Consider the following 288,358-nt stretch of genomic DNA (forward strand, 5'->3'; position numbering starts at 1 on the left):
AGACAACTTCCAGATAGCAAACCAAACTGAATTCAGGTTGGGTGCGTGAACACTTGTAACATCTTTTCCTTTTCAGCTTATTCAACAGAAAGAGCTATATATCTTCTAAAGAACAAATTGCTACCTTTTCTCTTTCCCTTCTTTTATTACAAGTACGCAGCCATCCAGATTTTGACTTCTAGCAGCCAACAGAACATGAGCCAAAAGCTTTTATGCACATCAGCTTAGTAGCTCAAAAATGGAAATGGAAATCTCACCAATGGAAAGAAAATGGATACAGAAGAAAAAATAAAAGGACCAAAAAGCAACAACAAAAAGGTGTCAGAGTGCTCACAGTGCAAAGTTAATTTTTACTGGTGCTGAGTAACTGCATCTCCATCAGTCAAATGATTTGTGGGAATTTGGTATGTCTGTGGATCAAGTTCATACAGCTATAGTCAGTGGTCACTTTTGAAAATGTTAGCCATCATGAGTCAAAGCAACAGCTCAATGAAAGGAGGCAGTCCAAACAAGGGCAGTTAGACATGTATTAAGCCATTTCATTACTGCAACATAACTAATCCTGGGACTGCTTTGTAAAGAGGTTGGCCCATAATGAATCCAGAATCTTGACTATATCAGATAAATGCCATCCTAGGAAGACAAAGAGGTACTAAGTGTTGGAGTGACACCTAAAGAACTGCTATTTCGTAATCTCTGGATTGATATGATGCATTGCAGTGTCTCCCTATCTCCAGGAGACCATGACTTCAGAATACTTGACAGCACCATTAAGCAGCTGTGTAGTACTTACACCGAAACACAAAAACTCAGGCTGAAACAGTGGAATTAACTGAAGAGAATACAAATTAGCTAACAGATTTATTTCTCACACTGACATAATAAACAAATATTGATGGTTTCCTGTGGTGTAATACATCCTTATTCACTGCTTCACAACTCACTTGGAGCTTCATCATTTTCTCTTCACTGCTTCTAAATGGGTGATTTATCCCATACTTCTCGAAATATTAGTCTGTTTACAGTCTTCAGATAGCTAACAGATTGTGCATCATTGAAGTAACAATGTGGAGACTTGCAATGGTTGATTGTTGTGCTATTCACCTTTATTTTCTTTTTTATGCATCAGAGTTTTAAAGAAGAGAATTAAAGCAAACTGCATCAGCTTTGTAGTTAATGGAAAGGTTTTGATTGTGGATCTTTATAATGCCTTTTGAATAACTTCAGCATCTCAGAATGACTCCTACCTTTTGAAAATTATGATTTGTTAGGTGCATAAATCAGAAGAAAAGCACAGATTTGCAAACCACATGAAGAATGATGGGCCCCAAGTTGTAACCTGAAGTGTAAACTCATATAATGTGGCACAGCGTAAAACCGAGTTGCAACTTTCTAAATGAATGGAGCCCAATTCAAAGGCAGTGAAGCCCAAACACTCCTCATGCTTGGTGTATTCACAATTCAGATGAGAATAGTGACACTTTCTCCTATCTTGAGCAGATACCCAACCCCTACCTCCACACTTCTCAAAGGCAAATACAAAGAGTAATCACTGCAGGAACACTGACTGAAACAGTTATGTATGATAAACATTATTTCTAGCTCTTTTCTTTACTCTCCGAATGAGAAATACTCTCATGCATTAAGCATGTAATACTTATTTTTCATAATGAAATACCCCAAATATTGAAAAATGTAATAAGTATCTTGGCAGAATTTCTAGATGGAATCTTTGTATATATAAAATGACAGAGTTTCACTACAAACTTTCATAAAGCTAGGATCCTATTCATGGGAATTAAGTGCCAGAGTGGTCATAGTCCAGCTCTGGACTTGCAAAATCCTACAGAAATGAAAATATTCCTAGTTAAGATTCATAACCACCACAAAATGAATTTGAAGATTTTGCACTAATTCTGAGATTTAAAAAAAAACAAACCCAAACTCTCATGTGATATAGTATTATAAAGATTTAAATAAATAAAATGCTAGAATGCTATAAGTTTTCTGTACAGAGAGAATAGTACTCAGGTAGCACAAGACTCATGGATTTTGATTAAAATTATTTGACAGACTTTATTCCATTGTTTCCACCTTATTATGCAGAATTACTTCCAGATTTATGATTTAATTTCTTGACATTAACACAGAATATAAATTAGAAGTTCTTTATAAAGAAAGTTCTACTGAGATTTAAGAGTTTGGATTCAAACTCTACATAGATCAAAATACTCACAATTTGTTCTGCAGCACTTGAGATTTAGTAAATGATTTAAATGCTTAAAAAGTTTCTTCCACCCTTTCAAAACTTAAGACATGAAACTGTGCCTAATTATGCTATTTTGTGCTATATTCTAATACGTCTGTTAAGTTATTCTATGTAACATGTAAAATGAATCAAAGCTGCCAGAAGGTGCAATTTGCTTTTGGGGCATTTTTGGAAGCAATATGTTAGAAAGTGTAATTCACAGTTTGCTTTAAATGAGGGGAAAAACAGATATATCAATTGAAAGTAAAATTATTTCGCCTAGATTATTGATCTTAGAAAAAGGAACATTTTAATTAAATCTTCCATTTGCAATTTAATATTCCAATTTTGCATGAACAATCATTGGTATGAAATGAAATATGTCCATAAGAGGCATGCAAATCACCCTACTTGCAAGTGTGGTGCACACATTTACCTTGTTCATTGTTAATGAAGAAAGGGGCCACTCATGGCAACGGGCGGAAGAAACTGGTTCTCTAATGCCTGCTTGGAGTTTCATTGGGATTTTCTACCTTGCTTCAAGGACTGAATGATTTGGTCTACTGCAAAAACTGGAATTAGAGGTAGACTCTTTCTAGCCATTATCATCCTTCTCCAAGACAGCAAGGACATCCTCACCAGTACCTCTGCCCTGGCAAGGAGCCCAAAGCACAATTATTTTCATTTTACTCCAGGTTGCAGTAGCTGGTATTTCTGAATGGGTTTCTTGATGGCCCCAGGACATATGTCTTCTGATCTACCCCAAGGAAAACAGGGAAGGAAACCAAGCTGCGGTGTTCAGTGTTTGCTGTGTCTAAAGTGAAGACTTGCTGCCAAAACCATAATACATTCAAAAGAAAACTGGAGAGCTGTTTTTGTAGCTTTAGAGAAAAAAAAATAAAATTCCCTTACTCATCACTGAAGTAGCCACTGGAGACTGAAGAACCTTCATGCATTCCTTTGTCATGGTGCAATTTTGCTCATCAAACCTCATTCACCCTTTTTGGCAGCACCTGCTGGACCCAGACACCAGCTTTGGCTTCAGCTTCAGCATGAGTTCCTGCTCCAGCAGCTTTGCTTCTCTGGCAAACACCTCCAACAATCGCACTGGTAGCTTTCACATCACCTTGGGGCCTGCTGATGGCTTGCTTGGCTGGACAGTATTGCTCTCCTGGATGTCTTTTTAAATTTTTTATCAAGAGGAATGTTCCAGTTTTAATCCATCTGTGACTCTGCCCACAGCCTTGCTGATACCTCTGATCTCTGCAGAGGCTGTGTTGTAGTAATCCCGTATTTCCATGTTCAGTTCAGGCAGAAATCTGCTCTCATGACTTTGAGTCATAGACAACATCGTGTGCTTCTCCTATAAATCAGTTCAGTGGCTTTTTGGCTACTCCTTGACCTGAGGGTCCTTCGCAGTGCAGCTTGATTTGATGGACCATTCTTTCCAATTGCCCAGACTCTCACCTCTAGGAATCCAAACACATTTATATAGCATTGATCTGATCTGTTTCTTGGAGAACTGAGCTGTGGCATGTCTATCTGAGGTAGACAATTTCATCTTCATCAACATTGTAGGCAGGTAAATCTGTTTACAGTAGGTGAATCTGTTCCTAAAACATGCAAAAGCAATCATTTAGGACACTGAAATTGTATTGGCAAGAAGTACAATAGCCCAAGGAGCATGTTAAGTCATCAACAGCGTCATTAGTACTGACATTAGTCATACTTCTAAGATAACATAGCTTTGTCTGAAAAGACAGTGCTCAGGAGATATTGTTTCAGATTTCCTAAAGCCTGGACAAACCACATCAGCTTCTACACAGCTGCATTTTTTTTTTAGAACACGCAGTTAGAGCCGAACTGAATAGAAGCTTACATTTCCAGCAGCGTGTGTGTTTTGATGCTCACATCATACCAAGACTACATTAATAAATTTAATGGGATTGCCAGGATCCCAAATAACATCTGTCAGTGCATCTCCATGCCTACTGTTTGTAGGAGAACCTATGCCCCCCCAATATTTTTGTTGAAGGATTTCTTTAAACCCTTGTTAGCTGACAATCCTGCATGATCTATTGCAGCAGATTTACTTCGACAAATACCATGTGCTGCCTGAGGAGCACAGTCTGTATCCATTGTCTGCCCCAGGAATCAATGGTCTTTTTGGTGTCTGCTTTCACCCTCACCCAGCAAACCACATAGTACATGAGATGTGGAGGGACATCTGTAAATCGTAAAAAACAGAAAGCGAACATACAATTCAAGCCTTTCCCCGGTCTTTTTCGTATTCTGCAGGAAAACCAATCAATTCCCAGAACTGCTGATAACATGAAACTCCTGTGCGATCAAGTTCTTTCCTATTTCACTGAATTATTTCAAGTGGCTATTCCTCCGTGTGCTTTTCCATTTCTGCATAGCTGTAGATTTCAAGCTTTCCTGTACAGTACTGCAAAACATAATAATCCTACTTCTCTCCATCCAGCATAATAACATCTTGAGATTGGCTAATAAATCTCATTTTTAAAAAAGAATACATTCTTGATACTTTTGATTTGCTTTCTGGTTTTCTAGGTTAGATTTCTCCTGCTTGACATTGCAATTTTTTCTTTTCTATATATGGGGGATAGGAAAATAACTTTTTTTTTGAGTCCAAACCTGAGATTTACATGAAAAATCAGGAGTTCAATCTTTAAAGAAAAAAAATCACTGGAAATCATTAAAGCTATGGTAACATTACAGTAGTGGATACTGTTTTCAGAAATCTCTTGATAAAATGGTATTTGAACCCACTTGTGGGATCCATTCAAAGCCCCAATTTTTTTTTTTCCTTCTCTTATCTAGATCATAAACACTTGTGATTAGAACTCATGGATTGAATCTTTGGAAATAAATTATTCAGGTAACTGAGCTCTTTATCTGCTCATGAATTGCTGTGGTCTGATTGGGATTGCTGCAGATGTATTTATTATTAACAGCTGTTCAATGAAGAGTTGGGGCTACACCTCTGCATATGGCTGTTTGCAGCTCATTCACATCAATTATTTAATATTCACTATTTACAGTATGGAACTGGTCACCTGAGTTATATGGATTGCTCCTGTTGTCTGACAGACACTATAGAAAAATAACTAAAAAGTAGGAAATACACTTGTTTATAAGGAAATAGAGACATATGAAGAAAGAACACCCATACCTCAAAGATGTACAAAAAACTATTCACAGAAATGTTTATGAATATTGAATGATTAAAGGATTTGAATACAGTCAAAACCAAATTCATCCCTGGAATTCAAAGGAACATATTGAGAATTTGTTTGCAGCAATCCAAGAACTACATTAAGAAACTATTTGAGGCTTCTTCAGTGTGTAACATCCCTTGTAAAATTAGTTACTGCATATGTGTGCTCATGTGCAACCAAAGGAAAGACTGAGTCTTAAGTGAATACCTCTCATTCTCTGATTTACTGTTCTGTGACTTTTGCTAAAGTAATGTCCCTTTATCAGCAAGCAACATGCCAGTATGAACAGAGGAACTCCCATCAGCAATCCCACCACTTCCCCACTCACCACCAAGCTCATTCCTGAGCTCTTATTCACTCATCTGCTAAGCTGGTGTAAATCAGTGTCACTGCTATGTGACATGGCACCTGGCCTCTAGATTTTAAGATTCCATCATACCCCTGCATTTATTTTGAGTTGAACACAGAAATTGCACATCTATTGTTATCTGATCCTACAGCACTGAGCTGGAAGTGAATAGCCTGGAAAGGAGCAAATCTGACCTCAGTTCTGCTGGTATTTTCTCCTATGATTGTTCTGGGACTTCAATACAGTTACCCTGCATTAATACTTGAAAAAACAGATTTGGCTGGGATTTGTTTTCCTCTTTTGGGGAGTGGTAGGGAAGCAAGTGAGTGATTATTATAGCAATATTTGAAAGTTTCTAGAACTTAAAAATAAAATAACTTGCCTCAAAATTGAGAGTTTTAATTTTTCTGAGGTTTATTGGAAGTTCTCATAGACAACAGTGGGTCAGAGGCTGGTCCTAAAAAATGTGTTTTATACTCCCAATGAATAACCATGGTGTTTGGTTCATACTGGCATAAAACCCCAGCAACTGAAGTTGTCAGATATATCTAATTGAAAAGCAGGAAAAACAGTAAACAGCATTCAGGACCTCTGGGAACAATTCCTTCCCATGAACAGCAGATAGGAGAAAAATCTTTACCAGAGTTACTTTTCAAAGCAAGTTTTCTGTGGAAACCGATAGGTATGGGCAAAGACCACAACTGCGTCTCTCTGAATCACTGAGCCCAGATCCGTACAGCACCTGGAGCTGAGTGGTATCACAGGGACAGACGTGAAAGAGACTGTCACTGTGGATGTGACATATACTTCACTTCAGTATATCTGAGCACATACCTCAACAGTGTTCTTCTACTGATATTTCTTATCAAGATGCTCCATTACTATGCAATTCTCCCTTTATTACCTTTTCTACAGTACAAGTCTTGGGTAGACTGGGAGGAAAAGGTAGGGAGAGAATATTGGGTAAAATTGTGCTACTTGCAGCAAAGCTGCATGCCCACCACAGTACTGCGTACTACCAGCTCCCTTCTGCTTCACGCTTAATTGGTTTCAGACTTGTTTCACATGAAAGCAATGCTTAATTTGAAAACTGGTATTTATCTAAACTATCACCTCTGTACAACCCCTAACTGGACTTCAAACTTGTCTGATTAGGTGTCTTTTTTTTTTTAAATACAGACCTAAATATTTCTGGGTCATATACTTGTGTTCATCGACAACACTAAATATGACCTCTATTCTTGAATGCATTTGAATGTGCTAAAATCAATATATCTAAAATCAACACTTTCATTCAAATCTGAGCTTAAGAAATGCAGCTGAAGGTTGTATTAGACTAAAAATTTGTCTGGCTCCTTTTTTTAAGTTAGCTCCACTCTGCCATTATTTTATTTTGGCTCTACACAAAACACAGATGAACATCCCAGAGCCCCCATCTCACCAGCAGCCCTCCACAGCCATGTGCTCCTGTAAAGGATAACAAAATCAGTGGATTTCAGCTTGTAAGAGACTATATGCAAAAAGTTAAAGGAAACAAATGAATAAAGGGTTTTTTTCCTCATTCTGAATTATATACAGCAGAAACAGAAGTGATCCATTTATTATTTTGTGGATGAAATAGAGCTGCCAGCATTATCGAGGCAATACTTAGATAACCCCCATGAGAGATAAGCAATAAAAAGTGCCCTGCAAGCAATACTACCTACTAAAGCACCATGGCCAGATGGATATACAGCTGAATTTCATAGAACACCAGTGATAAATTACTTCCAATTTCATATGTGATTTATAAATATTCTTTGGAGACTAAAGAAATATCTTCTTATTTTAATTAACCACCATTTCTGTCTTCTCAAAATAAGGTGAAAATCTCAAGTGCATCTGATCCAAACCCTTTCACAAAAATTTTAGCTATTAGCTCAGAGAAAGTCACAGTTATGCCTCCTTATCTTTCTCAAACTGGATTTGTTCTGGGCAAATTTTTAACAGATGGTTCCCAGTATCTAATGAATACAGCAGACCATTACAAATAGGACACGAGATACACTTAGATAAAGAAAAAGGAGTTTGAAAGAGTGTTTAAAAATACTTCAGAAGTTCAGGAAAATGCAGCTAAATTAGATTCAGGTGCTTCATAGTAAGCTAATGACTTGAATTAAAGCAACAAGACATAAAATGTTTTCAATTTGAAATTCATTTAGCATACCTAATAAACCTTCCTTTTGTTTGAGAGCTTTGCTAGAACTCCTACAGTAACTGAACAGGAGCTCACCCCCCCTCTTCATTAAATATTTTATGAAAAAAAAGAAGAGCAATTTTTTTTTTTTTACTAGACTATAAACAGAAGAGAAAAAAGGAGAATTGAGTAATTACATGGTATTCTTTAAGAAATAGAGAAAAATTGGGGGAGAAAAAAACGTAGCAGAGCTGAGGAGTGCTTCACAGCTGCAGAAAAAAAAAGACCTTTCTGAGCAGATGTATACAAAAAGTCTGTACAGGGCTCCAGGTGCTGATGGTCAAATGTAATGGGACATAAGAAGCTGTCGTGGCTTCAGCCCAGCTGGTAACAAAGCACCACGCAGCTGCTCACTCCCTCCCCCGACCACGGTGGGATGAGGAAAAAATATAAAGAAACACTCGTGGGTCGAGACAAGGGCTGGGAGGGATCGCTCCCCACTTGTGGTCACAGGCAAAAGACAGGGTCAGCTTGGGGAAGAAACAAAATCAATTTCATTTACTACCAGCCAAACCCAAACAAGGATATTGGGAAGTAAGACCCAACCTGAGAACACCTTCCCCCGGCCCTCCCGCTTCTCTCCGCCTCCTCCCGCCGGCGGCGCAGGGGAGCAGGGGACGGGGTCGGGTCCGTCCGTCAGACCTGCTCTCTGCCGCTCCTTCCTCCTCGGGGGAGAGCTCCTCACTTGTCCCCGGCTCCGCCGTGGGGTCCTCCACGGGAGACAGCCCTGCACCAGCTTCTCCAGCGTGGCTGCAGCTCCTCACAGACTGCCCTGGCGTGGGGCCTTTCCGCGGGCCGGTCTTCAGTCACCCACCGCTCCAGCGCGGGCTTTACCACAGAGCCGCGGCCATCTTGGGGGGCCTCCGCTCCCCTCCATGGGCGGGGGGGGACGACATCCACCCTCGCCCTCCTTCCTCGCTGACCTCGGTAATCGCCGAGGGATTCCTCTCACATTCCAACCCCACTACTCACCACCGGTTCCCCGTCTGAAATCCGTTCTCCCACAGGTGTTACCGCTGTCACTGAGGGGCTCAGCCTGGGCCAGCGGCAGGTCCGGCTTGGAGCAGGGGGAGCTTCCACCAGCTCCTCGCAGGAGCCGGCCCTGCGGTCCACTCCCCCGCTACCAAAAAAAACCCCCGCCACACAAACCCAAAACAGAAGCAAAGAGTGTTAGGAGAAGCAGGGTGCTGCTGATACTGGCCCAGTGTGAAGGGCAGGTCTGTTGGTGGCTGCTGCTCTGAGAACCTGGTGTTATCGTGGCACAGCTAGGGTTTTTCTCTAACTTACCCCAAACTCTTTCAATCTTAGCTTAAATATTAGTTGTGAGTACAGCACAAAATGAGAAAAGGCAATTGCAGGTTAAAATTGTCTGTGAAGTAGCTTCTTTTTAGGTATCTTCAGAATATGTAGGACTTGCTATTGTGAGGTGACAACAGGATTGCTTGAAAACTCTCTCTTTTCTCAGCCTGTGTTAAAAAGACCATTGGAGACTTGATGCTCTCTTACTGTCCTGTGTAAATCAGAAAATGTGAAGAAAACTGAGTTTTGTACCTGCCATAACTAGCATCCAGCTGTGTCCCCTGCAGCTTCGGGGGAGAAACCATTTCTAAGATAATGAAATGTAAACACCTGAAAGACTTTCCAGCATTCGGAAAGACATCGTAAAACTACTGAAACTTCCAAACAGGACTAGTGGATACAGCTCAGCCTCTGTTCGCAGAACACTATAGCGACCTGTGATACACAGAAGAAAACCTTAACGTGGTTGTTTAGGTTTGTTCTGGGGGGATTTGTAAAGCTCTCCTGGTACTGCTTCTAAATGCTGTGGCTCATCAGGAATGTCAGGTTGAAACTTCAGCAGTGATGCGACCATAGCAATGTGAGTACTCATCTCTGTGTGACCAAAATTCAAGCAAGCAGGAACCCTACTGCTAGGGCCTGAACAGGAATTAATTTGGGAATTAATTGGGAATTAATGTTGCCTTATTTAATCTTGCTGGCAATTAACATTGCAGACCTTCATTGACACACCAGATCTTCGGGAACCACCTCATTTGGTGAGGTGAGAAGTTGTTGGCAGTAGTTGTGGGATGCTAAAATTAAGAATAATATTAAGAAGGAAGGTGGAGGGAGTGCCATAAACCATGTTTTCTTCCCTGCTGCCCATCATTAAGGCAGTTGTGCAGTGCGGAGCTTGCTGGGACCACTTGATCCTCTGCTGTTGCGTGGCCTTAGGCATATCATTATGTTTCTGTATGTCTTTTTTTCTCCCCCCTTTCCTTTATTTCTCCCTCTGTTATAAGCCTTTTGGTGCAAGACTGTTGGGTAGGTTGAAATCAGAAGGGCCAAGACCCTGCATGGGTTGTTAACTCGTTGGAGAGGTGCCCCTGAGGGCTCCTAGGCAGCCAGTGGAAAACCCTAAATACAGGACTTGAGGTAGAGCTTAAGCCATCTGTATATGCCACTAAGTATTGCTGTAATCTGCAAGTGATACTGTAAAACTGATAATACCTGCTCAGAAAAATTAATATTGTGACAGCGGTTATTGTAGGGAGATGTATTGCATTTTTAATGACAACAGCTGTAATTTTCTAAAGAGATGGCTGCAAAATCTGAGAAAAGAAAAAAGCCAATAGTGTCCTATTTGTCATTATGCAGTCTAAAATGTCTTCAGATAAAAAAAAAAGTCCCCGTGTGGTGTGCGGTATTAGAATCTCATGTGAAAATGTATTGACAATGAAACTGTTTTAATCAGTTAAATTATCATTTTGTACAAAAAAGACAGATTTGCTTAATAACCTCACTACTCCAGGGAAGTAAGAAGAAATTGTCAATAAAAGCAATTACAAGTTAAATGAGAGAGGCAAGCACAGTACAGGATGGGTCTTGCCTTTTTTTTATTTTTTTGTTTGTAATTGCAAATAATTGTCCTCATACAAAGCAACTTACCCTGTGTGTCATGCAACAGATCAATACTGGTGGATCAGCATTAAGATAGATTTCCTTTTCTACCTAGCTATATTTAAGTGATGTTTCCTGAACAGGACTCTTCCTGTATGCTAATAGGAAAGCTTTTATTTGGCAGAGATTGCCTGAATTGGCATAAAAAGTTATCTTTATGATCACAAATTTAAATGGAGGTATGCTTATCTCCCCCTCAGTACGCATATTCAAAAAAGGCTCTCAAAAACATACAGGGGAGGCAGCAGTCTTGCAAGATTTCAGGCACTACTATTAGCAGAAACCCGAAAAGAGCCCACTTTCACGTGGTTCATAACCACACTTCACCCTGTGAGATGGAGTTGCTTCTTTAGGAGGCTCCATCGCTCCACTGCCATGTGGGACTTCGCAGGAGGGGCCAGAGGCTCATTTTCGTGATGTATTTGGGCTGAGTTGAAGTGGAAAAGGGGCAAGGCCATCTGTAACCTGAGATACCATGGTGGAGAGCAGGACTACAAGAAACAGTTTAATAAGCTATTGTTATTGTGTGATAGTACTCAGTGGGGAACGAGTACTTCTGCAGGCTGTATGGCAGTTGAAATCCATATGTATAGATGAAAACTCACCTTCGTGATCATTCCTGATGTCTTAAGTTAGAGCTTATTTTACTGATGAAATAACATGGACTGCTAAGGAATATTATTTTTCATTGATGCATATTTTTTTTTTTAAATAAAGAAAAGCTCCCCATGGGGAAAGGCGTACCTGAATTGAGCAACTTTAAGACAGCTTGCAACTAACAAACAGCTAACTTGCAGAAACATTCAAAACCACAGCAGCAATTGATTTCCTTAGGAGGAAACTAAATCTTCCCCTTGTTAACAAGTCACTGGGTTCAGTGTGAGAGACCACTTCAGTTTCAAAAATCTCAAATTTACAAGTGAGCAGATGACAGAAGTGTCTCGAGTGCTGATGAGTTTATATGCATAATGCACTGAAGTGCAAATAATTAAGAATTGCACTGATCACAGGGCTTTAATGTAGCTTCAAAATTCAGGGTGAAGTTGCACAAACACTTCTCTCCATTAGCAAAGCTGCTTTAAGCCTTTCCTGTTGGCTCCTTCCCTGCCTACCCTTCTGTTGCAGCTTGCAGTCTCCATGGCACAGATTGCACTTGTTTTGGGGGCTGTGCTGCAAGCAGGACAGATGTAATTATCTGGATTAAGAAACTCAAAGCACAACAAACCTTCAGGTTATATTTTTTTAACTCAGATCATTTGCTGATCCAATTTACAGCACAGCCCTTGCGTTATGATGAGAGCAAGGAAGCAGGCGAAAGCTGGGGAGGAGGAAGGGCCAAGACCTGTGATGCTTCAGCCTGAGAAAATGCTATTCTACCTTAAGTTGTTGTGTATTTCCTTGCTAGATGCCACCTGAAACCTTTCTTCAACTCTGTCATTAAGACATAGATATTAGGGATAATAGTGTCTTTTGTGCGTGTGGGTTTAGATAATCTCAAGAGTAAAATTCCTCAATATCCAGGTGCCTTTAGACTGAGTCTGTCTTTTAAATGCAATGTGGGGGTTTTGTTTCTGGCTAAGCCTTTCAACACAGCTGTGTGCAATTATTCTTAGAGTCAGACTTCTACCTCTGTGGAAGTAGCAACCTCTGGCAGGATGGGGGAGCGAGTGATGGGGGGGACAACCTTTCCCACTGCTGCAGCAGCTGAAGGACTTGCAATGCAGGGCTGTGGCTACCATCACTGAGCATCACAGCCAATATTTAACCAGAATTGGTCCTTCAAAAATGTCATTTTCAGGGTAATCCTGTCATGTGGCTCACAGGAGATGAAAAGCAGCTTTGGATGTCTCAGATGCTTCTGTTTCCAGTATATTCAAACCCACTGGAGGATTGTTTCAAATAGCTCAGAATGAATAAGTTACCATTCCAGGTGTCTCTTGTCTTTTTGATTACAAATGAGTTTGCAGTCCACCTGAAACAGATCAAACGTTACTACTGGGAACTGTCAGTGGGGCTTAGGCACTTCTGGAAATCCTACTGCTGTGTATATTATGAGAGCAAGGTAGCAGAACTGACCTGTGCACTGCAAAACCTGACTGACATTGTTGAACAGAAAAGGGAAAAATAAAATACTTTTAATAAAATTGGAAATGAAAGCTGAAAGAATGCTGTATGTCTCTAGCAAAGAAAAAAGCATGAAGAGAATACCCATTATGACAGAAAGTATTGAAAGTCCAGAATATTTGTTCTCAAAAATAGAAGTAATGAGCTGGCTCAAAGACCTGCCTGATCTGGGCTCCCTGTTGATGGATCTGTCTGTTTTGTTGCTTTGTTTTCTTTTTAACATTTATTTTCCCTTTAAATATCAGGGGGTGGGGGGTGTTTAAATTGAAGCCTCAAAGTAAGAAGAATGCTTCTACAGTTTTGAATCTACAGCTGTAGAAGACCAAATGTGCTTTTTCTCTGCTATGGAACAACATGAAGATGGAGGAGTTGGACAAAGATAAGAAAATTTTCACCACCTCAGTTGTTAACCAAAGCAGTTTTCTCTTCCCAGCTGCCAGGGGTGCTGGGAGCCTCCCCAGCCCGGGTACTGGGACTATGTGTTATGATACCAGCTTAACCAGTGAAGAGCCTGCCCTTGCTCCCCATCATCCCGAGTGTCCATCACTGCCACTTAGGCAGCAGTTTCTGCCCCTCCAGATCTTCCACGCTGCAGCTGTAGTCGTTCCTCAACCTAGTTCTGTCAAAAAGATCCAGTTAATTTGAGCACTTTTAATAGTAGAGGTTTTTGGTTTCCTTTTTCAACCTGGATGATTTTGACAGACTGTGGAACCGAGTGGGCAGGGGAATGAATTACACTTGGACAGATGGTCCTTTAATTCACAGTGCTATTACTACTTCTCTAGTGGTGCTGTGATACTGTAATAAGCCCGGCGGTGATCATAGCTCTATTGCAGTAGGTGCTATACAAACAGAGATGGAAATAAATCCTCTCCTGGAAAAACTTACCTCCCTGTAAGACAAAACATCTGAGAGTGGGGAGAAGCTGAGGCTAGATAGGTGAAATGACACATCCCCCTCAACACCACAAGCAAGAACATAGTCCAGATCCTGTAGGGAAACACCAGTAAGGGCAAGAGCTCACAGTTTCTCAGACAGATTCAAGGGATTTATGACCATACTGGCTGCTCTCAAAAGATAATTTTAAATTAAGACTCCAGCCATGCTCCCTTCTGAGGAGCAATCAATGCAAACTCACCTTTGAGTGGTAAGACCAGACCAGTCCCTGCCATTTCTCCTCATCCCTTTTCATGCTTTGCCAAAGCCACATCCATCTCCACTGGTCAGCCTTACAGCTCTGGCACAATTGACGGGAGCGGGAGCGTGGGTGTTGCTGACAAGCTGGCAGGGGTTTGTGGGGATGCAGTCATGTTATCCTGCTGACAGAGGGTGCAGAGCATCCTTTGGCTGCAGTGGAGGTGCCCCCCCCATGCTAGTCTCCAAGGGAAGAGCTCACCATGACTCACTGCAGAGTCTGTAGGGTCCAGCAGAGACCCAGTCCTTTGCTCTATGTGCTTTACAAGCACGCAGCATGATGAATTACATGGCATGAAGTGTGTGCAACCCAAGCAAACAACAAAGGGTTAGAAGGAAGCATCGTTTTCCCACTTTTACAAAGAGGATAAAAGCACCAGGCAATAATGAGTTAGGTTCTCTGAGGTGAGCGCAACAGGTTGCCAGTTTTAGTTATGTAATAATTAGACCACTGCTGGTCCATGGGACAACATTTGACAGAATTTTAAATTGACGGAATAAATGCTTTGCACTGCAGTACATATGACATTTCCCTGAAAAGTCTTGAGGTCCAGTTAGTTTTCCTACTATTCTGGAGTATGACAAGGTGCTTTCCCAAGTAATGCCAGTTGACAAGCCTTTTATAGGCTTTGTACATGATGAACCCCAAAATTCTTGAAGCTTATCAGAGATGTGTCTGTCAGCATGGGGGTCCATTAGAGGAGGAGAAGCGCTGGGCTCTAAAAGCAGACAGCAGTCAGTCTCTGGGTTTTGAATCCTGCTTCACCCACAGGGCTGGATTGCCTAGTGATTTATCAGACTACAGAGCCTACTGCAAATAATAATTAGTAATAATAGCACATTTGCAAAGAGATAGAAAGCCAGACACAGAATTCAGATAACTTTACGGAAGAGCAACATTAAACTGCAGCCCGCCTGTTTTGGTAGTAGAAACCTGGGGAGTGAGGGCAGGAAGGCTGTTTCAGATAATTCCCTGTGCTTCTCCTGATGGCACTGGAGAGGCAGGCACTGCTGATGGGATCTAGCCTGGAGAGGTTAGTCCAGGCTCACAAAGCAAGCCTCTAACAAGACCAAGAACTGAACTCATTTCTACATATGTTGACTTAATCACAAAGCCATCACTTCCTGCAGCCAGCAGAGCTCTTCCAAGCCTGGCTAAATTAATCTGATTGTATGAAAGGGATGCAAAAATATTAATACAATGGATAACATTCTAATTATCTTTGTTGTACCACAGTTCATTGATTTGTGGGGTTTTTTTTTCATTTTCCCCTATGCTATGTTACCCACTATATAGAATTACCAGAATGTATAATCCTGCCCTAATTACTGATTGATCATTTCTTCTTTTTTCTTAAATTGTCTGACCCTAGGAAATGTCTCTGTGTTATCAGGGAAGAGGTTAAAACTTTGCTAGACAAGGTCAGGGATTTCTTTGACAAGTATGTGTACCTGGAATACCAATCCAGACACATCAATGACTAAAAGGGGAATGGGAATAATCACAACAAATATCATATCCCAACAGCTTACTCTGTGTGGTTTCAGCTATGTTTTTCTCCTTGCATTTATGTTTAATTAAACTAATACTATATGATGCTGTTAGCAGGGTTTCTTATTCTTCCTTTGATAGTCTCAAAGCCAGTAAAATAGGCTGTGGTCGTTGAACAATTATGCAATTAATGGCTCAGTGCGGTTGGCAAGTGTGTTGCTAGGGAGATAGTCAAAATGATTTTTTTTATTAGTGCTGTAATTCAAGGTGGGTCCCAAAGAGTATTGTAGTTTCTGGCTTGTTTGCTGTCATCTCTGCTCTAGATGTCAAAGCAGGAGAACCTTGTTCATGTTGTTTTGAGAGCATAAAGGAAGTGGAACAGAGGACATTTTAGTATATTGATTTTTCACTTGTTTTTTTCCGTCTTCCTAAAGCATTTTCTGGCCTTTTAAATTTTCTCTATCAATCATGTTCTTTTTCTTATTGTTGGAATAGTAATAAGATGTTCTATATAAACGTCTTTCCCTTATTATATAATACCCTTAGTCAGGCTGTAGCCTATAATTATTTTCTGCTCCTACTTTTGTCTGTAAACACCAGAATGAGATTTCTCTTAACTCCTTCACAGTAACACGACTGTGATTTTATTTCCAAGGGGTATCAGCTGGGCAGATTTAAACACTTCTGCCTAGTATGAGATAGCATGTGTCTGTCCATGACTGTTGGAAAGCTCATCCCTAGGAGTTGCTGACTATAACTATGGCCAGCCTAGGAGAGGTTTAGACACTTATGGTGGTTCATGCATCGGTGCCTGGTAAACCCAGCACTACCCAGAACAGCTTTGCTGGTCATTACCTCTGGGCTGCAATATCTCTGTGCCAGAAAGGCGGATGGACATGCTGACTGATCTCTGCACCACAGGCATGGCCAAATACCTCTGCTTCAGGCAAAGTCTCTGCTGACCTCCTTATGCAGCAGAGTGTATGGCTATGAGTGAAATAAGGTAGGCAAAGAGGCCTGTAGATGTGTATATGGGAATATAGGTGATGCCTATAAAACACGTTCCTACGGCATTGTCCAGTCACTTCTTGGTCAAGATGTATATTGAGGAAGCCATATCACAAGGGATCTTAAAGCTTAACCTTGCAATTTGTGTGCCTTTGTCTTCTTACTGCTGGTATAATGAAAAATAGTTAATCCATATGGATGTAAAAAAAGGTAACAGATATCCTACAAACACCACCTCATCCCAGTTAGCACACCATGCTTCATGGTGTACAGCCTCATTAAAATAAACCCTCGCTATCGCTATTGGCAAGCCATTTTCATATGCAGTGAGATGATGAAAACAGACCTATCGTCCCACAAAAAAAATGGTTATCTGCTTGGGTTTCCAGGAAACCTCTGAAAACTTTGGAGGAATTCGCTTCCAAGCAAACTCCCTTTCCATTGACCTGCACTACATTTGCAATTCCACTCTCTCAATTAGCAGTGAGCCTCCAGGTGAATGGCATTTAGCTTACAGGCTTTGAGGGACTTGTTTGCTAGACACTGAGGCTCCTGTGCAAAGCATTCTGCGATTCTGTGTTTAAATGACATGTCAGAGCGATAGCCTGGCACAACAGAAATCTGTGGACATGGGGATTCTGTGCATTGAATGTTCTCGCAGGATTTGGGGTATTTACAAAGATTTTCTAAAAAATGTGTCATATTTTCCAGCATATAAAGTTCTCACTTTTGGGAGATGAAACTTCTGTTCTCCCTCTAGTCCTAGGAGACAGACTAGAAAGTGAAAATGGACGTGTTTGGACTCTCTGATTTGGCAGGATTGAAAAAACAGGTTCATTCACCAGGAATAATAATAATTAAAAAAAAAACTAACATAAATACTATGCATGTGACTCTGCAGTTTCCCCTCACTATTCCACAGACGTGGAGGACAACTAGGATAGTTTTGCCAAGGTGCTCTGTGAAACCTGTGGGTGGGCTGCCATGCATCCCAACAAATGAATTTGTTCTCATTTCAGAGTTTGTACACCACCAGACCAGCCTTCTGATCTTGCTCTTCTTCTTTTCCTGCTTCATTAGTATAAGTTTAAACCTTATCTTTTTGCAAAATCAATGTGGATGCTGCTGGCTGAAGCACCTTGAGTCCCTGATTTAGAGCACTGCCTGGGGGTCATAGGTTTGATGCTGAGCAGGTCTTCTGTGATTAAATAAATATTCAGATGATAAGCAAAAACCTTGTGTGGATGAGGGTCTCTGTAGGATTGTGCTAATGACGAGTGAGTCATATCATTCAGACTAACTGATCATGCTTTGTGTATCTGTTTATTAAGCTAAACAGCTTGCTTCTGCTCCTGTTCTGTGTTTATATAGAAATGAAGTTACAGGAGCTAAAGGAACTAACTACCTCAGTCTACAGAAAAGTATGGTGGGATAACACCAAAGGGCTAGTCTGGAGGTGAATCAGATGACTGCACTGTGGTTATGGGAGCAGCAAGATCTTTTTTTTTAAAGAACAGGAAAGGTTCAGAAAGAATTTGGTTCACTTTTGTACCTTTGAAAATGGTCACATTGATTTCAGTTCATGAAGCCACTCCTGGAAAGGAATATACATGTTATAGCAGGGCTGAAACAGTCTGGCTCTCAGGTTTGTTATTTTAAGACAAACAAACAGCTTGTCTGAGCAACAGAAAAAACCAGGGCATTATAGCACCTGGGTTTTTTGCAGGTATTAGGAAGACAACCCAAAGAGAGGTTTTGCTGATTGACATAGATTAATTAGACCAAACTGTACTGGATCATAACGTTGAGGATGCAGTTTAATTAGACACCTGAATGTCTGCTGTTGTTTACCGTCCACTTCAGGGTTTTTATTTTCATTGCTTTTCTTCTTCTAAAGGTACCAGAGAGATCAGAAAGAGGAGAATCACTGAAAGACAATTTGGTACTTCAGTCACAGGGACCTGGGCAATGCGAAGATGACTAAGGCAGCTATTTCAGATATAAGAAAATATATCCAGTAGACGGTGAGCAACCTTACCCTTGATTCTTTCTAACAGGGCTTAGTGGATGCATAGATCATATCATAGAATGGTTTGGGTTGGAAAAGACCTTAACAATCATCTAGTCCAAGCCCCCTGCCATGGGCAGGGACACCTTCCACCAGACCAGGTTGCTCAAAGCCCCATCCATCCTGGCCTTGAACACTTCCAGGGATGGGGCAGCCACAGTTTATCTGGGCAACCTGTTCCAGTGCCTCACCACCCTCGCAGGGAAGAATTTACTCCTTATATCTAATCTAAATAGACTTTCTTTCAGTTTAAAGCCATTACCCCTTGTCCTATCACTACATGCCCTTGTAAAAAGTCCCCCTGCAGCTTTCTTGTAGGTCCCTTTTAGATACTGGCAGGCTGCTCTAAGGTCTCCCCGGAGCCTTCTCTTCTCCAGGCTGAACAACCCCAACTCTGTCGGCCTGTCCTCATAGGAGAGGTTCTCCAGCTCTCTGATCATCTTTGTGGCCCTCCTCTGGACTTGCTCCAACAGGTCCACGTCCTTCTAATGTTGGGGGCCCCAGAGCTGAATGCAGTACTGCAGGTGGGGTCTCACCAGAGCGGAGTAGAGGGGCAGAATCAGATCCCTCAACCTGCTGTCACACTTCTTTTGATGCAGCCCGGGATACAGTTGGCTTTCTGGGCTGCAAGTGCACATTGCTCGGTCGTGTTGAGCTTCTTGTCAGCCAAAACCCCCAAGTCCTTCTCGGCAGGGCTGCTCTCAATCCATTCTTGTCTCAGCTTGTATTTGTGCTTGGGATTGCCCCTACCAATGTGCAGGACCTTGCACTTGGCCTTGTTGAACTTCATGAGGTTAGCACAAGCTGTTTGATTTTTAAACATATCTTTTCAATAGCTGTGAGCAGAACAAGGCCAAATCCTCAGATGATGAACAGCATCCTTGTGTGGATGAGTTTCTCTGCAGCGCTGTGTAATTGACAAATGAGTCACATCATTTTGACTAATTGATCTTGTCTTGTGTATTTGTTTATTAACATGAAACCACTTACTTACTGCTGTTCCCATTTTCCCTTTATATAGAAATGAAGGTTGCAAGTCGTTAACAGTCAGATTTCTGTTGAACTGTAATGGTAGGGGATAACCAGGCATTTTCAGGTGTTTTTGTGCTCATGCAATGAATACAGCAATTTGTTTCTTTTTAAACTTTTTTTTTTTTTAATGGCAAGCTAAATTGTGACTTTTTCCTAGAAGTCACTGTTTGGGGTTCCCAGAGAAAGTAAAGCTGTGGACACGTTAGTGTTTCCCAGCTTTTGACGAGGCTTAGTGACCTTCAGGCATCTAACTACAGCACCGCACCTAACTTATGAGCTGGTTGTTTAAACTCCTTTTTCAATCTGTATCAGTGTTTTACTAACCTCTGACACCTAGGAACACTTTTTTTCCTGAATTAAAAATGGTGGATCTCCACTGGCCAAATGGATGTCTAACTACATCTTCCCCATCAGCTCCCGGGCCATGTGTGCCTGCCAGGGTTTCAGGCTGCTCAGGGCTGGCAGATGAGACACAGGCTGTTGTTGTGGCACACTATGTACTGCACCTGCTGTGGGAATGTTGGGTGTAGAGGCACAGTTGGGCACTCCTGGGGTGACTCAGCCCCCCTGGAAGTTGAGTTGCCTCTAGGGGTGCCCAGCTCTCTTCTACGTGACTTAGGAAAGCTGTATCTGCCAGGTAGGTGCTTAACATTGGGGATGGTGATTCTGGTTTTTTTCTCTATCCAGAGACTGATCTGGATCTGAATAGTGCACAAGTACATATTTTCAAGAAAAGACACATGAGAGGAAGATATGCTAAGCTGGAAAAATTTGGCATCCTCTTCCCTTGCATGCTGTTTGGCAGGACAGTGTTGATGTTTGAAAAACACCACAAGGTCTTGCCAAACAGGTTGTTAGAAAAGTAATGAGTATCAAATAATAGTTTTCCAGTTTTGAACCTTTGCCCCCCTCCCCTCTTAAAGAGGAAAAATGAACCAAAGTGTTGCAAAAAATTTATTATCCAATGCCAAAATCAAGATACAAGCAAACAAAAGCCCATGGAACAAAAAGGAAGCATGACAACCCTCTCTGTATCTTCTTTCTCTTTTGATACTTCCTTTCAAATGACTGATATACTTCAGAGCTTCCAGAATAATTTTTTGTTTTGTTTTGTGAAATGTGTGAAATGATTAAAAAATGTCCACAAGAGGAAAGTAAAATTAAACCAGAGGTGTTCAGAGATAACTGTAATCTTATGTGGAGCTCAAGAAACAGAATTAAGGAATTGTATTTAACTGCGGAAGCAGAATTAATCTCAGTACATTTAAACATACGTTTACAACTGAATTGGCTGTTACAAGGTACTGGAAAAGAAGTTGAGATCAGTTTTCATTCATGAATTTTTTGACTTTTCTCATCAATTAATAAGTCCAGAGACTTAAAAGCATTACCATAGATTTTGAAGCCAACTGAATTAACGGGACTTAAACAGTTTGCAAAGAACAAGCTGTACATACTCATTTTCAAATTCATATTTCTTCCATAGATTGTGAATGGAGAAGTGAAATAGTCTCTGATGCCAGGTCTATAATAAGCCCAGAGAAGAATGCAGTGGAGGAAAGCACAAAGAACTGTCTCCTGTGCTGATTTGAAATATTGTGGCCCCTGCTCAGTTGGGCTGGTATGTGACTAGAAATGGCCAGGTTCTTGAAAGCCTTCACAGTAGGTACATATTTACTGCCAAGGTATTGCTGTAGCCTTGGGATGGGATCTTGCAGCATAAACCAGTATTCAACAGGAAAGGAAATTGCAAAAAATCTGAAAGAGAAGTCAGAAAGACTCAGTTTGAGCTGTTTAAAAATTTAAAGAAGGTATAACATTGAAGAGAATTAGCAGGAACAGAATGTGTCATGTTGCTGTTGTAGGATGTAAGAAATGTTTTCCCATTGCTGGTTCCTACCTGAATGCAGCTGTGTTCATTGCCAAGCCCAAAATCAGTTTAAACAGAGGCTCTTTGACACTAACCTTGATTCCTCTGTCATGAAAATGGCTGAAGATATTGTTTAACTGGAAAAGTCCAGAGGAATTATTTTCATCTCAGTACTTGGTATCACAGGGAACTTTCAACACTAAATACATTTAAACAGCCTGACAGGGAAGAAGAGTACAACAGGAGGCAACTGTAGTCAATAGCTGACTGTGCTCTCAGGGTGACACTCACTAAAAACTGGAAGATGTACAAAGCCTTTGGTGGAACACTTCAGTGACACATAGCATCTTTGCAGGGGTACATTATCTATGCTACCCTTGATGGCCTACAGTATAGCTGGATAGACAGCTTACATGAATTTTTTTCCACCAGTTTTCAATGATTTCTTTGATGGAGAATCCTGGCAGGTAGCTTCCATCCTGCTTCAATATTGGTTTTAGCAACAGGAAGATTTTTACTGGCTTAAATATTAAACAAGCCTTCAAATATTAAACAGTTAACATTCCTCTTTCGGTTGTTAAATTTGTATTGGAATCACCCGGAAGCCATGGTGCAGGCTGTACATGTGGAATGGGTACCACCGGAGCTGGCTCTGCTCTGCAGTACACTCCCAAAAGCAGAGCGTGCCTCCCCGCTCCTCGCCTCTTACAGCCTCATGTCCCTCCCAAAGGGAAGAGCTTTCTTTTCAGAATATCTGACTTTGCTATTGATCTTCTAGGAAACAAATCCATGCCAATGAGTCTAAAGGGCCAGGCTGATCAAAAGAATAAAAGACAGGTTGATGTTGAGGGTTTCTTTCTCCCCTTTCTGTTGCAGTTTTAACTAAAGTGATTCATTAAAATTGGAAGGTAGATAAATGACAAAATCTAGTTTCGGTGATAACTTCTGGGGGCCAAATGCTATCCCTGTTCATCCTCTGTGCTGAAAACAAAGGAGCAAAAAGAGCATTGTGAAGGGAGAGGTAAAAAGAGCTAATGGTGTTTAGAGACGAGGTGTCCTCACTCTCCCTCCATCCCCTTGGCACTGCCCATGCGGATGTGCAACTCCAATCGTTATCACCAGTGAACCGCATGAGGAGCTGGTCACCCTCTTTCCAGGGAATGATGGGAAAGAAAGTGCGATGAGTGTTTGCAAACCTAGCTCTAGAAATCATGTTGTTTGTCTGAGCCCAGCTGCAGACTCCAGTTTCTGTTGCTGCAGTGTGATGGTACAGTACAGAAATACCCCAAAGCTTTGTTTTCCCACTGCCACCAGGCTGCTGAGCTGCAGCAGCTCTGCTGTACTTGGTGTCAAACCCAACCTCTGAAATGGGATAAGAAAGTAAACTTTCACCTCCAAGTGTCTATATTTCTAAGGGGGAAATGACATTTCATAAATACTCAACTATGCTGTTCTCAACATCCAATTTTCTATATTGGATTCATTTCTCAAATCTACTTACTCAGTTCAGAAGACTGAAATGTTAATCTAACAAGTCCTGCAGTTTTATAAGCAGCACGTAGCTTTTCATTTAATCTGACAGTTGCATTTAAATGACCCTACAGCTTTAGGGCATTGAGGCAACCATTATTTCATTATAACATTTCTATACAATAATAAATAATTCTATGCATGATAACTCTTGAAAAGAAATAATGTGCATATGGTATGGCTAGTATCAACTATTGAAAGAATGTGTGCTGCTATGAAAATTTGTCAATGAGCACCACAGGAACCCCCTATTCCCAGAGGCCAGATATCAACTGTGCAGTAAAACTGAGCTGTTCCTCACGATAGTTTACTATTTCTCTCATCTGCAGAGAAGCAGGCTTTTTGACCTCTGCATTGTGACTGCCAGCAAAAAAATTCTAGTTAATGACAATTCTAGTAGGTTTTAGCATTTGCAATTTTGGAGCCAGCTAAGACTCTGTTCAGTGCACCGCTGAGCAGTTGTCCGTTGTTAATCAGCTGAAGTAAATTAGTGTTCTTGCTATGGATTTTTTCAGTGTATGACAGTACAGGATGGCTCTATGGGACCAGAAAGCAGCTGAAAAATGGGAAGGAAACATGTCTAGAAATTCCTTGGTTCTGTGCTTCAAATTCAGGACACTTTTGCAAATTTTCACTGCAGTTAGTAAACTGAAAGTTTTAACCAGTCCCAATCAGCCATTTTATTTAGCCTTCCAAAACTACTGGCCAAAAGTGCAGGGCAGTTGGTTTGTCCTCAGAACATTTCTCACTCAGGGAAAACCTGCTGGGTAAGGGATTGCCCAGTAGATGAGTGTGGGACCACCCCAGTGCTTGCAAAACGACTTTGCCTCAACACACTTTTGGTCTGGTCATCTCTGTCTGGGCACGGACTAGTCCTTGGTGCTACTAGGGAACGTGAAGGGACCTCAACATATGGATAATGGGCAATAAGGGCCAAAAATGCCTCCTTTTTGTGAGAAAAAAAACTGCTGTGCAGGGAAGTGTGGGGTAACCTCATCCAAGCTCTTAGCTGACCTTCTTTGAGCCCGAGGTTGGACTAGAGACCTCCTGAGGTCCCATCCAGCCTCAATTATCCTATGCTCCTAAGAAGGTGGGAGGAGAAGGACAATTCAGGACTTTTTGAAACTCCAAGAAGAAACATTGTGTTGAGTCTTAAACAAAATGCAAGTTGTGTTTCTTCATCTCAACTCTACCCTTCCAGAGCAGCACACAACTCAATTAACTTAATTCCTTCATATTTTTAGGAAATGAGCTTTCATGTTTATAAAAGTTTTAATTTGGGGTTAAAAGTTTTAATTGTGGTTTAAAAGTTTTAATTTTAGTTTCAAGTTCATCAGTTTCTCTCAGGAGATGTATTCCACGGAGCACTGAATGTATGCATGTACACGGACAATGGCGATTCATTAACTGGATGAAGTGTGGGGACTTTCGTCTGTTTTGTTGACACTTCCTTTCATATGGAAAATCCAGTGCCAAGTTTTCATCTATTCATGTTGTGTCACCTCTTGTAAAAGTCAATATGTCACTATTTTCTGTATGTCAGCTGAGACTGATGGGAGTGCTGACTTTAAAGACAGGTCAGAAAGGCATTGGGAAAAAAAAGCAACAACCTTTGCTAAAGCAGAGTGATGCTAAATGTCACAGAACAAAGATTTAGATGCAATTTAGAGAGCTGACATGCAAAATGTGTACACTGTGGAGTTCAGAGACTTGGTTAAAATGTAACAAAGTCTGTGATATTATACCCAGATACCTTATTATTTCCTCATTCTCCTCCAAAGCTCCAATATATTTTTTAAGGCACTGAGATCTCTTTTAGCAGTATTGCAGGTCTGCATCATCTAGTGCAATACTCAGTGGCATTTTGCAGACCATTGTTCAGCCTTCCTCATCAGTTGGAAGTGTATCTACTTGTATCCATTTCAGGATATTCTCTCTTTCTACATTAGCCCATTATCCCTGAATAGATTCAGACTAAAAGTTTGGCTTAAAGCTGCTTTTGGCTACCCAGACTGTCATTAGAGCAGCCTAAGGAGAGAGCAGAGGCACTGACTGGAAGTGCTTCAGACCTGGGAATTCTGCGCTGGCATCAGTCCCATTTCCATTCCCTGTCTCTTGCTATTTTTTAAAATTCATGCATTACCATAATGGTGCAAAGTACTACAGAAATCTATAATGCAGCTTGCCTTTAACACGCAAAACGTTTAGTCTGGGAGCTGAGCTGAAAGCGTCTTATTCATACAAGTAATTGTCATCACAAAAACCTATCCTCTCTGCAGTGAATGGGATGGGGGAATTAGGATGCAGATATCTCTGCCTGTCAGTCTCTAGAGGTCACTATTTTGGATTGATGAATTGTGAACCAGAGTATCTGCCTGTGTACAGTTTAAGACCTGATTCTTGTCTGTTCTTTCCTGTGACCTCTATTGTTATGCCCATATTGTTACTTCAGTGTTGGAAATCAAAGGCAAGCACAGACTAAAAATACTGTGAGCAAAAAAAAGAGCTTTAATAACTTGGTCTTACCTTTGCATTTCAAAGGATCTGTCACATCATTTGAAGAGCCACACGTTTTTAAAGATAATGCCACCTATACCAGAGGCACTATTTTATTCATACCAAAAATTATTGATTTTTTAACTGAATTCAAGTGAAAATACAAGCGAACTAGATACTATCCAGTCCAGTAATGTGCTGAAGAATCCTTCAGTTCTAGGTCACTTGATTTTATATATATCTGTATGTATGTATATGTATGTATGTAAAATGTATACAGCCGAGCCTGGAAATGACAGAGAAACATTGCTACCCGTGTGTTCAGTGCCCAGTGTGAAATAAGTTGGCTGCGTTCCTCCGTGCTTGACAGAACCCTGTTCCCATCACCCACCTGTCATCACAAGTGTCATGAACTGGCAGCATGTCTGCAGAGAGGCTCGCGGGTCGGGGAGGAGACGCGCTAGAGCCTCTTACTTCTCTCAGATGTTCCTCTGGTTTGAATGACTCACATGGAGGACACGAAGCTGGGCTCCCTCCTGGAAACACGCAAGTGGAGATCTCCATCGCAGGCTGTGAGGCAGCTGGAGCAGCTTTCTGGCCAGATATGTCCAGATTTCTCATGCTGAGGTACCCGATAGGTTTCCTTCACTAACCACTTTCCAGGACATCTGTTCCTCTGAGTACTCAGGACTTTTCTCAGATTTACACATAGGTCTTTGTGCTCATAGAGAAAGCATCATTATTTCATAGAGGTTTCCTGGATATTAATATACAATTTTATAAGATCTTATTTATAGGGGGGTGAGATGAAATGAAAGCAATACTCTGTCATTTCTAGTTCCATGCTGCACCTTTTTTGGAAAGTAAGAAAATAAAGTAAACCTTTCAAAACCATTTAAAACTAAAAGATTCTGCTTTTAGCTTCTTCTGATATTCCAAGCTACTCCTGGGGAACTTTGAGGGTCTTATATCCAGATTTTAAGAACTTTGATCAGCACAATGGTTTGAATAATTGTGAGTGACAGCCATAATTATATAAACTATTGCACTGTGTAGCCCCACCTCCCCTTTAATGGTTCAGGGAAGAATATATGTATCATATTAGCATAAATTTAACTGCCTCATATAAAATGCAAATCAATAAGGCTAAACTTTAAGTAGCATTCATTTAGTTTTTAATGCAGGGCAAGGATTCTTACCAAGGGTGAGGGATAAACAAATCAACAGAAATCTAGGAGTAATTTGAATTCATCTAGGAAGATAGAGTGCAGTCCTTCTAAGTGTCCCCTTTAGGGGTCTAGCTGATGCTGTTTTAGGAATTCTAAATTGTTTGTTCTCTATCTGCTAGTTTTCTCAAATGTGATGTAATGCAGCCCCCCCCCCTTCAAATTCTTTGCTAGAAACCCTTATTTAAATGTATTGCAAGGTCAGCTCTTTAGCAATGCAGGTGAACACTAACTGTTCCCAAAATATTTTCAATCCAAGACCAACATCTAACTTCTGCTTTAAGGCTGACTGATATCTTATCAGTGGATGATCCATTTACTTCCTTGGGACAGTTAACCCAACAGCAGTTATCATCACAGCTATGGGTGTCAGCAGCCAGCACCGTATCAACATCTCAGAAGTTTGTAGCCTTCAACACTCAAACCACCCCTGTAAAACGCTGCTCTCCTGTACACAAAAACTCTCCTCAGAGCCTTGTTTTCTGGCAAGTCTGGGAAAATAAACAGGCTTTGAAGTATGCCCTGAAAGTCTTTCCAAACTGTAAGTCAAGCGTGACTTTCTACAACATGACAAGAGTTTAACATGATTTCTATGTTTTTATATATATATATATATTTTAAGTCAGAGTTCTTTATTTATCATAGGATTTGAGAAACAAAAGTCTTCTGCCTTTGATTGCCTGGGAGAAAACATTTTACAGATGCCTCTCTAGAGTTCTAAGGGTTGTTTTAAAGTCATCTGCTTTTTTAAAGATGGAAGTTCAAGGGAAATAATTTCAAAGAACCTCAGAGGAGAGAAACTGAAGTTGGCGTATCTTCTAATTTGTATATTATTTAGCTCTTATTTGAAAGAAGAAAAAGTCTTGTTGTTTTGTTTAGACAGAAGAACTGAGACGGAAATTGCCAAAGATTTAAATCAGCTCCGAAGGAATGAAGACTACGGGGTATAGCCTTTCCTTCATTTCAGAACAGGACCTGGATGTAGATAATGCAAATGGAATTGTAAGGAGAGGTTAAAGGCAGAATATAATGGTTAAACCTCTTCAACCTCATAAACTCTCTATTAAAAATGCTATTCAAGGCAAGACATTTGAATAAAATCTTTTGGGGAAACTTTAGCGAGACTGAAATGTTTATGAAAAATGGTGGAAAAGTGTCATTTTGTTCATTTTCTTACCAGTTTTAACTATACATTACCATCTGTGTTCAAAGTACTGTTCTGTCATTATTAGCCTTTTTTTGAAGGTGATGGAAATGCCTAAGAATATCTAGAAGATTTTCTAGAATTGGAGGATAATTTCTAGTTGCAACTTGCTTTCTTAATTTACAAATAACATTTCTGGAACAGAAGAAGTCAGAAAGCATTCTGCAATCCCCTTCTCCAGGAATCACTCGGCCTTTGAAACAGACACTTTGTCTGGGAGTCTGCTGCTTCTCTTCAGGCCTCCGTTTAGAAACAAACACTGCAAAAAGGCTACATCTTCATTGAAAAGTGTTTATTTTAGGCATCCACTGAAAAACATAACCTGCAACAACAGCAAGAGGCTTTATAAACAGTCTGCAAGAGGTGTCTCTTCTTAGAACATCATCTTAAAATATTCTATCTTATTGAACTCAGAAAAATAAGAAAAAGCTTTAATTAATTAAAACAAATAGATTGATAGCCTTTCATTTACCATTGGCATGCTTACACTTCCCTGATCTGTGGCACCTCCTGAACTCTTCAAAGCAATATGACACAATAATTTCCAACAGGATGAAATGATTATATTATTTAATTTAGAATACAGTTGCATCATGGGAAATCAGATTATCAGACAAAATGGTGTGTCAGCTTTATTCAGGAGAAAGGAGAATTGTATAGATTATTTTTCCTTCACATCTAATATCTGCTGTTCACAGTAAGTGGCTGTATTTTCTGCTTGGTCATAGTTAATTTTCTTTCTGTTTTTGACATATTTTCCTGATTTTCATAAAAATATACTGTTTTATTATATTATCTATAAAGTCAAGTTCTGTTTTAAGATAGTCTCTCAATTTCATTTATTTGTGTCTTCATCTAGCTCCAATTTTTTTCCCAATGTATTTAGGGCTCAATGACTTAAGAATCCTCTCCAGAATGCCTAAATGAAAGCATTTGACAGCTCATTTTAGTCCTCTCTAATCTAATCTTCTCCAGCCCGCACATAAGATCTGTGCTCCTCTGTACCTCTTGTCTAACAGCCTGGATCAAGCCAGACCCTCTCTGGATTTAAGTTGTTGAAAGGCAACAGTGGTATGAAGAGCCTTTGACAAACATGGAGTAATTTATAATATGATTATGATAGCAATTTAAGAATGATAAATTTTCAAAGATCACCCTTAATTAGTCTACTGACTTGTATCAGCAGACCAATATCCAAAGAGCGTGCTTTTGCTTAGTGTCCTCACTGCTTAGTGTCTTTCTGACTCTCATACTTACCATCTTGCCCTCTTGCATTTGAAGTTTGATCAATATTATCAGAAACCTGATCTGGTTGCCATTGAAATGACTGCAAAACTTTCTTTGTTTTGACTGGAAACATGACCAGGCTCAGATTTTTGTCTTTTAATTAACAAGAGGTTTTAAAGATGAGTCTCATTATATCTGGCTTCATTTGATCTGCGTAGTGACCTTTTCTGGTGCACTCACGGCCGCGTTTCGGAGCCTTGCTGGTGCAGAGGAAAGCCCTTTCTGCGGGCCCAAAGGGAGCAAAGCAGCAGAAGAATAAAACAGCCAGCTCTAAAGATGTCCCAAGAAGAACAAAGAGTACAACTAATTAGATTACTTTGTGGCAGTGTTTAATCTTTTCAAATGAATTGAGATCTCCTTTCCATCTCCCTTCCCTTGTGGTTTCTCTGAGCTATACAACATCAGTGTATTCTTTGTAGATGTTGTTCCCAAGACTGAACAAAACCCTTGTGAAAATGTCTAACCATCAGACTTTGCTAATCCACTTTTGCAGATTAGTGTCTAAACTGAACTGTAGTATCTGTCCAGCAAGCGTACCTAGCATTCTCTGTGCTGTTTTCAATACACCTTCACATAATCACTGGTCCCAAAGAAAGGATTAGTCTGTCATTTCTTAAGATTAATTCATTTTCTTTAAATCCTTTTTCAATAAATCTTTGAAATTAAGGCAAATGTTACAAATAAGGGATTTAATTAACAATGTAGTTCTAGTGTTCATTTCCTTTTAGGTTGGGTTTGGTCTCTATGCTTTCTAAAGTCTGTGGAGATTATTCAGTTTCTCATGCAATCTTTTCATGTCATCTATATGAAATACTTAAACTTTCAACATTTAATAATGATGAATCAGATCAAGATTGGAGCTTACAGCCACTTAAGGAAAATTCTTTCATTTCAGCCAGTGATGGCCTGAGAGCATTAAAGTTACAAAATCAACATTCTTCTGTTTCCTTTAAGGTGATATTGTTGCTGTCCCTTTATATTGACATGTATCTTTTTTTATGTTCTTATATTTCAGACTTGCTGACTAAAAGATCCAAATTTTTCCTGGTCAATTTGCCTATAAAACATTGCTCTTTTAGGTTGTTTTTTCCGAGATTTGGGTTTAGGAGTCACCTTAGGTCTTTTGGCTCCTTCGCTGAGCAGAGGACAGAAGCTGTGTCCTGTCTGTGAGCCCCACGAAGCTTCCCCAAAGAAATTATTAAAAAGACTACTCACGGAATGTGAGAAAGGGTTGAATGACAGTGATCAGAGGAAGAACTGAAGTATCTATCACAAGTGCTTCTCAAACCCTAATCTTTTAAACATATTTTAATCTGCCAAAATCTAAAAGCTTTCTAGTGTCACCATTATTCCTTTTTAGCTTCACCCCTTTCTCTCTGAGACAATTTTGTAAGACAGATATACACATAACTATAAGAAGTGGTAATTTCTCCTTGTGATTCTTGCATTCAGATGTATTGTAGTGGATGCTAATAATATATATTTTAGTTCTGGGATGTTCATTCAAGTTGCATACTTTTCCAAATGACATATGCAATTTGAGGATTTCATTTGTTTGCTTTCCCCAATACTCCATACCGAGGATAACACACCCAATAACCACCAGATGTTTCTGCTTCTCTAGGAAAAAATATGAAGTCATTAACAGTGTTAATCTTTGCCTTTTCTTTGACTAAGTATATTTTTTTAATATGGATTTATAAATTAAAGCATGATTTCTCTTTCTTTATTCAAAAATTTGTACAAGTTACTGATCAAATTCCATTTCTGCCTTGTTTCCATCCATGCTTTGAGTTAGTTTCTCAACTTCATTACCCTTTACACATGTGTTTATTATTTTCAATTTTTTTCATTAATGAGCACATTATCATTAAAACACCTACATAAGCAAAGCTGGAACAAAAGTGTTCAGTGATTTGAGGAAGATGGTCTCCTCTTTCCTCATCTCCCACACACTCCCATTGCTGATTCCCATGTTGCCCTGTTCTTCACTTGTCCTTAGGGGGATGAAGACATTTTGGAGATGGAATCCCAACCCTTTCATACTGCTCATGCAGTGAATAATCAGCTGTTGTTTCTCCAGCCTGACAGGGAGCAAAAGGGGTGCAGGGGTTGGAAGAAAGTGACATCTCTGATGGTCCTGACAGTACCCTCAGCCTATGGTGCTGATAGTGCCTAGGCCAACGCAGATGGCAGCGTGAAACCTGCGTTTCTGAAAACCCAGTTCTAAGTGGATTGTGAAAGAGAACAGCAAATCCTGTTGCAGATCTGAAAATGTAACTGAGGTCCTCAAAATACCAGTGCATCCCTCTCTTAAGCCGGTCCATGAACTTGGCAGTGTCAGGTTAACGGTTGGACTCGATGATCTTAAGGGTCTTTTCCAACCTAAATCATTCTACGATTACATGTCCCTATTTTGAACTGGAGTAATGGTTGTGCCTAGCATGAATGGATTTCATCTCTTCTCTTTTCTCTCTTCTCTTTCCCCTCTTCCTTTCTCCTGTTGTCTAGTTATGCCTGTTCTAGTTCTTCATGAATTGCCTGAAAATAGAACATTATGCCAAGATAAGGCTCCTCTGATTCTCCTTTTTATCACCTCAAAACTTTTTAAAGGTAAAACATATGTAGGTACTGAAGGTTGTTCCTTTAGAAGCCTTCATTATTACAGCTCTGAGGCAGAAACACATCGTAGAGTTTACATGTAGTTTTAGTTTCTTGTTTGTTATGCTTTACCTTCATTTCAAATTGGGAATGTAAAAATAGCAAATGTCTTCATTTTGTTTATGCTAATTTCATCACTATGTAGGGCAAACTTCTTCCTGGTTTCACGGCTTCATTTTATATCTTATTCAACATTTTACTGTTTGATCTTTTTTGGTCAATAACAAAAATAGCTTTGGTGACAATCTATCTGTTCCTTACTGTATGCTATTTAATAATTGTCATTATGTGGCTTTACTGCAGTTGTCTCAGAAAACATGTGATGGTCAACGTAGACGTCAGACCACCACCACCAAAATGCAGTAATGGGAACATACTGAAAGGCATTCCCTGTTCTGGTGTGGTCCTTGTCCTCCCTCTGCTCAAAGGAGCACAGGAAAAAAAAGGAAAAAATATCTAAAAGTTTCCTTTTTTCTTTTTTTGGTAAACTTTGTTTCTCCCTGCCTGGCAGGAGGGAGAAGCGGCTAATGTCTCCCTGCTGAAAGCATTAACTGATTGCATTGTTACTTGAGCACAGCAGCTGTCCTTATACATTTAGACTCCCAGTGACAACAAAATTAAGGCAGCCTCCCCTTCTGTCAGGCAATAAAATGATTTTCTCAACTTCTTTATTTCTTCTGAGAACTTCCTAGTGCCTGCTTTTCTATGACTGCAGTGAGATGCTACATTTGAACCGATCATAATGAAGGGTACCTTTCACTCAGTGTTTTCTGGAAAGGCGAAAGGAAAAACAAAAAATAACCCAGATTCCAGTGTGCCCTGAGGACTGATTTCCCCCACTTTTCCATTTGCTTTAAGCTTGTTGATGTGAGTGGGTGTTTAATCTCATTTACGCCACCAATGCTATGCTTGGTAATTGCCCATTACTTTCTGGTATCTGATTAAAGGGATCTTGCTATGACACCCATGGCAAAGCACAATTCCCTGGCAAGAGGATGGAGGGTGCTCCTGCATGGTCTTAACTATTTAATTTTTGAGTCTGGAAGGGTCCTAAAGCTTTCTGCTAGTTGGCAAAGCTAAATCAGTATCCGCATGTTTCTGGCAAGCTTTCCATGCACCAGTATTTCCAGCGTACCTTGGCAGGCTAAGGGCACCCAGTTGAGAGTTGGAGCTAAAAGCCATCTCCTCTTGCAGTCCTACGGGACTGCATAACACAAAGGGCCTTCAGATGTCCTGCGACGACTATGCTGGTCTTCTACTTCTGCCCTAGGCTCTGTCAAAATTGCTCTAATCAGGCAATTCAGTATTTTCTGTTCAGATCTAGAGGAGGCACCTCCCCGCCGGCTGCAGGGCCAGAGGTCTCAGGGAGGCAGACCAGGAGCGGGCTTGGACTCATGAGGCAGCTCAACCAGCCCCATGTTGCTTTTCAATAATTTTATACTATGTTTTTCAAGGCCAAGGGCTTACTCTGACTCACCCAAAGATTTGGGCAATTTTTTTTGTTTTGCCCTTTGTACCAGAGAATAACGTGACAATGAGGCCGTCTTTGAAAGATGCGTAATAGTCCCACACAGTTTCCCCTGCCAGGATCTTAGGATGACATGGAAGCTTAACTTACTAAGAAAGTAATTTTAAACTCAGTCCTTTCTTCTTTCAATGACCTATTTTGGATACTTCTCTTTAAGCAGACATCCTACCTGCAATAAAAGAGCAATAGGAATTGAAGGTGTATCACTGCTGCTGAATAGCTGAAGTGTATTTCTATTGTGAATATATATATATATGTATTGTCAGCTTCTGATTTTATATATATTTAAATTTAAATATGTATTTTTTTTTTAATGGGAAAATAATCCTTCAATCTTTTAATAACTTGATTTATCCAGTTCTGTTTGTGTCTCTCTATGTGCAGTTGCTAGTTCCAACTCAATACTCTAAAAGCACTGACTCTACTATAACTTATAGATTACAGGGAAAAAAAAAACCCACAGCACTAGGCTAAATCATCCAAATTTGCCACAGCAGGATCCTTCACCTATTTTCTGAAACATTTAGTTTCATTTTTTCCTCTCAATCTGACCCTTGCAGCTCAGTATTGGTAATTAGCCCCCTGCTTCTCCTGTAGCTACTAAAAACTGGGGAAAAATAAATGTTTCCATTTTAAACCATTATTGCAAAGGCACAGCCGTGGAACACTGGAGACTCACTCATGATGTAAGGGCAATTTTCATAAAATGACACTCAGGCATTTGGGTTCTAGCCTTCAGAATTAAGAACAGTATATTTTCGGTTGTTTTTTTTTAAATGAAAACTTGAGGCAGTGCTATTTCTGTGGTTTCAGAGTATGAACTTGGCTGCTGAAATCTCAGCTTGAGATGCTATCATCCTAAAACCCCTTATGGAAAACCCTCCAATTTGAGATAATAAAAATTAGTATTAATGTAAGCAAAGTAAAAGTCTTTGGGAATGTGATTTCTTCTCCAGTGGTACCCAAAGGAAATGATGTCTATATGGAAGGATGGTCAAACGATGAACTTTTTTAAAAAAATTGTTATCGCAAGAGATCTGTAAAATTATTTGCCATCACAAATAGTCCTAACAGTCCTTGAGAGCTTTTTGTAGCAGCTTCCTCAACAAAATTCCCTTCCAATTACTGCATCTATGCCACTCAAATCAAAATTCAAGTTTAAAGAATCCAGCAAAAGGTTAGATCAGCTGCTACACGGTTGTTCAGTTCTGAACTTTCTGCAGACAGATACAATTAAGCAGATATTTCATTAAATCAGTAAATATCAAAATCAGACAAGAATTTACCAAAACCTCTAAGGAAATATTACACCTTGATAGCTATGAATCTGCTACTCTGCTGCTTCTCCAATCTACGGATTTAAATTTAAATCCTATTTTCTTCTTTCTGCAAGGGGCATATTAGAACAGATGTTATCAACTGAGAACGTAATCCTACAATGACACCATGTCCAACTCACCCAATTTTCTTATGAAATTTGATAGTTTTCTTTTAAGCTTCAGCTGCTTGTATCAACCAGTTGTATAAGGAGCTCAGCCTTTCCTTCATTTCAAGAAGTGTATTTCTGACAGGCAGGATTGAGGGCTCGGGTACACACCGAAGGCTCAAGAAGCCCCACATACATAAATGTTAAAATCATTGCCCGTTTTGAGTAGCAATTCAGATTTTTTAATGCAATGACCCAGAAATGACGGGGTGCATTCAGTGGAGGCACCCATGCTCATTGCATGGAGCTGCAGAGGAGGGTGACAGCGGTGAGGAAGTGCTGCCCACCCCGGGCCCCTGACAGCCGAAGGTACGGACTCATTTTCAGAGGAGACTGAAACAACTACCAGAGAATCGTGAAGGATCTTACCGTGTCCACTGGCTTAGTTTGAATACTCCGGTTCCCCAATTCCCCCGTCTCTCTCTTCTGTGCTTCTTAGGATTCTCAGAGATTAATCTGGAAATAATGTTGCCTTTTTGTGTGTTTTTATTGAGTTCCCCTTTTCCTATAAAGGTTTTATCTACTCCACTGTTGACTTGATGCTATTCCTCTTCAGAAATTCTACTCAACTTCAACTTGTCTTGTAGCACAAAGGCAACCTGAGAGCCCTTAAAGACATCATTAAAATTTTTATTTCCATGCCTTTCAAAGCCCCTGGAAATACATATTGTATTACATGCCATCGTTGTAAATAGCATTTCTCTTAATGCAACAATCTTGGTCTAATCTTCCAGTGGTGTGAATATGCTAAAAGGAAGGCTTAAAGAGATAGATGCTAAATAAATTAAAACGAGCTAAGGGAAGATGTTTTATAACCCTAGAAATATTGCAAGCATTATTTAAAGTAGTTAATATTTTTACAGCCTCGTGAATGCTAATCTCTGGGAAATCTCAGGTAGCAAATATAGTTTTAATTCTCAATTTTAGTTATCACAATCTGGAACTGTAAATTAATTTCAATGCTATAAAAAGTAATAGAGACGTTTATTTTCTTAAGCAATCTGGCTTATTCAGCTGCAGACTAAATCTGAATTAATGGTCCTGGTATGCTGAATACAAAATTAGTAATAATGTGAAATGCACGCAATGATAATATCTGCTGGAAGAGTTATAATGCTGGGGTCCAACTTTTTCCCATTAATATACTCCATTACTATTAAAAAAATGATACTGAGCTTTCTATCTGGCACTTGAGTGCTTTTCTGGTGACTTCTTTATAAAAAATGACACCTTTTGCAATATCAAGTGTACTTCATTCTTTCGAGGATGCATTAAACGTAGAATTACGATGCCTGTTGTATTTCTATAATCAAGAATCAGACTAGAGGTAAAACCTTAGCAAAGTCACCAGACGTGACATCCAAACTTTAATCTGGATAGATGAACAGAGTTGCTAAGCCCTTCTTTTATTCATAAAAAATAGAAACAATAACTATCAACAATGAAACCCCAATGCTCTTCAATGGAAACACCCTGCTGTTCAAGAGCCATTGGCACTGCCCTGTCCCAAAGAAGTTTCTTTGATTATAGATGGAGGGTTAGTATGGATCTGCATGTATGTTTGCAGAAGGGCCAAGGCAGGAGACAAAAAGCAGTCCAGAGGAGTTCATTAGGGGACTGAAAATATGATCAAGAAAGAAAGTGAAGAGAATTAGAGGCTATAGGAGGTACATATGGAGCTGTGAGAAAGAGTGGCTTCCAGCGTTTCATCCTGTTGTGCATTAGAAACCAGCCAGAAACCTTTTTATTTTATTTTTTTCCCGTGAGTGATAGGCTGTTGCCAAAGACATATATTGCTTGGTTTCTCTCCCTGCCAGAAGCATCCCACCAGACTTTCACTGTCCCTTGCCTTGCTCAGACCAAGTTTTATTAAGGAAGGATTTTTCCCGCAACAGCCAGACAGCAATGGTGTTCATCTAAACGTAGCTCTGACACCCGCACTCAACAGAAGTGTCGAGGCGTGGTGGGGTGGTCTTGGACCTCTGCAGACCTGACGGAGGAGGTGGGCTTGGTAGCCCTTTCCTCACGCCAAGCCCCCCCGGCGAGCTCAGCCCACCCGTGCCTCCGCTGGGCCCTTCGTACTCAAAGGTTATTTGAAAGCCCTTACAAACCGGAGGTGAATCACTCTGTACTTGTGGCATTAAACAAAAGTCAAAGCAAATAGCAAAGCGAGAACGAGCTTATTCTCCAGCATTAAAGATGAACACCCTTAACGTGAGAGATTGCAGAGAAATCTGTCCCATCCCTGTGGATCCTCGAGGGCTGGCCTCCTCCCCGAGGCAGACCCTCCATGGAGGGCGATGTCGGAGGGCTATTGGGTCTTGATTTGTATTTTGTAAATACGGTGAGAGGGGATGGAAGCGGTGCCGGGCACCTGCATTTGCTCTGGGAGCAGCTGATGCCCCAGACCAGTCCGGGGAGGGTACTGGGGGAGCTGGGCTGGGCTATGGGGGGCCGGCAGCCTGGGGCGGTGGTGGCAACTTCTTCTGCCGAGAACATAGCCGCCTCCAAATGGCTGTATACCTCAAGGTGTTTCTGTGGTGAAAGCAAAAGATTTTGTGTTCATCAGCATTTATTCTGTTTTCTTTACTTTGGGCTAACGAGCCTGAGTCAGGAAACCATGCAGGGAAAATCAGTATGCTTTCCAAATAGTGCAAGCATCAATTTAAATCTACAAAGTTGCAGTGGGCTATATAAAGATTTATTAATCAAAACATTTGCAAAATATTGACTGTGCGCGTACGCTGTTAGGCCTGAGAGATCATCTGTGAAGTAAAGTTTGCATTAATCACTTCTTCTCATACATTAATCTTTGCAGAATAAAAAAAATATGTAGGAGATATTTGTGGATATTTTTCTAACTGTGTTTTGGTAATTTCATTCTCTAATTTAAAATTATTTCCACTCAACAGTTGTCATGTCGCGGGTAGAAACAAAAACTCAGGGTAAGCAGCCAAAGTGCGGCTCATAGAACAAATGTTGTTTTGGAGCGGGGCTGGCTGCCATCTCCTCCCGACCCCCCCGAGGGGACAAGCCCAAGGCACGAAGCTCCCGCAGGGGCCAAGCACAACTGCAGAATAATACCGAGAGCTTTTTGATGCCTCTTTTGGCTTAGACACCTCTGGTGAACATAGATCTAGGAAAATCTGGTTAGGAGGATTTGGCAGTGCCTGTTCCCTGCAAAAATAGAGTTGTATCACAAGAATAAAGCAGAAGAAAATGTGTTACTGATCGAAAAAAAATCTATATTCTAAATCCAACCAAAGAAATGCTCCCGTTTTTCTTTTTAAAATTATGTTTTGTTTAAAAAGTCTGTCTTGCATTATCTAAATGCACAATATTATCCTAAAGCATTAGGTAAATGTTAAAACATGACAACACTCTTCGCTAAAAAACCTAGAAATTTTTAGGTTTTATTCCCAACCAGAAACAAACACCACCACCACCCCCCAAACAAACAAACAAACAAACAAAAACAACCTGGAAAGCACTAAAATCCATTTCTTTGCAGCCCCAATAGGGACCTACATTTTTGACAGCTCTTTAAAAACATGAAGGCATCCACATTTCTGCCTGAGAATCTCTATAAACTACTTGCAGTTCTTTGGTTACCAGCAAATTGCTTTAATGAAGACTTTGTGTGGAAAAATATATGGGTGTTTTAGTCTACTTAGACCTCAAAAGAAATGTCATAAAAATCAAGTATCTCTGATAAAGCAGTATATGATGTGATTCCCAAACTGAAATTTCCCACCCTCAGAGGGCAGATGTCTCTCTGCCAGTGCCTGCTTGGCTGGGAGAAGCCTGTGGATACACGGGCAGCATCCTGGCCACCTTGAATGATGATGAAAGCCATATTAAACACTGGCTATTGTACTGATTAAAAACCAGTGGCGTAATTTGGCCTGGGCTATTTCATTTTATTAAATGCCAAGGTATGTATCAGCATAGCCAGGAGTGCTTATGAATAAATAAGTGCTGGCAGGCTTGTTTTACTTCAAGTTGTGAACTGCCACAAAGTGGCCATAGTATAGTTGACGTCTTTAATTTTGAAAAAAGAATCCATTTGTAGGGCTGGCGTGATGGTAAGCAACAGCCATGATTTTATTTCATACATGCCTTTTAGTGGTTTTATGAAGATGTTTTATAAACAAAGTTTTAAAGCGCAAGGCACGTTATCATTTTATTTCCTCAGAACAACTAATAAGCGAGAGAGCCAGCGATGTATTTATAGCAGGATGTATTTATAGGAGAAATCTTCCAGCGACTGGGGGGGTAATGGGGAAGGAACACACATCCCCTAATGCAGAGAAATGATTGGGAGCTCATACTTAGGAATGTAGTGCCATAGCTAAGTTAGACAAATTATTATAGGCCCTAGATACCAATGTCTGCTGCTATACGCTGCCTACTATTGCAGAATCACTGACGATTTTCCTTCTCAGGGAGAGAGGGAAAATAAAAAATGTATTACTCTTTTCATTACACAGCTCTCTATTTCTGCTCCTTATGTGTGTATATATATTTTTGTGTGTGTGTATGTACACATAAAAAAACCCTCACTTAGTTACTAACTTTTATTTTTAATTTTTTTTTGCTAAGTGCCAAGGGTGGGTGCGTGTAGCTTGTGCCCCACACGCTGCACCTACCGCCAGGTATCACTGGGGCAGCAACAGCTCACGGCGATTTTGGAGCTGTCTGTCTGTTCTTTGGAGACAGAAATTCATTCTGAGGAAGAGTGAAACCTAATGTAAATCCATAAAACCAAACTATTCTCTGCATTAAATTACTTAAGGGAATAAACAACTTCTTTTGCCAACCAATACAATAGGCACAGAATAGAGTATCTCTCTTCTAACAGATAATTGTGATACTTGGATATGGGGAGAGAGGTGTGCGTATATTAAACAGGAGCAAAGGATTATTTTATGATTTAGACTTTAAGAGAAATTTTCAAAAGCCCTGTGAAACTCAGTAGCCTGGGAGAATTTCTCTGTTCAAGCGTATCTCTGAACTGGAACAGTGTGGGTGTTTGTAGACATTCTCTATAGAAGCTATTTATCAATCTATAATAATTTTACTTTACATATTTCACTAGATAATACATATATACAAATATATAAATAAATACACATATAAAAATAAATATAGTAATACTGACTTGTAAACTGCATGCAGAACAGATTACATGAAATAAGAGGAAAAATGTTTCATCCTCTAGACAATTCTGAAATTTCTTGCCACTGTAAATGAGAATGAAAACTGGAATGGTTCAAAAATTTATTCTGAACTATTATTCTTGAAAACATTAGAAAGTCCTCTTTACTTCCAGTAGTGTTGGAGAAATGTTATTGTTTTCTAATGTAATGTAAAACTGTGTGTCTGTGCTGGTGTACATCTGTGTAAGCTGGAGTGGGAGGGGGTGTAGTAAACAAGATACATCACTCTTTATAAACCTAGCAAAACTACTAAGTAAAATGTTTATATGAAGCAAAACAGTACATGCATCATAAGGAAACAAAGTCAGAGAATCAGAGACACTGAAAAAAATACTCAGTTTAATTCTGAGTCACTGGAAAATATATCTTTTGGAAACATCAAAAATCAGCATGTTCCTGTTAATGTTTTGCTCTGAAGAAACAGTGTTTTCTGATGGGAAACTGTTTCACAAAACATTTTCCAACCAGCTTTAGCACAAATACTGCCAATTGTCATTGTGTGGGAAAGTGAAGAGTATATTTTATTTTAGCTTCAATTCCAGCAGCGTGCAGGAAAGTGGCCTCTTTAATAGAAGTCTTTGAGTCAGAGAAGTGGCGGTGAGGAACATCGCCGTTAATGGGACAATAGCCCTGATGTTCCTCTGCCCCTCTCCTGACCTTGAGTAAGCAAAAGCGTTGTTATGAAATCCCACTCAGTAAAATGGTATTTCTTCAGACAAGCTCATAAAATCAAATAATGATTGAACTGCCAAATTTCTGGATGCTCAGAGCTGAGAATTGCTTTCCCATTTTATTGTATTCTTTTCTTTTTTAAACAAGCAGGAAAAACTGGCAGCTAGAGCAGAACTTTTCTGCAACTGCCTACCTTACTCTTTTTCTCTTTTCCTAGGGCTTTAACAATTGATCTGTCCCACTGATATTTCTCTATGTTTGCTGTAATTTAGCTATATCAGCATCTGACGTAGCTTCTGGCTTTGAGGGCTCATTTAAAATCAAAGAGGAACTGTCTGCGACGCTCCTTGGTGGCTGGTGCAGGGGAAGAGGGACTGACAAAATTTGTGCTGTGCCTTTTACTGTGGAGTTTGAGACTTCTTTTCTTATTTGTTTCCATATTTCTTCATCTGGCCTTTTGTGGGCCTTTTCCCCCCCCTGCTCCGTTATGGCTCCTGTGAGCTGTGCAAGATTCTCCAGTAGTGTTAATTCTGTTTCAAATTTGCCATCATAAAGAAAGCCTTGAATCCTCAGTGGGGAGAAAAAAAGTTTCAGTAATTGATGTATGGGTTTGTGTTCTTCGTTTGGTTGGTTTGAAATTTTTTTTAGAAATTCTGCAGGATAGATTTGAAGCCTGGATTGACAGAGAGCCTCAAAACAGCGAGAATTTACCCATGAGAATATCTACCTTTGAAGTTAATCAGTTTTCCAAGCTCCTAATTAAATAGAGAAGTTGCAGGAAGCTGCCACGATACTTTGCATGGGTGGTGGGGTGGATCTGGCGTCACGGCCCCGGTACTCGTTTGAAGGTGGGCTTTGCCTGGCCTGGGTGGCCCGGGAGAACAGCTCCATCAGAACAGCTACCAGCCGATCCAGTGTAACCAGTCAAAAGTTTCAGGGGCATGGGATCCTTTCCTGAATTTGGGAAAACTTCGGAACAGTCATGATAAATGGCAGTTACATCTGCTTTATAGCTCTGCCAGCTAGCAGAGGTGCTAGGAATAGCTTTAACTTTGCACATTTCCTAATACAGCAGGAAAAAGAGCAAGATTTCATTCTTTGGGGGGGACCTTGGGGTGCCTCGAGCCCTCCCTCGTTAGGAGCCCCTCCGAAGGTCCCAATCTGTTGCTGAATGAAGAGGACAGAGATATCAGCATTAGAAATGGCAACAAGCTCTGAAAAATGCATTCACCAGTTGCAGATAGCAGAATGAACAGCAGTTTAATCCTCTTCTTCAAAATTCAAATGCCTGCCTGTCTTTTTACCATCCAAGCCTTCCAGCTTGTTACCTCGCTAAGACTGTGGGCTGGATTTAACCCAGCCAGGGTAATATCGTAGGGGTTAAGCCTTGTAACTTCTTTCCTCTGCTCTGCATCAGCGTTTGTCTCCTACTTTTCTCTGCTAGAAGCAGGAATACAAAAAAGTACTTCTAGCTCAGCCAGTGGATGATTTTTATCAGCTTATTTTAGTCAATAAAGAGAGAAGTCAATCACTCCTGGAAAATAGCACTTTCCAGTACTCTATATAGCTGGCCAGTACAATCACAGAATAAATCAATAACCACATTAATCAATACGATGTAAACTGCTGATCTCTGTGGATAAATTGTACTGGTGTAAGAAGGCTTTCAAATAAATTCTAAACCCACTCAAACTGCATAGGCTTTAAATCTACTAAGGGCAGTGGGACATGTGAAAGATTTGTGTTGTTTCTCTTTAAAATCTCTGGGATAGCAGGGCTGCAGAATAATGTAATTAAATAATGCTAGCAGTGCTCATACACTCTCACACACAAAGTCGACTTCAATGAGAGCCCCAGAAAATATCCCTTAACTCAAATCTGCCAGCAACAGGAGATTTCTGGCATCGTGCGATCCCTCAGGAGGAAAAGCCAGGCTGAATAGGAAGGGGTGCACAGAGAAGGCTGAGCCGCAATCTGGTTATTTTACAGCCCAACAGCTGTAGGAGGTTTTGCTCCTCTAGGCACCTCTGTTTTTTATAAACCCCTGAACCTAAGCATCTCATTTTTTATTTTACATATTGCCGTAATAGCAGTCTCATGCAAGACTGCTGGCAGAGCCTACAGACACATTCCTTGTAAGGGAAAAACTGGGTTATGCCTAAAGAAACTGGATTTGGAGTGGGGGAATGTGGCAGCAGCGTGGCTTGCAGTGGGCTGTCCCTCTGCTCCACCTGCATGGCCCTGCATGCGTGGCTGGCAAACAAGCAGGAGGAGACAAATAGAAACATAATTTGTGAAAAATTGTGTTGGGCTTTTCACCATGGGTCTGAATGTGTTGTGGAAAAAGAAATTGTTAGGAGGTGATGGTAGCCATCAAGTTGTACATAGCATTAGTAGGAATGCAGAAGGGATGTGCACAGGTGGTGGGTATGGGCGGAAAGGAGATTTCAGCCATCAGCATAATAATTAACAGAGCTATGCTGAGCAGTTAGGGTCATACCAGCCATTTCTGGCAGCGCAGAAACCAGAGCCATGCATGGCAGTGTCCAAGCCAGTGCCTTAATTAACCAGGCCCATCTCCCACGCCATCTGTATTTACTCAAGTGCAAAAAACTTGAACGTATCTTGTGAAAAACTTGCATATTGTAAGGGGTCTTCCGGTATCCTTTTCTGTTTCAGAATTGTTCCAATTCATTCTCTAAGGATGGGAAATATTTGTAGCCGTTTTTCAGTACTGAAATATATTGGCGTATATAGAACAGGTTAAATAAAGAAATGATACATAACAGTATTATTAAGATGACATCTTAATTGCTACATCAGACATATTTTCAAGTACTAAGTGCAGGAACTGATAAAAAGACGTTCATATTAAAAAAAGCCTGAATGATTGAAGCCGTTTAGAGGCCTTTATTGCACCATGCTGTCAAAATGTCCAACTGACCTTTTCTACATGGTAAATTTCTCCAAGAAAGATTATACACAAGCTATTTTAATATCACTGATCCCCCCCCCCCTAGTTTTTTGATTAGATAATGGTCAGAGCAAGAGAAATGCCAAAGTCCTTACATATACTCTGAAGATGACCAGGGGCATTCTATACGAAGTTTCTGCAACCATTCTTTTACACTTCCAGTCCGTAACAATTCGGTAAGTGGCAGCCCTCCATCAAGTCACGCTCAGTAGCAGAAGGCATTAGCATTACATAGGCATTACCCGAGCGCAATGGCTGAGGTAGGCTGGACCGCTCCTCGGCACAAATAACGCAGAGGCTGCGAGGCGATGCCCGTTCCCGCGCTACCTGTGCTTTGAGGAGCTCGTCAGCCTTGTAGCAACAGTTCAGTGGTCCACTGCTAGTGCTACCGGACCTCAATCCGCCTTCGCCCAAAGGCTGTATTGTTGCTACACCTACGTGGGCACTTGAAATGTAATATTGAGGAGCGCTGAGATGCAGCGGCTCTCTGGCACTTTGAGGGAAATTGTAGGGGATGGTGCCTTGGAAATGTCAGTGCCAAAGGGGGACAAAAGCTGTCGTGGTTTAACCCCAGCCAGCAGCTAAGCACCACGCAGCCGCTCTATCACTGCTCTCCTCAGCTGGACAGGGAGAGAAAATATAATGAAAGGCTCGTGGGTCAAGATAAGGACAGGGAGAGATCACTCAGAAATTACCATCACAGGCAAAACAGACTCAACTTGGGGAAAATTAATTTATTACCAATCAAATCAGAGTAGGATAATGAGAAATAAACGCAAATCTTAAAACACCTTCCCCCCACCCCTCCCTTCTTCCCAGGCACAGCTTCACTCCCAAATTCTCTACCTACCTCCCCAGTGGCACAGGGGGATGCGGAATGGGGGTTGGGGTCAGTTCATCACACGTTGTCTCTGCTGCTCCTTCCTCCTCAGGGGGAGGGCTCCTCACTCTTTCCCTGCTCCAGCGTGGGGTCCCTCCCACGGGAGACAGTCCTCCATGAACTGCTCCAGCGTGGGTCCCTCCCACAGGTTGCAGTCCTTCAGTCACAGACTGATCCAGCGTGGGTCCCCCACGGGGTCACAAGTCCTGCCAGAAAACCTGCTCCAGCGCAGACTTCCCCTGGGGTCCCAGCCTCCTTCAGGCATCCCCCTGCTCCGGCGTGGGGTCCTCCCCGGGCTGCAGGTGGAGATCTGCTCCCCCGTGGACCTCCCTGGGCTGCAGGGGGACAGCCTGCCTCACCATGGTCTTCATCACCACGGGCTGCAGGGGAATCTCTGCTCCAGCGCCTGGAGCATCTCCTCCCCCTCCTTCTGCACTGACCTGGGGGTCTGCAGGGCTGTTTCTCACTCCTCTCCCTGGCTGCAGTTTCTGTTGTGCAGCAAGTGTTTCCCCTTAAATCTGTCCTCCCAGAGGTGCTACCACCGTTGCTGATGGGCTCGCCCTTGGCCAGCGGCGGGTCCGTCTCGGAGCTGGCTGGCGTTGGCTCTGTCGGACATGGGGGAAGCTTCCAGCGGCTTCTCACAGCAGCCACCCCTGTAGCCCCCCCCGCTACCAAAACCTTGCCACACAAACCCAATACAAAGGCATTGGCTTATTCAGAGTGGGACAAGTTCTGCCCTAGCTTTTGCCCAGGGGAAGGCAAAAAGCGGTTGGACACGTGGTCCCTGAAAAGACAAGAATCTGGAGAGGTGGAGGGAGGGAGGCAGGATCCCCAGCCACCGGCCCACAGCAGCCCCGTGCATCCCAAAACCTCTCTGAGAAGATTAATTCTCTCTTCCACAGAGGCTCTGGAAATCATTGGGGGAAATTCTCTGTGACTGCAGTACAGTCAGATATTAATAAAATCTTTTTCTGCTTTTACAACATATTTATATGTAAGTGTGATTTAGAGCTCTGTGTCGAGTTGTCACCAGGGCTGCATTCCAATGACCTGCAGAAAACACAGGGTGTTTCTGCACTTCAGGATAATGTTGATTTAGGGGCTGGTACAATAGCGCACATGGGCTATTTTATTTAGTTTCTTGGCATTTGTATTCAAAAATTGCCCTATAAAGAAGGGAGAAGGCATTAAAAAAAGTTTAAATGCTCTTAAATCACAAAGAAACATTGTGTTTAGAGTGAATGGAAACATTTGGATAGGCTCAGAATTGCTTTTTTCATGGAGAAATATTTTGTTGATGTGTTAAATTTAAAATGAAAATCTCTGACTGCGACTCTTTTTCATTTTTTGGTACTTTGCTTAGGTTATCAAAATAAAATAGGTATTACTCTTCCAGCTATTTGAAAACTTAGGCTGGTCTGTGATTTGATGTAGTGCCTCTAAAAATCTGGTAAGACTGGGCCCAAAGTTGCCTGCATTGGGCACCTTTAAGCAGGGTTTTTAATTCAGCTTCCTACTTGCTAAAAATCAGGAGCATTGCAGAATTGTTTGGTTTACTTTTTCCATTGTTTTTATTTCAACTTCTGGGTTTAGGGGATTTATACTGTTCCTATTTTCAAACTTTTTTCTGCAACTGTGAGTGACAAAACTATTTTTTGCCCCTTTTTTTCCTTTTAATGAAAGCTGCCAGTCATCTGAACTTTTTCTATTTCAGCACCAGGTGCTTTAATAACATTTTCATGTAAAAAATAGACTGGACTTTCACTGCTTTGGGCAGTTCAGACATCAGTTCACCCTAGTGAAACACCAGAAAAGAATTGGGGAGCCGAAGAGAAGAAAACGAACCTGCACAAGTCAGAGGGCTACATTGATTTAGGGAGGACGGGGGGGGGGCTATCGTTATAGCTGTATTTAAAGGTACTCTCCTTAAGACTGCTTAGAAGTTCTGCTCCCAAGGCAGACTAGTCACTTGGCAATCCATTTGTGCTCCAGCTCCAAGGGAGTTCAGCAAGGGAGGAGCTTTACTCATGTTAGCTGTCTTCCTAGGTTGTCCCTTACTTTAAAAAGGGCTACTCCCATGGGAATGACAAAACAGGACTAATGTAGAAATTATGACGTTAAGCACTAGAGACATAAAGAGCCTGGTCGTGAAAAGTATCTCCTACAGTGAGAAAAGTACCTTGCGAAGAACATCAGTAATGCATACAGAAGTGAAAACAAGTCTGAAGAAATGATTCATTGTTTATTTTAACTGCAAAGAAAAATGTTTTTACTTCATTAGAGTATTATCAAGATTTTAATACCATATCCACTTCTTTCTAAACTGTTCTCTTCTTGAAAGCTATGTTAAACCTCCTCCTAATAACTCCTGTGATTAGCATCTTTGTAGAAATCCCAGAGGACAGGCTTCTAAAAGTGGCATTATATTTCTAGAGCCTCCCTGTAATTAAGCATCTATCAGGCCTTCTATTCAGTTGTATATAACTGCTCTGCAGAAAATCTCTCTTTGCTTGAATAAAAAGAGATGTTTTGTTTAAATTTAGCAGAAGGATTACATTTATGTTATGAAATATAAGAATTTTAGATTCAGTTTAACTGGAAAAAAAAAAAAAAGAAAAAAAAGTACCCATTGCTTAAAGGACACAAGAAGGTCTGCAAGTGAGCTGCCATGGCAGAGGGCAGCTCCTGCTGGAGACCTGCTGGGAAGGGATGATGCAAAAAGCTCTGCCAGAGCTCCACCAAATAGCGGCCAACTGTGTGAAACATTTTGTGGAATTCAGTATGGGGATTATTAAACGTCACCAGGTGTAAGTGGTATTTGCTTATCCACAGTAAAGAAAAATACCCAAGTTTCTACAGTCACTTCTTTAGTGAGACTGCAGCTGCCCAGCCATGAGAACACGAAATGCACACTCTTTTGGCTTTGATAGCATCAACACCAGATGCGAATGTTTAACGGTGAGCGCAACTCCAAGTAAAACCCCTTGTCTTAGGGACTTAATATCCTTTTCATCCTCTGGAGTCCTTAGATCAAAATTGGACATCGTTCTGTAATGCGTGTTGTTGCAATGTTTTTATCATTTATAATATTATTTTATGTCAGTGTGTGTGGAGTTCTCCCTGCAAGTCCAGCACAGGGCCTCGGTGAATAATGTCAGGTACCAAAGTTTTGGTAGCTTCCTATATGAATTCATATTTTAGACTCTCTTCCTGCCAATTTGGCCTCCCATACCCATGGATCAGAAACTTATTTAATATCCTGTTTGAAGGATTATCATGCACAGATGAACCTCTATCTTTGCTCATTCATGTGCTTACACATCACCATCCCCATCTGAACCTTTTTCTTTCAAAAAGTGTTGGGGGATATTTGATTCACTTGTAGTTATAAATGGTTACAAAGATGGCACAACACGTATTTGAAAGTAGTGAAAAGAAAATATACTTCAGACTAAAGTGGGAAGGAAGAAAACGTCCCTCAGTAATTATATGAGACAAAAAAAACCCCTTTTATCGGATGTTGTTAAAGTTGACACGAGTGTGACTTCACATTTTGAGCTGTATCTACTGACTTGAAAGCCATGCTCACTCTGGTGTTTAATCTGTCATTCTAATAACTCAATAGATTGAAGGGCTTAATTAGATGCTTTTATTTCTATTTCAAGATGATGAAAATCAATGTTCTTCTCATTTACCTTCATACGCAGCCCAAAGATGAATCTACACTTTCTAGCTGCTGCAAAGAATAACAATATCAGGTGAGAGAGCAACTGAACCTGCTTGAAGACAGATATATTTCAATCTCCCTTCAAAAAAGGTATTCAGCACCTCTGCTAGTTTTTGTTGATCAGAATAGTCTTTGCATGAAAAAGTCCTTTAAAATGTATTTGAGAATATGTAAAGTATCTCATATCATAAAAGGTACTGTCTCATTCAGATCTGGTTCAAGGCTTGCTGATGCCATTGAAAGTCTTTCTATTGAATTCAGTGGGTTTTGGGTTGGTACATATGATTCCTTTTATTTACGTTTCCTTTTTCTGAAGAAAATAGTGGAGTACACTTCATATAATTCATTGTATGACAGCCCCTGTAATACAAACCAGTGCAAAAAGTAAACAAATAGCTTTTATTTAATTGAAAGTGGTTTTTTTTACAGGATACATTGAAGAGCATGAGATAAATAATATCCACATCACAAGCAATTGCTAGTCTCTTCTCTCAATGATAACAGCTCGGCAGAGGTCTTTCATATTTGACATACCATTACACTGGAGTTTCAGTAAGAACTACTGCTTGTAAAAAATTTGAGACCACTCTCCTTACAATCTCAAGTTATGTTTGGCACCACTCCATGTAATTAATGCATATACATTTATCCATTAATTTCAAAGCTTATTTTTAAAAATTAATGTAATATTGATACTTAATGTTTTCTTAATAATAGACCACTTCTATCTCCCTCCCCCATCCCCACTGTTTTTCTTTATCAGGAATGTTGGTCACGGTGAAGAAAAATGGTTAAGATAAAATCTACACATGGTTTATTTCTAAAAGTCCATGGCTAAGCATTGCTTTAATCATCAAGGAAAAATGATATAAGAACGGAACTCAATAGCAGGATCCCAGTTGTCAATATATGGTTTGCCCTTTGGGACAATTTTATTGCTCCAGAGCTTAAACCTGTAAAAATATAAGCACAGAAAATTTTCTGACAAAAGTAAATTTGTGTCAAAAAAAAGTTTTTCTATGCATTCCAGCATAACAGCAATCTTCATTCTATTTGCAAAATGAAACATTATCCACAAGTGTTATTTCTATTTATTTATTTTTTTTTAAGTTGTAGCAGCAATTCCATGGGTGAATATCCACTTTCAGGAGGGTTTTGGCTAGTTTGTTGCAAAACTATGCTCCATTTTGCATAAATAATAAGGCACTTATGAGAGCAGAGGCTGGACCCTGGGTAACCCCACCCCAGCGACGGAGCAGGGCTGAGATTCTCTGGCTCAGCAGCAGCAGCAGCTCCAGAGCAGATAAAGAGCTGCATTATATGGTGGGAGCTGCAGCTTTGACTTTAGCAAGAAAGCTTATTTCTCTGTACTTCCCTGAGCATTGCAGGCCAGGGCAGACGGAGACCTACACTAAAAATAGAGTCACATCTAGGTGTTGTGCAAAATACTTTCTCTACTAATGAATCTGAGAGTACCAGAGACTAATCTACATGTACGCAGCATTACAAAGCAACAGGAGGGAGGCCACCTGTGGTCATGGAAAGTCTGTTAATCTATTGGACTTCTTAGAGGCACACAGATTTCTTATTACACAGTAACATTCAGAGAAAAAAAAAAAATCTCACGTACTTGATATTTTTGGAATCCTAATTTCCTCACTGCTGCTGCCATCACCCCCATCACTGACTGTTCTTATTTCTATGAGATAATCTTCTTCAAATGGTACCAGAAGTTCAGCTGAAGTGTTGTTTGTCTCCAGTATGTGTGTTTTGCTATGTCTGTTTTGTCTATACAAAATCTAAGCAAAAAGGGATTAGAATACAAGAGTTATTTATTTTTAATATCTTCTTTAATATCAGAATATCTTCTGTCATGTCCCAAATTTGCAGAGCACTATCAGCACCCTGCAGAGTATTAAACTTAATTCAAAACATAGAAATATATTCTGCAGAATTTTGTGATGGAGACCACAGCGGGCATTTACTCCAACTTTCAGGAGAGCATTTGTCTGCTAGAACTGAGGTTTACCTTGAAAGTAGGGTTATGAAATCCTTATCCAATACATTTATGCTCATCTGTAAACACCTTTAAACAAGGCTTCAATCTGTAACACCTTTTATATCCAGAATGCATCTGACACTTCAGGAACTGAGGTTTTGGGGTTTTTTTTTAAATTTTGCCTGGTTGTGGCGAGCATTTATAGTCAGAAACATTCACATTGACTTCTGTGTAAAATTACCACCTACTAATTAAAACTGGGGACATTGCATAGCTGTATGTTTTTAAAGACTTCAAGAAAGGACAGATATTTAGGTAGTAGCATCTGGGTTTCCACTTAAGAAGCACATTTCTACAACTAAACATGATGGATCCAGCGCCTGCTTGCACTTAGGTCTTTTTGCTAATGAATCATTGGGCCAAGGTGCAGAGCAGCCTGGGGAACCTAGACAGGGATCTTACAGACTATGAACAGCTTTTTTCCTCCAAGAAGCCTTTCTTCCTTGCTAGCACATCAATGACAGTGTTTGACTCCTTTCTCTTGACAATCTTCTGACATACTTATGTTAAGAAAAGCAACTGAAGAGCAAAGCAGAAGGAGAAACAGAGATCATGCAATAAATACTGCAGCAGGTACTTAAAACACTCTTTCCATATCAAAATAAAATAAGTAAGTGTGGCCTAGAAGCAGGTAGGTTAGACACAAAGAAAAAAAAGGTCAATAGTCTAGTTTTAACTTTTTCCCCAGTGTGTGGAGCTACTCAAACACACTCACTAGGGTGTAAAAAGATATGAACTCAAGAAAGATTGTGAGCTGGGGGTTTTTTGTGTCCTTTTCCTCCCTAGACATAAATAACTCTGTGTAGACACTAAAATGCCTAGCAACACGAGGATCTTGATCCTGAGAACCCTTCCTCATGTAAGCACTCTCCACCTCCATATTTACAGTCCTTCAGGAGTAAAAAAGTCTTTCCATAAGTCTTTTAGGGTCAGAGACACTGCAAAAAAACTTTAAACTAAATTTTTCTTTCCTTTAAAAATAGATTTATGGGAGTGTTTTTTACTTCATTCACATTGATCTTTATGTGAGTATCTTCCTACCTCTTTTCAGAGGTACAATTACGAATTGCCAGAGTGAGAACTTTTAAATATGTTTTATGCCTGTCTTTAATGCTTAAGAGCCTGTTCTCTACCTCTTCTATATGTGTGAAACTCCTTCCCCCAAAAGATGGGAGTGCAAGAATCTTAGATGAGTGAGATTATAAGGGAAATGGGACAAGCGAGATCCAGCACTGGGGACAAAATTCCTGTGTCAGGATAAAGAGGTCCTACTCTGACCGAACACAGCCATTCTTCCATTTGTATAAATGTCAGCCAACCATCCCAGTAACTCCAGAAAAGTCACTGTTTTCCAGGTAACCAACAGTTGCCTTTCAACTAGTCACTGTTTGTACCTCTATTATAAACAACATGTCTGATTAATGAGATACAGAAATTACTTACTTTGTAGCCTAGCACCTCTGATTCATTCTCCATTGTTTTAACGTGTTCCCAGTTCAAGCAGATTTTGGAATTTGTCAACTTCCAGGCGATGTTTGCTGGGGGTTGACTTGGTGCTTTAAAAAAAAAGATGATGATAATCACAAGATACAACTGAATATTAATTTGCATAGTGTAATTGAATGAGCTGCTGACATGAAAGTAGCAAATGCATGGGTGATTCAAACCTAAAAGAGTAAAAAATATTTTCCAGTCCATCATTGCTCTCCTATTAGTCAGAATAAAGATCTATTCATAGCACAAACCCACTTACTGTGAGAGTTCATTTTCAAAATTAGGAAAAGCCTGACAGTGTCTGACAGTTCAAGTTACATTTGATAGATTTTGTTTAAGTACTAAGTTGTTCCCATCTGTATTTCAATGTGCTAGAGAATGTTTTGCTGTATGGATTTCAGAAAAAGCTAAAACTAAAAGCAAAATACAAAAGACAAGATTTTCATCAGCCATGAAGACAGGTTACAAAGAGCTACACATTAAAGTCTCCATCATGGAGATCATCACACATTAAAGTGATCCATCATGAAACATTGTAGGGTTTTATAAATTCTCAACACAATAGGCTGAGAGTATCTTTTCAAAGGTTTTTTATGCCTAAGTGCCAGGACTTTGAAAATTTGCCTACAAGTGACTGAAATCAAATCCTGTGTGAACATGTGAAGTTGAAACTGTGCCTTTGAACTGTATGTCAGATTTAGAGCAACACATTATCTCCTTCTCCATGGTGTGTCCTCCTGGACCCTGCCTGAGAGAACGGCACTGGGGGTGTTAGAGGAAATAAGGACTTGAACAGAATTAAGAAAAAGGAGGAGAGATTTGGAGATACGTGTATCCCAGACCTGACTTTAAAATTCTTAACTTCTGGCATCCATCTTTTCTCCCTACAGTTCCTATATACTGATGATTAATGTATGTGACTTGGAAGGTACTGTTGATTTGGTAATACTCCACAATTTCTTTCATTTCCCATGGAGATAGAATTGATGGTGCCTGTTGTTTCATATCTATCTGCTTCATGACTGTGGAGAAATTTAATCCATCCCATTGGTAGGGAAAGGAGGTGTTAGTGGACCACCCAGGTGAATATAAGCAGATATCCTTCCATGAGCCATACTGTCAGTGCTGGAAAAAGATTCATTTTCTTTTTGAAGGCATTCACATGTACATTCACATACACAAACCTGCAAATTTACTTAAATGTTGTTTGAAATCTCTTTGTTGCTTTCAGCAAATATTTTATGTAAGGAATTTGGTGACAAAAATTTCAAAGATGTCAAATACTTCATTGAAAAGTCTTGGAAGCACTCAAAAATAGGTGAATATGGCCTTATTCAAAGCTTTTTTAGCATAGCACTTAAAACCATCTTAATTCATAGTCTTTGGCCTGAAAAACCAGCACAGGATGATTTTCAAAACAAAATTATCTCATTTTGCTATACAGCCAGGGATCAGAATAGGTGGTAACATAGGACTTCCCCAAATCCATGGTAATATCCACAAGCAAAACCACTGCAAACAGTTTTTCAGATCTAAGATTAGCGGATCATTTCCTTAACTAATTTCTTGTAATCAGCATTGTCAAGAATAATAGAAGTCCCAAGTATATGCTCAAGTTTATTACATTAATGACATTACTCTCATGGATTAGGTAACACTTGGCTTTGTTGCTGTACTGAGTCAAGGTTTATCCTTGCAAAGTATTTCTAATATCTGTATCTGTTTATGTATTTTTAAATGATGATATTTTTAAAGAAAAAAAAAGCAGAGAGATTTCTGAAATCTATGACATATAAGTAAAAAAGCAGAAGAGCTGAGCTTCACAACAGCTCCTAATAGAGCAGTATGTTCATGGAAGGAGGAGGACATAATTTCCACTTTCCTAAGTAGTTTAAACTTAAACCAGGATATCAACTTAGACCTTAAATTGATCTTAGATAAGTATGTTTCAATCAGAATTGCACCTATTTGGCAGAAGGACCATTTTAGTTTTGCTTAGTCCCTACAATAATGGCATGCACAGAACATTGTAGGAATCCCGGACAATGAGTAGGAAGACCGAGCTATTACCTTGAAGCTAAAGCTCCTGCTGTAGATGCACGTTGTTTATATTCTCTTGACATATTATCTCTACTCATATTGAAAGTGCTTGCATCTTTCAGAGACTAGAGCTTAAAATTTTAATATATGTTTTTAAATATTAAAGGGGTTATTTTGACTTTAATTTTTAAATGAACCATTAGCACAATCCTGAATTTGACAAGATGAAGTCAATGTAAAACAAAGCAAATTTATTCCTTATATGTCTTGTCACTTGACTGCCATGTCTTTAACTTGTCTTTCATACATATGCACATACGAATATAGAGAATCATTTCCAGAGATGAGTCTATTTTCCATTAAGAAATTGCCTGTGACTAGAGTCCTGTTTGTGTCCTTAAGAAATACCTTCTCTGGCTTTATTTTGGTTTATGTTATTTACATTAAATGGTAACTATTATCATTAACTCATTTTACAAGTGGTTCCTGTCTTGCACTTTCACTAGTAGCATGGAACAGTATACAGACAAGCGGAAAATCGGTGAAAGACAGGAGAAATATTTCCTTTTTTGTGCAAAAGGGACTATGGGAAAACATAGTCCAAGGAAAATATAAAAAAAAATTGAATGCTTAAACAGTAATGAATTTGAGGCACTCTGGTACATAGTAGATTACCAAGATTTCCTGCTTTATGACTATTTTGCTCTTAGTGAACATTTACTTCATGGGTTCAGTCTTGCAGGATGGTGCTCAGTGCTTCCTTGTTACCTTGGAGGATGGCCCCATGAAAGCATTGGTTTCATGAAGTTGCTTCTCACAAACAGAATAGTGTATGCTTTTGCTTCTACAGTTGTAGAAAATTTTAAAAATTAATGATTAAATAGTATTTATGTGAGTCTATCCCATATGCTAGCCTCTGTAGTGCACAGTTTAGAGGTCTCAAAAAAGCACTGTATTTGGAGCATTCAACAGTTTTCTTTAAAAAACCACACCCATATTCCCCAAATCTACCAAACATCAAACAAACCCATCGCCTAAATCTATTGCTTGACCTGTGGAACAGCTTTCCTTTATTGACTCTGCATCTCTTTTGAAATCTCCTGAAAGCAAGTGGCATGCCGTTGCAATGCAAAAGGAACTCCTTCCTAACAGTTGCTGTACTGTAGGAACACAAACACCGGTGTTACCTAATTTTGTAGGTATAAAGAATTACTTTAGCATATAAATAGAATAGGGTAAAGGAAATAACCTGATTTAAGTTGATGAGAGTTTTGGCTTCCATTGAGACAGACCTGAAGCTAAATATTATATCAATGTCCTAAATACCACAGTCTGAGTAAACTTGATGGTGACCACAAAAACATTGTCAGGGAAGAGATAGAGAAGTTTCTTGGTCCTAGATTTTGTTCCTTAATTTTATCAAGAAATTTGGGATCCAGATTTCTTTGATATTGCAACATTTAGTAGAGATGGGTCACGGTAAGCTGAAATGTCACTATCACACTTGGGAGTTTGCAACATTTGTTGTACGGAATTGAATACTCACGTGATTTTTTAGTGGTGACATTTACTGGGGTGCTAGAGGGCCCTGTCCCTGCAGTGTTGTAAGCTCGAACTGTTGCAAAATACACTGTGTTAGCTTTTAGTCCTGTGATATTTTTGGCTGTTACATTCCCATTGACTCTGACTTTACCAGCTGTGCTTTCCTTGGGATCATCAGTCCAATATAAAACCTGAAAAGTGAGAACAAAGAACAGGCAATTCATTGTTTTCCATCAATTACAGGTTTGGCTGGGAAGCAGACATGCTGACAATGAAGATTTCAAGGAATACAGGATTTTTTGTATTCAAAACTAGCGGGAAATAAAACCAAGCATGAATATTTATAGAGAAGAAATAAAATTTCAGAGACTGAATACTAATTAAGGAAGTAAATTAAATCCTTAACTTTATAGATGTCCAAAAGTAAATCTTTGATAAGGTGAGAAATTTTAAAAGCTTCTTTGGTTTTATGGTTTGAACACATTTGAAGAAAACTTTAAAAGTTACATAGAAACCTTTATCTCAGTCATCTAAGAGGTTTTTTTTAATTATTTTGTTTCCTGCCTCTAGTTTTGATTCAGTGACAGCTATTTAGACCTGGGGTGGTTTTTTTTCAGTGAGTAATTGATTTAGGAAGGTTTGTGTAGTGTACATGACCCCTATTACCTTCATTTATACATTTGTAATGATAGGACAGAATTTAAAGTATTTCTGACTTGCTTTACTCTTGGTTTATCATATCTAAAAAAAAATAAATAAATTAAAAGAAAAAAATTGTTTCTCTGTGCAAGTAAAATGCTCAGGAATCGCACCTGAGGTTACTTCGAAGTACCCGTTATTAACACAAAAATCTGCTCCCCCACCCCCCCCCTCACCCAGAGGTGCCTCTGCTCTGTCCTGTGGATGTCAGACACGGGTGACACTGGGTTTCTGCTCCCACTGAAGACCAGAGCGAAGCCCGAAGCAGCACAGCTGGCCGAGTGCCACGGGGGTCTGGCAGCATCCATGCATCCTCAAGCTCTCCCTGCTCAGACTCTGAAATGCCTGGCCCTGGAGCTGGCCCTGGGCTTGATGCTGTGACACCAGCAATGCACCCCAGTGCATAGGGCAAAAAACCCTGTTGGTTATTAGTAAATGAGCAGGTGCTCACTACAAACAGCCTCAAGTTGGGCCAGGGGAGGTTTAGGTTGGATATTAGGAAACATTTCTTCACTTAAAGTGTTGTCAGGCATTGGAACAGGCTGCCCAGGGAAGTGGTAGAGTCACCATCCCTGGAGGTATTTAAAAGACGTGTAGATGTGGTGCTTAGGGACATGGTTTGGTGGTGGATTTGGCAGTGCTAGGTTCACGGTTGGACTTGATGATCTTAAAGGTCTTTTCCAACCTAAATGATTCTATGATTCTAAGAGGAGTGAGAAGCCAAAAGCCTTTCCAATACGCTGCAGCACAAGCTTTGGATAGCAATGAGGTGCATTTATCCTGGTTTCTTCTGTAAGCGATGCTATGGGTCATGTGCATGCCCCCAGACTATCAGGTATCCCATCGTGCTCAGACAGCATTACAGCTGGTAAAAGGAGGGAGGATCAGCTTTGTTTTGTGGAAACAAGCACGAATCCTTTTATAGTAGCCATCACAAATGATTAATCTTGAGGTTTTAATTTACATTACAAAAAGTCTGGGACAGAGCTGCAGTCCTGGTCTGTGAATGCTTGTGATTATCTCAGGTGAACTGTTGCTAATGAGAGTCAGGTGAAGAGCTCCATTATCTGTTGACTTGGAAGCAAGGGAGGAGGAACCCGAATACAAATGTGGCCAGGAAAGGCACATCTGTAAAGTGTCAGACACCACCAGCACCAGCTGCCTCACCTCATAGCCCAGCACCCTGCCCGTGTGCCTGTTCCACGCGATGGGCTGCCAGGAGACCTCCACCTCCGCTGCTGAAACACTCAGTGCCGAAGCCCCGGCTGGTGCTATCTGCGGCTCTGGGTGATGGGAGAAAACACAGCTGGTGGAACATTTGTGTTATCAAAAGGGGGGCACGTCAGGAACTGAGGGAGACTGGAGAAAAGAGGAAGAGATTCTGGGGGGAAGCAGCAGGCAGAGGCTCAGGAAACCTGGTGAGAATTACCTACTTCGCTACCCATTTATTGTGGAACATCAGCAAAACCCGGTTTCAAAATTTGTCATTACCCATAAGCTGGGACATATTTTCAGAGGAGATCAGCTGCACTGAGTGGTCTGAAAAGCTAGACCCTGTGAGAGTTATGCTTTTGAATGTCTCCCAATTTTCCCAGCCCATTCAGTGGGAGTTCCCTGGGGACAAATAAGTTGAAACATGCCGTCTACTTAAAGCAATTCTGAAAATCTGCCCCTTGCTTTTTTTTACTTCAACTTCTCATCTTCTTTCTCATGTCTCTTGTCAAACTTCCATGAGCAGCTTTGAGCAGGCTCCTCAATATCCCTGTGGAGATCTGTCTGATCATATCTGGGACCTATTGATGCTACACAGCTATTACTAATAAGAGCAACAGGCATTACCGTCTTCTCCTGAGTAGACAATGGTTATGGAGCTTAGGGTCCCTTCTCCTTCATTGTTGTAGACACCAACTTTCACTTCAAAAGGAGAGAGAGGTGTAGTGCTTTCATTCCTGTAAACATATTTGCTTGCTTCCACTGAAGCCACCACCGCTTTTGTCCAAGTTGTTGAGCCAAGAGGACGAAACATAACGATGTAGCCAAAACCTTCCCCATTTTGTAGTTCTTCTGGAACTGGCTGTAATGACAAGGCAGTCAGTCAATAAGCATTTGCAAGTATACATTGTTTTAATTGAATCTTCATTCTCTGAGTATATTTTAGTGGTATTGATTTAGTTGACTGTGCCTTAGAGAAGATAATAATGTTTGCTCCATCAGTCAATGTAATATTGAAATAAAAAAATAATAAATCTATTGAGGCAATCAATTTAGAAACAAAAGATCTGATCAGCTCCATTAAAGTTATTCTCTTTCAGGCATGAAGTTTTCAAAATTAAAAGCATTTCACTCAGTACAGGTTGTAGCTGATTTCCACACCCCCCAAGGGGTATGGGAATCCTAATTTTAAATAAAAGATTTTTAAAGAAAAAAAAGTCGGGAAAGGAGTAAATGTATACACAGAAGTGTGTGTCAGCTGTATAATTGCCTGCATATGACTACAGTACTTTTAGCACAAGTGCATGTCTCAAGTGCATGAACATATTCTTATTTAAGTTTGTTTAGAACAGAAACCTTATTGCAAGTCAACATGACAAAATTAATGTTTCTATCAATAAAATCTCATGTCAAGATATGTATCAATGACTCATACTGAACAGGCAATTACATCAACACTGCAGCCAGCATGAACTTTTTTGTTTTCATGGGATAAAAATACTTCAACATTGGCTTCTCAAAGCAAGAGAACATTTATGAAACAAGATAAGATCAGTAGTACATGGAGGAAGGAAGTGTTCCTCAGCAAAACTACATTTATTTTAGGTGCTTGCATCAAAGTAAGGTCCATGGAAAAGCAGATATGGAAAATGGTGCAAAAAGAGAAAGAAAAGCATAGGGGCAGAATTGCAGGCCCTGTGATCACTCCTGACTCCAGTCTCCTCTCCTGCAGAGAAACTCTTGGGACCACTAACGGTGTGGGAAGATGGGAGAAAAAAACTTGGGACATACATCAGAAGATTTCAGGGCACTTATTTTACTCTTTTCTTCATAAATTCCTTCTAATGCTAATAATAAACCTGGCCTGGCATATATAACAAATGCATTTTCCTTAAGTGTTTTACAAACATTAATTCCCCAATATGCCCACTTCTATCTCTTTTCCAGTCCTGAGAGAGTTAAGTGTGAGGGATGAAGGTGCACTGGGGAATTATAAGAGTTCAAGCTACTTTCTAGAGCATTTAATTTGTTTTTGAGGCTTCTGTGACCTCAGATTTAATCAAGATGTTTAGTGAGTTCATCACAGAAAGCTGGAGAGTCGTGTTCAGTGTTGTTAGCTTGACATAATTAGTATTTCTTCTGACTGTTTTTCAGGACACACTATAGAGTCCAACAGGATAATTTGATTGAGATCTCTCAGGTTGTTTTCAATTTTCATGTTCTTCTGCTCCCAAAGAGTAGATCAGTAGAGGAGAAAATGAAACAAAAGAGTGAAAGATGCATATGGAAGAAAACTTAGTTCAGTAAAAGTGAAGTTTTACTCTGTCTGGAGCATGGAGAAGGGAAGGCATTGGCAATATTATTTATCTAGTGGTTGGGGTTTTTTTCTTTTGACCTCATTTTTCTCCTATCACTTCCCTTCCTCCCCCAAAAGGCTGTTTAAATGGCACAGTTTTTAGCATACAGGGGAACACAGGTAACTTGCTCAGCTGATGAATAACATCACTTTTAGCTTAATTTAATTCCTTTTACTTTCCTTCAAACTGTATACATGACCTTGGTTATTTCTTTGAAAAAAGAATGAAGTCAAGAGAGAGAGTAGACTACCTTCCTTGCTCAAGCTGAACTAAAAGTTGTGGGTTTTTTTTCTTAATGGAGAAACGTTTTCCATGACACAAAGGAAGCACCATGTTTTTGGAGGCCCTGTCCCAAATTACGAACTAAACAGAGGTCATCTTGTGCAGCCTCTGAGACAGTCCCACCTGATAGTAAGATACACGGCAGGGCTGCCTGGCTCCTGCCTTCCAGGCTGGGTGCTGCTGATGGCATGGAGTAGCTCCTACTTTAGTTAGATGTCCTCAAAGCCAGGGGAGAGTTTTAATTAGGTGAAGCACATTAACGTCACATGTATTTTTCAGTGGCAATGAAAAAAACAGAGAGTGGGAGCTGTGTTTTGGGGAGTTTTTCCATAGGGGGTGGAGTCCTGACCAAGCACCTGCCCCATCACTGCACAGGCTTTGCAAGAGGCTGCCTGCCTTCATCACGATGCCTGTGGGGAGGCTGCGGGGTGGCTGGAGAAGGATGGTTCCTTCCCACAACGCTTATTTTCCGCTCTCTGAAATGACCTGCGCTCACCCATTGCAACTTGTAGTATGGTATTAACTGTTCTGAAAATGTATATTCTCTCCTCTCGCTGGAGTGCTGGAGAATTAAAGGGTTCATCTCCTTTAACGCATAATAGGATATGTCTTGTCAGCACAGTGTTCCAGAATGAAAAACATGTAAACAAAAGTATGAAAAATGTTAATGCAGAAAATGGCCAAGCAGATTAGTGTGTTAAGCACCTCCTGTACAATGGAGATAAGAGGGTTATACAGACTTCTAAACATCTTTATAACATGCCTCTTAAACTGTTTATTTTTATAAATTGTTCACTATAACACAGAAAACTTGCTGTATATCTTACAGGCTGTTTTCTCTCCAGATGCAGGATGAAATCCAGGCTCAGCCAAAGCCAATGACCAAAAGCCTTTGGATTTCAGCAGGGCTGTGATTTCACCCACGGACTCTTCCCCATTAGACAGCTTAGGTTAATTGAGCAAACCATTACCTCCCATGTGATGACCAGCTCAGAACGGCTCCCTCCTCCTCCGCTGACGTTCGTTGGTGCCACGACAGGAACTGGAGAAGAAAAGATGGTGCTTGCAACTACCTACCACTACTGATGGGGGTCTTGCCAACCAGGTGATTAAAGCTCTTCCGAGCTCACATGCAGCTCTTCTGCCTTTCAACATGTAGAACAGGGACTATAACAGTACATTTAAAATGAACTGAAATTATGTTTACACATTTTCAAGTTTATAAGGCTGAAGCCACAGATGTATTTGATACATGAGTACCCTGGTTCAAAAAATTAATTAAAGAAGCTAGTAGCATCAAGTATCTGACATTATTATGCCTCATCAACTAATTGGCAAAATGATGTTCCATTCAGACTGTAGCTGCAACACTACTGATTTACTAATTATGCATTTGTTCAGTAAACATGTTGTTGGAGCAATATATTAATTTTTTTAATTGGCTGTATGCTTTTCTTAGGAAATTCAAAACTCTTAATTTGCTCTTTTCCTTCTCCCAACACTGTAAGTGTCCAAAAACTCATTGATTAGAGCTTGATTTGCTCCAGGTATGTGGCTCCATAGGTACAGGGTTGAGGTCAAGCAATGTGCTGGTGTTCCAGGCTGAAGGGGCTTCTCATCACTCAAATGGCTCTTGGTGGAGAGGCAAGGAAAATATCAGCATTTCTTGCCTCTTGCTCTATATTTCCATAAACATGCCCACCCCATTAGCCTATAAATGTTGACAGCTTTGGGGAAACGGATTGTGATATAATGGATGGAATTTAGACAGACCAGCCTTGTTCTTATTAAATAATTCGCTATCGGTCTTCTTGCAAGGATGACATCATGTTCCTTTTCAGCTGCTGGAGAAGTATAAAAAAGAGGACAACCCTGGAACTGACTGAGACAGGAACCCCCTACAAGAGGGCATTTGTACTGTCTGCCATCTCCAAACCCTTGGTACTATTTTATTACACTGTCTGAAAATTGGATGTGTCAAGACAGGGCTGAAGACAGGGTCAGAAATAGGCAGGACAGTTATATCTCAGAAGCTTTTTTGGAGATTTTGACAAGTTTTGCCACGTCTGCCTGTCCTTCCCCATTCTTCTACCCAGCGTGAGCCCAGCTGCAGGAGCGGCAATAAAGGCAATAGCTCTTGAAGTTCATAGAAATTTATGTCAAACCACTATCACCTCTAGATTCCGGTCCTCATATAAATCTTTATCTGATTTCATCCTCTCTAGAAACATAGAAATTTCACGATATTCTTGTTGTGCAGTCATAAAATTGAGTACATGTGCAAATGAGCTAGGCTCTTTTGGAGAGTTTAGCATACGTATTCAATTTTGTCACTCACAATCAAAGTCTTTGTGCACATCAGAGGCAAATAATCTAAGACTGAAAAGAACAGCATTAAAGGAAAAAAATGAAAAAACAGACTTTCAAGCCTAGTGTTTCACTGTTTCATGAACCAGTTGATGCTCAATTAGTTCATGTGTTAAATGTGTTCAGTACTTACTACATTTGCATGGGGAAAAAATTTGTACTACTGCTCAGCAGAGCCTCAACTGGGTCATAGTTGAGAAACAGATGAAAATTTACAGCTGAGTGCACCAACAGAGGCTCAATTAATTCTCAGCTCCATTTTAATGAAATGAACAGTGGCTCATTTGCATCCACAAATCTACTAATGCTCAGATTTCAGCTGGAAAAATAGCTGTTATAACAGTGAAGTTCAAATTCACCCTTTCATGGCCAGTCTTCTGCTGTCCACACTGTGATACTGTTTTCAGTTTCCTATTCTGATTAAAAAAAAAAAAAAAAAGATAAGCTGTTACTTCTCCCACTGCACACAGCAATGTTTTGAGACAGAATGATTTACAGCAGTGAAGGGGTTACGCAACTAAAACCTGAAATGACTCCTTCTATTCCTTTTTTTAAGCTTCAGATGAGGCTACACTGTAAGGAAATAATGTTACTTATGCTATTGCCATGATAAATAATATTAATTTTATTGTTTCTTTCTCTTTCTAGTCCTAGCCTTGTGACTCCTTCTAATAAAAAAAAAAGCTTTAAAAGATGAAAGCTTTTACTGACTGTATAGGTGGTTTTGAATATCACACTTTACAAAGCCCCAAGGTAGTGACAACAAGAAAGACCTTCTCAAGACTGATTTTGACTTCATGATCAATCATGTAATCGAGAACATCTATGTGTGATACTCTGCTGGGAAATTTAGAAAATCTGGCCTCTTCCTGTCTCCAGCTTTTCTTTAGCCTTCCCTTTTCACGTTGCTCCTTACTCCTTGCATGTGAGAGCTTCCCGTGGTTCTGCTGGAGGAACATGCATGGCCCAGGCAGGATCAGTGCATCTTTCCAGCCTAGAGGCTCTCAGGCTTTTCCCTTTGCTTGGGAGCAGTCTGTGATCTGCTTTACTACCACACTGGCCAGGCAGTCCTGACTGCTGATAAGACTCATTTGATGTCTCTCTGCACCTGGAAAGCTGACAAAATCTATCAAAACTGGTGTTCTAATGCTGAAATATTTTTTTCTGGTGTCAGTACTCCGTATAAGTTTTTGTTTCAAAAGTAGGAAAAAGAACTTATTAAATTTAGATCAACCGATTTAATACATTTTGAAGTAATTCTGCCTTAGGACAAATGTTATAGGTATTCTGAGAAATAAATGGATACCCCTTTCTAAGGATATATGTATTTTATGCTGTATAATGTACAATACTGTATTTTGAGTTCTGTCTTGAAAAGCAGCTTGCCAAACTTCAAAGCTTGGCAAATGAGACAAACAGAGAAGAGAAAGTAGATTGTAAAACCTGCTTCCATTTTACTGCTTTCTGTCCTATAAATACTGATTTTATAGGTGGGAGGGAGTTGATAAGCAGGGCGCTGGGAGAAACACAAACCAAAGGTTTGGGCTTCAAATAAATTGTACCAAACTGAGTAGGTCAAAGGACTGACAGTGTCGGTCATCCAAGAATGAGTCTTCTCCCTATGAGGTTCCAAGTCCCAGAAGAAAAATGTGTAAAGGTTAGACAGACAGATAGTAAAGATCCCGCCCTGGAGTCAGTGGGAGCCATTAGTTTCACTGGGCTTTGGATGCTGTAATTTATTTCCTCCAGTTAAAGCCAATATCCTGTCCCTGCTGATGCTCAGATATCAAATACCCTCTGCAGCAAAGGCATTACATGCTTGTGCCAGCCAGAGAGCTGGCTTTATCGTTTTCTATGCAAGTCCCTGAGGAGGGTATAAACGTGGTTATAATTGGAAGAAAACAAATGTTACTCCTCAGTTGCTTGAATGAAAGCTTGTGTTCAGGTAGGGGGATTAGATATATTTTGGAACATATCAAAGGGAGGAAGCATGGGCCAGCTCCAGCCTTTATTGCTGGCCCAAGTGATCTCCAAACCAGAGAGCAAAGCATGTGGTACCTCGATCATGTCCAAACATCCCTTGCACCGGTAGCACAAGTCTGCTGTCATGAAGCCACAGCAGCCACAGACTAAAATGCCAGACAGATATATAAGTAACCTTTTAGGAGTCAGTGGCTCTGCTGCAGTGAAATTCTCACACCTGCGAGCTGGCAACGTGTCTGTGTGGAAAAAACTGACAGAAACTAGGGTCTTACCTGCTGCTTTGGTTTTCAGTAGAGCTGATGGTCTGCTTGGCTCCCCAATTCCAACACTATTGCTGGCAACCACACGAAACTCATACTCAACCCAAGGGCTTAAGTCAACCACTGTTGCCTTGTGAGTCCTACCATTAACGACTTCAGGAACTAAAGGTAAAATAAACATGTCATGACAATTTATTTTTGGAGTAATTAATGGTATACGCAAAAAATACAAGGCAATTCTCAAATTGCTCACCTGTTGCAACTGCCTGCCATCCAACTGAGAAAGGAGTCCTCGTCTGAATACTGTAGATCTGGACTGGACTATTATTATCTATTCCAGACTTCCAGGATAACACAGCAGTAGTGCTAGAGATATGTTCAACTTTAACATCTTCTGGTGGACCTGGGGGGCCTAATATGATTAGCATTTTAAGATGAAGGTATTAGGAAGAGAAGATTCATTGCTGGGTTGGGTTGGGCAACTCTTACTTTCTCAAGTCAGTGGAATTATTCATGAAGCTGCAGTTCCATAAAAGCAGCACAATCTGTAAATAATGGCTTCATGCCTCTATTACATTTTTCTAGTTAATGAGGGGGGTAGAGTCAGGAAAATGAATGTCTTTATGTTTCTAACATGAAAACTGCAAACAAGGAAATTATTTTTTTTGTCTGACAAAGTTACCCAATGTGTCTTTTGCTGAACCATCTAACATCTTCAGAATTCCTATTGAATTTAATCAAAACTGAGGTTTAGAAAAAATGCAAGATGGTGCACTATACAGATTTCTGATTTCTGCTAGGGTTTAGAGGATCTGCTCCCATAACAGAATTTCTTTTACTGCTGGCAGTAAAAAGATTAGTTAGTTGACTATAGAAAATAATTTTTCATCTCATCTCCAAATAGTGGAAAGGAACCAGGTCTCTTGTTTTTTTCCCAGCCTGCACAGTGACCCAGAGATGCCCAGCAAGGAGCCAGTGACAGCAGTGTGCTGAAAGTAGAGGACTTCCCTATGTCCTGCCACATTGAACCGTGTGGCCAGAAAAATTCACCTTCCAAAGAGGCCATGGCAGAATTGCACAGATCTCCCTGGGTTAACTGCACATTAGGATCACGCTGGCCAGAATCTCAATCCAATTTGGGACCAAGGGTACAAGATATATGGCATCTCACTATTGAGATATTGAATTGATATCCTAGGAATCATTTAAACAACAGCTGATGTTAAGAATTTCTAATTCCTCCAGAAGATATATGTGTCTACATTTAACAGACATACCTCTTACAATTATATCTACTGTTGCAGATTGACTGTCTAAAGTTGTTTGTACCATGCACACATATTTCCCAGAATGATGTAGCTGAATATTTCTTATCATCAAATCCCCAACAGATTCCTGGAGATACAAAGAAAGTAAACTAATAACTCACACCATGCTTTCCATACTGGACATTTTTATAAATTGCTCAATATTAATAAAAAATTCAGCTTTTAAATTAAAATATTCATAGCTATCATCAGTTTCTTTCATGTGGACATTTTTATTATGGCTTCACAAATAACTCAAGCGCCTTTATGAAATTTAAGAAAGAAAAATAAATGGCTGCAGCCCTTATAAAGAAACAGTGATTTGCCATGCATATAAATAGCAATGGAAGAATTATGATAAATATTTGTGTTCTCTAATGACTGGCAAATAGCTTCATTAAGCACCAAGGAGTTTAAGAAACTTACTCTTCCAATTCTTTCAAAGTGATGTATTCGTCTATTAAAATCAATTCTGTTGCCATTGAATGACCACATGAACACCACATCAACGGAGGGGTCATGAGACACCTGGCAAGGAAGGACTATGCTTTCTCCAACTGTTACATCCATATTAGAAGGTGGAATAGTAATTACAGTCCTTTCTGTGGAGACCAAAAAAAAAAAAAAGCTTATAAAAATAGTAGATCTCAAATGACTTTTGTACCATTTGCAAAATGATTTAAAATTGGCCCAAATGTTCCATAATAAAGAAAATTATCTCTAATATGGTGATGATTTCAGAACTCTTACCCATGTGTAGCCTATTACCTTTGCAGTATCAATACAATGAGCACGTTGTGTGCCTCTGAGAGCGAGCAGATGTCAGAGGCAACATGCTAAATTAGTCATTTGTTACTTTGTAAAGCCCATAGTCAATAGATATGATTTCAGCTCAAAAAGTACCGACTTTGTTATTAAGACTGTTAAAAATATGCCCATGGTTCTTCAAACGTGGAAATCTCTCCTTACAGGAAACTGCAGCAAAAGCAAAATTGCTGTTCATCTCTGCTTACTTTATATATTGAGATCCTTAATCTATATTAATGTTAGTGGTAGTTTACCACACAGTGTTGCTTATGTTACAGCTTCAAAGAAGATAACTTCACAGACAGAAAGACTATTTATGTAATCTTTTTTAACCCCTTACACTGAGAAACAAACTTGTAGCTCTTATGAAGGGAAGTAGTAGCTTGCTGAAGGGGAAACAGATAGGTTTATATGGTTTCACTTTTGTTGATATGAGTGGCAGAAAGATTAGAGATAACAACCACTTTGTTGTAAGCAATTCCCTTGAATAAAGCTTTTGTGCATGAAAGTGTTATAAAATGGTGAGAATTTAGAGGCACAGGAATGAAATGAGAGCAGAATCTATTCAACAATATTAATATGTTCTGAATATAATGTGAGAGCAGGAGAAGAAAATTTGCGTGAGTTGTACTAGTTCAGCGTTCATTCTGGCTTAGCCCTATGTGTTAGAAATGTACTTGAAAATTCAGGATTTCAGTTTAACCAAGGCCTTGGTTCTAAAGGGTTGATGCATGATAGGGCATCCAACCCCTTAACTTCAAACATATTTCCATTCAGACTGTCACCATTACTGCAGTAACTGATTAATATGTAGGTACAGACAGGCAATATGGGCTGAAACTTGAAGGGCATCTTCCCAACATCTGAGCTGCACTGGATGAGTGACTGTTATGGCAGTGGTCAAGCAGAACCAAGGTAGAATGTTGCATTTTCTGCTAGTCTTTTAAAATAAAACCAGATCTCTCTAGTTTCAGTGATATACCTGCTGCAGGCATCAACCAACATTTTCCAAGGAAAACAAAGAACGAACTTGTCTGATTTTTATTGTTACAGACAAATTAGGCATTTTTTTCTGGTATCATTAAGAGTGTCAGAGGTTCTCATTGTGAGTTAGAGCTTATACTTGGAATACGGTTTCTCAGATTTCTCTGCGTACTCTGATTGCTCTTCACAGTCACATAAAACTATCATTGTGGGAGCTCCATCAGTTTGTCTGAAGTCAAGGACTGCAAAAATGTGAAGGCCTCAGATGACTGTCTTAAAGATACTCCATCATTAGGTTAGAGAAATCTCTTCCTCTCCCTGGAAGCAGTGTGTCAGATGCAATAAATTCCAGATGATTCAAGGGCCATATTCTTTGTTGGCACAACTCCACTGATTTCAGCACACGCTGGCAGAGAACTTGGCTCCATAAATCTCAAATGAAGTAATTCCATTGTGAAGTACAGGTAACTTTTATAGAACAATTTTGAAAAGTATCTGGGAACTACAGAGAACCTCCACAAAGTTTTCTTTTCTTGCTTTTCCTCCTGTACTTCTTATTCTCACAGCTGAAATGGAACTGCATGAATAACACTTTGAGGAGAGAAATTCTATTACTTGCAATAATGCTGTATGTGTTAAGAGAAGAAAAAAGAAATGATACCCTGCTATACATTAAAAAATAGAAAGTTGCTTTCGTGATAGCTGGAACTTCTCTCTGCCACTAGCAGGTGGAGAAGCATGATCTTCTGGCCTGATACAGTCCTCCAAACTCATCTTCTCTCCCTCCAAAGTCATCCTGCAAGACTCGCTCCTTCCTTAAACCTATAACCCCTGTGATCTCTACACTGAGCTTTTAAAACCAATGAAATATGGCACTGAAGAATCAAAGTCTTCCCCTGAACACCACGATCGACCTCAAAGTGGAATTCTACATTGCTCTGAAAGTTTATGACACACTTTTTCCCAGACTGCACTTGGGTTTAGTCTGCTCTGTCTTTAGCTGTGCAAGAGAGATATCTCCACATGTATTCCCTCATAAATGATGCAAAAGGGTACGTCTGATTTACAAGAGGGTGTCGAAGGGTCTGGCAAGTCAGCCCGGGCTGTCCTCCACCTCCTGTAGCCCCTGGGTCTGAGCTATGTGGTGGAGCTGGGAGAACCAGGAGGTGGGAACTGGCTCCTCCGAAATCACTGCAAGGGTCACTTCCACAGCTCCTGTCTGCTGTACAGCCTGACTGCCCTTGGGAATGGAGAGGGCTGGCCCTAATGAGGCTCGTTTACAACATCAATCAATCAGATGGCCAACGGCATGTTTCCTGAGCCTTCCATAGGTAAGCTCAATGTCTGGGTATGAATAAACAGTGGTTGCAGGGTTCAGCTTCCCAGCCCTCTCAGAGAGACCCCAAAGCCTAAGATGAGCTCCTTGCTGCCACATATAAACTGCTGCTAGTATTTTATCTGTCTTGCTTAAAGCTGACTTAGATGTATCTGTTTTGCACTGCTTTGATGTCAGCCTGAAGATACCCTTTGAATTGGGTATTCTGCTAAAACTCCAAATCAAGGCACTTTTACCTGGGATGAAATTCATCTTTGCTCCTTTAGTTCATTCAGCATTAATAAAACTTTGCGCCACCACTGAATTTTCCACGTGTCAAGTACTCCCTGTCCTTCAAATTTCTGTTTAAAATATCTACCCTTCACAAGACCCACATCACCTCTACTGCCACAAGACTTAATGCCACCTCATTTTGTAACTCCTGCTTCTCTGTACTGGATGGTTGGTCACCAGGATCGGTGCATTTTGCCTCTTCTACAATGCCCTGTGTACAATTACAGCATTCTATAAATAAGTAAAATACTATAAATAAAATCAATTTATTTCTATGGAAAGGTCAAAGTAAGACGAAGCAAGAATGATACAAACAGAATTGCATAGAATTTGTAATCGGATTCAATAGTTACATTCTAAAATCCATAGAATACAAACAGAAAATCATGTCCTGTTTTTTGTAAAATCTTTAAGCCTCCCTCAAAGCCAGTCATCTGTTGTACAGGAAGGGGCCATTAGCTCCAGCTGGTTGTAATGAAACTGGCTGGGAAATTTTTGAAACTTTTCTTAATCAGAAGGTTCCAATAATATTATGGTTGCCTCATTAGGTCTGTCATGTAATTTCTTGTGTCATTATTTGATCACACATTCAAAGAGATCAGAAATAAGACATCTGTAATCCTGTTATAGAATGTTATTAGAAGGAATAAAAATTCCAGTCATCATTTATCTGTTAAAAATTATGGAATGCCTCCTCAGGCATTCTATGGAACCCTCTAGTGAACTGGTATTTTGGAATATCAGAACATAAAGGTTTGTTCTTATAACACAACTAATGCCAATAGCTATATGCCATTAGTGTTATATGAAGTCTACTTTCTTATTGGCATGAACATATTTGCTTCCACCAAATAAAACTGAAAACTGTCCTTTTGTGAATTATACTGGGTTTGTGTGTGAGGTGTGATTTTCTAGTAGTGTTAGCAAAAAAATCCACTTTATTATGGTATTATCATCCTCTTGTATCTCTTGTTCTAGCCTGCTCATATCCAGTTATAACACTGACATAGAGTGGTTCACTTCAGCGATATTTTCTGCTTCTTTTATGGGATTGTCTTTAAGACTTCCACCTCAAATACTTTTAAAAGCTTCTTAAAAGCTCTTGGTTCTGCATTATCTATCTATCTTGCTTAGTAACTGCAGACATGCATTATATGGCAAATCCCATTCCAGAGGAGAAAATAGATAAGATGTTGTGAGTGCTGGAGGTATAATAAAGACTTCTCACACAAAGAATAAACAACTCAATGAGCAGCAATAAACTTAATTTGCACATTAGATATGCTTTTCCAAGTTCTGACATTTCAGTTGAAAATAATGCTGAAGCAATGAGGCCTATAATTGAACAGCCAAAACTTCTCCAGAGGGGAAACAAAAACAAATGTTCCCTGCAAACAAGATCATTTTTATACCATGTTGTTACTCAGTGTTTTAATAAACTTCATAAATGCCACACAAAATATTTTTTTCCTATTTTAATGTGGTTTTCCCATATTGCTCCATTAGGATGTATGTATGTGATATGTGAAATGGTATATAACCTTAATGAAGTCAGAACTGCCTAAACCCTAAACTTCTTGGTTTATTCATTGCTAGCTGTGCTGTAACATCGTCTTAGATTACATGTTGCACTGCATCAATGCTAGTTGCTCTTTCATAGTATAAGTATGAAAAAGATTTTTACCAGCTGCAGTAGGTTAGGGAGGAGGTCATGCCTGCAGGCTACAGTAACCATTCTAAAGTCATTAAAAACAAGAATATTAAGAAAAAAGAAAGAGTTACAAACTACATTTAATAATGTGCTCTTCTTGTAACTACAGACATTATTATTTTTAGCTGTTTTGCAAAACTAATTAATATCCTTACTATAATCTCAGAAGTTCCACTTTTTAACTTGTTCTCTTCATTTAAAATCAACAAATATGAACACTTTTATAAGAAAACATCTGTATGGAAAAGATCATGTGGGAGCAAAAAGAAAACAAACACACTAAGTTTGCCTCAGTTTTCCTTCTTTTTTTTTTCTGTCAGTGATCAACGGTCAGAGTGTAGTCATTTCATATGCTGCTCATAGGAATATCTATACAAACAGTATCTCTTTTCATGTCCTCCAGCTCTGGACTAGTCCACCTGAGCAATAAGTTTGTACAAATTCTTTTTACTAATGGAGATAGACCATCCATCAACATGGCAAAAACTTGAAGCAAAGGACTGCTTTGGGCATAATGTACTTTAATGTGTTCCACAATGTATTTAACCGTGTTTCAAAGAAAGGTGAAAAATACTGCAGGGAAGACACCCCCCTGCAGAGCATCACTGCATTGGGAGCTAAGCCAGAGTGTGCGGTTACACCAGAAGCTCAGCCCCAGCGCAGACAAAGCTGCAGCTTTGGAGGGAAGAAGAATTACAGCAGATGTGACCATTTGATATGATGCATCTCCCAGCCCATAACATGATTTTCTGGATCTTTAAACTGATAATCACAGGATGGCTGTTAAGGAAGTTATTTATACACCTCCAACTAAAGCATCACAACATCTACAAATAAAACTCCTGGCCTCACCAAGGTGGTCTGAAAAGCTGAATCAGGAGTTGCAGCTGCCCGTGTTTTCAGTGGGAGGACTTAGACCCGCACCCAAAAGCAACACAGGCTGCTCAATAAATTGCCTAGACCAACAGGAGAAGGTAAGCAGAGCTGTGTGCCTGAACACCAGCTGTGCCCACCGCAGCTGTGGCTGACAGCAAGTAAGGACCGTCACCCAAGTGGGACCTTGCACAAACGGTCTTTCGCTGTGAGTGCACACCTTCGTGGCAAGTGGCACACCACTCACCGTGACGGCGACCTGGGGGCTGCCCGCTTTTTGCACTGAGGGTTGGAGTCTCATGGTTACAGCGCTCATCCAGAGTAGAGGAGACCCAGGGTCAAGTCCTTCCCAGTGAAGGGTTGTGAACCCTGCATCCTCACACTTCTCTCGGCCATGACTTTGTCCAAGTCCACTCCAGCCAGAGAAGAGCTGGGAGCAAAGAAAGCAGCAGCCAGGGGGGAAACTTGGTCCCCCCACAGAAGGAAACCTGGCTCTCCAGTCCTAAAGGTTATTTCTGATTTGTTTTGGAGTTATTTACCAAGGTAGCACACAGCAGCTGGGATGCAGAGAGAGAGTGGGTGGCTTCAGGATCTGCAGGAATGCAATGTATGCAACATTTATCTGCCCCACGCTGAAGAAAATAAACTCGCCTGATTTTCAGATTACTTCATAACATCCTATTTCTTTTTGGCACCCCAGCTTTAAAGTCTCTTCTGCAGTCTCAGATGTGTCATAAATTGTAAATGAGCGGAACAAACTCATCCCAGCACACTGCCCAGAGTACATTGAACCTCCATGCTGCCTCGGTGGTGTTTCAAACTCTGGCTGCCTAATGCCTGCAACAGTGCAGCCCATACCTCAGACGTCTAAATAGTACTGCAGTGCAAATATCATTATTAATGTTACTACCTGTTTCTGTGGATATCTTGGGAGACCTCCCTGATAAACAAATTGATCATTGGAGTGGTGTGGTCATGAGGTTTTCTTTGCTGCAGGCAGTGTTTGCTGTTTGCTGCAGTTTCAGCTTTAAACTGCAAATAAAAACCTGCCAATACTAGCACTGATTGGCACAGACTTGAGCATCCGAATGAAAACAAGCACATACTTTCTAATATTCACAAAGCACAAAAGAAAATACTATAAGTACCTTTCACAATCAGGTTCCCTGAATTTCTGGCAACTCCGAACTGATTTGTTGCTATACAAGTGTACACCCCGGCATCTGATTTGGTAATGTTATAGAGCCTGAGACCACCGTCCTCTAGTAAGGTGACCCTGGGGAAAAAAATAAACAAACAAAAAAGAAGAAAAAAGACTTCTGTTACAGGAACTGCTACTTTTAATATTTCAATGCTTGTTATACTTTTTCTCTTCTACAGCAAGCTGAATATGTATCAACCAATTTTAACCTCTGCTTATTATTGATTTCTGTATTAGGAATGTTATATTGACATACTGGAGTTGATCATTAACTTATCTAGCCAACTTTCTTGCAGCAAAATCTGGAGTCTCAAGAGAAAGAAGGAAGACCCAACTTGTTACCTAGCTGTGCTGTATTTTACTATGGGGGGCTGTTTTGTTCAGATCCCAATGCTCCTATGCCATACTAATGTTGTGTCTGAGCCCAGCTGCCTGTGCAGTTTTGTCAGGATTATTAAAAGACATTAGCAGACTAGCTGAGATGCTGAAATGCCACCTCACAAGCCAAGGAGCCAAATCAAATACATCGCTGTCTCATAGGGCCCTCAAATCACCTTATTAGTCACTATGTTTACACTAGTTTGCAGAATATTGGGTAAATTCCATTTAATGGTAATTTCAGAACCAGTACTGGGTTTTATGGGCAAAATTAATTTCTAAGTTTGTTCATATGCTTCTTCCTGTCAATGAGGTAAGCTTTCACTTCATGCCTGGCACCTTTTTGCTTTTACATACAAGGACAGCACTTCAGGGTTTTGCAATTTTCTTCACAAATATACAGAACACATCTATATCAAAGCTAGAGAATTTCAAAATGAAAACTGAATTAGGTAAGCAATGAACTTTTAGACAGAAAATAATATTATCCTGTAATGTTTTGTTAATTTTGTGTCAGTTCTTCCATCCACCTGTTGCACCTAGTAGATATTGAAGTTCTTGACAATTTTTTCTGAGTTTAGAAGGGCAGTGGGCTGAAAGACATGACATTCCTGGAAGTTTCATGAAAATGGGTGCAGGGTCTCTATGTGCAGTCCCTTTTGCCAGTAAGGCCACTGCCTAAGCCCACTCCTTAGTAGGCATCAGAGAATCTGCACTCAACTGGGGAAGAGCTGCACTCAAATGCCACACTTTCTTACATCTGACAAAACCCAGCTGTAAGTCACAAATCCACAGGAAACCAGGCTTCATCCATTCCAGCGCTCACAGAAGCACTGAATTATTTTTTTATATTCCTCTTTTAATTGACATTTAAATCTAATACAAGAATCCTTTTATAAAAAGAAAATATCTAATTCATGCATCACAGCTTGGGTATTTAATATTTATTACTAACAACATAAGATTGGATGATGTAATGAATTATTAAAGGAAACGAACAATAACAAGAGCAGAAGTTGAAGCTGGCAGTAATATTGTAGCCATTAAACACACACACAAAAAACATCATAGTGTCTTGCTGCATTCCACTCTGGTATTTATACGCTTGTAGCTATATGCATAACACACATTAGAGCTTGTTCTGCTTCCCGTTACAGGCTCCCAGCCTTTCAGCTGATGAAGAGAAGTGCTAGACTTGGATTTCTGGCAGTCTTCTCACTTACATCCCCCCAATTTCATGTCTCCCACTCTTGTCTGACCTTACCCTGCTGCAAGATCTTTTCCTGAGGAGGGCAGGGCTGGATTTAGGAATGAGAAAAGCTGAGATGTCCCTGTGGTGCCGGGCACTCTGTCACTGGGGTGTGGAGCTGAGAGGGGAAGGGATTTAGGCTTGAATGAAAAATCTTTGTTTCCTTGGCAATGATCACCAGGTACTGCAGCAGCTGTTTGCATGCAATTTGTAGTACGATGAGAAAATAAGTTTGGGTTTAATAATCCATCATATATCCATATTAAACTGGAGAGGAGAAAAATATGAAGCATCAAAGGATGCTCTTCAATATAATGACATATCAACTAAATGACATTTTTCTGATAAGGAGGGATGAATAAGCATGAAAGAACTGAGCCTTTCTGCTGGCTTCACGATGCCGTGCATCAAAACGAGAGACTATGGGTGTCTCTCCCTCTCAGTATGGGGATAGACCTGATGACAGTAATTCAAAGGCAGGTTTAAATATGAAGAAACATTTGCAAGTATTCCAATTCTGCCTCTGCAATTTTCTTTGCATTAATGATGCATTTCTTCACATCAGTTTCCACCAGCCACAAGAAAACACCCTCATTAGAAACTGCTGGTGATAAAATAGTTGATTCAATTCACTGGTTAGCTAGCATATGGTGGCTTCATCAAACAGTATCAAAAGAGATTCAAGTGTGAATCAGCAAATGTTCATAAATTGGATACCTGAATAATAAGTTATAACAAGCCACCACAGTGTCTTTCTCACCATCAAATACTGATGCCCTGTTATTTTTACTGCAGTTGCACCTAAAAGCTCCAGGTACAAATCGGAATCCAGGAGTGGGCATGAGGCAAAAATAGACAATACCAGCCCCCAAAAGCTTCCAATGTAGGTAAATACACAGGAAAAAACAGTCTATAAAAATACAGAATAACAAAGAGGAGACTCTTTGAATGCAGAGCCTCTGTGCTTAGCCCCCCATGGATTTCTGGCTAGGGCTTTTTCACCGAAGTTTAGTCATGTCTTGCTCAGATATTTTTTCCCCGTGTTCTTCATTAGGAATTGAGACCTGAATAATTCCCAGCTTCCTGGTTTATCCACTAAGAGGGGTTTGTACCTGCTCAAGAGCTGTCGAGGTAATGTTTGATCTGAAGAAATGTTCTGAAGCAGTATTTCGACGGCTGGGCAGGCTGAGGATGGAATGGCTCTTTCAACGGATCAAAACGGAGCTTAGAAAAGAGAAACCATGAGCTAACAAAAGCTTCAGAGCAGTTTGAAACAGAGGTCACGCTACCTAAAGACAATTAGGGAGCTAGGAGTAAATAAGATACTTGGGCAGAATTTATGTAAAACACAAAGGACTCCAGAGTAATTAGTTAGCAGGGAAGGGAATTAAAGAAAAAAAAAAGTGAGTAATTTCCAGCTGTACTGAGGTCTGTCGGGAGAGGGATGAGAAAGCAGACCACAGCAGAAAATCAAGATGATGTATTTCAAATGCAAGAAAAAAAAAGCAATGTGAAATACCAAGCCAGTTGCCATGAACAACAAAGTTGCCATAAACTTCCTCAGAGCCATGACTTACCCCATGGGTGGGTTCAGAGGGGCTGCACTTTATCCTCTTCCATTTGTCTTTCAAATAATGGAACTGTGATTCTGAAGGCAATGGGAATATTTCCTTTAATGGGCTTCGGATCAAGCTCTAACAAACGATTTAAAAAGAAGCTGTGAAACGCATGTCTCACCTGCTGAAAGGCTTGCTGAAAACCGTTACTTTTCACAACATTTTAGACTGCGTGAAGTCTAAAACGCGTGAAGACTATAGATAATAATTCTTAGCATTTGCATCAGAAGACAAGGTAATTCCAAGTACTGAGACAAGACAGAAAAGTTTAACTTGTCCAATACAATTCAAGTAGAATATTTTGTCTGCCAGGAAAACTGGACTTCTTTCAATAACTAAATAAGTGCCTGTCGAGGGACGAAAACCAAAAGATCTGAAGCAGATCTGATAAATGCATCCCTGCGAAGGAAGGAGGTTAAGGAAGAATGAAATGAGCTACTCGGGACACAGCTGTTCATAAAGCCCTGTTGCAGCAAAGGATTGCTTAAACAGAAGCCTAACTCTACACTGGCATCTCTGACTTACAAAATGCTTAAATTCTTATCAGACCAGTGCTGATGCCTACGTTCCTGCCTGAATTACACAGGTGATACCTCTGGGTAAATAGCTCAATTAAGCTAAGTTACTGAGGAAAAGAAGAGATGAAAATCCAGTTATATAAATCCATACAAAGTTCCTGCACACACAGGCTCATTAGAAGTACCCAGAAATATCATTCCATATGCAACCAGCCTGGGAACTTACCCTGCAAAAAGATGGCTATGTTGGATGCAGTTCACTTCATGTGGAGCATAGGAACAGAAGACAGCTCTTAAAGGCCAGTTCAGAGAGAAGTCTAGCCAATTTTCCATCTGCAGGATGCCTGTGGCAGAGGGTGAGGGCAGGGTACGGATGCAGCAGGAGGTACCACAGTCCTTTCCCAGCACCAAGTGACCTGTAGCCCAGGGTCTGGCTGTAGAGATAGTGCCTTTCTACATAGGATGAAATCTGTCTTCAGGAATGAATCCAAAGCCCTTTGAGTCCCTGCAAACCTTTAGTCCCACCACAGTTTGTGAGGAGTTCTTCCCTGGTTTATTTAAGCATAGTGTAAGCGACGTCCTTTTGTTTGTTTTTAATCTACTCATTCCATTGAATTGATCCATGTCCTTGTCCTCTCTGAGTGACTCCATTAGTATACAAGATAAGCATTATATGCAGAAAGGGAAAACAAACAGCCTACCCAAGATCTGCTGGAGTCAAAACTCTGCGTAATGTTCAAAAAGAATAGTTTGTAATGTTTCTGCAGAAGACATGAGACTGGGAAGAAGTGAGAGCTCATTAAAATTGTCACACATACTTTTTAAGTAAAGAACTTGAGAAATCAAGCAGGGATGATAGGTACAGCTTTTAATTAACCAGGCCAAACAAACCATCTCCGAAAGTGTTGTCTCATGTGAACAAAAGATTGTTGATGGCTATTTGCTTTGATCTTAAGAGCATGAAAGAATAATATGTATTTAACAAGGCTGATAGAAAAATAAAATCTGAGAAAAGAAAGAGGTGTCAACTCATTAGATTTTAAAGTGCAGCAGAGGTAATTTTTGTGCACTGCTGCATTGTTCAGCCAATCTGTTTCAGAGAGAGGTGCTATTTTAATTAATGGATATGAATTGCATTAATTCAATACAGCAAATGTCTTTGAAATCCTCATCAAAATCAGTTGAGCTGGATTGGTGTAAAACGGGGTGAATCAAGCCTACTTCTGCAGATTTCAGCACTGCCAGTGGGGTAGCTATCTCTTCAAGGGCATAAAATAATTCCTTTCAAAATAAAGTAACCCTGATACTTAATGTAAAGATTCACTCTTCTCCTGTCTGCCTCTAACATCAACTGTCTGACACCTCATAATGTTATTGAAGTCATCATCATAGCACTGTGCAGATAAAAAGGGAGTATTCTGGATCTGATGAAATCAGAGGCAAAGTAATTTTTATTATCTGAGAAATCCTATTTGAAACCATGTCTTCTCAGTCTCACTTTACTGCTCAAGAGCAAAAACACTCTTGCCTTCATAGGCTATGGAAAGATATATTGTTTATAAATTTCTTCAGATATGCTAACAGACATTGAGACAATAACTGACTTCTCTAATTTTACAAAGATTCACAAGCATGAAAGAGGCTGAATTAAGAAGTACAAGGGGAGGTAAGTGAGGGGCAGAAACATGAGGACAGCTCTCAAGTGACTCAGAATTACCAGTGATTTATGCAGATGTAAATGTGAGTAAAGTTTGACTGAGTGAATGAATTGTACCTGCTGATGACAGCTCTGGTATTTTTGAAAAGGTCCCACTGAGTCCCATCTGAGATCCGACTGTCTGTATTATATGTTAATGATCTTTGTACCTGTTTATCCTATTCTGAGCGTAATTTGTATGCTAATAGTATTGCCATTTAATAAACTATGCTTAAAAGAAGATTTGCCTTATCTGCATGCTGTTATAAATGAGCTTCAGAGTTGACTGACAATTAGCTGGAAATAAAATAAATGCCATTAAACTCTGTGTTAACTATTTGGATCAAAACAAAATTACACAATCTAGCTGAATAGTCTTATTAAAATATTTTAGAAAAGAATACTATCATCAATGATAGAAGGTGACACTGTAACACTGTTCCTTGCTATTTCCTAAAATTCCCCTCCGCTCCTAAAAAGAACATTATTTTTGCATAGAATGTCTGCAGTGTTCTTATGGGATGACCAAAGGATAAAGTGACAAAAATATCACGGCTGTAGACATGTGTCTAAATTTATTGTAGTAATATGTCTCAAAACTTGCAGCACCTCTATTTGTATGGGAAAGAAAGACGTGCCAACCAACTAGTTTAGTGATGAAACAAAACAAACAAGCAACCACCAAAAATGTTGCTTGCCATATTTTAATCCTTTCAGCTTTCTCATTCCTTGTGCTAGTTTTAAGGTGCTTGTGAGCCTGTTCATCCTCAGTCTGCTGCATTAAACACACACGTGCATTTCTGGTCTCTTCCCACATAGACAACTTGGTCTTGTGTCATATTTACAAGATACAGCCCGCTTATGGCTCTTCTCTTCCCTGTGTCTGTCCTTGCCCTGGTTCAAATCTGCATCTAAACAGTGGATGTCATGAGAGGAGAGATGTAGTATAATCCTGGACTGAGACAAGAGCCATACCTTAGCATGTCCAGGCAAAAAGAAAGGTTTCTTGGTTATTAGTCTACCTGGTGGACAGGACAGAATGGAACATCGTATTTATGTAGCCACACGTTGATTAGTCTGAACATTCATAGCAGAAAAAAACTGTTTCAAAAACAGTAAAGTAGTACACTGAGAAGGAAAGGATCAGCAACCAGACTTCGCAAAATTCTCTGGTGAGAATGCAGGTAGAAAATGAACTGAATTGCCAAAGAAAAAGGTTGCCAATTTTTCTATTTGCCAACATGTTCTCCTGTTTTTATGAAATCTTTAGAACTCCGGTACCTCAGAGAAAAGTTCTTTCAGCACAGGGTGGTATGCCCACACTACTAGTATTCAATCTAATCCCACCATTAATCATTATTTTTATGATTCAGACATTATTAGGAGTTCAGACACAGCCATTCATACAACCAAATTCGCTCCAGATGTAAAACTAAGCCCTTAATACGGGACTTAAGTAGAATTTAAACAGTACATAAGGCCCTGAATTACCCTTTGTGTGGAAGTTGAATTCACTTACAGGAATCTTCTTCCCTATCTTCTTGTCAGAACATATTTCAAAAATAAAAGTACAATAAAACCTGCTGTTAACTTTAAAGTATTTTGTATATACAACAAGCAACCGACACCAGGTACACAGTGTGGTACTGGCTTGCTTTCAGAAACCCTGGACAGCACGTTCATGTTCAGACCCCCCATAACGGATATACAGTATTGGAGATGAACAGTGCTCATCTTCAGTGATTACAACTTCCAAGCTGATGACTCTCACCTGGCAGCTGCACATGCCCTTGCTCTCGTGTCTTTAGCTCTCATCACCTCCAGCTTCTTGTGCCCGTTTGTTGGGCTACCTGTGGGCTTGTAGGAAACCCTGAGGCAATCCTCACCGGGCTATTGAATTCATGCTTCATTTGAGCGATAATGATAGGGACTGTATGTGGTTCACTGAAGCCTTAGACCCACGTCCTTGCTCAAAATATCACAGAGCACAGAAATTTTATGTCATTTTAATGTGTAAGTAATATTCTACCACTTGCATGTATCCTTTAAGCAGCTCCTCCTTTTACTGAAAATTTGAAAAGATTTTTAGTTCTTATAGAAAAGAAGTAATGAAATAGCAGTATGTCTTTGTAATAAAATCCCATGGCTAAACCAGAGGTGTTAGTATCCTACAAACCCTTCACGTTGGTCAAGCATTGGCCACATTTTCAAGGTGCTGTTTCTATGCTTTCGCTCACATAACCCTTCACACTCAAAATGATCCCAAAAATTCCTCCCTAGAAACTCTTTATTCATCATGCCTAGAGCATGACTGGCAGCAGTCCATGTGCTTGCCATGTTAATCAATATCTTATTGCTCCTTTTTACATCACCTCCCCAACATATCCCCATCTATCTGTTACCTCTAATGTTACTCTTTGGTTGAAAACTTTTGGGATCAGGAATTATCTTTTATTTGGTGTTTGTGTAGCATGTTTTCCATCTAATACTAGCATTTTTGTATGCTATGGCAATACACACTAGAATAGTGCAATGGTAATGATGTGCATGGCAGTACAACTTGGACTAGAAGAGAAGCACAGAAGGTTGCATTCTCTCATTATTTTTTGTGCAAACTCCTAATTAGGAACCTTGATTCACAGCCTGCTGAAGTCAATGGAAAAACTCCAATGAGATTAGCTGGCTTTGGATCAGATTCTGAACATCAATCAGAATATGTGCATGAAACAGGGACAGAACATGAACTGAAAGGGAGAGAGGGCACAACACTGGCATTCACTGGGGTTTAGTTTATTTCAACTCCATATGACATGGAAGAGTGACAGACTGCTTGGGACATCTCAGCATGTAGGACGGCCCCTCAGAAAGGCTCACCTTAACAAGGCTCCCAGGAGTTGAGTAGGAACAATTTAAAATTATATTAGAGAGGTGTCATACAGAAGGGAAATTGTAATAAATCCAGCATCACGCAGGTTGTCATTCTTTCTTATACATGAGAACATATGGTTCATTTGCTTACTTGATGTTCATGCTATCTGATGTGCTAAACACTATTGCATTAAGTAGTCAGTAATACATGATGAAATTAGGTTTATTGGCTTGTTCCATTATGAAACTCTCTAAGGAGAGAGAAAAGAAAGGAAAAGCCCTTTTCTTTTGTCTTCCACTGCACTAATATTGTCTGTCTGCTGCCTGCCAGAGTCTCATTGGGTCAAGTAGCAATGGGGGTCCCCTTCTGCCTTCTCATTACTCTGCAGTGGATTGACTTCAAATGGAAAGATAACAGAGAAGGAAGAAGGGGGAAAAAGAAAGCAAAATAATATTAAGAAAAAAATAAAATATTGTCTCTTTCTTCCCCTCATCTGTGCTCATTCTTCCTTCTCCTTATATCTCCCTCCTCATCTTTCACTCATATGCTTTCCACTCCCTTGCCTTCGCTCTCAGCTTGGGGGATAAGACAGAAATAACTGGAAACATGGAGAACACAAAGAAGGAAAGTCTGAAGGCACTTCAGGTCAGTCTGAGGCATTTTTTGGCAACCCTTTGGTTGTAAAACTTTTCTTATGTCAATATCATTAGTTTTGCCAGATCACCAAACATTTCTGCCCATATGTACTCACTCCTCAGTGAGTACTGCCATATTTTATGTTCCTCCTAGATCCAATTACATTATTCAGAAGGAAGCATGGGCAAATGCTTGCACACTTATGCCTACAACCAACACTAAAACCCACAAAAATACCGCTGCTGTTAGCAAATAAACATTCAATAAATATATTATAGCTGCCTCTACTAGTCTTTTGCAATACCCTCTTTTCTGCTACCTTGCATATAGAAACCAAGACCACTGTAATCTGAGCATAAGATATTTTTAGCTAGAACATAGAATACTCCTTGAAGCTTTCAGCATTCCCTCCAGAAGGATGTAATGATGGGTTTTGTCTGGTTAGCACCAAATATGCAGTAGTAGTGTGGCCTAAGAAATGAAAACCCAAAGCAATTCTATACATCAGTCTCAGGTTTTGTAGGAGTTTTCATATCTTAATATGTAAGTTCAGACCAAGCACTGAAAGCAGGCAGGTAAATCCATGCCTTTGATTTCTGTCAATCTATTTGTTAGCAAGGAATGGAACTGAAGTGATTAATCAAATTTAGCAGATGTGGAATCAATTCCATTGGTTTTCTAAGCAAAATTAGAATTTCATCAAGAGATAAGCTTAATTTGTATTCATGTTGACTTACAGTGATTGTGTCTAAGATATCTGAAATTGCTCTGATTGCTGATGCCCACACTTCAAGTGGTCTATTTAAAAACTAAAATAGGAAATGAACTTCTTTACAAGCACACAGACAGTGATAAGATAGAAGGGTTAAGGCATATCATCAAAGCTATGCAAAGCTTCTTGTGGTAGAAAAGCAAGAAGGATAAAAATGGAGATACACTTAATCCAGGCTTCGAAAACCAGACTTAAAAAATAGTAATATTAATATCCTATTGCTATTCACCTAGCCACATTGTTGTAGAAAGCTGGGAGTAGAATGGCAAGTGCTGGAATAGCGTAAGAAAATATGTTCTATATGAAACTTGCTACCAGCATACAAATGTCTATACTACCTTTATCTGCAAACAGCGGGTGCATAAAGCAGGGTGGTTTGTGGCACTAAGCAGCATGACAAGCAAAGCTTCTCTTTGCCTGTGCTACTCATCAGGTCTGACTTCAATATAGGTAGGGGTTTTTTTCAGACATTGTAGATAGGTTTCATTCCCCCAGCTTTGCTCATGTAAAAGTTCGGCATCTCATTTGAGATGGAGGTGCCTGCCAAGAAAAAGTAAATAACTACCTTTGACTGCATATTGACTTCAGCTAAATAAAAGTTAAGTGATATCAATCTCCTCCTTTGTTAGTAGAGTAGTGCAAATTTTGGAATTTTCAATCCATTTTGTCTTGATTCCTCCCCAAGCAGAATATTATTTTTTTTTTAAAAGATAATGGATATTCTGGAAGGTTTCAGTACAAGCTAAACAAACAGTGTTGACATTCTGGTAATTGAAATGTTTCATTGAAGTTTGTTGAACTGTCCTGACACATTTCTTCTCAAATTGGTTCAAGCTGAAATGCTATTTCACAGTACAATATGTTTTGTATGTTGTATTTGATCAGTGGATTGAGGACGTCTCCTGTTTACCAATTAACTGCCTTTAGTTTTTTAACTCCCTATTTCTCTAATTCCAACAGCAGTCACAAGACAGAATTCTTTTCCCAAGTAACAAAAAAGTTTAAAATGTGTTAAACTGTTCATGGTTTTGGAACCTGACTCTGAACAGTGGAGAAGTACATGGTGGCCGCGAGTGCTCGGAGGGCTGTAGGAGAATCCTTCTGCCCAGGAGACTGGTAGAGCAATTCAGATGCAGCACACGGCTGTGAGCAGACCTAACCCTTTAGTTAATGAAACCTGCCGCGTCCTTGCGTTTCACATTGGAGCAGAATTCCCTTGAGTTTGAGGCTTCAAGGGGCAGCTGTAAGACCTCAGCAATTACCAGATAATTCCTCCCCACGCCTAGTGTCAGAAGTCTCCAGTCACAACATCTGCATGGTTTTCTTTGCATAAGGTTGTTGAAAGACAGCTTTTCATTTCCATGCTCAATCATTCTCCCATGTTTCCTTTGAGTAATGGCAATAACTTGAGTGCAAAACACCAAAAACAAGTGTGGCATGGGAGAGAGGATTTACCACATAGAGCAGCTTTATGGCAGAGAATCAATTACCATCCTTCACAGAGATGAGGCTGAACTGTGTCCTGCAAGCAAGCCTAGGAGCCAACAAGTATTGAGCATATTTTATTGACCCCTAAATATACTTCTTGTCCAGTCCCCAGAAAACAATTTAAATTATGAATATTTGCCTATTACTGATTATTAATGCATGGAAAGTGCTGTATATGACTAATGCATTCTTTCAGCCTACCTCATTTTTCAGTTTTCCCTCAGCTATCCTCATTTAAATTCTGAGTGGAGTGAATCACATATGTTCATATGCATTCACTACAGTGTTTGGGATCCTCAGCTCATGGTGAGGGAATAGCACCTCTCTCTGGTAAAGCAAAAGGGGTTACAATTCCCATTTATTAAAATGCTTCAATCAGAGAGAATTTTTATAAAATAAGTTTTCCATGAGGGTCCTGATCCTGAATCCATTGAAGGCAATAACAAGCCATACATTTGTGATGAGATCAGTGTCTAGACTTGCAAATTTGCTTTATTTAATATATGAATTGTTCCCTTCTAATCTCTCTTTTCCTCGATGGACACGAGATGATAGAAGTGAGATGAAGAAAACTTGCATTGCACTTACTGGGATTATACGACATACCTGAAAATAGCTCATATCTGTGTCAAACTCCACAGGGTGGGAGTTCAGAGCATGAAGCTTGTTCTTTTTCTTTGTTGCATTCAATTTCTACATTGAGCTAAAATCCACAGCACATGCCAGGAAAAAGTCATGCATTCGGCAAAGGGCAAACAAAATCTTTTCAAACAGTTGCCCACTGAACAAATGGTATTGCTCCCAAAAGTCCATTTCTCATGACTTTGATCCAAAGGAGGAGGTTAATTGCCCAAAAGAAAACCTGAAGCTGTACTGCTAGATGATCCAGAGAAGCTGATTGGGGGATCACATGAAGAGACAGCAGGCAAAACCAGGTAGGACTAGCCAACTGTGGAATTTCTTTTTGATTCCTGCAGCTGATAGCCTTGAATTCCCTCTCTAAGGTGGCCAGCAGCATGAACCACAGAAAAATCCCACTACTCAGGGGGTGAGCCATATGAATGAGGGTGGAATTTAGCTATTTCTGAAAATTTTGAAGTAGAATACTAAGTGGACAGGGGACATTAAGACTGGGTACAGTAAGCAGACCTGGTACAGGTATGTTCAGGCTTTGTTTTACATTTTTAATGTAAAAATGGATTGATTTGGGATCTGATTGATTCGGTTATGTGTATGCTTCAAATGCAATAAAGTATTCTACATAAATCAGAGCATACAAGCTGTTGAAGATCTGGGTAACAAAGTGTTTGAGCTGCAGAGAAGATGAGAGAGACAAAAGGGCTGGAGGAAAATCTCTGTGCCCTGAAAAGGGGACTGAGGGCTGAGGACCTTCACTGCTGGACTATGGCAAGAGATTCAGAAGATTACACTTCAGACTCAGGAAATGTTAAGATATCTTTCAAATAGCAGGGGCACAAATACTGCAGCTTCGTAAACTTAAAAAGGCTTCATAAAAAACCCCCAGAGGAAATCAAATAAAAAATATTTCATGGTGCTTTTATTATATGGATAGTCTAATAATTAGCTCTTCCTAGTTAACACACTTCTCTTTACATACTTGCAAACTAACATTAATATAAAGCAGTCTTATCTTGTCATATTAAGAGCTCAGATGATCAGAGAAAGCAGTGACCATGCATGCATGACTATCAGGAATAAACTATTATCATGAGTGAAAGGAAGCAGGTGAAAAAGAATGAATAAACTATTGTCATGAGTGAAAGATAGAAAGTGAAAAAGAAAGAATATTCTTTCCCCTTAGGGTGGAATAGGTCTAGCTGTACTATTTCTGTAACAAAAGATTGAATTTGTCTAAATCATTCTGAAGAAGCTATGTGATATGACTAATTTAGCAATGTGTCCATCACAGTTTTGCAGTCAGAACTGTAAGGAATTGATATTTCCTTTTTTTCAGCATTTATAACCCAACCAAATATTAAAAAAAAAAAAGCTAATAAAGAAGTCCATAGATATTATAATTGCTGCACAATAAAATGGGAGGAGAAATAAGGAAAGCTTTAGTTAAAATAGTTAATCTGTATGTGACATGTCAGGGTTTAATCATATATAGAGAGAAAGGCAGACCAGGTTCCTTCCCTTTTTTATGAGTAAAGATACATGTGATTTTAGTACTTTAATTAGCTGTGTAATTTAATTACAGCCATAAAAATCCTTATTTCATTTTCTATTTTCTGTCACAAAGATCTCTGTAAAAATACTGTATACATGATCTATTTTCTCTTCTTTAAAATCGTGGCATTAGCTATTTTGTCATTTAATAATCAAAAAGTCTCATAAATTCTACTTTGCACCAGTGGACACACTGGTAATAATGTTTTGCACATGGAGAGCTTAAACTCTCTCTCCCTTTGCCTCAGTGTAAATTCTGCTCCTTTTGTTTACTCCTGCTAAGCAGCAGAAGGCCTTCTGGGATGCTCAAAAATTACAGCGTGCTTATAATTATTGTTAGTAAATTAATACAGAAGCACAAGTAAATACTGTATGCAGTATGTACATATTTTTATAAGCAAATCAGATGGGGAATATCAGGATACTAGAACCTCAAGATGTAGGCTTAATTCAACTATTTAAATTGTAAGTTTTAAACAGTGCTCTCCTTGCTCCTGTTCTCATCAGTGACAGAAAATCCAGAGATTACCTGTGGCAAACTGTATACTGAGCATGTTTCCTACATGCTGTTGGGATAGGCTGAGTCAAATAAGAATGAACAGGCATTTTTGTTGAATAGACCATACAATCAAAATGCAAATAAAGATTTGACTGAACACTAGTTAGAAAAATATTTTTCATCATTAGCTGAGCAGTTAAACAGAAAATAAAATTAGTGAAAGGTGGGGAAAAATCATTGGAAAGTTCTCTACGCCCCATGGCATGGATTGCTTACTCAAATTTTTCTGTTTCATTGCGAGTACCTATGTGATGTATTTCTTCTCAGATTTGCACTTTCTTTCACATATACTTCTCCAATTTACGTTTATGTGTATTGTACATTACTCCAGTATGGGATAGGGAAATATTTCTTTGTGTCACAGTTTTGGATAATGTTGTTTTAATGAATTATAATTATTTTAAGTCTTACGTGACCCAAACTAACTGCCCTGAGCAACCGGTCCTGTGTGCAAACTCTGGTGTTCAATTTGTAGAGCTTTATGAATTACTGATTCTGTTTCCAGTCTTTGAAAACGATGTGATAAAATAGCGTTGCTGTTATATTTGTGAACTGAAAGAGATGCTCAGAAATATTACAGTTCTTAGACACTGTTGCCCATTTCATCCACCTGTCTACATTTGTATATGGAAATATCATCACAGTTGTGTATCATGTATACTATTCACAACTTACTTAAATCAGTAACTTGTTTTTGATTTTAATGTTTTACCATTTGTCCTGGTTTCAGCTGGGATAGAGTTAACTGTCTTTCTAGTAGCTGGTACAGTGCTATGTTTTGGGTTCAGTATGAGAAGAATGTTGATAACACACTGATGTTTTCAGATGTTGCTAAGTAGTGTTTATACCAAGTCAAGGATTTTTCAGCTTCTCATGCCCAGGCAGCAAGAAGGCTGGAGGGGCACAAGAAGCTAGGAGGGGACACAGCCAGGGCAGCTGACCCAAACTGGCCAAAGGGGTATTCCATACCATGGGACGTCATGCCCAGTATATAAACCGGGGAGGGGAGTTGGCCTGGGGGAATCGCTGCTCAGGAACTAATTGGGCATCAGTCAGCAAGTGGTGAGCAATTGCATTGTGCATCACTTGTTTTGTATATTCCAATCCTTTTATTATTATTGTTACTACTATCATTGTTAGTTTCTTCCTTTCTGTTCTATTAAACTGTTTTTATCTCAACTCATGAGTTTTACCTTTTTCCTTCCAATTCTCTCCCCCATCCCACTGGGTGGAGGAAAGTGAGTGAGCGGCTGCGTGGTGCTCAGTTGCTGGCTGGGGTTAAACCACGACACCATTTAATTGACATCAGCATGTAATAATGTAGATGGTTTGTGGCAACTCACAAATAAGCTATTAGTCATCACAGACAAAACGTTAGTAAAGCCCTGCCGAAGACCACGCAACCCCATGCTGGTTGGTGAGGGAGTGTACCAGTATGCTGGTCCAGTGGCTAAATCTTGCCTAAACAGAAGAGACAGAGAATATGGAGGCTGATTTAGCTATGGGTTATTGTACAACCTGTACAGCTGTGAAGCAATTATGCCGCAGCCTGGGGGTATATTCCGCTTCCCTGAAGCCTCCACTGATGTCTCCTACATGAAGCTGATTCACACAGGCTTTGCGTGTGGTAAACAGTCAGCTTTGATAGCATTGCAGTGAATTAACTGCTGATGAACGTAAACGTATGTATCATACAATTACCCCTGTGTATTCGGTTTGGCTTTGTTCTCAACCAGCTTTATATCTGCAGAACTGTATGGCCACTGCTAAAGACAAATAGGCCTCTGGCATCAAAGTATTCTGTCAATGAGCTGTCAAAAGCAATACTAAGCCAGCTGTGTTTCAGTGATGTTTAAATGATATTATTAAAACAGAGAACATCCAACAATCCAGCAACTGGTTTATGACGATACCTTTTGTTCTGGTGCAGAACCTCTGAGCCCTTTCTCCAGTTAATAACTGCTCTGGGAGAAGCGCTTGGTTTACAACCAATTGTAACTTCACCTCCAACTTGAACAACAGACAGTTTTTTCACAGGATTTTTGGAAAAATCAGGTGCTGCAGCTGAAAATAGAGAAGTAAGAAGAGCAGAACAGTATGCAGCTGACAAGATACTAAATGAACTTGCTAAATTCTTCTCTTTGAGTTACATAGTAGGTGAATCCAATAATTGCTTTGCTTTTGAGGTTTCTGCAAAAGTATATAAATACATTTTTCATATTAGATATGTAAGTACCAAAGAATGGAATTCATGGTATCTTATTTATTATTTATCTTGATTTATGCTGTTTCTAAACTGTCTACCTAGAAACTGTCTGCTCTGACAATCTTTCCTTAGGGTTATCTGCAGACTGGGAGAATAAGTCTATCTGTGATGAATGAGGTTCCTGAGCAGAGCTATGTCAGCAGGATAAACACCACACTCCTGATCCCAGCCACATGTATTCATCTGCAGAGAGTATTCAACTACAAACACAGGTTTTCAGTGCCTTTCTGTTCATAAACTGACACTGTTTTCTGGAAATGTGTTTCTTTTTCCAGAACTTTATGTGAAAATTCACTCTTGGAGAAGGAGAAAACACAGGACCTGTACAACAGTTAGGTGCTCTTAAAGTCTGTGTTGTACTGGTTTCACTAGTATTGGGTTGTTGAACAAACTTTTTATTTGATTATCTATAATAGAATACTTTTTATAATGTATGAACTAATTCCGTTTTATGGGCATCTCTGGTAATCATTAATGAGATCACTTGCTATATGTTATTTGTTTTTATATACATATTTGCCATATGCTCTTTGTTTACAGTTAAAACTATTTTTCCTGCTTTCTGAAATGACCTTTCAAAACTGCAGAATAACTATTAATAACCCAAAATACTAAGTGAGAAACAGCATTCATTAAACTTCTGTGTATGAGATAAAGAAAGACCACACATGGGATTAGATTCTTCCCCCAAACCAGTCACGAAATAAAACAAAAAAACATTCGCATGCGGGTGAAGAGCAAGCAGCAAAGAAATATCAACAAACTTGAACTGCCAGGTGGAATTTAATCTACATTTCTTAATTTCAAATTTTTTCAATTAATGTCCTCTTATACTCAGCACCTGCTCATTTTAGTGACATTTACTCACCTATCACCCGCAACTCAGCATTGGCATAAATAGTACCGTACTTGTTTTCTGCCACACACTGATAGAGGCCAGAGTCTGACATATTCAGCATAGGTATGATAAGAGTTCCATTTTCTATTTTAATTCTTTCCTGATAAAAGAAAAAAAAAAGCAAAAAATATTGACAGAGCCAATGAGTATACAATCCCAAAGTTTTTGGTATCACACTGATACACCTGATCATAATTCAGAAGCAGAAATATTACTTTCTTGGAAGCAATGTGGATGAACACATCAGAAATACGATGTATACCTTGGCTACATGATGATGGTTATGTTTTCAGACCCCTTAGCTCTTTCAAGAACTTTTCAAGAACTCCAAGCACATGTTGCAGAGCCATTGCCTTGGGCAGGTTTGCTCAGACGTTCCAGCTGTGGCACGTGTTTCTCTGCCTTGCTGAACTGTGAATCTCTGGGTATGCTTCCCCGTGAAGCAGACTCAGAAGTAGCTACCGCAGGGGAGGTACGGCTGGCTGCTCCACACTGGGAGCCTGGAGCATCTTCCATACAGCTCCTGAGGAGCAGCAGCACCTGCAGCCCTGTCTGGGGGCATGGTGAAGCATGGCCTATCCCCTTCATCTGATCAGATGAATATGATGATGATAATCTAAGATGATCAGAAAAGCTCCACAGGAGACAGAGGTGCTCAAGTAATGGAGACATTTCAGATGTCATCAGATCAGAAGTCACAGAAAAATCACTGAAAAAGCTCTATGGAAAGCCAACACTTTTAAATTCCTATTGGAAACCCACAGGCAGCTGTTCAGATCAGAGAGCAAGCGTGCTCCTCCCTCATGGCTTGAATTTCTACACTTTGGTGCAATTCTGCTGAAATAAAGGAAACTGCACAGTAGGTGAATTTGGACCAGAGCTTGGGTTTTGGTGTATTAAAAGGAGTTTTATTTGCTCTATTTTGGCAAATAGAAAAAAGCCTGTTTCATGCTACAAGCGTAACTTAAAGCTAAATATTTTGTGATTTTACTATTACTAGCCTCCGGAGACAATAATAGCTCCACTGGAAAGCGTAACACTGAGAAGGAGAAGAGAATACGTTCCCCAAACAAAACAGATCAGTTTGGAAGACACCCATAATGGGGAACACAAATTCCATCACCAAATGCAAACCTGAAACCACACATATTACTATTGTTATTATGCTGCTCCTTTAGTCTGGCTCTCCTGCTCCTGAAGCAGTAATGGGAGCATACATTGCTAGACTGTACAGTACAGTCTTTGCTGAACAGCTACATGCATCTAAAATGTATTTGTGAACTGCTGAATGTATATAACCTAACTTGCTGAGTTGCCACAGATAAGGCAGTGGCACAGCCTGTTGGGGGGATTGCTCTTGCGGTGCTTGCAGAGGGGAATGCCACCTGTTGAGCCATGGAGCTCTATTTTCCAATACTCTGGCTTTTCCTTGGAAGTTTCCCAACCAAGAACTGACCCAGCCCAACCTTGTTTAGCTTGGAAATTTGATGAGAGCACAGCCTGCGGTTGTATGGCTGGTGTATTGCAAACTAATTAACAACATAACATTACTTATCCACTGTTAATTTTTTTTTGAGGCTCTCACTACAGATATCTTTTGCATACTTAGTTTTACCTTCAGGCTGTTTGCTATCCTCTCGATGCATTCTATTTTTACAAACATCCTTTGAATGTAAAACCCCCTTCTGAAGCAATACTCGTGTTTCATACACATGCCGAATTGCCCACCATTCTCTGCTAGCTCTTTTGAGCTATGCAGACAAAGAGAAGAATAAAGCACACCATGTACACAAGCAGGAATAATGCAGGGATGACCAGCTAGGTGGTCAGGGAGAAAGGTTTGACAAAGAGTAGACAATATCCTCAGAATCAGCCCCAAGGTGGAAAGCCTCTGGAAGGTATTCTTCCTGTGATATTTCCAACAAGCAGGGTGCTGTGACAGACTGAATATTTTATTACACTTCCCTTGTACTTTCACCTCCAAACTATCCATTTTGTCCATTGAGCAATAACATTCAGCATTTCGTTGCCTGAAGTATTCCATCTACGATACACTGTAAGTACTGTGAAAATGTTGGTTGAAAATGTGTCTGTAGAGTGTTTTATTCTTTTTTATTGAAACGATGCAATTGAAGAGTGACAGACTCTAAATATCGCTGTCTTCAAAGAGAGAGAAACTAGATAATCTTGCTTGGGAAGAGGTGACAATGAGTAGAATGACCATGTTCAGAAAAATTGCAATCCAAGTAAATTCTGGCTAGCCTTCTCAGATGCTAGTTGGGTTCTGTTTAGGACTAATCCAGCAGAAACTCATATGGAAGATTGGACCCCCTTCCAATTGCTTCAAGTAAGTACTACTAAGTCAAACAAGTGCTGGTTCTGCAACCCAGCAGGTGCTAATTTGCCCCATATGTTTGAGAAATTTTTCTGTATCTGTTATTGCTAGACAGAAATTAATCACAGTATTATTTCTTTCCAACCAAGTAGAAATGCATTACAGATGAGCCATGCCATTTTATGCCTGATAGATGCTGAACAGTTCCTTAATAAAAAAGGAAAACTTGGCCTCAGCAGAATGCAAATGCAGCAAAGAGTCTCTTGCCACAGAAGTCATTCTCCATGAGGCTGCCAACAACTGAAGATTAGAAGACGGATGTGCTAAAGCTTGGCCACCACAGAAGTATAATTATACTGCCTGGAAAGAGACAAAGCTGGGTTCTCAAAGACCTGTCTACATAAGTATCTGATCAGGTTTATTAACTGTTTGAGCTCCAATTGCTTTCCCCCCTCCTCCTGCACTCCTACCACTTCACTACTTCCCTTTCCTTTTCCCTTTCCACTCGGTCCTTCCTTTTCCTTTACATGAGATTTTTCACTTATTCACGTTTTCCTTCGAACTTTATATGGTTTTCTTTAGTCTATTATTCCTCTACATAGCGCCAGAAAAGTTTTAACTTCAACATTAACTGGTTTTCATAGCTGACTAATTCAGTTAAATGATTAACCTAGCATAAGAATGGCCATACTGCATGAGACCAAAGGTCCATCCAGCCTACAGATTAAGAACAGAAACAGAAGAAAAGTGCAAGTTAACAGGCCGATCATTTTGCAATGCCAGCTCTGAAACGCTCTTTCACAAACAGTCAGTTGGCATCCTACCAGTTTCCCAAATTACAGATTATGTCTACAAATGTGTTTAGTGTTTCTGGATAGACCCTTCTTTCACTAACTGTAATTGATATTTTTAAGCTCATCCATACTTACTGGCATATCTTGTAGCAATTAGATGCTCTGTAAGATAAATCATATGAAGAAATCGGTCTATATATATAAACTGGCAATACCATACATTTGCAATAAGAGGAACTCCAAGAACCGAGGCTTTGTGTTGCAAAGAGTTTGTGCTATTATATTTATTTTTACATGTTAACCTGTAATCAAGTTTCCGAAAAAAAGGTAATGCACTGTAAAATGAATGTCATGACTAAATCATGGAGGAAAAAAAAAAAAAAAAGACAAGCAAGAAAGCAACAAGAAGACAGGAACCTTACCTCTGACATGAGCGGCTGACCGTTTTTCAACCAACTATAGGAAGGACTTGGTTTTCCTTTTGCCTTACATTCCCAAAATAAACTGTCGTAGAGAGACAGAAAGGCATTTTGGATTTTTTTAACCCATTCAGGGAGTGCTGAAAAGAATATGCAAACCATTTTGAGCAGGAGAAAAATTATTTCGCTGGAGGTATGCTGCCATAAATTAATGAACCGAGCAAGGCTAATTCGTATTTGTCCAACACATTCTTATTATATTGCAAGTGAATTCTGCACAACAAATGCCTGGCATTAAACTTCAGGACTAACTTGGAAAAAATGTTAGAGATCAAGTGGCTAGTGGGCACGAAGTTCAGTTTAGATATTATTAATTTTTATGGCTAAAATTTGCAGAAACAGTGTTTTTAGATGTCTGAAATTCTGGATATGCTCTCTGAAAGCACTGAGACCCCTACTTTCTGAAAAACAGTCCTCCCCTCAAGGTACTTGGATCTGTGCACCAAAAATAGAAATATCAAAATCATTACTCAGTAGCTAATAAGTCATGGATTGTAAATATTTCCCTGCTGGTTTACCCACATACCTGAGACCATGGGTTCAGACTGTGGGTTCTTTGTAGTTTACAACAAAAATACTACACAAAGGAATTAGGGCCACTCAGATTAGAACAACACCTTCTGAATACTTGTGGCACATTGACATAAATTCATTGCTGCGTGAAAGTAGAATTTGCAGGAATCACCTGTGAGCTCTGTAAACATCCAACTAAGTGCTCAGGGACTGAGCTGAGCAGGAATTAGCTTGAGGCAGGCTGACATTTAGAATAGTTGTCAAAAAATAAGTGAATATGAGACCTAGGCAGAACATCTAACTCCCATCTAACTTTGGGATAGACCAAAGCCATATTCAAGTCAGATAGTAAGTTACTTCCCTCTACTTCTAGTATAAGTGGCTGGTGTCTTAACATCCCGTGAAAAATTTTTGGCTGGGGTATTATATCACAATGCTGTAGTCTCCAAGTGTATATAAATACCTACACACACACATACATGTAGTTCTTACATAGAGCAATTTAATTTTAGGAAGAGAATCGTTACCCTTTGAGATGAGCAGAACAAGCATGACCCTGCGTGTAGCTCACGACTCTGCCCCAACAAAGTACCTCGAGATTGTCCAACACTAGATTAATACAATGCCAATGAGTCACTTCCCAGAATCGGAAAGTATTTGGGATACAGCTCACCATGCTTGAAAGTGATTCTAATTACACGTCATTTTTATTGCTCTCAGAGCCTAAGGCATGGGATCTAGGTATCATACACAAAGGAGCAGACAGCATCCAGGAAAGAAACGCTATTTGCTACAGACAAGCTGCCTACAGAGTGAAAACACCACAGCACAGAAATTAAGCAAGAGGAAGTCAATTATGTAGATAATATACCAGCCCACTCCTAATATGATAACAAAATCTTGTGCAAAAGCTTCATGAGTGCTGTTTATATATTGCACTATGAACAGCTATTAATTAATTTACAAAGCACATTTAATAAGCACATTGTTTTAGATTGTATTAACTGATCATAATTTTGTAATTGCCTATGCTGTTATCAATCATGTCCAGGTAATCTACTGAACTTAATTTTAATGGAACTGCTTGACTGATGTTCTGCAAAAATTAGTGAGCAATGAGAACAAAAATAACCCTGTAAAAGCAAAGAAATAATTAAATATTCAAAACAGCAGCAGACTGCTCTGTTCCTGGCATATATCTTGATATTAGCCATGGCTGCAGGAGACTGGTAGCTTATCAGCAAAGCCTGCATCTCTTCATTAGAAGAGATTTACTTAAATAAAAATAGTTGCCAAGGTCTTCTCAACAGATGTTAATTGTAAGCTCGGTCTAGCTTTCTGTAATTCTGTAATTTTTCTCCTCACTGTTACATTTTTTTTTCTTCTCTTTTGAAAGATTATGAAGTAAAGAAAAGATCTCCCTTCTTATTCCTGTCAAAATATATTGCTTTCCCTTGGTATTAACAATGGGACTAAAGAGCATATAATTTACCTTGGCTATGAGGGGCCATCGTGGGTGCTTTGGATCACAGGTAATTAATGCAAGCGGGAAGAGAAAAGGAAAGGGAGAACAGTTTCACAGAAATATTATTCTCCACTTTTAGACAAGGAGGAAGGAGAGGGAGGCAGTGGAATGAGATTCCCCTGCTTTGCCCTCATCTGTTTATGGCGCAACACAGTTCAGCTAGAATAGGAGGTGAAATAATCTTACACTCACATGAACCAAAACCTCATGAATCCTTCCCTGATCTGCATCTGGGGCAGCACAGCTTTATGCTGCTGCGAGCTATTGAGAGTAAATCTTTTTGCCTGCCCTTAATGTTTCATGTAAATGTACCAGGGATTTCTTTCTGCCTTGTATTAACCTTTACAACTTCATCATGGCACAGCCCACATTTTCAATCTGAGTTTTAATGCAAAATATCTTTATTTGCTGAGGATGTAATTCAGTGAAGGTCACCGCAGACCTCCAATCATTTTTTAATCAGCTTAACCTGAACTACATTTTGTATCTCCAGTAAGGGGCTAATAGACTTCATCTACAAAATATATCTGAACACCATAATGCTCTGTAAAAAAAAAAAAAAAAAAAGAATTAATCAACCTGCTTACCATAGACAAATAATTGACCTCTTGCAATGTTTCTTCCTCGAATGTTTCCTGCAGTGCACTCATAAGAACCTTCATCTTCTTGCTGAACATCTGGGATTTCAAGAACTCCTTTAGTTTTGTTGTGTTCGATTTTCTTTGTCAAAGAGTTTCCATCAGACCTCTTCCAGCTAATACTAGGGACAGGACTAAATAATTATATTTCATTAGAGAAAAAGAGAGAGCATTTGTTATAGCAGAGAAAAGATAATGTGAAATCCTTTCATAAGAATAATATTTTTTAAAAAAGAAATAATTTCTGTTTCTAAGCATGACATACAGGGTTTCATAAGACTGAGATTTTATAACCTGTCCAATTTATTTAGGGGCGCAAGTCCAACAGTGGGATGAAGTCCTCAGTCAATTCTATGATTGCTTCTTAGGCCAATTTGGATTTTCCCTGCAGTAACTCTTAGGGCTCAAACCTGCTTTTAAACACTGTGACACTGAAGGAATGACTTTGGAAGTCCAAATAAACACCACAGAAGCACTGAATTATTGACTGGTTTTCAGAGCAAACAAATTCCCTGTAGCATTAGAGGTACTTTCACACCTCAAAATAGGAAATATTGGACAAGAATTCAAAGGGCTTAAAAATATCAATAAATCTAGGTATAAAAAATGGGAGCCAGGGTAGAGGAGGGCAGACAGACAGTTGAGCGAGGAAGTGGAAAGCATGAGACATTGAGGCTGAAAGGAGATAGAGACAAAAGAGAATATTTCTTGTTTCATGTTTTTGTAGCTTTCTATCATTTTCATTTATATTTGGATCAATGTATTCTATACAATAAAAAAAAACAGTCAAGTGTGAAGGCGGCTATAAATACTTCTTGGATTTCTGGTAATATCACAAACCATACAAGCCTCACTTTCATGATCTATTATGTCACCAAAACACTTTGAAATATTAATAGTCTTGCATTTCACAGTTGCTTTCTGTTTCTGCAAACTGAAGTAAGCTGCTTTTTCTAAGCAGACAAGCAGTTACGTTTTGAACAGCTTCTTACCAGAGGCTTTGGCTAAATGCTGACTTCTTTTCCATTGGAAGTAACATCAACAGCTAACACTCGGTACTGACCTTGAAAACATAACTTTCATGGAAATTAGAAGTGCACATTGCCCTTGTCTGCCAGTCCCCAAGGTCTCTGGCCTGCAGTGCTGACTTACAAAGCGTTTATTCCTTTTCAGCAGGGGCCATAACTGCTCACACCTTAAAGTATTCAGGTCCCTGGTTCAAATCCTTGTTTATTGACCAAAGAAATCAAATTACAAATACAGAATGGACAAATTACTTAGCACAGGTAAGTTTAGGCCTAATTTCTGCACTTTCAGTCTGTGTGGCTATGATGTTCACAAGTTCACCCAAAGTCCAAAGAGCCAGGACCCAGGAGAAGTGTGAGTACTCAGCAAATTACATGGATTGAACAGCTGGGCAGGTGTTAACGGAGTAACTACAAACATAAAATCAACAGAAATAGACTACGTGCAGGACAGTTTACAGCTAGACCACCCTAACATGCAATGAATAACAGTCCCATAAATTTGCTTAGTTCTACATTTAAGCTTGAAAGACAGGACGGGCACCCTGAAAGTCTGTACATGTTTTCCTCATGCTGGTGGGAGTTCAGCTGGCTAAGAGAGCCTCCAAGCTGTCCTTCCCTTTGCTCTGTAAAACAGACAATCATAGTCCCGAGACCACAGATTTAACCAAGGGATCTCTATGAGCTATTCAAGCAACATAGTAATTTCTCTAGCTACCTTGCTTTTTCTACCATAACGAAACTGCCTGTGAAAACGGTTTGGAACTATACGCAATTTGCTCCAGATTTTGGTGTTAGCTCTGCACTGGTATGTATATATATGAATAACTCATATATACATACACACACAAGTTCTGACTCTTACATGACCCCTCCGATACAGCTGAAAAATTTACTACAAATGAGAGCAACTGGGACATGCCAGACATCATTAACCAGTGAAAGAGCTCGAAAGAACAACTGAGATTTTAATCTTCAATTTCCCATTTTGGTTCAAGACCTATATAGTTGTTTAAATTCCAAATCTTTCTGGACAACAGTAGTTGTCATCACTACCTTTATTAATAGCACTTCACTATGAGACTAAAACCTATTTCAGAAGCAAAATTCTTTAATATTAGTCCTTACCAGGAACTTTAAAAGGGCTTGTCTCTTTTTCTCAAATGCACTGGTTGGCCTGTTAAAGGTGTCTCCTCCACAAATCTTGCATGACATTATTCATGCAGAATTTCTGTAAACCAAGCTACTTTTAGTTATTTAAAAGAAATGCAGATCTAGTGCAGAATAGGTCTGTCCCACAATTGCCATGCTCTAGTCAGGAAAACAGCCAGAGGTATTTTGCAGTCTTGCGGTAGATTGATACGGACTGTTGAGGACACGAAGGAGAGCATGGCTGGCTTTTAAAATGCTATTGCATATTAAACAGTGGGTGAATAGCCACTGTATAACAGAAGCATGCAGTGCATTGAATGCCAGAAGCATTTAACTACTTACTTTAAAGGCATCTCTTCTGGATTTTTTTTTTTTTGTTACAAAGAGATTAAAGGAAACTAACAGCCATATGGGAGAAGAAAAACATCAATTAGATGCATTGATTCATGCTCTGCTACCTGAAAGTGCTTCATCTAAATATTTCCTATTCTATTAGCCATTTTTTTTCTCTTAGTACTGACTATTCATGAATAAGGAAAGCCTGCACTGACACCAAGGCCAGAGGCAGGGCTCTGTGGAAAAAGGCGCCTTCTGTCAACTTGTCAAGTCAAGTTTACCAAGGTTTGAGCTGAAGACGCTGTCCTGTTTTCCTTATCCACACCACATACTTATAATGACATCCTTGGGGATGTTTCAAGGCAAACTCGTCTCATTTTTGGCCAAACAGAAGGGTGTTTGAAATGCACTCCCTCTGATGTTAACTGTAGCAGGATGACATAAAAACCTCAGAGTTTGGTTCATGAACTTTGTTGTGTTTAAATGCTTAATTGCAATAAATAGTTAACAGCACTTCGTTCTCCTGCCAGGCAGCCTTGCACTGAGTGGCCTAGTTTTATCAGCAGAGGGAATTCATTTGTCAGGACAGCAGCTCCTCATCAGCCTGAGCTATAGGTTAAATGAGCAGATTGCAGGAGGAGCCATAGCTCAGCCATGTGCCATCATCCATAGGAAGGACCTTTGTTATCATAGCAGCTTGAGAATATCTGCATTTCTTCATTGACTTTGCTGATAGCTCATTATGATAGGCCTTCCAGCATCTTCAGTCACTATATTTCGCAGAAGGCAGGTTTTTTGCCTAGTTTCAGCCTCTTCTGATGTTAGTTTACTTTTTCATAACCAAATCTCTTTCACAGAAACTATTACTACAGGCCATATGAAACCTTTCAAGGTAAAAAACCCAAACAAACCTGAATTTAAATTTAAAATTTAATTTAATGAAATTGCTTTTTGTAACAAGTTATGCATTTTACAAGTTGATGCTTTAAGATGTGAAACTGTCCTTTAGGTATAGGTAAATGTATACAAAATCTAGTTTAATAAATATAGCCTTGTGAATTTTTGGTAGGATTGTGTTGTACAATCATATGCTATTGAAGGCCAGTATCTGACATTGCTACACAGACTAGTACCTTCTCATGCAGATTTGGCGTGGTCCTGCCAACTGGTGGGTCTTCTTTTTCTTTTAGTCACTACCAATAACCAGATTAAAACAGATAACTGCTTGGTGCTAAAAAGTTTTGGAATATATAAAGAAACAATGAGTACACTTTTCAAATTTATTACACTTCATCGACAAAGTCTTGCTTTCACCTGAGTAAATAAGAAAACAGTGCATAAATATGAGAGTGTCTTTGTACATAAATCTGCAGTTTATTTGAAACCTTCAGAGCATCTAGGAGTACTAATTTAATTTATATTCTACCATACAGGTGGCAGAATCACAAAACCGTAAGTTACTAACTCAGAAAGAAAAGGCAATAGAAAATATTTTTTGGTTGGTGACAAGTCTTGTCACACTGAACATGAAATTAATCTGTCTACAGCATTATACCCGCACCAAGATGAAGATTCCACCTTTTTGCAGCAAAGACTCAGCAGCCAGATGATGCATTGCATCTGTGCCTCATCTTTTGTCCTATGTATCTGAGGGCACTTCACAATAAAATTAAATCTACAGCTTCAGTAATGAAGACCATGCCTAGTTAAACAAATGAGACAAAGCTGAGGTTTGAAAGCTGCTATCATCTGCATCAACTGCTGACACAAGGAAGAATTAGGATCCAAGGGGTATAATAATTAAAGCAGTCAGGCTTCTAATCATCCTGATGTATTCCTTGGGAAACAGCAAAGCAGCAAAGTTTTCTGAAACCTGGTCTTGTGTCTTATTCTCCTGTGGTCACAAGCCACTCAACTAATGTAAGAGAGGATCTTCCAGAGCTGCTTGCTCATCCCTTAAAGTACAAATCTTCAGGTATAAGCTCTATCAGGAATGTGGGCTGAAAATAGCAGACTTCACTTGTGGTGGCAGAAGTCATTCATATATATGATTCTGGAATCCCATAATTGATCCTTTTACAGCCTCCTACATAAACTCCTTGAGAATATACTAGAATAGCCATCTAATGGAGAAGAGAAGCCTGCTATTTTTATGTAAGTTTAGTAAAGATGGTTATTTGGAACCCCCTTGTAGCTGTGTGATTATCTACTTATACTAACAGCCTCTAGAAAAACCCTTCCCTGCATACATTTACAGGAATGTGGGGTCTTCCTATGAAAAATGAATATTTGGGGTTGAAAGAAATCTATTCACATTGTTATTATTCACATATGCTCTTTACAACCTCAGCTGGCAATGGCCCATCTGCAGGGATTCTGAATAGATTATTTCCCTATCTTCGAGAAGAGAATGAAGAAAAATGTAAAACACAGTTTAATAAATGTGTGCAACAGACATGGAAACTACTCTGCTTATTTTCATTCCAGAAACTATTCTTATTTGTGCAACAGAAAAGTTATTTTGGAAGAAATCTAGAGAAAGCAGCATAGTAACTCAACTGAACATAACTCCTTCCATGATACTCAATCCCCTCAAAGACATAGCGAACAATAATTTAGATGTATGGCATGATTAATATAGCTTGATCCAAAACATGACTTTTAATACTGGCATAGTATTAAACACTGTCAACATAATGAATATTAGCGCAGAACACAAAGACTCATCTCTTCTATTGAATTGCCACAGGCTGCAGTATTTGAAATAGTCGAGCTACTATTTCATATTTCAGTTTTCCCTCTTTCAAAGAATTAAGTGCAAGGTGCATTTTTTTGCCTGTTTAGATTCCCCATGCCAGTCATCAGATGGTTGCACGCTACTTAAATTCCTTTTTGCCCAACTGTATTTCCATCATAGTGAGAACTAATTTACTTTTCAAAATCTTCTCTACAATTCATGGTCTCTGGTCTACAAAACAGGATTCAGAGTCAAGAGCTGGGCCAGGCGCTTTTGTCCATTAGGGATCCACCCCTCCAAACCCTCTTCCCAGGAATAAATACTGACTCTTTGGCCCCCTTCTATTTATTTTCCTCAAAACAAGCAAGAGTTTGTGACTTGGCTAGATGACCATTTGTGAAAGTCAGTCATGGTATTTTCATGTAAAATGCAAAAAGAGAGCTTTGCAACAAAGCTATGTGGAATATCCCTACCTCTGAGTGTCCCACAGCCTGGCTGAAGGAATACTTCTTCAGTGGCTTTGAGTTCCCCCAGGTAAAAAGGCATCTTAAAACTGAGCAATAAGTCTGGCCTCTTGTGTTTTAAGTGTGGAAGTGCTTTTTGAGCAAGGTCCAATAGGTATGATTTGCTGTTCCATATAGAAAAGAGATGCTATTTCTCTAAATACCATGAAAGTACTTTCATTTAAGACTTTTGGAGGCCAAAACCACAGCAGGTTGCCTATAATCTGTCTTAGATGTGAAAGATTTCTGTTATTCATAGCACAGAGGTAGTAGCAGCTGACAGCATTGTCTGAACCAGTGGATTAACAGTATGAATATAGAAAATTATGGATAATGGGAAAGCAGTTCTAAAATCCAAGAGAGATAATAACCGTTAGTGCTTGTGGCAGATCAGAGGTATAGCTCAACAAATGTTGAGCTGAATTGATTTTAACATAAACAGACAATAGTAGGGGCTAGAGTTTTAGTGGAATTTGGACATCTAAGGGTGCAGATAGCCTCACTGCTGCATTTGTATGTGCCTAACTACAGCTGTAAACAGCTGGAGGCAGGAAACTGAGCTTTTAACAATACCATTAATCACCTACATACCTTTAGAAATCTGGCCTTATCTAATAAGTTAAGAGTATTTCACCTGCAATCGGTTTCTTTAGCTTTATTCACATATAAATGCCAGCTCTGAGATAAAGCTTTTTCACTGATTGACACTTTAGTGAAAATGTGGTTCAAGGCTCTGTTCACAGAGAAAAAAGCAGAGTGAAAACAGTACTGTTCTGTACAAGACACCTAATCTATCAAAAAATCTAAAGAGCCTTTACTCACAAACAGCACCTCTCAAACACGTGCAGTAGACTAGATGCACAGTAGCAATACGATATAAAAAAATTTGTGAAGAATGGATTTCTGCCCATGGATCACTGGTATTTATGCAGTATAACTCGAGGGAATTATGGCAGCACTGATTTCAGCTGCAGTTCTGTACATGAAGAAGAAAATTTGTATTAAAGCTGCATTAACCCTCTCAGCCATTCCATTTCTAAACACAGCATAAAAGGTACTGTTGCTCACTGAGGCATTTCATTATCTGTATGTCCTTTCAGTCCACCTGGTTTTTTTTCTCCTTAAGATGTTCTTAAAATGGCAAAATCCGTGTGCCACATTAACATGACCCACCTTTACCCCTTCAGTAAGAAGGCACTGTTTTGTACATATCATTTTCTCTGTTTTTGAAATGCTTTTCTGCAGCCAATGTATCTTTGTTAAATGCTTTCCATGCAACAGATGGAAATATGAAATGACAACTTGAAATGTAAAGCCTGCACTGACTCATACACAATTAAGGAGGTATTTAAAGAGAAGTAGCTTGACAGTATTTGGAAAGGAAAATCAGCTTTAGCAGGAGTGTTCCAGTCTGGTACTTGTTTTGGGCCAAAAAGAAAATGCATATGCCTTTGAATATGGCTCTGTAGAAATATTCTTCATCCTTAAATAAAAATTAGCCCTAAGATTAGTTTATATAAAAATCTCATCTGAAAGGGAAGGCCATTTCCCGTCTTATTAACTTTTTATTTGCTTTATTTTTCTACTTCCTAGTGTAGGTTCCAGAGGAACATTTGATTAATTTGTGCTGTCTGCAAGTCAGGCTTTTAACCTCTGGGAAAGCTCTAAACACTTTAAAAGCTTACAGCCTTAAAACGGATTGTCAAAGTAAACTTAAACTAAATAGAGGTCAACAATCTAAGGTTATTTTAGCTTTTCTAGGGAAAACGGATGCTCATTGGAAAGACTAGTTTTCGTAGGCTGGTTACACTTATTCAGATTACACTTAACCATCTGCTCTTTGAATACAGAGCACCCCTTGCTGTTTGAATGCACTACTGCTTCTATAAATGAATACAACGGTCCAAGCAACCTAGGTAAAATATAGGCTACCTCAAGCCTAATAGATTTGCAGATTTTAGCAGGAAGGGCTACTGCTGGGGCTTCCCAGGGCTCTCCAGCACTGCTTTGGAAAAGAGGGTGCTGAGAGCCATGTGAATCTGTTAGATCCATTCTTGACAGTCTATGTGCTCTTGAAACACAGCCTGTTTACCCAAGTTTCATTCTTCACAACAATGCCACACAGAAAAACATTCCTGTTTTGATGCAGATCAGATGTGAATGTGCAGTTACACTGAATGCTGTAACCTGAAGTCAGGTCTCATCCCGGAGTTAAAACTACTCTCAAGGAACATACTCTTTGTTCTGGTTTTCCCTCCCCACCCTTCCTCCCCCACCTTCAAGCTGCAACCAAGTGTGCTTCAGTTACAATATAGTTTTCTTTCTCATTTCCTTGGGAACACATTGCGCAGAAACAATCAAACCAAGATAAGGTTAAAAAAATAAGTTTTAAAAATTCACATTCTAACCAAAAAATTCTACTGTGCAAATTAGAGAGAACCATCATTTCATGCTGTAGAACAGTGTTAGAACCCACATTTTAATAAAAGACAAAAATCTTACTTTCCAAGGGCAAAGCATTCCAGTTTAACAGATGAGCCCTTCGCTGCATATGTTGTTTCTGGAAAACGTACTTCAATCTTTGGTTCATACTCCCCCATCACACCTGTTGAACATCAAAACAGCTAGCACTCCAGTTGAGCCTCAGACCTGTCTAGTACAACAGAATTTCAGTGTAAAAGAAAGGATGGCATTAATAATGTTAGAGCCTTATGTTCCACCCGTGGCAATCAACACATGATGTCTATGGAGCAGACTTAGCCTGTTGGGTGAAATTCAGCCCTCATGCTGAAAGCTTAGGTGAAATCTGTAAGTTCTATGCATTTGAGAGTTGAAGAGCATGACTTTAGACAAGTTCTACAGTACAAGTATGTTGTGCATTAAGGTTTTAGAGATAATTTAGAGTTCACACCTCTTAAGAGGAGTTAACAAGCAATGCCTTTAACATAGGTCACTTCACTGGGTGGCCACTTCTCTGCACACTGAATAGATTCTGGGTGCAAGAGAGAATTATGGATTTCTCTGTGTCCAAAGTACTTGTAGAACACTTAAAACTTCTTTAAAACATCCAATCATGAGCTCTAGGCTTGAGAAAGGCTTATGTAATTAGATGTAATGATCACATTTGAAAATCTGGCTGAACATCCAATAAACTACAGATAAGCCATTATCAGTTTAGGGCAGATCCTACACTCAAAATGAACCAATTCTCATTTTATTAACTTGTAATTATTATAATATTATAACATTATATTTATTTATATTTATATTTTATATTTGCACCATTGCCTTAGAGGCTGCCTGTTTAGGACCCAATCCAGAGGCCACCAAAGCAAATGGAAGAAGATAAAGAGACTGATAGAATGAGTCTGAGAAAAGGAATAAAGCAGGGTGATGAAAAGAAAGAAGATAGTCAGAAAAGATCGTAAACATTTACACTCACAGCTTGTACCAATTTATTAACTTTTGAGCTGTGGAACTATAACTTTGTTTTGGGTGATCTGATTGAATATGTTATAAAGCAGCATAGTCTCACAGTGGAAGTATTATTCTAAAATGCACAGCTGAGTTTTATTTATCCTAGAAACATAACTCTATACAGACTTTTGTTACCAATTGCTGCCACTGCTTTGCAAACAGTACAAGTATACTGAAATTTAGGTGAGCAAACTTACAAAAGGAACTTTGTATAAAGATTTCCCAGGTATGTATTTTTCACTGTGAACATTTAATTAGAACTGTTGCCAGAAAGCTATTTGTATATGTGCAGGTGAGTTTCTCACCTCAGTGACTCACTTTGAAACAGCTTTCTAGATCTGGTATTTGAGCTACACCTAGATTATAAATTTAGAAGGCTTTGCCAGATTTGAGCCTCAACACAGGCATCCGTAAGATGAAAAACATTAATATACCATTTGACATTCTCTTGCTATTTTTCAATTATAGTGAACGCTGCTTTCTTTGCATATGTTTATCTCATCTCCCTGTCCCGACAGCTCATATCTCATTTCAATCCAGCAGAAACTGCGGGATCATGTCCCACTGCACAACTTTTTAATGGGAGCCTTTTACCTCCATGAGGATGTATAGCGGTATCAATTTCCAAAAACTGGAGATGGACTAGTTAGCGTTGTGCTGCATGTTTTCAGCCAAACATCCCCAGACAACTTACCATCGCTGCGGAGAGTGAGAGGAGTGGGTGGCCCCTGCACACTTTGCTCTGCTTTAGAGTTAGTTACAACACAGGTGTAATTGCCCACATCTGATGGCTCTACTTTGGCAATGTACAAATTTCCAGTTTCTTGTGAAACAAAGCGGCGGCTATCTTCCTGAACACACAAGGTATTATTGTTGAAGATCCATGTATAGGACAAGCCTAGAAAACATCAGATACATATCACGCATCCTTCCAGTATAATCTGCTTCCCATTAGTGCTTAAGTGCAATATTGCCAGTTGAAAGAACGAGTCAGTTACAGGGCAAACCACTGGGGATGCACAAATTAGCAAAGGCAAGGTAAGCATTGGTTTAGTTTTAAACTCATTTCAAGCCACTTCAGAAGGTCACAAAAGTTTTTGTCCCCTGCTACTTTTCATTTTCTTGCTCAGCCTGTTTTTAAGTAGGAATGGCAGAGCTGCAATGCCATGAGAAAGCTGTTTTAGTAAATAATTTCTATTTATAACACTTTCCCTCTGAACATCCAGAGCAAATTGCTGGTCACAGTGTTACAGCTCCTTTCTTCACTCTGAATACGGAAAAAAGAAACCTGTAACACAGAGCTTTACCATCAGAACCTTATGAAGGGGGGAGCTCAGCTGCACACAAATATTTTGAAGATTATGTAATATTTGATCCTATTGCACATTTGACCCTTCTCATCTTCCATACTTACATCTGTTCTGTGCTGCTTGTCCTATTCTAACTTCCTAACCCTCTTCTGCCATTTTTTCCATACAGTGTTTCACAACACATACGTTAATAATGTATGTCTATAGTCTAAGCAATTTAAAACTAATTTATTTGACTAGCCCACGCTGGAAGGGCAGATCTCCATGCCAGCTTACCATCCAAGAACCTTACTTCTCAGAAGGCCTTTTTGGCCAAGCCTTGTTACATTGCCACCAGTACTGCAGCAAGCAGGTTCAGTGCTTATAACACAGCACGCTGCAGCACGGGTACACCCAAGGTGTCCTGCCAGCCCCGTGCTGCGGCTGCTCCACATCGCTGCTGGCATCCGACAGCAGGAGCAGGACTGAAATTCTGTCTTTAATAAGGCACAGTAAATCAGAAGTTTCAAAATCTACCAGTTTAGCTTTCCTTAATTAAATGTATAATTCATAAGCTAACAGTGTTCTGCCAACAGCTTGATTTTTACACATTTCCCCCATCAACAATCCCATTTGAAAAAGATTATTTACGTTTCTTCCCCCCCTCCCCAGTTACAACATGGGTACAATATGGTAATAAGTCTACAAACTCCAGTAGTTTTGTGGAGTTTTACGTTATCATCTTCTAACATTTTAGGACTCTCATTAGAAATGATGCATCTCCAGGGAGCAATCAATGACAGTTTCTATACTTGGCTAAATCCTGCAATAGGCTCTGTTTTACTACAGCTTAATGCTAAACTTTTTTTCTGATGTACAGTAAACCTAGAAGATGCGACAATTCCTAAAATAGTGTAACGCAACACGTGTGTGTACATACACATGTGCATACACATGAGATAAAGCACCATGTTTTCACATTTACATGTCCATGTACTTTTAGGTACCTGATTAAAGCATCTATTTACAGAAGAAAATATGGAGATGGGTGGGGTTTTCCACAGGGAGGATCAGCCTACAGCTAGATATAAGTGACATAGCCATGACCTGATACATCTTCCAGAGACATACTAGAAACAGACTATGTTCCTGTCTCAGGCACGAAGTTTGATGACTACAGTCTGGCTGGACAAACAGACCAAATTGACTGATGTGGGCAAAACACTGGTTTCAACTCATTTTTTCAAGTTCTCTAACCTGCAGTTTAGGGACTGTAAAGTGAATACTTTAATCTATGTTCAATTAAACAGTATGTTTTAAACTTGGGAGTTCTGTGGAAGTCAGATGTGCAAGCTCCTTAGATTTCACAAGAACACCTGAGGGCTGGTGCCCTGATGTGCCTTTCAGGACAGCTGGAACGATTGCTTTCCTCCTCACACAGACCTATACAAAGGCACATATGGGCTTGTGTGCAACAAAACCTCTCGGAGTGGTTGAACCTGATAGCTGGATGCCCAGGCTTCCATGACAGGAGAGTATCTAATTGAGAAACTGGAGGTAATGGGAAAAAGGAGTTTGGAGGTTCCCTTGCCAAAGTCCAGTTCCAGTGCTGGCAATTACAGGGCTGAAGAAAGAGTGACCCACTCTAACAGGGCACCACCACATGGATGCCCACAAAGGACCTTCAAACCATCTTAGGGCATGCAATCAAAACACAGATTCCTGCTGTAGGACCTGGTAATGCAGCTAAATTCTCTACGTAGGATAGAGTATACGAATCCTAATAAAACTCTACGAAAACCAACTTTATGCTACACAGACATTCTTCATGAGGTCAATCTGTGAATTAATTAATCAGTAAAAGAGAGCCAGTCCTTGCCTGTCCTGATTTCAGTTCTCAGGGGGTTCCCGTTGACTTCATCTTCCAAAGTTTCTGTTACTCTCTCCCTGTCTGTACTCCACCATTGCCTTAGGGCCTATTGATGAATCTTCCCACTAACTAGGAACAAGTGCAGGCCCCTCCTTTTCATATTCAAATCCTTTTTCCCCCCAGTATAAGGGATATAAACACTACCACTCTTCTAACTGCAGGGTCATCATCACCAATCCGCAGGCCATACTTGCCTAGAGCCTAATTCAGTTCCACTAAACTCTGTAGAAACCCTAATTTTAATTGACTTCAGTGGGAGTTGAACAAAATCTCAAGAGAAAGGAATCAAACTTTGGAAATCAAACTTTTTTTTTCTCTTCTAAGGCATAATACCAGCAGTCTACTCCCTTACACAATATCTTTTCTTAGAAAGTTAAGTGACAACATCAACAGATGCAATGGGCTAGAAAATCTAACGTTGCATTATAAAAGAAGCTACCATTACTTAAACATTTCCATTGTGGATCACTTTGAATAGATCACACATGTAGCAGACTCATTGAATGGGCAAAAGAAAAGAGCAAAAGGCCCATGCTATCACTTTTAGGGTTACATTCATTTGCATGAGTAAATCAGCAGCTGGGAAGAATCTTGTGAAGGTAATGTTGAACAGAAGGTAGCAGAGGCATAGAAGAGAAATTATAAAAAGATAGTAACCTGCTAATGAAGTCTAGCTTAAATGAACTTGAAAATTGCTGCTGCCAGCTATTTTATGGAAGAACAAATAAAGTTAAAACTATTTTTTAGTTTATTATTTTGTTTTCCATTTAACCACAGGATTTCTAAAACAGATAGTGGTTGGGATCGCACTTCAACATACCCGTGACAGTCTCAGAATTATTAAATTTCAGAGACCTCTATGAAAGGGCTTCAGAACAAAAAGGTCTTACACAGGTGTGGTGGTTTCAGCCCAGCTGGTAACAAAGCACCACGCAGCTGCTCACTCCCGGCCACGGTGGGATGAGGAAAAAATATAAAGAAACACTCGTGGGTCGAGACAAGGGCTGGGAGGGATCGCTCCCCACTTGTGGTCACAGGCAAAAGACAGGGTCGGCTTGGGGAAGAAACAAAATCAATTTCATTTACTACCAGCCAAACCCAAACAAGGATATTGGGAAGTAAGACCCAACCTGAGAACACCTTCCCCCGGCCCTCCCGCTTCTCTCCGCCTCCTCCCGCCGGCGGCGCAGGGGAGCAGGGGACGGGGTCGGGTCCGTCCGTCAGACCTGCTCTCTGCCGCTCCTTCCTCCTCGGGGGAGAGCTCCTCACTTGTCCCCGGCTCCGCCGTGGGGTCCTCCACGGGAGACAGCCCTGCACCAGCTTCTCCAGCGTGGCTGCAGCTCCTCACAGACTGCCCTGGCGTGGGGCCTTTCCGCGGGCCGGTCTTCAGTCACCCACCGCTCCAGCGCGGGCTTTACCACAGAGCCGCGGCCATCTTGGGGGGCCTCCGCTCCCCTCCATGGGCGGGGGGGGACGACATCCACCCTCGCCCTCCTTCCTCGCTGACCTCGGTAATCGCCGAGGGATTCCTCTCACATTCCAACCCCACTACTCACCACCGGTTCCCCGTCTGAAATCCGTTCTCCCACAGGTGTTACCGCTGTCACTGAGGGGCTCAGCCTGGGCCAGCGGCGGGTCCGGCTTGGAGCAGGGGGAGCTTCCACCAGCTCCTCACAGGAGCCGGCCCTGCGGTCCACTCCCCCGCTACCAAAAAAACCCCCGCCACACAAACCCAAAACAACAGGTCTTAGCCATTATCAGCACCAGATATTTTCGTGGGCTTTTTCCCCCTCTATTTTTGTCCTTTGTGCCTAGGCCTGTTTGGCTGTAACTTTCCCTCTGGAGTAACCACTTTTTTTATGATGTTGAAGATGAATCAACATGCCTGAAGCAAGGAAACAGAGCTTTTTCTTTACCAGGTGAATTAGCCCAATTTTCTTACTGCTTTTTTCACTTTTGTTAACATGTGATGTTTTAGAAAAATAAACACGTGAGGTAAAACTACATAGTGGGACATAAAGGAGAGAGGAGGCTGGGAAAGGGAGCCCTTCCAGAGATGTTCACTGATCACAGGGTGCTCCTGTGTGTGGTCAGAAGCAAGCTGGAGTAATTTTGGACTACTCCTTACTCAGTGGTGCTTTAGATATGGACCAAAGAAGCAGAATTTGGTCCCAGATCATGGGGGGTTTTTTCCCCTCATACTTTTGAAGGAAATTGCTTACAGTAAAAGTTGATCTTGTTCCAAAGACAGAGAGAAACTATGATTTATCCCCAGGTTACAAAAAAATTCTGCTAACTTTATGGAGCTTTATAGCCAGAAAGAATCCCTCTGATATCTGGACCTACAAATAATGACAATATAGCATTATGAAAGTTTGAGGACTTAGTTCACGAAACTAATAAGAATACATTATTCATATAATTTCTACCCTCAACCTATGTGTGAAGGTGTTTCTTAAGACAAGCTTTGAAAACATTAATCACCTTCAGGTAATTAATTTTTTTAATTCTGTCTAGCTGTGGCATAAATATCACAGTATCACTCCTTTTCACATCTACAGCTTAGTGGTCTCAGCCCAAATTAACATATTTGAGCACTGGAATATGGTATTTGTTCTCAAAAGACAGTGATCCCAAAGCTGCTATTGACTCTGTGAGAAGATGCCATGGAGAGCACCAAACAGCCTTTTACTTCAAAGGGGCTGCATGTCAGTGGAGGGATAATTACAGCAATGTAGACTTCATTATGCATATGCCAGAGCATGAGCTATTTTATTAGTGCTGCAATCCTAGGGTGTGTTTGGGTTTGTTTTGGTTTTATTATTTTCTTTTTTTAATCCAAGGCAGGTGACTGTGCAGTGTCAGTGTCCCTTCTCATCCCAGAGAGCACCCAGAAGTAGGTTAACTCCAGGCAAGCTCTGCCTGGTGGGCAAGTCCTGAGCTTGGCCAGACAGGAGAGCATTGCCTGTGCCTGTCAGCTGTCAGCACTTTCTTTCAGAGCACAGCTGGGAAAGAAGAGCAGCTGATAATCACTCCTGATATACTAGTCTAGGGAATATAACATTTCAGTGCTTTCTTCAGCCCAAGCAAATTCAAATCAATACTGCTCGTTCTGCAGGAGAACAGCTACAGGCTGGTCTCAGGGAAGAGACTCTCCCCCTCCTGCCAGAGCTGGCAGGAAAGGATTAAAGATTCATAGGAGCATTGAGAAATAGGAGCAGAGAGAAAGGGACTCTAAATCCATGACTAAGGCACTCAGCTTTATAAAGGGAGATACACTTCAAACCCTCGCTTTAAGACTATACATTTTATCAAGGAGACTGTTTAATATAAAATGCAGAAACAACCCAGGGCAGAAGTCAAAGACCCTTTTACATACAGCAGCACTGTTTGTCTCATCCCACCCTCTCCACATACACAGTTTCCTACCCTCTGCTTTCATGTGCACCTCCTTCCCCACCCTTCTGCTGGCTGAGGGTTTGGCATATTCCCCCACTAAGCAGGTCCACAGGGCGCCTACTTCCTTAAGAGCATTTTGGGTTTTTTAATGTAGCCTTGGCATAGTAAAGTCAGCATAGAGAAAAGCCTTCAGACTCAGCAGCCCAGCCTCAAACCCTGGCAGCTCTTATGCACAAGTAAATGCAAATACATGAGTGATCCTGCTGCTCCTAACAAGATTAGCAACTTCCTTAAAGCTCTGCAGGGAGCCAGCTTGAAGGAAACAGGCCTTATATCAAACTTCGCTTCTAGGAAAATAAATGAATAACAGTCCACTCCACAGTCTTGTGCCAAGTATTACCATTTATGCAGCAGCTTCTTAATCATAGTCAGGTCAAGCTCATATATAGCTACAGAAATGAAGGCTTCTTCAGACTCCCTTACTGCTCCCTACATGCTGTTCTCTACCTCCTAGCTCTATATAAAGGACTACTTTTTGATAATAAAAGAATACTGCATGCTGATTACATAGGGAAAAAAAAAAACAGCTGACCTGAAGAACTTAAGCTAGAGAAGAGACACTTCTCAGAGAAAGCAGCACAGCTTACCTCCCCACCTCTGCACTCCAGAGTCCCACTAACAAGCAGAGGAAAGTCACATGCTGAACTTTATAAGATGTGTTAATGAGCCTTATAAATAACAACAGCTGAGGCTGGAGAGCAGCCGGTGTATAAGTAGGCAAGGAGGGGCTGGCTGAGGAAAGAAGGGGTTTAAGTAGGGTTGGGTAGTATGGGGCAGCTTTGTTTTTTTTAAAAAAAAAAAAAAAGGCAAGCTAATTGCAGTTTATTTTTTTTGTTCATTAAGTATAGCAAATTTTTAATGTCTTGGTTGGTCTAAGATACAAACTATGCCTTTAAAAGGTGGGTGTTTTTCCTTTTGTTCTTGTTTTTGATCTTTACTGAAAATACTAATGTTTATTCATAGCAGTGTAGGGTAGGTTCTCTTTTAGTGTTAAATTTTTTAGTGTAACTTTAACACAACTCTGCAAGGGTTTTGTTCTCTGAGAGTTAATTTACAGTCTAAAGCTGTTGAAGCAACCCTTCTGTACTTTTTTCTTGGTTTTATCATATAGCTGCCTAATATATTCTTGATTCCCTGTTAGAGTGAAATTGCTTATTTTTCTTATACAAGAGAAATAGGTTATCAGTGCAGTTTCAGTTAAGAAGCATGTATTAAAAAAAAAAATAGTAGTAGAGCTGTTACCAAGTATATCAGAAAACTAAGTTTAGTTAAATTTAAGCTTTAAATGTTTTAAATATTTTTGAATGTGGAAAAGTACTTGCCAGCATATGGTGAACAGCTGAGTAGTATAATGATATCTGCAGAGGTTGTTTTCCTGTAAACCTAGCAGAAAGTTTAACTTGAGACTGTTTATGGTATAGGGCTAGATAAGCTTGGCAATGTGTTGGCCTCTGTAGTGAGAGGTAGAAGGCAAAGTGAAACCCTTCTCTAGATACCATAGATAATAGAAATATTTCTTGAGCTCTCATTCTATGTACCTGTTCCTACTTATTGATGTTATGTGGGAAGAAACTTCAATTAATAAAAACTCTTTGTTTTCTTAGGTTCTTGCTCTTCTATCTCTTCTATTGTTAGAAGAAGCAGATACAGGCTTTCTAGGTTAGCAGGAAGGCAGGAGGCCTTACTAAGTGCATCCTATTCCAAAATAACTGTTAATGACAGCTGCTTTGAACAACTGCTGTACAGAGGTTTTCTGTCTTCCTTCAAGTCAAAGGAAAACAAAGCCAGTAACCATCAGAACCATGTTCCTCTTCCCTCTATGTAATCTATGGGTAGGGCCAGGTCTTATGTGACTCATTGTGGGGAAAGAAGCAGCTGGTCTATAGGAAAGAGTGCCTGAAGGGCTGTATCCATCTGCTCTGGCTCCCTTGGGTGTCTTTTAATGACATGGATAACTTCTTTCCAAGAGCACTGTCAGTGTTTTCTACCCAAACAGTTAACCTTGATTTCCCTGTAAATGCTCATACTAGCAAAAAGTCTGCATTGGTTATAGGCTGTATATACTAAATTGGATAGGAAATTCTAAGAGCAATTTTATTTCCTAGTGTATAGGACACATTATACAGCTTGTATTGTCTTACTCATGTTAACATTATTGGAAAGGCAACTCTTTTCCTGCTGGTATGGTACATTTTCCAAATTCCTTGATATCTAACTAATTCCTGTCACATTTAAAGTACTGTACAGAACACTTGTAATGGAAGTTGTACACAAGGCTAGTAGTCTTTTCTCCTGTAGGCATTGTGAGTCAGAGGCAAGGGATTCAATTAAAAGGACTAAATTTACAATTCTTTTTAATAAAAACTACTTTCTAAGTATCCTGTGATAGTATACAACTTATCATAGTTCACACCATGTACTTCATCCCCATGGTATATAATTTTTGGATCATAAATACAGTGTTTATGGATGACAAAAGAACTCAGTTTCTGTTGTCTAGAGACTTGTTATTTCAGATAATGTGTTTTTCAGGCCTATTGGTCAACAGCTCACATCTCCAGCTTAAACACTGTGGCAAAGGCTTTGTTCATGGATACCATTTTGTCAGTTCAATTAATCTGGGGTGAATTCACTTGTTAACTATTTATTTGTTCTGAATGTTTTCTTCTACTCATTCCTATTTGTCAAATCATAATTTTACCCTACAGCAAGAGGAAAATATATAGCTTACTGACACGAGGATGGATGTGTTGTCTTTCTGTCTGTCCCATTGATACATTTCAGGAACCTTTTCAAGCCTTTTCTGCCCTTAAGGACCAGGTTTCACTTCATCTCCTTGATTATATACTTCTTTCATATGGCTGTAAACACTAAGTGAACTGACATTTCCTCTCTGTTCAAGACTTGGGGCTTTAAATTGATTGATGGGTTTCTCTACATCTCTGATATACTGCATCCTCTTTATAGATCACTATTTACCTTCTCATGGGAATTTGTCTTATAACTCTGTTTCTTTAAGAAGAATTGAGGAAACATTGCTGAGGGCAGGATATTGGTGCTAGCACGCAGAAAACTGCAGCTTCTGTGGATGTGTGGTCACTCCTGCCAAAAGCAGGACACGAGTTGTCCAAGAACTGATTCTTTCAGTCCAGAACAAGACAATTTGGTAACTATGCTATTGATATTTCCCCTTTATTAATATGCACTTTCTCTTCCACAGTAATACTTCCAATCATCTTCAGCTAGTTCTGTTAGGAAACCATAGTTCTTAGTCCAGACTTCAAAAGATCTTAAGCAGTTTTGATCTGGGTTCTTACACTCTGGAGGAGATTTGTGAATGTATATGGCTCAAAAGTTGCAAGAGTCAATGTTGCAGGGGGAGGGAATAAATCTCAAAAGATGATTTGAGCTTTTTGCTTCTGGTAGGTACAAAAAGTGTTAAGAAAAAAAGACAACAGCAGTGTACATACATGTTCAAGCCTGTGTATTGCTCTGTAAATGCTGATGTTGGAGGTGGTAACACCTATAAAAAGGGGGAAAGGAAAATTGCACCCCATACTTAGGGTTTTCTTAGATGAAAAGTCTGAAACATTGTCCTAAATTGGTTCATGGCATCTCACCTGGATTTCACCTCATCCAGGAAGGAAGACCTCAAAACCAGCCTTATGGTTAAGAAGCAGTAGTAGGTAATGGCAACAGATGCAAGGCACCCCCAAATCAATTCCCCAGAAAACTCCTTTTCATTCTCTACCTGAAGCATTGAAAATTATCAAGCAACCTGATCTAATCAGACCTCCTTTAATCAGGGAGTTTGTCTCCAAAAGTCCCTTCCAATCTAAATTTTTCTATGACTTTTATGATTATCAGGAAGGAGAAAATCAGGTATTCAAGAACAGGACAGACTTTCATGACAAATCTAATATGTAAAACACAGGATTCAAATTATAGCATTGAAGTAGCAAGCACTGGAAGGCAAAGTAGTCATTCTGTTCAGACCTGAAGTGGTTCTGATGTAGAAAGAATTGCTGATGGCTGCTCTTCTGCCATTTCATATGGGTGAAGGAGCTGAGATAACCAGTTATGTCAGGAGACAGTCTTTTAGACCTTCATGTTTGCTTGTGTCACACCCAAAGAGCTAGTTCCTCAAGTAACCATAGATTAATAAAAAAGGCCCCTCCTAAGATGTGCAAACCCCAGTGTCTTTTAAAGAAATGAAATCCAGATTTGTTGTAAACCCATACGCTTCATGCACAAATAAATTCCAGTGCTAATCAGGCAGAGAACTGCATTAGGCTACTTCTCCTGAGCTGTAGCAGTTGATGTTTAGGCTGCACACAACATAGAGTTATTCATCGTACCTCCATAATGTGGTGGAGGGCCACAGAGCAGAACCACTCCTTGTCCTTCTCTGACTGACACTGTGCTTCTTGTTTTCGTTTCAAAATTTTCAAGATCTTGAGAGAGAAGGAGAAAACAAGACCCAGTTATCTGTCAGATTTATTTCTAACTGTATTCCAAGCTATGCAATGTTTATGTAACTCAAGAACATGTTCATATATTCAATAGCATAATATAATCTCAGTATGTGAAGTGACATACTGTATGGAAAAATACCTTGTCCAGCCTAGTAACTAGTCCTTTGGCAATCATGAGACACCTGTCCATAAAGCAGTTGTACTCTAACCCTGTGAGTTTGTATTTACAATTCCTAATTGCAAAGCTAGTGTATTACTTCATGACTTCTAGCAGCATTTTTGGAACTTATTAGACTCTTAATCTACATAAGTAGGAAAAAAACCATTTTGTGTTGTTTCCTTTTTACTAGAAATAAAAAGCAGGTGTGCTCTTCTATATATACAAGTGATAATTAAACATCATCAGGACTCCCACAGAGCGTGTGTTTAAATGGTGATAAAAGTATGTTGTATTCTTAATGAGTCTGTTCTGTCCTAAAGCTGGTTGCAGTAAGTGGTTATATTTAGTTGACTTAAACTTTAGCACTGGTTTTAAAGGGGAGAAAGAAGATACTTTGAGTAGGAAATCATGTGATAATTTAGGGAGATCTCCTGTATAAACGTGTCTATGTCTATCTCCCATAGGTGAGTTTTATGGCTATTAATTTTTATTTTTTTACTGAATCTAACACCACACTCAGTCTCCTCTGCTTTCCTGCATTTCACTGAGATGTGGAAGTACTATCAGTCTTGTTGCCTTTAAATAATTCAATTACAAAGCATGACAAAACAGATGTAATTTAAAAAATGATTATTTACTTTTTGATCATGTTCTCATACTAATGAGAAGACTTACTACTTTTGTCAGAGTACTTTGGGAAATGATTGCTTGAAATACATCCAAAAGATGTTTTAATATAATAAAGAATATCACCTTCCCCTTAAAACTCTTTATACCATAGTGTCATATACTGCTTGCCTTAAGCTTATTTATTTACCTTGCTGCAGATTCTTGTTTCAAACAATTGTTCTATTTTTCATCAGCTGAACAACTACCTGATTCAGAGTTCAATAGAGAGAAACAGTTCTCATTGGTCAAAGTAATAATGATTACTACCTGTACAGGCTCAGCTATTTATGTCAATATATCAATTTTCTCCCCCTTATTGAACTTCACACAGTTAATTTTTCTTTTCCTCCTCTTCATCTCCTGTATATTGGTCTCCTATGAAGATATTGTCTACTCAGAGGTGACTGAATTGAATTAGGCAGCTGTAGCACCTCCTTGCGCTGTCATAGCCACAATAGATGGTACCTGTCAATATACTGGGAAAGTGTTTTAAACTCTGATGTTCTTTTAATTGCTTGCTGGCTAGATCTCTGCCTTGCAGTTTGGGTAGTCCGGGGTGACAAAAAAAGACAAGAAAGGCTGGAGGAAAAAAAAAAGTATTTCATTTTTATTCCATTCTGTAATACTAATTGGAAAAAAAAAGTTTTATTTACCTGTTTTGAAAATTCAGTCTGAGAACTTATCAGCTTTCTTTTTTCCTTTTCTTTCCTGTGGGTTAAGTGTTTTCTGAGAAGGAAAAAGCCAGCACAAAATATTTGTGTGGAAAAGTGGCCCCTGGGACAACTTCAAGACATTAGATGGGGATTTGCTTGGGTTGGCTGGCCTGAAGCTTTGTGCTCTGGGAGAGGGGGTCAGCTTTGTATGGAGGAAAAAAACAAACAAACAAAAAAAAACCCAACCAACCTTGAATTTTCCTACTTATTATGTTAAATAGAAAAAAAGATTGGAAAGGTGCAAAACGTTCAGATCTTTTAGGATTCAGGCACTAGCAACAAAAATGGTCACATTTCCCTTTCCTGCTGCTTTTCTTGAGCTGCTAATGCAATGCAGATTGTGCAGTTTCTCCATAAAAATGGAGTTTAAAAAAAAAAAAATCAAAACTCTTGGGCAGTATGGAAAATATGTAGTCTAACTAGTTGTTTCCAATGATTTCCACTATGGTAAATCAGGCTTATTTTTTTGCTGAGAACAAAATTTCATTTGCTATGAGACACCTGAGAGGAGGAAAAAAAAGCACAGTGCAGTGGTAACAAAAGGTTTTCATGACAATTGAGAATTAACTATGTAATACTTTACTCTGAAATTGGAATAGATTTTGGAAGGAAATAAGTTGCTAGTAGCAACTCTTAGTTTAATGACAGAATATGTCATGGTATCATTTTTACTCTTATTTTAGGAACTGTATCACCTGTCTGTGTTTCTCCGTTAAAACCATGACAAGTATCCCTGACTTAAGAGATCTAGTTCTACTGCTTTTTTGTTATGGGATCTGCTATTTTATAATTAGCAGGACTACTTTTGATTATATGTGGTGAAACAGTTGACTTTACCTTTTCAATCTATGCTTTTTAGCCTTGAGTATCAAAATCTGTATGCAGGAGTCCGAGCTCTTTCATAGCATGTTTATAGTTCGGTTATACAAAGCAGCTCAGCTTTTCCTAGTGTGCTGGAGAGGATATTTTCATCCCATTATGCTTACTAGTGAATCACAGGTGTAAAAAAAAAAAGTAGATATGGTCATTTAATCTATTTGTCTGGCCCATGACAGGTACAAGCATCTTGCGTCCTTCCTAACAGACACTTGTTTAACCCATTTTTAAAGATCTCTAGGGAGGGATGTTTTCTTTAGACAGTCCATTCCAGTGCTTGACTCTGAGGTCTCCATCACACTGCATATTTACAAAACCCCACCCCCCCAAAATTTAGTAGGCCTAAACAGGAAGGATCTTTTTTTTCTATCTGAAGTTGATATTGGTATATAATTGTACAACATGAATTTATTCAGTGCTTCTCTCTAATAAAGAATCATTGCATATGAAAAAGAAAACTCTGAAAGAGAAACAAAGTGAAATGAGTAAAAATAACTCAACAGGAGAGTCAGTCTTACTTCTGTCATCATCTTTATTGGACCCTTTCTCCAGGCAGGCAGCATCTTCTATGAAATATTATGACACCTCATTCAGATGGGATTCAATAATGAGTTATAAAATTGTCTATCTTTGTTATGTAGCCCAGGGTGATAAAGAGAGGGAAGAGGTGGACCATCAGAAATAGTGTTTCTTTTTGCTGGAAGCAATCTTTTTGCCCAAAAGTTTTTTGCATCCATTTTCCCCCCTATGGGGTTGTGTGTATTTTCAACGATTCATTGCAATCTAAAATGTGTTAAATGTATATAAAAAAAATAACCTGAAGATGAATATAAACATAGATATTCTACTTTTCTCTTGTCATTCTGAAAACCTGGCCACTACTCAAAACCACTTCTCTTTGCCCAGAGCGGGCATTTACACCAACAAAGCACAACCACCCTCTTCTCCCAGTTACTGTTACCTAGCATAGCTTTATAACATAACATGACATAATCTAATAAAGCATAATGTTGCTTGTCAAGAAGAGTATCAAATAAGATCACTAAGATCAGGTGTTTGGCACACATTTAGATTGCTAATATGCACTTAGGAATAGTATGACTATTTAACAGATGGTATATTTGCTAGCTTCAGTGTTTCTGCAGAGATCTATAAATAAATTATCACCTAGTTCCTACACAATTCCTTCCATTCTTTGTCTGTATTTATCTCACTTTATGAACAACAAGTTCCCTCACACTGCATTGCTCTCAGCTGCAAGTTTTAACAAAACCCCAACTTTTTTCCAGCACTGTGCATGTTGGCAGATTACTATTGGTATAGCACAATTAATCAGTTGGATGTGATAATGAGGTCATGTAGGCTAAGCAAAATGCTCAGATGAACAAGTGATTCTTCACAGTGAAGAGTGGAAATATATGGACTCAGCTGTGTGTGGCAAGAAGTCATCATCTTCAGCTGGGGACATTTGCAGACCTAAGCAAGAAAGGTATGTGCTAGGAACAAGCAAAACATATGGCATTTTGTGGAAACTGAATTAGAGAATGACAGGGCTCTCTCTGATGGAAGTGGGAATACTTGAGGTGAAGGAGGCTTTCAGCTCCTTACCAGGTATGAATGGGGAGAAGGAACAGGCCAGAGCTTTTTTCAGCTGGTGTAAGTCAATAGTACCCCATTGGGGTCAAGGAAGTTATGCTGATTTATGACAGCAAAGGATATGGCCTGCAAATCTTTGATATAGATATTCAATTACAATAAAAACAGATGTTGAGAAGAATAGCAGTTTTGGATGAGGATGACCATCGGTGTAGCTTTATTGAGTTCAGAGCTGCTGTTGAGAGAAGGCAAGCAAACCCACAATGGTGGGTGTGGAGTTTACCTGAGGTGGTGATCTATGGAGATAGAAATTAATTGTAACTGATATACACAAATATTTCCTGCTAAAGTACTTGTGTTAATTAAGAGGCTAATTAATAGGTTCAACCACACAGTATTTTTTCTGTAGTGTTTTAAAGCTCAGCACTAACATAATTGCTGATTGTATCATGAATATATCTCTTCTAATTTCTCTACCACCACCACTATTACTTACATATCTGGGTTGTTTGATTTTTTTTAATATAAAACTGCCTTACAAATGTTAGAGTGGTAGATTTTAACTTGCACAACAGAATGTATGAAGACATGGTCAATTTTCCTGGGATTAGGGAACTACTTAAATATGTCTGATAGGAACAAAAACCTAATCACAAGTAGCAACTCATTCGTTTCAACCTCCCAATCATGTGTTCGAAATACCTTAAACTGCTCAGGGATAGAAGTAGCACTTCCAAACCAGTCCGTTTTAAGAACAAGCGTAGGAAGGCTCTGTATTACTGAATAGCAAACAAGGAAACTGGGGTATTTTAATATATGAAATTGTTACAGACAATTAGAGAAAGTCCAATTTATCACCTTGCATAATTACTAACAGTTCATCTGAATTAATGTAATTTCATGCTTTCTTGAAGTTTTGATTTTTTTATAAATGTTTTGTCATTACATAATCCCAAATATTATAGTTGTAATTACTTGTTATTGAAATGTGCAATGAATGTTAAGGCATTAGTAGTAAGAGCACTTTACAAATTAGCTATGCTCCTGAGGACAAATCAATAAAATTTTTCATGTTTCCATGAGGCTGTGTCAAATTGTGATATATCACATCTGTTCCAGTTTCTTCTGTTTCTCTTATTGGCTATGATATATTGCAATATGATCAGTGTTACTGGATGTGATGTATCACAATAGAAATTCTCTCACAGGGAAATGGGATAAAAATTACAACCTCAGCAGTTTTTAAAAGAAGCTCATTGTTATGACTTGCTGTAAGTGTTTCTAACACCTGTGTTATGAGCTGACAATTAGTTACCTCCACTTGCCTGTGACTGTAATGAATTAGAGGGCCCAGTGGTAAGCATGGGTCTGAATTCAGTGCCTAATTCAGAGGAATCGGGTCTGTTATAACTGCAGATAGAAAAACTGGAACTTACTGGATCTTTTAAATTATCTCAGATTCTGGGAGGTCCCATACTTGGCCAGATTTGGGGGTTGTTTGGGGTTTTTTTTGTGTACAAGAAGTCCCAAACTTTTGTTGGGCTAAAACACTTTTAGATACAGACTGTGCCTGTTGCCAGAAGGTTGTGATCATCTGTTCAGACCATTCCAGAAGACCTCCTATGCATCTAGCCATGTCTCTTGCTTCTCCTCAGTATTGTTGTACTGATTTGCCTTGTAGGAGACTAGTACCAACCTCTTGCAGCTTGGTTACCAATAGGGTGTATTATGAAAATATCCTTCTTTCTCCAGATATCTCCTAAAGGAATGGCTAATCTCATTTCCTAAACTTTGACTGGAAAGTAAACTTTTTTCAGCTTTCAAAACTGTAGTAAACATGCTAAACCCTCTGACAGTTCCTTTGTCTTGATAATAGTGTCAATACATTAATATTTTCCTGTTACCATCTAATCTCTTTTTTTTAAATGTTCTAATTGATTTTCTATGAATTTAATTCTAAGATTAAGAGCGTTTTATCTCTAATTAAGGTGTCTGAAAGCTGCTTAGCATTTCCCATTTCCTGATTTTCAAATACTTGCATTTTCCACTAAACACCTTCTGGGTTCTTCTGCTCCTTCCTTGTTTGAAGTACGTGTGAGCCTCCGCTTTGTGAGTGTTCTAACATCACAGGGTCTGTAGGACTTGAGGCTGCTTCAGCCAGGATGAGCCTGGGTAACACCTGAGTGTCTCCTTTCACCAGGACAGGTTAAAAATCAACTGTAATTCCCACTTTTGTTCTAGTTTTCCACATGAGGTGAACACTGCATCCCACCCTGGTTAAAAGAGAAAGTTGCCCTCTTCTTTCCCCCCTGAAGAAGGGCTGCCGCTCTCACCCCAAAGCCCCGCTCCTCTCTGCCAAACCGAGAGGGGAGAAGCACAATTGCTGGCTCTTGTCCTTCTCCAAATCTGCATAATCAACCAAGGACCTTCATCAGGGCTCCTTTATTTAGTTAAATTGCTTTGGAGCTTCTAAGGGGAGAGGACCTGTAATTTACACATTAGGATGCACACGGGCCCCAGGTCTTCAATTCAGCTTAAATGGTATGAATAGCCAAGCCAGGCACTAATTTTCAAGGTGGGGAACAATGATTTCTGCCACAGCCTGATTGTCTTTTTCAATTAAAGAGTGAAAATGCCCTTTACAAAGTAATATCAAGCTTCTCTAGAGGAAAAAATGGAAGGTCACAATTAAATTAAACAGGGAGAGTGAGGGGGGAAAAAAAATCCTTAGCTGACTTGATTTTTGTTCATGCACCAAGAAACCCAGTGCGAGGAAACATGCTGTGAAGTCATAGTGCTGGTCTACATCTGTTTTGTGTTATTTTTTCCCCTTTTACAGAGTTAGCAGCATAAAATATTAAAGCTCTCTTCTGAACCGAATACAGGACTTGCACCGAGCAGTAAGTGTTGATGCAGCCTTAGGGCTCTTACTCTAAACCCCATCTGCAGGCCAGAGGCATATCTGAGGATCTGACCCTCTCAAAGGGAAGGGAACGTAAGAAATATATTTTTAATATTTTATATTCCTGAACAGTTTTCTCACTTGTCACGGCAGAGTTCATTTGTCACCTGTCATCACAGAGTCACTTTGCCGTCTGCATGAGTTTTCTCCAGATTGGAATGCTCTTAAAAACAGATTTCTCTCCTCAGTCTAAATCTCACGGGCCAGATTTATCCCTGCCAGAACTACACTGATTTGACTGACTTATGCTGGAGGTGGCCCTGGCCCCCTGTGTCAAACTACCTCTTGGCAGGGGTTAACTTTATTTAACTCTTATCCCCAACCAGCTTCTTTCATTTATATTTCCCCCTGCTCCCACAGAGACCTGGTTTCCCAGGAGATCCCCTTCTGCCTCCATGCCCAGGGTCCTGCTGGGTACCTCATGTTAAACACCCCACAGTCCAGCTTCAGGCTATCAATTTATGTTTATAGTGCTTCTACCAACAAGATGATAATATGAGCTAGTAATATGTAAAATAAAAAAATGGCAAGGAAGAGAGGGGTCTCACACACTGCTGAAAGTGCGTAACAAGCATGTCCATGCATATTTTGGCCCTTCCCAAATTCCTGCCCAGCCCTTTGGAGATCTCGATCCAGCACAGAATTACTTCTTGCAGAATTACCTTGGGTTATCCCCAGACACTAGTGCTTTATCTCTCTCATTCCAGCTGCAAAGCCATCAGACTTCCTTCCAATGGGAATTTCAAGATTTACCTGAGTGATTGATGTAAAGGATTTTTGAATGTGAATCTTCTAAGTGGGATTTCAGGTGTAATATTCATCATTAGTTGTTCTGTCAGTAGCATTTAGAAATGAATATTTACAGCTCAGTGCAGGCTTCGTACTAGATATGGTTTGCCTATTGAGAAAAGCTATGCCTGTAGCCTTATTCCTTTGCACTGTGCAAAGTACCAATGACATGCACTGTTTCTCCTTCTTCAACATAAGCTACGGAATAGAGAAGTTTATCTTGTACCTTAAAAGCTTTGTTTCAGACAGGATCAACCTTCACTGCAAAAATAACTAATCAATTAATTTCATTACTTTTATTCAAAAAAAGCCAGTCATTTGTTCCACAGAATTTAATTCAGTATTTTTTTCCCCTTGCAATCGCCCACCTGTAACTTCCTTTTTTGTCACACCAAAGAATGAAGAAGCTCATGTGGACATTATGGATATTTTATTTCATAATTTATTGGAATCTAAGTCATATTGTCTGCAATGAAAGTAGAGCAGATAAAAAGAAAATCACCCAGGCTGCAAATATAGACTGGTTTTATCCTTCAAAAATATTAAATTTTATCAATCAGAATCTAGCAGCTCTGGGACCTGTAGATGCTTTGTTACCTACTATATCTCAATCACATATATTGCTTTTCCAATACAACTTGCAATGGGTTGATTTAGGATAAACACTTTTATAGGAACTGCAGAATAGTAAGTAATATATAACTAAAAGATAATCTTCAAATACTTATACATTCCCTATTACTACTTTATCTGACTAACTCACTGCCTGTACCGCTCCTTACAACATCTCTGTAATGTATGTTTCCATTTCGCAGATAAAGAATTCCTGTATGAGAGGAGTGAGAGCCTTCTTTTATTATAAAAGTTTAAGCAACTAACCTAATGGAATAAAAAAGCTTTAACAAAGTGTCCTGATACAGCACAGCCTTGAACATGGTGGTAAGTACTCTGAGAGAGATGTTTAAAACCATTTGAGAGAGAAAAAAATGCAGCTTGGGTTTCTGATGCTGCTTGGTCTGCTATGACATTAAATAAAAGGGGAATGTTGCTACCCTCAGCTCCAGTTTATGTGTTTAGCAAGAGAGAGGAGGTCATGACTGCATTTGGTGTCGAAGGACATTAGGTGGGCTTTGAGAACACGGACTCAAACCTTTAGGGAATGATGGAGAAAGCAAAACCCCTTCATTATGTAGACATACCCATATCTTCTGGGTTTAAGATTCCAGGCTGTTCTTTCTGTCTTCAGGAATGTCTGGATATTTGCATAATCCTATTCTTGTAGTAGCTGAGCTTTAAAATAGAAACACTATTATCACCCTGCCTTGTCCTGTCAGCAAGCAGGTGAAACCCTTCCAGGCTTCCTGCTTCATCACTGCTGGATAGTGGTTGATGGCTCCTGCTTTTCCTTAAGCCTGTGAGAGCCTGTGTGTGCACAGATTTCTGCAAAGAAATAAATACTGGAAAGCTCAACAGAGATACGGAAGATGAGCTGAACATAGTGAGGTCTTGCAGTATTTTTGGTCTTTGAGTGAGAGAGCGGCATTGTTTATAGTCAGTTTTCTGCAAATATTCCACTCAAAGTAGCCTTGAAGGAAACAGTGCCCCACTTCAGAGTGGCTAGAGCAGTGTACAGACCCCTTGCAGCAATGCATATGAGGTTCTCACCATGTTTTTCCTAATTTTGGGGGGGAACATTGTGAAGAAGAGGGAAGAAAGAAAATATGCCTGAGGCTGCTGGGTCTGCTCCATGGAGAGCATCCATTAAGCAAAGACCTTGATGTAGACTCCCACCATGGGGAGCTGCTGCAAGGGAGTGCTGGAGCTTTGGCACGGTGTCCATAGCGATCAGAACTGATAAATGAAAGTTCCATTCCTTTTTACTCCAGGCAGAATTTTGACAAAATATGGGCTTTATTTCCAAGTAATAAACTGAATTCTTGGTATTTTTACTGTAACTTGTTCTATTCAGAAGCTTGCACTCCACCTATGCATACACAGGGAGAGGTAGGTACTGCTACTGTAGTTATATTGGATTATTTAACTGTGGTTAAAAATCCAAAAAGCAATTTTGAGCTATAAGCCTATTTAGTGACATAAGGAGAGATGACAGTAGTATTTCCATCCTCCAGACAAGATTGATCTGCAGGGAGTGTTGCTACTGCAGGTTACATTTTTTTTCTCACCTGCTCACGGGAAGATGCAGATTGTGAGGTGTTGCCAAGATCATCAGGAGGGCTGTGCAGAGCCTGAAAGGACACTGGTTTATATCTGATTCTCCAGATATCTGCAAGTTGAGATATGTTTCTGCATTATATATATATAGGGAAGCCCTTTCAAAAGAGAGGTAGGCTTAATGCATTACTTAGCATTTGTAGGTTATAGAATGATGTGAATAGATGCGACTCTATGACTTTACCTGAAGTGTCCCTACAGAGAATAAGGGAACGTAGCAAATGAAGTAAAGCTTTGGGGGATGAAAGTTTGCTGGTGACCTGCTTCTGCCACTGGAAAGCTGAGCTCTTCCTCCTGTTTGCTCTTCAGTTATCAGTTGGCCATCCCTGAGTACCTACTGAATGCTACATTGAGAAGCATATACCTCCTTTTGAAAAAGTGAGATGTTGCAGTGTTCATTCTTGCAATATAAGCTGCTAGACAGCCTGATCAGTATGCCAGCCCTCGCATGCAGTGATGAATTAACAATCAGTTTAAAGACCCAGAGAGCTTTACTCAAGGTGGTAGTTACAACATCTAGCACACCTTTTAATCAAATACAATTGTTGCAGAGGGATTTCTGGACACACACAGTACCACAATACAACCAATCCAGAAGTGTATGTGCCATTTAAAGTAAAATTCATGCATGTCCAGACTTTGCAAATTCAGACTATCTGATCTAAGTGTATTGATTTTTCCATTTTCTGTTTCAAAGCATATACTACAAGTAAAAAGGGTTATGACATTTTGAGGCGTGCTGTATTGCTTTGTGATGTTTCTGTAATTTGTGCGCAGTCAAAGGTAAATAACATGATGAAGTAATCAGATGAAAAGTGGGCTTTCATGCTAGCTGAGCATCTCGGAGACAGTGACTCTTAACAGGGCTTTGCTAATGCTCAGACTGTCATGATGTAGCAAAGACTAAATGGACTTGAGTGCTTTTAATATATTTCCCCTGAAATGGTTAAATGCTAATGATGGACTATTATGTTTCAGAATGGAAAAACTCTGTCAAGGAGGAATTATTGCCTCTTTAATTTGTTATTTCAGCAAAACTGTGTTGTCTTCTGTCTATCTGACGAAAATCATGTGAGAGCACTTGGGAGACGCAGATTTTATTCCAAGTGCTCCAGCACTATCACTGTCATCCGTGCTGCTATGAGCACGTTGTCACTGGCCAAGAGGAGGGAGGATGTGCATATTTAGAAAAATGCTATTGAGAATAAGCACCAAGCAAAACCCCTAAGCACCCATTTGAAAAACATGAGAATATGGTTGCAGCCCAAAAATGCCAGGGAAAAATCCTTCCTTGGTCTGTAGCATGGGGCAAAACTTTTAAATACGTAGTCTAATGTCTCCACTGTGTGCCCTCCTGTGTGGTTCAGGACAAAATGACTAATCCTATTCATGAATTTAAATTGTTGTCACTGTTTGTCAGAATTCATGATTAATAATGGGAGCCTGAAGTCTGAGAAAGCCGCAGTCATCATGACTGTCTATCAGCGATGGTAGGACAATTTGACTGAGAATCTAATTTAAGATCCCTAGGCAGCTAGCTGTTTTCAATTAATACTGAATTTTCTGGGTTTATGCCCTGAATAGTTATGAATTAGGTTCACACGTGATTCTTTTTCATGGTTGAGTACTTTATTTTCTAGTTTGTATAATTGCACTTCTTGTTTCTTGTACATATCTCTTAATGTCTCTGTTATAGACATGTATGAGAACTAAAAGAATTGGTAACAGGCCTGGACAGGCTGTTTTACTGCAGCTAGTTATGGGGATTTCCCTCAAGACCAGTTGTTTGCGCACAGTTACTTTTACTTAAAACTGATGAAATAATTAAAACAAATCCCCTGTGTGCCGTGGGATAGAGTCCTGGTTGAAGCCATATTTAAGCAGTTCTCTAACAGGTTTTTTGTTTGTCTCTTTTAAGGCATGAAATGCAATTTAGATGTTCTTCATTAATAAAAACAGATTTTTGCAAAACATCAAATTAATATGCATATAAATGCATCTTGGCACCACAGAATAGGAGAAACTCCAGTTTTACTGATCAAAATACTTCTTTAAACCTGGATGCTTTTTTCTTTTGTGAGTTTTGAACACAACTGTGATCCCCCTGTCTCTGGCTCAGAGGCGATAGCCGCTGTGTTTGTGCCTGCTTGGGCTCTGTGGTGACTTCAGGAGGTGGCTCTGCTGGTGGCTGGGCTTGGGGCAGCTGCTTCATCAGCGGTGTCAGCTCCGATGTGCATGCAGGAGAAGCAAAACCTGGGACATCTGGGACACTTGTGCATAAGCATCTTCATTTTGGTTTGGAAAGTGAGTTGTGTAAAACTTGAAGGAAAACCTCCCATGTCCCCATCTCTTTCTTCAAGCTGCTTCTCTTGCATAGCTCACAAAGATGAACTCCCCATGGAGTTGTCTTTGACCTTCCCTTTATGTAGAGCTGAAGCATTACTGGTGACCTTGTGTTGGATGTCAATACTGAACTTGGAGGGGGGAAAGTATCATCTGGGTGGCATGTCATGACTTGGGAGCAAAGCTCAAAACTCAAATCTGCACGAGGACCCCTGTGTCTGCGACAGGCTACACAAGCTGGGATCTGACACCAATGCTTTTTAACCAGATGGAAGATCCAGATCAACAACTCCAGCTCTTGAAAAGCACAGGTTAGCTTTTCAAAATGTACCGCTTGCTGGGTAGCAAGAGATGCACAGGATTTATAGGGAGCTTTCAACTTTATTTATGACAAAACAAACCTTCTCCAGGAAGTATGAATAACGTAGGACTGCCATCCTATGTATCCCGCTAATGCATTTATATGCTCTTGCTCTGCTCTCTCTCACTGATGCTGTCTCTCATTTTCAGCTTGTAGCTTTAATAATCTATGCCACTTCCTTCTGTACAATATTCCTCCTGCAGCTTTCATTTGACAGCTCTGTTTTTAATAGAGGATAAGCATGAAACTCCAGCTGAATCTGAAGACATATTTCTAATCTCATACTGCATTTATTTTGCTACTTGGAGAGCTCACTATCTTGAACAGAGGAAAAAGCATTTTTCACATATTAACTTGAGATGTACAATAGGTTTCCAGAGGTATCATTAATTTAAGCTCAAACTCAGAGTTAGTTATCTTGTAGTAAAAAGACAAATACGCATAAACCCTGTTACTTGGATAATAGGCTTGATTCAATTATTTATCACGGTGATTGCAATAATATGCCAGGCAGCTCGATTCAGGGAAGAGTCCCATTTTGTTAGGTATTGAATGAAGGTGTCATAATATCAACATGCCTGCCTGCCTGGATTTTAAGATATAGCCTGAAGTATTGGTTGAAACAAAGTAAATTGGATGGCAACATGAAAATAAGAAATAAGAAAATGTTAACTGTGAAATAACTGTTTCAAGGTAATTTGTTCCACTGTTCTCATCAGGTCATTATAACATTTTCCATGTACTGTTTTTTTTCTATTGTAAGACAAGTTAAAACTCATAGTTTAACAGTGATGTCACTAAATTGAAGCATTTTCCTGTATGTTTGTGTTTGCCAATGTAAATGACAACCTTCAATTTGTCTGTCCTCTCTCTTTCATATGGGAAAGGATGTAAACATCTCACCACTAATGAAAAAGTAGTGTGCTTCTTGAATATGGGATATATTTACCATTATATGGTTGCTGTTAAGAACTGGAGGATTAAAGCAGGATGGTATCTGTGGGTTTGTCTGCTGCTGTGGACAAACAAGACCCAACCTTGTTGTGACCTTCTCCTTGCAGTAACTTTGGGAAGTGTCTTGGGGGGGGTATGAAGCTGAAGTAAAGGAACTGCTTGATGTTTAGCCCATTTTGATTGTTGTATATTGGCATGAGACTTCAAGCTATTAGTGAGTCAAGTATGTCAGAGGGAATGCTTCACCAGCATGGAATATTAAAGAACTGGTGTTTAACAGCTGAAAATACTTAATGCCATCAATGAAGTCCATTTTTTGGCAAACAGGTCCTCTAGCTGCTAAGTGGCATCAGCTGCATGGCACTGAGATCTGCTTTCCCTCAGACAGGCCAGAAATCATATGTGATTTCTTTCAGGTTTGTATGTCTGAGCACAGACCCCTGGCCAGCGGCCGCACCAGGAGTGAGGGAGTTGCAAGAGGGCTCTGCAGAGCCACCTTGCTCTCCATGGGAAGGTGCACACCCATATTTAGATCCTTAAACTCGGTCTTGTAAAGAAAATGGTGCATTGTGGTGTACAATTTCTCTTTTCTACCAGGGAAAACTTCCAAAGGATTACATTTCCAACAAGAGCTTGAAGGTGAGACACTTCTGTGCCAACCAGCATCCTTCATTCCCCTGAGGACTGTCACAGATGCATTTGTGAGTGTAGGGACGAACATGGACCAGTGTCCTGACAAAGGACTTTTCCCTTCTCTCTTCCTTACCAGTGAGGTTTTCCCCATAAGCTTTCTTTCCCTTCTTTCACTCTTTCAGCTTTCTCCAAATCTTTCTCCTTGCAAAGAGTTAAACCAAGACAATTTTCCAGAGCCAGCTTAGGTCCTACACATGGTTATGAAATGGTGATATATAAAAGTAAACATAGAAAACCATCGGAAGGAAGCGCAATTAAATATTACGCGAAGGAGCACTGGCCAGAAGAGCTGTTTATATACCCCAAAAGCTGATGCACCAAGTCAGTGTGATTCCCTGGGGGCTTGGAGAGCAATGAACAGGAAACCAAAGTGGTTCCAAGAATTTGAATTGGGGATAGAATTTTCCAGAAAAAGATTAAATCATTGAGTAATATGATACACTGAACAATCACCAGAGCCTTTTCTCTTTCACAGATATCCCTCTTTTTCCCTTTCCCACCCCTTTTTTATACTTCTTTTGTGTCTTTGTTTGAAGGTATTCCTTTTCTTTAGGTCTTTTCCCAGCTCCATTCCTGGCCTATCCTGGTTCCTTGGGGATTAGAGATTCCATAGACAATTTTGAGGTGGCTGTCTATTCTTGCTTCTTTCTAAAATGGGATTTGTTCTGTCACTAAACAATTCTCATCTCCAGATCTTGAAATAATTTCCCATATAGGAAGGCTGGCTTGCAAAAATGTTTCAGAAAAAGTGGGAAAATAATGAATCAAATTTTTTGTTTCCATTTGACCAGCTCTTGGGAATAAAAAGCTCTTTGAAAAATTCGGGGTAGAACATCATTAAATGAGATACTAACGATATAGCATTTGATCAGCTCTACTAAAAGAGAGTCTCTGAACCATCCTGACCTCTAATGTCTCCTTTGTATAACCCCTGCGACATGAGATTTGCTATGAGAAATGGAACAAGTTTAATAATTAATACGTTTGCTGGTCTCTGAAATAGCGACACAAGGTTGGCTTTAGACACATATTTTATTAATGAGGTTTGAAAACAATTGCTTTCTCCCAGCAACAGACCTTTATACTGAAGAAAAAGGAAGGGAGGTAGTATCTGGGGATTTTTTTGGTGGTGGTGGTGTTGGCCCCCCAGGGCATTAACAGAATTCAGTCACCACATACAAACGTCGTGAAAAAGATTGTGAAGTTGTGAAGAAGTGAAATGGGAAGCAAGCCTGAAATAAATTTTAAATTCTCTCAAGACAGCGTATGTGCTCTACCCAATTGAGCTGAAATAGCAAACATTTCAGAGCATAGCTCACAGTTTTGCACACTGGGTAAGGAAAAAGAGTGTTTCTTATTCTGTTAATGTAAAAAAAATCAGTGTGGCAATTAGGGGTACAATGTTTTTATAACTGGGACCTCATTATGCTATAGAAAATAGAAAGCCTAACTTTTTGCAACATTTCCCCCACCACCACAATTGTAACTACCTGCAATATAGCAAAGCAAGCACTGTCTTACAAAGTGGAAATGCCTTTATTAAGTGAAAATAATTGCACTTATCTTCCTTGACCTTTCAATTTTCTGAAAGTTATTCCTGTTCCTGAGGGCTAGCAGCCATCAGATGTCTGTTTTTGTTATTAATATTTACTAGGAACGATTTTTTTAAGAATAAACACTGCTGAAGTAAACCAAACCTTTTGAACAGAATCACCAATGATACTTTAATTATCCAATAAATTACAGTTCATGTGCAGAATTAATCGGAAAATAATGCTCTAATATATATGATCTTCCCAACTTACATGCAAATTGAAGCTTTGCCTTCCTGCTCAGAATTGTTCCAAATGAATTTGTGGCCAAACACTGGTATGTTCCAATATCCTGTTTTTTATGTGGGTTATTGATTGCCAAGCTGCCTCCAACCAACCTGTAGTGATAACTCATGGTAAGATCAATATCTGTGCCATTTTGCTTCCACCTTTGAGGGGAAAAAAATCAAATTATGCTTATAATTTACAGAGCCTATTCATATTTATCTTAAATAGTGTGCTGTAGCATACCTGTAATGATAAAAATGTAGTTAAATATCACAAAATTATATCATTTTTCACACAAGACTGCTTCTTATATCAATCTTAATGATATCAGTAATTCTGTCCTTTGAAAAATCTTTACTGCTTTTATGCTAGTCACCAGTGTTCATTCAAATGTCTACAAAAAGTAATTATAACTTATTCATACAAACTAAGTTATCTGTCCAATTGGGAGTATGGTATATACCTTGACTACAGCTACCTTATTTTTTATAATATAAATGGTACCTGAATGTACTTTACAGTCCTTGCAAATGATGTCATAAATCTGGTTACAAAAATGATTTGGAGATATAGATCAGCAAGGATTACACTTCAGAGGACAGATGAAAGCAGAGAGAGAAGTTTTTTACACAGCAAATTTGAGCCTGATAATTTAATGATGAGAATGCTGCTATTTTAAAACATGATTTGTCCCTGTTAGTCCACAAAGTAGAAAATGGATTGTGTCTGCAACATTACACAGCTATTTACAAATGTCAAAATCAAATTTATATTTCAAAGAAAACAAATATTATATGTTTTAAAGAAGGGAAATTTTGTGGCTTTACTGTTAGTCACATAAGAGTTGAATTTTTATTGTCCACATGAGGTCCAAAGGAAGAATAAAGGACCTCAGTCACTGATGCCTGCAAGCTTTGGGCTTGCTAATGCCACACTTTAGGTTGTCAGCAATCCTAAAACTACATAACCACATCTTTTCTCCTCCTAATTTTATACCACAACCATTTCTCCAGCCTGTATAATTTCTGGTGACCTATGTGGGTGTGATGCCTACCCCTCCATAGGATGCAAAGACCGCAAAAGAGTTGCTAATGGCTCACTTCGGGTTTGCAGAAGGCTTTATGGTGGTCCTTGAAACAAGGGCAATTGTCTCCTTGTTGATTATCTGAAGGATCACAACATAAAAAATTTCTGTTTCTTGTTATTTGCAGAGGTGAACTGACAGTGATGGTAGTTTCCAGTTAACAAATTGAAGCAAACTTGCACCATAACTGTATTCCTGGAAGATTTGACCTGGATATGCAGCACAATACTTTACTTCCATCACCCACAGACCTTCCTCTACACGATCAGACTGCACAGGTAGTTGTTCTTTTGGGGGAAGATTTTCAAACTGTGCTGTGAAACGCAATTCTGTGTTCCAAGGGAAATCTTGACAAATATGTACAGAGGAAGCGAGGATCCTGACCTTTTGAGTGGGCACTTGTTGTTTTTAAAGATGAGTAATGACTGATTAAAATATGAAATCAATTGAATTCTGTGAACAAATTCTAGTAACATTAAATAATTTACCTGGGTCTGCCAACCACTGACTTAATCAACGTTAAGAAATTTAGATGCAACAGTGGACCATCAGTAATTCTTCCTACCAATTGCAGCTGATTTTTGACCTTTCCATACCTCTGCTCTATTCCTTTTTTATGTTTTGCTTTAGTTGGTCTAGGTTATTGCTGCTGTTTTAGGGTATTTTGGGAGGGTGGGGGGGTGGTTTTTGGTTTTTGTTTGGTTGGTTGGGTTTTTTTTTCCCCAAAGATGAGCAAAATCTTAGCTGGTGCCCATCCGTGAGCCTGCTCTGTGAAGCAGTAGTCTGTATCAATGTTAGGATTTTGCCATATTCATATGGTACATGCTGTCTAAACCTTTCAATTTTCTAATATAGGATATTCTGGTATTTAGTTTGCCAGTTCTCTTTAACTTTGGAATCAATCACTGAAATAACTGCTGTCATCATTACATGGCTCCCAATTAAGCTCTATAATTGTTTTTCAAAACAAATGCAAAGTTGTTGGCTTAGTTGCTGCAAATGAATTCTTCACAGTATCCCCATAATCATTCTAATCACCGTGGTACAATGATTATTAAACTTTGCATATAGATCAGGGGTTCATCTCCTGGTGTGGGCTTTTTCCTAATTAAAATGTTTACATCACTGAAGAAAGTGAATTAATGAATTCATATGATAGACAATGATTTAATGACTTTGTGTGTTCTGCAGTATACTGTCTAATACACAGAAATCTTTGAAGGATTATTTTAAGAAAATTTTAATGTAAGCCTGTTAAAGCAAGGATCACCTACATATTTTTGTGAACTTCTTCATTAAACCATTGGAAAATACTTTTCATTAATTATAGGGAAAGCATCCTGGACCAATTGTTTCAGAACCTAAACTTTTTAAAAAAATGCTATATTCTGATGCTTGATTCATTAGTTCCCTAGGAATGTAAGACTTCTCAAATCGTATTGATATGTCCAAACTTAAAAAAAAAGACTGTGTGTTTTATGAACTCATAGAACAAATGATCATATTCTATTTGCTTCAAAATCTAACTTTTTATAGAACACCAGTTATAAAACATTCCCCACAAATTCTTCATTAAGTTAAAGACTTTCAGAACGTATATATGTGGGACCTCCCCCCTCTTCCCATCTTGATTTAAAGATCTTAAGCAAGAGGTAGTCTATTCTCTCTTGTTCTCTTTTCTTAAATTGTTGCCGATTTATCCTAACATTCAGATATACCAATATACCAGTATTCTTCCAAGCCACTGGGTTACGTTAAATCTTTGATGCTGGGCTTACTGGGAACTTCCTTCTAAAGTACACTGCAGTCAAATCACTGATATAAGGGTAAACTTGTAATCTATGGTGATTTCCTCTTATTTATATTACTTAATCAATACTTGTGATTTGCTATTCAAATAGTCTCCATCTCCAAGCAAATAAAAATGAGGAGTAGTAGTATTTATTAATGGACATGAATATGTGAGTAATGTATATTTACAATGCAACTGCAAATTATGCAATCTGTCTTTAGGGTAATATCTTATAAGAGAATTGTGGAAAAAATATAATTAATTTCTATCATGTTTTCACACTGAAAAAATATTGATCTAACTAAAAATGTTCAAAGAAGACAGAAGAACAGAAAGCTTAGAAAAATGGTGAAATATTAGAGATCCTTGCAGAATACAAATATTCTTAGGACTTGTTTGAGAAATGTCAATGTTTCTTTATACTCAAGTTGACTGTTAAGCTGCATACCCACAGGTTTCTCTGGTGTTTACACTTCCCTTATCCTCTCTGAGCAGAATTTCTTCTGGGCCACGTATCCACTGACACGGCGATCCTGACACCTCTCCCTATGTGCCGACCCATGTGCAAGGAAATCCACCAGAGCTGAGGAGATGGAGTCCTCAGCCCAGAGCTGCCACTTTATAGGAAAAATGCAAGTGCGAGGTATCTGACTTGCAATCCAACACGTACACAGGCTCATAATGATCCTCAGAGGAGGAGTTGGTTTAGAATCATAGAATCATTTAGGTTGGAAAAGACCTTCAAGATCATCGAGTCCAACCATCAGCCATGCCCACTAAACCATGTTCTGGAGTACCCCGTCTACTCGCTTTTTGAATATCGCCAGGGATGGTGACTCAACCACTTCCCTGGGCAGCCTATTCCAGTGTCTGACAACCCTCTCAGTAAAAAAATTTTTCCTAATATCTAACCTAAATCTCCCTTGCCTCAACTTGAGGCCATTTCCTCTCGTCCTATCTCCAGCCACCTGACAGAAGAGACTAACACCCACCTCAGTACAACCCCCTTTCAGGTAGTTGTAGAGAGCGATAAGGTCTCCCCTCAGCCTCCTCTTTTCTGGACTAAACAGCCCCAGTTCCCACAGCCGCTCCTCATAAGACTTGTGCTCCAGGCCCCTCACCAACTTGGTTGCCCTTCTCTGGACATGCGCCAGGCCCTCCATGTCTTTCCTGCAGTGAGGGGCCCAAAACTGAACACAGGACTCGAGGTGCAGCCTCACCAGTGCCGAGTACAGGGGAACAACCACCTCCCTGCTCCTGCTGGCCACACTATTTCTGATACAGGCCAGGATGCCGTTGGCCTTCTTGCCCACCTGGGCACACTGCTGGCTCATATTCAGCCGGCTGTCAACCAGCACCCCCAGGTCTTTCTCTGCCGGGCAGCTTTCCAGCCACTCTTCCCTAAGCCTGTAGTGCTGCCTGGGGTTGCCGTGACCGAAGTGCAGGACCCGGCACTTGGCCTTGTTGAACTTCATACAATTGGCCTCAACCTATTGACCCAGCCTGTCCAGATCTCTCTGTAGAGCCACCCTACCCTCAAGCAGATCGACCCTGCCTCCCAACTTGGTGTCATCTGCAAACTTGCTGAGGGTGCACTCGATCCCCTCATCCAAATCATCGATAAAGATATTAAACAGAACGGGGCCCAACACCAAGCCCTGAGGAACACCACTTGTGACCTGCCGCCAACCGGATTTCACCCCATTCACCACAACCCCCTGGGCTTGGCCATCCAACCAGTTCTTCACCCAGTGAAGGGTGCACGTATCCAGGCCACGAGACGCCAGTTTCTCAAGGAGTATGCCATGAGAGACAGTGTCAAAGGCCTTGCTGAAGTCGAGGCAGATAACATCCACAGCCTTTCCCTCATCCACAAGGTGGGTCACCTGGTCATAGAAAGAGATCAGGTTGTTCAAGCAGGACCTGCCTTTCATAAACCCATGCTGACTGGACCTGATCCCCTTCTTATCCTGGACTTGCATGCGAGTGCTCTCAAGACAAGCCGTTCCATAATCTTCCCCGGTACCGAGGTCAGGCTGACAGGCCTGTAGTTCGCCGGATCCTCCCTCCGACCCTTCTTATAAATGGGAGTCCCACTGGCAAGCCTCCAGTCCTCTGGGACCTCCCCTGTTGACCAAGATCGCTGATAGATGATGGAGAGTGGCTTGGCAAGGACCTCTGCCAGTTCCCTCAGTACTCTTGGATGGATCCCATCAGGTCCCATAAGTTTCAAGGAGATAAAACTGCTGTTTTGTCACCTACCATCTTTGATATTTTGGTAGGGAAAATTTTAACTTTTGAGACAAGATTATGGTTTCTGGTAAGTGGATATTTAACCAGGAAATTTCTGATCATATCTGTAAGGATACTGTACAGTGCTATGCAATGTCTAACTAGCTATAACTAAATGAGTCCCATTTCTATGATTAATGAATCTGGAAAAGAGCATTGTTGCATAGAAACTATTTAGGAAAAGGAAACATTTTCTTTCAGAAGATGTGACTTTTCTGGAAATGAAATGTGAAGGTGTATCAATTTCAGTGAAACTATCAATGTATGAATCTTGAAGCAATTAAGGAATTAGTAAAAGACTCCACTTAGTCAATTTGCAAATATTTTGGATAAATTCAAATGCAATATTTCATTAATCTGTTTTGCTTGCCTTTAGAAAAAGGTACATTTAGAACTATTAGAATTTCCTGCTGAAAGAGCTTTTTCCAGCTCTACAAGTAAAATCCTGGAAGTTTTACAAAGCACGCATGGCTGCATCATGATTTTGTGCCAAAGTTACCATAGCTAGAAGCTCTTACTTGTATATACATCTTTCCCTAATTTGAACTATTTTCTATGTGGATATATGCATACATGATTTAATGAATTATCTTTTCAGTGTACAGCTATAATAAAAGTACGCATTTTTTTTCTATTTTGTTCTGTGTTTCTTAGTTTATTTGTATTCACATGGAAACGTCCTTCCAAGTCACCTGAGATTTTCTTGTAACTGGGAAAAAAACCCTTGCAAAACCACCTAGTATGCGGTATTTCCATAGAGGAAGAAAATAGAAAGTTTGAAAACTATTGACAGTGTACAAGACAACAGAGATTGAAGGCAATTTTAATTCTACTCCACTTTTGAAGCAGAATCTGCAATGAGTCAAGGGACAGCATTTTAGTGAACAAGTATGCTACAGCAGGGTTGTCGTTTGTTTTTGCAGGGTGTGAGTAAGATATATTTTGGGGGTTACTGGGAATCATTCTACGATTTTATACTATGATTATAAACATATTTTATGTCATTTGCAATCATCATAGACTTTGTACTTCTGTTCCCCCCACTTTTATTTGTCTGTTACAGCTATCTTCTGTGGTACTTTGATTTGGATTGAATTTGAATCTCTTGATCTTATTTTACTGCATCATTCTAAGTTATGCTGAAATATTAAAATATTGTTATAATGAATAATGCTTATGCTGCCCTTGGATTTCTTATTTTTTCAATTGACTGCTCCCTGTGAAGATTACTGAGGGAAAAAAAATCCTCAATTTCAAACTTGCATGAAAACGCTAGATTATGTGATTACTCTGGATACTGAATGTAAATTCAGAAAAAGAGCTAGAACTAATCACCTGAGACCAAACAGGAAATGTCAACATACTGCAGAAAACACTTGCTTGGCAGGTCTAGGTGACTTCTTTCTGTCTGGTTTTTTGTTTGTTTGGGGTTTTTTTTTCAGTGTTGTGGAAGGCTAGCTGTACTGAACGGAATGACTTAATGGAAGAAAACTGTGGAACTCTGATATGTTCATGGATTGGCTGTAAGCAGAAAAAGAAGTAAAATTTGTTCCTTTAGTTGATGATAATCCCTCAATCAACTATAACAGAAAAGCTTAAGTGCAAAAAATTATAAATCTAATTTGAAAGGTTATGTTTATTTACCACCAACATCACACAGGGAAACAGTTGAAATAATGTACCTGATATTAAAAACAATTTTGACTTTATAGAAAAAGGCATAATAGATAAAATGGTATTTATCAGGACACCTATATAGATTTCCTAACACGTGCTGATTTTAGGGATACTTCTATCCATATTTTTGTTTCCATTGTGATCACATCCATGTTCTCTGTTACTTCCAACAGTGTCCAACAGGAAATCAATGTCTCTCATTTTTTATTACTTAGCCCTTATGCCTACTTTAATTCTAGAATTCTTGCATTGTGGTTGTTAGACACATGGGATTTTGAAATGAAGTTGCAAAAAGTTACTACTATATTTGACGTGTCTATAAGACTAATATAGTATATAATAAAATAAAACTTTTAGGAAATGCTAAGCATTGTTTCTTTAAAGAAAAGGTATTAATCAGCACATTTATTTATGTAAAATGGCAAATTAGATTGTATATAACTTTATTCCTGTTGTACTGGTTCTGTATTTCTGAATCAAAGAAAAACCTTGCAGTAGTCCTTGCTGTTCTTTTCCATCAGTCAACAAAGGATACAATTAAAATTTCATACTGTGCTTGACTTATCGAAAATTGTTGGAACTTTAAATATATGGGCTCAATCCTTATCTGACAAAACTGGCATTAGTTCTAGTGAAATCAAAGAAAATTGCTGAAGACTTCCCATTCCCTTCAAGTCATGGTGAAAAGCTCCCAAGTTGTAATAGCAGCAGTGATAGCCTGATAACTTCTAATTGACCTAGATGGTTCAGGATCAATCCCCAGATGTTGATCTCATCTTACTAGAGTAATGGAGGGTTTGCAAAATGTCCTTATAGTGCAAATTAAATAATGACTCTAATTAATGGATGGGTGGGAAAAAAGTGAAAGAGAAAATAAGAATATCAGATATATGATTCGAGGAGACTTCATAGCTCTCCTGCCTAATGAAACCTGCTGTCTCTACTATTTGTGCATGTGAGGAGACCATGGTTGGAATACAAGTGTCAATAATTTTTATAGGTATCTGAGGAAGCTGCATGGATATGAAGCAGATGAACGGATGAACTGGAAAGACTTGAAATTCATGACGTGAACCAGTAGATATTCATGTTGAAAACATGAAGAACAAATGGGATGGGAAATAGGTGAGGATTTCTGCTGATAGGAAGAGAAGTTATACTGTGAAAAGGAGGAAAATATTCCTTTACTAGCACAATATTTGGAAACAAATTAATACATGAAGTACAAAAGCCAAGTTGATAACTAGTAGTAGTACTTTACAGAGGAAACTATTGTGTGAGCAATTAAAAGCTATTGAATAAATACTGTCTAAGTATTTGGTAGGACATAATTTTCTCTCAAGTCTTGCATGAATGACTACTTTTTTTTATTTTCCTTTTCCCAGACCATTATTTTCCCCATTCTTTTCTGAATAAAGCACACTGTCATTTTTTTCCAGATTTCCAGCTTTTCCTCTTATTAGACTCAGGTTTCCAGATCCTTGGTGCAACAATCTATGTTTTAAATGATGAGTCCATAGTTACTGAATAAACAAACAAGCCTATGTACCAAGGTTCTATTAAGTGAGTCTACAGAGTATTGTAAGCTAGATATCAGAGCTGTGCCTTGCTGTTTCTCTAAATAAACACTATAAATATACACATGAAATGTTAGAATTAGAAATGGGCAAGGATGTTGCTTTTTTGCTTGCCAAGCATTTATTGATGTACAGAAAGTTTTATCAAATACAAATGTGCAGCATTTCCATTTTTCTATTTTTCACAGCTGTTCTCGTGATTCAGAAGTAATTTTGTATGTTTTAAATTCTTCGGGGATAATTTTCAATGATGTGCTTTCTTTTCCTATGTTAATTATCTTAACAGTAGACTAGCAAAAATATTTTTCCTTCATTCCTCAGATTTACTATACCTATGTATATTCTCACTGTGAGTGCTCAACACATTTTGAGGTATGCATGACGGTGTACTACTGATTAAAACACAGTTAAAAGATTTAGAGTGAGACAATACTTTTCCAAAATTTACTTCACCTGTAGTATGGGAGTGGATATCCTTTAGCTGTACAGTTCAGTAGGATTTCTGGATTTGCTGAGCCCATGGAGTAAGTGATATCATATGGCTCTTGGATAAAAACAGGACCATGAAGGGTTTCTTCCCCTGTGAAAGACAAACAATAATTTAAGATTAGACATCTTTAGCGTGTCCTTATGCATAAGAGTGTCCTTTGGTGTCCTTTGCTTTCGGTCAGAAGTTAAGGTCTGCTATTATATTCAGCAGAGAATCCACCTCCAGACATTTGGCTATTAAGGAGGAAATATTTCAAGCCTGATTGATAATAAAATCGCATATCCCAGGTGCTGGTGATTTATTTTGCAAGTGACAGTGAAGACTAGCTTCTTTGCATATTTCCTATGGAAGCTATATGGCCATTTATTAAATCTCTCCCATCTACCTCATACTTGTGCTTTAGATCACAGCTGGAAGCAGGAAAAGATGAGATTGTGGCTTTCTGTGTTTGGTGCTTCTACCTCCCTGCTCGCCTGGTGAAGTGGATGCGTCAGCCTCACGTCACCCTTTGAAAGACAGGCAGCTCACTGACTGCGGCCAAACTCTGTCAAGGCAGACATTTCGCTATGGTCCATGAGAGTGCATACCGTGGGAGAGGAAGAGTGAGGACCTCTAGCAGACCTGCAGATAGCTTCTAGATTGAGAGGTACATCATGGTGGGGCAGTGGTCCTGGGCTTTCTTTTCCTCTGCCATTTGGCCTCTCTGGTGATGGGCTCCAGAAGGTCACATCACGGTCTAAGGGAATCAGTCATTTCCTTCTCTTCTAACCCTTCATATCCTTTGATATATTACTTTTGTAAAGTTTAGCTGGCCTGGTTTCAGGGTTTTGTTTGTTTTTTTGTTTGTTTTGGGTTCCCACCCCCTCCATTTGGGCCCTTTTAAAACAGAAGTAGTATTAAACAAAGGTTATTTATTCATCATTTTAACTAGAACCTGTATCCTCCTGGTAACCAACAGAGTCTAATTACAGCATGTAAACACAAGGGGACAACAGACATGTGGGCTGGTGTGAGACCCATTTGCTTCCTCAACATCTCAGAGGTTCCTGCAAGGAGAACTTTCATGGACATTAAATGATTTTTTCAAAGCTATAACAGAATACTAGTGATAGAACAAATAAATGATCCCAGATCCTTGAATAAAGCTTAGCAACTGGACCATTCTCCAGTTCTCAGATGTCTTACATGAGTCCAAGAAAGTTTGCAGTACAATTACACGGCTGGGAAGAAGAGGTATTAACCCCAAAACCTAGTTGCTCTACAGTTGTATTCTGGAAGCAACATAAATGTGGGCAGTAATCATGTCTGATTTTATTCATTTATTTTATCTGCTTGTTGGTAACGAGAGAGGGAAGGTACAACCTATTTCCCAAAGGCTTCACCGCACCTTGTGTCATTGCTTCAGTCCTCTAGTTGCCAAGTGCAATCCTCTTGCTCTATAGCTCTGTAATTCCTTAGAGGATTTTCTCAGCTGCTACAGATAGGTCTTCCTCTACTGACACCAGCAGAGTCTCCTCCTGCATCCCCAAAGATGATCTGCCGTCCTGACGCATTAACTCAGCGTGCACCCCCAGGCAGTTCCCCAAGCTTCATCCCAGCCAGGTCAGCCCCGGCTGCTGGCACCCTGTCAACCCAAGTGCCTTCTGCAGGGCTATAAGCAACCGCACAGGGTGCATGTCAAAAATCAGATCATCTGTATCTGCTACCAGCTGTCTACATATTCATCTCCCTTCGTACTTTTCAACCACTTCAGTCTGTTTCCTCTGAATGTTAAAAAAGCCAGATCAGCATTGTTGTCAGCTTTCATCTTTTTGTGACACTTGCTATTTTTCTGAGAGTCCTAATCCTGGAATTGTATGAATAATTTTTATCGGAAGTAATGAGAATATAATATTTAATTTTTTTAAATATCATTGATTTTTAATCTTTATTTTATATCTGAAATACTTTTAACTAAACCAGAAGAGTTAACAACCCCATCTTGCTAGGAGTAAAATTGTTTTGTACTGATGAATGTAGTCAGACTTTTCTACTTCAGTGGATCTAAAGCAAAGAACATCTGGCAAAACTCTAGAGAGTGATGAACAAATGAAAATGTTTTCTACTTAAGCTTTTTTGACCAGAAGCCTTATTAAGGATGGCATCTGATAATCACAGTGTTTTCTACATATCTTAATCAAGATGCCTGTTCCTATGGGTCTGTTAGCCCCATTTACGCTGTATATCCTTCAGAAACTGAGAAAGTCAGCCCAGCTGTGAGTGTGTTCATGAGCAGTACCTGTGAGAAATAGCCTTCAAGAGAATTGGAGTAAAATTCAAAGTAGCAGTCAAAAAAGATTGATTTGTTTTATACCACAATAGCTATTTGGATAGACACATCTCATTTTAAGAATATCTCATGTTATAAAGGAGATAGCGTGGGCATACTAGAAAGAAAAAATACATCCTCTCAGTTTAGGATATAAAATAAGTCAGGCTAGTAAAACAGCTGAGATGAGCTAGTGGTTTGAAGACAAAATATTAAACTTGGCTGAACATTTTATGTGATGTTACAAGTGACATAACAGACCATAAAATGCAGTAAATCACATAAAACCTATCAATTTCCATAACTTTTTCATTCTGTTAAACTTTGCAGACTATAAGCGGACTTAGAGTAGACTCCAAATATTTCATGACTTATCCATAACTAGTGGACACAGGTGAAAATCTCAGAAAATATGAAGCAAACCCAATGAAAGAAGCTGTTGCTCAACTACATTAAAGACATGATAGGGCCTTGATGTTTGCTTTTGGTGGGGTTATTCAAATACCTAAAGATAAGCCTGCATTTCAGCCCTTACTTCTGCCTAGAGCTTAAATTAATTTATTTTTTTTATTCTTTATATTGTGGTTCTGCCAGGGTTCTTTAGTCATAAAACAAGGTGCTGTAGGAAAAATGAGTAACTCGTATCTTACAGTTCCACCTTTCTGATCAGAAAGGTTACACATCTCCCAATATTGACTGAAGACCCCAAATTATTTTTCCTTTATTTCATACTTTCAGAATCAAATGATTGTAAAGTAAACCAGAACTATTTCTATTTCTCATGGTAGTCTTTCTTGTTGTGGGGAGTAGGGGAGAAGACAGTTTGTTCAGCAAACCATGCAAGGCAAGACAGAATGTCTCTCAGAGATGGTGGCTGGATATAGTTAAATAATCTTTGTTTCTTTTCCTGCTACTCTTCTATTTTTAATCCCTTGACAAATTTTAAGACTTCTTTTTTCACTGTTTCTACAATTGATCCCTTGACTTGTCTTTTCTTTGGTAGGAATTTTCTTCCCTTCTGGGTTAATTTACTTAGCCTGTTAGTCATTCTCGTTACCTTCCCAGAACTGCCAGTGAAAAGCTTTTCTAAAGCACCAAAATGACCTAGAGATCATTGCTCCATTTTTTAAATCAATGTAGCTGGGTGGGCCTGAAATTAACAGTGGTGAGCTACCTGATGTACATGAAAATCCCTGGTTTAGCTGATAAAAATGTAAATATTTTGGTAAATCTGGATTTAAATTCCCATGATGAGTTCTAAATGGAATTTAGACTCATTTGTCATTTGCAGACTTTTGAACATCTTAGTTCTTGTATCCCCTTTCAGTGTCCTTAATATAACAGACCCTTATCGTGGTGAATAAGGACACAATAGTTCACATGCATCTTAACAGCTCCTTTACAGTAGACACATTGCAGTCCCTATCACAAAAATATTGTTCATGAATTTTAGTAAGGTGGTTTCCTGGTGTCATTTTGTTTTCACTTTAATATCCTTTTCTTGCTGCCTGATCTGCAAGAGAGAATAACACCAAATCTCTGAGAAATGATGTGCACTTTCAGAGCCAATGGTGTACTGTGAGTCCATCTCTTATTTATAGAAAAGGTCAGGCTGGTCACTTCTAATTTCCTGATGCATCCTTCTGCGTTTCATATAGAGAATGGCCATATATTTCTCCCCCATTCTCCAGATTCAATCCCAGTCACCATGATTTCTCCAGAGATACATGAGACAAATGAATCTTTGTAGGACTCTTTACTTCTGTTAAGATTTAAATAATTAAGATTTTTTAAATCTATTGGAATATGAAGATTTGATTAAATGTATCATTTTCATACATGAAACTTGTGTGTGAATCCTCAGCATGGTGCTTGAAAGCAAATATAAACTCTTGTTATGAAATGTTTTATAAGAAGTTAAAATGTATTTCTTTATGATACCAAATCAGTTTGATCTCCATAAAGACCATAATTATGCTAGTCTGAATTAAAATCTAAAGTATGAAATGAATCAACATTCCTTTATTCTTTATGTGATACTGTCTTCAGCCAATATAGAGATTAACACAGTGCCAACAGAAGAGGAGGAAGCCTATTTTCTTCATAATTATGTATCAGCAGAGAATATCACAGTGCTTTCCTCTCATTGCTTTATGGGCAATGGTTACTTATATTGAGCTATGATTTTCATGTCAGATGTAGTCAAAGAGTTTTTGGTTAGTCACAATAAATATTTAAATACTTATACACTGTCTCATCCAGACAAGGAGAATGAAACACAAATCTGGAGCCCACACTTAATCAACTTAATTTCCAGCCAAATCCTTCTCCCTCTTCTTTCCTGTTGTCTGACTCTGGCTGGCTTCATATTTAGCTCCTTATGAGGTATCTGCTCAACTGGAAATGCTAGGTAATACAGCCTGAGAGCAATTTAGGCTGGCCAAGCCATACAACCTGAGAGCAATTTAGGCTGGCCAAGACCCAGCCTGTAGCATATGTATAGATAGATTAGTAGGCCAATATTGCAAACCTGCTGACTTTTTTTTTAATCCCTTTCCTACCACAGATTTTCCTTTCTATTATGACTTTTTTTGCAAGGTGGAGTCGTAATTACTGTTACTCAAAACAGATCAGTAATATCAGATAAATTCTGTCTGGTGAAACTGAAGGTGTCCTAGAAACATCGTGCTCCGTTTGCAGAGAAAGACCACATAAGGCTTTATGTTTGCCTATGTGAATCAGCTCTGAGCAGGCAAACTCGAGAGGATTCATTGCTTGGGGACCAGAAATGTACAGTTCTGTTGGTCTGAGAGCTCCAGAGTCTGCAGTATTTGCAGCTTCTGTGATTATTTCTGTTGCCACAATGTTTTGTGGAGCTGCTCAGAGATTAGGAGTCCTTCGTGAAGCTGTAGAACAAGTAGCTAGAGTTCCTGCATTGAAGAATCCCAAATAAGTGATGGACTAGGGCAGTTCTTTCTTCACTTGGACTCGGGCAGTAGGCATGGAGAGGTCATGCTGCTGCCGAGGCAGGTATATATGTAGCCTATGTGTGTATCCTTACTGAAGATCATAAGAATAAAGAAGCCAGAATGATGGTAAAACCTATACTCTAAAAACCTTTTAAATGCAAAACTGCTATAATTCACATAAGCAAACCAGATAAGGAGGAATTTATCCAGGCTATTAAGTTCCAGGAAGGCTGTAAATTCCAGGGGTAGTGAGTTTCTAATGAATCTTTCTTAATGTGCCTTAGATAGAGCCTCATATCTGATCCAAAACATTAATATGACTTTATGGGCCAAAGATGACACCTGATTAAGAGGCCTCTTTTAAATCAGCTTGATAGTAAAACGCCTGTCAGTTCTAGCAAAAAGGATGGGACAGGTGAGTTAGAGACTTCCCCCTTGTAATGACAGCATGGATAGAAAAAATAGGAAAAATTCCAAATAACTTCAAAATCTGTTTAATTTTCTTCACAGCTGAAGACATTGGTAAGTTTTAATTGGAAGAGGGGGAATTTATAGGACCCACAGATTTTTAAATGTGGAGTCTTTCCCTGCAAATAACATTAGGGCTTTTGATTGAATCTTTTCAGAAGCAGAACGGAATGATTATTTTCCTCATAAAAGCCTGGACCAGATAGCTCAAGGACTTTAAAAGGAGCATGACAGATGCAAAACAAGAGGTAAAGGATGAGACCCTGTTTGCTAACAGGAAAGCATAAAGTAACACACATCAGTTCAAGGAATTGGATATTAACGCTGAAAAGAGAAGATGGGAAAAGCAGAAGCAGGAAAGGGATATGAAAGCATTCTGTAAAAACAACTTGTCAGTAGTACAGGCAATGGGAGGCAGGCTTCCCTCCTCTCCCTCTCAATGACATTCCCTTCTCAATCAGAGCGTGAAGCAGGAGACGTATACAGAGAAAGGGAGATTAGAAGAGATGTTATAGGTTTGAGCAGGCAGAAGCAACCTAAAGCCTGTAGGATTTTCCCAAAGGGCCTTCAACTTTCATGTGTTTTCTCCCTTCAGACATTGATATACAGAACTCCAGAGACACAGGGCTCCTTTCAAGTTTCAGCTTCTATTGAAAAAGTCAAATTGGGAGTAGTGGTGGAATTCCACATTGTCTCTGTCATCAGACACCAAAACCAGAAAGACACTTAGCTAACTGATGTAGGGAGAAAGGTAGGCATTGAGGAGGTGCTCAGGGTGAAGTCCTGGCCCTACTGAAGTCACAGAAACTCTCAGTAATGTATTGAAGCTTGGCACTCGAGCCCAAGTTTTATGTACGAAGCTGTCTCTAAAATGACAGTCAACAGTGCCAGGCGTCCCTTTCATCTGGGACACAGTAGGCTAGCAATGTCCCTTCCTTGCAGATTTAAAAAATAGCAAGGGTAAGCAGATGAAAGGAGGCCTAGCTGTGAACCTGCGATTTCCCAGCGGCGGGGGAAATCCCGTCATTTGGAGCCGTCACCCCAAGCGCCTGCCTCGCTTTGTCCCCTCTTCCCATGCGTGGTGCGTGGAGGTTGCCTGCGGCTCACCCAGATTTGAGTTTGGAGACCTAACTTTCAAGACCAGAATAGTTAGGGCTCCTCCAGCCCTGGCAAATGGCACAGAAATGTTAATTGTCTTCAGTGAAAACAATTCTGTATCCCCTAAATTTTACTGCTGGGAAAATTATTCAAATATTCCAGTTTTTTTCCTAATATTTAAACATAACCTGTATGGTGGTATAAGCAGGGTGATCTGAGGCTAATGTGGCAAGCAATGCACTCAGGTTGTATACTAACTGCACATTTTCCTGAAGTACTTGGGTATGTAAACAAATAATAAAAGTATAAAATACGACTTTAATTACTAATATAACCAGCTGTCAGGATTGCCAGAATCTAGCATATAAAATTAGAGTGTAATATATCACAAGTAATAATTAAGGAAATATTATGCAAAACCTACCATATTCTTGAATCGTGAGCCTTTTTCAATTAAATATATATATTGACAAAAGATTTTGTCAAAATGTGTTTTCAAACGTTTTTAAACAGTTCTATTATGATAACCAGTATTGCTTCAACACTTTGAGCTAACTTTCTGTGAATATAATTGGGTATCAGTGAATTTATTACCTGTCTGCATTTTGGTCTAACAGATACACGCATTCTAATTCCAAAATAATTAACGATAGATCTCAAAATGCCAAAATGTGATATTACTTGTAATACCATACTGAGTAGAGCAATCAAACTCTTCCTTCAGATTTACGTGATACTAACTGCATTCAATACAAAAACAAAATATTCCCTAAAGATTCCAGACCAGAAGTTCAAGCTACAGTGAAGGAAAATTGCTCATAATTGATGCATTCTGGATAGCATTCAATGGAGCTTCACTAATTTACACTTTTGGCTACAGATGAACACAAGTTTATGAACAATTCATTGTGGAGATACATGTAAAGGTACGATAGCCTGAATAGGGATAGGGACTATAAATACACCAATGTGTGAACTGTATTAATAATGTAATATCTTATGAAAAATTAAAAAAAATTGTGAGTAACAATGCTAGAATTACTAACTGTGCATGACTTCATTGGCTTTATAGAAAGATATTCTGAAGACTTTTGTGCTATTGTGCAAGATGTAGGCAAGATAAAGGAAGCCTTTTCATTTGTGCAGGTGATTTGTTTTATGTCATGAACTTGGTCATGTCCTTCAGATACAGAACTATTGTGGAACAGACATCTAATTACGGAGACAAATATCCACAATGAAGTTAGAGGGATGTGTCTTTATGATGTATAGTAATCCTGACGTGCACTCTTCTCAATGAAATTTCATTAGTTTTTGTGTTACTAGGCAAGATGAATAAATAATAATGAACCTTTTCCAATCTACTGCACAAGCATTTTGTTCGCTGTAATTTCAGTTATAAGTGAGACCTAGATTCGATGACAGATACTGTTTGCTGCATTGTACTGTTGTAATATTCATTTGGCACTGTTGCCAAACTGACTGAAGGCTTAATTCAATAATTTACAATACAGGAAAAGATAACAGCTATATCATTTAATATCCTGCCAGTTAAATAAATCCAGCGCTTTGTTTCCCTGTAACTTTTTTTTGTGCAAAACCTAACTGTGCTTTACTGTCTTAGGAGGATGATGATTAATTAAGCTCGGATAATTTTTGCCACTGCTAGAGTTGATCAGCTCTGGGGTTTTGGGTGATGACTCCAAAACTCCATTGCAACTATTGATAGATGCTCTGTAGAAGGGGGAGAGAGTGAAACACTAGCTTGAATGAGCATATAACAGTATGGCAAGCTACAGTTCTGCTTATACTCAAAACGGGAAAAGAAAAAAGAAAAAGAGGTCTGTGAAAATTTCTTCTAATCTTTAAACTCCATTTCAGACCCACTTCAGTCTTTTCATTAAGCATCTTGCTTTGCAGCCCTGCACCCCCCCAGTGACTCTGGAGACATAGGGAGACAACAGGGAATTGCTCCATCGCCTCCTTCCTCTAGATGCTGAGCAAGCCTAAAGGGAGGAATAGTTCTGTCTCTCTTTTCTCTCTTTTTCTATCTTGGGATAAGCCTTGTGAATGGTTTCAAGGAGTTAGACTGAAAAGCCTTACTCGTCTGCACCCTTGTTCTTGGCTAGCCTGAGGTATCTGGGATGATCAAGCCTTTTAATCCTCAAGTTCTTTTACACAAATCTTCATCAGTTTTCATGGCACCCTTCTTCTTGCCCCATGGTAGAAAGACTTGGGAAATCTGTTGGAAAAGTACTATCAAATACAACTGAATTTACTAGGACTTTTTTTTTTTTTTTTTTTTAGTTTTATTTTATTTCCCCAGTGTGACTTATTTCAGTATAGCAAATATGCAGCAGACTGATGAATGTTGAGTTTGGCTCATGTTTTTATGTTAGGCAATGGATCAACCCCTACTGAACAAAGTATAAGCAACTGATACTCCATTTTTTCTTAGTCTTCTCTGTGTGTGAAACGTGGTACTATGTAACATATTTATCCTATACTTACGTGTGTATATAAATGTATAGTGCATATACATCCTCTCAAGCACTTACACAGACATGTACTCACACACTCTATAGGGAAAGAGAGAAGAGATGTGCTAAGAACGTCTCTTTGCTCTTCTATTTATATTGACTGCATACTACCCAATAAATTATAATTGGTGTATTAAATACTTTGGTGTTTGAAAACCGTACCAGTTCAGTGTGCAATAGGTACTGGATACTGATGACAGCTGCATTATTTTTAGGCAGATAGTTAGTAGCAAAGATCCAGCCACATTGGAACGAAAAAGAAATTATGAAAAAGGCTAGTCTGCAAATACTTGGAATATACTAAAGCAAACAATGATTCCTCTTTTGTTTCCAGAGGGCACACTTCATAATTCCCATTTATGTTCAACAGGAAACATGCTGTAATGTGAAGTAATATTTTGGTTTTTGCAGTATTATGAGTCCCAGATCTTGTAGAAAGCTAGATACAATCACCATTATAGGGGACTTAAATTGCAGGTGGATGTTTAAGCTCTGTGTACATGTTATTTAAATTTTGTTTATTTACTTTGAATAACTGGAAGGAAATGGCTGCTTCATAGATGCTTGCTTTTCCCACTAGCGCTTAAATAACAGACATGAATAAAGCTAGTCAGGAACTAGCTGTAAGAATTTGACATCAGAAATGATTTTGTGTGTCGATAGAAAGGTTTATATTCTGGAATAACACTTAGAAATAATAGAGATCATGAAGATAATAGAAAAACATGTGGAGAGAATTTATTTTTGTAGTCCAAATTACTACCATGGCAAAAATCCTTAGGACACAGGAAGACCTGATATAGAAATTTCAGGCTGCCACCTACTTCTTGCTTTCAGATGATTGATAACTTGGGAATAAAATCTTGGAAAATAAATCATCTTAAGCAATTAAGGTAATGTCAAACCAGGCAAGATTAAAAAGGTCTTTATTTTCTTACATATAATTGAAGAGGAATGCAAGAGATATTTATAACATTTTAAACCTAAGGCAGATCCTGATTTAAATTAGATTAATCAGGCAGGATATTATCAAAATATTTATTGTATTGACTGACTGATTTACATATGCTTGTCGTCACAGTATTGACATCTATTTAGTAGATTGAAACTAAATTTGGAACTTAAAAAAATAGTCTTTCTTGACCAAAAATCAGGTACAGTCCATTGCAAAATTGACTATCGGCTAGTGAAGAAACTCAAGGGTCAAGCAGAAATGTCTCTTCATTTCCCCTCTTAGCCTTTTGTATTGCCATACAAATAGAGAACAGCTGCCTGGTGTGTGGTGTATGGCACACTTCTCTGCTCCCAAGGGATGTTGCTCAATTGTGTCCACTATCCTGACTGGAAAAATCATCCCAGTTCAGCTCTTCTTTGGGCACTGCCTGTAGTCTAGAAGTAGAGGAATATGCAATATAGAATTTAAACTATGTGCTATCTCTGCTCTTACAGTCTTCTTTAGGTGTCTAGTTTTGACTGTCCGTCATGTCATCAGTCGGATGCACCTTTAATCTGAGCCAGCATGGCTGTTTTGATGAGATGTACTTTCTTGTGCAGCATCACCTGCAGATCTGCCTCACCCTTAGAATATTTATGTTTCATTATTATTTTGGCATCCTGGCAAAAAAAATCATGACTATCATATGCAGCAGAAGGGAAACAGTGTTTTAAACAGTCTGTATCTCAGAAAAATCTGGTTGGGATTTCATGGAACATAGCTTTACCATTAGAAACCTACTGCATTTCAGAAACCTGTTGAAAACAGTGAGGTGAATAGCTCCCCATGAAAGGTCATCATAATCCTCTATTGTGGAAAATATTAGGCAACCAAAATATAATTAACATTGTATATTTTGTTATTGTGTCAAGCACTGAAAGCTCCCAGGCACTTTTAAAATAAATAGAATAAACGGAGATAAATGAAACTGAACTCTGTTGAATATCATCAACTAAGATCTGCTTTATTACTGGCAATTAAACAGTGAAAGTCAAAACACAAGCTATCATTATCACTCATTGATTAAAAACCAGTTAGAACATTGCGTTTCGAACTAACCTACCGCTTTGCTCGTTATGCATTTCAGCATGAGCAACAGCACAATATTTCAGAAATAATTAGGAACACAGCATAAGCGATCAGTGCTAATGTTCTTGAATAAAATTGCCAAAGCAAATGATTATAGATCAGCCAAAAGGCACTATTTGAAGCCATCATCTTTTGTGACTATTTAATATCTTCATGATGATCTTTCTCTGAGCGAACACAAATGAAGTTAAAGTCTTTTCAGTAATGGCATCCTAAAATTCAGCAGAAGCCACAAACGTAACTTTGTAAATGCTCGTTTTTTGGAAAATAACTGCTAGCAATTGAGTTGCTCAGGCAATTTTTGTCTGTAGTCTCTGTTTTAAAGGAGCTAATATCAACATTTCTGGTGTATGGCAAGCTGGGAATGTCTCACTGTCAAATTACTGTTCTTTTCCATTCAAGTAAAAAATGACCTTTATCCGATCTAGTCTCAAAAAAAATGACAGCATAAATAGCAAAACAAAACCCAACTGAAAGGAGAAAAAAACCCCACAGGCTGGTAGGGCTGCACTGAAATTCTGCTTTGGAGCAGAGACCGAAAGGGAAGGGCTCAGCAGGCAGGGCTAACCTGACCAGGGCAGGGCTTGGAGCCAGGTCTACCTGAAATGGAAAGGTTGCTGGCCATAGCAGCAGGCTGAAAAACCTGGGGAAAATTGGAAAAGTGGAGAGACCTACTGTTATACCTGTAAGGCAGTCCCTTTTTTCCTTCTGATGTCGATGTTTGACATCATTTCAAAGCTGTACTGTTATAAACAGCAGTAGTCCAAAATAGAGTTTTCTTCAGGTGTCCCTGTGAATTTTTCCTGAGGCACTCACTCCAGAGAAAAGCCTGTAGAGTGTGGGATGATATGCCACCTGGGGAGATTTTGTGTGATTTGTCCTCCTGTGTCTCTTGTGCATATGTTTCCAGAGGGAAACCAGAACCAGAAACGCTTTTCATAAGCAGATATGAAAAATCCTGTATCTCTGGTACCTGCTCAATCACCAGCGCCAGTTTAGCTGGCTGATACCTCATTACCCTCCTCACTGCTTGCTTTTATCTCTACTTTCATTATTTGTTGTAATCTGGCAATTTTAAGAAAAAGGAATGATTTATTAATAAAATATACTTCTGTTTTCATCTAGATCTGAAAAGCTGTAATTTCAGATCAAGTCTTTGCCTACATTATCATCAAATTGTTTTGCAAAACCACTTTTCCAGCTGGGATTTACACTGATCCCTCTAGGCTACTGTATTTGATGTTTCAGGCACACATTGGTTTCTACCCTTGCCCATTATTTCATTTAAACTCCTTGTTTTTTAAGAAGCTCACAAAACCTAATCTAAGCCTTATGCCTTCTCCCCATCTGGAAACCTTACAGAAAGGACAGTATGAGTGCTGTCAGAAGAAATAAGTCCAGGCTTAGGACCTCCTTATGCTTATCTCAGTCCATTGAATTCCCTGTAATTTTGTACAATTTCACTGCTTGGGCTGGAAACAGAAATAGAGATCAGGCAATCTACATTTTGAATAGCCTGATGGAAGCTTTAGTGCAGGGACAATAATGAAATGCAGGGAAAACATTTCATATGTATTACTTTTCAGTAATTTTTCTCTAATCCCAAAATCACAAAAATGCTGTAATTCTGCAGAAATCTTGCATACTTGGATTCCATATTTTTCCTAGCTACAGTAGGAACTGATAACAGGCTGCTAAATTACTGCTTAATAAACCACTAAATGAGTGCCATCTAAGATAACGGGGCATTAAATGACGACTATTCAGGGAAAAAGTAGAAGTGCAGAAAGAACTGCAAGAGGACTCTCTGCATAGAGGGAAATTGGATTAGTCATCTCATCTATGCCAGTGGTGAAATTCAAACTGAAGCAGATTTGAAAAAAAGGAAGGAGGCTTGATGTGCCAAAGGAAGAAGTACACTCAATGTGGGAGCTACTTCTCATCACGGTGAACTTGAGCTGGGGCAGAGAGTATTCCAATTATGGGGATAATGTGAGGAGTAAAATGTAATAAATGCAAAGACATAATACAATAAACTGCAATGGCAAAATCCAAAAAGCATTAGATATATAAAGATGATATTAGAAATAAAAATAAATTAGAAGAGATAGAGGTGGTGGAGAATTTCAGGTTGTAAAGACAAAAGGCCAGGTGTTACTTGAATTCAGGCCCTTGATCCCCCGATTTCAATGGGGTTTAGGTATTTAAGTACCTGTCCTTCCAATCAGGGTTAGGGCCCTGGTCAAAACCAGTGGAAAGGCACCACAAAGGTCTAGGAGAGACTGCTTTGTTTCAGTCCATACATCACAGTCTGGTGTCATCCATCTGCAGGAAAGGTTGTCCCAGAAGGCTGAGAACATATTTGCTTGACTTGTAGTAGTTGGAAAATTGTATCATCTTGACTGATACTTAATGTGCCTGCTGTGTAGCATCACCAGTAGAGTTATGACAAACCGTCTGAAGGCCATATTTCTGGGGAATGACATAATCAATGATAGATACTGCTCTAATTTAGGTAGGTTTAGTGTGCAGAGTTTTAAAGAAAAGAAAGTAGGGTATTGCATGTTTCCTCTCCTCTAGAATTGTATCCGTCTGAATTTACAACGTGTCTTGTTTTAATGCATGTATTTTCTGCTTGCTAGTATTTTCACGTCTCTATTATCTTGAAAACTATATGGACATTTTAGTAAAATGTCAGTGCGATATAACATATTGTTGTTTTATTATTTTGACTTGCAGTGAACATCTAGCTTTGGGCTGACAAAAGTGTTCTTTTCTCAACTTCTCTCTATAAATTAGTTATGCATAGGCACAGTGCAGTACTTTACACATATCAGACTGTGACATAAAATCTTGAATCAGGTTAGGTTTCCTTAAAATAGATATGAATTTCTGTTGATTTTTCAAATCATGTGGTTTAGATTTTTAGCCAAAACTGTAAACCCAAGCTATCTTAAGGCATAAAACGTGAATGGGGCTGGATTCTGTTCGTAGGATTTCATTCTTTTACATACAAATGTTAGGTGCTTACCTTTCAGCTCAGTCTTGATCTGTAAAACACAGTATCATTTAAAAAAATTTCAGGACCTGGGCATTTAACCTGTGAAAGAATTAAATTCAAATCTTTGAAACTTTTGATCTGCAGCTATCTGTCCCTGGAGGTGTTCAAAACTTCTAGACATGCGGGTTGTTTACATGAAAGCTTACCCAGCTCCTAAAGGTGTACTTCTGTACATCTCCAGAAATTATCAATTTAAACATTATGTCATAGAAAGTCTTGAAAATAGATGTGGAATCAAAAATTAACCTGCAATCCAAATACATTTCATGTGGTTTCACATTTTATAAGGGGTGCCTACTTATGATTTGTTATAAAAGGAGACTTCCAAGTGCAATAATAAAACCAGGTTTGATGTTTGCTTTCTCTAATTTGAAATGTGTTTCAATAATATGGAGGTATTCCTGTTCTCTAGATCTCACTGCGTGCTTTTAGTGTTACATGATTCTTAGACTCTCTAAAGAGAAGACACTGTTGTTACTGGTCAGTAAGCCTTGCAAGCCAGTGGCATCTTTGGGAATAAAACCTGTTTCAATTTGTAATCAGATTGATATCATATTAAGGAGAGGTACCTTTTCTTTTGTGGAGTACATATGCACCACCATTTTAATTGCAACACCACACACAGTTGGGTATACTGTCAACTTATCTTCAGGAGAGGCTGGGGTTAATTTAGTGAAAAAAATAAATTAGAAGATGACATGTTATAGCTGATAAGGTCACTTGTCAGGCAAATATGAATTCGATATCTATTGCATAAATGACTACATTTTCTTTGGCCTAGAGCAAACTCTTTGTGTTTTGCAAAACCACAAAAGTTTACAAGAAAGACACAGAGAAAACTCTTTTATTTCTACTACGTTCAGTGTAAAGCAGAATAAATCTAATTAGAAGCAGTAGTTGGAGCTATAATGTTATATTCTGATTTAAGTTGCATTATATTATCAGTGATTTCAGTAGCTTTAGACTAATATGACTGAAATATGAATCTGATTAATGCTCAACAAGATGTTACTAGAGATTAACCCCTGCAGTTTTTTTCACATTGCCTGTACCAGTATACATTTTTTTATAAGCTGTAGGAAAAGTAATCAATCATCAAAAACTATTTGGCATAAGTGTATGAAGTGAGACAATATTAGAGGATGAAGAAATTGCATTCCATAAATCACTTTCATGTTGGTGGGGAGGCCATTGAAGCACGTGAGTCAAAGTTTGGATAGATTTTACTCTAAACTACAAAGTCATTTTCCAGGGTGAGTTCAGGGCACAGTCAATGAGATGGAGTCTGTACTGCGGTTTGGGAGGAGTGGCAGCCTGGATATCTGTTGGGGCAATGAAACAATATAAACAAAAATCTGTCCAAGAGCACACAGCAATTCAGCAAAGGGGAAACTGATTCCAAAGGACAGTGTTCTCTGCTTTTATAACATGCTTCTATTTTCCAAGGCAATTCTCCCAAATGATAATGAGCTTTGCATCTGCTTTTAAGGAAATCCAATGGCAAACTATATACCCATACACGAGATCAATGCATACAAATAACCTACCGTGCAACAAAGCTCAGTAATGATGCCGAAGAGCCTGAGCCCCTGCCTGTCTGAGAGCGCCTTCCTCCATCAGATACATGGCTGCTGATAGAGCTGGGAGAGGACAGGAAAGACGACGTCTCCCACGTGGGTTGGAAAAAAGGAAGGTGAAGCTGGGTAGGCACGGCCAGCAACACGAGGGGCTCTGGGTGGCATTTGCAGGAGGTGAGCTGTGACTGCGGACCAGTCTGTATACGCCTGTAACACCACCGGTGACTGCAGCTTTCTTGGTATTGTCTGCCTCGGTCCCAAATGCAAATGAACTAATGAAGATGCAGAAATCAAATTTTACCTAACTATGGCACTGGTGTGCACATGTAAAGTATGTGTGTGCGCACACGTGTGCGCAGAACAGCTCCAGCATAACAATTTCAGTACAAATATCTGCTACCTTTTTACACACCAGTAAAATGATTACAGGATGAATTGCACAGAAATAAACAGTGTTTCTGATTTTCCTGGATCTGTATAACATGTTTGCAATACACAGTGTGTCAGATGTCCTATCACTAAAAAAGAATCATACTTACTCCAGACATATATCAATAAGCCCCCAAAGCCATTAACGTGAGTTTTCACTCATGACTCAAGAATGCCCTTTTTGTGTTTTCTGTTTTTTTGGGAGCAAAAGTGAATAATGTTCCCACACAAATAATGAAGTGATGTTGCTTATTCAGAGAAAATGTTATCCCAAGAAATAGTATGATAGATCTGATCTTATAGACAATCGTTCTGTGAGGAGAAGACATTTTTAAGCTATGGTGACTTTCCTTGCTGATATCTTGAATACTTGGATCACTTCAGTAATCTTTCACTTTTTGCTGCAAACCCTCCTTCTTCTTCTGTGCCCACTTTGGAACCATCAAGTACAATTATTCTAACTCTAAGGACTTCCAGGCCGGCAGTGAAAGGTGCATTTGTCATTACAAAAATATCTTTGTCCATGAGAACTTTTCATTCCTACCAACAGCAGCTCACATGACGGCAAAGCTCACAGGAGCCTTGATTAAAAGACCTGACTTACGTAAGTAGAAATGAATGACTTACAGGTAATTATAGCGGGCTGAAAAGCAGGAGCATGATGTTTGGAGCTAAACAATGTCACAGATAGTGCCTTAATTAGCAGCAAAAGTGATTTAGCAGAGTAATATTCTAATACCAATTCAATTGCTACAAATTATTAATAACAATAAGCACAGAATAACCAAGATCCACTAACAATGAGATGCAATATCTGTCAGAGGAAAACATAGTGCCCCTTTAATAATGAGATTGTAATTAGAATAGAACAATAAAGCATATATTAATATTGAACAAAAGACAAAATACCATGGTATTATGCTATGCAGGAGGAAAAAAAAAATCCTCTTGCCAAAATTCTAAAAGCATCTAAAAATCAAATATGTAAAAGTAAAGGCATAGAGATTAGGATTAAAGTCTGTAAATTTACCTCTTGCTGCAAGCCTGGTCGGACTTTAGACAGTTTTCTCTTTAGGCTGCCCTACTAGGACAAGGATTGTCACCTCCAGGTGGACCTTGCACAGAGAGAGGGAAGCAGAGAGACCCAGAGAAGTGGGGGCTGCAGGTCTCCTGTGTGTCTGAAGTCTACCTCCACATTCAGAAGTGGCCCTCTTACTTGCTCCCCTCTCAGCTCCTGCAGAAGAAGCCCTAGAGAGCCTTATCTCTGTTTGGATACTAATTATGATAACGATGCCGTCAGCTAGAGCAATTACTAACATAAATCCTGAAATGGTAGGTGTAGGTTTTTTCTCCAGTTCCTGAAACTGTCTAATTCCATCAGAATTAAACATTGCTTTTAGCTTTTTTTTTTTTTTTTTTTAGAGTTTAACCCTAAAGTTCAATGAAAGAATATAGAAAATGGGAGCTCTGGAGGATGAAAAACAAATGCAAGGTAAATAAAAAGAATCTATTTGCATTATTATTTGATGGTTCAGGACTATAATCTAGTCTTATGGAAAATGTGTACTTGGCCTGTGATTTTGACTGTGTTTGGAGCTGAGAGTGCCAAAACTAGGAAAACTATAGGATCTGAATGTAATAAGACCAATGAGAGGACTGTTTTAGAGATGTAATAGCTTCAGTCAAAGAATGGTTCATCGCTATCTCAGATATTTTCATTCATCCAGCCCCTACACATGGCCCCACTAGACTAATCCATCCATATTTTTCTCAAATTACAGATCAGCATGTGTCTCAGAGCTGGCTTCCCATACACACACCAGCAAGCAATTTTAGTGGTAATCACGAGAGTTTCTCTTCCAGATAGTCATGAAAAAATGCCTCACATTCCTAAGAGGTTTATTTTTGTAATGTAGGCACGATAACCACAGCCTAAATAATACTGTGTGGTTTGAAATTACTCTGTGAGCTCAAACTCTGTGACAACCACATTTTCTGTCCCAGGCAAGTGCCAATGGTAATAATAATAAAAAAAAAAAGATTTTGTATATAAATCTTTTTTTGCTGCCAAGAGATTGGAGGAGAAACAGATTTTTGAAAACCCCAGTTACAACGATTGTGGTAGCAAGCTTTCCCCAGGAATGTCAAGTAGGTATGAATGCAGTGAATTCCAAGAAGTTTTCAATGTTAATTTCTGCTCAACAAGAAACACACACACATAAACAGCGATCAATAGTCGCTAAATGAAAAAGAAGTAGCAAATCGATAACTAGAGACGTTTTATTTTCAAGCTTCTGCAAACAATGGAAGGGATGATCAGTCTGTGATTACGTGGAAGTAGCAGATACTGTTTCAGCTCTTAAAAGTTAGTGGGCAAGGTCTTCACCCATGTCAGTGTGTGCAGATCTGCTGGATGGGAATATTAAACCTCATGGAAATTTGATCTGGGTCCCCATTTCTAAGTAAAGCAGATTTAATCATTTTTTGCATTTCCAATGTCCGTTTTCTGAAAACAAATTAAATCCTTCTCATTCTTACTATCCATTTACATCACTTTTCTGCTAGTGGAAAGTTACAAACTACAGCTGGGTTTCTCTTCATTTCATGTAGGACATGTCTATCATTCTCACCATAATAAAATCTCAGGTTTCACATGCCAGTGCTTTAATTGAGGCATTGCTTGTGAAGATAAAAAAGAGAATGGATTTGACTATTAAACCTCAAGGGAATCCCTGTTGGTAAGTATTTGATCACCATAACAGTATGTCAGATCAAGATGCAGCAGCTGCAACTCTGAAATGGAGGATCTCAAAATCCAGCCCTCTGGTTTTAGTTTAACATTCATAAACAAAGTACCCTGCTCTACTAGTGACCTCCCTCTGCAAAACGATGTCTTAAAAGTTAGCTTAAAGGTTAGCTTGTTATAGAAGTGAGAGATCAAACATAGGCTGTGGGCTTCTTTCTGAAGGTCTCTAGGTGTGAACAAAATCAATGAAGGACACTAGGGTCAGGGAAAAGTCCTGTGCAATGTGGGAGGCTACAGCAGATGACTGGTTTCAGCTTGTTTTGTGCTCACATGTAACTGATCTGGAGTTTTGGCAGCAGGCTCCCCACCAAATATTTATATTAACTGAAAGAATTGTGTTCAATTACATTTTACTTAAAAACAATAGTGTGCTTCAGTAAACTATTTCAGTGATATATTATTGTGTAGTCTTAAGTTTAATTTTTTTATACTTAAATTTTCTATTACTGGCAATAGAAAATGCTCAAAATATTTTAAGTGCTTAATCACCTGCTAATTTCAGCTTCTTGGCAGTGATAATAAAGTGCAATTGAATTTTCTCTGAAGCTGTTGCAAACAAAAAATGAAAAAAATCTGAATTACTTCTAAAGTACAGGGATGTTATTTTACAGTTAATAAGCCTTTCATACAGAGAGATGAAATTACTTGATATGAAACAGAGAGAAACCATGTAAAATTCACAGTATAGAAAAAGTCCTTTTTTTTAATGTAAAGTAACTAATTGAAGAGATGAGGAAGTAGTAATTATTTAAACCACTATAAAAATGGGTTAGGCCTTTCAGACTATAGAAAAGACTTATACACTAGAGCCATATAGAAAACATAAAAATCTAGTAATGACTTCCATGAATTCTAGTATGCTCCATTTCAGGAACTGTAAATAACATCTTTCTGACAGCTAAATCAATGCAACCTAAAATTTGAAAGTGCACCCTCAAAGAAGCATCTGAGCTCTAACGTCTTTTTCACCATATGTCTGTGCACTTGAGGGAATTCAAAAAAGACAATTTTCCTGGAAATTAAGTGTAATAAGGACGAGTCTTCTATAATGTGAGTCTAGCCCATGTTATACAATATTAAATGATTATCATTCCCTGTATCCAGCAGGCCAGTGCAATGTGGTATGGTATACTTGGGAAACGTGACAGCGATACACTCTCTTGCCCACTCGGAATAAAGACTGCTTAGGAAGTGGGTTTATGTCTGTTTAGTGAAAAGCTGCAAGACCCCTTACATTCACTAAATATAATAGTTGAGGCTTTCAGAAATGCAGAGCTTTGCCCTAATTCTTCCCTTTTCAAAGCAAGTGATAAGGCTGCCATTGCAATTTGTGGAGGCATAAAAACACCAGTGCTGAGTCCTCACGGTCACACCGGCTAATTGCTACTGATGTAGGTTGTCACTTCTTTATTGAAGTTATTATCATTGCTGCATTGTCATTTCTTTCTTCATGTGCTTCATGATCGTAGCAGCTGAAGCCACAAACTGGTGTGAATATATCCCTCTTTGAATTGAGTATTGAAGGGAACAGTTAACTTAAACTCCATGGTGCTTTGTAACGTCCTCCAGTTCAAGTGACTGGCAAGTGGTAGAGCCAGAAATTGCTCACAGGCTTCCTGAGCACCGGTCCCCTCTGTCACGAGAGGATTCGTCCTTTATGTTGCCTTGCACTGAGGACAGAGATTCACGTTTCTCACATACTGGCTTATTTTGTCTGGGTTTTGCCCTTGAGTTAGAAACAGTTTGTGGTTCTGATAAGAGACAGGAAATGGAAGTAGTGAAATTGCTCGTTCTCCTTCTTAAAATTAAATGCAGAGGGACCAGAGCTGTGTAAGCCCTGTACGAAATGAACAGGGGCAGAGCAGCACACTCGCTGCTACTCGCCCACTCTCCAGTCCAAGACAATATTTGGGATAATATTTTCCAAAAGCGATGTCTGCAAAACTGGGTGGTGGATTAGAAAAATACCTTATTTTCCCTTCCTACTTGTGATGTTTTTCCTCTATCTTGCCCATGTTCTCATGTCTTTTTTCATAATAGTATTTTTCCTGCTAAAACAAAAAGTATCAGGTCCTGGTTTTGTATCTGAGCATATGTGTGGCAGTTCCTGGAATGCTAGCTTTTAGCTGGGATGTCACTGGCCCATGTCAGACCCGGACAATCGATCCATTACATGTAAGGGGAAAACAAATGAGGTACCAGAGGAAGAGGAGAGTGAAGGTCACACCTGAGAGACCTTCTCTCCCATCTCTCACTGCTCCCATTAGCCTGTGCCAGGGCCTCCAGGTGGTGGACAAGGAGATTGTTCCATCAGGAAAACACCTCCCTGAGACAGTGTCTTCCTTCAGCAGTCAAAGCAGGATGCCCCGGAGCACCCCAGTTGGGTATGAAGGAGAATGAAGCTGTGGTGCAATTAGCAAAATCTTTAGGAAGTCTTTCTAAGAACAGAAATCAGGTAAAACCTGTTAACATCAGACCAAAGTAACTAAATAATTTCATAGCCCAGCCTCTCTGTGGCTCTCACCACCACTCTTTCGGCCACCCCACCACTGCATCTTCAGGGCATTAGGCTCTCTCTTTTGCTGGCTTTGTTGTACCAGAATATGTTTGTTGTTTGCTGATGTTGGGAAACGAGCTGAACTACGTGGCACCCCATAAAATGGAAAGAAAGGTTTTTCTTTAAATGTCACTCTTCACTCTCCCGAGAAGGTCATTGCATTACCAGTCATCCTCTCCTGCCAGATGCTTGGAAGTCATTTACAGAAATACAGCTTTCAGGGTCACTGTTTCCCAAAGTCGTGAAAACTTCCATGTTATCCAAGGCAGACCTAATTATTATCATTCTCTGACTCATCAGTGGGTCTCCAAATGCCTCTGGTTGTTCAGAGAAGCCTTAACATTTCCAGGCTGGACTAGTTCATCTCCACAGTTCGCTGTTAGAAATAGCAAAGATGTCACTTGTCTTAAAATATATGGTCTGCTGTTCCATTCCTAAAGGTGCTGTTATGCTAACAGTAAATCTGCAAGAGACTGCAGGCAGAGTGTGGGATGTGATGTATTCAATATTCATCATGCTGTGACCCAAAGGAGTATCAGGACACTTTACATCATGAAATTTCTCTCTCTAATTTAGCAGTTTCAAAATGACGGCCCAAAATACAGCCCGGGAGGTTGCAGTTGCATCTTCAATTGAATTTAAGCCAATAAGCCAAAGGACTGTGTAAAAATACAGTCACTGCCTCATTTCCAAAACAAAGGTTCAGACTAGCTGGTTTGGCTTTAAATATTTATATTATCTATAGCTAATTTTAAGAGCCTGATAGCTTTTACTGACATTTTCCTTTTTCCTCATCTTTAACCCTGAAAAACCCATTTGCTTCTGTGATGAGGTCAAGACCATCAGCAGAGCAAAGGACAGCTGCAAAGGCCATCTCTGTATGGAAGACTGCAGATATTTATTTGAAGGGCAGAAGCCACCAGGAATCAGATAAAAGAGGGGTCATGACAGTCCTTAGGAATGGGAGGGATACAGAAAATTTGGATAAGCTGTCCAGGAGAAAGACAGAAACTGCAGCAATAATGAGAAGATAACTCTCCCTCTCTTCCTGAACAGTAAAGAGCCCCAGAGAATTGGAAGAAGGAAGCAGGAAAGCTCAGATATTTGCAGTGAAACTGGTGCCAAAGTAGGACTGTACATAGCGTGCTGTGTAGGGAGCTACCAACAGCCTTGTTTGTTCCCCCAGTATCATATACTTAGGTCAGCCATTGCAAAAATCAAGCTGCGCCTGTTTCTCTTCTCGCCTAAGATCTGCAACTTGTATTTATCCTGTATTCCTAAACTGGATAGTAGAAAAAAGTGGGAGAATGGCTTTTGCAATGTATTTATGATCAAATTATTCTTCGCATTGCAGCATTGGACAGAATCCATAAATCCTTATTGACAGAGGAGGGAATGGAGGGATGAGAGAGACAGATAGATGTGGCACTTGTTGTTGCATGGGCAACCTGCTGCAGAACCAGGCCTGGCACCCATTTCCAAATAGCCGTCTGAGGTCCTTCTGATGGATGCTGAAGACAGCTTCCTCTCTCAATATGATATTGCTGGCAGCCAGCCTTGCACAACAGCTCCAGAGGAAGGAGCATGAGCTAGGAGCAGCCATAGGAGGAAAACTTGAGACAGTTTTGGTGTGAAGAAACAATTATTTTATTTCCTGAGCACTTTGGACACTTTACTGTTCATATCAGCTTCTCAAAATTCTGTCTAGATCTTTAATCCAGAAAGTGAGTGCTCTTTCTTAGCATATTAATATCAAGCAATGTTTAAATTTCAACAATAGTGTAAGGAGATGGTTATCATGCATCCTTATAACAAGTACACAGAATTTAAAGTAATGATCTCTGAGTTTATCTTCAACACCTTTCTTGCCTCTGGTGCTCTGCTTAGATCAGATTATCTCATTTAAATACCAGTGGGTTATAAAAAAAGTCTAATCTGTTCCCTCACTGTGTCACTGTGCGTGCATACATTACTTTATTTAATTTTATCCCCTAAGGCACTTGCAAGAAAACCCCAAAGACCCTTGTTGAGTTATATTAAAAAGCTCTGCTGGAAAATAAGAGTTGGAGGGAATATTACTCTTTCCATGATCTTTCCATATAGAGAGAATGTAGAGAGTAGTTTCATTTTTGAGTAATTGAATTACCATTTGGGGGGTGTGGGGGTGGTAATAATATTTAGCTCTGCTGTACAGCATATTTAATCCTTAGATTTAAACTTCATTTATAGGTCAATATAATTTTCATTCTACATGCCTGTAGAACTGAGGTAGAAACAAGGAAGAAATGACTGACCAATGTCATCTAACCACCTGAATTTCCTTTCAAGCCCCAGCCCCCAAGACTGCTCTGCTCAGCATCCTGACTAGTTCCTAATTTTCCCACTCAGTTGTATTACTGCTAAATTGATGCCAACCATCCATATAATAAATCAAAGAAGTTTTGCCCATAACTGCAGGTTTGACTATTACCATCAAGCATATTTCAGGATGCCATGTAGTGAAAATCAGTAATAGCTCTACCAAAATCAACGGAGTTAATTTATACCAAGTATAAATTATCTTATCCCAGTGAAGTCAGTAGGAGCTTTTGCTATTCCTTTAATTGACTGTAGGATCAGGACAAAGGTGCCGTTGTGATCTGCTCTTGGTGCCTGGGAATATGGAACATTTAAATTTTTATCTTTTGTTAAGTCTTCAAAAAACTGAACCTGATAATGTAAAAGTGAACTCCTAGTATCTTTTAACTCAGTTGGCCCAGGATACTGGTCTCATTAAAAGATGATCCTCCAGCAAGAAAGATGAAGATGACAAAAAGTTTGAAAAATGAAAGCTTTGTGGAAAGAAGTGAAGGAAAAGGCTATATTTGGAAATACAAAACAAGGGTGTAAAAATATCTTGTCCATCACCAAGCTCCTCCAATGATTCATATTCCAGGATCACCATCTATTTCACAACTGCTAAAAGCAATCAAGAAATTATAGAGGAATCCTGTACTCTAAAAGATTGGTACAAGTCCTTTACTTAGACTAGTAAAGAAGGAAATGATCTGTGAGAAGTAGCCAAGAGGGCTGATAGATGCCATGTCAGTGCAGTGGGCAATTAAAGGGAAGACTGGGGTCCTAAACAGGTTGTTGTTGTGTTTAGTTCAGTATATCTGGGCCTAAACGAGTGATTGCTTGCTTGAAATCTCTACAAATATTTTAATATGAAGTCCTGAACTTGTTGGCTGTTTGTTACTGAAATAGGCACATAGTATTGATTTAACAGAAAGTCTGATCCTGAGATTTACATTTTTACCTGGAATCTATTAGATAAAATATTATCTAGCTTAATTTAAATTGTATTTTAAAATACTACTGAAGTCTGCACTCTGCTTCTCTTTCTCATTTCAAACAGCTGCTGATTCATGCACTACATAATTAATTTAAGTATCATTTGAGGTTACTTTAATACAATTTCCTCGTAAGTACATGAGTAACATCTCAGCTATTTAGAGTTCAATACATTAATTGTAGACAAAAGGCAGTTGTCATGGTTTCTATCACAGACAAGTGTGAAGGGTCAGTTCATCCCCAAATTCATTATAACCTCAAAGAGTTCAGTTACCATTTTGTGTCTGTTTTTAGACGAGTCTATAATGAGTCACATGAGTTAATCCCATTTGTATGGTTTTATGAAGCAGGATTGTCAAGTTATATGCTTTCAATTAGAAGAAAGGTTCAAAAAAGGAATGAACTCAGAATACCAAACCCTCACTGTGAACAATGCCCAGCCAGGCAGAAAAGAACATTTTATCTTACAATATGTTAGCGACCTGTTGATATTTTAATTAAGCACAAGGGATATTCAAGAAGGAGAATGGAGGAAAGCAGTCCTGCTTCCTCCAACCACGCTTTGTCCTCTGAATACAAGCTGAGGACTGATAGGATACCCAGCATCGTTAGGGTCAGGTGAGGGTCTATGATCATGCCAAATGGAGGCAAAAAAGGAACATTTGCATTTGCTTTGGGCATTAAGCAAGATTTTCTTTCATTTTTGGTGTTTATGTTTGGTAGTCCTTACAATTCTTACCTATTCATAAATGAATGCTTTTATTTGCCTTTAAGTTAAATGCGGTTTAAAGACACTTTACTAGTATGGAGGCGTGTGAAGGGTATGATACTAAGTGTGGAATCGAAACCATCCATGCAACACCCCCATACACCTCACTAAACTGTTCTGGTTTTTAATTGAGCTCCATTGCTGGCTTGGGGGTTAGTTATGCTGCAGCTAAGAAATGTCTTTCATGTGCATGTTGTTAGCCAAGTAACAATTGTACTTTTTTCTCAGTGTTACAGTTTAGAATATTTTTAAAAGCTATTACCTGGAGTACAGCTTTCTTATGATCTTGAAACGTGTTTTCCTGGTTCAAAGGCAGCACCTTGTGTTGCTTAAAATTAAAGCATGTCCTAATGAAAAGCTCCTTAGTCACTTGTTCATGCGAATAAGTAGTTAGTTTTGGCAATTGCTTCTCCTTTCTGGAAGAATTATGATACTGATACAGATTTATCAATCACAAACACTAATAGTGGAACATTTTACCTGTGCTGCAGCTCATGAATGGCAGCAGACTTATTAGTTTCCATAGCAACACCATCTCCACTTTCCAAGGTCAAAAATTCCTCCCATCCAATCAGTGGAAAGTAAAGTGTGTCTTCCTGTGACTACCTTGATATTCTGTAAAAACAGGAAGAGATATTGGGTAATTAAAGTACAGATTCAAAATAAATACCTCAATTTTCCCTGTGTAAAATCATGTTCTGCTGCACTATTGGAAGACTCAGACACTAAAAATGCAATAAACAGTCTAGATAGGATCATCCCAGCACAAAAATAATTCCCAAATGACACAAAGCTGGAAACGAGATCAATGAAAAGCATACATAATGTTTGAGACCCATCCATCCACTCCATGTGGCACAGAGATCACTTGCACGGGAGTGAGTTTCTCCAAGTAAGAAAACAAAATCTGCCTGCGGTCCATTCGCCAAACGGTGCTGGCTTAGAACAAACCCAGGAGTCTTCTCGACTCCTAAATGTTCATCACACTTTATGATGTTTCTTGCCCTATAGTGGTCTGCCTTCTGATCCCAGAAAGGATCCTTTGGTGAATGTATTGCAACACAAGCTGTGACTGATGCAAAATGGTAGATCTCATATGGGAGGAGAGGACAATAGAATGTCATACATACGCTACATAAAAAAAAAAAAACCAACCACCAAACTTTTTTGTGTTAAGGTTTATTCTTCAGAAATGAAACATTCACCCGTAAGGATTTACATAACAATTTGCTTTAATTTCCTTTGACATTTCAGTCAACATAGGATGAATTAAACAAGGAAAAAAGTGTCTGTTTGGCCTATACTGCCAAAGGACAAACTAGTAATTTACTGTTGGGAATCAGTTCATAAAGCATCTGAAACCAGAAAACACTTAATAAAATAGGTTTATTTACAAAATCATAAAATCATTCTAAACCTTTTAAGTGCTAAATATTTTCCACCGAGAAATTACATTCATGATCCACATTTACGGATCCATATTCTCTTCTCACTTGTCTCATTTTTCACACCAGTGTGAAAAGATATCATACAGGGTTGCCCTGAAACTTATTGCTGATATGAGTGAGAGAGGTGTTTTTTAGAAAAGTAAGAAATTCAACTCTTGTGGAAGTCATCCCACTTCTATGAGGGACCTAATTCTGTTCATAGCTTTTTATAAACTTCACCTAAAAATTGTAGGTGGTCTCAGGGGAAACACATATAAACCTGGTGCACCACTGCTAGTTGCCATTTCAGGTGGGGAATGATCAAACCTTGGCAAGCTTCTAAGTTTTGAAAAAAAGGATGGAAAAAGCAGAGTTTCTTTTAATCTTTTGTGAGGTCCTACTTCAGACACATCTGAGGTCTACCAAAGCACTTCTGCATCATTTAAAAGTATAAATGGCTTGAGCTGTTTAAAATAACTGAAATTGAAGTTTGGATAATTCTGTCAAAGTAGAAACAGAAGAAGGAGCTGGATGGTTCCTTTATATATCAGTTCTGCCCCAAGCAACAGTAACTGCACCTAAAATATCCTTAATAAATATTTGCCTATCATGCTTCAAAGACCTATGGCAATTTAAGTCATTCTGTAACTTCCTCAGGAAACCTTGACAATGTTGTTAGTTTAAAAGTTATTCCTAACATTGGCTATAAATGCCTTTATTTGTTTACTATCAATGGACAGGGACATTTCTCTCTATACCTTTTGCATGTTTGAAGAATATTAGTATGTTTCATACTAGAGGATGCCTTTTTTGTTTTTCCTAAGTCATTGTTGGATCATCTCTTCTCATTTTTGTCTCCTCTGGATTATTTCAGCGTAGCTGGCATTTTTCTACAAGCACGCTGCCCAGCGATGGGCACAGTCCTCCAGCTGAGGGAGAGCGATGATGAAAAGCCATTTGCTATTTACACATTCCTAAATGAGGTTTTTTATTTTTTTTTTAATAATTGCATTCAGCTCAGGTTCCACTCTAACCCCTTTTTAAACTGCCTGCCTGTACTGAAGGTAGGCATTGATTATTTCTACTTAAGTGTGAAACCTTGTACTTTTCTGTATTGAATTGCATCATATTTATTTCACACCCTTTCTCTTGTTTGTCAATATTTGTCTTGAAGCTGGTGTACACATCTCTGATATTTAAGACAAAGAAAAACCAACTTACCTTTTTTCCCTTGTCCTTCCTAAACAGAATGTATCCTTTCAGATCAAAAAGTAAGTTAGAATTTTAATTATTTACTAAGATTTCATGTTAATTCCTCCTATATTAATCTTGTGACTCTGACGCCCTGCCTCCCCCTGTGGCCCAGTTTTACCTTGTTTTCTAACTTGAGGTTAGCAGGAGGGATCTGTTGCCTGCAGGAAGATTCCCTTAACAATCACAACCTGCGCGTCCAGCAATGCCACTGGGTGAGGAGGCTCCAATTGCCCTTTCACTGACAACCAGTATTTGTCTAGGGTTTATCCTCTTTTGGTGAAGTTATTGCAATGAATTTTGCACATTCCCATGTGTTTTCTTGGCATTTCTATTTGCATTCACCTCCAGTGCTGGGCATTTTTCTGCGGTTGCTTTTCTTGTCATGGACAGAGAGCATTTCCCAGCGCTGCCTGCTCTGGTCCCACCCAACTCCTTTCCCTCCAGTTCTCTCAAGCACATCCTCTTTCTGGTCATTACACATTCAGTGTGTGAGTTATTTTGTGCAGATCACCCAAAATCCCTTTTAAAGGTGTGAGAGTTGCCAAAGGCACTTATGTCTCAAAAGAAAAAGGACTTAAACCCTCCAAAGTTACTCATGTGCTTCCCAGGGGGGATATTCTGAACAACAAAAAAATCACCAATAAAAGCCAATTAACTGACCAGATCCTTCCTTTTCCAACATACTTGCCCTTTCTTGCAAGGACAGATCCTTCTGAAAAACTCCGTGCTTTCTATTCTCCTCTCGTTGGATTACACATGAGTCTTTTGAAACCAAGAAGCAAGTACCTGCTGCTGCCAATATCCAAAATATATACCCAAGCCTCTTTGTATTCATATAAGGTATTGATCAATCCTCAGAACTGTAATTCTCCTGCTTCTAAGATCACAAATTATGGGGCATTATTGTAAATATATATACACACACACACACACTTTTCCTTTAAGTAACCCAACTGTTTTACTTATTTCACTCTGACAAACACAAGGACCTAACTGGCAAGCAGGCACTTAATAATTTTTACAACGTCTTTCCAACAGCAGCTTCCATGGGATTATTTACTGTCAAACTAAATCAAGAATAAATGAAAAAACTGAAATATTTATAGCATAAGAAAAATCTGGTTCAGACTAGAAATCCCAGACTGGCATTAAATCAAGAAATGTAACAAGATAAATTGTGCCATCATACTCTTTGTTTTCTGGATGTACCACTATCACTTATTCTAATTGTTATGCCACAGTTTGAACAGTCGGTCTAGATAGATAGATGGAAAACAAAGTATGTTAAATATGATCATGGGGGAAACATTACATTTTCCCCTAAAAATACTGATTGCGTGCCCATTTGTCAACAGTATGTAATTTATACAAATATGTTTGTTACAGAAGTAGTCAGCATCATTTTTTGTTGTTTTCCCATTAGAGAAAACAAGTCCGCAGGAAAGGGCTCAATCCTCAAATATTTTTTAGCTGTCACTTTTTCTTCTTATTTTGGGGAAAGGGAAGATATGTGTTCCTGAGACACCCAAATGTGACACGTGGGACGTACAGGAGTGGAGATGAGGTGAATAGATAGAAATACTGTGGTGGAAAAAGGTGGTTGAAATGAGTCTGGGGGAAATACGCTGCTCAGGTATGGCTCTGCCCACAGCACAGAGCCAGGCTGCTGCCTGGGTGGGCTGTGCAGCATCTGCTTCTCACTGCAAATACTCTGGGTAATATTAATGGAAAGAAAGTGTACAAAAGTATTGCTTTTATCAAACATCTCTTTCTGGATATCTGGAATATTGAAAATTTTAGTCCAAACATGGGATTTGAGTAGATGTATTGACTTAGTGGCATTGTACTTAGCACGTAGAGGGAAAGGGTTTTTTTGTCACGTGTCTGAAGGTTGCAGTTATATTGCTGTATTCGCTTGGCAATGGAATTTAGAAGGAGATACGTTATAGATTCCTTTATGAATTAAAATGGGCTGACATATTTAGTACATTAACGTAAGTGCCAATATTTTGTTCTATATTGAGCTGAGGCTCAACCTGGTGCCTAGGCTTTAGGTTTCAAGACCTGTACTTTCTTCAACTGCTTATTTTTTGAGCAACAAAACACTTACAAGATCAAGTCTGCGACAAAGGAGAAAATGCACTTCTGGTGTCATCTGAGTTTTCATAAAAATATGCAACATTTCACATTTCTGCCACAATGTCTGTTAGTTTTGAAAAAGCAAGACGGAGTCGGTTCAGGTGGCGAACTGACATCTTTCTGAGGTAAAAGTTGTCAGGCGGTGGGAATGATGAGATTTTGCTCTTAGCTAAATTCAAGCAACTTGACATTTTTACCCATGGCAAAATGTAGCTATGTTTGCAGAAATAGCACCTTTTTGACCTGGTGAAAGAAACAGTGTTTAACAACAGGGATTTGGGGCTAAATTCCACAGTGGTGCTGGCAGAGGAGCTTCACTCCAGGGCTGGTATATTGGTGTAACTACTTATAGAAAGAGATCTGTTGAATGCATATAGGAGGAAAGGAATAAAAATGTGAAGATAAGAGGCTATAATCCAGGGAGTGCATGCACAGCCTTTTTATTCTGCAGCCTCAGCTTTCCCTCCCACCAGCTTCCACACATCTATATTATCTTTTGAATTTGGCCTTACATACTTTTGTATTCTTCATCTGCCAGGAAATAAGCTGAGTCTGTCCCAGCTAGGCTTGCATTCTTGGCACACCATTGCTCCTGATCTCTATATTGTCTCCTGAGCACCTGATTTGAAGGCATCTAATGTGAATTTTCTCATGAATGCCAATGATATACAGCTACATTTTTCTTTTCAAACTTTTTATCCCTGAGGCACTTTCTGCACTCAAACTATTTTCCAGATATCCATAACAGACTGAATAGCAAATACTTGTAACTACCAGAGCAGAAGCAGAAGCGACCAGTTTTATGGTCTCCAGCAAGATTTACCTATGCTGTTGCAGTACTTACTGCTTATTTAAAATTATTGAACCATATTTTGGAGGAAAGTACCCCGTGTTATTTAACTAAGGTTTCCTATACTGATCACTCCTATTTTTCTTTTTTCACAAAAGGACTTAGATTTTCATTTGTTTTTCACTCCTGACTGCTATTGCTTACTTTTCCTAGGGAAACAGAAAATATTGTAGCTTATTTGCAATTCAAATTCAGTACATAAAGCCTTCAGGGAGGGTTTAAATCTTGTGTTTTCAAAACATTTTCCTAAATCCTAACAGCTCATTGTGTTTCAGGTGATACTGAGACTCATATATGGTGTGACACTATAGATGCTTTTGTTTCTTAAAGTCCCCGCATTAAGGCACCTTCCTAGCATACGAGGAGTAATGGGCTGGACTCTGCTTTGGTGTCTATGATGGGGCCTCACTCAGCTCCCCAGGTGGATTCACTGGTATTGAAATAAGGAGATCTGAAGGCCATAGCTGGCTTACTAAATAATAATGGCACTCTGGTGGATCCTGTGACATCTAGGGACGAGGCAAAACGCTTGGATTGAGCAACCTACCGAACAAACGGGATCCACCATCCCCGCATCAGATGAACTTACTCATCTTCCCATGATGAAGGATCCTTCTGAGGATTCACACCTTCTTCTAACTCTCAAGTACAAGACACAACAGGATTTCCATATCTTAAAAAGAATTTTGATTTTTCACATGGTTTTATTTTCATAGACAGCAAAAATTAGAGAGCTTAAACTGAAACAGAAACACTCCTCTCCCATCAATGCGCTGCAGAACGTACCCGTGTGCTTTGTGAGCAGCCAGCGTCCCACTAGCGTTGCTGTTGCAATGCCCTGGGAAGGTATTAGTGAGTGACACACTTACACCGGGACATTATGAATATATGCACTGGTTTAATGCAACAGCACAAACATTTGTGTGGGCATTCACAGCTGTAAGTAACCGTGTCTCAATAGGAAAGAGGCAATGAGAGAATTTGCTGTATTTAACCCAAACATAAAGACTGGAAGTTATAAACCCCAGTGTGTTGCGTTGTTGACAAATCAGCATAAAAACGTCTTTCAACAATAAACTGCTTAAGTCATAAGGAATATAACTGTTGTAATACTATCACAGCCCTTGTGCTTAACCAAGCCTTAGGAAAGCACAGTTAGAAAGGTACAGTTATCTCATATGAACCATGTCGTTTGGAGCTTATTTACTAGTACTCTGATATTCTTTTTCTCAGTTTATACACATTATGCAATGCCAGTAATCATTCTGAAAGGGCTGTCTCGTGGGCGATATAAAATTTTGCTTCACATACTCACATTGCTCACGTACCAACATTGCTGGTAGTGTTTCCTTGTAACTTAGGAGATGTAGACATATTAGCTTTTTATATATGTATGTGTCTATATGCATATATATATGTGAGTGTGTATATACACGTAGTACAAACAAAGGTATAATTTCAATCTCAACTGTTGTCTTTTTTTTTTTACATATAAAGTTAGGGTGCTATTTCTCCTCTTTGCGGTGATATGTATGATAAATAAAGACAGAAATATCTCATTGTGGTGTAGTGGGATGAAACTGGCGCAGAAGCTGGTTTAGTTTGAAGAGTGGTGAAGTCTTTTCTATTCATTATAAAACCTGGCTGGTCTATTGGTCTCTTACTCTGGGACACGTGGAATAAGGATATTATTCTGTGCGGGAAATGTTAGGGTGCCCTTGCACAGCTGATATACTGTGCTTCAGGGTATGTCTTCACACCTGCAGCTTTTCAAGAACAGTGCCGGGCTGTGCCAAGGATTGGCTTCAGTCCAGTCCCATCAACAAGTCCCTTGCAGGGAAATGATAAAGCTAAAATATGCTACCAATTCATGTTGACACTGCCCAGAATGGTAAATGGCATCCAAGTAAACTGCTTATCCCATTACCAGAGCCATGGGCCCTGAATGCATTATAAATAAAGTCCCAATAATTGCATTCCTCTTTATAACACCTTTTCCATGGTTTCTGTGTCCACTTACCATGCCTGGCTTTGTATATAAGCATGTTGTGGCTCAAGCCAATTGAAGACAACATATAGTTACAAAGGGAACATACTCATTTGTAGTAATTTCTATTCTGTAGTCTTTATCACATGGAGGATTATCTTTCAGAACATCATTTATATGTAAGACTGTCCAAATTCAGGCTAGTACAAAATATTTGTCACTTAATTAAGTGAGGCACATCATTACATGTCTCTTAAAATATTCAGTGAATTATTGTTTTTTGCCATTTAATCACCCCATTTTACCCTATGTAATGTAAAAAGCAATTGTATCAGTTTAAGTAGTTTAGAAATGTCATGAACATTAGTATTCATTACTGATATTCCTGGAGGCAGCAGCGAGGATCAGCATCCACTTACAGTGAGCAAGCTCCTCATCTTTAAGATCCTGCAATGTGATATCAAGAAACACAAGGTCTCATACACTACTACAGTTGTGCTTCAGTTTCAGCTCTATGTGTCTCAGTGCTGTGTTCTCTGTTCCTAGGAGAAATTATCACTTCTGATTTCAGGAAAACATCTCTTCTACATTAAATTTGTAGCTGGGATAAGCATAGGTGCCTTCAACAGTGGATTTCTAGCCTGCAACTCTTTTCATAAACTAAACAGAAGTGAGGCAGAAGTAGAGTGAGGCAAAGTAGAGTAATAATTTATCTTATGTTGTTTGATAGAAAGAAAAATGTCAGCCACAAAAGCTTCCTGGGGCAAAATGGATAACCTTAAAGAAAAGATTTGCAGCAGTGATAGTAGCATTTAGCAATGACTGCCATGTTGCCAGCAACTGAGGCAAGGCAAAACTAATTCAAGCTTAGGAGTTTCTGTAGGCTGTATGTACAGTGGTTCGCCAAAAGATTATGTGCTGTTGACCTGCCATCTCTTTGCATTTGCAGATGCACAGATCCTGGAGGCGTGCTGGAAGAATTAAACTCATATGCAATTTTCCATTTCACTTCCCTTTTTGTTTGCAGTTTAAGTCTTCCATTGTATAATATGGGGTATGTGTGAAGACAGAAAAAGCAAAATTTATTACATATGTTACTAGACTTGAGAATATGTTGAGTCATTGCCTAGCTGTGTAACCCAGTCACAGCCTAACTCCAGATGGAGTCAAGATCCAGGTATTCTCCAACCTTTCACAGAGGGTTTTCACTGGAAGGAGAGCTGGGAGCTTGGACTGACCTACACATGCTCCAGTCATTGCCCCTTCTGGACATGACCTTCCTCACGATGGCAGGAACAAGATCTAATGCTACCTTAGTTCCAACACAATGCTTAGTTCATCTAAGCCTTTTTCCCTCTTACCAGGACAGAGGTGACAGACCTCTCGCTCTTTTAGTTTCATCACTTTCCATGCCTCTGTACCAGCGCTAGCAGTATCACCTGCCATCAAAATGGTTGTAGAGGAAAACTAGAAACAATCACAGCTATTAAACATTTAAATAATGTTGTATATGCTAAAGAAGTATTCTTTATCAGAACTGCCTAAAGTCCAAATTGTCATGTAGAACCTGCTAATCAGAATACTTATTTAAACACATGGCAGAAAGATGTTGACATCTGCTACAATGTCATGGCAACTTCAGCCATGCACTAGCTTCGTATAAGGGCTTGGGTTATGACTTCAGTACTCCTGAGTCATTCCACTTAGTCATCCAGGTGTAGGACTTTCCAGCTCTTTGTCAAGTAACTGATAGGACTGCAAGGGCCAAATACAAGAGCTTTACACATTCTTTGGCTAAAATATTGCTGCTCTCATTTAATCTCTTCATATGTGGGAATGGACATTTAAACATCCTTATGAAATCTGTTCTGTAAGTTTTGATGAGATGAAAACTTCAGCCTAGTCTTCAGAGATTTCTGTGAACTGCAGAAGAGAATATTTTCCATGTGAATTAAAGTTTAGAAGTTTTCATCATGTAAATAATTTCCAACAACTAGAAGATTCTTTACTAATCACTCAATACAGTCCACAGTAATTACTAGACAAACATTGCGATAGAAAAGGTCTGACAAAAAGGCATGAAAAGTTTGGCTGAAGTGTAAGCGTGGATCAATTTCCAATTCAATACATGATGAAATACATTTTCTGAAGAGATCTGAAAGTGTTAAATTTGCCAAACCTGACAATATAACCTGTAAATTAATTATCACATTTCTTTTAACGTGTTCACAAACGCTAAAGCTAAATGTCTAGATGCTACCAGATACTGAGACTGAAGAGCATGCATTATTATTCACAGATGAAAAGTTTAATATCTACTTCATATCTATGAATAAAAGCTTAAGAACTCTAGAAAACAGCCTTCAAAATATTATCAGTGTAATAATGATAAAATAATGTATTCTATCCCAACAGAAGTTAGTAGCAAAATTCCCATTTCTTCAGTAAAATAGGATCAAAATTAGAATGTCATCAAAAGATACTGTGCAGGTTTCTTCAAGAATAAGGATGTTAATAAAGGAACTGCTGATAAACCTTTACAATGATATCTTGAAGACTTCACCTCTTTCAAGATCTCATGCAGCAGTTGTTTCAATATGAGCCTTATATCACAGGAATGCTTTAATTTGTGCCACCGTAAAGGCCGCTATTCACTGTTTTCGTTTTCATCTTTTTTGCTTGCTTCATATTTAATATCCCAGATCTTTTTATTAAAATCCATATTAAAGGTATTGTGATATCTTTATGGTGCTCTCCTTTCAAACAAAATAATGTCCTTATAACAAAGCTTTTACTTCGGCATTTCTTACACATCTATACCTCCAGCTGGTGGCCACGGTGGGAATCACGGTGTGCAGAGGGATGGATGCAGTCTCAGGTCACCGTGCTCGGTACCTTCCACTCCACCCAAACTGCTGTTTCTCAGAAGCCTAATCACAAGCCTCTGTACTTCTCAGCAAGAGACACCCAACTGATGCCTTTACTTGGCACCCATTCATCGAGCTAATGACCAAGGGGATTTCCCTGCAATGGCTCACAAATCTCATTTGATCAGTATGCAGCCGGAATTTGCCATTTACTGAGAGAGACCCTCTTTTTATTGTTCTTGGCTTGTTGATGTATTATATATTTACTGGCATAGAATCTCATTTGCGGTTTATTGCTCTAACATCTGAAATGATCTCTCTCTTTCTCATTTCACCGTTGCTCATTGTTTGTTATTCCTCCCAATTACAGCCAGCCAGCTTCAAATGCTGGGCTCCTAAACCCGGCACGGGCACCAGTTGCTCGTCATCACAACACCTGGCTAGCAGCTTCTCCTAGTTAAAAAAAGTACTGTTATGGCCAGTTTACTAAGAAACTATTCATTTTAATATCCTCTCTTCTGGATGAGAAAGAGGAGGAATGATGTGTTTTGTACGCAAAGCGTGTCAGGCATGAGGTACGAAAGAAAGTAGGACATAGCGTATGCTGTGAGGGGTATTGAGTGGGTATTAAACATGACACTGGAATTATGTGGTGCATCAGAAGTCCCTGTCTGCTTCTCGCACTCCCTTACAGGGCAACAAGTTGTCTTGGGACTCGCTTTCAGGAAAAAGAAGCAGGAGGTTTTCTCAGCTGAACAACAAGGTACTGCACTGAAGCTGTAGGGAAAGGAAAGACTTTCTAGACTTCGGCGAAATATGTTCAAGTCCTTTTTTCTCCTTTATTGAAAATGTGCTAATGAATTGCTTCTAATCTTCTCTCGACTTGGGCAAGTGGTACACTCTCCTTCTCCCAGGAAGGAGAAGCTTAAAGATACTCCAGCAGTATGGGGGCAGGGAGTTTCTAGGAGTTTTCAACAGGTTTTCCTGAAGAACTTCAGTGAGACAAGATGTCCACACTGACTTGTTTTGGGTTGCAAATGACATCTAAACTCACCTGAAATACTTTCAGCCAGTAGCAGAGGCAGCAAGACACTCACTACCACCAGGTTTGGTCCTTTGAACCTCATTTTCTTTTTGTTTTGTTATGTATGCCTGAAAAAACCTACCCTGGAAAAAGAAACGTTTGATTTACTGACATTGCACTTCCTAGTTGCTGTTAAGAACAATGGGCATCTTGTGCCCACTAGGATCTTACCGCAGGATATAACACGGTGGCTATGCTGTAAAAATCAAATCCCAAACCAAAGAGGAACTCCCTCCTCCCATCAGACTGCAACTTTACCTCAGCAGCATATAACCCCCCCAGAAGCAATAGCAGCTGTGTGCCATGAGAAAAGCGGATGTGAACCAAAGACCAAAAGCAGACTGGGGTTTGTGGATACCAGTCTTGGGGTGTGCACCCATGGGGGTTCCCAGTGGCCAACGCAATATGGTTGCACACCGGCAGCAGAGACACCCACCAATCCACCAAACTTTCTTCCCAAAGTGAATGTGCAGTTGAGGAAAACATCGTCGGAGTTCAGTTTTGAAGAGTTGGAGAAATGCTCTTTTGAACCAGGGACTTGGAGAAACACCTTCAGAAGGGGACCAGACAGTCCACCTGCCACTCCTGCCTCAGAAATTCATGGATCAGAGTTAATATTTGTAAATAAACCAAAAAGTGAAACCAAAGCTAATTTTAGACAAGAACCTGGAAATCCGCCAAATTATTAACAACTGGTCTTCAGCCTGGCAGAAAGTATTAACAGTACCATGAATGTAAATTATTAACTTTAGATTTCCCTAGAGAGCTGTCAGGAAATACTTAGATTTTGTAATAGCCACACATTGCTGTGCAGCAATAAATAAGGAGGTTAGGACTAGTTCTGTGCTGACCTAGGTGGAACAAATGCTTATAGGTTAGATGAATTTAACCAGCTGGCAATGAGACTAAGTTGAATACTAAATAATATGAATAGGAACAAGGCAGGACTCTAATGCCAGGGTGACTTTAAGATTAGCTGAACCATACATGGCCATTATTTTTGCCTAAGATGAAGTCTCTAATCATTTTATTTGCACGCATATGTGCATGCATGTGTGTCAGGAGGGAAAGTTAATTTCAGGGCTTATTGTTTAACAAGTAAATGATTCAGCATGAAATGATGATCCTTACCACTGCCTTCCTCCTTGGTGATGCTATTTCTGTTTATTGCTATCATTTAGAATCTCCTTGATAATGAGGAAAGAAGAAAATAATCAGTTGGTTTCTAGATGAAATTGGATTTAATTCAACATAATCTATGTATTTTAAGATAGGGGATATATCCAAGTAGAATACACAGTGCAGCTAACAGATTGTTTTAATGTCTAGACAGGGTTCAAGATGATCTGGAGATGGCAACAGGCATACAAATTATTTACCTCTTCTGCTTGAACAATATACTGGATGCTGGTGGAATCCAGAAATAAAAAAAAAATGGAGAAAGAAGTCCTTTAAACAAAAGCCAAGGAGAAAAGTACTGCAGTTTCTAATGGCTTTGCCACACCAAGTACCTTTTCTAGAGAAGGTTTTTGGGTGCTACAACAAGAGAGAGGAGCAGAGGGCTCTCAGGCTGGCTCAACAATAATGAAATTAATAACCGAGGCAAAGCTACCTCATATGAAGGTCTGTCATTAAAACACCATTTTGTCCTCTACCAGCCCATTGATATTGGCCATATCCCTGTGCTATTCCCTTGTATTTATATATCTCTAATATTTTGGTCTCTCTTTACACATTCGGTAGCATAGCAAATGCCTTTCTTCCTTGGCAGCTTCTTGACTCTGACACTTTGGCATTGCTGTTGTGAATGGAAAAGCTATAGAGACAGCCGCAGACTCTGATGACAACGGGAGTGACATTGGATGGCCAGAGTGTCACACAAACTGTCTCACCGCAAGCCAGAAGACCTAAACCCTGAGTAATCTGCAAACGGCACAGTGGCAAGAAGAGCTTAGAGCCCTAAGCCTTTGCCCAGTGAAATGATAGCACAAGTCTTGTATTTCAGCTGTGCTCTTGGTTTGAATATGAAAAATCGGACCGATTTGTCCTTGTCTACATATTCAGTCCTGAAAAAATGATCTATGCCAGCTCTTCCCATGCAAACTGTACCTAGTCTTTGCAAAGGCTGTCCATGAAAGCTGTTGGGAAACAACCACTGAGTATTTTCTCCTTCCAGGGCAAGGCAGAGAGGGAAGGAGCCCGCAGCCTTGTCCTCACCCGCAGCACCCACACGTGGCCCGGTCTGAGCAGCAGTGCCAGAGCGAGCTGCTTGAAACGACTTTGTCTTCACACCTGTGAGACAGAAGGTCTGCTATTCTCAAGTAAGGCTCTGAAGATAAATGATTTATTAGTGTTTAATAAATCTAAGTAGCCATGTCTTTCTTTAACAACTTGCCACACAACAGACGTTAAGCACTGTTTCAATTTTTTAGAAGTTGATCATGTTTCAAATCACAATATAACTTATAGACTTCTTTTTTTCTATTTAAAGTGGTAATTTGAGAAGAAAACTTGATTATGTGCTGTGTATTTGAATATATACAGAGAAGCACATGTTAACCCGATCTAAATATAAGCACAAGTTTAGAGATTCCTTTTATTACAGAGAATGTTTCGGCACATTTAAAACAAGACTAATCTATTTTCCTTTTTCCTACAATTAAATGTGTCTTTGCTAAGAATTCCATAGATATATCTAAGTTCCTTCAAAGTCACTTCAAAGTCAGTTTACATAACATATACTAATTGTATCAAGTTGCTTGAAAAGTGTGATGTCATTCTAGGCCTAAGATTAATTGATTTTTGTTTGTTTATTAATGAATTTCTTCTACAATTCATGCTGTTTCCTAGGATTCATATATGAGCTGTTTGCTCATTCAGAAGGCAGACCTTATCAAGTGTCACCAAGCGGGTAAAAGAAAGAGATAGAGAGAAACATTAATACATTTTATTACATTAATTACTACTGGACTCCTGCTTTGCACATGGCAGATGATTTGTTAGAAATTGATTCTATTTCTTGATAATTATACCACACTCCAAACAAGTCACGCATGCAAGTACCAATACATTTGCATCTGCTGGATATGCAGCAGACAATTTATATAGATTCAGAATATGTTAGAAAAGCAAAATGTTAGCTTGAATAGTAATCAGTATTTATGAATGTTTTCTCTTCCTGGATACACTAAGGAGATTTGAACTCGAACTTACTATTCTGGAAGTGTTCTAGGTTTTTGACAGGTAAACAGGGTTGGATACTCCAGTGGTGTAAATAGGAATAGCCTTGAACTTTATGGAGAAATGCTAATTTACACCAGCTAGGAATCAGGACCAAAGATACTTGGAAGAAAAAGCCTTTAAATTTATCTATTGTAGGATAAGAATAATGATTTTACTTAGGGTTTCCTAATATGGAGACAGATAATATTTAAGATGCACTTATTTATGTATACACTTTTAAAAAATATATCAATTCTAAAAGTCTAAAATGTGAAGGTCCATGAAAACTATTTGCATCAAACCTGGCCATGACTGGATATAAATATTTGGCAAGAGATTTTTACTGCTATTGCTTTTTTTTCCTAGAGGCAGAACTTCCTTTTCATTTCTGCTTTGTTTTCTCGTCCATTAGACAGTACATTGAAAGCTAATAGGACTTTAACCTGTTTTCCTGTAACATCAATGCTCTGAGAAGCCTCTTTTATACCCTTCTATTCAGTACTTTCATTTAGACTCTCTTTATGCACCAAAATATGTTGTTGGAATCACAGAGAATAATCGAGAGGAAATTGCACAATGCCAAATGATCTGTTATAATACAAAAAAGAAATACTAGTGAATTAAACACACTGCTATCTTACTCTAGGCCATTTTGAGGAGCACTTATTTTGCAAAGCACTTATGCAAATGATTCTGCTGATTAAGTACCCCAAAATATAACTAGGTGCTGGGGAACTATGCAAATCCCTCAACATAACATACTCCCAAGCATCAAGGTATGCTGCACTGCACTCACAAATTAACAAGAGAAATTACCATAATGAAAAATCCTGAAGTTTTGAACATTACTGTTGTGTCAGTTAAAGGAAGATGGTGAAAATTCACCTGCATGATTAGTGGTTATTCATTTCCTTTTCATTCTTCTGTTCTGTGTTTTCTATTCTAAGCATTTCTGTGTCATGCAAGGAGAATGGAGTACTGCAGTCAGAATCCTCCATGTGGTTCTAAGACCAGACTTACTTTTTTAACTGCTAAAGAACAGAGTAAAAATACAGTCTATCATGAGTTAAATCATAAGGATCTAGGGAAACAGATTCTCATTTTTATCTTGTTTCCTGTACTGCTCTTAGGTGACTGCATGATCCCTCTCTCTTTGTCTTGGTCCAATTTCACGATGGCAGATTGCAGGGCTGCTGCCCAGCGCTTCGTACAGCCCCTACTTGTCGGCTGCTTTCAGAAGTAGCTGAATATACCTATAACCGTACAATAGAGACTTGTAGCGTCTCAAAATAACATTCACAACTGTGTCAAGAACACATCACTTGCCAAACAAAACCCTTAGTACTGGTGTCTGCACACACATGCTAATCACATTTCAATCCTCAACAATGTGGAGAAGCATTTTCTGTAGTATAAACTAACCTGTAGTACTAGAGTAGTGGGAACAATTGAAAATACTCCAAAATCCTCTCCTGAATGTCAGAATGATCCAACCTGCATATAATAACACTCACGCAGTCCTTCAAGCCCCTCACAACCATATACGGTTCTATAGGATATTAAACCTAGAAGCAATCTTTACCTTTTGAAAATGATATAAAAGGGACTTACTTTCTCTGGTTTCATACCTGCATCAAACTGTTTGTTGTAAACCGTTACAATTGTTGGTTTAGCAGGCTTTAATATCAAAATCAGTCTTTTCAGAGTAAGGGGGATATTTCCTTATCCCCTTATCATTTCTTTATCCCTTATCAAAAGCCAGTTTTGCTTTTTGGAGTCACTATTGAAGTGTGTGATTTCCCCAAACCTCTTAGAAAGGTTGTCCTTTGTTTTAAGCCAAAACAACTGCAAATAGATTTAGAACATGAAAAAATGTTCTGTCACAATAAATCCATGAGTGCATTTCTTAATAAGGAATCACATTTACATTTTCCACATCAATAAAAATAATACAAGTCAACAACCAAAATTTTCCCTACATTTTGTAAAGGTGCCTAAGGCAAATTATCTTCAAAAGTGGAGGCTGGCTATTTAACATTGCTAAGATTTCTAGCCAGAGGACATCAAGAGGAACATAAGGACTTGTTAAAGGAAAATGCTGAATTTAAAGGGTCTTTAGACCGTAGCCTCTCTGCTTTGGCGTCTGTCTAATGCCAAGTTTGTAGAACGGTTGGTCCTTAGCAGCAGAAGTTACTAATGAGCATATTTTCAGGTGCTCCTGCTTGTTCTTTGCTATAGTTGTAGGCTCACCCTCACATTAAATGCAAAATACATATATAGGTGTTTGCTGAATTGGGACTGCATATTAGAAGATTCTTTCCTTTGCAAGAGTAGTTCGATTGGTAAACCTGAACAGTCAAAATGCAGTTTCCATTTGAAGTCTTTCTGTATCCTTTTCCTAAGGCTCAGGAGACTGTACTCATTATGCCACATTTAAGAAAGGTTCTGACCAGTTCAGCTTGCATACCAACATTGATACCAGTAAGATCCTACCTTTGGAGCTAGTTATGTCTTTGCCATCTGAAGCTATAGATGAATGTATAAAAGCGTGTACTATAAACGAGCCGGAAGAACCCCAATCTGATGCTTTTCTAGGACTATCAAACCCATCCCAAAGACTGCAGAAAAATTAACGTATGAGTGTCATTTTCAGTTTTGCATACCTGCAAAGCTGCTCTATCAATAATTTTCTACACATTTCCTTGGAACTGCATTTGTAAAGCCTCAAAATAGAGTTCAATCTCTAATGGGCTTAAATGTGCTTCCTGTTTTGAAGAAGAGACATTGAGGAGGATCTTGAAGTGAAGTGTCTGCAGTTTTGTATGCTAATCATACTTTCACTGGAGTTATGTTCTTAATAATGCAGATTGTTTCCTGGGATACTGCAGCTCTTCCCCAACTTCTTGTCATCCGCATGTTTGATTGCACTCATAAATTGCATGTGGGCACTAATAACTTCTGCTGATGTTACACTGCATGTCACTCTGATCGTTGACTCAGCCTCTCTTGCAGTCCAGGATTTTCTCTAGCAGTGTATGTTATAGGTTCAGCAAGAGTTTAGGAGATTGAATAGAGATGATAAGAAGAAGATGATGGACCTGCATTTTATTCTTGAAAACATCCATTTACTTGGTGTTGATCTAAATAATGGACTATTTATTTTTTTCCTTGACATATGAAACAATGTAGTTACTACATAGTCACACAAATCAAGTTTTTCACCAGTTCTAGGCTGAGAGCAACAAATAGATTGATTATATTCCTCTCTTGGTCTGCTCCTCTTAGAAAAATCTATCATCTGTTAGGGGAAATAGCAAGTACTAGCTCTGAAGGGATCCACTATCTTTAGCTTTTATTTCCTTAATAAGCAAATCAGTCCTCATCAGTGTGCAAGATCATCAACATGTATTTCAATTTCTGTACACATCAGAATATATCAACCACAATTACATTATGTGGAGAGAAAATCACAGAGTAATTAATGCTGCTAATAAGCAGCATACAAGGTCTGATTCAGTCTTATGAAAGTCAGGGAAAGATATCCCACTGACTTCAGTAAGATTTGGATCAACTTTCTAAAGATTTGGATCTTCACTTAGCTTATGATACAATCACATGTTGCAGTAAATAGGCTTATACTCTCTGTGTGCATCTGTAGGTCAGTGGACTCATACTTCAGGCAGAACCTACTGAGTAAAAGCTTCTTTAATGCTTGTGTGTTCAGCTCAAAAAAAAAAAAAAAAAAAAAAGTTGCATTTACTCCAAAGTATTGCTCCTTTTCTTTGAAACTACACTGGCAAAAATAATGTTGTGTACAGGCCAATGTATGCTGCAAAGAGAAATGTTATATTATATTAGAAAAAGAACATCTTAGTAGTAAGCACAATACATTACAGTGTATTTCACAAGTATGGTAGGTATCATCCTTTCTGAAAGGTTTTCCAACCCTCTTGATCCAAATGACAAAAGCCATGATAATCTGTATTTGAGTATCCCTAAGGCTGTTGTTTGGATGTGCTGGAGAAATGAAGGCTTCCTTTCCTTCCTTGTATTAGTCGCATCCAGCAGAAAGTTAATATCAGAAAATAAACATAAAGTATGCAACTCTCCTATACATCTCTTCTACACTCACATCCTGTGATATGTGATTCAAGGGTGAAAAAGTCCCTCTCACAAGCTTTATAGCCTCATAAGTTTTCTTCAGTGATTGCTCAGAGCATCTGATGCTATCCGCTGTAAAATCCACGTGGCCAACCTGTGAAGCTACAAGCAAAAGATTGTGCTGATATAAATAAAAGTTGTGCCTTCAAGAAAATTTCAGGCAGTTTGTTTCTGTTTATTTTGGTCTCATTAGGCTGCCACTACATGATAAATGATTTAGGTTAAGGGTAATTTAGTTTATGGCACAACAGGTATGAAAGGTTATTCCTTCTTATGCCCTTCTCACATAAAATTTACCTTAAAAAAAGTAAAGTCTTTATGTCTCAATAAACAGAAGCCACATAGATATTGTGTAACAAATTACATATTGGATAACAATCTATAAAATTTTATTGGCTTATGAGGTTTGCATTGATTTGAATTTTACCCAAAAGCAAAGCATTACTGTTTCTCCAAAACACTGAAATAAAAGGAAAACAGAAATCTTCATTACAGTTTTTTAAAAGTGTAGCCACCAGGAACGTCTCTGAACAATGCAATCAAATTCCTGGAAATAGCCTAGAGTTCACCTTGTCTCTTCCCTGCGCACGATTGAAAAAACCTTGCAAATCAGCTCCAGCAAGAAGCTTAGCACTGAGGTTCACCACAAAGCCAAGAAACAGCTTCTGACACTGGGCTGTAATTGCAAGATGATTCTGTAAAGCTCCTCTGTTGCCACATTCCCACTGTGAGATGTTAGCGGTTTACTGTTTGTATGACTGATAGCGCTGCCTGGAACTGTGGGTGAAAAATCAAGAGTTTGCACTGTTCATTTTGCACAATCATCTGCTTTCTGAAATGCAGAGTTTGCAGAGTTTTGTGGGGGAGAAAGTCAATGCGAATCATGGTGAGCTGCAAAGCCATCTTCATTTGACCTTTTGCACTCCAGAATCCACAGGGAGATATCAACGAGACAGCACTTGAAACCAAATAACTTTCAGTGCTCGACGGGAACAAAGAAGGAACAAGGAGGCTATGATTTTAACCTCATGAACAGACATTTTTCTTATGCATGCAGACCAAGGGCAATATACTAGCTCCTATGGTGGCCACCAACTGATACTCTAGACTTGGACAGCAATCGGACATACATGTGCAATTACAAAGTAAAAGCTACAGATGAAAAATGCAAGGTATATCATTGCAACATCAGAAATAAAACTGGCAGAGATGCTGACTTGCCCCTTCCAGTGACCTTCCCTGCCCCTGTATAAAGCCTTATGTTATAGGAATTATATCGATCTCTCAGAAGTTATACTAGTTTCATGACATATCTTCCAAAATGACCTATTCAAGACTGGCCTTTTTCTGTGCTTCCCCCTGATCTATGGAGATATTTACAAGCCTAGGTAGTGGCATCATGATTTTGGGGGGGCGTTGTTTGGGGTTTTTTTATTCAGGAGAATATGGATGAAAAACTACACAGCAGGAAGGCTTTGTCCAGAGAAAGGCCATTGATTGGATTCATAGTAATGTTTTGTATTTGGCTGAACTTTCAGAGATATATATATCCTGAAAGAAGAAGGACTTTATATATATAAAATAGGACTGCAGACGTACGTATTCTTTAGAGAGACATGCAGTAAAAACTACTGATCCTTAAAGCAGGGAGGTGAGGCACAAACAAGGCTGTTACTACTGGTATTAATTACTCTTAGTCTATCCAGAAGAGGGCAACGGTAGCTGTACATTTGGACCAGTATTATTTTACACACCTGTTGGCGGATGAGACTGAGGCACCAATATTTTACAAGCCATATTCCAGTGATTTATGTTGCATGGCAGAATGCAACCTATCAACGGCAAACACCTTCACTGCAATCACATTCATTGTATTTGATCCTGTCTGTTGGACTACGCCTTGCCTGGAGTTGATCACCAGGCCACAGCCTGTGCAATTACCCACTTCAATAATCAGTGTCTGATTCTGATGAATTATAGCATGGGCTGCTGTATTGTTCAGAATAAATGAGATGGTATAAATGGTATGACAGGTAACAATGCATTTGTGATAGTGTATACAGCCATTAAGCTTAATGCAAAAGAACAGGCCAGTAAAATATGTACAAAAATAGACAGAAATAAAGTTAAAACTATATTTAAGGCCATGGATGTTGACCAGGCATGAGAGACTGAAAAATACCCTCACTCTGAATAAATGCATGAGGATTTCAGGCAGGACACACTATGTGGCCTTGCTCAGGTCAGCTCTCAGATCATTCACAGTCCACCATATTCAAGTTTCTCGGCCATTTGAAGTGAGTGACGTGGTTGTTTTTCCCGTGCTCGTGTAAATTTTAGCTACTGCCTCGACTGCTATACCCCACGCTGCTAATGCTGCCTATGGTGGCAATGGACAGTCAACAAAAAGTTGCAAGAGATGACTCCAGGATGGTCTCACATGATGTTACTGGAGGAGACTGGCCACTTCTTACAGTAAAAATAAGCTGTATCTTTACAGTCCATGCAGAGGAGCTTTCAGCCCCGCAGGGAGAGGAGAGGTGCGTGGAAGAGCACAGCCTCGAGGAGCCCCTTCCTCCTCCCCAGCCCCAGGGTGCTGGTTGTTTTCTACGGCATTCCCCCACACTGGAAAAAAAATCTGAAATTGAGATTATTCACAGGGTTTTATTAAAATTGTCTTTTCTGGATGCATTTTTTTAATAATTTTTCTATTTTCAACATTCAGATTTGGCCAATATGTTTTTGAAATATGAGCTCCCATAAGGAAAGTTAAGAAAAAAAGATCTCACCTGGTTTTACTTCAGTGGCACTTGTACTTACATTGCCTTACTACTTTTAACTCATTCAGAGGTCACAGAGATCACCCAGGCATTCATGGTATATAGCACTGTTTCATGTTTGATTTTGCCCTGTTTATAAACAAAAAAGCTTGCAATATTTGATGATAGAACCTTCTGCAGGCCAGTCTAGAAAATCCCCAGTGACTGATACCTTTGTGATTCAGCTTTATTGTATCTCATGATGAGTTTCTAACTTGTTTTTTTCCTCTCAAAATACTCCTTTTGTGTCTGTGGGTATGAGTGAGAGGTTTGTATGAGTTACTCATACTTCACTGCACTTAACAGGGCCCCCTGGTTAGTCAGGGCTTGGGCTTTATTTTTGGGTATTGCTGCTGGTTGCTCTGGCTGCTCGAACGACCCCCTCAGCATTGTCAAACAAAGTGGTTTCCTGCTAATTCCTTTCAGGGCTTAGATGGATTTTGAATCAATCTTGCTGAGAAAGTCAGCTAGACAAAGAGGTAAAATCGTGACATGGTTAGTCATTTATATTTTACCTGAATCAGTGAGGAAGGTACTTTTTGTCAGTTCTTACACTTCATACATAACTTTTATTCTACCATTTTCTGACAGAAGTTTGAGTTTGGATATCTTGCCTATGTCTTACAAATCAATCCTCTGAATCCCTAACCCAAAGTTTAATATCATCCATTATTCAACACCTTCAATAAGACTAACTTTAAAACTAGTAATCTCTCAGTAAAGCTGTGCAATTAATGCTGAAAGACCTCAAGTATGGAATAATACCAAATCACACTCCCCATAGCCTTCCTCAGAGCATCCCAAAATACCAATAGCCTTCCCTGAAGTCTCTAGTTATCAGATATTCTTTAAGATTTAGAAGTAGATCCTGGCTGACCTAAGTGAGCACTTTGCATTAAAATGCAAAATATTTTTCCCGCAAATTTAACAGTGAACTCTGCATGAGGTCGCAGTGCACCCATTTTATGCCAGATTTGAACGATCAAAACGTACCCCCAATGCTGCTTGTTGCACTAATGAGCTTTGCCCGCATTACTTCGTTCTATCATTTTTATCACTCTTTAATTTGTCCTCTAAATTATGGAGTGTTTTCTGTAAGTGCTGCTGCCCTGTAGCACCCAGCCTGACCCAGTCAGGAGGGGTGATGGGGAGGACCCACCGTGGTGGCCCCAGCACCAACCACAGCCCCCACCCATGCCCCGCTCACCCCCGCTCTGGAAAGGGCTTTAACATGCTGGAGTTTTCCTTTTCCTTGAGGTATTAGGCTATGGCATGCCTTTGGACAAAGCTTTTGCTTTGGATGCCTTTACAGTCTTCATAGCTGCCGTAGTATATGTTTTATTTGAAAACATTGTATTTACTACAATATAAAGAGGCCATTATTGTTTAGCTGTGTTCACCGGTGTTCTTCCTTCCCTGCCCTCTCTTTCCAACTGCTTTCCCAATGTCTTCCTAGAGTTATCCAGTATATACTAGGCTCACTTATTCCTCTTCGCACTAGATACAGCACAGTTATGTTTCTTCCCCCAAGCTCAGTGTCCTCAGAGGAGTATTTAGGTTAAGAGCAGTTTATTCCTGGCTGGAACTGCAGCAATTGTGTGCGGGTTCATAAGCCAGGATTCTCCTTTGCTTCAGGCAGCTACTAAAAGCCAAGGTGATGTCTCAGATGGAGATGAAAGCGGAGAGGTGCAGCAGTGGGGTACGAAGCATCCCTGCCGCTGCGGCAAGGACGATCCCGGCAGCACAGACTGGTGTTTGGGGCATGGCGGCAGCACAGGGGGTGAATGATCCTATTAACAGACAGAAACACATCTGGAAAAGTGGCCAAACGGTGCGAGAAACTTATAGCCTTCTGCTCAGCTGCCCCCACCAAACGTGGAAAAGAAAGGCTTATGTGACAGCTGAGGCTGCCGGAGCCAGGAGCCTTCACTGAGCCGTGGAAAGCAAGAGTACGCTCAGGATACGCCATGAACTCAGTCACGGCTCTGTTACCTACTTTTTGGGCAGCCACACATGAGCGAGGTGCCTTTCTCACCATGCCTCCATTTCTCACCATGCCTCCATTTCTCACCATAACTCCGTTTCTCACCATACCACACCATACCCTACCCTACCCTACCCTACCCTACCCTACCCTACCATACCATACCATACCATACCTCCTGCCTGGGTCAGGGGTATTTCATGGGAAGTGTTTGCACAGGTACCAGCCTGACCTTATCCTGGTCAGAGTTGCTTGGTGCTTAAACAGCAATGACAACAAATATTTAGAGTACATTTAGTCCTACAAGAATGCTCTCCTTGAAGAATGAGTCTTTTTTTTACTTTTTAGGCAAGGTTTTTGCAAAGAAATGCATTAATAACTGTTCCTATTTCAATTGTGTAGGAAATGAATATTTTCCTTGCAAGTAGAAGAGGATCCCTCTGACAAGTCTTTTTGCTGTGGCTATGCCATCACCAAACAGATGGTTATGCAGCTGGCTGGGCATTACACAGTTATATAGTTAGTAAATATTGTTATTTAGTATGGATCTTTGGGTGGGAAAAGTGAGTCAGGACCAAAAATACAGACCTAAGTCATGAATACAGTGGAATAGAGGGACCAGAGAGGGGTTAGGCAGTGAAATTAGACCTGCAACTCCAGTGGCTTCAAAATGAGTAATACTGGAAAGGAGAGGGTTAAAAATATATATGGCTTTTAGCTTTGTTTGATAGCTCCAGAAAGGACTGGGTCACCTCTGTGGAGAGGCTTCAGCAATATGTCATAGCTAATGATGTCAGTGCTGAGAAAAAGGTGGCAGTTTAAGTGAGTATAATAGGGGTAAAACCTCTAACCTGCTGTGCAGCCTAAGTGCTCTTGCTAAACCAGCAGACAAAACAATTTCTGGGAGAGAAATTTCCTCAGTGCCCAGATCTGCCGGTGATTGCAGAACTTCCCTGCTATTATCAACCTAAGAAAAACAAAACCATTTTGGGCTAAGTGCCTGAATAAAGGAAATTAGTAGAATGTCATCAGTTTGAGGAGAGCTTAAACGCTGCAGTACCAGGGACCAGCTACAATATGATATGCAAAACAACACAGTACACAGCAGTCACCAGCCAGGGCTTATCCAACTCTAAAGCAAGCATCAGAAATAGTTGTAATAGCGATGGCTACCAGACATGCCAACAAAGTGCAATCGAGGCACGAAGGATGATCAGCCACTGCACTGGAGCTCAGCCTGGATGCACAGCGTGGTTCCCCAACGTCTGCCTGCACTTTCTCTGCAGAGAATGGCACCACAGTGCAAATGAGATGCTTGGTTTTCTTTACATGGCTCAAGGACAGGCTCCTTGGAAGCTGTAAGACACTGGGAAAGGCAGGGATGGAACAGAGGTCACTGCAGACAAGCCCAAAATCTGTCTACCAAGACGACTTAGAGTTTTCAGCTGAGGGGTGGGAAACTGAGTCCGTGCAGGGTGCTGGATAGTCCATGGGGCACGGCTGTCTAATTTGGGTGATAAACATCTACATTTTATCTGGATTCCTTTACAAATGGAGGAAGCACAATTTATAGTAAGGTTTGCTCTGGTCCCGCTGTTTTTGTAATTTCATGGTAGGATTATCAGAAACTGCTTGAAGAGATGAAGTTGCAGAAACTTCAGTGCTTTTAATCCCCATTTCTCTCACCAAAGGTACCACATATATGCTGTATATGCCAAACTCAGCGTATGAGCTACTTGAGAGGGAACATCTGGGAGAAATGGATTTAAACTGGTAAAGTATACAGTGCACCAGGGTTTCAGAAACAGTGACAAATATTTTGTGGTCCAGCCAGACCTAGTTTTGGTGGACTGACCTCACAACGGACAAGGCAGTGGGACAGGATGAAGCCTAAAATGCACAAAAGCAAAAGATGCATTTGAAGGGGAAATAATCACTAAACCTGAAAATTCATTCATTTGACTATAGGAAACTTGGTGCAGAGCTTCAGCCCAAACAGCTTCTCTATTCCCGGTGTTAATCACAGGGACGTGAAGAAAAAAAGGTGCTGGTGAAAGGTAGTTTTCTTCTCACACTTACTGACAACCCAGCCTAGCATGTCCTTTACCCAGAATAGAGAGCATTTTCCTCATTAATCTTCTAAAATCCTCTAAAATCTTCCTCTCCCCAAGTCTATTAGCAGTAGAGTCTGAGCACTGTGAGAAGAACACACATGGTAAAGTGCGGTGTGATAGCAACAGCTCTCACGCTCAGTACTCAGCAAGATGCCTTCTCATCAAAGGCCAACCTCTTCAGAAGTACACCAGCTCTGACAAAATTTTCTGTGGGGAGATTTCTCAAATATATGGGATAACTACTGGAGCGAGCTTCCAGAATAGCCAGGAGTTTAGGCACAAGGTTACGAGCAGCGATGAAATTTCTGCTTTACCTAAATAGTGATCTCCTGTACCCCTGGAGAGTATCCTAATCCCAGACTGCTGGCTTCTGTGGGCAGACCTACCCCGGGTTTTCATCATTTTGACCCTGGAAAAACCCTCATGACCCTGGAAAAACCCTCATGAGAAAGGTTCAGCCAGAATGGCAAAGGGTAATCTACCCGATCCGGAGTAGCAAATTAACCACTAACCTTTTTTTTTTTTTTTTTTTTTTGCATATTGAAAGATTGCAGACATGAGATGATAGCTCTGACCCCAGACCCACAGCTCCTCTGAGACAGACTACTTCAGCCCCTTCCAATCCAGAACGGAAATGACTAAAATTACACCAGTTTCGATAGCAGAGAATCCTTGCTTTCCAGCCAGCCTTCTCCTGTGGCACAAGTTTAATAAGAGATTCCTTGAAGGCATTGCCATAGGTAGGGGCATGGGATCCTTGTGCTTTGGTTATGGCCACGGGAGAGCTTAATTCATTACCAAATATTAAACAGTTCTCATGTTTTTTTCTGAGGAATCTCATATATAAAATGGATCCTATTGGTAATTACATCAGGGTGTCCGGAACAAAAATGAGTACTTAGTTTAGAAAAATTAAGTAGCATCTTTTTTGTTTGTTTGAGGTGCCTCTGGTAGGAACTGTGATGAGAGCCCGGAGAGGGTTATTGCATACCTGGGCAGCTGGGTCACTTGTGTTTGTATATGGCTAATAAAAACAGTTATCTGGAAGCCAATTATATCAGTTTCCATATTATTATGTTGTGTAAAGAGCAAGGACGTAACACTGTTTCTCTCATCTTTCTGCTGTTTTCCATCTCTTTTAACAAGAGCATTACAGCAGATGCTGTCAAGAATTTTAATAAAACAAACTGCCTTTCTGACCATCTTTATCCATTTCTTCTTCTCTTTATAGGCTAGAAACATATTAGAGGGTCTAAGTGAGGGAAATTACTCTTCTCTCCCACTCCCTCCTCCCCATCCCTCTCTCTCAGTCGTTCTCCTGAGCACTGTATGCTGTGGAGTTTTTCCTCTTGCAGGAAACCCAAAATAGAAAGAAGAACTCCCCAATAATACCTCATGGGACATATGTGGCTGCCTGGATACTTAGTCACGCTGACTGTTAGTCAATGCCCATCGCTCCCTCCTGCATGGAGCTCCAAAAGGGCCTGAGGTCACGGCAGAGCCCGTCCCCAGAGCCCTTTGGATGCTGGCGAGAGGGTGAATACGAGCAGTGGCAGCCGATCCACCGGGCTGCGGTAAGTGAGGTGGTACGGCTAACGAACATCCTTAGCATGGGTACGGCCATGCTCCACCACTGTCCTGAACACAGGTTGGCCAAATCACAGCATCACCCCAAGGGGTGATAATATAGGAGGTTTGTAATACTGAGTCACTGAGGACTAAAAAAAAAGAAAGAAAAAAAAAAAAAAGGCAAACCAGGAAGTATGCCAATAACATGTAACCTGTTTAAATGTTGCACAGCTGCTGCTAGCAATACAGAAGAGACATCATCTGTCTCCTGTCCTCAAACAGAGCATGGAGACTGCTGTACTCATGAAAATCCAATCATGTACAATACAAGTAGGAGAGTTATTCCTCTCCGTGTGCGCCAGGGATTCACTGTTTTGTCCTTTTCCCTCTTCAGGTGACTCGAGGCAGGTCCTGCCTCGTGACCTTTTGGACCTTGCACACATGCAAACCTCTGTCTGGCTTTAGAGGGGTTGTGAGGAAGGAGGAAAGCATGGAGCGAGTCCGGCTGGAAGCTGCCCGCTCAACGGGGAGAGCTCAGACCAGATCACTTTAAGCCAGGTGTTTCTCCTACTGTGCCCTTCCCACAATTTCTGAAGCGGATCAAATTGCCCGGGAACAAATCTTAGAAGATTTCAGTACCCAGCTCTGCCAAAACGCTCGCGTGGGCAAGTGTCAGTACTCAGAGACGACTGTAACTACAGGTGAGAGTCTGGTACAGGGACACCCTCACTTTAGGCTTGGGCAGAGGTGAGTTACCTGGGTTAACTCAGCAGCAAAGTCACAGAGCTAGTGACACCTACTGAAAAAACCTCAAAAAAGCAAGTTGGTAAGGCCAATTACTAAAAATGGAGTCAGCTGTTCGGAGTCTTTAATTACCTCTTTGCTTAAGATGGGACAATTAACTTCCCAGCCCCTGAACAAATGGGTGGAAACACGTTTTGTCCTGAAGAGTAAAAGCAGAAGAAGGTGTTGATCGGCTGTGCCTGACCCACCAGGCAGAGCCAGGGTTGGAGGGGCTGCAGCTCCTCCAGGGAGCGGGGATGGAGCTGAGAGAAGAAAAGTATGGCAAAACTAAGGTATTTCCTCTCTAACTCGGTCTGGAGATCTTAAAACCTTTGAAACTGGTGTGTGCGAGTCTTCGTGTTTGGTTTTGTGCAAAAATATCTTGCTAGCGCTTCACTCCGTGCTGACCTGGTCTGTTTAGCAGCTTCCTGGCGTTAAGGTAGGGTTTGCCATATCTCTGGTGCTTTGTTTCACACTAGCTGTGTGTAGTCGTTTTCTCAGCAAGATGGAGAAGTGTAAGTACAATGTTCTGATGTGTTTTACTAGGTGTTATTTTTATTTTCCATGATTAAGCTACTCAAGGATACTCGGTTCTCTTTTTTATGGTGTGGTATTTTTTCTTGCATATTCTGCATAGAAAGACTTTGTGTAAGTGAGAGAGATTTGCAGAAGTGTGCTAGTTCGTGAATGGAAATAAGGTCACCTAATCATCTAAATAGTGCCGTGTTCCTACAAAGTAGGTTTTTTAGTGTCCCAGAGACGCTAACTGCCAGCACAGGTAGTTGTAGTTGTAAAACTGTGCCTGAAGTTCTTTGTGCCTTCACTTCTCAAAGGGAGCTTGCCTCTTACCTAGAAGACTAGGCTATAAATTTGCCCATGTACCCAGTTATAATCAACCTTGGAGTGCAGCCTTTGGTAAGAAGGAATAAAGGGCTCTTTGAGCCAGACTTTCTGGTGTCGGTCCTCCGTAAGAGCGTTCCCTGTAAGTCTGCTCCTCCACGGCGGGTCAGAAGGGCTCGGCTGCGCCCAGGGGCAGGGCAGAATTAAGATGGTTTTTGTGTCTCGGTCTTCCTGAGCAGCATCCAGCTGACCTCAGGGCAGGGGTTAGTAGAAGGCAATCTGTGGCAATCTTCTGGAATAAACAGCCACCATTTTAAACAAAAAATTGTCTTGTAGTAACAAGCAGCTAATACGGTTTCTTGAGGGAAAAGAAAAATTTGAATGCCATTTTGAAGAGCTGATATATTTTTGTATACTCACAAGACAGAGACAAACATCCTTCTAATGAAAATTTTCTGTTCAAATACAAATAGTGCTTCATGCCCACACAATGCAAACACACAACTTTGTGTTTCAAGTCCCCTTGGGGATGCTGGCACCTTGTTCTGTGATGGAAATATTTGCTTCAACTGCAAGAAATTAATTTTAGGGTAGCTCATTATGCACCACAAACCTTTTTAATACTGATCATAAAGCTGGAAGAAAAGGACAAGAGACATGTCTCCTATTTGATTTGAAGCACTTAAGTTCTTATATATTATTTATAATTTTATCCTCAGCATGGAAGGTAACACTTGTAATACATGGTGATCAGTACCTCACCAGCATTTGAAAACTATAGCTGCATACATTGTTGTCTCTTATTTTTCTTTTTTACACAATAAAATGTGATATACAGTAGTTGCTAACTTCATATAGGTACTGATTTGGGACTTTTTAGTGTCATAAAACCTCTGAAGCAGAGACTCATGGAATGTGAAACACTGACATAGTGCCTCTGGAGCACCAAAGCAAAAGCTGGCTGATGAAGATGGGTTATTTGTGGTGATGTGGTGCCTGGAATTACAAACACTGCAGGGTTTAGTTGCACGCACACAAAAACTCCCTGAACTTGCAGAACTTTCTAAATGCTGGATGTGGGAGTAGTCTGACCTGACAATTCCCCTCTCCTTGGGGGGGGGAGAAAATAAAAGGAGGGGAGGAGGAAATGCTACTCCATAGAAGTAAATAGTCTGATTTTTAACTTGTAATGTTGATCTGAAAATGGTTCCAGTGTTGACAAAAGGACAACAAACTGTTATTTGAATAGGCTGCAGAGTGTTTGCATCTTGTTTGATCATTCAGATACATAAGTGCTGCAGTAAATTGTTAGCATTGAGCCTGACTGTGCAAAAGCTGTTGGAGGAGACCCTTTACACATGCAACAACTGTCCGAATCAAAGTATTCACCCAAAAAGCACGACGGGAATATACAATTTAACATAAAGAACTAGCGAAGCAGTTGCTTGCTTCTGGAACCACAGACTTCCAAAACTTTTTATGAAGTATTACCTTTCCTTTAAAGCTGTGTCATATAGTGTAAATAAATGACAACATCAAAACTGAAACTCTTGCAAATCTTTGGATGCAAACCCCAAAGTTCAATATATGTTGTAATCTTGATTGTTTGTTTTTGTTTTTTTTAATCATTAAAATGATTAATCTCCCTGAGCAACAGGGAGAAGTTTCTTTTTAGGACTAAAATTTTCCTGAAGATTTATGTTTATTGCTTTTACACTTTCAGCTGGTAGAAATTAGATTAGGCTCTCATTACCCACTTCATCTTTTAATATGCTGTAGAAAGTCATATGAAAGTGCCAAAATTAGCACTGTCATCCTCTGTGTTGTCTGTTTTACTGCAGCACAGAGCTGTGGTATACTCAAATAATATACCTGTGGTGTCTGTTACTAGCACAGTCTCCTGTTCTGTTTGACTCAGACCTCACATGCATACAAATTCATTATATACATTTTCTCTTCCAAGAATGTATACATTTGGAGCATCAGCCATTTACAGACACATAGCATAAATAAAGCAGTGAATTTTTCTTCATTCTCTACCCCTTATGCTAATGAAAATTACTGAGGAAGGAAAAAAGCCCACAGAAAATGCAGTTCCCCCAGCATTATTCACATTGCAGTAGACAGCACAATTCTGTACTTACAGATCTTAACAGTGAAATGTCTCAGGATCTTTACAATTTTCTGCAGAACTGTTTCAAGCTCTCAGCAAGCCACAGTGTTCATCGAGGCAGAACGGAGCCGTATGGAAGGTCTATGCAGCTGGGAGATAATGGAACTGTTTTCCCAGCTGGGACTACAAGCCTTTTATCCACTGAGCATTGCGTGTCTCTTCACTGGTATTAACCGTGAAATACACTGCTTTCCCGTTGTACTCGTGCTAGGACTCACACAATTAGTGCTGGAATCGGCTAAAGAGCTACTACAGTTTTTGCATATTCCTATCTGGAGATCTTGAACGTATAAAAATTAGCTCTGCGTTGATCATCCTTCAAGAAAGCTGAGAGAGCGAAAGCGCAGCTGTCATACTAGTAGCATAAAAGATTAAATGTGCTCTTGCTATTCTTTTCGTACAAATATGAGCTCCTGTCAGGTAATCGGAAGCCTCTCTTCTTGAAAACTGGGTCAGAACTCAGTATTAGGTTTAGAACAGGAATGGAAATAATTTTGTTTAGTCCTGGGTCCCACAATTGCTTCCTGCGCTCCATAAGATTAAGCTCATAGGATGCGAGTTGACACTCAGATTACATCCCAGCACTGACTGTCCTCTTGAAACCCCTTCATATTTTACATATTTATTTTTTTTTTAAAAGGAAGACTTGCTTGTCTAAAGTAGCACAGACATAAATCCTGATTACATATAAACTTCAAACCTTCTTACATTACCATTTTTCCTCTTGGGACTGCTTCAGGAGAGATCAAATGCAAAGCTCAGAGAGGGGAATGCCTTTCTGTTAGTAAGCAAAAGTTATTTGTATTCACAGGGGATAGAAGTGGAAACAGCAGTTTTCAGAATGTTTCTGCCAAGAAAAGTGCAATTGTGTCACGGGCATTGCTTCACAACATTCTAATGTAATCTCGGTGTAAATCCATTAGTTTGTAATGAGATTAATTGCCTGCCTGTCTGAGCAATGGCAAGCGGAGAGGATGTGGAAGTTGGGTGGCAAAAGCACTCAGCGGCACGTGGATGCCTTTAGTAGACCAAAACAATAATTCAATCAACAAAAGAGGAGGAGTGTGCTTTTTTTTTTTTAGTTTGAATTTTTCCCACCTATAAACTGGGAGTGCATTCGTGCATCCCCTTATTTTCCAACACAACAGCTGACTGCGGAGAACTTGCACCAGGAGTTTGGTGGTGTCTCCTCGACGGCTCTGCCGCGCTACCGATCGTTTGAGCGGCAACGATGAGATTGCTCTTGCTTGAGGTGGCTGTTGAGTTGAGACACCCTTGAAGAAAGCTGAAGTAACAGCAGCAGGACAGAAGGTGAAGGTGCTGTCCTTCCTAAGAGGAGAGGAGGAGGTTTCTAGCATCCATCGGCAGAGGAGGATGGCTCGCTGGACCTGATTGAAGCGATCTGGGTTCAACCCAACCTCCTTGGAGGACTTCTCTTATGACCTTGGAAGCACCTCAGCTGTCCTGGTCTGCTCTTTGTTTGTAAAACGGGGACAGCAGGACTATGGGAACTCATGGGATGTGCATAGAAGTGCCAAGCATCCTATGACAGCCCCATGGGACCAGTATGGTGAGCGCTCCCCTCCCATTTCAGAGCTCTTGTAGCCATCCTCCTGATTAACATAAACAATTTTACGCTTCCATCGTGTGAGCTTCTCAAATGAGCTTTACCGACAATTAATTAAGCCTTGCAGCACCTTCTAAAGTAGGCAGGCATTATAATTAGCAGTTCTATTTTTAATTAGGAATAAAATTTGAAATGGAATTTTAGGTATTTCCTCATTAAAATTTTCTTTTTAAATAATGTCAGTGCTTTTTTTTAAGTTGTATCAAGGGTAAATAGACAGAGTTGTTTCAACAGATTAACCCAAGCTTCTCATTGCCAATTTTAAAAGTTTATTAAAAATCTAATCTTTTCTATGTCAAAACAAATGATTTTGCTTATGCATTGGTTGTCTAACAAGACTGTCTGGGAACAGATTCTCAGTTACTGAGGAAATTAATGCTGTTAAAACTTTCCCATTTCCAACTGGGAATGGAAACAGCTTGGAAATGTCCCCTCTAAAGGTAGATAATTCATTTCAGGATCTCATGTTTCCATTCAGGAAAGACTGTAACACTTAAACATCTGAATTTTGAACTTCTGAATCTCTGAACTGTCTTTTTATTAAAACTTGTGAAGTTCTGATATAGATTTTTCTGAACTATATTATACCCCATTAAATATTATGCCTATACCTTTTAGAAATGACCCAGGAAGTGATGATAAAATTGAATATCAAAACAATCTGTTCCTAAAGGTCAAGATAAAACATTCAAATGTTACCAAAATGTTGTGGGTTTGCCCAATTTTCTTTCAAAACAAAACTTCATTGACGTTCATTTCTTTGTCAAACGTTTTGCTTTTGAAAATTGCCATGTTCTGGCAGAAAAAGCTGTCTAACAGTTGTTTGGCTTTTTAAAAAAACCAAAGAACCCTACTTAACATAGGTAACCTTATTGTGTTTCCAGCAGGCAAAAGCCTCTTAAACAAATCTTTTCAACCATTAAGCCTTCTTGCTACTCCTGTTTGGTTTTTGACAGTGCCAGAGCCTGGGCAATTGCTGCTGTGCTATAAAGCAATCTGGGGGGAGGCTTGAGCACCACCAGCAGTCTAGGATGGGGCTCCAGTCACCCCGAAAGCTGGCCCTGGATTATAGAGTGGCAAAAGTTTCCCTAGCTCTGAATGAACCTCACAAAGTCCTTGCGTACCTTTCAGGACATTGTTGTAGGCTAAAAATAACTTGAAGATAGGATCTGGTCTATAAACTAGACAGCGGATAGAGCCTCGAGCATAAGCTGGAAGACAGAAGTGAATTAGCAGGAGTTGGGCCAAGGTGTTTTTTGCAAAAACTCTGCTGACGAAAGGCCTGGGAGATACTTACTCCTCCGTTCCTCTGTAAAAATTGGAGATGCCTTCAAATGATACATGCGGGTTTTTGTAAGAGCTGTCACTATGCCTTCAAAAGGAGATAGAGCTTTCCAGCTTACTGCTGACTTCTTGTGGCTGTGTCAGTTTTTCTCTCTCTCCTTTAGACAGAGCAGATAAATCCAAGATGTCTTTAGCAACATTTTAAAGTGAATTAGATCAAGGACTGATATGATCTAGACTCCTTCCGCTGCGCTCAAACGGATACTTGTCCTTGAGCTAGTTCCTACGATCACAAAGGCAAAATTTAAGGCCCGAGATGAAACTCCTTTGAACAAAGGAATGCGATTGCATCCCACGAGGTGCTTTATTCAGGCAGTGCCACCTACTGCTTCGAAACTCATCTATTAAGCAACCTAAATTGCTATTTGGCATTTACGCTGTGCACAGGGTTTAGGTTACTCTCAAATCTTCGATCATCTTTATGAATCCATAGGCACTGCTCAAGTAAGATTGAAAGGGAATTTTGTAGGGCTTAGTCAGTAATTGTTCCAGAGGCAAAACTCCCGGGCCTGAGTTACGAACTAAATAGGTTTGGGTGCAACAAGTGGCTCTACCACAGTCATCCTGTGTGATGTTGCAGAAAGTCCCTACCTCAAGCTATTGCTCACGGCTTTTGTAAAACTTCACAGCATTTCTGTGTACTGCCGGCAGGTAATTACTTTTCAAATTATTGGCTGAGTTTCCTCTCAATTCTGTTAGATGTATTCTAGAATAAATTGCAACACACAGTAATTGCTAACTAAATGCTAAATGAATGCACCTTCACAATTTTTTTGATACGGAAGTAAGCTATGTAATTATAAATTCATTCACCTTTGTCTTGTGGAATTCCTGAAAGTCTTGTCAGAGACAGACATTGGAAAACATGGATGATGGAAACCTGAGAGCAAAAATTCATAATAATTCACTTGCATTGTAGTAAAAATTAAAATGTATTGTGAAGTTAATTGAGTTACTGGACAAGGTGGGTAGTTGAACAGTGCACAGTGCAGGTGTTGGTGAGTGATCTGATTTTGCATAAAAAAGGCCTTGAAATCATGTAGAAATGATTGCCCCATATCTCAAACAAATACTAGTATACATGTGGCCTTATGGCGTTATTTCTGCAGTCTTCCGGAAAGAGGAAAGGAATTTGCTCTGGAAACAATGTTCACTTTTTTCTTTCTTTTTTTTTTTTTTTTTTTAAAAGAGGTTTTGTATTATTTTTAAATGTTTATTATACTCTAACCATGCAACTGGAGAGAGCACATAGTCTCAACAGCATGTCTTCTCTGTGTGTTTTAGCACTGCAGGTCATGTGGAACAATGTTAATGCAGAAAAACTAATGTAATCTATAAGAAATACACCTTAATATAGAATAGCTACTTCTTCTGTAGTCTTTGTAGATTTTGTTTTACCTTGTGGGGAGAAGAAACTAAGAGAAAAGGGATCTGCAGGTTTAACATAATCAGTTTGAAGAGGGTATACATTTAGCTGTATTTCTGCTGAGTGTAAAAAGACACAATTAAAAGTATTGAGCTTATTGGTCTTTTTCACACTAGATCCATTGAATTAGACTGTTTCAGCCCTTGTTTGTATTCCACAAAACTCTTTCCTCTGTCTGAACTTCAGTCTGTCTCCTTTATCTAGTTCCTTTAGTTCTCAATTTTATAGTGACTGAACAGAGTTATGGACAACCCCAGTCTTAGACTCTGGACTTGGTAATGCTTTGATAACACGGGGAGTAATTAGTTTCCACATGCACACAAGCACTCATGCACACACGTACACACAAATAAACTAGAAAACAAGCCCTCTGAACTCCTGAGACTCTACCCGCCACAAAGAGGATGAGAGAGGAAAAGCGTTCAGCGATACCGTTAGTCCTCGTGTTAAAGCACATTGATCTCCGTCTCTAGAATAAATGCGAAGGTTTAGTGGGTGTTAATCCTTGCAAAATGCGCTGCTTATTAATGATCACTCTAGCAAAGGTGACCTCTGGAGCCATGAATAATGCTCTGAGTAGAGCCACAAATGGTTCCTATGCTTTCATCTCATCTCCGTTATTCTCTGATGCCTTTTCGCTTTTGCCACATGGCAATGGATTTGAAAACTTTTTGTCCTCTACAGACACCTGGTTCTGACTGGGAGTGGGAAATGCTCGAATCAATACCTGTAAGCTTATCTATAATGGAACTGGAAGCTCTTTAACTCCAGGACTGAAATGTCAGCCCCGATTGGAGGTAATTGGACAAGGAAATTTTAAAAGTATAAGCAAAAATAAGTATGAAGGCTTTTATTAAAGTTATTTTTGATACAGCTGATAGTGTTATTGAATGTGGTTTCTGTCTTGAAAGCGGAGTCAAGCGCAACCACTGTTGAACAGCCTTCGCGATCAAGCCAATTACAGTATTCTTAGTGATACTTTTTAATGCCCTCAGAATGGCTTTGTGGCTAACTCTAGCAGGATTTTCTATTCATAGCAATTTGGGGGGCTTACTTATCTTTTTGTTTTCTTCAGGGTTTTGTCTGGGGTGTGGTTTTTTGGTTTGGGGTTGGTTTGGGTTTTTTTTATGTGTTTTGTTTTGTGGCTTTTTTTTTTTTTTTAAAAAAAGAAAACAGCCATCTGAGAAAATGCCAGTTGTGTGTTTCCAGATTTTTAGGGTTGTATTTGTGGTTGTGCCTTCCTGGATGTGAAGTATCAGATAAGTGGGTCACTTTTCACATTGATTTTCCTTAAGGGAGAGAAAACTAGAAGAATGGAGTCTGGGAATTACAATGAACTTCCATTACTGCACCTCACAATTCTGCTAAATGGTCAGTGGATCAATGTCCACTGTCTGTGCTATGTGGAGAAGACTACAAAGACATCACTGGCTATAAGTATAGGGTACTAGATGTCACATAATGGGTATCAGCTGGAAGTAGTCATTCAGCTGTGAGAGAGCGAGCTTGGAAAACTAGACTAAAATAGAATAATTCACAAAACCTCTCAATTTACAGAACTTAGTGTAGCTACACACCAAGTTGCTCCTTTCAAGCATGGCTTTCTTTTATCTAATACTTGGCATGCTGTTCGGAGGTCACATTTTGCAAAAGTGCTTGCAGTTGCTACCTATTCCCTCTGCAGATGCATCTCTTTGGACTGACATCTCCTGGTGGCACTGCCACTCTTTGTGACCCGTGTTTCCCATCATTTTCATGAAGTTGCTGCAGCTTCTGTAACACCAGCTAATGCCAATTGTTTTCAATGCATTTGTTTTCCCTTGTGTGTTCATGCTTCTACAAGTCCCCTGTGACTCTGGCATCATTACTTTTATTTTTGTAGGGAAAGCATAGTTTTTCCAAGATCTTTGGGAAGACAAAAAGTCAGTAGGTAACACTCCATGCTATTCAACAGACTCATAAAAATCACTTCTGGTACTTCTTGTAGACCTTCTTAACTTTTCTTCATCGTACATTTTACGTTTTCTATATTACATGTCATTATCACAATGTTTGTAAGAAATTTCTGTTCTAATATTGAGTGCTACTCCTTGAACTAATAAAGCAGGGGGAAGGATGGACAATTCCTGCCAATCTGCATTAGGGCACCCGGCTCCATTTCTTCCTCAGCAGTTGTTCTGCGATCCTATTCCCCTTCTGCTTCGGATTGCATGGGCATTTCTTACATCAGGCAACAACATCTATTATGCGTTTTTGCCAGACATTCTTCCCACATGTTCTGGTTTGTACCAATTTTACATTTGAAAAAATGCCACCCCTTTCTGGGGGGCTGAGAACAGCTGGGAGAAGGAAGCAGTTTCTGACACCATTTGGCCTTCAATTTTTCCGCTTTTTGGTAAAATTGCCATTCTAGTGCACAGTACTACTATAATTTAGTTCATGTGCAATGCTGTCAGCCCTGTCTACCTAACCTGAGACACCTAGCTGGGCTTTCTATGTCAAAACACTAGTGGCCCCCTCTACATCAAAATTAACAAATGCAAAAAAGTGTGGAAAAAAAAATATGCCTGCAGAAGCTGAGAAGTGTTGGCTGTGGAGTTTTTCTGCTGACTTCATATGGACTCAGATCAAGTCTAGAATCCTTAACTTTCCCTGAGAAAAATAAAATGTTGCTGTGTGAGATGAGAATTACCTTTGAATAACTTGAAAATCCATTATTTTATCTTGGTTTTTAATGTGTTGGGGGAGTGACTAATGCTTAGAGTAAAAAAATTAAAGTCAAAAGTGCAAATATTAAAGCTAGTGAAAATAGTAAATTATTTTAAGCCTTGGCACCTATACTTGAATATCTAAATAATGAGGGCTTAATATCCATACAGAACAACCCACAGCTGTGCTGGAGAAGACTCTGAGCCACAATCTCAGCTTCTCTCTAAGGCCCTGTCAATCTCCTTTTCTCAAACCATAGGGGTCTGACCAGCCCATTTAGTGCAAATAAGCATGAAAAAGAGAGCAAAGAGCTCAGAAATCTGCTGCGATGGGGTGGCACTCTGTGGATCTTCTTCTCTGCCAAGGGCATTGATGGGCTTCAGGGGCTTTAAACAGAGGGTGATGCAGGGACAACTGTGAAGTCTGTGCGTGCGCGGGGGGGGGGGCACAAAATTAAAAGGAGATTTTGTTGGCAACTTGAGCGGGTTGCTTATTCAAGTTCTGCGGTAAAGCTATATACCTATAATACCCATTTATAGATGTTGTTGCTTCTCCTCTTATTTTTATTTTTATAGACAACAGTATCGTGGAGTTATTACTTTTGTAATTCTCTAACTTGCTCAAATATCTTGAGTATAAGAAGGTGAGCAGTAGGTGAAAAACCAGTATGACGGCTTGGATGCAAGTATACGTGTGTAGTAGCCTTGTCTAGAGCTGGTTTCAGAGAAAGCTTTCAACTGTTGCCAGTCTTGAAACCTGAGTGGATCTGTCTTCTTGCGACTTGATGAATACAACCGACACTTTGCCTGTCCCTCAGAAGTTCTGGCAATTAAGCCCTTATCCTCGAGATAGAAAACAAAATTGCATAGGAGTCTTCTATGTTACTTTTAATGCTAGTGTGTCCTACCTGTCAGTGAACCCAGTTTGGTTGTCTAGATATATCCAGCGTGTGGCTTCCCATATGTTTCTGTATTTGCTTCACTATAGGTTAAAACCCAACACCCCCCCTCCCCCAAAACAAAGCAAAAAAACCCCCTCACCAATGATGATATTGTTAATTGACATTAGGATCCTGAAGGATGGTAATAATGCTTTTATTTCCAGGTTTTACAGACTAAAGTTTGCTGAAGAAGTGAAAATGATCTGTAACGATATGCATGAGTCGCAGCAAGGAAGGATCCATCACCACTAAGATATTCATCCAAGCATCTGCTTACCTGCTCTCCATCTGGAGCATGAGTGCAAGGAAGCAGATAATTGTTGATTACGGAGACACAGGTTGGAGAATGTTAGAAATGAATCAAACAGGGACAATAATGTAGATTCACTTGACCAGGTAAATGACTTAGTATTATAGTTAATATTAAGGTATTAGGAATTAAAATCTATATATCCTGCATCATAATCACAGTTCCCACAGAGGCAGAGGTAGATAAAAAGTGGATTAAAATCAGAAAATTTATTTGCTTTTTCTACATCATTTTTGGATCTGTTAAAGAGTTTAGTCTCCTTCTCAGCACATTTCAGCACTGGAGGAAAATGCTGTGTGTAAGCTTTAAAAATGTCTCCATCTTCTAAAAGAAGAAAAGAAACTTCTTTTTATAAAGATGTATATTGTGGCAGTTCATATAAACTACCGACAGATTAGACTGCACTGTGTTTACTGTTAGAAAAATACAGCAAAAAGCCTTCCAGTACTATTGCTCCTTGTGCTACCGCCTTATTACTCTGGTTCCTTCGTTTTAAGCTTGGCGTTGATGTCAGTGGTATTAGATCAGTGTAAAGGAATAATTTAACCAGGTCTATATGTTTATCCAGGCAGCTGGTTTCCCCAGGGCTCACCAGGCCAACGTTTGAGCATCTCTAGCTTTAACACCATTTGATCTAATTGGAAATATAAACAGTGGAGAGTCCGTGCTAGAACACTTGCTGTTATATTAGGTCTTCCTTTAGGTAACTAGTATATAAACCCCACTTATTACAAACGTGTATGTGAGAATAGTGGATGGAATTTTATAGATCTGGTTTTACTGCGAAAATGTAGTTATTTGGGGATCTCAAAAGCTGTAAACTTGTACCTAGGTTTTTACAGTACCGAGTAAGCTTAGATGAATTAAAGCATAACATTTTTCTGCATCCTTCTTTGGATTATGTTTGAAGACATTTTTCATTTGGATTATTATTTTTTTAATTTCAAATGACAAACAGAAAATATTCCTCTTTCTAGTTGTAGATAAAATTAATGAGAGGAATGTAATATTCAGACAGGGATTGTTTATATAAAGTCACTTGCTAGATGATTTGTATAGAAATATCCTCGTGTTTTGACACACTGATTTCTTGTTTTCTGACAGTGGTATAATTTGCTTTAAGAATTGTTTCAGTCATTTCCAAAATACTACTTATGCAGCATTGGATAGAAATAATTGAATTTTGTAAAGTTATACCAACTTTTATTATGAGGAAAAAGAGATCTCTTTATGTAATCCCATCAACTTCCCCCTCAAAGTTCTGCTTAATTAAAACTACACTCTCTTAAAACAGACCATCGCTTATGATTATTATGAAGATGTGCAGGTTAGTTTTTGTATCACACACGATAATTTCTTATTGCTGTTGCCTTGTAGAATTGTAATAAGAGGTACTGTAATCACGAATCAGTCTGGCTTTCCATTTTAAACCCCTAATATATTTCAGGGGTGCCTATAAGCCTGCAAGGATAAATCTTGCAAAGGCGAGAGCTTAGTGAAAGGCAAAGCTCAGCTCAGGAAGGGTTTTATTTGCTCCGAGTCTTCCCAATATGGTAGGGAAAACCTATAGGAAGTTTGCTATGAATGTCAACCGGCACCGTGTTTGTTCTCCTGTTTAAAGATATTTACAGACTCAGCAGGGCTGATACAAATAGATAACAAACGTTACAAAGAGCAGTACATGGTGAGACAGTTTTTGCTTTACTGGACTTGGATACTATCATATTTTTAGAAAGTTCTTGAACAATCTGATTTTTGTGGACTCCTTAAAACAACAGTATTTAGCCCATTCTCAAAATATGCTCATATTCAAATGGTTCCCAGCAGTTTAACGCTCCATCACTCTTCCCATAACACAGTCATTTGTGTAAATCTTTGTATGGATAGTCCTTTCCACTATCCAAATCTTTATGCATCTTTCAACTGTGCGATGGATTTTATCAGACTATTAAAAATAAATTATGCAGGCTTCATGCCACACAATCAAATCTCTGCTTGTTAAGCATTTAGTGCCAGTGATCAAACCCCCTAAATGTCAGAAAGGTGATAGCCTAGCTGTGTTACCTGCATGAAATAAGAGCTTGTCCCGTGGGCAGCTGTGCATTTTCACATACAGAACTCTTCTGAATAAAACAATTAGGTGAAACATTCACTCAGAAATTGTGGTGCCGCTTCCATAAAACTGCAGTTGCAACTATTGCACAAAATGTGTGTGAGGAAACGAGGGGCATTTGGTCCATTTTATAGGATATTTTCTATTCCCCAGCTTGATTCTAGACCTTTCCTTTTGGTTTCAACATTGAGCACTGAAACCCAGAGAGACTCACATCCTTGAATGGTTTGCCTTCAGCCTATGTCACTGCTATTTGAAAATGTTGTTCCTCAGATTTCTACATGATTTCATGAAATTTTACAATTCGAGCAAGTCAGCCCTGCACCTGGTCTACTGAATAAATGTTGCAGCTTCAACATGAAATGACACAAAGCAGTATCACCCACGCTTAAACACAATGTTGATTTAACTTACACCAATGCAACTAAACCTTGACAAAATCTCCCAGCTCCCCAGTCTACTTCTACAAGCAAAGACAAGAATGATTTACCAAGATCACTTTCCACATAAAGATCTATATATTATGTTTAGTTGTACCCATTCCCTTAATGCCATTTGTTTCAACTTGCTTATGGCAATTGTTGCACCATTTTTTCTCATCTTGGTGCATAAACTGTATTGAAAAAGCAAACATCTCAAATTAACTTCCCAGTAGCTCATTTTAATTTTGCCTTGTGCTGTGAGAAGGCTGATAACCTAAATCAGCCTGATTACTATTTCAGCTGGTAAACAGCATATATTATCCTCTACATATTGCTGTTAATAGCTTGTGCATAACCCTTGAGGCTATGGGTATTCTTCTAAAATTAATTTATTAATACTACCCCTGTTGAAGCAACAGGAGATGTCTAAAGGTACCAGGAAGAGGTAGAACAAGAGTGGGCACTGTACAGCCCATCTACCAAAATCCCTCACTGAGAACACATCAGACTCCTATAATTTTACTCAGAGCAAGGGGCGAAATGATCACTCAGGCTATCATTGGGTAGATTTCCTTACTTAAACTCTTTATTTGCAATTTCTGATGTTTGTGAAGAATGAAATGAAGAAGTATAAGAGTAAAATTATCACAGGAAAGAGAGTGTGGTGGTTGTGACCTTTCACTAGCAAATCGGTTTTTAAACAAAGAGACTAGCAGCATGGTTTTGGGCATGGTATGGGAAGGGCAGAGAAATGTTAGTAGTAGTAGCAGTGGTCGCACATGCAGAAGGAGGAACAAAGTTCTCCAAAGATGCAGATAAGAAAAGCCCTCGGAGGTCACAAATCTCCAAGGCTGCCCTGGTTGCAATAGCGAACTGGTGCAATCCCCAGCAGCAACTCCCTCACCCAGTTTCTCCCGTTCTGCCTTGCTCCAGCAATACTTCTGTAAATCACTGGCAGAGGATGTGCCAGATCCCCTTACAGAGACTTGTGTGCGTAAAAGATAAACCATCTATTATTACCACCAGTAACGGATTTACTCCTTTATGTCTAGTAATAAATGTCTGTAATTTGCATCTGTGGTTGAAACCTTGTTTTGGAAAAGGTCAGTATTGTGGAGGTCATTGCTGTCACAACAAAGGGAGTCCTGGTGTGGAGTCTTTAGCTAGTATTGATGAGTATGTCTTCTGTTGCCTTGATGAATGCAAGGGAATTGCCACAGATTTGCACCAAAACAGCGTGCCCTTTCATTCACTGGAAGCGGTATGTCTCTTGGCTACTCAAACTTCCTCTGACACTAGTAGAAAATTAGAACCAAATAGATGAAAGTGGAATTTAATCTATTATTCTCAACACTGCTGAGGACAGAAATGGCATTGCTGCTGTTCAGTGTTGGGGAGAAAAAAGGCAAAGTTAAAAATCCAGTTTGACTGACAGTAATGATGGGCTAGAGAACAATCAGTTGTTTGCAAGAACTGGTAATACTGGTGTAGAAGATGTTGGGCTATTCACAACAACCTGGAATATGAATTGACAAAAGGAGGGAGGAAATGCGTGCCTGTATTATTGCTGTGTTCATGGAATTAGATTCATTATCCTCCTCTGGTTTCTGAGGAACAAGTCTGTTTAAACATCAGACCTGTGTCCAGGTCAGCGATTAGCACCAGGCAGGACTAAAGACTGTAAAGCAGCTCATTAAGGATGCGCGATGGAGTCTTTTGTGAGTACAGTGTGCGACAGATCTGCAGCTGCAGCTAAACAAAGAGGATGTTTACATACGGAGTCACATTGTTCATGAAGTGCTTGTCATGAATAGGTTTTATCATTCTCAGTCCCACAGGAGAAAAAAGCCCCCAAATGTGTCTATTGACTCTGGTGCGAAAAGCGTGTTGTTTGAAATCAAATTCATCTGGCTTGATTTCCAACCAGCTGAGTTACGTCTGCCACAGGACTTGACAAGGATGGCTTTTCCTCTTTCATGAGCTCCAGATCTCAGGTTGTCAGGAGCTGGCCTAGTCCCCAGAATAAAATATGCCACTCGAGGTAATTTGCTTTAGGTCAAGCTGTCTGCAGGGTTTATGGAGTAATCCAGCTGTAGGACGTCGAATGCATTGGGAGCCTGGCAGTGCTTGCTTTCTTCTGCCACGAACACTGGAGGGATGCTGGGTGAAGAGCAATGGTTGTCAGCTGCGATGGAGAACCCCTTGGTGACCAGGTCTGCTGGCCTTGGGGACCGTCCCGCTGTCAGCTGGGCCATTTGCATCCTGGTGACTTCTTGGGAAAACGAAACGAGACTGCCAGGGGGTCCCCGGATGCGCAGGACCTGACCTTACTTATGTCACTGACAACTCTGATGAATCGAAAGGTTTCAAGGTCAAAATACTGAATAAAAATCCTAACTGTATGACTCATACCGCCTACGTTTTTCAAATCTCAGATCAGTGCCTTTCGGGCTCATTGATAATGCTGTGGTCTTAGAGAGGTCAAGACTACTTGTGAAACGTTGAGTAATAAGTTGATTAGTTGCTTGATTAGATGTGAGGTTTAGATGTGGATTATATTTAAGTATCAGCAGTAGTTAAGAGAAATTTATAGCACATACTTAGTATCTCAGTCATAGTATCTAATGATATTTCAGCAATAAAACCTTCCTTTCAGGTGATAGTCCTCACCATTATAACAAAAGTTTAATCAAAGGATTAAAGACTCTTTCTTTTTGGTTTACAATCTTCAATTCTTTTTCCCTCTGGAAAGCTTAAAAAGAACTGCAAGAAGTATAAATCTTAGGAAAGGAAATTAAGCTCCAGTTTTAATTCCAATAAAATTACTGAAAGCATTCCACAGACTTTATACATAAACGCATCAAAACACCTTGTAAGTGTATTTATCTTCATAACACGCCTATGAAATAGGGAACCACTGCAGTATCAGTTTTACAGCAGAAACCTGGCCCACAGAGTGGCCAGGGGCTGGTTTCACAGAAAGACTCTGACATGTCTCTTCTCCTCTGCCCAGAACTGTTATGCTTCCCACCACCACCAGATCCTGACATCACTTAAAGTCCATGGGTAGCTCAGAGATTAGTGTTAAAATTTTCCTATGCCTACAGGTCTGCTTATACCTCTGAAAATTAAGATTAATCAGCGTGGAGGTTATAGGTGTCCATCTGCCCATCCTGCCTGCGTGGTTGAACAAAGTGCACAAAACAAGAGGAAAGGATTTGGAGCAATTAAAGCTACTCTTTAATAATGTTCAGAGAAACTAAGCCATGTTCCTTTCCATACAAACCTTCTGACAGCTACTTGAAACTAGTGCACCGTAGCACTAGTCGGGCGTCTGGAAATCCTGGGCAAAAGTAGAATAACGCAAGTTCTGCCCAGAAAAACAGGTTGTTTCCTGACTGCTGGACACCCATAATGTCGGCCAAGCTTGTAAAAGAGATCTGTGGGAGAAGCAAAACATAAATTTGAATCTTCTGCAGAATGGCTTGTTCCTTAATCTCTGAGCTGTCCTTCCTTTCCACTCAAACCCAAAGTGTGCTTTAAACTCAAGCATCCCTAACCGGAGCCACCACCCTGGAGAAGACCACTTATAAAGTCAGGGGATGTATTGCTTGGGGAAGGATCCTGGGTCCAGGTCTTTAGGAGGCTTTTTTTTTTTTTTTTTTTTCCCCTAAAATGACAAGGGCAAAGTGTAACCAGGCAAGGAACCACCAACATTCAACCACCCGTTGAATGTTTTCCCATAGTGGTTTGGGAGAGCTACAGTCACAATATGTAATCCATGTGTCTGCTGTGAGCCCAGTGATTATTTCCTCCTACATAAAGACTAGGAGCTGCTTAAAATGCTTGATGAATAGTGAACAAAATAGAGAGTGAAAGTTATAAGAGGTTACCAGTAAACAAATTCCTATAGACATTCAAGAGTTGATTTAGGTACAATCTTGTTTTTACTCTAGCTAAGCATCATTTCCCTCTCAATAATGTTAAATAATGTATATGCACATCAAAATGTCTATTGCAATGTGGAATACCCATCTTGTTAGTGTAAATGGTGCACAGTGCTGATTTTTGAGGACCCTGGTAGATGAAAATCCATTTCAATTCTTTTACTGCAGATCTAAATTTCCCTTTTTATTATTGTTGTATCATATGACTTCGTCACTTACAACTAAGTGCTATGGTACACAATAGGAGATGCATTCTTCTGTACCTGAAATTATAAATGCCACCTATAGTTGGGTGGGGGTTTTAATTTTTTTTCTGCTACAGGTTTTTTTCTATATACATAATTCATAGCTTCAAATACAGTCACTAAAAATTTTTGCAATAGCATTTAATCCCTTCTATATCTTAAAGGAGATGTTTGATCTTTAGAAGGATTTGTTTCTTGAGATGTCTACAGCAGTATTTAATTATTTCTGTTTAAAATCAAGCAAACTTCATAGACAACATTTTTTGTTAACCTCAGTGGATTTGCTTTTAATAGCGTAAAAGAAGTGTGGCTCATGATAAGACTCTAAAATTCTTCTATTTTAATCCTTTTCTGACCTGCTTGTTTTCTGTAATCTTTGGTAAACTGTACAAAAAAAAAACAAACCAAAATGCTTCCTCAGTTTCTTCATCTGTAATATAGTAAAAAAAAATACTTTCTACCCAGATTACAGTGATTTTTGATCCATATCCTCCCAGTTATCTATGTTTCTGATTGCCATTCATGTCAGTAGTAACAAGAAATATTTAAATGTTTGAAGATCCAACCTGTTTTGTGTTAAAGGCAATATATTATGCAGACCACAGTTTATCCATCACTTACTATGTGCAATTAAAATTTTAAAATATCCAAATTCATCAAACAATTTATGCATGAATTAAGGATGACAATATGCTGATTTCTGCTGTCATAATTGAACGCCCACCCTGGAAAATGAGGAGTTCATTGACTCCTTTCAGTGAAATCCCAGCTCCGTTGACACTGTAGGCAAATTTTCTCCCTGTGTATATTTAGGTTGAAATTGTCTCTTTGTGGTGGAAAAAAACCCTCCTCCTCACTTATTGATGGTTGTAGAATCACAACGACACCAATCATCTTAAAAATCTTGCCTCCTGCCTTTTTAAAATAAGTAATAAATACCAATGTAGTGATCGTAGATGCCATTACCAGTTTAAGTGCATGTGAGAACAAAACCAGAATAATGTGACTTGGGGTTGGTTCATTATAATCTTTCCTTTGTAACATTTTGTTTGATTCTTTTTTATATTATTCCTAGTAATTAGAATATAAACAGGTACAATACATTCCAAAAATCCAATTTTTAAGGACCTCAAAAGCAGCTTCTTTCTCCCTGCTTACTCATTCTCTTCAATAAACCTTCCAAAAAAAGTATTCAAACAGACCAAAAAATCAGTAGCATTTTATTTCAAACAAAGGAAGAAAACAAAACCAGGCTGAAAGTGCGGATTTCCTTCTGTTTCCCTTCTTCCTTTGTTTTGCTTTAGCTCTTTAAATGCACCCTTTCCCGGGGGGGGAAAAATCTATATTGTCCAATTGTCTTTCCATTAAAATCTGCAACAAACTCCTACAGCTTTATAGAGGAGCAAGATCAAGGTAGGAATATTTGTTCATGTATTGATCACTCCTGCAGGATATCATGCGTTTTCTCGGGGTTGATAACCTACCATCGCCTTCTGATCTGGCGATTTCTACTCCCTGAACGTTGTATGGCAGCAGGAGATTGCTGCTTTTTGTCTATGTAATTGCTTTGAAGATTTAGGTCTAGATTTTAATCTCAGAAGGGCAATATATCTTAGTGAATCTCAGAAGAAGAAAAAAATGTTGCTAATGGGTATGCAGGCAGCATTGCAGCAGCATTTTCCATGTAACAAACAATGCACAACACGTACCTGAGATTAGGATCTGGCAGTTGTGAAATTTAGAGGGAAAACCCCTCAGCGAGCTCATACGAATTTCACTGCCATTGGTCATAATCTGCCATATAGTAATCTCAATAATTCTTAATCTGCTCAGGGGTCTATAAACCCTTTCACATCTAAATCCAGGTTTTACACTTGAAAGAACACATATCTTTCTTCCTCCCCCAAAGAACTGCAGAATTATTATCCTTTCCTTAAACTGCAACACATTAATCACAGAGCCCATATCTGAAGTTTTAATCCCAGCTTTTTTTTGGTTTTTTTTTTTTTGCCATTTACTTAGATTTAGCCATGGTCAGAAGTCAACATTGCTTGGCCCTGAGTGCATCAGTGAGAGCTTGTCCTGCTATGTTTATTTACTAGGAATGTATGTACAGTCCTTACACACAGCTTCACTCACAGGGATTTATTTTTTTTTTTTACTATTTGTATTGTAGCAATGCCCAAAGACAGTAAACGAAAGCAGGGCTGCATTGAGCAAGGCACGATATGACGTACACATACACAGCAAAGGGCAGCTCCTACCTTCATGAGTTTAAACCCCTAGGAGCTGAGAAAAGCCAGACATGAGAGGTGACAGTAATATCCCACATCGTGGCAGAACTGAGGCACGAAGATCTCGTGCAAAGATGCACTTGAGGAGTCTGAGGGGAAATGGCACTAGTAGGGAAAAGCCCTTAAAATGACAATTGTGACGCCTCAGAAGCACGATATCTGCCTTTCTCCCCAAGTTTAGATAGTGTAATAACTTTGAAGTCACCAGCAAGATTTGTGAGCCTGCATTTGAATTCAGTTTCAGGTCAGAATTTTTTTGCTCTTACAGTCATTACACAGAAAACTACTTTTCTTGGAGTGCTTATTACGACCATGATCTGTCAACTAAATACACTCCCTTGTCTTTCTATTGATTACTGATTCAATCCATTTTATGTGTTCTGGGTAATATGCTCCTAATGACCTGCCTGGGCTGAGGTGAAATCCCTTGGGGACTATCAGGGTTGTGGTTCTTGACTGCAACGTAGCACAATTTGTTCTGTGCCCCCCCCCCCCAAAAAAAAAAACAAAACCCACCATATTGCTTATAGATAGGTGTAATTTCAAGTGGAATTTCAGCGCTAACTTTGGCATGTTGAAGAGAGAGATATGTTGCATAGGTAATGGTTGTTATTGCTTTCCTATCATGTTTGGGTTTCTTCTGTCTTGCCTTATTTGGCTCTGTATCCATATATAATATAATTATCACCAATATGGTTAAAGCAGATAGCACAGCTAAAGTTGAGGCCCTTTTTGCCAGCTTTCACATATTTCAGTCGTCCTGATAAGAACACCAAATATTTCACCTCTGTGGCTGTGCTTCACATGGAAGGATGCACCAACAGCATCACCAAAGTCTTCAAGATGAGCAAACCTCTTAGTTGTGTTTGGTCCTGTGACCAAATTCTCCTATGATATCATATTGCGTATAAAATTGGGAACCTAATGAAAAAACTAGGTTTCATGCAGCCCACAATGTTAACAAGCCTGAAGAAATTTGATAAAATTTTTGGATGCTTTGTACAAATACTAAAGGGCTGGGTTTTTTTCCCAATTGTTGCTGCTGAAGACAGAGCATGTTTGAAGATCTGAAACTTTTCATTTGAAGGAAAAGTTGCCTTCTTGTTCTTTTCCTCATGCTGTGTTGACATGTTTTCATCAGCTACATCATGTTACCTCTTCTACATTAAAGGCTAATCACAGACTTGGAGTCTGCAGTTACCAGCTACAAATAGAAAGATTTCTCCCTGTGAGACCACAGCATTCCTCAAGCAATTTTCCACCTTTATGCAGGGTTTTTTGTTTTGTTTCATCAGGGTTTTTTTTTGTTTCTTACCATCTGCCTCGCAATTAAGTTATTTAAAAGCACCCACATCAAAGAAGTGTTCTGGTTCTCTACAAATAGACCTCACTGCTGCACTGCAGAAGTGACAAAAATAATCTACCCAGTTCCATAGCTTGTAATGATGAAATAAATATTTTTCCCTGGTATTATTTTATTGACTGTTACAAAAGCAAATCACAAAAAAGGCGTATTTTCTAAATATGTCTAAATAAATCAATTCTTCACTGAAGAAAACCTAGTTAGACAATGAAAATCTAACCAGCAGCATCTATATTCTTTGCAAGTCTTTTTATGCATACATAAATGATATAAAATTCATTGGTAATTTTTATTTTTCTTGTGTTTTTCCAACTTTTTGTTGAATTCATTGCCTCTATTAAAACCATGATGATATGATCCTATGCCTATATTACATTTATATTTATTTTTTATGGAAAAAGGTATGTGTGGGTTTAATGTTATTTCTAGTCTTCAGGTTTTATGGAGTGTGGAGAGCAGGTAAATTTGAAGAAAGGGATGGAAGATTAAGGTTGAAGAGCAAACTTAAGAATGCTGAGACAGCTAGTACTTCACATTAATTGTTACTGTAAGAGTGTTGTAGGGATGAGCTCTTCAAAGGATACAGTATTTAAACAACAAGGTTATACTGAATGTAAAAACAAAGCGGGGAAAAAGCATGGATTAGAGAAGCTGTTTGAAATAAATGGCAGCTCTGGCATTTTTCCCACTTCATAGAATTATAGAATGGTTTGGGTTGGAAGGGACCTTAAAGACCATTGAGCTCCAACCCCCTGCCATGGTCAGGGACACCTTCCACTGGACCGGGTTGCTCAAAGCCCCATCCAACCTGGCCTTGAACACTGCCAGGGATGGGGCAGCCACAGCTTCTCTGGGCAACCTGTTCCTGTGCCTCACCACCCTCACAGTGAAGAACTTCTGCCTTACATCTAGTCTAAATTGACCCTTTTTCAGTTTAAAGCCCTTACCCCTTGTCCTATCACAAGCTCCTTGTTCATCCATGCAGGCCTCCTGGCGTTTTTGTGCGATTCCCTCTGTTAGGATGCATTGCTCCTGAGCTTGGAGGAGGTGATCCTTGAATACTAATCAGTTCTCGTGGGCCCCTCTTCCCTCCAGGGCTTTGTCCCATGGTACTCCACCAAGCAGATCCCTGAAGAGGCCAAAGCCTGCTCTCCTGAAGTCCAGGGTAGTGAGCTTGCTGCGCACCTTCCTCGCTGCCCTAAGGACCTTGAACTCCTCCATTTCACGGTCACTGCAGCCAAGGCTGCCCTTGAGCTTCACATTCCCCACCAGCCCCTCCTTGTTGGTGAGAACAAGGTCCAGCATAGCACCTCTCCTTGTTGGGTCATCCATCACTTGGAGAGGGAAGCTGTCATCAATGCACTCCAGGAACCTCCGGGATTGCTTATGCCCCACTGCCTTGTCCCTCCAACAGATATCGGGGTGGTCGAAGTCCCCCATGAGGAGCAGGGCTTGTGAGGCTGCTCCTACCTGTCTTCATCTGCTCGGTCTTCCTGGTCGGGCGGCCTGTAGCAGACCCCCACTGTAATGTCACCCGTCCCTGCCCTCCCTTCAATCCCGACCCATTCCTGCTTGAGGTCGGCTCCTCATCCATCCCCAGGCAGAGCTCCAGGCACTCCAGCTGGTCACTGACATAGGAGGTGACACCCCCTCCTCATCTCCCCTGCCTGTCCCTCCCGAAGAGCCTGTATCCTTCCATTCCAACACTCCCGTCATAGGAGCCGTCCCACCACGTCTCTGTGATGCCAGGAAGAAGATCACGGCCCTGCAGGCGTGCGCACATCTCAGCTCCTCTTGCGTGTTCCCCACGCTACGTGTGTTTGCGTAGAGGCATTGAAGTTGGGCCCCAGTGAAGGTGACTTACTGGCTGGAGTGGCTGGGATTCCTTTGGGCTGCTCTTCAGGTGCTCTCCTGACCTGGGATCCTTCTCCAGGCTCTGGGCATCTGTTGCTGGCACTGGCATCAAACTGGTGGGAGTGGGATGGATTGAGGTTCCCCTCCCCTGGAACTTTTCACTATCCAATAATAACTGCAGAGAAAGGGAGAAAGAATGTGAAACACTTAAAAGACAATTTCTATCAGAGGGAATATAGTTATAGTGGAATGAAAAGCCATGGAGGAATAAGAAATGTGTAAAATCTAATGTCTCAGGAGAAATATTTACAAAGGTGAAAACGTGCAGGTAGTTTCCATGACATGACAACAAACAACCTGTATAAAAAGTGACCAGAACTTGCAAGTAATTTGAGGTAACATTTTATTTCCCAGATGGGCGATTACCTCTGTGTTGCTTGGAGTGACCTCCCTAAACCATCTGAAACCAAGCTGAGAATGTGATTTTCTGTTGTCTTCCTCACTGTCCTCTGCTGTCAACTTAGAAAGAAAGTAAACTAACCAGGGTGTGTTTGCTTTATTCGGAGAGTAATGTTTTCCTTTTAGCATATTATGTTTTATTTCAACAGTTGATTGTCCAAATTATTATGAAAAAACCCAGGAATTTTGCAGATTCCAATTGTCTCATTAGAGCCTGATGAGTAGACTGAACAAGGCTTTTCCAGCTCCCCTGTCACAGAGGCACAGAGCCGAGCAGGGGATTGTTTTAAACCTGATATTCAAACGTTAGGTGGTCCCTAAGGATTTCAGATCAGATCCGGTTGTAGGCCGTTCTTAAAGTGGGTTTGAGCTGAGACTAGAGAGGTAAAACCAAAAAATGTTTGCTGTCCTCTTCCTGTATGCTGCAGTATACCTCAAGAGAATGACAACACCATTTCCTTCCACTTTGAGATTTGTTTTGGAGCTTTAGCCTTCCTTTGTTTTCCAGTTTGAAAAGTCCCTGGCTGCATTCACACAAAACTCTCCAGAATTTGCCCTGATTTATCTAAAGGAGTAAAGGAATTGTTTTCCCACAATCTCTTTTTCCTACCCAGCAATTAAAATTTCTGCTATGCCTCTGCAAGACAAGTGCAGGGGCCTTCTGAGCCTGACAGAAAAACTTCATTTAAAAGTCCTAAACTTCCTAGACATTTAGCTGCTTGGTTTTTTCTTCTATACATTTCAGAAGACTTCAGCTGTCTCCTGTACCCCCCAGGTGTGAAGTCAGTGATCTGCAAGGCATAGTCAGTGCTCAGCAATACCCCATCCCTCTCCCTGCTCCTGGGATCAAGACCTGGGATGACAAAATACATCCAGCAGTTACCACCATGTCTGTCCCCTGTGGAAATCACTTTTTTTTTTTACCTTTGCAGTTGCTGAACAGAGGTCAGTCAGCATATGGAAATTCAGCGTGTGGTGTTGGGAGTGATGTGCAGCTTTATCCAGCTAGTGTGGGTGGTCCATTATGATCTAACCCAGTTGGAATCACCATTCCTGGGCATTTGACTCAATTTTAGATTTTTGTATTTCTGTGGAGATTTGACACGAGTACTACAGAAAGGTTTATCACCTCTGAAGCAGTTGGAACAGAGGATTTGTAATTTATTACCAGCTTCACCTTGTTGTACTTTTCCCCTTTTTGCTTTCATTCCATTGATTGAAAGTAACCAAATTTCAATTAATTGTCAAGTTTTGAGAGAATTAGGCTAAGTATTTTCAAAGCGATGTCAGAGAGAAACATCTCGGCTATGGCAATCACTTTGTTGCTGTGTGGTGGTTGTCTTAGAAACTTCCCTAAGATGAAACTTTCGTGCAAATGAAGGGACTCGGTTTTTGAAGAGCTCCGTAAAAGGAAAGATCAGAGGTGTCGTCTCTGTACTCTTCTCATCTAACGTCACTTCACAATGAATTTGTTTTCACACATTATTTTCCTTTGGATTTCTCCTTTGTACTCCAGGCCTGATCCAAAGCTTATTTCAGTCAGTAGAAAGATTTCTACTGATTTCAGGGGAATTTGTCTCCGTGTGAAGGAAAAGGTGTCAAAGGGTCCCTCCTGTCAGTACTGGTGGCCATCAGGCTGCCAGGACTTGTGTCCTGCCCCGTCACCCTGCCAGGTTGACTCATGCTGAATTATACTCCCTCCTCTTCTCTGAGCTTGCTGCTTCTTCAGGAGAGGTCTCTATTTTGCAGTTTCCATCCCCAAAACAACGCTTTTGTCTTTCAGCTTCGTGATATTTCATCTGTCTCAAATTGCATCAGGTAAAAAAAAACCCTTATCTACTCATTGTCAAATAACTCTTACATCAAAGCAGAAAGAAAGATATTGTAGCCTCTGTACTCATAAAATTGCATTGTAATATTTTCATTTTTAAGTCAATGGGGCTGAAATTTGTGCAGCTGAAAGGGTTGGAAGCAGGTGTAGGATTTGCTCTACTGGTGTCTGTGATACATAAGCTTGCACATCTTAGGTGGATCTTCCGATCTCCTTTAGGAAAGTTTTACCAAAGGATAAGTAAAGATAGTCAGGATCAGGACCATAAAGTTTAGCAGTTCTGAATAATGTAAATGAATATCTATTTTTTAAAAAACCCATGTCTAAAAAGTCATGTAGCTTCACCATGGCTCAATACTGGGCTCATCATATTCTTTTCAAGTGTTAAGGAATGAAGTTATTCAGAGTCCTCCTCCAGGGCTGCATTTATTACAGGGACCAGCAGTATGGAGTTCAAAGCATAAAACTGTAAGCAACACTTACAATTCACAAAAAAAGCCTTCTTAAAGAAAGAGCAAATATTCAGAGTGAGCTCTGTGGTGCCTCTACATTAATGTCTGCTATATAAGGTACACTTTAATAGGCAGGTGTTAATGAGCAAGATCTAAAGACTGATATATTCTCTCAAGACAATAGCTGTTTCAGAAATAAAACCTTTTAACCTAAACAGAGTGAAGAAGCTTAAACCTTGACTGTATGTGGAACTGCAGCCTGTCTGGGGAAGAATAAACCCAGACAGTAGCCCACTACTGAAAGCTTATCAGATTTATATAATGCAGAAACCAGGAGGTATCTGGGATGATGAACACCATAATTCTGCTGAGGTTATTAATGAATCAAGTTATTTGCTTTCTACCAGGCAAACTGGGACAATCAGAACAATTATAACTGATTTGATATATGTAGATTGTAGTGTTCTGCTTTTCCTTTCAAGGGTACTTTTGAATCCAAACATGTAAAGATTTTTTTCGCATAACTCCTTTAAAAATGAACCGCTGCAAATCCCAGACGCACATCGCTACAGCAGAGCTTGTGCAGGTAGGGCAACAGCCACAATTCATCATGAAGAGCAGGTGTGAAAGGCAGAGAAAAAAATATAATCAAAATCAAAAAATGGCCAGGGTTTGTTAGCAAAACTGTGATTTCTAACTTAATCAAAACATATGTTTGTTCACATTTTTAGGTGGGTTTCTTCTGATGCCCCCCTTTACTAATCTCAATTTTCTGAAGAAATAATGAATAACCTAGCCCTTAGTAATAACAGGCATAATATGTCTTCCATCTGTGTAGTCTCTGTAAGGACTCTCAAGAGATTCATCAACTTTACAAACCATATATAAATGAATCGTATACAAATTATGTTTGTCTGGACTATCACTGCTGTCCCTGATCACATCCTAGGAAAAAAAAATAAAAAAAATCCCTGCCTTTACATTAAAAAGTCTTAAACCAGAAATTTTCGGAACGTACAAGACCTTCATGACCAAAGGGTTAATAAAATATGTTGCACCACAGAGGCAGAAAGCAAGATTGCAGACAGTGCTCTGAGTGCAAAGCTGTCTTCCTTCCGTGATAATAAAACAAACAAGGTGATTTCAGCACAACTAATTGTCAGAGATAAGAAACAAATGTCAAGAAGGGAGGTGAATCCGGAGCTCTGCCGGAGTCTGACACGCAGAACATGTTAAACACCATACCTGCGCTAGCAGCCGAGATGCTCCTCAGCACAAATGAGATCAGAAGAGAGAGATTAAGCCTCATTTGCTTAGCAAAGAACTGTGGATGTGGTTTGTATCTAAAATACTCAAAGTCAAAAATGCACTTCAATAATGGACCAAAAAAGAAAGGTTCAATACACTTTCCCCACAGGGTTTGCCTGTTTTGGAAGAAGTCTTTTACCCAACTCCAGAAACAAAGAGAAACATAAATCAGAGTGCTGTGTAAATAAAGCATTCACAAATGTACGTTTTCTATCATTAGCCAAACCGCTCATTGTTGCAAGTATTCCTAGGAGTACCATTTTATCACAGCCTAAGCAACATATTTGTACTACACAAGCCTTCAATAAGTACTTATTAAAGTCAACTATACAATGCGTTAAGTGGAAACCATTTATAAATATAATCTGAGAGTTAAATGCTATTAGTCGTTCTGGAAGTATTGATAGAGCCTCTTATTAGAACGATTAGAGATATTACTTATCCCACCACTTACTCAGGAATGAAAGTGCGTGATGGAACAGAATTAGTGCTGCTATGCGCAGTAAAACCTTTATGACACAAAATTTGTCTACACATTGGATAGCAGGTTTTGAGTCAATGATTGTATTCCCAATACGTTTAATGCATGCAGGCTAACCCCAGTTGTATTTTAGATATTCAGTTCAGGACATTCAGGAGAAGCACTGCATTTGCCTGCACCGTGTTTACACATCTCAGGGGCTATAGAGTAAGGTTTAAGTATTATAAGTGAGCAATGTGTGAACTGAAAATAATTCTAATTTTTAATGACACTTCTGCCTCTTCCAAAGCCAACTGCTGTCAGGTAGGGAGGAAGGCAGCATTTTCCTGGGCAGAGTTTTTCTTCTAATGCAACAAAAAGGAACAGAAGGTTAAAATAAAAGTTACAAGAAAGCACAGCAGGACCATGAGGAACAGGGCAACAAACAACAATTCCCTATGGACTATGAAATGAAAAAGGCTTACTAATTCATAAACTAAAGGTGCCTGTGCTTTAAAGGAGAAAACTTATGGGACCTGTGCTTCAAATTTTCCATTTTATTAACCATATGATGTGCTGTAGGCATGTAATTTCTTAAGTCTGGAAGTGTTTCTCTGCTCTGTCTTACAATACCTGCCAACACCTTGAAATAAGAGCGTTACACAGCGACAATATCCACTGGCGAAGGCTCGCGTCTGCGGTAGGAAAATCCATTTCATGTTCTGCGGGGCTGGCAGGGAGAAAAGGATTGAGAGGGAGCAAGAAAAGGGAAATGGACCAGTGATGAAAAGGGAAGAAAAACAGTTTCTCTCAGTACTCTACTGATTATTTTCTCTTTTTTAAAGAGTATTATTATTGTTGCTTTTATTATACTGTGTTGTAATAAGACCAGTATCCTGCTACGACCCTCGAGCAACAGAGTGAGGTGCTCTCCATTCACGTGCACTTACGGTATCCTGAGAATAGGGTTGGGAAATAGAAAAAATGTGGAATATAGGAGGTGTTGTTATCACTGTTCTACAGGCAGAGACACAGAAATGAGTGCAGAGAGAATAGAGGAAAGAGCGGTAGCAACACGGATCAACTTCAAGTCTCCTGGGTCATAGTCTTGATGCTTTCCCTGTGACAGTTCAAAATGTATAAAATTTGCTAGTGATGATTTCCAAGAGGAGGAAGGATTATTCTTTACCTGCCATGTTATTAAATTCTTCCAAAATCATCACTGCCACAGAGCAGAAGCTTGCTAAATATATCCTTAGCCTGACCAGCTGTAGCAGTTCTTATGTTCTTAATATTGCTTAAGACTGACAACATCGGAAACAAGATATTTCTCTTCTGTTCTAACCGTTATTAGTTTTTAACCCTGGCTTTCAAACAGACTACATGATGAGATTATAAACTGTTGTAATTATTTGAATTCTGCTTTCTAATTTGTATCTGAGAGATAACTGTGGAGTGTTGTATTACCGCTAAAGAGGAACTGTTGTATGGGGTACGAATGGGAACAGCTACAGGTGATACCTTGGTTCTTCAGAAGGTGATTTACGAAGCCTTCTGGACAAAGTAGTGTTAGCAGTAAAAAGAAGCTCTCCGGGGAAGAGTAAAGCCAGAGCAGAGAGTGGAGAATTGGAAGACGCAGTAAAGAAAGATTATTTCACTTAATTATGCTTCTCAGTTCAAGGACTGGTTCCCTCTACTGATGGCAAGACACCTACATGGTAGTGCAGGGAGAGAGGGGCACATATGGTACCTGCTGTTTCCTGTGGATATGTCTTTAAAAAAATACACAGATACGGTTCATCAGAGTACCTGTGAGACCTGGCTTCCTAATTTATCTCTTTATCCAGATGGCATATGACTACTGAAATGCATAGAAAAGTCCTGACAGTGGAAAGCTCTTTAGTGCGGCAGGCAAGGCTGGAGCCAGATTTACTGTTTGCAAGCCGAGGCTGGGTGCAGCTGGGTCTGAAATGAAGCAAAAAGAGCCCTAAAGGTGTGAGCAAGCGCTGCCTGGCATTTGCTGCAGATGAGGAACATATTTTGATAAAACATGTTTTAGAAGTTGTTACAGCAAGACCGGTGCCTTTTGGAAAGGGGACCTGTGGTTTGGCTGATGTGGGAATTGTCAGGTGCCGGCACTCCACAAAAAAGTGGGCATGTGTTTTGTGGAGCGTTCTGCCCCGCTCCGAAGTGTACCTACGTAACCACAGTGAGACCTGCGAGTGCTTAAACTCTATCCCAACATATGCAATGCCCTTGATAAAACATTTTCAGCCCTTCATACCTCATTATCTGCACCATATTAGTGGGTCTAGTTCTGGCGTAAGGTATTGCTCCATACTAAAATGTGTTGCCTTTAGATTATTGCCTTGCTCGTTAACTGTTTTCATTTTGGAAAGTCTGAATTTAGTCTTGGGCAAAGTATATGGCAACAAAGTTTAGACAGCAAGTTAAATAATTGCATTGACAATTAGAAATATTTTTAAGTATTTTTTATGTATTGTCTTGCATGATTAAACATTGCTGTGACATTTAAAACTGTTAACGTGTGCTGCTTGTAAAAGTTTGCTAGTTAAATGCAAATTGAGACCTTCAGGCTGAATTGTAACTAATTATTCAAAATACTACTATTAGTAAGTGAGAGTAAATTATATGAAAACTAAAATGTGGATCAGATGTTTAGATTTTATACTGCATGCGTCTAGCGCTCAGAGATTTCCATGAACATAAATTTATAGCACTCAATATTGGTAGATATACTGTAATTGCATTGGGAAGATTTTGCAGTAATAATGTTCCTATTGCTAATAGCAGGGGAGCAATAAAACCCAGGTATTTCAGGTGGTCAGGTTTGACACGTAACATCTACCTGGTAAATAAGGGGTGAATGTTATGAGCTGTGCTGTACTGGGGAGAGAGGGAAATAGTTTTCATCCTGATTTTATGGGACTGGATCAGTCTCTAAGTACTGTCAAAGCTCCTTGCAATGGTGACCCTAAAAACTTCAGACCAGGGTATGGAAAAGCATTCTCACTATGAGGAGTAGCTGAGACTTTAATGTAACTTTAAAATAGCTATATAGAGATGGATTTATACTATTTCGAACTTGACCTTGAGCGTGTACATAATCTTCAGCACTTATTTTCACTCTGTGAACCACAGTCACCTTTCCAGTGGCCCACAAACTCATGGCCCGGTGGCTTTGAATGGCTAAGGGAAAGCAGCAGAAATCGGGCTGAAGTCACCAGACGTCAAAACCTGGTGAGATTTAACTGAGTTTAGTCAAAAAAAAAAAAAAAAAAAGAAACATTCCTAAAGACCTTAACATTTCCAGTTCCATTAGCTCAAAAGACAATCCTTGAATTCATTTTAAATGCCCCTGACAAATATTCAAGGAACTGTGAGCTCTTCAGTTACAGAGTTTAAAAATTCTTCACTTTTTAGCTTTCCTTAGTTTACATAATTTTTGTTCTGTATATATGTAAAAAGAAACAGGGGTTTCTGTAAGAAGACACAAGCTAATATTTATGTGTCAATAGCAAAGGTAGGCTAAGTCTAATTACGAGAGAAATTTGAGTGTTTTCCATATGTTAATGACAAATCCTTGCTTTTTGCAATATTGCAAAGCTGGTGGAGAAAATGAACTGACATAATCCAATTTCGTATCAGGAGCTGTCTTATAATTTTAGAAAAACAACATTTACTAATCTGTTAAGTAAGTCACTGATATGATAAAAATTATGCTTAATATGGTAAGACTTCATTTTGCATTAAAGTCTCCCCTATCACATCAGGGAATTCTAGTCTCACTAACGCTCTCCAGAAGCCTTACAATTTAAATGACTCTAGGTTAAGTAAAACAAGACATGCTTAATGATTTTACAGCCATTTCAGTACAGCAATATTAACGTTATCAGTCAGTCAGTCCCCCAGCAAACACATAAAGTGCTCGGCTAACGAGGAAGATGTGAGTTAAGCCAACTCTTAGGTGATGAGGATGGGAAGGGGGCACTCGGGGCTGGAGGCCACCTCTCTGCGACCGCCCTTGACCTTCAGCTCAACTTCCCCAGCAAGTCCCTTAAAAAGATAAATTGTCCCCTATGGTTTTAATGTGAGGACAGGCAAAACATAATGGATCTGAGTTTTTCTTGAAATGTGGAAACTTTTTACAGTGAGAAACCGGCGCAATAATGTCAAGATATTAACAGGCAGTTTGTGCTAGTATTTTCCACCCCTGACAAATGGGATGTATTTCGGGGCATGGGTTGGCTATGGGGTTATCGCCAACTTTTTTTCTTGTTTAGCTATAGGAATTCATTTGCTTCAGATCCATAGTCTTTATTTCCACATTTGCTCTTTGACAAGGAGCTGGCACTGTATGCTTTGGAAAGGAGTAGATGTCTGCAACATGCCAATTTGGGATGCTAGCCACTCCATCTTCATTCATAATCGCTAAATAAGTGGCTCTAAACCCAGATGCATGAGGGTTCACGTCTCTTGTAAAATTTTCGAGCTAAATATGCTCTAAATATATGCATGTCTTTTTATTAAAGTATAAAAAGATAAAATAGTATCGTTAGATGCTGAATGCTTTTGTTAACCCTATCGATGACCAGCTTTTAGAATCCAGCTAAATTTTTTGCATCAATAACATTCATGACAATTAATTTTACTAACCAATCATGCACTATGTGAAAACAATTCCTTTTTATCCACTTAGGTTATGTCACTGTTCAATGATCCCTCATTTGTACAATCTGAGACGGTGAGAACATTTCTCTGCCATTCATTATTTGATAGAATGCCTCTACTTTTTCTGTGTCCAAAGTGAACAGCCATGCTTTTTCAAATGCCTTCCTAATTCCTAACACCATGCAGAAGTTGTTTCCGTAACTAAAGAGGAAATATCAGCAAGCGGTCAGCAAACCTTAGCTCCGTTCACCTTGTAGATTAGTTAGCACCTTTTTCCAGAATTTATGTCATAATGAAAATTTATGTTATGCCTTATCCTATATATCCTTCTCATATGTGATTCCCATTGGTGGTGCCAGCAAATACCCTGTTGGTGAGATGATGAAGGATACTCACCTAGGAAAATAATAAAAATAAAAACCCCAGGCAGGCTGAAGGAGAGCTTTACTTTAAATTCCGACATGGAGGACCAGAAACACCACCCCTACCCCAGCTGCGCGCAGCTGGGAGCAGCCAAACCCTCTGGCATTTCTGCCAGCGCCGGTGCCAGAGCCAGGCTCTCGCCCTACGATCCCGGAGGACCAAAGCAAAGGGGAAGGTTTGTGCAAACTCCCGGCCGGGAAAGGCAGGCGTCACACAGCTGCGCCCGTGACATATTTCTTGTTGTAGGTATCTGTCAAACAAAGCTGCTGAGAATCGTGAAGGTTATGTTAGATGACGAAAATGAGATGGGAGATAGTAGTCACTCTGTCAGATAAATAAGTCATAATTCCTCCAAGAGGAAGGAGTCTAAGAATAACTCAACCTAGAGCTTAGAAAGGGAAATGCTAATGACTTTAAATCAAAGCTTATTTGCATGCAAAAGTGCAAACTCTTTAAGTATTAGCTTTGTAAGCTGTACAATAACCTCTTGGAGACACTCGTCATGTGTTTGGTTTCAGTCAAAGATGCTGGGCTGCCAGCCCTGAAGCCTGAAGGGCTGCTTACCCGGAGAGGAGCCGCGGCAGCGCCGGCAGCGGTGCAAAACGCTGCGCCGGCCCCGCTGCACCCCGCGGGCACCTCCGCGTCGCGTCTCCTTCCGTATTTATTGCAAACAAATCTGGTCTCTGCCATTTGTTTACCCTCGTAGTCTGTCTTCCTGCCGGGGTATGCATTTTTAATTAGGTGCGCTCCGGTTCTTTCCCGGCTCGCTCGCGCTTTAATTTGGGAAGCACAGTTTTCATTAGCTCTGCAAATATCCGCTGTTCTTTGCAAAGTCAAATCTATTACTTGCAAAATAACCTTGCTTAGTCCTGCTTATCAGTTATACCAATAATACTGTGGTCTCTAATTAGTCCAGCTGTTAACTGTTCAAATTCACATGACTTAGCTGTATTATGTAGCTCTGCATCAAAGTGATCAATGCTTTCACTTGGCAGATATTTTCTTGCAGAGAAAAGCAGCTTTTCCAAGCTCCTGGAAGAGCTACAGGTTTGGGGTTTTTTTCTTTAAATTTCAGAATGATTTTGTCTTGCAGTTTGCACTTTTCTTCGTAATCTCACTGTAATGTACTGCCTATTTCTAACGCCTCTAAGCCTGCCACCTGGAACAAACAGAGGATTTCTCTGTCTTCAATATCTCTTCAGAACTACTCACTTCCAATGAAAAACACAAGTGCTATAATCTTCCCTTCTAGTCCTGGGCCACGTTCAGCTCCTGGCTGAGGGATTCAGGTGGCTTCATTTTCTGCCAGAGGTTTACTTGCTCCTGACACCTCGTAAGGACCCAGTGGCTCGCGGGTGTATTGAGAAGATCAGGCGGGTTTATGCTTTTTGGCTCCAAGAGCCTGTCAAGCAGTAGAAAAAGAAAATGGATGCCCTTTTCTGCTGGAAACTTTGGATACAGCTGATGAAGGACCCTGCGCAGGTCTTTCATGATTGCAAGGCTTTATCTACTATTTTATATTTTTGAGAGCATTCTCAGAAATCAGACTTTTGTGTTAACTTCTCTACCCTGTGCATCAAAAAGCAGTATAACCTTTCTTATGGACCATTTCAGAAATCTCACACACTATTTCAAAATCGGAAGCTTTTATTAAAGCATTAATTGTTGCCAGATTGATTCAGTGAAAAGAAACTGAAAAAACCCCAACAGTGAAGCACCAGGTGTGTCCATACATTTGGCAATAAATTCAACGTGACTTTTAATTGTTAGCTTCAATGTTTACTTTCTAAATGTATTTTCATCTTGTTTGTAGACGTTTAAGCAAGCTTTCAAGTAGGAAAGGGCATTTAATTTTGGATTTGAATGGAACATTTTGTTCAACCCATAAGAAAGCTTAATTATTATTTTTAAGTCTGCCAAAAGCTTAGACAAATTTTCATGTCATGTTGACAGAGTTATTTTTTTTTTAAATTGAAAATAAACTACGAAATCTTTTCCAAAGCTGTACCTACAATTATTCTTTTCAGTTAGAAATAAGATGCAGTGTAAGTGTGCATAGGTGGATGGCTATGGCAGAGGGAGGTTAATTCTCATCCCTTTTCCATCGTCGTATGGCATCACAGATTGAGAACAGACCCACCGGTCTGAGCAGAACCTGTTCATAAAATAAAGTGTCACTCGCTGTGAACATATGCTCAGCATTTGTTCCTAAACAAGTAAGCCCTCCGAAATGAAGGCATAGGCAGCTTTTGCTGTTGCCTGCAGAGGAGGTGGGCAGATTGGAAACCCTTGTGCAGACGCAGGGCGCAGAGGGAAAGGCGAGTGAAGTGCCTCTGACTGCTCGGCACGTGCACACGGAGAAGCCAACGTTCAAGAGCTCCTCATATAAAATTACCCAGTGGAAAAGTTAGCCCAGAATTGAAAGCAAATGCCCTTACAGTAGCAAGGAGAAATTTGGTTACTATTACAATGCATTATCACCCTCTTTAAACTTGTTTGAAACAATCCAAGAGCATAAAGCAATGTTTTTGCATGTTTCCCCATTGAAGTTTTTTCAGATGATGTTCAGCAGCACCAAATATAAAGGTTTGCCTTGCCTTTGATGTAGCCAGGGAGTCTGACAGAGTTCTCAGATGATTTGCAAAATGGATCTGATTTGAATTTAATTTTTAAAGACAAGTCCAGCGGCGTCCCCCAAGGAATGGAGGTTGCAGCCAGACGTGTGGTGCAGATTGACAGGTCACCGTTCACTAATCGAGTCCTCTCCAAAGCCTAAGGGTCCATCAATTTTATTTAGGGCACATTATTAAGCATTATTTATATATATATTTTTAAGATGATAATTTTCTCGATAGCAGTATATATCTCTTTTAACTCTGATTTACTATGACAAGCAAGAAAGGATGAAAGTTACTGCTCTAACTTAAATAATACCCAAAAGCTTGAATACTCATCAGAGAGTATGCATGCTATGGGGAATTTCTCCAGTCTGGTAGAAGACAGGCAAAAGCTGTTTTCCAGACTGTTCAGGTAAAAGCAGAGGGATTGCTGTGGCGGGGCAGAACCCCCTCCTCCCCACCCTCTCCTTCCCCTCCCAGTGTGGAGCATCCCACGCTCCGGGCACGGAGTGGGTCGGGGCTGCATCACCCCAGTGGGTGACTTTATTTGGGTAGAACCAGATCTCCTGAGCTCCTCTTTCCCAAGGTCACTCTAAGAGATGGTTTAGACAAACCCACATCAGAATTCTGGCCGACTCAAGGCTGCAGCATGCATAGAAATATTTAAACTTTTCAGGAAAAATACGCAGAAGTGCTCTGAAGAGAGCTGGATACAAAAGTGTCGGTTAAGAAACCAAATCATCATAACTCAACTAAGCTACAGCCAGGAAAAAATAGGAGGTTTTCAGATAAAGAATTTGAGAAAAACTTGTAGGTGGAAATATGTTGAGCTTAGGCAAGAGAAATCCATGCACAGAGATTGCAATATGTGTATAAATGATTGCTGAAAAGGAAAGAACAGTCCTAATATTTCAGACAATTTATTTATACCAAATAGTTTAGGCAGGGCCAAAGATGTACTATTCTCTCCTCTATCTAGAAAAATGTCTTGAAAAAGCTTTATTATACAATATTACAAACTTTTGAATAACAGGCTGACCAGTGGTTTCACATCTTTCCCAGTCCACAAAAAGACCTTGGCAGTTCACGCAGAGACCCCTAGACTCTATTCTGGGTAACGAAGGTCTTCAGCCCAAACTGCACCGATGATTTGTGTCTATAGTCACTAATTGTCCTTCAGGCATTATTGGAGCTACCTCCCTGCTCTTGGGACCTAATCCAGCTCTGACAAATCTTCCTGAGAGATCGCTATGGAAGGTAGAGAAATCAGGGACTGCCAGTGACAAGTTTAAAGAAATACAGAAATAAGTGCTTGGGCAATTGTAGAACCTCAGTGACGTTAAGCTCAGCTTCAGATCGCAAATTAGCAAAAGTAAATATTTTTTCTCTTTCTTTGTTAAATTCGGTTAGACTGTCCTTTGTGCAATAAATAATGCATTGCATGTACAGTCAAGTATTTCTTTTTGTATTAGCCTAGGTAGGGAGTGACACAATATATGCTGCAACATATTACTAGAGCTTCTAATAAGTTACCCTTGCAATAAAGAAATAAGTGAATGAATAAATGTTTATTAATTGGGAAGCCTGATTTTCAGCAGGGACACACTGGCTTCGTAAACAGACAGTGTGCTCAAGCTTGGTCAAAATTTAAATCCAGGTTTGTATCTCGTTCTCACTTCACTTCCTGGAAAAAATCAATGAAATCATAATTTTCCAGTGCAATAAGATGCAAGTTCCATTACCTTGCAAGAACTATGATCCAGCTAGAGTTCGGATTGTTAATTCCTTACCTGCAGCTACATATATATTTAAAAAAATCTGCTAAAACTTCAACGTTAGGTAGGATTCTTAAGGGAAAAATCTCGCTAGATAACATCTGTACATGTTTTCTTGCAGAGACTCCTCAGGTTATGGCTGCATGGTCGTTAGGTGCTGAGAAAGCGTTTGACATGAGAGAATGGCTCTTCTCCAACAATTTCAATTTCATTCCACTCTTTACATGGGTCAGAGTGCTTTATGCTTATCTGTTTGAGGCTGTAAAGACCTCTGGTGTCATCTCCTCATATTTCCCACTGGACCAAGGCAAGAGATGGGAAAGTGTGCTTTCTCCTTTGTTGTCCTTCAGGATCAAAGGTTTTAATGGCTGTGATTTGGATTGCCAAGCAGAACAGTGATTTATGTATCTAGAAAGCTGAAAATAGGATTTCAATTATTTGTAGGTAGTATATAGATTTTTTATGACTGATCCTAATAAGCCCTTTTTAGCATTTGACAGGCAGAAGTGTGTGCATTTTTACCAAGGAATTCAAATGGCAGAAAGGAAAGTAATTTGATTACACTTGGTAGGAGGTAGTTGACTAATGGACATGTAAAGGACTACATTGTAAATTGGACTAGATCCGGTACAAGATGTAGGCAGCTAAATGGCAGCTCTTGTTACTCCTACCTTCTCTGCCTTGGAGAATACTGCAGAAGCCACTGTGGACCCTCTTCAAAGAAACGAATTAAGCACCTGAAGCTCAGGTATACCCTGCATCTTTTAGGCAGAAGTAATGTATGTCTATCTGCTTGCAGCACAGAGGATCTCTCATCTGACAGCTGAGCAGGAAAATTCCTAAACAAACAGGCTCAGCAGGTCCATAGAGAAATCTCAGAACAAAAGCAAAGTTCAAACTCCAGGCCCTTCGATGGCTGGTTCATGGCTGCAGCAAAGTCCCTCTTTTGAAACAGGGTCCGTCTTTAAGACCAGCGGGTGGTAGGACCTTCATCCCGGGCTCCTGCCGCTGGGCACCAACATGCACTGGAGTTGGCTTTATGGCCCTTTGTGGCTGTCAGGTCATCATCCTGTCACTGGAAATAAGAAATTAATTTTAAAAAAAAGGTCTATTTGTAATGGTTTTTTTCCTGCTGCCATGTCCAGAGCTGTGCCCAGGGCTCCTAGGGCAGCCCTGCTGCCTCAGAGCTCAGGTGCGTTTGAGCAGAGTCTGTTCCTCAGACCCAAAGCTGTACCCACTAGTGCTAAATGTTCATGGGCTCCCGCCTGGGGAAAGGTTTCCTTACTGAAATCGGGCTCCAGGGTGGCAAAAAGTTGGGCACTTTCCAAACTGGTATGTAGGGCTGCAGTGAGGAAGACACCATAAGCTGTAGGATTTGGGGCATCAGCTTTTAGCAATGGTGATGGGTACACCCCGCCGTTAGGTAGGGCGATAAGCTATGCACAACTAGCAAACAGCTCAAAGGAGCGAGCACGGAGATACATTTTTTTTAAAGATACATCTTTGCTCTTCATACACACCCACACAGAAGCAAAATGCCAGCAGGGACAAGTTGTATTTCTGTTTTATGTAAGATAGATGCTACTGTGGTCGTGTTACCTAAGTGTCTCAGCACCTCCTAAATCTGTCATTTATTTCACAGTACCATATTAAATTGATATTATGGGGTATGGATGTACCAAGGGGCTGAATAAAACAAACAAGTCTGCACAGGAGGTCCGGAGTCCACGGAGCAGGGAATTGGTCCTTCATTTTCTTCATTTTCTGACTATCTGAAAATACTTTCCTCCGTGTTTTCACTCTTCTCCTAAGATCAGATCATCTTCTGCAAAAGCACAAATGCTTCAAATTCTTCCTACTCTCTTCTCTGAAAATTTCACATTTTATTCATTACCTTTACAATTTTGAAGTTTATTTGCTCTAGATGGGCAAGATTATGTGCTTCTTTCGTTATGTACCTCATGACATGGAAACAAATTATTTTGCTTTGCCATTAATTTATCACATTGTTACCCAGAAATACTTCAGTGTTTCATTAAAAATGAAACCTGGGAAAATGTAAATTCATAAATGCCTTCATAGCCCCCAGAGTGACAATATACCTCTTGGAATAAAATGCTAATGCCTTTACACTATAGCTTAGTGTCCACAATTTTGTACTTTTTGGGACATAGTGTGGATGTAGACCTTTTCCTCACAAGAGGTCATCTTTATGATGCTCTTTGTGTAAGGAAATAGCGGAGGCACTGGTTAGTGAAGGCGGCTTTTCTGCGATGCCCTGGGGAGGACTGCCAGCCTCGGCAGTGTGAGCACAAGGCTTTTGAAATCCGTCTCCAGCCAGTCTTGGCAATACCCCTGCGTTCATTAGTAAAGCAAAGGAATCATTTCCAAAGGTGTTATAAATATCCAGTATTACACAAAGCCCTGCCTGTATTCTAGCCTTCATAATATGGCACTTTGTCAGTCACTTGCAGAATAAACCTGTGAGTATCATCGTGTGTGAGCTTAGTAAAAGCTGTTTGTGTTTTCTCCAGACAACTTGGGAGATAAGGCTTGTGACTACTGTATCATGTTAGTCTAATACATTTAGTCTTCTCTTATGAGAACACACATCCTTGTATACAGTTTCAAAAATACAGAGTAGGGGTGGTAATAAACAGATGTGTTATATCAGTCCAACTAGAAGTGCTGAGGAGATGGGTAAATAAAAAGAAAGATACAGGAGATGGATGCAGAAGCGAAAGCCAAGGGGCCCTGAGCATCCGTGCTCTGGCAGCGTACGGCTTTATTGCTGGTGGCATTGTTGATAGACTCTATTTGCCTGTAAAAGATGGTGTACAATGCTGATCTGACAACCCTTTATGTAAATACTTAAGAAAATATTTGAGGGCAAAAAACACTTCAATCTCCAGAGTCCATAAGCCTGAAAGGAACTTGCCATAAGGCTTATTCTTCTCTAGGTAATTTTCTTTTCACTCCCCTAAAGGCAGAACTATTAACAAGACAGGAGATCTTTATTGTTTTTGTGTCAGTGCTGGAGGAAAGGATCCTACACAATATGCTTATTAAGAGGTAGGCTTTTCTCATGGTGCTATGTGGGGTTTTATTTTTTTCTTTGGTTTTTGTTGTTGTTGTTGTTGTTGTTGAGTTGTTTGGGTTTTTTTTTTAATGTAGACTTTGTGGAGCATGTTTCTGCAGTTACAGGTCTAGTTTTCTCTGTGTAATTGAATTATTAACCCACTACGGGGTCAGCAGAATGGCTTATTTCTATAACGGTACAGGCCAAATCCTGGTATCGTTATTCATATTGAGAAGCGCCACGCTCAGCATGAGGCCTCACTGAAGGATCTATCTGCAAAGTGTGCTGCTGCTGGAAAATAAATTGGTAGTCCCTTATAAACGGAACCACAGTACAGGCTGCGGAAAAATCAGAAGCAGTACTACAAGTCTGGATGGATGTAAAAAATCCAGACGCAGTGGGATGCAAATGACCTCAAGCTTTGCTTATTCAAAAAGAGTAAGACAAAAAAACCCACAACAATCACCAATGGACTTTTGGAAAATCTCTAATCATCCTTGCGTGGACTGCAGGAGAGCATTCCTGTACACTTAATAGAATCCCTTTTCTGTTTCAAATACCTGCTGCAAATCTTTTGCAACCCAGAATTAAATCGTTCAGTTTCTAAAACTGAACGTTTCAGTTCCCAGCACTGAAATCTTTTGAAACTTTGTGTGTGCTTTAATAGAAGAACATTTTCTGTAACATATCTTCCCCTGCACAATTTTGCATTGGGCACAATGTTATATCCTGATTTTTTATATATTCTGGGTCGTCTTTATGCTCTGTTCTCCACTGTACACCTTAGAAAGAAAGAAAATTCACGGTCTAGTGTCTGCAGCCTTTTCTCCACAAATAAAAAAGAAATAATGCTGAAGTAAATAACAGATGTCAGATCATGTCACAGCGTTACTTTGAGATGAGAAATGTAGTGTTAACCAGAGAGTTTACAAGTCATACAAGCTAGAGGGTAATTAAGCATGAGCATTGCTAATCAGGCATATTTAGTAATAAAGCAATGAATGAACTAAAGAAAATATGGAAATCAAAAGCACATTTTGTACATTCACCTGAAGCTCCCTAAGAACAGAAATCCGTCATTGATGTAATTTTGTCCCGTGTAAAGTATTTTTAATACGCTTATGTGCTGGGTTGACCTTGGCAGGCTGTGAAGTGCCCACCGAGCCGCTCTCTCACTCCCCCTCCTCAGCGGGATGAGGGGAGAAAATAAGATGAAAAAATCACGGGTTGAGATAAAGGCAGTTTAATACAGAAAAACAAAGGCCATGTATGGAAGCAAAGGAAAGCAAAAAGATTTATCCTCTACTTCCCATCAGCAGGCAATGTCCAGCCCCTTCCTGGGAAGCAGGGCCTCAGTACGTGTAGTGATTGCTTCAGAAGAGAAATGCCTTAATAATGAATGCCCCCTCCTTCTCCTCCTTTCTCTTAGCTTTTATTGCTGACCACAACATCCTATGGTATGGAATATCCCTTCAGTCAGTTTGCAGTCTTTGACATCCTTATCCAGCCAAGGATCTGCTGGCCATGTGTCCAAATTTGGCCAAATTTCTATTAAAATAAAGTCTATGAATAAGCTGCAAGTGACAAATTACTCACTGAGGTTAATACATTGATCAAGAAAAATCATGATCTGTTCATGGGCAATTTGTTAACCAAAAAAGTGACAACATTTTAAAAATAAATAGATTATTATAAATTTCTCTTCCAACCTTCTCCATTCTCTTAATATGCTACCTTCCCCTGACTCCCATTCCTTGCCTGGAGTCAAACCTTAAATGTAGCAACACAGAGATCTTTTGTAAGGTCACTGGAATGGACCTGATCTGTTCTCTAGTCCTGCACAATTTAGAAGCTGTGGTAGATATATAAACACCCCCAATATTTCTCTGTGTAATATGACGTAATGAAACTCTCCATCTTGCACTTGCAAGTAGAGCAATAACAGAGTGGGTAGGAGGAAATGCCAATTACATCATGTCTAAGACCATTAAGTAGTGGCTTACCATCGAGAAATTTGCCAGTTTGTACAGCATTAATGGATCATGCCCAAATTCTACAGTCCCTGACTTAGTAACTTCAATTACGGAAATGGAAAAAGGCTAGCATGTAATACCACTGTCTGCTGGTGAGTTAGAATTAAAAAAAATCAGGCAGCTTGTCTAGCACTTTAAAACAGAAGGTACTTAAAGACCAAATAAAGACCCAAGAGCTTAATATGAGGCTATTGAAGCTAATGGAGGGATTCTCTACTGAATCCTTTGAACTTTGGAACAAACTGAAATTAGAAAAAGCTCAATAGGAGTTCTGCTGGGGGGAAAATTATATAATATCCAGTGAGCCATAAAGAAAGGAAGGAACTGCCTCTAAATCAAATGACAGCACTGAGAATGAGGAAGAGCAAACTCGATTAATGTGTTGTTCCTAGGAATGTTTGGTTTCCTTTTTAGTTCAAAAGTGGTTCATATTTCCATGATGGATAGTTATTGTATTCTCAAATAACCACAAGCATGACAGTAACTCAGGCATCCCTCCATCCTGCTGAGAGTTAACATCACTCCCAGAAGGTACGGTCCTGATGTACGGCGCACGCTTCCAACAAATCAGCATTTCCCCTACAGGAGAGTAACACTCCTTTCAGAGGGCTCTCCTCTGAAGGTGGCCTCTGCACAAATTATGTCCAAACCACATGAGTATGCCCATCGGAAAGGTAGGGATGAGGATAAGACAGTATATTCCTGAAGCACAAAACAGCTGAATCTTAGAAGGGGGTATTTTTTCCATTCTCAGTATTTGTTGTTTGGTTCAGCTTTCTTGTTCATGTCCCCCCCCAAACAACCATAAAAAATCACTTTTAAAAGCCCCCAAGACAAAGTAATACAAAATTACAGCATGTAACACGAATAATAAAACTGTATTTTGACTTCATTTCCCTTTTTGTGTGACTTAAGTATTATAATTATTGATTTATAACATGGAGGAATGCATGTTGCGCCACAGATGAGAAACTTGCAATCTAAAGAGTTTGGACAGCTCAGGTATGAAAGCTGCATACAAAATAGAAACATGCAAACACTTGAGGAAAAAAAAATTAACTAGTACTTTAGCTGTGTCATCTTCTTCACAAGAATGTCCTTTTCCTGGACAGGTGGTGGTGATCAACATGACTACCAACTTCCCAAGTAGCAGAATCAAGGTCTCTGTTCCTGCATTTGGGAACAGAGTGGTTTGGGCCCAGAATATATCAAAGATAACCTAAAGCTTTGAGTCAAAGAAATATAGTTGAAACATCTGCTCCTTAGGCACAGGTTAGCCACATGAGTTCAAATCAAGTGAGCAACAGACAAAATCTTTCCCAAATATCAGACCGATGATGTGAGCTGAATTCCCACAAGAGCTGCAAGTCACTGCTAAACTCCCTACCTTCGCTCCAGTTACAGAATGTTTCATCTGGCAAAACATATATATTGCTGGAATTGAAAAGGAATGCTGCATGTATCAGGTAGGACTTATTATATGTACATTTCAGAAAAATAGCGGAATTTGTCCCCCTGACTAGATTGCTTCAGTTTCCCATGTAGTCCTTGGAAGTGAGCACACATCCTCCTAGGATACAGTGAAATATCTCTGTCTAGCTCAGTGTCTGTATTTCGGGAAAGAAAATCTTTGGGGCCTTTCAAAGGGACTTACCTCTCTCCTCTGACTCTAACTTTGGCATAAATAATGTTCAGAGTTAGGTAGGCTGTACCTTACTCCCAGCTTACTTGCTGAAATGGGAACAGGAGGCTGTATGTTATTCAAGCTGCCTAACGCACCCCTAAGAGATACTGAACCATTATCATGATATTGGTGGTAAGCATCCGGTTGATTGGATTTTTCTGACAAAACATCTTACACTGGGAAATGCTGATATGTCACAATTACTGTCAACATTATTAGTAGTATTATTATTGTTGTTGGCAGTAGTAGTATTAGTACTGGTTGGTTTTGTTATTGTTGTTCTCTTTTACATCCCAAGGAGAAAGAAGGAATGTTTTTCATCTCAAAATGTTTTTCAGAATGTTCAAATTATCCTCTGCTGTGGTCTGTCTCTATGGCTTGGAGCAGACAGCCGGCGGGGGGGTTGCCTGCCTAAGGAGGTAGTTTCTGGGGTGGGTGTCCCAGCAGTGTGGCCCCTCTGCAAAGGGCCACAGCACCTGCTCCGTGGTGGAGGACGTAGCAGTGGAGATTTTATGTGCTACATAATTGCTTCAAGAACCAAGCATCAAAGTGTTCTTAAATTCTTTTTGATATCCTTGGAAGGAATTTTGATATATGGAAGGAATTCTCAAACAAAAAAGCTGCCCAATGATGTTCATGGAGTTTCATGATTTTGGAAGTCTTGCTCTACCTTCAAAATAATTACGGCATTTCATGTAGCCTGCCGTATTTCTTCTCCATTCAGCTTAGGTACAGACATGGAACGAGCAATTAAACCAAGCTGAGAGGAAGAGCAACGTGGGCTCTGTGTGTGGGATGGTTTCCAGGTGGGATAGCTTTCATAAGTGCCTTAAAAAACATTCTGCCACATGGCTCTTTAGAGGCCTCCCCACAGAAGCAGCTCAATTATTCATTCAGAGCAGAAACTGTTTTATTACATGTCTTGTAGTTCGAATGGTTAGACCGAAATGTGGGACACTCTGCTCTCAACAAGGTTCTGGTATTTGCATTTGTACTTGCACTTGTCCTGCAGAGCAGTAAAAGAGTTGCCAACACCAGCTGGGAGATACGAATATCATTAGCACATATTTTGTTTTGTATCTTCAAGGTTAGTACAAATCACAAAACCTCTGCAGCTGAACGAGAGAAAAAGAGCACAGTTCTGGAATTAAACTTATTTATCAAATCAATCTAGACAAGTTTTAAGATATGATTGAATATTTGCCTTTGGCCCCGGGGGAAGATCACTGTTGTATTGCTCAGAGAGTCTGTTCTCATCCTTGCTTGAAAACTCTTCCTTCTGCCCCAAAACATGTGCTTTCTACTCTCAGATTGCTTACCTGCAGTGGGCAGGCAGGCAGGGAGATGCAAACCTGAGATGCTGCACGGTCGGCAACTGGTGTCCCTCTGCCACCTCTCCCCACCGGGGTGACGGTGAGGACCTGAACCCACGCTGGATGCTCCTGGCCTGCAGGGGTTCCCCTCCGCATGCTACCAGGACTGGATCCAGCTTTTATTTAGATATTCACCCGAGATCTGGGGGATTTATAACTGCTTTGGGTGAAGAAAATACACAAAAAAATTTAGCGTTTTTTCTGGGTGAAGGAAAATGAAGTTTTCTCCCTTTGTATCTAGCACAAAGTTGCGCGAGTTCAAATTAATATTGTGCCATGAAGGTCCAAGGCTGGATTGGGGGCTATGTGGTACCACAATCTGGCACTGCATTAGCAGTGAATGATTTTCAAAGATTTTCCTTGAACTAACATTGACTTAATTGTGTAACACATTATATATTACCATATGTACACATTACCAAGGCTCTTGATTATTTTCTAATTTGAATTTCTCCAGCGGTTCTCTAAAGGGCACTAATTCAGTATCACTGTAAAAATGAAAGTTACTTACCACCACAATGCTTGCCTGGAACCGTCGAACCGAGCAGAATATGTCCCCATCTATCCATAACTTTTTATTTCCCCAAAGTGAAGAATGCCTAGTTAATTGTGGTCAGTGTTTACACAGTAAATGAGCATGATTTCAAACAGTTCTGTTCTATTTTAAAATTGGATTAGTTTATGTTTCTTCATAAAGCGACTACATTTGGTCAAGCTCATTTGTCGGCACTCCAGAGACAACCATATCAGCAAATGAATCATCTCATCAAACACGTGAGCTAACTTTGCCAGTCCGTGAGCTGTGGCATCTCCTGCAGACAGGCTGACCCCTTCTTCTCAAAGAGCAAGACCGAGCCTAGAAGCCCTGTCAGCACGACGTGGTGACCCCAGGTGGGATAACATCCCGGAGAGCCACGTCCTTGCTGGCACAGCAGCGAAATGCTGATGGACAGCAGGTGTAAGTTTGCTCCATTTTATATCCCCAGGAAAAAAGTTATTCTGACTCTGAGAGAGCAGAACATCTATCTTCTTACATGTTTAAGAGTTGGAGAAATAGAGGAAAACTACAACCCTACTTGCCAACACACTCAGAGTTGCCACTAGCATGACTCCATGCCCTTCATGCTAACCCAAAGCTAAGGGATTCATGAGCTTTAGGAAGCTTTGCCTGTTCTGCTCCATTATTCTAGTTTCTTCTCCAGTGTTCTCTGTCAGGAGCAAAAGTGTCAGAAACTCCTAATGGTACCAAAAGAATTAACAAACAGAACACAAGTATCAGTGAAAGGTATTGTGCTCTGATCTTAGAAGGCGAAATCATGCAGCAAGGCAGTTGCCTGAAGCTTGGCAGCTGTGGTTCTCCATGATCTGTGAATACTATTTTCCTACCTGAGCCACCAGAAATTACTTTTTACTTGCTGATCTGCTATTGAGGAGATCAGCGGGATGCCAGTGTATATAATTCAGGCTGCAATTTTATTAGAAAAAGAGAGGTCCCTTGTTCTGCACGTGCACTATTGAACAACTATCTTTTGCACACCTGCAACACCAAATAACAGTAAAGTAACACAGGTTCACCACAGAGATATTTCAACCTCCACGAATTTTTCAGAGTGGCCTAAGGTTTTAATTTATAATCTACTCCAAACTCAGATAAACTACAGCTTCACGATTTCATGCCCAGCATGAGAGCAGTGCAGTCAGCATGCCCACCACAACGCATTTAATGAATATGCTAATGAGTAAGTTAAGGATAGGAAAGCAAGATGGGAAACTTCTGGCTGAAACCTAGCTCAGAAGCGAGGTGCCCTCTCCACCGCCTGTGCTAACAACTGCACGCAGCTTTCCCGCGACTCTTTCCCTTCCAAGTTTGGATCAGTCTTCTTCTCCTGAAAGAAATCGTCACAATGAAATCAAATAAATATGAATGACGATACAGGAGGATTGCTGAACAACTTTGAGAACCTCCAGATGACAATTCAGATTAAAGAGACGGGCAGCCCCTTACCTGGGGGAGGTGGCAGCTGCATCCTCCTGAACGCGAATGAGCTTCGCCTCTGGGCAGGCTGTCGCCTTGTCTGGAGATGCTGATAATTGCAAAATAAGCGAAGGGTCAGATAATAGATTTTAAACGAAGATACAAAGATACATACAAATGGTTGTATGATTATTTAGCGATGCCAGGTGGGTGACCTCAACTGATCTCATAAAACACATACAGGAAAAAGAGCACGGGTGTGAAATTCTCGGTATTGTTCCTTTGGGGAAGAAAACAAGATTAACACAGAGCAACATCTGGATTGCTGTATGACCTAGACATTTATTAGATGCCTGTGTGTGGATGCAAACACACTTGGATATATACACTCATTGGCATTTTTTATGCTTTATCTCTTTCTTCCTGTCCTACTTTTACAAGATTTCTGATGTATTGTGTACTGAAATGTCCTCCTGTAACTAAAACATACCTTGATGGGACTCCCTTTCTCAGAAATTCATTACATCAGGAGTCTTAAAATGGTTTACTTGCTTTTATACAAGTGTTTTTGAACCCTACTGAATAGGAGTTAAACACTACAAGCAAAACAGGAATGTTTGGTCTGTAATACATTTATAGCCCTCAGTGTCTGAAACGAGTTTATCCCAAGGATTCTGTTCATGTGAGAGAAATTGCTATGATCAATCACCATGTAGCCAGGGATCAAAGAAAACGCTGAATCAAGGACTGGATTTTCATTTTATCCCTTCAGCAAAAGAGAGGGGACACTGCAAGGGAGCTGTTAGATATTCTGCAAGAGATCTACAATTAATTTTAGATATACCCTCCCTCCTACACACCCCAAGTCCCTCAAAATTACATGAAAACATGTGTGTTTGACTTATTCTTTCCTTCACATTAGATATTTCCTTTTCAGAGACAAGTCGAAGGCTTTGGCTGGTCCTGCTGTTGGCTTCAGGTTCCTCTCCCTCCTTGTGCCCATGGAAGTTAAATACAGCACAAGGCATTTTTTCTCTGTTTTACCCAGATTACTGTCCTTTCATAGGAAATGGGTTAGAGAAAGCTGGAGAAAAATCCAGATATACAAGAATTTGAATTCTTTGATTCTTCACTGAGCAAATAACACTTGCCTCTTTCTCCTTCCCTTAAATATGTCAGGTAATTGCTCTTTCTTAGAAGAATCGTATTTGAGCCCAACTTCCAAGTGTTGGCTAAGAGGGAAAAACTAAAGCTCTGCTTTCTGTTGATATTGGAGATACCTACAGATGCCTCGAAGGCTTTTGCACCACAGGACGTCCTCGTGGCAGAAAATGCACTTCCAGGACCCTGAGCTGGATCACTGCTGCTCTCGGGGCAAAGAAAGAGCCATTGGGTCCATGGAAATCAGAGCTTCTGGTTCATATAATCCACAGAAAGAAATAATCCTGGGAGACTGATGCATCAAAAATACAATTTCCAGATCCGATCTTGTCCAAACCTCCCTGTTAGCGTAGTTTGCGCTGTTGACAGATCTAGCTGGAACAATTTCCTTTTCTAAACCATTGCACCGTGTCGCACACTTTGCATCACCATGTTCCCTCCCCAAAAGCTGTTGTACTTTGGTGTCGGATGAAACGAAAATGGAGCTACATCCATAAAGAATTTGAATAGAGAACCAGGAGAGAAAAACACACAGGTCCTGTCACTTTTGGGAGGAAGACAACTGCAGGATAGAGGAAAAATGGGTATTAAATCTCTGTTACCTGCCGTTAAGGTGGTGCCTGTGAGATGAAGCGGTCAGCCTCTCTCGATCGCACTTCGTAGGTGCTGTATCTCGGATGTCAATCTCGCAGGATGCGGGCAGCCTGCCTGATGTATTATCCAGCCCTCAAATCAATTTAAGGCTACACTTCAATTTGGCCCGGGGCCAGCTGCCGCCAGCAGCAGAGCGTCGCGCCGTTCTGCGTGCGGCGCTGGGTGCGGAGGGCGGCCGGCCGAGCTCGATGAGAGGGCAGGACCTGAAAAAAGAATTAGTTTTAACACACACACACACACACACCACCACCTCCGAGAAGAAACTGCTTCGTATCAGCTCATGGCAGCTGCTCGGACACAGATTAAGCTTTTTGACGTTTTGCAGGGATGGGAGGAGGAAAGGCGTACGACATCCACGCCGACACGGGGCACCGTGATAAAAGCCCACAAGGAGAAGATGCTCCGGTGCTCTGGTCCTGTAGCACCAGCTTTAAAGGCCTGAAGTACTTTGTGAAGAAATACAGCTCCTGTGGGTCAAGTTTTGCCTTTACAGATCTAGAAAGTACCATCCTCTTCAGTCCCAGGCTTAGACTTTATTTCTCGGCTGGATCGGTGTCCCACAGCCCCGGGCATCACGCAGGGACAATGTATGGGATGTTAGCTAACGCTGACGGTGCAAATCTGTCTATAGAAATTATTGATTATATTGGGTGGTTTTGCCATTCATAAAGTTGTATTTTTCTGTAGCATTTTTATTAAAAATCACGATGCGGGCACAAGCGTGTTCAAACCAGTGAGTCTTTCCCCACGAACACACCTGGGGAAGAGCAACCCGACAGGTAAGAATCCCTACCATAGAGCTATGTTGTGTGGACAGCACGGCTATCTTAATAGACACTGCTTGAGAGCAGAAGGTAGACATAAGCCCCGACTCCTGTTTGCACCCATTGGGACAATTTACTGAACTAAATTAACGCTGCAGATGTCTGTAACGGTGAGGCAGGAGAGGCTCAGGCAAATACCCAGAGTGCAGGCACTGAACTAACCCCACCATTAGCCTTAGAAAGAGGAATATCTACTTAATAAAAATCAGAGATGCATCAATTACATTGCCAAAATGACCTGGTGAATGACTAACAGCATGGAAAAAGGTTCTGCTCCACGTGTGCGCTCACATTGACAGAAGCGAGGACTCGGTGTTGATTTGCATGTAAGAAATGGGAAGGCAGCGCCTGCCAGAAGGGTCGAGTACCACCTACCGCATCACCTGCCTCTCCAGAGGTGAAGTATGGCATTTTAACATTGCTTTAATAAGTTTCTTTCATGCCTTCTTCATCATTTCCATTCATAGGTCATTATGAAGGCTGAACTTTTTTTTTTTCAGTCACTGAAGTAGGCTTATGTAGGGTTCAATTATATGGAACTTAGTTATCGGGCCTGAAAGTAGCTCATGGTCACAAGAGTGTTCCAGACACCTTTAGAAGGCTTTGAACAGACTAAACAAGATAGAAGAAGAAAGATCCCAATTAGAAAAACACAGGTGCGCATTCCGTGATAAAGGGAACTTGGCACAAACAACCTCAATTCAGGGACTTATCTCGACCAATTGGACTAAGACAAGTCTTGCATGCTCTAATTAATACGGCCAATTATGTCCTATGTTTATGCACGTGTATAACTAACCTTTTCTTACGTCTGTGCGCGTGGACAGTACCGATGTAACCAATCACCGTTTATGCTTGTGCGCGTGGACACCAAATGCTTGCATGCAGCAACCAATTAGAATTTCTAAGCAACTTATAGAATTGTATAAAAATGATCGGCTAAGCTCAATAAACTACTACTTTGATCATCATATTGGTGTTCCATCATCCGGACCCCAGATGGATTAACCCTAAACCCTACAGGCTTAGTCCAGCATTTAAACTAAAACTCAGTTTGGAAACCAAATATAATATTTAGCTTTATTTTCCTTCCAATTTTGCTGAATCCAACCCTTTCTGAATGTATAAAATTGCAGAAACACTCAGGCAAGAAGGATCTGTTAATAGAGGAGACAATCTACTTGGTCTTGAACTCTTTTTTACACCCATTCTTTCCCTATTTTTATAAAATGACAGAAGACTTGGTAGTTTATTAGGTAACAGCAGTCCTCGACGCTGAAAGCTTTCCATTCTCCTAAGAAATAGCACAACTGACTTTGACAGTGTCAGTCTGCCATAGAGCACCATTTCAAAATTAAAATGTTTTTAATTTGCAACTCTACAAGCGAAAAGGTAATTGTCATTACACCCAAAGATCCCATTTGCCCTGATCCTTATTGTACTGTATCTAGCACCCAGTCTACCACAGAGAGATGCTGTTACTATTACTCTAGGCTCAAATCCCAGTTTTTACAACTAGTTATTCCAGGGAAACATATTCCAAAGAATTATTACAAAGACATAAAGTGAAGATTCTGGCTTTTTAAATAAAATATTTCATTTTTCCATATAACAGGCAGCAATTCTCACTGAGGCCATAAAGTGGACAAGAAGAAAACAAGAGAAGGGAATTCTTTGCCACACTATTATTTATAGCTTCCTCCCATAGAGGATCTTCCTGGCGAGGGAGAGAAACCCCGTAGTTATATCACTCCATGTGGCAATGCAGATACGTAAATTAAGACATCTCCCAGCAGACGAATATAGCACTAATAAGGATACTGCTGGAATTGTCTGGGAGAGGTCTCAGGAGGTAAAAGACTGTAGGATTAACTGCTTTGTTATTAGGGTTCTCTTTCTTCAAATGGTTGATGAAATTGTGACCATAAGAGTGAATGTTTAGTGCAGATTAATTTGGTATCCCAGGCTGAATAAGAGTGGTTGAAACCAAGAAAATATATTAACTGTCGTCTTCAAAAAAGTTTATTGCTGCCCTCTCCCCAGTGTGGGGTAATTAATCAGCTTTGATGGAGACCCAGGGATCCTCTTAGAATGAGCAAAGGATTTCCAAAGAGAAGTACAAATGAGTCAGGGACAAACCGCTAGCTTGGAAAAATCGCTGGCAGATTTCTTGTTACAGAAACCATAGCTCCATATGCACAAGTCTATCGAAGTTAATCTACAGGATCCAGAATTCCCATTTATTCAGGAATTTTACTTATTCCTTGAATTCCAAATTCTCAGCTTGTGATGTTTTCAACTTCGGATCTACCAAGGCAGTCTCTGGTTGCAAACCAGGGCTCCTGGTCTGCTTGTCCCTTTATGGAAAAGCAGCTTCAGACACAGCCAAGCACGTCCAGGTGGATTAGCTGCTCCTGTCCTCCTACCCAGCCTCCTCTCCAGTGACAGATAAACTGAAAAGTTTAATCACGGACTGAAACATGTTCCAAAAGACTCCATTTGTTTTATGCAAGCAATGAGATGCAGAAAAACATACTGTTGATATCATCTATAAGAGACTAGTGTGACATCCCACACAGCAAATATGAATTTATGTCCCTCCAACAGCAGCCATGTCTCATAAACTTTCCAAAAGCATTTGCTTAAAGACCACCGAGTCGGAGTGTCAATGCTGAACTGGAAATAGTACAAAAGCGAACCTGAAAGCCAGCAAAGGGCTCTGGGTGCGTTGCTGTCCCGAGCTGGGATAACAGCCGTGCGCTGCGGGGCAGGCGGGGAACCTCTGGGCTCCAGCCTGGGTGCGTTAACCTCAGCTCCCTTCAGCTCTGTGCCTTCAGCCCGAGAGAGCAGACACCGCGCAGCCATCCTAGCCACGGGGCTGTGCGCTGAAAGATATAAATAGCAGCAATTAACAGACCTCATTTGCCCACCTCCTCACGGGACTGTAAATGGAGCAGTTGCAAGCCCAGGGCACACGCAAGAGCCGGGGAGATCCTACTAAAAATATTACCGTGAATTTTTAAAAAGAGGAGAAGGAGGGGAGAAGTCACGACAACCGTTTTACAGCTCCATGCGCTGGGCGCCGGCACCCTCTGTAACCCCTCGCCCACGCAGCCCGGTGCTGCCAGGACGGGTGAGCATCCCCTGTCTGCGGGACCACCAGCCTCCTCCAGTCCCATCGGGAGACTGCAGCAACCCCGAGGGGAAAAAAGATGCACATTGGAAATACTATAAGTGTCGAGGTGTCTTTACGTGGTCCATTTTACATGAAAAAAAAAAAAAATCCTTTTTCCTTTCTGGAGCAGAAGGAAAAATCATAGAATCATAGAATCATTTAGGTTGGAAAAGACCTTTAAGATCATCGAGTCCAACCATCAAAAAAAAAAGTGCAGGTTTGGATCACAGGGATGTCTATAAGTCTTCCCTACATCCCAACACCACCCTCGGAACACTTAATGAACCTGAAATATAAAGCAAATATACCCCATTTCAGCGTATTTCATGTCTGCACGCCCCCGTGCCTGCTTTGCATTCTCCAATGAAGACTTTAAGGGACACGTGAGAAGCAGAAGCCGTCGGTGCGAGCTGGGCCAACAGCCAGCGACCCTCGCTGGGCCCTTCCCCAGCCCTCCGCTCGCTTCCAAATCTGCGGCAGACTAAGGGATCTGAATATTGCCTGACTATTTTGCTCATAAAAGACCGTACTCATAAATGATTCATGCAGTAGAGCTAGGCAAGTGAGATTTTACAAGAAAACAAAAAACCTCCAAACTAACCCCCAAACTAGCTTTGTAATGTTGTTGTTTGCGTTTTGCGAGCCCCTGTCCTCTGGTACTGTGGTACAGGGGGTTGGTACGTGGAAAGCACACACAGTGCTGGACTTGTCAACCTCTAAAACAAAAAAAAAAAAAAAAAAAAGAAAAGAGAGATTTTACGACCAGAGCAGAAGGAGCCATCTCCCAGCTCTGGGCCCATATGTGCCTCCTGCACATTTCCAGTGTAACTCCAGTGCTTGGGAGCAGTTGGATAATCTGAATTTCTGGCTATGGGAGGAAGCGGTCTGGCCAAGGATGCAACTACCCGTGACGGGCAGCGGGCTGCCCAGTCCTGCCCAGCTCCATCAGACAGCAACCGGCTGCTGGACGGTGCCGTTCTCACCGGCCTCTGAACCGCTCGGAAAAAGTCTCAGCCCTCCGAGATGTGTAACGTGGATTTTGGCCACGCCAAGATTTTGATCGTTCAGTCGAGAGGGTCGGGAGTTCTTGCTGGGTGTTTGCTGTCACCGAGGAGCTGGTGGGATATTAGGAGTGCTATCGGCGGGGAGGCTAGGAAGAAAAGGTCAGTGAAATTTGAGTTTCACGAGGGACTTACTTTACCTGTCTTACAACTCAGGCTCTTAAAAGGAGAAAAACTGACCAAAAGCCTTAATTAATGTGCCATGAGATGGCTGCTAAATTAAGCGCTTTAGGATATCATCTGAACCTAATCGCATAATGTAGTAGCCATTTAAAGAGCAGTGATCTCTTGAAAGGGAAATCCGGACTCTTCCTTTTCAAAGGCTTGCGCAGGCATCGGTGGCAGCGAGGTCAGTGTTATTTACCAGTTTGCTGGCTGCCGGTAAGATGATACATCACTAAACTTTACTTTGTGTAAAACATAATTTGTAGGAAGGAGTCCTGATGTCTTTGGTGCTACCACAGAGGAAGGCCTTTCATCTCTCATTGTCTTTGCTATTAAAATTCACGATTTTTATTTATAGAAAGGATTTCTATGCCCCACAGTTACACTTTTCCTTGACATCAAATGTTCTTTACAAATACGCCTTGGCTTAACACCCAAAAGTCACTGTTGGTTGCGTGCGTTCTCCTTCTTTCCACCCTGTCCTATACCTGGAATATCGCTGTTGCATTTCAAGGTCCCGGCCAGGAATGGGTCCCTGTCATGCTGAATGCTGCACAAACACAGATAAAGAGAAGCACCTGCTTTGGCGAGATAAAATCCACGCTCAGGCAGGATTTGTACCCTCCAGGTGAGGTGTGTTCCCGCAGGTCTTCTGGCTGGCCATGGAGAGGTAGAGCCAGCATCAGTGGAGCCACAAGGATTTACTAGATGGCAATCTGACCCCTGGAGACTTAGGTGGGGACAAACAGCCAAAGTTTTGCCTTGTTTATCATCATCTTGTTCCAGGCTAAGATCAGACTCTGTTTGCGGATGGAAGGACACCCTGACTTCTGTTCGCCGTGAGCTGGGGACTCTCCACCAGAGCCTGTGGGAGAGGACGGCAGCGATCCCATCGCCATCATCCCCGTCACACCGCCAGCGCTGGAAGCCGCTGGCTCGCTTTGCTGTACTTGACACACGAAATAGGTCGAGGGCTTTTTTTTTTTTTTTTTAAATTATAACAGAAGTCGTGTCCACCAGCCTGACCCTCGTGGTCTCTCCAGCAGGTTATTGCTGGACCCTGCCACAGGCTCTAACGGGAGTGTGTGTCACCTGGCAAAAGCAGAGGGCTGCAGTGTAGGAGCAGTGCGTGCATGGTAGCTTTACACCTTCTGTTATTACTAAATAGAGTAAAAAAACCCCAACCCAACTAAAAATACTTTATATTTTAAATAATAAATGCAAAATAAAAAGTAAATAATAAAGTAAAAATAAATAAATAAATAAATAAAGGGGTCAGAACTGAAACTCAGTGACCAAAATTTCTGTGGGGTGCAGCAGTATTAAGAAGGGTACAGTGACACCTGGAAATACCTATTTTTCTCAGCTGTTCAAAGAAATCATGCATATTACACAATACAAACAGGTCAGTGTTTCACCATGGGCAAGAAGTGATGCAGAGGTTATGAATAAAACCCTACCCTGCTCCGAGCTCCTGAGGATTGTCTTTGTATCACAGACAGGACCGCAGCTCTTGCAGGGATTAGAGCCTCAGCTGATCCTATCTGATGCATGCAGATTCCCCTCTGAAGGTCAGGCTCTTCAGAGGTGTTTAATAAACAGCGACTGTAAACGGTCATTAACAAGTTTGATGAGGCATCAACCGTCCACTTTGCGGCTTCTTCATTCCGGGTGGCTCAGACTGGTGCCCTGGCTCCCCTCTGCCTGGTCCTTACTGGGGAGGCAGGAGATGCAGCCATCAGTCTGAAGGCAGTTTTGCTGGCAATCACAGAAAGAGCTCTCATTCTTCTATTTAATTGCTCACATCCTGGTGGGGAAAAAAAAATGTTAGCAATTTAAGGCTCGATTATAGGAGCACTGGATGTCCTTACGTGGGCCCTATCAACTGCTAACAACCAATTTGTTCTCTAATCCAACCCCATCTTTTATGTTCAGTAATAATAAAATCCTGGTAAATAAAACTTTTGCCTTCATTATCGCTTTTCTTTCAGATATTGATGAAACCGTTGCAAACATTAATTAACACCATTAGGTATAATAAATACTGTCTGCTTGATACTCCGGTGGTTAAATGAGAGGACTGGCCCAGAGCTGTTCTGTCCCCCAGCACCCTTTCTTGCACTTTTTTATTTTTTAATATAAACCTTTAGTATTGATTTAATATATTTATATATTTTTTTTAATATTTATCTTAAAACTCCCCACCATTCCACAATTCCTCGCTTATTTTCCTCGGACTTCTAGCTTCTCTTCAGCAAAACTCGAGCAGTTTTGTAGAGTGAAGTGTGAAGCGGGGGGGGGGGCCGCTCCACGCATCCCTCCGCGCCGCTCCGCGCATCCCCCCGCGCAGCCGTGGACACCAGCGGCGGGACGAGCCCAAACTGGAGAGAAATCAGCCAGTTGGAGCCAGGGGGTTCTAAGAAATGGTTGGTTTTCTATTCTCCCCCCCCGCTCCCCAGGGAGGCTCGGCCGGGGGAGCCGGGGCCAGCCCGGCTCTTCTCCCGCTGGGCAATTTTTGTTGTTGTTGTTTAAATGTTGTTTTTTTTTTTTTCTCTCCTGGCAAAAGTTGCAGCGCCTGAGGCAGGCGGTGGAGGGTGGAGAACTTTGTTTAAAGAAAAGGTACACGGGAAGGAGCATCGTGGGAGTTGAGGAGCGATCAGGCGTGGGAAAAAAACCCAAAAGGTAACACGGGGGGGGGGAAAAAAAAGCGCCTGATCCCTTTGGGGTCTGGACTTCTAATTTAGTTTAAGGGAAGGTTTTCGCTTCCCCTGGGACCTGTCCTGCCCAAGGAGGGCTGTCCCAGGCAGGTATCCCGGCTCCTCTCTGCTGCCTGCGCTCCCTCGGCTAATGAGGCTGGAGTTTTTCTCTTAAGTGAAACGTCCCTAAAGAACATTTGGTATTCTGAAGGCTATAATTTCTTTCTGGGGTCCAATGGGTATGGCCTTTATTTGGCCGAAGATTGTGCAAAAAGTGTTCTTATACCGAGATGGCTAACTCGAAATAGCAATATAAAATCCTTCTGGAGTGAGGCATGCGCAACTTTTATTTTCATGTATGTGATTTAAATCAATAATGCATCTGCCCCCCATCTCGTCTGTTTAGCTACACAGAGGTTAAAAATAATCTGTGTTTTGTTTCACAAAAAATTTGTATTAAAACGTGCTCAAAGACACTGTGAGGCTTCCAAATCGTCTTGGGAAGCTCGGGTTACACTCCTGCAGATCCCATTTATTTTATTTATGTATAAATCTGTTGTAGAACTGGGCTGTAAATTGTTGTGTTGCTTTATGCTTGTTGAGCACAGACTTCATTTCATCGGAGATGCGGTGATATTTAAGTAGTTGATTAAGTGCGAGTCTTTCAGGATGGAAGGTGCTTTACAGCCAAAGCCACCTATACTCTGCATTACAACAAAGTTAAATGCTGTGTGAAAGGCATCGTAAATCTGGGTCTCGCTGAGTGCATTCTGCAGGGGCAAGTTCAACAGTTTTGACAATTAAGGTGTTTAATTAGGAAATAGGAGAATAGATAGCACCATGTGTCGTGTATATCTTTCTATTCTTTTTTTATTTAATTACTTACAATGTATTTTTTTAATTTGTGAAGTGTGCAACATTGATGATTTGTATGGTATGTTTTGTGTGCTGAGCTTGTTTGCAGAGGGATGCTTTAAAAGTTTTTAGTAGAGAAAAATCGTTGGTGTGGGTACTAATAGCACTTCTGGAAAGATGCTGAATCAGGGACAAGCTTGCCTTTATGTTCCCTGTCATCCTTAAGTGAGCAACTGCTGCTCATACCCACATACCATCCTGTCTTCAGCACATGCCAATTACTGGTGAGAGAAAAAATGAAGTCCTCTTTAATTCATCAGCTAGGAAAGAATTAAGGCCATGCAGTATCTCTATGGTGATCATTAGGTTTCAGGGTGAATGGCTTTGCGAGGTTCAGCTGTAGTAGGTTTCTCGCTTGTTGTGCGGAAAGGCTGCCCTGTCAGGAGCAGGGCAGAGCTTTCCTGTCCTCGCTGAAAGCCAAAAACTTGCCGCATGGCTCCTTTGATGGCACGTGTCCACAAACTTGCCAGATACGGGGCTGTCTGCAGAGTACAACTGCTAGCAGGGCTCACTCACTTGATTTATTTTTAGATGTATCTTTAGGTGCTTGGTGAATAAATCCTGCTTAAAAATATTTTAGCAAATTAAAACGTCATCATTTTGTAAGCCTGTTATCCTGCTCTGTCACTTCTCAGATTAATTATTACATAAACAGGGGTGGCTGGGATGGTTTGTTTGCTGCTCCGTGGGTGCCTCAGGTGACCTCCACTGCCTGGTGAGTCAAACCTGAATAGCTAAAAAGGACAATGACTCACACTATTAATCTAAAGTAAATACCCCCCCTTTTTAATCTAGGTAAAAGGATATCTGCACCTTCTTCCTCGCTCTAATGTCACTGTTGTAATTCTAAATCAAAGATACTTTGCAAAAATCTAGTAAGAAATCGAAAGTTTTGGGACAAGCCATCACACCCATTTTTAACTTAGAGCTTTTGCATTTGCAGCTAATTAAGTGTTTTGACTGGAATTAATCGAGATGGTACAAATTTTAATATACCCAGAACTACAGACATCTGTCCAATTCTCTCATAATAGGAGAGAATGTTGGAGTATTTTAATCAGTATTTCATCTCTTTATTTAGAAAGGTAACCAAAGAAGAACTAATTCCAGCAGCCCAAAACACTGTGCTAGAGAGGATGGCTAAGGGATCTGAACCCCAGGGAGGTCCCCCGCAGTTACTGCAAGCCAGTTCTGTTGATTGCCAAGCGGGATGTATGCAAGTTAGGAAAGAATGGGATGTATACTTGAAATACATAGTTTTGCTGCAAGCATACAGAAAAATCGTGGCTTTCATCACTCCAAAGTTTAAAAAAAAAAAAAGCATCAGATGATATGCTATTTTAAGGGTTTCTCATCTGAAGCACAGATGCTGCAGTACTAGAAAGAGACCAAAAGTACAATCTTTGTCTTCAAAGACGTTCAATAAGGGATGTTATGTAGTTTCATTTGTGCTCTCTCTTTATAGTTACAAGAAATAATTAAAATTGTATCATACTTGCATACTTGCATTTTCTTCTAAGTCAGCTGCTATGAAATACCGTTGCAAATATGAGAAGGGGAGTAAAATTTAACCTTATAACCTCTAGCCAAATTAAGGTCAGCTCTCCAGTATCCTCGGCTTAGTTGGCAATTTTGTTTGCAAACCGTAAGAAGAGGCATGAAGGATAGACACAAATGCCCATCCACACAAAATTGGAAATCGGTGGTCCCGCTGGGCGTTTTTATTTACGACGCGCTCCTTAGCCTAGCTAGAAATACCTGTGGCAGATTGCAAATGAGTCCAGGCTTTCCTTGTGCCTTCCGATGTCTTTGTTCGTTGGCATAGCGGGAGGAAGGCTTACAGCCAGCATATTCACTTTCATTAGCAGAAAGTGTCATCTGCGGGTTGTGAACTCTGCTACCGCAGAAAGGCAGCTCCCTATTTGTCTAAGCAGGGCATAGAGGATCTTTTGTGGGAACTGCATTCATTTATAATTAGACTCTCCAGGGCCTTGTTTCTCCGGATGTGTTTGATATTAAAATAATGCAGGAAGGCTGTAGACATGATCACGTCATAAAAAAAATGATTCCCCAGTATCTCCATTAATAAATTCACCGAGTTCACTTCACTGCTTTAGGCACAGCTAATAAAATCAATCAGTGACTTTTTGCTGAAATGTATTTTATTTTGATGTTTTTCATGGAAAACAGCAATTTATTAAAGGAGGAAAAAAACCCTCATAGTGCAGTAGTGGAAGCTTTTCTTCAGAAACATTTTTGGGATCCTAAAATGATATTCAGCAATAGATCTTTTCTGGAGCTAAGTGAATAACCTAATGATTACAATATCCAGTTTAGATCTTGGCAGCCGTGTTCAAGTAGTTATCCTACCTTTCTTCGTCATATACCCTAAGATACTGGAAAAGCTCTGATGGGCTTCTTTATTTATTAAAATAAAGCAACTTGGCATTTTGGAAAGTCTGTCTAAAAGTAAGATGAGCAGCCTGTGTCTGCATCAGGGGATCAGATAAAGTTGAGCAACAGAGAAGAGGTAATAAGCTAATGCAAAGATATCATAAAGAATTGCTTCTCCAATTATGGCATTGAGTGCTTACCCTTTTTTTTTTTTCCCCATCAAATTGTCGTGTCAAACTGTTTCATTGTGATACAGCTGAGAAGTGCAAACTTGGAAATATTTCCAGAAAGTAGGAACTGCCCCTTAGTGATGTTTTTTAAAATAAAACTGCTCCCACTAATGCTCAGCAAAAAAAATGTTTTCAAACAATGTTTCTGTCAAGTAGAAAACATTATTGTGACTAGCTCAGGCGAGCTCTTTCTGCTGCTACCTTGGTGGTAGAGGCAAAATCTACTTTAAAAATACTGCATTTTCAAATAAAGGTGTGCATCTTTGTAAATAAAACCATTATTTTTATTCTGGAGAAAATCCATAGTAAGAGTGAAGCAATACAGACAGCAGGAGGTCCAGCCAGGAGGAGATAATGGAAGTTTTAACTGAAAGAAAACTTCCAGCCTGTGATTCACGAACTAAAAATGAATAGGATGACTTATTTTATCTCATGCAATTTTGGAGAAATGAATGTTTTGATGGATTTAAAAAAAAACACCCAACCTCTCCTTACTTTAATACCAGAACGAGGGTGAACAGAATCATTCCCTCACTCTAGCATGGCTGCTTGGAAATGTTCTTCAGGGTAGCAAGAAAAGTCTTGAACAAACCACAGAATGAAAATATTTCTCTGCAGGCCTAGCCTTAACTGAAATAGCTGTGACAATGAGATTTGCTTTTCTTTCTCAGGCCAGAATAGTAGAAGCACTGACAGGTTTGATACCTGATAGAATTACAGCAGAATGGGTGCTGGGAGACCTCGGTTTAATTCCGGTGTGAACCACTAGATCAGCGCTTTACTGTTGTGGGCTCACTGCTGTGACTTTTCAGAAATCAACACGTATTAACTTGATAATAATTGCACAAAATTTCTAATTACTAGTATTTCAAAAGTTCAGCGAGGAGAAGGAATGAGAACAACTGAGAAACAGCTTTTCCTGTTTTCTTTAAAACAATATATAATTCAATCCTTAGAAATGACTTTAGTGAATGTAACTGAGCCTGTGAAATGCTGACCTCTGACGTAACCTAGAAAAATGACATCAGCATGGATGACTGAGCAGGTATTTTACCCGTCCTTTGTTTCTCTGAACTCCCAATGACACATTAGAACAGTTCTGCAGGAGAAGGTGCCACTTTTCTTATGTATACAAGATTTATTGTTGCAGAATTGGTAGAGAAATTTCCAGGGGGAAAGATTTCATTGACGTGGATGATTATTTTGCAAGTCTCGTAATCTCTTTTCGTAATATCAGATAATACCCTTATTTATGGTAACTTCAAAAGCTGCAGAAGAGTTAGGGTGGAATCTTGGTCCGAGTATAACCAATTGCAAGATTCCTAGTGACTTCAATGATGCTAATATTTCATCCCTGAAGTATCAGACTTGTTATTTATCTCCAGGTTTTTGCAAGCTTTCCAAAGAGCTATATCCAATTGCATGTCCAAGTGTTATATACAACTGCAAACTCCAGCCCAACATCCCGGTGAAACAACTTCCATGTTTAAAAGTTAAGCACTTACCGCAGTGCTTTGCTACAAGGCGTTTCATTTATAATCCTGTACGTGATGGGATCACACTATATCACCAAAACCCCGAAATGCAATTACCATTGGAGCTGAATGTGGCAGCAAATATAATGGCTAACACTATACAGTATTTTAGACATGGAGACTACAGTGGACAGCTAGAAGGGGGAAACATTCACCTTGACTTTACTATGGCAATTTGTTTTATTTTCTATTTCCTTAGCTCCTGCTGGCTTTTGCTTCGTTGTTACTCAGACAAATATCTGTTCAAATGTTGCAGCTGATGGGAGCAGACTAGCTAAAAGTAAAATGCAAGTTAGGACTTCAGTTTTGACCACAAGTTATTTATATTAAAATAAGATTTCCTTAGGTTATCCAAGTGTTCGTTGTCCACATACAACAATATGTTCTAGTAGCTGACCATATCTACTTGTAATAGAATTCAGCATTAATTCTATTTTTATAAAAATTGGTGTGCTGGAAACGATAAATTTTACATGTCATTCAACAGACATATCCCTCCATGTGGTTCCTCTGCAGACTGATGTTTTGCTGACTTTTTACCAAATCTAAGGAATACCACCGAATCTAAGGACTGCCACCAGCATCACATCGTCTAAACTCTCTTTTCCTGTATTTCTCTCTCATGCATAGGTGAGTGCCCTGGCAGCATCTCACCATCCCAGGTTCAGCACGTGTCCTTTGCACTTGGAGAGCACAACACTGATTCCTCCTAAATGTAGACGATCCCTCCTCCGGCTGCTCTGTGAAGATTCGATAATCAAAATTTTTCAGTGCACAGAAACCTCCTCCTGTGTTAGAAAACTCTTTCTAGCGTTTTTTGTTTCTCTATGAGCTTTGAAGAACATGTGGAGCCCTTGGTATCTGTTCTGAAGCTGTCATTCAAGCAAGGCGTGGAAAACTTGCTTGAAAGCTGCGCCTCCTTCCTCTGCTGCGATGAGCTGAGCTGGGTGGGTTGGAGGGGTTTCTGCTTTGGTGGGGTAGGATCGAGGTGGAGTAACTCCTGCAGCAGCTCGTGCTCTGCTGGCAATGAATGGGGAAATGCACGGGGGGTGGGGGGGGAGAGGAGGACGAGGGCGTTTGCTCATCGTTAGGTGGGTTTGGTCACCGTTACTGGTTTCTGAATCCCTCAGAGAGCTTTAGGCAATGCAGGCGTACAGCAGCTTTACGTGGTCTCTGGTTGGATCAGTCCAAAAGTCGCTTTACCTTGATCCTGAGCTGTATATAGACTTCCTTTCAACTGTATTGACCCTTAGATATACCATCAGATTAATTTTTTGTAAGACACTAATACTGTCTTCTCTAATTTAAAGACCCACTTGAGAATGCTAGTCAGCCTTTTGGTCTACGAGGGACAACCCTGGTATCGAGTGTTAGCTAAAGGTCTGCAAACCGTCATGCTCACCGTGGTAAAAGTGTTTCTTGTCTAACTGGAATCTGAATAATACAGAATTTGGTGTAAAAGATGGTGGTTTTTATAGTTTCAGTAAATGGAAAATAATAGAATACACTAATTAAGAATTCCTTGTAACGCTTGACTATAAGAAATGACATTGAATCTGAAAGCCTCATAATATTTAAATATATTTCATGACAGAACACTGGCAGCATTTAAAAGGTCTTAGGTGCTTTGAATTCCTGATTGGTTTGACAGCTTGACAGTGATTTGTAAACCAAAGGTGTTGGCACAGCTTGCTCTTCTGTCGGAGCAGGTATCAAAGTTCAGACTCCAGACTAGTCACCACTTGAACACAGAGATGAAAAATTGCTGTCTGATAAATGTTTTCACTGTGGAAGAAACAAGCTTCTGCTCCTGAAAAGAGTAAGGCCTGGTCTGAAAATGATTCAAACCAATGGAAGGACTTCTATTGATTTCGATGGCCTTTGAGTCAATCACTCTTTTTCACATATATCCCGTTTTATGGCATACTGGGTGTGTTTGGGGTTTATCAGAGGGTAGGTTAGAGCTAAAACCCCTAGCCAGTCTACATCAAAATGAGAGATTTCACCAACATTAAAGAGGGAAACAAAGCTTAATAAGATGAAGCAGGTAGATAAAGTGATTTATAATCTGGAATCGTATAAATTGGGCTGAACATCAAATTTGAGTATCCTTTTTTCTGTTTCTCAAATCTTCCTTCTGAACATGAATTCATATTTTCTGTTCATGCCAAAATCTGAAAGCAATTTATTTTGATTCTGCTGGGATTTCTCCGTATTTTTCACCTGAAATACAGTTCTAGCTGTAACAGGACAACTTAAGATTACATATTTGTAATTTTAAATAAAATAATTTAATTTTCAACAATGGTCTGTTTCATGATCTTCTATTGGGATCTCAGCAAACATAGAAATAATTAAACGGGGTGACTGAGCATGAAACACCACACCTGCAAAGTTTGTTAGCCATGAAAATTTACAGTTGTTTCCATTGCAGTGCTGTATTTTACACATTAAACTGAACCCATATTACATTATTAAACCATAAATTTTCATGGCTTACAAACTTTGCAGGTGTGGTGTTAAATGCTCAATTGCACTGGTTAATTATTCGCATGATTTTTAGCATCCTTGTAGGAGATTTGGAGACTGCACATGCGGGCAGTAAAAGCCCTGCCTAGCCTTGCCCAGGAAAAAGGCTCCGAGGTGCAAACATTTTAAATCAAAATCATGGGTATTTTTTATAGTGCTCTATTTTTAGCTAAACTCTGGAAATACTGGGAAAGCAATCGATACTCTGCAGGATGTCAAGAAATCCTTTCTAAGGGGAAGAATGGTGAAGCACTGGAATTAATAGATGTTAAGAGCCACTCCATAGCCAAAGCTATCTGCTTGTCTCCTGCCTTATTGAGAGGTGGTAGAACCACTCTCAGCAGCTTCAGACACCTTTTTCCTCTCTGCGTTTACCTTCTGAAGTGCTTTTGTGGATTCTCCCTCGTCGGGTGCTGTCCTTAGCCCGAGAGCTCCCCAGCGATGAGTGCTGACCTGGGAAGCAGTTATGGAAGATGCTCCCCAGGTCTAAGTACCTCTGTGCTAGCAGTTCTCGAGAGTTGAGTACGGTCCTAAGATTGTCTCATGACCAACAGAATATCCTGAGGGAAACATGGAAAAATGGATCCAAAACGCCCCTTGAGGTCCCTTCCAGCCTCGTTCGTCTCTGGCTCCGTGTCAGAGAGACACGGACATAGAATATACCTTTTTAGTGTGAAGACAATCTAACACAGTCATACGTTGACTCTTGTATTTGCTGCGAATGCCCAAGTCTCAGTAACTTCATACAGAACTTCATAATTTTTTTGCCTCTTTGTTTTTTAAGATAATAATAAAGTGTAAGTATAATTTTCTCTATTTTGGCAGTCTGGGAAAGTGATACAAAAAAGAGATCCATACCTGTTCTCTTAGCATTAGCTGCAACGTTTCAAATTACGTCAGTTATGTCCAATTTGATGTGATTTACCCATGAAATAAGTCACTGGTGCAAGTAAAAATAGAACCAGTGTCCTAAATCTCAGCCCCAGTCCCTATGCCTAATGTATTCAGGCTCTAGTAACAGTCATTTTTTCCAAATGATGCTCACCATTTAAGAACATAGCAAAGTCTCAGTTGCAGCCCTGAAAATCACTGATTTTATGGTAAGTAAAATGGAGAAGGTCATTTGAAACCTACCATATGTAAAATGCTTTATGTTTGCATGCTCATTTCTGCTGCCTGACACATTACTTAGTTTTACATTAGGCTAATGTAGAACAATATTAATGAGGAAACCAAGGTGTAATGTTCTTGCAAGAATGCTGACAGAAGTGAGTCCAAGTTTTAACCAGGGATTGCTTGCTTTAGCATTATCTCTATTGCCATTAAACATGCTCTACATTTTCTGGGCAAATATCATTTGGAATTAATTGAATGGAAAGGAGGATGTTCAGAAAATGCATCTTTAGAGTTGTTGAAGTATGACTTTTTAATCAAACTGAGTGATTGTAAACATAAATTAGTTCTTGTTCTTCCTGCTGACTTGAAAATGGAGACATTGTACACTTTCAGGTTAAAATCTTTTTCTCATGAGTTTGCAGTTTCAACCCTTGTAGATGCTTTGCTGGTCTGGTAGAACCATTATGTAATGATTATTACTTGAAAGTTACTTGAAGCACAGACTCTCTGCACGTATACTGATTTTTTTGGTTTTTTTTTTAAAGGTTTTACTATATTCCATTATTCTCCACATTCCCGATATGTTGTCTTACGGCAATATTCCGCTTGTGCTTCTCTCTCCTTCCTCCGGGAGGACAACATTTCAGGGTATCCTTAACAACAGTTTCTGATACATTTTCTTCATAAGGAGTGACCTTAGGCTTTAGGACAATGAGCAAGAATACAAAGTGTATAGATTCTCTATACAGTTTTTATACTATCTGAATAAGCTTTGGAGTTTTGTAGGTCTTCAGCTTCTCTGGAGTTCTCTTTGAGAGAGAGTACACGATGTGGATGTTCTCTGACTATCCAGCAGTCTAATTAGGTATAAGCTGTAAAGCTGAATGATCTCATTAAATATCCACTGGATAGTCTCATTACAGTTTGGTCTGAAGCTTAATGGGAGCAGAGAGAAATCTGAGTAGAAATGCCTGCACCTGTAAGGAAGGAAGGAACAGCATCCCAGTCATATTCAAAGATTTTATACTAAAGTGCAATTCCTTTTATTTGCATGGTACCAGTTATCTAAAGGGGCATTAGAAGATCTTAAATATGTCGCTGTTACATTTATAGAACATTACAAAACCCCCTTGAAGGTGTTTCAACCCCGTCAGCCTGCATCATACAGAAGGAACGTGCGAAATGGTAGTGGATAAAAATAATAGAAAAAACCGGCTGTCGTCTTTGGGCAGTTGCAAATATTTCCTCTGATGTGCCCTGCTGCTGCGGACCACTGCTCCGCATGTGGTGAACACACTAAAAAGTTAGTTCAAAGGGATCAATAGCAGAATTTGATTTCATAGAAAATAATTTTGCTGCATTTTCAGCAGTCATTCATTCCACATTTTGATGATGATGTCTATCTGGTTTTTAAGGGTTTCTTTAAACAAGTAGTTAAGCAATAATGGTTATTTGCAAACATAAAAAGGTTGTAAAAATGTAGATAAACAAAGGAGAATGACTTTAAAGAAGAACTGAGAGGGCAGTTTTTCATTTTGTTTCTTAAAAGGGAAAAAATAGATCCTTCTTCCACCCTTCCTAATGAAGAAGTCAAATAAGAACGAGCCGGTCAGCAGCTGCGATCTGCAAAGTGCTTGCGAATGGTTAGACAGCCGGTGTGCAGTGTGCTCTGCTTACTGCTGTAATCTTAATTAACGCACTGCTGTCTTGTGCTCTCCCCACGCGGTTGTTGTTTCTGTTTTTATGCTTAGAGAGAAGGCTCTGGGGACCAGAACGAGGACCATCCTTTTGTTCCCTGTCTGTACGGTACCCATGAGCGGTCTCCAGACATGTTTCACTGTGTTGCAACTTTTTATTCCGAGTCTTACAAGATGTCATCTTCTTTTTGTTCTGGCTTTTAAGCCAATTTTACTATTAGGTCTTTTTTTGGGGTGTAGGGGGGATCTAAAGGTGCTCCTGACTCATTATTTTGTTGCTTATGGGCTGCTAGAGATATAACAAATGCTTAAGCTGTGGCAAGGGTTGATGTCAAAAAGTGTTTAACAAATGCCAGTAGGAGAAAGCATTTCACCCCCCTTTATGAATTTAAAAAGAGCTGGTTTAAGTATTACAGTACACAATATCCTGGCTCTAATAATTCACTCCAGGACCTTAACTCTGCCCAGACAGTATCTATGTGACTCTCACCCACATCTAACCCATAAATTCAACTTCTGGAGCTGCAGCAATGACTACAGAGTTTCACAAAGCTGGTAGGGACCTCGTTAATTAAATCAGAAGTGAATACTTCCAATTAAACTTGAGCTTAGGTCTGTTCCCTGAGATAGTGAACTGCAGGATTCACACTGGAAGAAGGGGCAGTCTGAGAAGGAATGAGTATGTGGGAATGGAGAGGCCAGATGGTGCCTCTTCCAGCAGCACCATTAGCTTGAGCTGGTTTAAATTTCACCATGGTGCAAGTGCCTCTGTTGCATTCTTGCACTGGAGCATGTGTCAACATAGCAAGTGAGGTTTTTCCTTCTGTTTAAAGTGTTAGAAAACTCTCTCTGTCTCAGAAAAGTCATATTTTCTTCTGGCTTGGGTGACGCACTGAAAATGCGAATATCTGGTAATTATTCAATCTGTTTGTGCTTCAGCTTAGTCTTTTTTTTTCTGTCTCTTTTTTTGTTGTTTTGTTTTGTTTTGTTTTGTTTTTTTCTGTTAGTCCATGATGACTAAAGATGCAGAAATTGTGGAACTGAAGAGCCTCCTAAGCAGTAAAGCTCAGTCCTACCTTAGTAAGCACTTTGTCCCAAAATCCAATTTTACCACTACAAAGCATGAACTGGCTAACCAGTGGCTGTGCCATTAAATGACATGCGAGGCATCGCAGCACTGATTTTTGGTTTTGGGTTTTTTTTCCTGAATTATCATAGCGTTGGACTACATTAAAGTCAACAGGGACACGATGTGTCCATTACCTTTCTGAGATTTGGTAATAACTTGTGTAATTGCCAAGAACATTACACCAGGAATTGGAAAGCCTGAAATGAAAGAACTGTCTGAGAGCAGAAACTGCCGCTGTCCTTTGTCTTTCCTTTCCGTCCCCCACTATGGTGATTCTCCCCTGTAAAATCATTTTATCACCAACTGGCAAATCACAAAAGATAAATCTCAGTCCTTTATGTCTTAGAGACCTCGCGCAGGTCACCTTACTAAAGTCTCCTGTGAGCAGAGGAGTGGTGTGTGGTATTTTAAACACAAATTTGCTTTCTCTTTGGCCAGTTCTCATCAAACAGTAAGGATATCAGTCCAATCTTTTGGACAAACATGAAGTGGAAGTAGTGTCTCTCTCTTTATTTTTGTGGTCTGGCTGATGAGTCGCATGGCAGAGTGAAACAAAACAGCAGAATATGCGGTTTACTAAAAAGTGAAAACACCTTATTTTGTCTTCAACGAAATGAATGTCATCTGTTGGGTCCTGTTTCTGATCAGAGAATACAAATGTGAGGGAAGCTCACATTTGTGGAAAGCAGTGCTTTCCACAGACATTTTTGACAGATGTATTTTATAAACTTTTAAGATAAATGCTGGTCTTACCCCTTGAAAAGTGCGGATGTAGGTTGCCTATTTTAGGAGAGCAAACAGTGCGGGTCCACAAGACAACCCGATTTACTCTCAGTTCTCCTCCTACCACCTTCCCTCTACACCGCTGCGGGCTTCTTGCAGACATTGAGATGTGGCAATCGGTAATAGAAAAGCTTTAGTTTTACCTTTCCAAAAGAAAGAACTTTCACTTTGTTAATTGATGTGTTTAAATGCCTGGGTAAATGCTGCTTGTCTGTCCTCCAGTACAGGGAGGCTAAAATCCCATTAACTCTATTAAGAGCTGCAAGGCTAAAGCCCACATCTAAAGTAGAGATGATATTTTTAACTCTTTTTTTTTTCTTCATTTTAATGGAGATCAACATAAAAGAAAATGAACCAGTGCTAGCAACTTAGAGAGGATCTGTCCACAACAGAAAATTGGTTAGACAGTCAGAGGAGAGAGCTGAGAGTACGGAGTAATCGAGGTGAGAGGGACAGCTCGTCTCTCACCTGGGTGAAGCACTTCTATTTGAACATCTCTGGGACTACTGGAGAACTTGGATATCTTGTGGGTAATAGCAGTATGGAAACATCCTTAAAAAAAATAAGAGAAAGGATTTGCCATTCTCCTGCAGTAAAATGAACAGGCATGGAACTGGAGGAATTTAAGAATAATAAATCAGGTCCAGAGGGAGATCTAGCCAGCTTTAGTTTAAGAACATGGTGACAAACTAAAGGAAATTCAACTGCTGGTACAGAAACAGTCAAAAGCTTCATTCCTGTTTTCATTATTCCCAATAAATAATTTAGATTGTTTCAAATTCAGATTGTGAGTTTACTTTCAACCATTTGTGGCATATAGTAGTTTGGTTTTGCTCTCGATAGGGAAAATCATAAATTATCCACTGGACTGTTAATGTCATACAGAACTAATCAGACATATAATCATGCATGATATATTACAAGTTCTCCTGTACTAAAATAATGTTAATTATGAGAATTTCATTTATTATTTATGTGGAAATATGTAGTTCTACTGTATAACTGAAATTAATGGACTGTAATTTTGAAGGGTTACTAACATCATCTTTAGTGTTTCTTAATTAGTCACGTGTTACTTCTTTTTTGGCTGGGAAAGCTTATGCTGTGTTCATATTACACATTCTTTATGGCCAGAAATCAGAACTAGAAGGTCAAAGTGAAAGATTTAAGGACAGAATTAATTCTTTTTTGGAGATCATCTTTCAAAGTCAAGAATTTCTCTTACTTCTGCAGAGACTGAGTAAGGAACAAATACATTACAATTTAATTTATTCTATAAAAAGCTATAATTTGATTATTGTTATTGCATGAAAAATCCCATGCAGATTCCTCACCCCCCCCCCCCCCCAAACCTCGGCTGATGTATAGGCCTAAGTTAAGAGCAATGCAAGCAACAATTATCAGTATTAAGTGTGGTAGGAGTACACATGGTACTTACTCCCCTCCCCCCGACACTGCTTTGAAAAAAAAAATGAAATTAGGCCATGGCAGGATATATTTTTGTCTCGCTTGGTTTCCTTAAAAATCCCATTAGGCACTTACCAGCATCTTAACATGCCTAATAACTCCTGAAATTTGTTCTAAGTGGTTTGTCCAATAAAACACAGATCATCTCTGGGATTATCAGAAACTAAATCTAAGGAAAGTTTCCCTGTCTCCTTACAAAGCAACATCCATGGGATCTGGGATAGTTCTTCAACTGTTCAGAACCTTTAATATACCATCATGATAAGTTAAAGACTAATTTTTTTTATTTTTTTTTTTTTTAAGTTGAAAAATACAACTATCATTGACACCAGTAAAAGATTTCGCAGAACCTATGAAAACAGGTCTCAAGGCAAGCACGGAGCGATTTCTGAAAGGGGTTGGAATAGTTCCTTTTTGAGACTATCATATTTGAAAAAGGAACAAAAGATGAAAAGCTTCTTACTGACATTCCTTGTTTCCTAAGACTTTCTTCATATTTGTTTCTCATTGACTTTCTCTTTCCAGTGGTCTTCCAGGCCTCGTTGAATTATAGCGAGTGTCGTGTCTATCTGCTGCACCATCAGTAATCCTGGGTGCAGATCACACCGAGCCAGCTAAGGCAACACGGTCAAAGTCAAGGGTAAGCCCACACTGAAGCCAAACATCTGATCATAATTCGCCTTGAAAGAAAAGCTGAGCACATTCATTAATAGTAAAATTGGAAAGAAAAAAAGCCCCTGCTGAATTAATGATGAAACAGAAATTGCAGCCATCCAGGACGCTGGTTATGACCTGGTGTTCCTGTTGCGCTCAACAAACTCTGCAAGTTGCGCATGTTAAATGCTGCAAGCGACTGCAAATGGATTAGGCGAGAAAACAAGCCTCGGTGAGAGGAAAGTACAAAGTCATTATGATTTTCAAACTTCTAGTAAATCAATCTCTTCCCTGCTGCTTGACCTGATGGTGGGTACCAAGTTGCCCCAAATATGCGTTTATAGTGGAATTGCAGTTGTAAGGGAACGAATGTTCAAGGAACACTTGCCAAAAAATGAAAACAAAATCCCCGCTGTTTAAATGTCCTAAAAAGGAGAAACAACATGGAACAAAATGTTGCTCTTACCTTACCTAAACTATGTATTCAGCAATGCTGAACACTGAAGCTTCCCAGAGATACTGAAGCTTCCCAGAGATATCCCGAATCCCTTTTAGTTAGACACACTGAGAAAGCTACAGCTCAAGAAAACAAACACAGCGCTACAGAATTGGATTACCTTAAAACGTCTTATCTGCTAATGTGACTAACACTGTTGAATAATGTGAGGCGGAATACATAAGGGAATTATTTGTTTATGGTATAGTTTTTATTTTTACAGTCAAGAGAAAAAAAAGGCTAATTTTTTATACAAGACAGTAGAGCAGGCTGTCAAGAATTACAGATATGGAGCATTGTTTATTTGAAGGCCTGCGAACAGGAGCTGTCAGACAGAATTGGCAAGCACAGCACACAGCCCAGTCTTTTCAGAGGTTCCTGACACTGAAACACCCTTTCACAGAGCAGCTGCAGAAAATCAGAGCAAAGTATGACAATGTGGAGACGGTGGGGCTCACTCAATTGCTCTTAGCGGCAATTGCTCTGGAGAGGTACAATCAAGCTCTCCATTACATGGGTTTGCAAAATTGAAACCTATGGAAACTAGAGGTAGGCTTGCATGGAAACATCAGATCCGCTTTGTCCATATTCACGGCTGCTTCTACTTCAGTGAGTTTCAGACTGATTTCCTGACCTTGGCTTCACACACTAGTGCCGTGTAATGGACCTGAAGATAGACATTAAGTTCTGACTTTGGAAAAGTTTGGATTTGGATTGTGATATGATTTTAATTTCCTCTTCTGAAAATGCTTCTAATAGAAGGTGGCTTTCATTTTAGAGGTGAGGCTCTGTAGTGATCAGTCGAGTCTTTTTCTAGCAGCAGAATTCTTCTGCTTTGTCTTAATATTTAGAATCACTCACAAAAATGGTTTCAGTATATTTTTTTGTAGCATTTGTGGCAGGGTTTTACCTTCACTGGTACACTGCAGAAGGGAATGGATACCCTTGGGTATTTATATGAGTGTGTTTCTTATGATAAAACCATGACTGAAAGGCTTTTAAAAAGTTTTCCTTCCAAATTAGGTTTCTATCTTAAATCAGATTTTGATTAAATTAAAATTGCAGAGAAATCGTGCTGGTGGTAAAAATATTATTTGGAAAAGAAAAACAGGAGATGTTCCTCTTTTTCCTTCCATGAGGGAGTATTTCAAAAGAGAGCTGAAAAATTTAGTTTGGCTATGAAGCTGCAGTCTCATTTGGAAATCCTGGTCATGCTTTCCTGTGCCTCCATTTCCAGTGTAGCACATGGCTAGCTACCCTGCACCTCCCGTGATTCACTTCACCCGTAAGACTTGACCTACATACTGTCTTCTCTCTTTGGTGAAACTTGGGAGAAACGGCCCAACCAAGAAGCCTCCAGAGAGAAGCACTTGGACTTCAAGTCCTTCTTCTGTGCCTTTCTTTGTGGAACAGTTTGTTGTCAAGTTTTTGCCCAATAATCACATTTTTCCCTGGAAATTGTCATCTGGATTAGATTTTTGACATTGTCATGTTCTACGCGCTCTGATCTTCCATTTCTACTGCTAGCCAGCCAGCGACGACAAAAATCATTTAGAAATCCGTGTTCCAGGAGTAAGAACAAACACTGGAGTTACTGTTGGTACTTAAGGCTTATGACAACATGCATCCCACAGGTCTCTTGTTAAAGGTCTCCAACGTTTACAGTATTTGTGAACCAGTCCACTTGAACCTGGTTCTTTCAAAGCCCTGTAGTTCCAACTGGAGTTGCTTAATTCTCTGGGCCTTGGCTTTGGCAAGAAACTACTGATCTTGAAAGAGCAAACAACTCTTTCACTACTTTACTGTTTTCCAGGGGTACTTTGCTTTCTCGGAGTTAAAAAAAAAAAAACCACAACCAAGCAAAACCCAAGTCCTGCTCTGCTTGGGAACTGAAAGCTCTTTATTCATCCAGTCTTTTGTCACTGAGGAGACCTATGCATGTAGATCACCTTGGGGTGGTGAGGTATGAAAATTCCTTCTGTCAAATGCCCCCCTGTGAAATTATAGAAAGAAATCAATCATGACAGAAATGCATCAGAAACTTTTGTGCAAAAGAATCAAGAGTGACAGATGGTCTGAGCCTGGAACATATGGATTTTGTCAGACAACAGAAAAAAATATATAAGATCATGTTGTGGAAAAGTACATGTAACCTCTGTGTGTATACTCTAAGAGAGAAAGAAAGTGGCAGAGTGTTTCAAAACTTACCATTTTTTCTTTGACAATGATTTAGAGAAAAGTGGAGGAGAAAATATTTGGTCCTCAACCTTTCTAACCTCCCAAGAAATGCTGGTGCCAGGAAAAACAGATGGCACTCAGGTCTCTTCTGAAATGATACTTATTCCACTGTTGCCAGATCTCTGTGGTGTGCAAAATATATGGTATAAGTCACTATCAGAAAACAAGTCATTAATTAATAACATTTCACTGCTCAAGGATCAGGTAGGTGAGAGTGCCAGTCAGGCAGCTGCCTCGAAGAAATCTGCTTGGCAAAGGAGGAGAACGGGCACAGTCAGAGATCACTCTCCCCACCTCCTCTACCTGCAACGTAGGCATCCATCATTACAAGTAATCAAGCCTAAAAGTATTTGTCATCCAAAGGGCATGAAGCTGTTTGAAGTCCAGAGTATAAAGAGAACATCAGTGAAACAACAAAACGATCAGTCAAGTAAAAAAAAAAAAAAGTGGGAAACCAGATAGTGGAATAACAGAAAAATTCTAATTAAATCCTTAACTGTAATTACATGCAGTGTGAAGTGACAAACAGCACTTGCAGAATGACTTTTGCTTTTGATGCATTTGCTATATGACTTGCACATGTTTTTTTTGTCGTGGGTACCATGCCAGTACTCTTTTGGCTAGTTTCAAGCAGGAGTTACCCCCAGGCGCACAAATAACACCTCGATTTTACTCCAAGATTTTTAGTAGGTGCAGCTCTATAGATGGTTCGAAATCAGGGCTTTGCAGGGAAACCAGGACATGCCCTTAGCTGAAGCAGAGGCCCAAACACTTCTCATTGTCTTCCCCACTCTCACATTGGCATGTGAAACTTTAAGAATCGTATTTACTGGGCAGGAAATATTATATGGCATGATATATGTGTCTGTGCTAAACTTACTGCAATGTTCTTTGTGATAGGTGGTTTCCAAGGATTTCTTTGGACATGCTGTTAGAGAGGCTGACTTTTCTAACTGCGTGTTCCCCTTTTAACTGGTGGGGTACAGCATGCCCTTTACCACTTCTGTACCAAACTGGGTGATGTGTTCAGGATGAAACCTGTTTCTCTGACAGGGCACGTTATCTGAGGCGGTGCACGTTGCTCCTGAAAGAGTCAGTCACCTTTTGCATTTTGCCATCTGTGTTTTCATATCACTTGTCAGCTCTTTTATATATCCCGTGGTCATTTTGTTTGTGAAGGAGTCTATCGTGTTTACAAAATTTCAGCAAGAATATCTCCCAAGATTGTTACTGTGCATGCAAAGCTTAGTTTCTAAAGTGAGTTTCATGCTGATGAAGAAACTATTTCCGTGCACATCTGCCTTGCGGGCATGGCTGGAGTCCTGCTGGAGAGCTGGGCTCAAGGGGAGGGTGGTTCAGGAGCTGTGTCCTGGTCAGACAGTTATCCCCCCTCCTGAAAATCTGCAGTAGCGGCAGGGTGTAAGTTCTGTTGCTTAATGTGTGGACCTTAGGAACTGAACTGCGAGCTTATTTTGCAGAAAGAAAACAGCCAGGAGGGCACGAGGTTCACTGCTGAGCTGGTTCCCCTCCGGCCTCTTCAGCCAGATGCCAACAGCCCAAGTTTCCAGGCGGGGAAACTGCTGAACTTCTCACTCTCCAAAGAGAAAAGCTGCCTGTGCCAGGTTTACCTCCACTTCCCGAAACTTCCAAAGAAGTTTTAGTTCACAGAAAGCAAGTTATTATTCCTCAGTGTCTCTTGTTTTTCAGTTATTCTGACTTGCCAAGGAGAATTTCTATCCTTCCACTGACTTCCTCGGGGAGGAACTGGAACTAGACTGGGAAGCTAAAGATTTCCACGAGATGCTCTACTCCAGAGTTCTTTGAAAATGGTGTGAAAACATGGGGCCTCTGAGGCTGGGTCACAGGAGGTTGGTTCCATCTAAACTCTTCTTATCAGCCTGGCAAAAACATCCGCGGTAAGATATTCACTGCATATCTGCGCAAGGGACACAAAATACCAAATAAGCCTCCAAAGGGACGGCAGCTGCATAATTTAATTGTTTCTTCAAGTGAGATTCATTCGGTTGAAGATATCCAAAAGGTTATTCCATGCCTGTGGAAGAAAGAAGACCTTGGGCAGCAGGTTTTCTCAATGCTTGGCTTCCAAACATCAAATAAATCCTTTCTTCTGGGTTGCTGAGAGTAAAGACAGGCCTGCAGTGGTGACATACTGCCCAGGGGAATCTTTCTATGTAATCGTTCTTGTTTCTACAGGAGTAGAAAAAACGACCCACACCTAAACCAGGAGCCCTCTTCTTTTTCTCTGATGTTGTACTCAGCCTAACACAGGTTCCTGTATGATGGTTTTTTATTATTCTTATTTTTCTTGATAGCACTGTAAAATGCAATAACTTGTTCAGTTTAATTAGGAACAGTTACTGCCAAAGGTAGCTTTAACTTGATTTTCAAGGAATTTTCATTTTAAGTATGTTTTTATTAGTAAATTTCTGATTTGCAGCTAAGCCTATTGTGCACTACTTGTGTTGATAAAAGTTCAATTACATACATTTTTTTTTAAAATTGTATCTCAACCTTGTCTTAAAAGGTAAAATGGTCCTTTAAATAAGATTATCCTCATTCAGCCTTCATCCTGTTTTTCTACAGGATAAAGGAGATCTCATGGCTGTTGAACAACTCTCCAATACTAGCCTTTATGTTACCTAGAGAGAATACAGGTGTATAGGCACAGTACTACAAAAATAATACTGTGCCTATGTCTATTAACAGCTCCTTGTGATTTAAAAAGCATCCACTGGTATCAATAGTAAACCATATGACAAAAAGTTCAGACCATGACCTCCCACCTGCTCCAGTCAGAGATCATTAGCTAAAAAACCCCCGCATCACATTTTATATGCTTGAAAGTAGCTGAGGTCAGAGAAATATAGAGATTGCAGAATATTGTGCTAGAGTAATGCTGGAATTAAAGCATTAAATTAAAGCAAAAAATCAAAGCATTTGGCTATGACCCAAAAGCTTTGGTGATGTGCAAGTAAACTGGATGATAAATAAAGGTTGCAGTTGCAAGAATGGTTGTTTTGGCTGGAGTTAGAAGATGAAGCTGGTGCTGCAGAAAAGAACCAAGAACCAAGATTAGGGCTGGACAATGTTAAGAGTGGACATGTCTGAAACTGGCCTGAGACTCTATTCATTTGGAAGCAGAGAATGGTCCTGGATCAGAGGCATGGTCAAGATGGTCTTGGGCTATAGTCCTGACAGTCCTATAGCTGGGTCGAGCCATGGTTAGTGATGGTGACTACAAGGCAGGATTAGGATGGGACCTAGAACTAGAACCAAAATAGGGCTGGAAGTGGTTTGGGTACTCAACCAAGACTGAATTTTGCCCACAGGCTTGATTTAACCTGGTTCCTTCATATGGTTTGGATTTGGAGGAATGGGGGCCTGAGCAGCGGCTAGGAAAAAACATATACTCTCAGGTTTATAATGAGATTGTCATCAGACAGACTTCACGTGTTTGCAGATCAGTTGTGAGCCACGGCTAGAGTAAGAACTGGAGACCGGTGCCCCAGAGGCAGAAGACAACTTCTTTCTGCTGTGGTTAGGATTGAAGAAACAAGATAGTTTGGGATAGTAGATTAGCAAAAGCCTCTCTAAAACTGGACTGGAACTGTGGGTAGGGGCAAGGCATCCTGACATTTGGCACAGAAGATGATGAACCTGCTTGGAGTTAGGATTTTACCCAGTGCTGATGCTGAGTGGTACTATGATGTGTTTAAGGGATGGGGACAGCTCTGGCTTGGAGATGGTTGTTGCACTGGAAGTCTTGGGCTACAACATCCCGGGGGCTGAGATGGGTAGAATGGGGTTAGAAGAATATTTGTTCCATGAGGGAATGATTTCATGAATGTGCAGAAATTAATTTCCCTTTATTCAGTGTTACACAGAAATTAAAATGACGGCGAATACTCAAGAAATATAAGCTTGTTATAATGAACAGATGGCAGCTCAGTGAAGGTTTGTATGAAGAAGATCACCAGTCCTTTTGTTTACAACACATACATGTCCTGTTTTGTTTTAATTATATCGTTGTTTTTCCACCCAGGCTATTCACTTAAAAAAACCAACAAAAACAAACCCCACCACCACTGTGTTTATGTCAGCAAAGCTAATAAGCAATCCGCAAACTGGAACTGTGTAAGCAAATGCTCATGAATATTGAGAACTTTCTGATAGATGTGGTGTCTGCCTGTGTTGTTTGGATCCATCTCGATGTGCCTTGTGAAGTCAAAGGAAGCAAGAAACAAAATCATCTTCAATAGCTGTCTGGCCAGGAGCTCAGTGCTTCTCTGAATATTTTTTTGTTATGCTTTGTTAAATCCACTTAAGAGTCTTACGTGCATGAGGCTGAAATATGTGAGGAGGGGAAAAAACCAAATGCGTTCCCTCTTGTCAAAGGCTGTAGGTTTAAGACAGGATTTAACCAGTTTCTAACTCTTTTATTGTCTCGTATACTTTACACTGTAAATGGCAACATTTAATTACAGGTAATAAACACGGCAGCCGCTAATAGGATTATCAACACCCGCTTTCAGAGCCTTGTGCCGTCTGGTAGAGAAGGGAAAAGTGTAATATGTCACCGCAGCCTCAGCAGAGGGCCACGGCCACCCAAAAAACCAACCGTGGGAGGACCCGAAGGATGCCGACGGTCGCTCTTCGCCGCCTCCGGAGCCCCGCTTGGAAGAACCTCCTGCCTCTTCCCATGGCTGTCAACTCCCTCTAGTGGCACCGAACCCTCCAGCAGCAGCACGGGGACCCCCCGGGACCGGGAGTCGTCCACTCGGGACCGGGACTCATCCCCACGGGGCTACTGCCAGGCAAAACTGCAGCCGGTGGCATTGGGTGAGGATGCTCGGGGTCAGGACGGGGGTCTGAGCGGAGTTTGAAGTCTGGAAAAGGCAGGTAAGGGAATACCATCAGCATGCTAAAACTTGCAGTAAGTTTGGGAATAAGTGGGGTGAAAACCATAGCTTTGCAGAACATTAGTTTTCCTTTTTTTATCTTTTTTTTTTTTCTTAATATAGTGTTCAGTTCAGAAAAATAGTATCAGTCAGTAGTTAATTTCTAACCTCGCTCAGTGCTTCGTACTAAACCCCTGAGCTGTTCCAGCCTAGAAATACCCAAATTATAATAGACCTGCATCTCAGCTGTCAGCTGTTAATACTGTTCAGTCAGTCAGTATTAAGCAAGGTTTAACAACCTACTCTTACATAAAGAAGCCAAAGCAAATATGACTAGTTACGTTTGACTTACTTAAACCAACATCCTTACTGGAACACAAAAATTTGAAGTCACCAGCGTTCTTACGATGATAAATTCCTTTTGGTATGTTATGTATTACTTACATTAAAATAATTTAATGTTTCAGAGAAGCACTCAGAGCCTGCAAACTTTCAGAAGTCTTTACTGTCAGCATTACTGTCAGCAGTATATACACGGTACCTTGTGCATACACTGTATTTCATGCCGGGCTTCTGCTTCATTCAGTGAACACAAGGGACAGAGCCCGTAAAATTAACAGCTACTCACTCTAATCCATGTCTCCAGGCCTCGTATAGGTTGTAATCTAACTCCTAACGCAAAATTACTTGGTTTTCGTCATCTTTCTGACTGCTTTGCTGTAATTTGGGGTAGTACAAATCCTCACACTGCTGAGGAAAGGTGTGGTGGGTGGAGGGGAAGCTGTATTGTTCCTTCTTGCAGTTCAGAAACTGAGGCACGGTATTTTGACATCAATGGCAAAAATATACTCTAATTCAGATGGCCAGTGTAGATGGTCTATGGAATGATTTTTTTCACAGTATTTAGCATTTTCCAGGGCTGTGGGAATAATGTTAGTCTGCTTTAGTTGCTCTGTTTTTCTGAAATATGACCTCAGAGATCAAGCTGGGAGCACATACAATATAGAATATGTAATCGGAGGCCATCTTTCAAAACTTAGTTTCAGTGATTTACTTGTCATCACACAGTTAATCTGTGTTCCTTCAGCTGCCTTCCTCACAGAAGCAACCTTCCTCCTCCTAAAATACTCTGCTTCATCCTCTTAATTTCTGCTAACTTCATCAAAAAAAATCAGTGAAGGGCTCTAGACACTCTAGGCCTTCACTACACAGCCTGAGATGAGTTTTGTAGTTCCTTTATGCATGTGCTTGAAGACTTGGAGGAAAAGAAAGAGAAGAGTGTCATTGCAGATGATACTGTTGTGTGTCCAGCATAGCTGGGCTGACAGCCTGAGATCTGTCTTTCCTGTCTTCTAAGGATGTTGGATTGGAGCCTTCTTTCTGTTAGCCTTTTAACAACACTATGTCTAGCTTCTGTGTGTGTGTGTAATGTAAATTCTCAGGTTTTTAGGAGAAAAGCAAGATGAAAAAAGACATCGTGCAAAACCAGTTATTTGCTCTATTTTCCTATCCTCAGCTATTCATTTCTCTTCACTCTCCTGTGCCTGGAGTCCACCACTGGAGCATTTCAGTTATTTCCCTGAAAGTGAAGTTTAAGCAGAAACATTAACTTTTAGAAGAATTCTTTAGTGTATAAATGGGACAGAGGGCTAGATGGTCAGAATAGGTTTTTAAACCATTAGATTTAAGATATCATTAAACTTGAGAAGTTGTCAGCCTGATAGCACTACACATATTTTAGTTCATTTCTATTACATAGGAAGCTTGAATCATATGTCTTATTCTGGTATTTTGGTTCTTGATCTTACTATCAAATTTACTAAGCAATCTCTTTTTTAATACTGTAACCCTCAATCCAGAAAACAGATGCATTAGTAAATACTCAAGGCTCATTCTGTGCTGCCTAGTGCTGTGCTCTGATGAAAGATATTTGGTTCCTCATAACTACTGTGCAACCTCTTCAAACTCATGGAGTAAAGACCAGATTCTTTTTGCCATTGCTCTCTCAGGATACTCTGGTTTGCCTCAGCAAGGATTTAGGGTTTGTTCTTAGCAATCATGGCCAAGCTCATGTATTTCTAAAATCTTTGTGTTTGGTCAATAGCAAGCCATCAGTCTTTGAAAGTGATTTAAACTACTCTACATTATGTTAGACTGGCTGTATGTCCACAGCTGTAGGGGAAAGTTGTTGCTTTACCTCTATACTCTCTTAACTATCAGGCTGTTTGAGGTGTAGGACAGTGCAGGCTCTAAGACATGGTAAACTGGTCAAGCTGAAGACAAGGATTTTGCTTTATCCATTTTGCAAACAGATTCCTGCCATAAGAAGACTTCAAGATTAGCTCACTTGTAGGTTACTCCAAAATACAAGAAATGGATCATTTATAAAGCTTACTTGTGGTCCATGTGTTTACTAGCCTTTTGGGAAAAAAAGCCCAAGTTGCTCTTTACATTGCAATATCCCTTAAAATTTTCACCAACTTGTGGAAAAAAGGTTTGGTCATGAATATCAATGAAAGAAAGTTGAATTTTTATGTCAATGACTTTCAGCGGAGAATGGGGGATACACAACTTATTTCTGCAGGGCAAGTCACCTATAGGGGAACCAACAGAAAGCATTCTTCATCAAAAGAACTATCTTTCATTGCAGCTCAGCCAGTTATGCGATTCAATCATTCCCTTGGCACTCCCCACAGAGAAAACTTGAAATGACCCTTAAGCTTTCTCCCTTTGGCTCTCAAAGCCTTTTCAGACTGCCAGGCTGCTGTTGTTTGCAGTGTCAGATAGGGAAAACTGGAGCTTTGGTAAAGTTCTCTCTCATTAAAGTACTGTTTTTCAGTCGAAGGCATGAACACTTGACCTGCTTTATTCTTTCAGTTTCTGACTTTACTCTTCTGCTTTGGTGAACTTGCGTGAAGCCATCCCATGTAGTTTTGTAAGAGCGAGCCAACCTAGGAGATCTCTGTCAAAAATACCGGTAACTTCTATTAAAAGGCTGCTTAGCTGTATCTCTCCACCACAACTAGCATCATAGGCCAAGCCTACTGCTGTTCTCAACCAATTTTTTCTCAAAAGGTGAAAACTGTGATTTCTTCTTGCCCATCTGCCTTTGTAGACCCTTATATTCCTGTCTCTGATCCTGGAGCACGACAGCATTAGGTTTCAGCTAAGACTGTTAAAAAGCTTCTGCTTTGTTAGCCAAACACAATAAGTAATTTTAGGTTTAGTACCCAGGTACTCAGCATGCCTCAAAAAATCCAGTTCAGACTGACCTTTTAGATTTCGCTGTGGTCTTGCATACCTCCTCCCAAATGACAGGCGAGCAGCTCGGGTTTTACAGGTTGGGGTAGCCGGGGAACTGCTGCAAACGCCTTCATCCCTGGCAGCAGCTCAGTTCCTCTGCGGTGGGAGCCTGACTGCTTTACAGCTGCAGCCACTCGCTGTGGTCTGGTCTCAGTCCCCTGCCCTGAAGGGGAAGAGGACAGCAAAGTACAGATGGTAAAAACTGTCTCGCAACACTCCTGCGATCACTACAGCAGTTGGGAGGCATGAGAAATACTGTCCTAAATGAACCAAATGAGGAAAATGTCATTACATTTGATGACACATCCCTGGTTGCATCTCAGCTGCTTAAAATATCTGGATGAAGCATGAATTAGCAGATAAATAAGATAAAATATTCAGTATTTTTAAAGCTCGCATTAAAAAAATGAAGAAAAAAGATTGCTGTTTTCCAATGTGGCATGACGGCTGTGGGATTAAGTGTGATTTTTGATTCTTTGACATTTGCATAAAACTGTACTAACAGTTGGCTGGGTTAAGCCGTATAACTATATTGGTATTGCTAAAGACACCATATTCTGTATGTAGATGAAACCATTTTGTTAGAGAAGTGCTTAACCTGCTACAGCCTATTCTGATTTGGTGAATTGAAACAAACTGAAGAGGCTCTGGATAATGATGAAATAGTTATGGTAGGGCATAAGTTGGCGCTGGTGTATTGATGCATGCCTCTATTGGCATAGTAATGCCCATAAGGTATTAAGTATATCGATCAGGCCTCAAAATATTACTAACTTGAAAGGTAATGTGTTAAAACAGTGTTAAATGTTCATTACAGTATGAAGTGAAAGCTTAGGGTCTGACAGTATCTTGTGAAATAACACCAGGCAGTGTAGCACTCTCATGGCTATGGGGATTTCAACTCAGGGTTTTGTTTACCTTATTTTCTGGTGGAATTTAAAGCCCAACAAATAGTGAAGCTGAAGAGAGATTTTTGAATTAATAAAAATGGGATCAGATTCTGAGGAGACAGAGTGGATTAGCTGAAGGGAAAGCACAACATTTTTTTATAAATTACACCAACACAAGTTTTCTGACACTTCTGGAAAAAATCAGCTTACAATAGTGATGGGTAGTGTTTTCCTAGTGGTGTTATCTGGTTGTTGGCATGTATCCTTACTTGCATAGCCACTCCCACATGAATAACATTGCATTCATACCCTTCTAGATGACATTAAATGCACATTAATGCATCTTTTTTACCCTGTGAAAAATACAGACTGTCAAAGAAGACTCAGACAATTTATTTTCATAAATGCATTTTTTGCTGTAGAAATGTAACATTATGAAAAGCCTCAATTTTCTCACCAGTCACAAGTAGTAAATAACTTAACTGTGTCACATTATAGCCATTTAACAAATATTCCCAAACCAGCAACAACATTTAGCTCTGTGAAATAGATTTGTTCTGGATATAAACCAAGGAGAGCAGAATACGTATTTCTTGGCCCTTGTGGATATATGTGATGGAGTCGTGCTAGATGACTTGAATTAAGATGGAGCATGTGTATAACGAGTATCCCCTGGACAGGGATGTTTATATACATTTCCTCCCAACCTCCCCTTTTCCCTCCCTCCCAAATGCTGCTTATTATGGCTTCCCCCCCACACACTGATAAGTGAATTTTAAAGTTATGTTGCAGTGTTCTCAATACCGGATAAATGTGTGTAATATATCTCTCATAAAATGTTACTACGCAGATGGGACTGAGAAAACTTTTTTCAGTTTATGAAGCCATCGTTAGTAATATCTACCACTTATGAATAATAAAAGAAAATGGCCTTTGGCAAATTTTAGAGTTTTGTTTTGCTTTCTGTGGAAATCCTTGAAGAAAAGGAAAGCTTAGAAATCAAATGATCAAAGCTTGTGGTATAAAATCTCCTCAGGTGCAGTCATATACAGCCTCCGTGATTCACATGGGTGATACCTTTTGCACATGCAGCAATTCCTTTTGTCGTCTCTTTTTTTTTTTTTTGCCACCACTCTTATACCAACAGGCAAATCTCAGTCACAGTCAGTTCTCATTCTGTATTTTTAATGAGTAAACAAGGATGAGCTTGGGTACTGCTTCATTTTTATTTGTTTTGATTAATGTGCCGTATATACTTGTATATCTTTGTGATGGCAAATGAAAGAAGATATTAATAATAAATGGACATAAACAGCTAGTAAACACAATCTGGAGTAAAGATTGAGCAGAGGAGGAAAAGTAGATGATAAAACTCTACAGTTTCACTTTATTAGGAAATAAATGGTGGTGAAGGGTAATTGTTTCCCTTGTACCTGGAGCTGTAAACAAATGGGAAAATCTGGCTGATTCTGGGCTTTCAGTGCCTCGGGGAGCTGCCAGGAGGCTGTTCCGAGTGTATAGTGTACTGCCTTGTTCAAAATAGATACGAAGCTTTGGAGGCAGAGGGGAATAGGAGCAAGTTCTTGGTCTGCTGTCATTTACGTGCTCCCACTGCTGGGTTTTAAAGAGCTCTCATCTGCCCAGTGCAGGGCATGGCGTCTGTAGGAAGGAGCTCATGATTTGGAGCTATCTGCCAGGAGTACCAAGCAGATGAGACTGGGGTAATGACGGAAAAATGGGAGAAAAGTAACTGGAAGAGTAGGTGAAGTTTGCTGTTTCTCATTTATGAATCCACAGGTGACAAAGAGCTTCTTAGCTCCAAGGTAGTTCTGAGCATGCAGGGTTGCTGGAGTTAAGAGATGTCAGTGGGAACATTTCTTCAGCATGTGAATCCTGCTACACTTTGCCATGCCTGAGGTGCTGCAATCTGCATGGGGTTGCATGGACCGTTTTGTATTTGTGAGAATTCAGGGGTATTGGCAAGGAGGAAAAAACAATAAACCTACTGTGGCTCATCCAGAGGTACCAATGGAAATACCAAAGAGGAACTTGTCACAGTCAATGAAAAACTACAACAGGGATATATTGACAGGTGCTATATGATGAAAGAGTCAGTAAATGAATATTTTGACTTGGAATGTGTGAAGGCTGAGGAGAAAGCATCCTTGGATATCAAACACTAAGCATTAATGTTTCAGTAGGAAGGAAAATAAGAAGTCTCTGAGATTTGCATCATTATTCACTGGTAATTCTCAAGAAATGGAAAATGATGAAAAGGAATTTTACAAAGAATGCAAAGATGCATTGTTGCCTTAGATGTAAGAGAGCCAGGAATTTCCTGCAGACTTTGGAGATTTAAGCAAGTTTGGGATTTAACCCATAGTCTTCAGTTTCTAAAAGAAAAATGCAATACATGCCTCATTCTGTCTTTGGCAGTGCACAAAGTTGCTTTTGTTCATGTTTTGATTTACAGAGCTAGTCTCTATCAGACATCTGTTGCTGGATGGATTAACAACACACAGTATTTATTTCTCAGCATGGCTGTGCAAACTTCTCAGTAAAAGGAGAGAAAATATCAGTGACTATAAATTGATGCAGTATTTCGAGTAAGAAAAAAAAACAAATTCACTAATCATACAGTAAATTATTAAAACATTCCTTTCATTTATCCTAACAACAAAGGACAAGAGGCAAAATGATATATATTTCTAAAAAATATATATATTTATGTCTATATTTATATTGACATGTTCTGCTTCTATTTTACTGGGTATTATGGTGGAACCTATGATAAAACCAAAGTCATAACTCTGCGGAGCCAAGGATCTGTACCTAATTTTAAGCATATGAGTAATATGACTGACTCATGTAGGCTTACCTGGAGGTCTAAAATTGTGTTGCAAATTCTTGTCATAGCTGGAGCCTTATTTTCTTGCTGATCCACAAGTATATCAAATATCAAGCTTTCATCTAATTTGTTTTAATTAGTGAGAAGTGAAATGAATAGTGTCAATACATGAGGTAAGAGGCGGGGATAGGTTAAAAATATGGCACTTAAGACAGATACCTAAGTGTTCTGGCTGAAAATACAGAGTGATTTGAAACTGTACAGCATGTCACTGTTGACTTCTGATTTATGTCTTGTCTGAAATGGACTTTTAGGACCAGGTTTTACTCAGTTTTATCCAAAGAGTAAGTAATTCTTAAGATCCTGTTAATTGAATGCAAACAGATAAAATGAATACCACAGATTATATGACTTTTGCAAACTTCGGATGCTTACTGCTAAAAGCTATATTTTCATGTAAAGACAATACAATCCAGTTGTTTTTATCATTTTTTTTCCTATAAAAGGCAACATTTGTGCATGCTTGTGTGTAAATTTCTAGAAAAAATATCCAACATAAATAAAACTAAACATACTAATATGTATACAGTGACTGAAGATGCAAAAATTCAGATGTATGTATATACAGGATGGGTACAGGCAAGCCTCAGCACTTCATTCTGAGCTTCAGTGTCAAGCTTTTGTAGATTGTAACACTCCAGATCTTGAATGACAGTAAAATAGCTTCATGGTGGTGGCAGAGTTTGGTTCCTGAAAGGGTAATGGGCATACTTTTTTCTCACTTGCAGTTTTCCACTCTGTTTTAAAAATTTTGGTTATGAAATTGGCCAAGTACAAAGCCCCCTCTTCTTTAGTAGCAAAGCTTTGCAAAAAAATCACTGCCACTTACTTAGTGGTTCATAAATAACTATATATTGAAGATTTGGGACTACAGTCTGTTTCGTTGTTGTTTTAAATATTTAAAACAACATCAAGCCCAGTAGTGTGTTGACCCTTTTTTAACCATTCACTAGTACACAGGGCATAATCTTGTTTGATGCATAATCTTTCTAAGTCATAGTGGTGTCTGGCCATGTTCTTAACTATTGATCCATCAGAAACCCGAGGAGGATTCTACCATCAGCTAAATCAAAGGAGTTAACTGCGTTCACAAGAGAGCTAATTGTATTGCTTGATTCTTTCTGTATAGAGAAATGGGCAGAGTAGCATGACTTTTTACGTCAGGATTTCTCGTAAACCACCTTCTCTATTCTGATATGAATGATTTGTAGTAAAACAAAATTACTTTCAAGAAGGGCTACTTACATTGTTTCTAGTCAGTATTTAATCAGTGTTAGGTTTTCCTGTATGTCCTGATATAAATTTTCAGTACTGAGAAGATTTATATACTAAAGGTATGGGGATTCTTGTATAAAGAATTCCCATGTTCTTTAAAACTACTGATCAATGAAGATACATTTTCAAAATTACTTCCCATAACATAAGTTGTATGCTGCTTGCTTTAGAGAGATTCTTGAGATTTACTTGAAACATAATTTTCAGACTTCACTAACTTCAAAAGTTACAGATTGCCTTTAGAGAGAGGTTTTTTTACCCCAGTTGCACTGCAATTGTACACTGCACAGTTGTATGTAGATAATCTTATGTCTTATTTATGTATAAACATGAGCAGAAGCCAGGGTGTATTATATGTGGCTTTGATAAATTCCGTTCAAATTGAACAGCGGTGAAAAGAACATAAAATTATTACTTACTTTATTAGTTCCTAGTCCAGCTAATAAGAAACAAATCTTCTTCCTAGACCCCACATTATTTTGTTACCACAATAGTATTTTAACAAATTCCTCTGAAACATTAAACCAAAATTGAACACCCTATTGACACATTAGTTTTTAATTTCAGTTCAATTTTAAATTCCAACCCACAGTTTCATTATTTTTTGAAATAAGTCCATTCCTCTATGTAAGTATTTATGGAATAAATTAGTTGCTTTTTACAAGCATGTTTAAAGATATACACATATGTATGAATATAGAAATATAGACTGAAATAAAAATTAAAAGGTAAGAAAAGCACTGGGAAGAAAATGGAATAACCACAGATTCAGCACTGCAATTACAGGAATATTAGGATGTATTTCCCACATCCTATGACTATCCAGCCCCATGTTTAGAGCTGAGATACAATTGCCCCACTGAAAATTCTTCTTCATAAAGAATAGCAGGTTTCCTTTCAGGATTTTCCAATATGTTGAGTAATGCTGGCAATATACTTTGACCAGTAATGCTGATAAAATGTATTTGGAAGCTAAACTGTTTCAACTCTCCTGAAAAAAAAATCCATTATCTCATTAGAAACAGGATGTCAAGGAGAGTATAATAAACATAGCTACCATGTAACATCTGTGCTACATCAGTGTAGGGTACAGTCCTGGAGGTAGAGAAGTACATAATATGGGAATATGAGTTACCTCTATATATTTCTTATCCTCTTACTGAGAAACTAGCCTACATTACCCAGCAATCCAAAAGTTCTACCAGGAGATATAATGTGTAAGTCACATTGACCATGTATGAAAAGTAGCATGTCATATGCCATAAAGGCAGCTGACTTTTTAACATGGAAACTTTTCTTTGACCTTGTATGTCAACACTCTTTGGTTTAATGAAATTCATCATTATGATGCCTCATTTTGATGATTCTTATTCAATTGAAAAGGCAATTTTCTTTGATGATGCATATTATTTATTCACTACAGAAAAGAAAGAAAACAACTATTTTGGGAAGCAGGTAGTTTTCCAAGAAACTGGGCATGAGGGATTCATTTACATTAGGAAAACAAGTCTACTTTTGAAAGAGAAATAAGCGTAACTTTACATAATTTTCTCAAAGCAATGCTGCTAAATTTAGATCTGGTCTCAGGGTATATTCTGAAGATTTTCAAATTTCTCTACCAGAGAGTAGAGATCAGTGCACGGGTCTTGCCAGTGCAAATAGTAGTGAGCTAAAAATGTTTGGGAAAACCACTTTTTAAGGGAGGAACTTATTTGTTGGTCAAAGTTCAAGTGTTTTATACAGACACATTTTTATCAAAGTTTTTCTGAACTATATTGAAGCCTTGCAGGCTTTTGACTCCTCTGCAGTTGGAATCCCAACTGCATGGCCAGCACAGCTAGACCTTTCAAGGATGCAGTCAGGGAGCCACTGGTACAGCTCCAATTCCTTTTGCAGAGAGCCAGTGGTTTTACTTTTAATTGGAAGAAAACCAGCACTGCAGTATTACATTGTAGATTACCCAGCTCTAATGAAAGTAGAGTATGCAACAGAATCACTCTACTGGCATAATAAAAGATATTAACTGAAGAAAATGACCCTGCGGGATATACTAATTCTCACTCACTGTTTCACACTGCCAGTTTCTTTTCCTCACTCTTTCCATATGATTAGGTAGCTTCTGCAGCATATGCTGGAGATAACAGATAGAACGATTTTGGGCCATTTAAAAACAGTAGGTTTTTAATCTTAGCCTATGAACAAAAACTTCAATGGCTAAAGCAAGTGAACCTGAACTACACAGAACTGAAATACTGAAATCAGTGTATGCTACTTTGAATGATTTCGGGGACTTGAATCCTGCATTCAAGGAGTTGGCAACACTGCAGAACCCATAACCTTTCTTCACTGCTCCTCCCTCTGGTCTCCATACATGTGTACTAAAGGCAGTAGCAGTCAAACAAAGCTTTTCTTCCGATCTTGGAAAGTACCTGCCTATGGAAGAGGAAAGTTTCTGTCTTTTACCCTCTTGCATTACGTCAAAGAATTGGTTACATTCAAACTTGTAGTATCAATATTAAAAGATCTAATTTGATCTCACAGGAGCTTCTTGCAGAGGATTAGTCTTCTCTGTGAATACGGGTAGCAGAATTGAGCCCAAAGGAAATGCTGTGATCAAACTCTTCTTATGTTTTCATAAGCAGTTTAAGTTTTAGCACGGGTAAAGGCAGGTGAAGACTTTCCTCCAAAACGCTCTCTCCCACAACGCGCATGACTGACAGCTCTGAAGTGCACTATCTGTCACAACAAGCCTAACTCGCAGCTGTTAGATGGATAAGCTGGGACACACAAGTGGAAGTAAGTAGGTCATGTTTCATTGAGAAAAGTATAGACTATGTATAGTGTAAAAATATATTAGCAGTCAGGTCAGGCCATGAGTTTAAAAGCATAGGCAGTGAGATGGAAGTGGGATGCCAGTAACAGCAACGACAGTTCTTTTTCCATTTGTTGAAACCACACTACACGTATCACTGGAAAAAGAATTTTATGCGTGGAGAATTTGATGCAACAAGAATATTACTGGGAAAAAATACTTCTAGAAATACATCAGACAATGTAATGCTATGGCTGAATTTGGCAGGTTAAACCTGTATGCAATTTTTGGCATTCTGAGTATGTCACAAGTTTTAGAGTTAGGCGGAGACTCACCAAATCTTGGTGGGGTAACTACCTACCATTATTATTGTCTAAATCTCTTTAAAAATCTATTTGTTATTTCTCTGTGCTGAAGCTGTAGTTTAAATGTTTTATTTTTGTCCAATTTTCTTGGAATTTTGTAGATCCTACTGCTATGGAAAAGGTTATATAGGAGCATGTAGAAAAGCAGTCACTATAAAGCATTGGAAGAGTGCCCTGATTACAGACATCCTCTAGACATTCCTCAGCACAGATTTGAAGAAAGCTTTATTGAGTTTTAAAATTATTTATTGGTATCATTTTTCATCATTCCAGCTATTTCACATTTAGCTAGACAAACAGTGGAATTCTTAATTAAAACTGTTAATTAAATTCTTAATAAAAAAATGTGGCATATGTGGAAATACGCTGGTGCTTCAGCAGTTTGTACTGGAATATAAAAAAATACTGGCATTTCATAATTCCCTGCTGAATAGAAATTCTGATTTTTAGCTCTAATCAATATTTGAATATTTTAAACATACTTCTTAAATGTATCTTAAACAATTGTTATTTTTTTTCCAGGTAAAACAGTTAAATATTCAACATCTAAACTTCTC

General features: G+C 39.7%; 1 protein-coding gene across 3 annotated transcripts; it reads right to left on the bottom strand.

Moving 5' to 3' along the window:
- Positions 1-49,117: 49,117 nt before the first annotated feature.
- Positions 49,118-199,760, bottom strand: LOC142042665 (contactin-6-like). 3 transcript variants are annotated; one of them, XM_075052817.1, is made up of 23 exons: positions 199,626-199,760; positions 168,862-168,996; positions 142,347-142,473; positions 133,457-133,581; positions 117,187-117,282; positions 106,845-107,048; positions 105,176-105,278; positions 96,870-97,054; positions 94,188-94,324; positions 90,607-90,736; positions 89,386-89,536; positions 73,449-73,576; positions 66,743-66,918; positions 66,287-66,404; positions 65,263-65,421; positions 65,022-65,171; positions 61,371-61,441; positions 58,388-58,622; positions 57,716-57,831; positions 55,854-56,040; positions 52,217-52,329; positions 50,345-50,513; positions 49,118-49,667 (listed from the first exon to the last, which is right to left on the bottom strand). In XM_075052817.1, exons 2-23 carry the CDS (start codon positions 168,914-168,916, stop codon positions 49,561-49,563), a joined length of 3,042 nt encoding a protein of 1,013 aa, XP_074908918.1. In that variant the 5' UTR covers positions 168,917-168,996; positions 199,626-199,760; the 3' UTR covers positions 49,118-49,560. The 3 variants fall into 3 exon arrangements, with proteins under 3 accessions (XP_074908918.1, XP_074908919.1, XP_074908920.1); XM_075052818.1 differs by lacking the exon at positions 117,187-117,282; XM_075052819.1 differs by lacking the exons at positions 117,187-117,282; positions 133,457-133,581; positions 142,347-142,473; positions 168,862-168,996; positions 199,626-199,760 and adding an exon at positions 113,416-113,963 and having other exon boundaries at positions 105,176-105,326.
- Between the last annotated feature and the right edge of the window lie 88,598 nt (positions 199,761-288,358).

The sequence above is a fragment of the Buteo buteo genome, chromosome 21 (assembly GCF_964188355.1).
Source record: "Buteo buteo chromosome 21, bButBut1.hap1.1, whole genome shotgun sequence".
In the NCBI taxonomy this organism is placed as follows: Eukaryota; Metazoa; Chordata; class Aves; order Accipitriformes; family Accipitridae; genus Buteo; species Buteo buteo.

Excerpts from the sequence above, each read along its gene's own strand:
- LOC142042665 (XM_075052817.1), bottom strand. The coding sequence starts at position 168,916 with ATGGTGTTGCTATGGAAACTAATAAGTCTGCTGCCATTCATGAGCTGC. Across the intron at positions 105,279-106,844 it reads TCTCACTCTCCGCAGCGATG|GTGTGATGGGGGAGTATGAA; the intron begins GTAAGTTGTCTG and ends GATGTTCAACAG. Across the intron at positions 65,172-65,262 it reads ATGGCAGGCAGTTGCAACAG|TTCCTGAAGTCGTTAATGGT; the intron begins GTGAGCAATTTG and ends TTTTACCTTTAG.